The sequence below is a fragment of the Nycticebus coucang genome, chromosome 24, assembly GCF_027406575.1.
Source record: "Nycticebus coucang isolate mNycCou1 chromosome 24, mNycCou1.pri, whole genome shotgun sequence".
NCBI lineage: Eukaryota > Metazoa > Chordata > Mammalia > Primates > Lorisidae > Nycticebus > Nycticebus coucang.
The window spans coordinates 22,752,541-23,026,677 of NC_069803.1; the positions used below are offsets into that span (position 1 = coordinate 22,752,541).

General features: G+C 44.2%; 5 protein-coding genes and 1 long non-coding RNA gene across 17 annotated transcripts; 5 read left to right on the plus strand and 1 right to left on the minus strand.

The window, feature by feature from the left end:
- Positions 1-8,573: 8,573 nt before the first annotated feature.
- Positions 8,574-61,976, plus strand: PIWIL2 (piwi like RNA-mediated gene silencing 2). Its single transcript, XM_053578446.1, has 22 exons — positions 8,574-8,765; positions 10,585-10,672; positions 10,837-10,975; positions 11,476-11,685; positions 13,095-13,205; positions 15,583-15,700; positions 16,294-16,418; positions 17,613-17,693; positions 18,007-18,120; positions 23,940-24,128; positions 24,680-24,764; positions 25,717-25,806; positions 27,873-28,013; positions 32,725-32,838; positions 36,388-36,576; positions 39,751-39,852; positions 41,010-41,126; positions 42,263-42,351; positions 43,990-44,095; positions 59,142-59,395; positions 60,362-60,469; positions 61,667-61,976. The coding sequence occupies exons 1-22, from the start codon at positions 8,574-8,576 to the stop codon at positions 61,821-61,823; spliced, it is 2,919 nt and encodes a 972-aa protein (XP_053434421.1). The 3' UTR covers positions 61,824-61,976.
- A 9,494-nt stretch (positions 61,977-71,470) lies between these two features.
- SLC39A14 (solute carrier family 39 member 14) lies at positions 71,471-120,595 on the plus strand. 4 transcript variants are annotated; one of them, XM_053578822.1, is made up of 10 exons: positions 71,471-71,627; positions 92,834-92,963; positions 103,426-103,704; positions 105,500-105,686; positions 106,433-106,602; positions 111,016-111,138; positions 111,958-112,146; positions 112,353-112,560; positions 113,728-113,912; positions 117,594-120,595. In XM_053578822.1, exons 3-10 carry the CDS (start codon positions 103,441-103,443, stop codon positions 117,738-117,740), a joined length of 1,473 nt encoding a protein of 490 aa, XP_053434797.1. In that variant the 5' UTR covers positions 71,471-71,627; positions 92,834-92,963; positions 103,426-103,440; the 3' UTR covers positions 117,741-120,595. The 4 variants fall into 4 exon arrangements, with proteins under 4 accessions (XP_053434797.1, XP_053434796.1, XP_053434800.1 ...); XM_053578821.1 differs by lacking the exon at positions 106,433-106,602 and adding an exon at positions 108,639-108,808; XM_053578824.1 differs by having other exon boundaries at positions 71,486-71,627; positions 92,840-92,963.
- Positions 92,971-131,595, minus strand: LOC128576572 (uncharacterized). The gene is made up of 4 exons (XR_008377432.1): positions 131,458-131,595; positions 109,899-109,975; positions 101,935-102,028; positions 92,971-100,854 (listed from the first exon to the last, which is right to left on the minus strand). It is a non-coding gene; the product is annotated as an uncharacterized LOC128576572 (long non-coding RNA).
- Positions 131,489-219,811, plus strand: PPP3CC (protein phosphatase 3 catalytic subunit gamma). Of its 4 annotated transcripts, XM_053578817.1 has the most exons (15): positions 131,489-132,721; positions 164,293-164,490; positions 165,130-165,254; positions 175,397-175,508; positions 187,958-188,103; positions 190,426-190,565; positions 196,145-196,222; positions 196,309-196,403; positions 202,143-202,268; positions 203,258-203,329; positions 211,374-211,400; positions 212,308-212,389; positions 213,002-213,099; positions 217,251-217,280; positions 219,280-219,811. In XM_053578817.1, exons 1-15 carry the CDS (start codon positions 132,106-132,108, stop codon positions 219,462-219,464), a joined length of 2,130 nt encoding a protein of 709 aa, XP_053434792.1. In that variant the 5' UTR covers positions 131,489-132,105; the 3' UTR covers positions 219,465-219,811. The 4 variants fall into 4 exon arrangements, with proteins under 4 accessions (XP_053434792.1, XP_053434793.1, XP_053434795.1 ...); XM_053578818.1 differs by lacking the exon at positions 211,374-211,400; XM_053578819.1 differs by lacking the exon at positions 217,251-217,280 and having other exon boundaries at positions 132,106-132,721.
- Positions 219,812-229,277: 9,466 nt separating this feature from the next.
- Positions 229,278-255,247, plus strand: SORBS3 (sorbin and SH3 domain containing 3). 6 transcript variants are annotated; one of them, XM_053578552.1, is made up of 21 exons: positions 229,278-229,437; positions 233,553-233,706; positions 234,506-234,623; positions 236,557-236,750; positions 237,631-237,694; positions 240,694-240,732; positions 241,195-241,261; positions 243,470-243,557; positions 243,759-243,845; positions 243,936-243,989; positions 244,979-245,065; positions 245,518-245,585; positions 246,060-246,199; positions 246,424-246,476; positions 246,595-246,641; positions 246,793-246,907; positions 249,699-249,824; positions 251,390-251,701; positions 252,523-252,647; positions 253,171-253,277; positions 255,089-255,247. In XM_053578552.1, the coding sequence occupies exons 1-21, from the start codon at positions 229,331-229,333 to the stop codon at positions 255,148-255,150; spliced, it is 2,214 nt and encodes a 737-aa protein (XP_053434527.1). In that variant the 5' UTR covers positions 229,278-229,330; the 3' UTR covers positions 255,151-255,247. The 6 variants fall into 6 exon arrangements, with proteins under 6 accessions (XP_053434527.1, XP_053434528.1, XP_053434529.1 ...); XM_053578553.1 differs by having other exon boundaries at positions 234,551-234,623; XM_053578554.1 differs by lacking the exon at positions 229,278-229,437 and adding an exon at positions 231,143-231,277.
- Positions 255,248-258,279: 3,032 nt separating this feature from the next.
- PDLIM2 (PDZ and LIM domain 2) lies at positions 258,280-272,708 on the plus strand. Its single transcript, XM_053578562.1, is given in 13 exon segments — positions 258,280-258,980; positions 258,982-259,117; positions 259,120-259,254; positions 259,257-259,314; positions 260,382-260,476; positions 261,161-261,312; positions 265,266-265,335; positions 265,433-265,584; positions 265,714-265,792; positions 269,439-269,524; positions 269,701-269,846; positions 271,133-271,250; positions 272,114-272,708. Coding segments are annotated over 13 exon segments (1,773 nt in total). The 5' UTR covers positions 258,280-258,612; the 3' UTR covers positions 272,292-272,708.
- Positions 272,709-274,137: the final 1,429 nt, after the last annotated feature.

Below are 274,137 nucleotides of genomic sequence, written 5' to 3' on the forward strand. Positions count from 1 at the left end.
AGTCTAGAACCTTCCAGCCAGCTGAACTGTGAACTAAATAACCTCTTTTCATTACCCAGCCTTACGTATTCCTTTATAGCAACACTAAACGGATTAAAGCAGGTCTGTTTATATCTTTTAACCACTTTTTGACTAGACTGCCCACTTATTTTAAACTTGATGTGCTTTTTCCGATTTACTTTTCTCTTGTGAATTTTTTTTTTTTTTTTGTAGAGACAGAGTCTCACTTTATGGCCCTCGGTAGAGTGCCGTGGCCTCACACAGCTCACAGCAACCTCCAACTCCTGGGCTTAAGCGATTCTCTTGCCTCAGCCTCCCGAGCAGCTGGGACTACAGGCGCCCGCCACAATGACCGGCTATTTTTTGGTTGTAGTTTGGCCGGGGTCAGGTTTGAACCCGCCACCCTCAGTATATGGGGCCGGCGCCTTACCGACTGAGCCACAGGTGCCGCCCTCTCTTGTGAATTCTTATTTATTTATTTATTTAGAGACAGAGTCTCACTATGTTGCCCTCAGTAGAGTGCTGTGTCATCACAGCTCACAGAAACCTCAAACTCTTGGGCTTAAGCGATTCTCTTGCCTCAGCCTCCCTAGTAGCTGGGACTATAGGCGCCCACCACAACGCCCAGCTTTTTTTGTTGCAGTTGTCATTGTTGTTTAGCTGGTGTGGGCTGGGTTCGAACCCACCTGCCTCAGTGTACGTGGCCGGCACCTTAACCACTGAGCTACAGGCGCTGAGCCTGAATTAATATTTATTAACATTTTTTATGTGGGAGCTTTGAAGGCCTGGAACACTTCCTGGAAGGATTTGTGTTTACCTCTTCCAGGAATCCAGAGATGCTACAAATATAGGTCTACTACAAATGAAATCTTCCCTTTAGTTTCTAGTAATGGAATATTCTGCTGTTAATCTTGCTGTGGGTCTGGTGATCTTATTTTCTGAATAACAACAACATCAAATAATGATACGTGGTCAGAATGGAAGCACTTATGAAGGACAAAGGACCAGAGTCGTGGTTGCCTAGGAAAATCCAGATTGTAGGCTTGGCGCCCGTATCACAGTGGTTGGGGCGCTGGCTACATACACCGAGGCAGGTGGGTTTGAAACTGGCCCAGGCATACTGAACAACAATGACAACCGCAACAAAAAAAATAACCAGGTGTTGTGGCAGATGCCTGTAGTTCCAGCTACTTGGGAGGCTGAGGCAAGAGAATCACTTAAGCCCAAGAGTGGAGGTTGCTGTAAACTGTGACGCCATGGGAATCTACCAAAGGTAACATAGTGAAACTCTGTCTCAAAAAAAAGGCTCGGCACCTGTACCACAGTGGTTACGGCTGGCACCAGCCACATACACCGAGGCTGGCAGGTTCAAGCCTGCTGGGGCCAGCTAACCAATAATGACAACTGCAACACAATAACAAAAATAGCCAGACGTTGTGGCGGGTGCCTGTAGTCTTAGCTGCTTGGAAGGCTTCAGCAAAAGAATCACTTAAGCCCAAGAGTTTGAAGTTGCTGTAAGCTGTGACACCATGGCACTCTACCAAGGGCGACATAGTGAGACTCTGTTTCAAAAAAAAAAAAAGAAGAAAATCCAGATTGTATGTAGTTATGAGGCTATCTTAACTCTGAATTTTAGAGCCAGGCAAGGCCAGGTAGACAGAACTCTGTGCTATGACTTTTTGAGTTAAAAACATCATCTGTAATTTAACTCAAAATACTTTATCTTAGACAGTGTGATTATCCCTTTCCTTTTTTTTTTTTTGAGACAGAGTCTCCCTACATCACCCTTGGTAGAGTGCTGTGTTCAACAGCTCACAGTAACCTCCAATTCTTGGGCTTAAGCAGTTCTCTTGCTTCAGTCTCCCCAGTAGCTGGGACTAAAGGTGCCCGCCACAATGACTGGCTACTTTTTGGTTGTGGTTGTCATTGTTGTTTGGCAGGCCTGGGCTGGATTCGGTGTATGTGGCTGGCACCCTAGCCGCTGAGCTACAAGCGCCGAGCCTTTTTCCTTTATTTTTTAATTTTTATTTATTTACTTATTTATTTTTTGTAGAGACAGAGTCTCACTTAATCGCCCTCAGTAGAGTACCATGGTATCACAGCTCACTACAACCTCCAACTCTTGGGCATAGCAATTCTCTTGCCTCAGCCTCCCAAGTAGAAGAATGTGTCTGTTATTTTTAATCAATATTCTATGGATGATGACTATGCGCAGTGGCTCACACCTGTAATCCTTGCACTCCGGGAGGCCTAGGCGGATGGACTGCTTGAGCTCAGGAGTTTGAGACCAGCCTCAGGAAGAGCAAGACCCCGTCTCTAAAAATAGCTGGGTGTTGTGATGGGTGCCTATAATCCCAGCTACTTGGGAGGCTAAGGCAAGAGGATAGCCTGAGCCCAAGAGCTGGAGATTGCTGTGAGCTATGACATAACAGCACTCTATAGAGGGCAATAAAGTGAGACTCTGTCTAAAATAAATAAATAAATAAATAAATCATGGGAATGATTAATTAACAATTGAAGTATAATGTCTAGGAGAGGTTGGGTGGTGCCTGTGGCTCAGTGGGTAGGGCACTGGCCCCATATACTGAGGATGGCAGGTTTGAACCTGGCCCAGGCCAAACTGCAACAGAAGAATAGCTGGGCATTGTGGTGGGCGCCTGTAGTCCCAGCTACTCGGGTGGCTGAGGCAAGAGAATCGCTTAAGCCCAGGAGTTGGAGGTTGCTCTGAGCTGTGATGCCACCTCACTCTTCCCACTCTACTGAGGGCGATAAAGTGAGACTCTATCTCAAAAAAAAAAAAAAGTCTAGGAGAGGTTAATTAGCTTTATTATATTATTTCTTCTTCTTCTTCTTCTTTTTTTGCAGTTTTTGGCTGGGGCTGGGTTTGAACCCACCACCTCTGGCATATGGGGCCGGTGCCCTACTCTTTTGAGCCACAGACACCACCCTATTTCTTCTTTTTTTATTGTTTGGGATTCATTGAGGGCACAAAGAATTAGGTTATACTGATTTCATTTGTTAGATACATACACCAAGATACATGTTAGATACATACGCTTTTTATTATTGTTACTTTTTTTTTTTTCTTTTTGAAAGAGACTCTCACTTTGTCAACCTTGGTAGAGCGCGGTGGCGTCACAGCTCACAGCAACCTCAAACTCTTGGGCTCAAGCCATTCTCTTAATCAGCCTCCTGAGAAGCTGAGATTACAGGCGCCCACCACAATGCCCTGCTATTTTTAGAGATGGGGTCTCGCTCTTGCTCAGGCTGGTCTTGAACCTGCAATCCAATCACCTTGGCCTCCCAGAGTGCTGGGATTATAGGTATGAGTCCTATTATTATTATTATTATTATTGAGACAGCCTCACTCTGTTGCCCTAGGTAGAGTGCTATGGCATCATTATAACTCACAGCAACCTCAATCTCTTGGGCTCAGGTGATCCTCTTGCCTCAGTCTCTCCAGTAGCAGGAACTATAGGCACCCACCATAGCGCCCAGCTAGTTTTTCTGTTTTTAGCAGAGATGAGGACTCTCTCATGCTGGTCTCGAACTTTTGAGCTCAAGCAATCCACCCACTTTGGCCTCCTAGACTGCTAGGATTACAGGTGTGAGCCACTGTGCTCAGCCAGTTGATTAGCTTTTGAAAGATTATAAACAGATGCCCAAATTTCAGAAAGCTTTGCCATCTTTTTTTTTTTTTTTTTTGGCCAGGGCTGGTTTGAACCTACCACCTCCAGTATATGGGGCTAGTGTCCCCCTTCTTTGAGCCGCCAGCTTTGCCATCTTTATCCTCAGTCAATACCAAGAACCTCTAGATGTTTTCTTTTGGTGAAATAAGCAATCCATGATGTCTGGATTGGCTAGAAAAACTGTACAGAGTCCACCTACACTTTTAGGAACAGGAAATAGAAATGTAGGGGTGTGTATACAACATGTACACCATTTATTATGGTGATCTTGTTTTAGAGTCCAAAACAGATGTGTTCAGAAAATCATCTGAGAATTATTCTTGCCTTACTTCAACTAGATTTGCTGAATCCTGCCCCTAAAACACTGTATGATGTGTACAGAATGAATCTGTCATGCAAGGTTTGGTCAGAATTCCTAAAAAGACAGGAGTCAGGACTTTATCAAGGTTACAAAACGGTATGCGTAACTGTTTTTATTTATTTATTTATTTATTTTTTGTAGAGACAGAGTTTCACTTTATTGCCCTTGGTAGAGTGCCGTGGTGTCACACAGCTCACAGCAACCTCCAACTCCTGGGCTTAGGCGATTCTCCTGCCTCAGCCTCCCGAGTAGCTGGGACTACAGGCGCCCACCACAACGCCCGGCTATTTTTTTGTTGCAGTTTGGCCGGGGCTGGGTTTGAACCCGCCACCCTCGGTATATGGGGCCAGTGCCCTGCTCACTGAGCCACAGGCGTAACTGTTTTTGAGTGTGCTTGCTACTAAATGTTTGCATAGGCATAATTCTTTTTATAACATAATGTGGTAACATTGTAAATTGGGAAGGTTGTGAGATAAAGATAAAATGTTATAATATTATGTTAAACAAATAACATCTACAAATAGTGAGGGGGCGTTCTGCTCATTTCATTCCTGGCTTGAAAATCATCCTCCAGTAATTTTCAGAAACTACTCTCACTCAGGAAGGTGAGTCCTTGAATGCCTGGTTTAAAGCAAGGTATAAGATATCTGAGGTTGGGAGACAATCATTTTCTAGTCCTGTTCCAAGCAGAGCATTTGGACAGCATCAGCCAAAGCCTCCAGAAGCTCTGCGTTAAACTTAGAGGTGGGGAAAGGGGGCAGTTATTTGCCAAAATGGTTGGGAGAAGGGCAGAAATTATTTCTTTGGGTGAAAATATTCTGCAATTGCAGAACCACAACATTAATCATTTTATATAATTTGAAGGAGGACGGTGCCTGTGGCTCAAGGAGTGCCGCGCCGGTCCCATGTACTGGAGTGGTGGGTCCAAATCTGACCCCAGCCAAAAACTGCAAAATAATAATAATAATAATAAAATAATAATGATAAATAAATCTGAAGGAAGCTTTTTTGGGCTCACAGATTTAGGCATCAATAGACAATAATAGGTAATATTTATTTATTGCCTTCTCCTTGGGCTATTTTATATACGTTTTCTTATTAATGTATCTACATTTCCATTCAACCCCGTGAATGTACGCTTTTACCCTATTTCATGTACACATAAGGAAAGCGATGAGCCGAGATCACATTAGGTGTTAGCCTTCTATCCTCTAACTGGGAGGAATGCGGCAAGTTCATTTCTACGCTTGTGCGTTAAACTGCAGTTGTTCTCAGGAGCTCAGAAAGAAAGGGAATCCAGAATCTCAAAAGCGTAAACACAGTTTAACACTCGGGTTCACTCATAACTCCAGTAACCCCTAGGGATAAACCTCCTCGCAGACCCAGGCTGCCCGAATGGGCGAGACTCTCTGGCAGAAGAACCAATGAGATGGCTGGATCTTGTGAGCTGCACATCATTTGGCCAATGGGTTCGGCTCCTGGGGCTGCCGAAACCGGAAATTGGAATCTGAAGCATGTGGGTCCTGAAGCGCAGTGGGTGGGTTGAATGTGATGTTCCCTTGAGGCCCCACAAAGCGGGTGGCGGCTCGTGCCCTGGTGAGAGGACGGGCTGCAGGTGTGGAAGGCCAAGAAGGCCAAGGTCACTCCAGCGCAGGCTGAGGTGGGCTTTGCCTCAAGCACGTGGTGTGAGCGGCGCCTTCCCGCCTGCCCCAGTCTCATCCCCTCCCCCCCAGGCGCGAGGTGCCCGGGCCCGGGTGGGGCAGTGAGCGGGGCTGGAAGTCGTTATTTGATGCTGGGGGTGTGGGAGGAACGTAGGAACTAGAAAAGTCCAGGAAGGCCGGCCTCAGGACAGAGGGCTCTTACTGCGGGTGTGAGTGGGCGTTTTGGGACAGAACTAGGAGACAGGAACTCTGCAGAGCTGTTGGTTTGGGAAAAGGTACTTTTCTCTCAAAGCCCCGTTTTTGCTTGGGCTGCAGTCCTTGTTCTCCAGCGCAGAGGACACACTTGGAGAGGCGGAGAAGGTAGGCCTAGCCTGGCCTGGGATCCTGCCCTTTTGAATCTTTGGGGTCAGCCAAGTGTCTGCTAACTAACCACAGGGGAAGTCCACATTAAGGGGAGGGCTTTCTGGAGGAGGAGCTTGAATCAATAGATGGTGGAGGTTAAGGAAGGGATAGAAAGAAGAAGAGTCCAGAAATCCTGTAATTGGTGGGGGTTACAGCCCTCTCGGTATGTACCAGTTAGGCAGTTGATTGTTCTGGATTCTTTGGGTGGTGTTGGGAGATGTGAACAAAAGGTTTAGTCTATCCAGAAAGGAGTTTTATCAGTTAAGAGGGAGAGCTGTTATAGAATTTGAAAACAAAGAGGTACATCCTGCATATACAAAGTTGTAGCTAACTATATCTTTATTTACAAAATATTCATTACAACATTTTACACACCATTTACAGAGTACTTTCTACATGTTGGCCATCTCTTTGTAAAAGTTTGTAAAGAAAGGTACATTTAGCTACAGTTTTCCATTTTCCCTAGGTATGGCGATTTTGTGGGTACCTTTTGGGACACTCTGTAGAGTGAAAGAGAGTAGTTTAGTTCAAGAAATATGCAAGTTCTTAAACTATCTCCACCTGTAGGTGTACAATTGACTTAGGAATTGTATTTATCCTTTACATGCATGGCCTGACTTTTCTGTAGCTAATAATTTAAGACAGGTTTTTGAAAGTTAAGAAGAGGCATATTTAACTTTGCAGTTAAGAATTCTTCAGGGAGGGCGGTGCCTGTGGCTCCAAGGAGTAGGGCACCGGCCCCATATACCGGAGGTGGCGGGTTCAAACCCAGCCCCGGCCAAAAACTGGAAAAAAAAAAAAAAGAATTCTTCAGGGATCAGAGGTGTAGATCAGTACAGTGAGAGGAGTCACTTAAAGAGGGAGTCCTGAAATAAAAGTGAGTTTGAAAAGGCCTGATAGACTTTAAATTTGGGGGGTTGGCAGAGAGAGCCTCATCCCTAGTTACTTGGAAAGAGAAAAGCATTAAATGTACCCTGTGAGACTCAGTGAGTATTGTTATTTCAAAGCAGAAAGGCTCTGTACGCTGGAGACCTTGGATCTGGAGGAGTGTGAAAGAAGAGTTTTATAGAAAAGAGTTGGATAGGCTTGGCGCCGGTAGCTCAGTGAGGGCACTGGCCACATACACCTAAGCTGGCGGGTTCCTGGAGCTTGGCCCTGGCTTGCCAAGCAACTATGACAACTGCAACCAAAAATTAGCAAGATGTTGTGGCAAGCACCTGTAGTCCCAGCTACTGAGGAGGCTGAGGCAAGAGAATCGCTGAAGCACAAGAGTTTGAGGTTGCTGTGAGCTGTGACAGCACAGCACTCTACCAAGGGCAACATAGTGAGACTCTCTCAAAAAAAAGTTGTGGGCGGCTCCTGTGGTCAGTGAGTAGGGCGCTGACCCCATATACCAAGGGTGGTGGGTTCAAACCCGGCCCGGCCAAATTGCAACAACAATAACAACAAAAATAGCTGGGTGTTGTGGCTGGTGCCTGTAGTCCCAGCTACTTGGGAGGCTGAGGCAAGAGAATCACCTAAGCCCAGGAGCTGGAGGCTGTGAGCTGTGACCCTATGGTACTCTACCAAGGGTGACAAAATGAGACTTCTCAAAAAAAATAAGTTGGATTTAGAGAAGCAACTACTGAGATCAAGGACATGAGTTTAATGTGATTGTAGACTGGATGAAAATTAGGACTCTGGTATAGGAAAGATAGGGCAAAAACCCATAAATAATTATTTACTGAATAATTTTATGATATGGCTGTGTTAACTATAAAATTGTTTATAAATCAGAATTTTCCTCATTTGTAAGAATTGCTTCCTTCTACAAAAGGTAGTTAATTTATAGGACTGAATTCTCAGAGGGGTTATTTGAATAGAAAATACAATTAAGTTCCAGGAGGGCTTGGGCCCTTAAGGGATTGCTAATGGAGGGTGTTTAGATATTCTAGGCTCAGGGCCCGGTGTGGTGATTCTTACCTGTAATCCTAGCCCTCTGGGAGGTCAAGGCAGGTGGATTGCCTGAGCTCAGGAGTTCGAGAGCAGCCTGAGCAAGAGCAAGACCCTGTCTCTAAAAATAGCTGGGTGTTATGGCTGGCGCCTATAGTGTCAGCCACTTGGGAGGCTGAGGCAAGAGAATCACATAAGCCCAAGAGTTTGAGGTTGCTGTGAGCTGTGACACCACTGCTCTACTGAGAGTGACAAAGTGAGACTCTTTAAAAAAAAAATATATATATATATATATACATATGTATATATCTGTATATTTTCTAGGCTCAAATAGAAGCTTTTAAAATGACTATGTTATAGAAGTCTGGTCATATTACTGGACTGACTTAAAGTAACCATTTTTTAATGCTTTGTGGGTCTGTCTTTAAGGAAAAGGAAAATAATTGGTAATCTTTAATCTCTTTTAAATGCTACCAGGTAGTTAACCTGAATAGGATCAACAAGCGTGTCCTCTGTAGCCTTTTGATGATGGATCCTGTTCGACCACCATTCAGGGGCCCTTCTCCTGTCCACCCATCTCAATGTGTACGGATGCCAGGCTGTTGGCCACAAACTCCTAAACCTTTGGGCTCAGGTCTGGGCAGAGCAGGACCTGCAGGCAGAGGCCATGCATTTGGAAAGCCAGAGGAACCAGGCACACATAGAGGGCCGGCACAAAGGGTAAGGCCACATCTGGATGCACAGTACTGGCATATAGGTCACCTGTGCTGTCAGAGTGAGTGATAGATTTTAAAGTCTTTAGAAGGCTGTGAAGCCCTATGAAGAAGCAAGGTTTTTGGTGTCTTTTGTTTCCTTTAAAAAGTAATTGTGGGTTCAGTGCCTGTGGCTCAAGCGGCTAAGGCGCCAGCCACATACATCTGAGCTGGCAGATTTGAATCCAGCCCGGGCTGCCAGACAACAACGATGGCTGCAACCAAAAAATAGTTGGGCATTGTGGCAGGCGCCTGTAGTCCCAGCTACTTGGGAGGCAGAGGCAGGAGAATCGCTTGAGCCCAGGAGTTGGAGGTTGCTGTGAGCTGTGATGGCACAGCACTCTACCCAGGGTGACAGCTTGAGGCTCTGTCTCAAAAAAGAAGTGGTTGTAAAGGCCTGGTGTGGTGGCTCACGCCTGTAATCCTAGCACTCCGGGAGGCCAAGGCGGATGGATCCCCTGAGCTCAGAAGTTTGAGACCATTCTGAGCAAGAGCAAGATCCACTGTCTCTAAAAAATAGCGGGGCGTTGTGGCGGGCGCCTGTAGTCCAGCTACTCAGGAGGCTGAGGCAAGAGAATCACTTGAGCCCAAGATTTTGAGGTTGCTGTGAGCTATGATACTATAGCACTCTACCAAGGGCAACAGAGTAAGACTTTGTCTCAAAAAAAAAAAAAGAAGTAGCTGTATCTTTTGGGCACATACAGGAAGTCCCTGGGTTCTGAATGAGGTAAGTCCTGTAGGTTTGTTCTTAAGTTGAATCCGTATGTAAGTTGAAATAGGTACATTTATCTATGGTCCATGATACCCTTTTATACAACTGAGCTGTATGTCAGTTTAATGTTTGTAACTCAGGGACTGCCTGTGTGTATTTCAAATCTTAAGAGTTGTAAGTCTAGACAAAGTGCCTCATTGTGAACACTAGATGGACATGGGTAAGTGCCCTAGGTTCTCTAGCTTCAATCCATACTTCTATCCATCCCTCCATTCATAACTGATAGGTTCAAAGATATAAATAACCTCTTGCTCTTTTTTTGAGTGTTTAGATTTTCACCCTGGGTTTAGCTTTATGATATTAGCAGCAACTCCTGTCCCTGAAGTGGTAATTGTTAGAGTTGTTCCTTTTAGAAGCCTCTTTGCCCATATCTTTAAGAAAAGGAGGCTCTTCAGCTATTGCTACTGTGTGGGAACAGTTGCACTTGGTGCATTCCTAATGACTAATTAATATAGTCATTTTAAGAAAATTTGTCTATAATTAAAATATGTCAAAGATAAAGGTTAGCAAATGCAGGAAGAACTTAGTAGTGCACTTATAATCATTTTAAGTAGAGTTGACAGTGTCAAATGTTTTATAAAAAAAGTTTAATGACATTAATCTTGTGTTTATGTATATGAATTGCTTGAGTCCATAATGTAGCTTTTATACATGTCAGTTCTAATTGGTGCAACAGCAGTAAATTTTCAAGCCTGCCACAGGAGAATAGTATATTTTGTTGGATATTGTTAAAAAATAAACTCTGGTACCTCTTAAATGATCTAGCTAGTTAGTTCTGTTGCTTTTTTCATACTGTATATTAAATCATGGACTTTTACTGTAAATTTTTATGCTTGAAGGGCATGGTTACAAGTATTAAAAATTTTTTAACAAACTATTTTTATTCTTTATTCTTATAGCACTTATAGAATTTGGAGAAGATAATTTTTAATATTTATCAATACTTTAAGAAAGCCATTGTTTCTGGAGTTTTTAACTACATTTTAGAATAACTTTATTCTTTGACTTTCCATAGGAATCTGTGGGTTTGGTCTCCATGTTTCGAGGCCTGGGCCTTGAAACAGTTTCTCGGACCCCTCTGAAACATGAAATACCCCCTTTAGGTATGTGGAAAACTAACTTGAGAAATTTAGTGTTATAAACTTAACATAATTGCTTTGTTCTTAAATCCGTATGGTTTATCTTCAGGAAAATATACTTAAAACAAACTGTTCTTCAAAACATGTTTAACTCATAGTTATTGCTGGGATTCGGTTCTTTCATCCAGGTAGAGGCATTTTAGGTCGAGGCTTTTCTGCTAATGCAATGCACAAGGACAAAGAAGAACCCCGTTTCAGTTTTCCGGATCCTTTAGTGTTGGCAGCTGGGGATAGCAAGATGGCAGAGGCCTCTGTTGGTTGGAATAGGTGGGTAAAGTTACTTTCTCATGTAAACATTGAAACCAGATCAAATCTTTCTTGAAGTTCAGAAAGAAACTCTAGGAAGCATTGTGTCAAAAAACAAGCAGTGCCTGATGTTATGTTCAAGAATGGATGTTTCCCAAGAGTATCAGCAGCTGCTGACCCAGTTAGTCATTGGAAAAGACTAAAAAGTGGTTCTCTGCTGTGAAGTTCATAGCTTCATTTGCCCTCTTGACAAGTTATCCTGATTTCAGCATTTCTTTAATCTGGTTGAGTCAAACTTTCCTCAGTTGTGCTATCTAAGATGGCTCTGAGAGTCAAAATTAAGAGCAGCTGGTGAGTGAGTCATATTGGCATATTGCATTATGAAAAAATGTCAAGGCTGTGCTTGGGTCCCTTTTGCTGACTTCCGGGAAGAGATTGTGGACTTTGGGAATAATCTAGATGAGGTGTGGATAGAAGCTTGGTATAGAAAGCCCCAGTTTGCCTCTTGTTCCACATTTCAGAATGCTTGGAAGAGGGAGTACAGATGCTTCTTTATTACCACTGGGAAGAGCTGCTGTTGGTATTGGCAGAGGAGTGGACAGGCCTCCCAGTGCATTCAGCCTGACTTCCCGTGACCCCCCACGGCTGTCTTCACCTCCAGCTCTGCCCCAGTCCTCCCTGCACTCTCCAGATCGCCTTCCAGTCCTGACTATAGAGCAGCACAAGGAAAAGTAAGTCAGGAATACTGCCTTCCCTGCTTGGTAGTGATCAGAGTTGAAGAAGAAGGTGCCTAATAAATCTCTGCATGTTGGCTGGTATGCGCTGTTGTAAACATTGTACTGTGTTTCAAGTCCTCCCTGGGTGCATAGGTTCTGCAGAGGGTTTTGATTTCTTTTTCAACAGCAAGAGATTGACAAAGAGGTGGGACAATTCCTGATGAAGTTAAATGAATTTAACAGTGAATACATAATATGTACCAGATAGCAGACTAATGGCCTTTTGTTTCCTTCCCACTTCACACCAATAGTTCTTTGTCATGTTTGTTTGTTTGTTTTGGTTTGGTTTAGTTTTAGAGGTGGGATCTCATTCTGTTACCCAGGTTGGAGTGTGGTGGTGTGATCATAGCTTACTGTAGCCTTCAACTCCTGGGCTCAAGCAATCTTCCTGCCTCGGCCTCCAGAGTAGCTGAGATTACAGGTGTTCATGAGCCACCATGCCTGACTTCACATTGAAGATAGGAAAATCTTTTTTTTTTTTTTTTTTTGAGACAGTCTCCGTTGCTCTGGGTAGAATGCCATGGTGTCATCACAGCTCACAGCAACCTCAAAGTCTTAGGTTCAAGTGATCCCCTTGTCTCAGCCTCCTGAGTCTCTGGGACTATAGATGCCTGCCTCTGTGCTCGGCTAGTTTTTCTTTTTCCTCTTTCTTTTTTTTTTCTTTTTTTGGAGACAGAACCTTAAGCTGTCGCCCTGTGTAGAGTGCTGTAACATCAAGCTCACAGCAACCTCCAATTCCTAGGCTCAAGGGATTCTCCTGCCTCTGCCTCCCAAGTAGCTGGGACTACAGGCACCTACCACACGCCCAGCTATTTTTTGGTTGCAGCCATCGTTGTTTGGTGGGCCCAGGCTGGATTCGAACCACCAGCTCAGGTGTATGTGGCTAGCACCTTAGCTGCTTGAGCCACAGGCACCAAGCTTGGTTTTTCTATTTTAGTAGAGATGGGGTCTTGCTCTTGCTCAGGCTGGTCTTGAAAACCTGAGTTTATGCAATCCACCTACCTCGGCCTCCCAGAGTGTTAGATTACAGATGTGAGCCACTGTGCCTGGTGATAAGGAAATAATTTAGGGAAAAAACTGTGGTAATTCATCTTTCTGTATATAACTAACTTTTATGTTCTTAGTAAGTTGGCCTAGTTTATTCCAGTAATATTATTAGGACAGATAGGATGATCTTCCATAATTAATTAGACGTTACTAAGTATTTACCTCCTAGCCTTCAAAGCTTGCTTTTGTACATGTTGATTCTTGGTTTGTGTAGTGTGAAAAATATTACTTCCCTCAATCTTTTTGTTGGTGGTAGTGATATAGGTTGGTTTTGTTTTTAGTAAATGTGGGTGCTTTTTATTCTTTTTATTTTCTAGAGAGCTTTTGGTGAAGCAAGGATCAAAAGGAACACCTCAAACTTTGGGACTGAACCTCATAAAAATACAGTGTCATAATGAAGCAGTTTATCAATATCACGTGACTTTCAGGTATCCATAGCTTTTTGTCCGTATCGTTCACTTCTTAGAGGACATTAAGGAAATTATTCCCTTGGAGTAACTAAACGTTCTGTACAGTTCCTGGTGAACATCCCCATACAATAATACATGACTCAGATTCTTACAGGAAGTTTAAGGTTAATTTTTTTGTGTATTTATTTAGCAATATTACCATTTCAGATTTTAACTTAATAGGTATGTGAAAATGGATTGGATTTAATGTGAAATTAAGCTTAAATTAGGGCCTTTTACTTGCATAGGCCTCTTCCAGGAACTTTTAACTTATTTTGTATGTGTAATTTTATATTCCTTTTGTTAAAGGGGACTGCTCCCCAAATGGTATAAGATCCATACCCCACAAAACATGAATCATACCAACATTTGATGTCTATCCAGTGACAGTCTAGGGTTTCAGTTTATGAGTGAGAAAATCAGAGAAAATAACTTAATTTTTATATCAATAATTTTAAAATTTAATTTTTTAAAATTAAGAATTCACATTCATGGTTTGTGTTCTTTTTTAAGATCTTAGGGGAGAGGCCGGGCGCAGTGTTTCATGCCCGTAATCCTAGCATTCTGGGAGGCCGAGGCAGGTGGACTGAGCTCAGGAGTTTGAGACCACCCTGAGCCAGAGTGAGATCCCGTCTCTAAAAATAGCTGTGTATTGTGCCTGTAGTCCTAGCTATTCAGGAGGCTGAGGCGGGGGATCACTTGAGCCCAAGAGTTTGAGGTTTCTGTGAGCTATGACACTGTGGCATTCTACCAAGGACAACTAAGTGAGATTCTGTCTCAACAAAAAAAACACGAGATCTTAGGGAGTCATTAGCTGGAGGTTATTAGCTATAATTATGAAAATGAATGTTTTGAAATATCTGGAGAAAATGAAAAGGTGGAAGTCTATGATTTTTTAAATTAACAATAATTGTATATATGGCATACAATGTGTGTTTTGTGATGCTAGAAAAATTAAATAAACCTAATTAACATATCCATCACCTTACCTTCTTACCATTTTTTTGTGGTGAGAACTTTTCAAATCCCTCTTAGCAATTTTGAAATATATGTTATTGCTGGGTGTGGTGGCTCATGCCTGTAATCCTAGCACTCTGGGAGTCTGAGGCAGGTGGATTGCTCGAGATCAGAGTTCAAGACCAGCCTGAGTAAGAGTGAGACCAGACCCCATCTTTAAACATAGCCAGGCACTGTGGTGGGTGCCTATAGTCCCAGCTACTTGAGAGGCTGAGGCAAGAGGATCATTTGAGCCTACGAGTTTGAGGTTGCGATGAGCTATGAGACCACAACACTCTACCCAAGGCAACAAAAGAATAAAAAATAAAAGTTTTTAAGAGGAATGGGAAATGGAGTGATAATTAAAAAGAGTACAGGATTGCTTTAAAGATTTCTATGAGGTGAGACGGCTTAGCTGAGCATGTATGACAGGTAGAAGGAAGGAAGGAGCCAAAAAAGAGGATGACGTTGAGCCCCAGGCCTTTTGTGGACTGTATGGAGAGGAGGTGAGCATTGACGAGAGAGTAGAACTCTTTCTCTGAAAATGGATTGACAAATGCTAAGGAAACAGAAAGGAGTCTGTCTTCATTGAACAGGCCCTGGAGAAGACACAGATTTATAGATCTCAAGATTGTAGATGTGGACAGTCTACATTTGTAGATTGTAGATTCGAAGCCCCCCCACCCCCCACCGTGAAGAGGCTTCTGGGTCATCGTGAGAACACTAAGCAGGTGTATTAGCAAGCTGTACAACTTGTAGCTTCCTGGTAGTGCATAAAGGGTGTCTGGGAAGACAGACTTAAATACTTTGCTTAGAGCATAGCTTTCTATGTACCTGTTAATTCTTTTTAAGAATGTTATCATATGAGTGTGTAGTTTTGGGGACAATTGTGTTGTACTGAACATGCTTGACCCTTCTTAGTCTTGGATTTTTTGAACTTTGCAGTTGTAGAATAAGGTGGAGTGTTACTCTGCTATAAGTATTGCGTATTGTCTATATGGCTGCTTTCATGCTATTACGGCCTGAAATAGTTACTATTTGGCCCCTTACACAAAAGGGGCCTATCTGCTCCCTGATCTCCAGTCTGGAAGAATATACACTGACACATCAAGGTAGCTGTCCTTCGGTGGTGGAATTACAGTTTGTTTTCATTTTCTATACCTACAATTTCTAATGGTTCTGCTGTGAGCAGATAACCTCTAGACAAAATTCAGTTTTTAGTCAGATATGTAATTTTTAATATGACCACTAGGTGGAGCAGCGGTTACAATGACTGCTTCTCTAACATGCCTGTTGCCCAGTTGTGGTAAGAATGCTGTTTGAGTCAAATTGAGTTGAAATCCTCTTTATTATTTTCTAGCCCCAATGTGGAGTGCAAAAGCATGAGGTTTGGCATGTTGAAGGACCATCAAGCTGTCACCGGAAACGTCACTGCGTTTGATGGATCCATTCTCTATCTGCCTGTTAAGCTTCAACAAGTGAGACCACACAGGAAGTGTACCTTGGGAGGAAACCTAAGAGTGTTTTGAGTGGTGGGAAATTGTAGACTTCCTGAATATTTGAGTTGTATCTTCCTATTCCTAGAGGGAAGACAGATTTCTGCAAGACATAACAGAACATTTTACATTTGAATTCTTCAAGGAGCACCTTCTCACATAAGAGGAGTGATTGGGGCCAGGTGTGGTGGCTTATGCCTCTGTAATCCCAGAACTCTGGGAGGCCAAGGCGGGAAGATCACTTGAGCCAGGAGTTGGAGGTTGCAGTGTGCAGTGAGCTGTGGTTGGGCCACTGCACTCCATCCTGGGCAACAGAGTGAGACTCTGTCTCTAAATTAAAAATGAAAAAGGAGTAATTGGAAACCTTTGATTTCTGTGGTAAAGAATGGCTTACAACTTTCAAATTCAAACTTTGTTGGGTTTCTCTTAGCAAATAGTTTCTGAATCCTAGTTGTCATACTGCACTTTTGCCAGTGTGGGCAGCAAAGTAAGGGGAAGAGTTAAAAAAGTTTTAAGATATTTTAGGACTCGGTAGTTTTGTCATTTCTTTTTACTTTTATGTATTTATTTGTTAGGTTGTTGAATTAAAAAGTCAAAGGAAAACTGATGGTGCTGAAATCAGCCTTAAGATTCAGTTGACAAAGATCCTGGAGCCCTGTTCTGACTTGTGCATTCCTTTCTACAATGTTGTTTTCCGTAGGTGAGGAAACAGTTGAGGTCTTACTTTCCTTTAACTTCAGTCTTGTATTTGCAATAATGCTCTTCAATAAGCCTAGATGGTATTATACCACAATGTGTATACTGATGGGTTTGGGAGCATTTAATAAATGAATGGATGATATTGAAGCTAACTTATTAAAAAATTATCTCACCAGTGATAGGCCAGATTTGAATATATAAAGTTAGGTTTGGAGGTAGCCCACTAGGGGAATGAGTTCCTTTGGATTCATTCAGGTTAAAAGCAGCTATTCATGGTGTATATTCAATGGTGGTGTTAGCAAAAAGGCTATTTAAAGAGACAGTGTACAAAAATATTTGCTGGAAGGAATTTTTTCTTATCCCTTGAGTTTTTGGATTACAGACAGCTCATGAGTGTTTAACTTCTTTTGAGATACTCTAATTTCATACAGCTGTTAATCCCAAACTACCTCTTATTTAATGAAACTCTGAACCTAATTTCTACCCAGTTAAGTTGTACTGCCAATAGCCAACATAACTCTCTTTGCTATACCATTATTCACAAACAGCAGTTCTTAACCTGTGGGTCGTCGTGACCCCTTTGTAACAATGAAAATACATCGCGGCATTAAGAAGGTTGAGAACCGCTGTTCACAAATTTAGAAATGGGCTCTCTTGCTTTCTTTTTAGTTAATGGTAAAAAAGTAATGTAAATGGAACCTGAGAAATCAACTCAATGTTTAATTTGCTAGTAAGTGGGAAAGGCTGCAATCAGTTACACATACTCCAACATAAATGCTTTGGCTGTTTTTCTTTTTTTTTTCAGCAAAGTGGTTCTCAAATAAAAGCTATTTTTGTGCAAAGAACACAAACATTTAGGCCAGGAGAGGTGGCTCATACCTGTAATCCTAGCACTCTGGGAGGCCAAGGCAGGTAGATTGCCAGAACTCAGGTGTTTAAGACCAGCCTGAGCAAGAGCAAGACCCTGTGTCTACTAAAAAATAGAAAAATTAGATGGGCGTTGTGGTGCATGACTGTAGTCCCTGCTACTAGGGAGGCTGAGGCAAGAAAATTGCTTGAGCCCAAGAGTTGTTTGAGGTTGCTATGAGCTATGGTGTTAGGGCAGTCTATTCGAAAGACAAATGTAGCTAAGGATAATGGAGCTTAATTTGTTTATCCTTCTTTTAGAAGACCCACTCTTGGCATTTCCTTTCAGGGTAATGAAACTTTTAGATATGAAGCTTGTGGGGAGAAACTTTTATGACCCAACAAGTGCTATGGTACTACAGCAACACAGGTTGGTGTATTTTCCCCCTCCCTTGGTTTGAATGTTCTGTAAAGAAATTTTTCGTTGTGGTCATTGTATTTAGGACCATAATCTCAGTAGTATTTTATGGTAGTGAATACAATTCATCAGTTAAGTCTCCTTTTTAGTTTGGTTTTTTAGTAAGTTTGTAATGATGTTGATTTAATTTAATTTGTCTCCTGGGGCTTTCTCACTGTTATCAGGGAAGGGCAGTACTCAAAACTCTGAAGTTTTATTTCAAATGGGGCAGTGGAAATATCTGTTCTTGTTAGAACCCTAAGGTAATGACCTTCTCTCTCTGCAGATTGCAGATCTGGCCGGGCTATGCGGCTAGCATCCGGAGGACGGACGGAGGCCTTTTCCTGCTGGCTGATGTCTCCCATAAGGTCATTCGGAATGATTCTGTACTGGATGTCATGTGAGTGAATGGTGGTGTCTACACTTAACAGGCTGATAGCTTTCTAAAAGTTTAATAACAATAATCACAATAAAGATTAGACGTTGTTCTGTTTGGAGTTTTAATTGTAGAACAGATTGAGAAAACTAAATGGGTGTGCCCATGTCCTTAAGGCTTCTCAATAGACATATGCTGTGCTTTGAGGAGGAGTTTTATTTAAATTTATGGTTAAGAAGACTTGTTTGATATATGCACATCCTGAGCTTTTGTTTAATATATAGTGTGTGTGTTACTATAGTAAATTGCAGATGTATATGATTTTAATGGTTGCAGGAAATTTCCATCTTACACATGAGTCTGCATCTCTGATTTTTTTTTTAGGCTATATACTCAGAATACCTTAATGGAAGGATTGAACATTCTAAAGATTTTTAATATATATTTAATATAACAGGATTTTAAATAATATACTGACAAATTAGCCTCTAGAAGATTTATTCATTTTATTTCCTACCAGCTCTGTATCACCACTAGTTATTATCAGGCTTCTAAATCTTTGCTTTTCTGATAAATTTATTCTAGCTTCAATATAAACATGCTGAGTTCCAGTTTTGTACTAGAGTCTTGGGACATACTGCTGTTAGATAACCAAACAAAGAAAGATTCCCTCCCCTCATGGAGATCCTGTTGCAGTCAATAAACAGTAAATAATAAGTGTAATAAATTTTATAGTTATTAGAAATGACAAGAGCTACGGAAAAAAGAAAAAGTAGAGCACAGGATAAGGGAGATCAGGAGTAATAAGTAGGGGCCAGGGGGTGGAAAGTTGTAGTTTGAGGTAGAGAGGTCAAGCTCATTGAGCAAACACTCGAACAAGGTGAGAGAATTGCCAGGTGAATATAGGGGAAAAGGAGTTCTTGGCATAGTGACCTTAAGACAGAAATATACCCCGGAGTGCAGAGGTGACTCATCCAGCTTGTGGGGCTTTTGCGACCACTTAACCTTTCATTCTGGGCGAGATGCAGGATGTCTAGCAGGGGAATTGGGGGCTCTGACTGGAGTTGTGAAAGGACCCCTCACATTTCTGCCTTGAGGAGGACAGAGTAGGAAGGCTGGTGAGGAGGCCATTGTAATCTAGTTGACACCTGAGGATGGAAGCATCAAGGGGGTAAGCAGTCAGATTCTGGACATGTGGGTTTTGAGTGTAGTGCTTAGTTGATTTTGTTATGCGATGTGAGAGAAAGAAGCTGAGGATGACTTAGACTTGTTTGTCTGATTATTCTCTCTCTGCTACACTCTCAGCTCATCTGTGGCTGGGACTCACACTAGTGTAGAACCTTATACTGCCAAAAGAAATTACAACTTAGTTATAGTTCTAATTGGCTTTTACTTGCAGTTCACAAATGGAGTAACACCTTATTTGTTCTGATGAGTTGAGCTTTGTAGACAGAAAAGGGCTGAAACAGAAAACAAAAAGCAAGTTGGGTCCTTTCGGAGTTAAAGGGTGGCAGAGGTTAAAACAGAGAACTTCCTTATCATGTTAAAACTGTCCTATTTGGGTATTTGGCTATTTTATCTCTCTCCTGATTTCTCAGCATGAGTAACTCCATTTTGGTTTGGTCCTTTGGGCCTAGTACAGGAGCTCCATCCAAACCAATGACCTCTTTTATTTTATTATTATTATTATTATTATTTTTTGAGACAGAGTCTCAAGCTTTCTCCCTGGGTAGAGTGCCCTGGAGTCACAGCTTACAGCAACCTCAAACTCTTGTGTTTAAGTGATTCTCTTGCCTCAGCCTCCCAAGTAGCTGGGACTACAGGCACCTGCCACAGTGCCCAGCTTTTTTTTTTTTGGTTGTAGCTGTCGCTGTTTGGCTGGGGCTGGATTCGAACCTGCCAGCTCTGGTGTATGTGGCTGGTGCCCTAAGGCACCGAGCCTTTTTTTTTTTTTTTTTTTTGAGGCAGTGTCTGCCTCTGTTGCCAGGCCTAGAATGCTATAATGTCAAACTCCTGGGCTCATGCAATCCTCCTACCTCAGCCTCCTGCATAGCTGGGACTACTGGCACATACCACCATGCCCAGCTAATTTTGTGTACAGATGGGGTCTTGCTGTATCACTCAGGCTGCTCTTTTCTTTTCTTTCTTTCTTTATCTTTTTTTTTTTTTTGAGAGAGAGTCTTACTCTGTCATTCTGGGTAGAGTGTCCTGACATCATAGTTCACAACAACATCAAACTCTTAGGCTTGAGGAATACTCTTGCCTCAGCTGCTGGGACAACAGGCTCCTGCCATAATGCCTGGCTATTTTTTTTCTATTTTTAGTAGAAACAGGGTCTCAGTCTTGCTCAGGCTGGTCTTGAACACTTGAGCTCAAGCAATCCACCCACCTCGGCCTCTCAGAGTGCTAGGATTATAATGTGAGCCACAGTGAAGGGCCTTCTTTTTTTTTTTTTTTTTTTTTAAGATATGTCTCTTACTGTGTTACTCAGGCTGGATTACAGTGGCTATTTGTTCATGAGTGTGATCATAGCATACTATAGCCTTGTACTGTGCAGGGCTCAAGCATCTATCCCACCTCAGCCTCCCAGTAGCTGGGACTATGGGTTTGCCCTACTATACCTGTGGTTCTTTTTTGTTGTTCATTAGTGTATAAGTACAAAATTTTATGTGTACTTAGCACTAATTCAACCTCAAGATCACATCTATTGGCCAGGCTCAGTGGCTCATGCCTGGAGTCGTTGCACTCTGGGAGACCAAGGCAGGTGGATTGCTTGAGCTCAAAAGTTTGAGACCAGCCTGAGCAAGAGAGAGACCCCATCTCTACTAAAAAAATAGAAAAACTAGCCAGGCATAGTGGCACATGCCTGTCATCCAGCTACTTGAGAGATTGAGGCAAGAGGATTGCCCAAGCTCAAGAGTTTGAGGTTGCTATAAGCTATGACGCCACAGTACTCTACCAAGGGCAACAAAATGAGACTGTCTCAAACAAAACAAAACCGTCTGGGAGGCTAGGGCAGGTAGATTGCCTGAGCTCACAGGTTTAAAGACCAGCCTGAGCCAGAGTGAGACCTCATCTCTAAAAATAGCCAGGTGTTGTGGCAGGTGTCTGTAGTCCCAGCTACTTGGGAGGCTGAGGCAAGAGAATGGCTTGAGCCCACAAGTTTGAGGTTGCTGTGAACTATAACACCACGGCACACTACCAGGGGTGACAAAGTGAGACTCTGTCTCCAAAAAAAAAATTACACCATTTGTGTGATTGACTACACAGTCGTTCTAATTTTGTCAATTTCATCTTCCTTCCCCCATCCCTCCTAAAATTATATTTCTTAGGTAGTCAAAATGAGTTTACATTTAGCTTTGAGCCCCCGTTCTCCAAGATAGAAGACTCACATCAGACATCTCCCCTTTATGTCACACATGGACCCTGGGGGGTCCGTGATCCTGGTTCTCTGTACAGCTGCAGTGCCTGGGTACTCAGCCCCAGAAAGCATGTTTATGGCTGTCAGGGAGCTCTGCAGTGTCAGTTCTCCCTGGTACCCCTGCAGCTGGTACAGCTTGGTGTTCTAGCGCCTTCATACCCTCTATTCTTACGGGTCACTGGAAGCCACAGAGAGCAGTTTTTTTCCCCTGGAGGAGAGAATAGCTCATTTCTTCTGTTCATGGCGCAAGAATGGTTTGCATACTTCTAAAAGATAGTGAGCAACCGAGGTTTGCCATGTAGGGTTAAATTTCATATGTCCCTATTATGTTCTCAGTAATTCATGTAATGACTCATCCCCCCTGAACTCAACACATCTTAGCAATGTCTTTTTAAACCTGATTGGCTTCCATTTGGTTGCTTTCCAGGCTGGCTGGACCACCCGTGTCTTGGGGTTTCCCTTTCCCTGCTCAGATCCCATGACTGCTGCTTTCTTGGTTTCCTACTTTGTTTTCCATAGAGCACATCTTTCAGTATCTTCCAGAGGAAGGGGGCATTGGAGGAAATAATTTTTGAGACCTTACATGTTTGAAAATGTCTTTGGTTTACAAACTAGTTGTCTGGTTTGATTTGGTATATAAATCTAGGTTGGAGATGTTTTCCCTCCAAATTTTGAAACCATTGCTTCATTATCTGTGCTTGTAGATTTACTGTTGAAAGATCTAAGCCATCTTGATTTCTTTTTTTTTTTGGAACATCACAACATATCTTAGGTTTTTATTGAATTTTGAAATATATAAAGGATAACCAACATTCTGAAAAGGACACTTTTCTTCATAATTTAGAAAGATGATTCAATTTAATAGCAATAGACAACAAATTAGTAGTTACCTTAAGAAGGAGGCAGGAGATGATTTCTGATTCCATGGTCTTCGTGTATCTTTTCTTACCCTCTCCGGCCCCTTTGGAAGTTTTCCTTTGCACTGTCTTCTGAAATTTTGTTTGTTCTTTATTCCTTCCTGTATTTCTTGGGATTCTATCTGGGATTATTTTCCCTTCACCTGAAGAGCTCTCTGAACTGATGTCTTCTAGTGTGGAATCTGCTAGTGACAAATTCAGTTTTTATGTAAAAATGTTTTCCATCTTGCCTTTAACTTAGAATTCTGGATTTGGCAGTTGTTTTCTTTTGGCACTTTGAAAATATCATACGTGGTTTCAGTGTGTTCCTGCATTGACTGGCCCACAGCGCTGTTATAGAAGGTTCTTAGGCCAGGCATGGTGGCTCACAACTGTAATCCCAGCACTCTGGGAGGCCAAGGTGGGAGGATCCCTTGAGCTCAGATGTTTGAGACCAGCCTGAGCGAGAGTGACACCCTGTCTCTACTAAAAACAGAAAAACTAGCCAGGTGCCTGTAGTCCCAGCTACTCACAAGGTTGAAGCAAGAGGATCATTTGAGTCCAGGAGTTTGAGGTTTCTGTGAGCTATGACACTAGGGCACTCTACCCAGGTTTCTGTGAGCTATGACACTAGGGCACTCTACCCAGGGCAACAGAGTGAGACTCTGTCTCAAAACAAAAAGTGGGGAGAAAGAAAGCCGGGTGTTGTGGCATGTGCCTGTAGTCCTAATTACTTGGGAGGCGGAGGCAGGAGGATCACTTGAACCCGGGAGTCTGAGGTTGCTGTGAGCTAGGCTGACACCATGGCACTCTAGCCTGGGCAACAGAGCAAGACTGTGTTTCAAAAGAAAGGGGGAAAAATTGGAAGGTTCTTGAGTGTTTTGTCTAGTGTGAGTCTTTTTTTTTTTTTTTTTTTGTAGAGACAGAGTCTTACTTTATTGCCCTCGGTAGAGTGCCAGTGTCACACAGCTCACAGCAACCTCCAACTCCTGGGCTTAGGTGATTCTCTATCCTCAACCTCCCAAGTAGCTGGGACTACAGGCGCCCGCCAAAACACCTGGATATTTTTTGGTTGCATTTTGGCTGGGGCAGGGTTTGAACCCACCACCCTCGGTTTATGAGCCACAGGCGCCGCCCTAGTGTGGGTCTTTTAATCTGTGCATCTTTAACATTTTAACTGGTACCTGTCTTCTGGCAGGTACTTGCAACACTTGAATAGTAATGTCCCTCTTCAGCCAGGAAAGGGCAAGTGCAGCCAAAAGAATGCTTTTATTGTGACTCTCGCAGATTGTATCTTGTAATGATACAAAACAATAATTGTTTTGATAAAAGTACCTTATTTTAAAGAATATAGAGAACTTTATTAACTTGTAAAGATGAGCGTTCCATTTCTTAAAAGACACAACTGTGGCCTTATGGTGCTGTCGAGCTTTGAGACTCCTGAACTACTTACTTGAGACCCCTGTTCCTTTCATATTGTTCTGGGTATACACTGTTACCCAAAAGTGTTTTATCTCTTTCCAAAGGCATGCCATGTATCATCAGAATAAAGAAAATTTCCAGGATGAGTGTACTAAGCTTCTGGTTGGCAATATTGTTATCACCCGATACAATAATCGTACCTATCGCATTGATGATGTGGATTGGAATAAGACCCCAAAAGATAGCTTCACAATGTCTGATGGGAAGGAGATCACATTCTTGGAATACTACAGGTAGAAAGAGACTGAATTTGGGCCTGAAGTAGGGGTGGGATGTATTTTACCATTCTCTAGCAGGATTTTGAACATATAACTTGATACTTGTAAAAAACTAAGCATGAGTGAGTTTATTTGTAGGATTTGACCCAAATATGCTATCCTTATAGTTTCATTTGTTTCAGTACTTTGAGAAGTTATATATAACTTAATCTTAGGGCTTGAGTTGTATTTCTTTTGCTGATTTTGTTAGAAGTGTGGTTGGAGAGGTTAAGTTAAGGTTATCAGTCATTTGACTGTTTTTCAATTGCCTAAGCCCTTTAGCCTGATGTAGTTTTTAACAGATTCTTTCCTAGACTTACAGTCTTATTTTTCCTCTATTTAATTGCATTGTAACTTGAGCCTGCTTTTTCCAGTTATAAATATATTATGACCAGTTTCCACTGTATCCTTGCAAGAGTATTAATGCAAATTGAATAGCTCAGTCTTGGTTAAGTGACTCAGACTAGGTTGCTGTAAGAGTAGCAATGCTACTTCTGAAATTTTTTCCTGCCTCTACCCTGCTCTAGCAAAAACTATGGGATCACAATTAAGGAAGAGGACCAGCCACTGCTGATCCACAGGCCAAGTGAGAGACAGAATAGCCATGGGATGGTGAGTGGGGATGTCAGGCTGACATTTCTTGCCTAAGTTCTCCATCCTCTCAGCCACTTTCAACTCTCCTCTGTGGGAGCCAGGAGCACGATTGCAGTGTGGTTGGGAAAAGCCATACAGGCTACAGGTGCCACTTCACACCGGTTTACAGAGTCTCACTATGTCGCCCTCCGTAGAGTGCTGTAGTGTCACAGCTCACAGCAACCACAAACTCTTGGGCTCAAGTGATTCTCTTGCCTCAGCCTCCCAAGTACCTGGAACTACAGGCAGCTGCCACAATGCCTATTTTTTATTGCAGTTGTCATTGTTGTTTAACTGGCCTGGGCTGGGTTCAAACCCACCAGCCTCGGTGTATGTGGCCGACACCCTCCCCACTGTACTGCGGGTGCCGAGCCACACACTGGTTTACTTTTGAAGTCTCCACAAGGAGGAGATAAATAGCCACATGAGCAATTTAGATTAGAAGAATAAAGAGAATTTCCTGTGAATGAAATGAAACTCTGGGTCCATTAGGGAAGGTGTAGTTTTTTATTTATTTATTTTTTTGAGACAGATTGTTACGGTGTCATCTTGGCTAGAGTACAGTGGCATCATTATAGCTCACTGTGATCTCAAACTCTTGGGCTCAAGTGATACTCCTGCCTTAGTCTCTCAAAGCTGGAACTAGAGGCACACACACAGCTACTTGGGAGGTAATTTTTCTGTTTTTTGTAGAAATGTGTCTTGCTTTTGCTCAGGCTGGTCTCAAACTCCTGAGCTGAAGCAATCTACCACCTTGGCCTCCCAGAGTGCTAGGATCACAGGCATGAGCCACTGTGCTGGGTTTTACATACTTTAGTGCACAAGCCATATTACTGCAGGGCCAGCCCTGGGCATGGCATGTCTTGTGTGGATCAGAGGAACATGATCCTCTTTTATTGTCTTATTTTTCTTCTTCCTTCTCTCTTTGAAGCTGCTAAAAAGCGAAATCCTTCTGCTGCCTGAGCTTTCCTTCATGACTGGAATTCCCGAGAAGATGAAAAAGGACTTCAGAGCCATGAAGGTTAGAGTCCCTTCTGTTTTCAGCAGGAACACCTACTTCAAGTGGTATCCTTTGGGAGAGCAGTTTTGGGTTAGATTGAAGCCAGGTTCCAACCCTGACACTGGCTTGCACCGTTACCTGTGCAAGTCTATTTTTCCAGGCTTCTGTGTTCCTCACTGTGAAACATAATCCATGTCCCTTCCCACACATGATGTGAAAAAGCATATCGAAACTTCCTTTTGAAGGTCATTGGAACAGTAGAGGGACTGGATTATATAATAAGGAACAAGTCTGTCTCATCCTCACCGGTCAGATGGATGGTTGTGAAGTGGTCACAGCATCATAAGTGAGGGTCTTTGAGAACACTAAATTATTACAATGTTTTTATAAACCTTCAGTTTACTTAAAGGGATGGAGAAGATAATGAAGCAAAAATTCAACAAGTCAGAAGTTAAAGGTAGAAGTTTCTCCTGTGGGCTCTGAGTGAACTGGGAGTGTTGGGCTCAGCTCCTACAGGCCGTGGCTGAGCAGCAGGCTGGGTACTGCAGTTGCACCCAAGCAGCGTGAGTCCAGACCCTGAGGGCTGACCCTTCACACCATTTGTGACTCCTGGGGCTGTCCACCCTTGAGTTACCCTCAGCTGCCTTGCTTTCCAGTACTGGTATGTTTTGGACCCATATGCCACATACAATTTTGAGTAACATTGTGCAGAGCCTGAGCAAAGCTCAAGATTCCTGTAAGAGATTTTCATGTTTGCCTTCCAGTGCTTCTGCTTTGACCTGCTTTGTAGTTCAGTGCCCCTTCCTGTGACTCCCAGTTGGCTGATGACTTTATGATTACAGAGCTATCTTTGCAGCTCCACAGAGTTACTGACCCTAATGACTGCTTCACAGGAAGCAGTGGTTACACGGTTCATTCATCCCAGATGAATCAATGACGAGCTCCCTTATGTGGTTCAGAATTATTATACCTACCTGTTAGATACTAATCAACAGTAAATATTTAGGAAGTGCTTATTATGAGTCAAACGTTGTGGCAGGTTCTGGGCAAAAAGTGCCTTGTGGTAACATTAAAAGGCTAGTGTAGTATGGCGTGAAGCATCAGACTGAATATGGTTTTCCATTCTTTTATGTTAGATATATGGTGTTTCCCCCATTTTTCTCACATTCTAAATAGATGTAATCAAGCCTCCTTTGATCCTGTTTTATAGAATCTCTTAGAAATTTAATTGAATTAATTTTTTCTTGGAGAGAGTCTCACATTTTTGCCCTTAGTAGAGTGCTGTGGCATCATAGCTCACAGCAACCTCAAACTCTTGAACTCAAGTGATTCTCTTTCCTCAGCCTTCTGAGTATCAGGGACTACAGGTGCCTGGCTATTTTTAGAGGTGGGATCTTGCTCTCGATCAGGCTGATCTCAAACCTGCGAGCTCAACCAATCCACCTTCCTTGGCCTCCCAGAGTGCTAGCTAGTATTAGAGCCATGAGCCACCACACTCAGCTAATTTTATTTTTTGAGACAGAGTCTTACTTTGTTGTCCTAGGTAGAGTGTCCGTAGTGTTATGGTTACAGCAACTTCAAACTCCTGTGCTCAAAATACCCTCTTGCCTCAGCCTCCTGAGTAGCTGGGACTATTGGCACCCACCACAACACCCAGCTAGTTTTTCTATTTTTAGTAGACGGGGGTCTTGCTCTTGCTCAGGCTGGTCTCAGACTCTTGAGCTCAAGCAATCTACCTGCCTTGACCTCCCAGAGTGCTAGGATTACAGGCATGAGACACTGCGCCCAGCCCTCTTAGAAATTTTAAAGTCAAAGCATGCTGTAAAAAAGAGATTAGATTCGTACATCATGAAGGAGGAAGAGCCAAAAACACTTACTAAATTCTTATTTTTTAAATTCAGTTTTTAATTTTATACTTAATTCATATTCCTAAGAGAGACTTATTGAAGTCCTTGGAGATGCATGAAAATTTCTAAAGGGAAAGGAGGTTTCTTATGGAAGCATTTGAAATACATTGCAGTTTATTTAACTTCATATTGGAGAAAGTAATACTTATAAATTACTATCTCTATTTTAATTCTATTTAGGATCTGACCCAACAGATCAATCTGAGCCCCAAACAGCACCATAATGCTTTGGAATGCTTGCTGCAGAGGATTTCAAAGAATGAGGCAGCCAGCAATGAACTGACTCGCTGGGGACTCTATCTGCAAAAGGATGTACATAAGGTAAGCAGAAGATGGGATGGGGCGGGACCAGCACCAACTAGAGACTAGGTGATAGCTTCTTGTCGTGTCTTTATTTTGGAGTTTTTGCTTTATTCGTATACTTTTTTTTTTCGTTTTCATTCCAGTCATGTTCTTTAGTTTCCTTGACTTAATTTGGTGGTGTCTTTTTTTTTTTTTTGCACTTTTTGGCCGGGGCTGGGTTTGAACCCACCACCTCCGACATATGGGACCCGCACCCTACTCCTTTGAGCCACAGGTGCCCCCTTTGCTGGTGTCTTTTACAGATGTTTTTCCTCTGTATTTCCCAGGAATCAAGTAAAAGTTCCATATGTCTTGTCTTTTTCTTTTATTTTTTTAATTCTCTTTTTTCAATTTTTTTCCCTTCTCAATAATTAACTAGTGTTTCCTTGAAATAGTACTGTAATTTTTCATATAGCCATAAGAAAGTCTCTAATTGGGCGGCGCCTGTGGCTCAGTGAGTAGGGCGCTGGCCCCATATGCCGAGGGTGGCGGGTTCAAACCCAGCCCCGGCCAAACTGCAACAACAAAAAAAAAATAGCCGGGTGTTGTGGCTGGTGCCTGTAGTCCCAGCTGCTGGGGAGGCTGAGGCAGGAGAATCGCGTAAGCCCAAGAGTGAGAGGTTGCTGTGAGCCGTGTGACGCCGCGGCACTCTACCCAAGGGCTGTACAGTGAGACTCTGTCTCTACAAAAAAAAAAAAGAAAAAGAAAGTCTCTAATTTATATGATCAAATTTTCTTTTTCTTTTTTTCCAAAAATTGGAGCAAGGCAAAGCAGAGCTTTAGTTGGTCTGGGCATGTTGCATCGGCATTGTCAAGGCTGCCCCTACTGCGTGCTCACTGGACAGTAGCACAGCCCCAAGAATAGGGAAGTTAGGGTCTGATTTTCCTGTGGCTCTTTCTGTCTGCAGTTGGCCTGAGGTGGCTATGTTGTACTTTGTGCAGACATGGTTCATAGTGCAGAGGGTGCACCAGGTGCTGGCGAAGTCCTTGAACTTTGGTGTCAGCTTTTCTGGCTTTGAATACCAGCTCTGCCACTTGCCAGTTTGTTTACTTTGAGCAAATTGCTTAGCCTCTCTTAGTTTCCTTATTTGAAAAATGAAGATAATGATTGAGTTATAAGAATTAAAAGGTAAATCTTTAGCATAATATCTGATACATAGTAAGTGTTCAATAAATTTTGGACAGTATTTTCACCTTTCTCTTGAAATTATGCCAAAATAATTAATTCTGTCTTTTCTCTAGTTGTCTCGCACTCAAAATTTATTTCGCACTCCTTATTTCTTTTTTTCTTTTCTGATTCCAAAAGCAATTTGTAATCAATAAGGAAGGTGGGAAATATTAGAACATGTGAAAAGAAGGATTTAATAAAATCATAAATAATTGCATCACCCAAAGATATCTCAGTGATTTATTTTAGATGGATATAAGAGATAATATTTTCTTTTTTGTTGTTGTTGTTACAGTTTTTGGCCAGGGCCTGCTTTGAACCCACCACCGCCAGTATATGGGGCCGGTGCCCTACTCCTTGAGCCATAGGCGCCACCCAAGAGATAATATTTTCCATGTTTTTACTTCCCTAGAGTTATTTTTTGTGAGAATAAACCTTTTTCATATAAAATGGTGATTATACTATGTATGGTTTACATTTTCTCTTTCATTTAATATAATATCATAATCATATTTTCACGTTATTAAATACTGACCATGTAGAAAATATAAGACAAAGAAGGAAAACGTATACCTATAATCTTGCTACATCAAAGTAATCACTGTTAATATTTTGGAAAATATTCTTCAGTCTTTTTTGTGTGACACATGTGCGTGCACAACCTCCAGTATGTACTCATGTGGTTTCCTCTTTCTTTTCAATATATTTTGAATGTTTTTCCATGTCATTTAATACTTTTCTAAATATTTTTAGTCTGGCTTACACCTGTTGGATTACACCTGTAATCCGAGAGCTTTGGGAAACTGAGGCAGGAGAATTGCATGACGTCAGGAGTTTGAGGCAAGCCTATACAACATAATGAGACCTTGTCTCTACAAAAAAAATTTTTTAAAAACTTAAGCATGCATGCCTATAATCTTGTCTACTCTAGAGGCTGAGGTAGGAGGATTGCTTGATCACAGGAGATTGAGGCTGCATGCAGTGAGCTACAATTTTGCCATTGTACTCCATCCTGGGCAACAGAGGGAGACCTTGTGTCTAAAAAAACTAAAAATAAATAAATATTTTTAATGGCTGTCTAGCACCTTCTGTTAATTTCCTATCATTTTATATTCATATTGAATTTTAATAATTTCCCATTAGTGATGCAGTGAACATCCTTGTAAACTTGGTCATGCTATTATTTATTTTCTTTCTTTCTTTCTTTTTTTTTTTTTTTTTGTCCAGGGCTGGGTTTGAACCTGCCACCTCCTGCATGTAGGGCTGGCACCCTATTCCTTTGAGCTAGAGGCACCGCCCTATTATTTATTTTCTTAGGTTAAATTTATAGAAGTGAGAGTGAGATAATTTAGGGACTTTTTTTTTTGACGCAGTCTCACTCTGTCACCCTGGGTAGAGAGCCATGGCATCATCATATCTCACAACAGCTTCACGGTCTTGGGCTTAAATAGTCCTTTTGACTCAGCCTCCCGAGTAGCTGGAACTATAGGTGCCCACCACTACAACCTGCTAATTTTTCTATTTTTAGTAGAGAGAGAGTCTCATTCTTGCTCAGGCTGGTCTCAGACTCCTGAGCTCAAGCCATCTATGTGCCTGGGCTTCTCAGAGTGCTAGGATTACAGGTGTCAACTACAAAGCCCAGTCAACATTAATGTTTTTAATACTTTTATTATACATGGCCAGTTGTACTCTAGAAAGGTTTAATGATCGTGAGTGTGACTTCACTACCCTTCCTAATGGTTATCCTTATTTTTTATAATATACTTTTATGATATGAACACCATTAACAGTTTTGTTGATTATAGATAAAATAAATGTTTGGTTTTTAAACAAATAGTAGAGGTCACAACAAATAAAAGTCCTACAGAGATAATCACTACTAAGTTTGGTGACTCATTCGGTTTTCATGATGCATACATTACTATTTCTTCAATATCAGGATCATATTATATGTATTTAGAAGTGATTTTAGGGCGGCGCCTGTGGCCCAGCTGGAGGTTGCTATGAGCTATGATGCCACAGCACTCTACCAAGGGCAACAAAGTGAGACTCTGTCTCTAACAAAAAAGAAAGTGATTTTAGTGACTTCAAAATAATCCATCATACTGACGTATCTTCAGTTTAGTTATTATCCTATTTTTGGATCTAATTGATATATTATTATTCCTAATTTTAATTTGTTCCTTTATCATAATTATGTCATTTTCCTTTCAGCTTTTCTCTGGTACAATATAAAATAATAGTCTTTGTTGAGCTTATTAGGAAATTTTATCTGGGGCAGTGCCTGTAGCTCAGTGGGTAGGGTATTGGCCCTTATACTGAGGGTGGTGGGCCCCCAGCCCTGGCCAAACTATAAGAAAAAAATAGCTGGGTGTTGTAGTGGGTGCCTGTAATCTCAGCTATTCTGGAGGCTGAGGCAAGAGAATTGCCTAAGCCCAGGAGTTGGATGCTGCTATGAGCTGTGTGATGCCATGGCACTCTACTGAGGGCGACATAGTGAGACTCTTGTCTCTAAAAAAAAAAAAAGAAAGGAAAAGAAATTTTGTCTGTAATTTTTTTCTTTCAATTTTTTATATTATTTTTGTCTGGCACAGTGATCACATCTGCAATCCCAGCACTCTGGTAGGCCAAGACAGGATTACTCGCAAGGCAATATTGCAAGACCCCATCTTTACAAAAATATTACAAATGAGCCAGAAGTGATGGCATGCACCTGTAGCTACTTGGGAGGCTGAGATGGGGGAGGATCGCTTAGTGCTATTCAGCAGTGAGTTCATGAACTTAATTGTCTGACCTCATATGTGCAGGGTTTTTTTTTTGTGGAGACAGAGTCTCACTTTATGGCCCTCGGTAGAGTGCCGTGGCCTCACACACTCACAGCAACCTCCAACTCTTGGGCTTAAGCGATTCTCTTGCCTCAGCCTACCGAGTAGCTGGGACTACAGGCGCCCGCCACAACGCCTGGCTATTTTTTGGTTGCAGTTTGGTCCGGGCTGGGTTTGAACCCACCACCCTCTGTATATGGGGCCGGCGCCTTACCGACTGAGCCACAGGCACCGCCCTGTTTGTTTGTTTTTTTGAGACAGAGTCTCACTTTGTCATCCTTGATAAAGTGCCATGGCTTCACAGCTCACAACAACCTCAAATTCTTGGGCTCAAGCAATTCTCTTGCCTCAGCCTCCTGAGTAGCTGGGATTACAGGTGCCTGCCACCATACCCGGCTATTTTTACAGACGAGGTATCACTTTGACTCAGGCTGGTCTCAAACTCTTGAGCTCAGGCAGTCTACCTGCCTTGGCCTCCCAGAGTGCTAGGGTTACAGGCATGAGCCACCACACCCGGCCATATGTGCAGGTTTTTATTGGCATAGACTCTCACTACTAGAAGTTTTATTTTTTGCCATTCTCTGAAGTTATAGCAGGGACAAGTGCAAGTGGGTGGAGCTGACCATGCCTCAGCAGTAATGGTGGTGGTCTAAAGAGTGGAGGGGGCTCATGTCATGGATGCTTTATTTTCTGTTTAGATTGAAGGCCGTGTTCTACCAATGGAAAGAATTAACTTAAGAAATACTTCATTTATCACATCTCAGGAACTAAACTGGATTAAGGAAGTAACCAGAGACCTTTCCATCTTGACTGTGAGTGATTTTTTAAGTGATAAATAGAGGACCTGTATTCCCAAGATTGTGGAAACTGTATTCCCAAGATTGTGGAAATTAGGAAGCAGAAATGATCTATGTCCTCTTTTTGAGAGAAAGTACCAACTGATTTTCCATTCTAAATTATCTACTGAACAGGAGTCCTTTAAACAGCAGTTGATGAGTTGTTAGAAGTAAGCCTTTGCCAGACTGAGGAAAAGGAAGCAAGTTGCTGGGATAGTTGATAGGGTGCCAACATGCCACTTACTCTCTTCATCCTTCCTTTCTCTTTTCTCTTCTTTTTCCCTGAGGGTTCCTGGAGGGTATTTTTATTCAGGAAGGAAGTCAACTTAAATTAAAGCAGTACTGAGAGGGCCAGGCAGGTGGATTGCGTGAACTCAGGAATTCAAGACCAGCCTGAGCAAAAGCAAGATTCTGTCTCTAAAAATAACCAGATATTGTGGTAGGCGCCCATAGTCCCAGTGGAGGCTGAGGCAGGAGGATCACTTGAGCAAGAGTTGGAGGTTGCTATGAACTATGATGCCGTGGCACTCTACTGGGGGCAAGAAAGTGAGACTGTCTCAAAAAAACAAAAATTAAAGCAGTACTCTACTTAAGCAACTAATATAAAGGATAAAATGGTGTATAATTACTTCTAAAGGTTTTTGACTAACCTAGTCTTTGTGGACATGTATAAATATATCTATTTTAAAAAATATTTTATTCAGGCTGGCCATAGTGGCTCACTCCTGTAATCCTAGCACTCTAGGAGGCTGAGTGGGTGAATTGCTTAAGCTCACAAGTTGGAGACCAGCCTGAGCAAGTGCAAGACCCTCATCTCCACTAAAAATAGAAAAACTGAGGCAAGAGGATTGCTTGAACGCAAGAGTTGAAGGTTACTGTGAGCTATGACATCACGTCACTCTACCCAGGGTGACAGCTTGAGACTCTCTGTCTCAAAAAAAAAAAAAATGTTGTATTCAATTACATGCTCATATGAACAATAAAACTCAAATATAGTCTAATATAGGGTAGGGGGAGGAAGGAGAAGAAAGAGGGGAATGGGGAAGGACGATTGATGGAAGAAGAAGGGAGGGTGTTTGGCAGGATCTCACCTACTAGGCATAATGCATGGGCGTATGCCATGCTCCCTGCGTGAGGGGTTCTTTCACAAGGGAACTTTGCCTTAGAAGTGAAAATAATGTGATCTGAAAATTTGTACCCTCTTGTTAAATCGAAATAAAACAATAAAATAAAAAATGCCACTGCAAGAATACACTGTTTTGCATATCTGTTAATAGACATTTGGATATTTTCCAGTTTTTTATTTATTTGTTTATTGATATTTTCCAGTTTTAGGTTATTACCTATAATGCTGTTATAAACAGTTGTGTATAAGTCTCAATGTAGACATGTATTTTCATTTTTCGTGTACAGATTCCTAAAAAATGAAATTGCTAGGTGTATAAGTTTCTATTTACTTTTAAAGAAACTGACAAACTGTTTTCCAAGGTAGTTAACCCATTATATATTCCCATCAGTTTTTTAGGATTCCAGATCCTCCAAATCTTTGTCAACATTTGCTATCGTGTTTTTTATTTTTACTTATTTTGAGACAGATTCTCACTATGTCACCCTGTGTAGAGTGCTATGGCATCATAACTCACAGCAACCTCAAACTCTTGAGCTTATGCGATTCTCTTGCCTCAGCCTCCCAAGTAGCTGGGACTACAGGCACCCACCACACCTGGCTATTTTTTGGTTCTAGTTCTCACGGTTGTTTGGCAGGCCCTGGCTGGATTCGAACCCGCCAGCTCTGGTGTATAGCCGCTGAGCTATAGGCAAGTCATTGTAATGACAGCACTAGTTAGGGTGGCACCTGTGGCTCACTGAGTAGGGCGCTGGCCCCATATTCCGAGGGTGGCAGGTTCAAGCCCGGCCCTGGTCAAACTGCAACAGAAGATAGCTGGGTGTAGTGGTGGGCACCTGTAGTTCCAGCTGGTGGGAGGCTGAGGCAAGAGAATCGCCTGGGCCCAGGAGCTGGAGGTTGCTGTGAGCTGTGACAGTACAGCACTCTACCAAGGGTGACAAAGTGAGACTCTGTCTCTTAAAAAAAAAAAAAAAAAGGAAAAAAAAAGAAAGTGCTAGTTATACTATATTATTGTGGTTTTAATTTGCATTTCCCTACTGACTTACATTGAGCATCTTTTTCTTATTTTATTTTTTTTGTTTCAGATTAATGTGAGGGTGCAAACAATTGAGTGGCAGTGTTTGCATTTGTTGGGTGTAGTTCGCACTGTAGTTAGGTCCCACATGCAGGGAGTGTGCCATATACCCTTTCCTTGTGCCCTTTAAGATGCTGGGCACTTTTTCATGTGGTCATTTGCCACGTATACATCTTCTTTAGTGAAATACTGCTGTTTAGGTGTCCTACCCATCTTTTAAATGGGTTATTTCCCTTTTTATTGGTTTATAAGAATTCTTTATTATTTCAAATATAAGCCCTTTATGAAACATGTGGATTATTAATATTTCTTCTAGTCTGTGGTTTGTCTCTTCATTCACAGTGGTGTTTCTTGAAGTCTAAATGTTAATTTTAATAAAGCTTGATTTATCACTTTTTCAAAAATAAAAAATGTTTTTTTGAAATATACATTTAAAGAAAAAAGTATACTTACATCTTGATGAATTTTTACAAATTAAATAGAGCTGTGTGATCAACACCAAGGGTTAAGAAATAGAACCTAGGGCGGCCCCTGTGGCTCAGTCGGTAAGGCGCCGGCCCCATATACCGAGGGTGGCGGGTTCAAACCCGGCCCCGGCTGAACTGCAACCAAAAAATAGCCGGGCATTGTGGCGGGCGCCTGTAGTCCCAGCTACTCGGGAGGCTGAGGCAAGAGAATCGCTTAAGCCCAGGAGTTGGAGGTTGCTGTGAGCTGTGTGAGGCCACGGCACTCTACCGAGGGCCATAAAGTGAGACTCTGTCTCTACAAAAAAAAAAAAAAAAAAGAAATAGAACCTAACCACCACCCCACAAATCTCCTTTTGTTCTCCTAGTTATTTCCTACCTCCACCACTGTCCTGACTTCTGAAAGCATAGATTTGTTTGAATAGTTTCTATACTTTACACACATGCATGGAGTCATAAAATTTATACTCTTGTATGTCTGGGCCACTTTCTTCAGCCTGGTATTGGTGAATTTCATCCATATTGTTAGGTGTGGTTATAGATATTCCATTTTCACTGCTGTATGGTAAGTAATCCATGTGAAAATACACCACAATTTACTTAATCACATACATCCATGTTAATAATAGGAATTAGAGATTGCAAGAGGGACTTTACCTAACAATTGCAATCAGTGTAACCTGGCTTATTGTACCCTCAATGAATCCCCAACAATAAAAAAAAAAAAAATAGGAATTAGATAATACAGGACTCAAGCAATGAGAGTGAAAAGTAATTTTTCTCTAGAATAAAATCTCCTGAGTGTGAGTTTGGAATATTTAAATTATAAGAAGTATTAAAAATAGTCTGTTTTTTCCTAGATTCCCATGCATTTTTGGGCACTTTTTTACCCAAAAAGAGCAATGGATCAGGCCCGAGAACTGGTCAACATGTTAGAGAAGATAGCGGGCCCCATTGGCATGCGTATGAGCCCTCCAGCCTGGGTTGAACTAAAGGATGACCGCATAGAGACCTATATCAGAACCATCCAATCTATGCTGGGAGTTGAGGTAATAAATTAATTTAATTTGAGTAAATTTATAGGTTATCTATTGTAAAATACTTGAATACTTGATTTTAAGTTATCTTGGTTATCACTCTACTGTTAGTGATAAACTAGAACCTATGTCTTACTCATGTGCATGTGAAATCCTGATTGAGAAAGTGACCTTTATGCCCTTTGGTTAATTTTGTTTCTCTAATTCTGTGTTGGCACTCTCACTTACTCTAGTCTTTTTCTCACATTAATTGGATGAGGGAATAGCTGACTTAACTTTAGTTCCTTATCTATAGAACATGTTGTGCTCAGAAAGCAACTGCTTGGGTCAGGTGCCATCTTGCACAATTCACTACTGAGCTATCACAGTCTGGTCTGGCTCAAGATTAAAATTGCTCTGGTGATGAACATGGCTGTTGGCCCATTTATTCAGTCCTGGGGACTGATGAGAAGCACTGGAGCTGAGGAGGTCAAAGCACTCACAACTTAGGTATTCAGGCCTTCAGTTCTTATCTGTTTGTAACTAAAATAGAGGAAGGTTAAGAAGAAAAAAAATCAGAGGAAAGGCTTTTGAAGTAGTTAGTTTTGAATCGAAGACTGACAAATTGAGTTCTTTTGTGGGGTCAGTCCCCAGATTCAATCACTTTGACATCTTTTTGGACCACTCTTGGTACATCATTCATGGCAGCACAGTCTTGTTCTCTCCCTGGTGTATTGTCTTCATAATTTCCTGCTGACCTCCCTCTACCATCACCTCTTTTTGGGTCTGATCATTGATAAGTTCTGCTCTGCTTTCAAAAGAATAACTCAGCTTAGTACAGCAGCTCACCTGTTTCACAACTTTCCATGTTCTCTTTTGAGAATATACGGCCAATAGTTTTCACATCACATCGATGTGCGTTTCATTCCTGATGTTTACCAACTTGTCTCATGTTGGCCTTGCTATCACTCTGTCATCTTTCTTTAGGGCATTCTGTTTATTATCATCATTATTATTATTATAACCATCAGGGATCACAAACTCTGTCTTCAGGGGTCAGATAAGTAACATAAATGAGTGAAGAGGGCCAAAAGGGAAATGTAATGAACTAAAGAGGTTAACCCTGTGACTGGAGATATAGACCAAGGATTGCCAGATTGATTTTTTAATGTGCTTGTTTTTTGATAGAAGCCCCGAATCTGGATTTGTGTATGTATGCACCTCCCTATGTTTAAATGTTAATTTAAACAAACACACTGATAAATCTGGTAGGGACTGAAACAGCACAAGTGTTTGCCATTTCCAGCCCATAAGCTCCCAGTGTTCAGCTGCATTCTATGTGACTTTGGAAAAGCTTTGAGGTAATTGCTTAACTTTTTGACTGGGAACACCTTTCAGACGAGGTGTTCATTGTGTGGAAATGATGCCTGTAAGCATTGTTCATCCTGCACACAAAAACTTGAGGACACATATCACTGTTACATTACCTGATTTAAGATGTAAACATCATACATACGCTTGTATGATGTTTCACAGTTGTGCCTAAAATAACTTAAACCATCTTGGGTGAATTGTTTTGATTAGTAAGAAACCAAAGAACGTCCAGTAGCATGCGGTATATCTTTTCTGTGCGCCTCAACTGGCCCATTTCTTTTTTGATGTTCAGCAAAGAGTTCATATGTGTCCTCTGAGAAGTCTCAATGTAACACCAGTCTTGATTGGGGTAGTTTATAGTTCCCAGCAGTGACTAGCTTAAAAAGTTGGCACCTATGGCTCAGTGAGTGGGGCGCCAACCCCACATATTGAGGGTGGTAGGTTCCAACCCGGCCCCAACCAAACTGCAACTAAAAATAGCCGGGCATTGTGGTGGGCGCCTGTAGTCCCAGCCACTCGGGAGGCTGAAGCAATAGACTCGCTTAAGCCCAGGAGCTAGAGGTTGCTGTGAGCTGTGATGCCACTGCACTCTACTGAGGGTGACAAAGTGAGACTCTGTCTCCAAAAAAAAAAAAGTTGGCAACCTTGTTTCACTTGAGTGCTGCTGTTCTCTACTGAGACTTGGGAAGATCCTCTTTTTCAGTGTTGGACCGCTTAACAAGGGGCGTCCGATCTGCAGCCTGCACGCCACATGCAAGTTATTTGAGACGCCTTTTGCTTATATGTGCTGTTGGGCATCACAAAACTATGCACAGATCTTTTTTTTGCTCATCACCTTTCATTGGTGTTTGTATTTTTCATGTGTGTTCCAAGACAATTCTTCTGCCATTGTGGAGACCCCAGCTTGAGGTGTAGGAGGGACTGACGTGAGATGTGCTGCTGGCAAGATCGTTCTCTCATCTAACCAAACAGTTAGGAATAGCTGCTTATGGGTTTGACAGTCATTCCATTCTACACTTGGCTCTGAACCCATTCTTGTAGTATTACAATCTGTGTTTCCTCAGTTAAAGTTCTGTGGTATGTATGTAGTAAGTTGCTTCCTTAACTAAAGAGTGGTTAAAAAATATTATAAGAGGGCGGTGCCTGTGGCTCAAAGGAATAGGGCGCCAGCCCCATATGCCAGAGGTGGTGGGTTCAAACCCAGCCCAGACCAAAAACTGCAAAAAAAAAAAAAAAAAAATTATAAGAAAATGGAGGGCGGCGCCTGTGGCTCAGTCGGTAAGGCACCGGCCCCATATACCGAGGGTGGCGGGTTCAAACCCGGCCCCGGCCAAACTGCAACCAAAGAATAGCCGGGCGTTATGGCGGGTGCCTGTAGTCCCAGCTACTCGGGAGGCTGAGGCAAGAGAATCGCTTAAGCCCAGGGGTTGGAGGTTGCTGTGAGCTGTGTGTGGCCACGGCACTGTACCGAGGGCCATAAAGTGAGACTCTGTCTCTACAAAAAAAATGGAAACACCAAGTAATATACATTAAACTTTGCATATTTTCAAGCCTGGTCCTTTTCCAGACATCTGAAGTCTCCTAATAAATACATTGCAGGTGTCAGGGTTAGCTGTAAGTAATTAATAGTAATATTGCCTATCCATGCAGAGCAGCCCAGAGCCAAACAAGTGCTAATTCAAATTCAAGGGCCTTTTTCTGGTTGGATGTCTACTCTGTCTCCCTGTCTACCTTTCAGGTCCTACGGTTTTACAGACTGTCCCCAGCTAGAGTCCCATAAAAAGTCCCCAAAGAGTTCCAAAGTTTGACTTATATATCCTTTGTCTCCCCAAGGGGAAGATACAGATGGTTGTTTGCATCATCATGGGCACGCGTGATGATCTCTATGGGGCCATCAAGAAGCTGTGCTGTGTTCAGTCCCCTGTGCCCTCCCAGGTGAGTGAGATTTGGGACAGGAGGCACAGATGACACCTCCTACCTCCCCTGAGTCTTGGAAAAGGGGGACGTGTGTTCAAAAAAGACTAAAATAGTGGCTGTGCAAAGTGGCTTATGCCTATAATCCCAGCACTCTGGGAGGCCCAGGTGGGTGGATGTCCTGAGCTCATGAGCTGGACACCAGCCTGAGCTAGAGTGAGACCTCATCTCTAAAAAATAGCTGGGCATTGTGGAGGGCACCTGTAGTCCCAGCTACTCAAGAAGCTGAGGCAAGAGAATCGCTTGAGCCCAAGAGTTTGAGGTTGTTGTGAGCTATGACGCCATGGCACTCTTCTGGGGGTGATGAAGTGAGACTTTGTCTCCAAAAAAAAAAAAGACTAAAATAGCTGTTAGAAACCAGCATGTGCAGAGTCTTCTGGTAAAAGTGCCCCTGCTTAGAGAAACCCAGCAAGGAGCAGCCCCGTCTTCATAAATGCTGTCTTCAGGCTCCCAGAGCAGTTTTGCTTGTTCAGAGGCTCAATCACCAGGTAGTTTGACGTTACAGGGTTTTTAGGGTATAGGCTTTCTTCTGAAAGGGGAAAGCTGTTTTTCCTATAGGAGTTAAAAAAAAAAAAAATGTTCCACTTGGCTCGGCACCTGTGGCTCAAGTGACTAAGGGGCCAGCCACATACACCTGAGCTGGCGGGTTTGAATCCAGCCCCGACCCGCCAAACAACAATGATGGCTGTAAGGAAAAAATAATCGGGCATTGTGGCCAGCGCCTGTAATCCCAGCTACTTGGGAGGTGGAGGCAGGAGAATCACTTGAGCCCAGGAGCTGGAGGTTGCTGTGATGCCACAGCACTCTACCCAGCACAGAGCCTCTTTGTCTCAAAAAAAAAAAAAAAAAAAAAAAAAAAGTTCCACTCTACCTAGATCTTTTTGAAAGTTTTCACTTTTTTGGCTGCGTCTTGGCTTGTGGGGTATATGTGTGTGTGTTCTATTTTGCCTATGTGCATGTATGCTAGAAATCCTAGAATTAGAACTATTAATGCAGAAGTATTATTTTCCAATTCACATTTCTTAAACAAATGTAATATTTGCTTTAGAACTGCTTGCATTTGCTAGGAGGTTGATAGTGTCTTGCTTTCCCCATACCTTTTGGTCCCTTCGTTATAGGTCATCAATGTTCGAACCATTGGCCAGCCTACTAGGCTTCGGAGTGTGGCCCAGAAAATTTTACTTCAGATTAACTGTAAATTGGGTGGTGAGCTCTGGGGAGTGGATATTCCTCTGGTGAGTGATGCTGTCTTCATTCATGTCAGCTCTCTAGAGAATCCTATGTAGCTATTATCCTATTATTAACCAGTTTTCCTCATCTGGTTATCTTTCCCCTTCTTAATGTTTACTCAGTCTAAGTGGCTTGCTGCCTGTTTTGGGACAGCTGATGAATTAAGAAGGGTTTTTACATTTTTTAATGGTAAAAAAGATAAAAATAAGCAATATTTCATGATATGTGAAAAGTTTGATACTCAGTGTTCAGTGTTTTTAAACACAATTTCCCTGGAACAACACCACACTCCTTATCGTACCATGTCTGTGGCCGCTTTTGTGTTATAAAGGCAAAATAGGGTACAGATTGAGTACCCTTCATCTGAAATGCTTGGGACCAGGAGTATTTTCAATTTTTTTTTATTTTGGAATATTAGCATTATACTGGATGCTGGTTAAGCATCACAAATATGAAAATCTGAAATCTGAAATGCGTCAATGAACATTCCCTTTGGGCATCATGTTGGCACTCAGTAAGTTTCAGATCTTAGGCTGGGTGTGGTGGCTCATGCCTGTAATCCCAGCATTCTGGGAGGCCGAGGTGGATGGATTGCCTGAGCTCAATAGGTTCAAGGCTAGCCTGAGCCAGAGCAAGACCTGTCCCTAAAAAATAGCCAGGTGCTGTGGCCGGCTATTAGTCAGGCACCTTAGTCCCAGCTCCTTGGGAGGCTGAGGCAAGAGAATCACTTGAGCCCAAGAGTTTAAGGTTGCTGTGAGCTGTGACACCACACACTCTACCCAGGGCGACAAGGTAGAGTCTGTCTCAAAAAAAAAAAAATAAAGTTTCAGATCTTGCAAGATTTTGGATTTTTAGATCTGGGATGCTCACCCTGTGAGCATCCTCTAGAGACCAGATGGCTCACAAAGTCTAAGATATTTCCTTTTCAGTCCTTTTACAAAAAAATTTTGCTGATCCTTGGTCTAGATCTCTCACTTTCTTCATTGTGCTTAAAAATTGCCAACTTGATTTTATCTCTCTTTTTCTTTCCCAGAACTTATTTTCATATGTAGGGGGAGGTTGATTTGGGGTTAAGATTAAAAATGGAATAATAAATTGCTTGGGGTTGGGGTTTGCTTTTTGTTTTTGTTTTCTAACTTAGAAACAATTAATGGTGATTGGGATGGATGTTTACCACGACCCCAGCAGAGGCATGCGCTCCGTGGTTGGCTTCGTTGCAAGCATCAATCTGTAAGTTCTACTCACAGTGTCATTCTGTTTGGTTACCTCATTTTATGCCTATTATTATATATATATTTCTCAAGACAGAGTCTCACTCTGTTGCCCAAACTCAAATTCCTGGGTTCAAGCGATCCTCCTGGGATCAAGCACCTGTAGCTGGGACTACAGGTGCCTGCCACAACACCCAGCTCATTTTTCTATTTTTAGTAGACATGAGGTCTCGCTGTTGCTCAGGCTGGTCTCAAACTCATGAACTCAATCAATCTCCCGCCTCGGCCTCCCAGTGTGCTAGGATTATAGCTGTCAGCCACCTCGCCTAGCCCCTTATCTTATTATAAATCCAGCAAATGTTTTTAGTATTATATATTGCAGTATAGTTTTAGACTCCTTCGTCCACTAGCTTCCTATGATATTTGTTCATGCAGCCTATTTACCAAAGTTGTCATAGGTATAAATTTTCTTCCCAGTTGCACTGTAACCTCTTTTGAGGATAGGGACTATGTTTTCTTATTGACTTTTTTTTTTTTTTTTTGTAGAGACAGAGTCTCACTTTATGGCCCTTGATAGAGTGCCGTGGCCTCACACAGCTCACAGCAACCTCCAACTCCTGGGCTTCAGCGATTCTCTTGCCTCAGCCTCCCAAGTAGCTGGGACTACAGGCGCCTGCCACAAGGCCTGGCTATTTTTTGGTTGCAGTTTGGCTGGGGCCGGGTTTGAACCCGTCACCCTCGGTATATGGGGCCGGCGCCTTACCGACTGAGCCACAGGCGCCGCCCTTCTTATTGACTTTTTACCCCCAGGACATGAAGGGTTTTTTGTTTTGATTATAAAAATAAGGGGTGCTCTGGGCGGCGCCTGTGGCTCAGTGAGTAGGGCGCCGGCCCCATATGCCGAGGGTGGCGGGTTCAGACCCAGCCCCGGCCAAACTGCAACCAAAAAAAAAAAAAATAGCCGGGCGTTGTGGCGGGCGCCTGTAGTCCCAGCTGCTCGGGAGGCTGAGGCAAGAGAATCGCGTAAGCCCAAGAGTTGGAGGTTGCTGTGAGCCATGTGACGCCACGGCACTCTACCTGAGGGCGGTACAGTGAGACTCTGTCTCTACAAAAAAAAAAAAAAAAAATAAGGGGTGCTCATTTTACATATCTGTATAAATTTAAAAAGTAAAAGTTCCTCGTGGCTCTTCTTTTATTGCTAAAGGTTTGATGTGTGTACGCTCAGTTTCTCTTTTATGCATCTTAACACATACGTATCTTTATATATATATATACACACACACACACTTTCCCATAACAGTACAGATCTCAACTAATTCTTGTTACCTGCTACACAGAATTTATTGCCTGCTATATCACTATTTATTTAACTAGTTCTCTGTTGGTGGATATCAAGGTTATTAAATTTTTTCTATTGGAGCAGTTTTGTAGCAATATCCACAATTATACATGTATTTTTGCATTCCGTATTTGGCTTAAACGTATGTTTTTCCCACATTGGTACCTGTTCTTACGTATACCTTAAGTTCATTTACTAGATGCATGTTGTATTGATTGACAGAGAAGACTGTGTGCTGACATTCAGACCACAGGCCTTCCTCTGTGAGTGTGTGTTCATCCTTCTCTCTGTCTCTCCCCACCCCTACTCCTGCCCCAGCACCCTCACAAAATGGTATTCACGAGTGGTGTTCCAGATGCCTCATCAGGAGATTGTGGATAGCCTAAAGCTGTGCTTGGTGGGCTCCTTAAAGAAGTTTTATGAGGTAAGGAGAACATAAATTCTGGGTTTTGAAGAACTACCTACATGAACACTTTAATAGGAAATCTAATGTAGTGGGAGGAGTCCCCAGTCAAAGGTAAGTCTCTTAAATTGTCACAGCCTAACAAGCAGCTCATAGTTACTCCTTTCAGGAGTAATATGAAAATCTGCTTGTACAGATCAGCTCAAAGAGCTAAATACCTTGATTTGGTTTGGTAAGTAGTAATTATTTTCTAGGTCAGCAGCCTGATGCCTATAGACATAATCTTCATGCCCTTATCAAGGTAGTTGGGGGTAAATTTCAGCAATTAAAGTAGATTATGAATTTACTCAGCTTTTTATGACTGTCATTAGGCACTGGCTCTTTTCATTTTGGTTCAAGACAAGTACCTCCCTCTAAATCACTCCTAGAACTCCAAAGAATGCTACTCCTGGAGAATTGCTATCATTAAGCTGATATTGGGTCTGTAACCATGAGCAGGCAAGGTACTGATTTCTGCCTTGGCCAGTACATCAAAGGAAGCAAGAGACTTTCATTTCTTAGAGTTGGGATTAGACCCTAACCTTTTTGCATAGTGGTTAAAAAGCAAGGACTTCAATAATTTCACATGATTGAAGTTGGTCCCTAGAACTGTATCTTGTCTCTTTATAGGGTAATGTTTGGTACAGTGTCCTACAAGTAGTTGAATGGCGTTCATAATCTCTAATACTCTAATATGTTTTTTACACAAGTTGAATTTTTGTCTCCAAGAAGGTCCATATGTTATGTTACTTTGTCATCAACTTCTGTAGACTTTCCTTTTCTTTTTGTTGTTGTTATTGTTTTCCTTGGAAGTCTAATCTGTCTTTCAGAACCTCATTGTGAAACATTTACTATTTTTCCCTTGCCAATCCCTCTCCTAGCAAGAATTATTTCTGGGTGGCACTTGTGGCTCAAAGGAGTAAGGCGCCGGCCCCATATACCAGAGGTGGCGGGTTCAAACCCGCCCCAGCCAAAAACTACAAAAAAAAAGAGAGAATTATTTCTTTATGCTCCTCTCCCAAAACCCTTTGTCCGTAGCAGTATCAAGTCCTGCCATATATTACTATTTGTATTCTCCTTTCTCTCTCCTACTGGGTTGTAAATTACTTGAACACTGTTTGGTTATTGGCGGCTGTGTAACAAATTACCTTAAAACTTAGTGGCATACAATGAGCATGTATGATGTGCATGATCAGGAACTTGGAATTGGGCACAGTGGGCTGCAGTTCTTCCCTATGTGGGCTTCATTATGTGGTCTTCCTGCATGAGCTATTTGGCTTCCTCACAGCATGGTGGCTGAATTCAAAGCTGGAACATCCCATGAGACCCAGGGAACCAGATGGACGTAGTGTCTCCTTTTATGCCTTAGCTGTGGAAGACAGTATCACTTCTGTTGCATTCAAATTGTCAAGTTAGTTAAAAAGTCCCACCAGATTCAAAGGGAAGAGAAATAGATTCTACCTTTAATCCAGGGGTGGCAATGTTCTGGAAGAATATTTGAGACTAGATATACTGCTGTGTCTATTTTTGGAAATTGCAATCTGCCATAAGCATAGAGGCTACCTTGATTCCTTTTCTATCTATCCCTTACGGTGCCTTCCACATAGCTGATGTTTTCCTGGGTGAATTACATTGAATTTCTAGTACAGGGTGGGGAACATGTGGCCTTCTGGTCCTTAAGTGTCACCTTTTCACTAAATACAAATTTACATTAGTTCTGTAAATATAAATAAATCCCTATTCTAATACTATGGCTCTGTTCTAAATCAAAGTTGGTTTTATTTTTTAAATCTGAACTGTGAACTTGAGTGATATTTATTAAACCCCAATTGAGCCAGGTGAAAGATAAAATAATTATATGTTTATTCTAAATTCAAAGTAAAACTAGCTCATCTGTTCTCTGAATCAAAGGTTTGATTTGATTTAGGTCCTCACTATTACCAGTGTTCTGTGCCAACTTTCGCCATTTCCCTAGCTGTTCTGCACCTGGAGGAAGAAATCGTTATATTTAACTATTTTGATCATGTCTCTCCCAGAGAGTCTCCTGATTCCTCAGTGGCCTCAAAACAAATTTACTCTTGGTTTTTATAGATTCTGATTATATCTAGACTCCCAGTTTTATGTTCCCCTGAGAGTGACAGTAGCACCAGAAGTTACATCACCTCCAAATAGTTATCTTCTTCAGCCCCATTTCCAGTCAGTGCTTGCTAGTCTGAAGCCCATCTTTTCCATTCTAAATATTTTATTTGTCCCCGGGCTTGTGTTGAATAATAAAATTCTTCTAAGTATCTTTAGTCTTTTCCTTGAATAATTGATTTCTCTCTTCTCTTTTTCCTATAAGCAAGCTTTTCCTTGATGATTACAGTTTTCTTTCCTTTTTTTTTTTTTTTTTGAGACAAAGTCTCAATCTGTCACTCTGGGTAGAGTGCTGTGGCATCCATAGCTCATAGTAACCTCAAACTCTTGGGCTCAAGCGATCTTCTTGCCTCCGTTTTTCTATTTTTAATAGAGATGGGGTCTTGCTTTTGCTCGAGCTGATCTCGAACTCGTGAGCCCAGTCAATCCACCTGCCTCGGCCTCCCAGAGTGCCAGGATTACAGGTGTGAGCCAGCATCCCCGGCCAGATTACACTTTTCTTAAAACATTTCAGATTGTGATTACTCTTGTATCTGTGATCCAGGCATCTGGGTCTTCTCATCTTAACATCCAGTTGAATCTTGAAGTGTTGCTTTACTACCAGCCTTTTCCTTTTTTTTTGGAGCATACAGTATATATTCATTCGTTAAATAACTAATTACTGAGCAATTACTATGCACCAGACATGTTTTAGAGACCTGAAAAATAGCAATGAGCAAAGCAGACAAGACCTTAGCCCTTGTGTGGCTTACATTCTATTGGGGAAGATTCTTTTCTTGTTTATGTAGTTGTCTGTATATTATAAAGCAATGTCACGTAAGAACTAGATTTTAAAATAATGAGTGTAATGGCCAAGAGCTGTGGCTCACATTTGTAATCCTAGCAGTTTATGAGGCTAAGGTGGGAGGATCACGTGAATTCAGGAGTTTAAGACTAGCCTGAGCAACATAGCAAGACCCCTGTCTCTATAAAAAACAGAAAAAATTATCTGAGCATGGTGGCACATATGTCTGTAGTCCCAGCTGCTTGAGAGGCTGTGGCAGAAGAATGATTTGATCCCAGGAATTTGATTTTACAGTGAGCTGTAATCATGCCACTGCCCTCATATCCAGGCAGCAAAATGAGACCCTGTCTCCAAATTAATATGAGTGTAGACTTTTAAAAATATTATGTTTGGTAAATTTAAAAAGTGATATGGTAAGAGAAATGAACTAGATTGTCGTTTTAGATTGGATAGTCATGGAGGGTCTTATTTAAACAGGGTGACATTTAAGCTAAGATTTGAATGACAAGAAGGAACTGGCCATGTGAAGAGAGGTATTCAGGCAGATGGAATGTCTGTCAGTTTAATGCTGTTAGGGTGGGCCTAAGCTGGGTGTGGTGTGTTGAAGGGACTAGAGGAAGGGCCGGTATGGCTGGAGTCCAGTTCACACAGAGAAGTGGTCATATTATGTTTGCCTCTCCAAACTTGGATTTTATTCTGCTTTGAGTTCAGGCAAGAGGTGGTAGCTTGACTGAAGAGAGATAGAAAGAAAAGTATGGATTTGGAGTTTGTTTTTTGAGGTAGCAGGGATATAGATGTGAGTGGGAGAAGAACAATAATTTCTGAATGTTTGGCTGGAACAACTGCTCAGTCTTATGAGAAAAGGGAAGACTGAGAAACAATATCAAGAGTTTGTATTTTGATTTATTAAATTTGATATGCTTATTTGACAGTTGCATAGGGCCATAAAGTAGGTCAGTGTGGCATTCTGGGGTCTGAAGTCGAAGATTGGGAGCCGTCAGGTTATAAGTGGTATTTAGAGCCTTTGGTGAAGATGCATTCACCCTAGAGAATATGGGGATAAAGAAAAAGCAGCCCAGGACCTAGAAACACTTAACTATTTAGAGGTTGAACAGATGAGCAAGAATTTGCAGGTAGGAGTGAGAAAGAGGAGTCAGTGAGGAGAGGAAGAAAGTCCAGGAGAGAGTGGTCTCATGGAAGCCGGTAGAAGGAAGTGTTGTGAAAGGGGACAGGATCAGCCCTTACAGATACTGTAGTTTAGTCTCGATAAGATCATAACAGAGAAATAACTGTTGAATTTGTAAGCATGGAGAGGGAGTTCTCAAGGATGGAATCCTGATGGTAGTAGGTTGAGAGAAATCATGAGATAGTAATACTTAGATAATTTTTGTACTTTAAAAATTAGTCTTTTAGGCGGCACCTGTGGCTCAAAGGAGTAGGGTGCCGGCCCCATATGCTGGAGATGGTAGGTTTTTTTCTTTTTTTTAAATTTTAAAAGATTTAAAACCAAGTTTTTAATATAATTTATGTTGACAAGACTTTCTTTTGACTTGCACACTAACTCCAAAATGAATGGAAGACTTAAAATGCAAAACACAAGACAGTATCATAGATCTGACTTCTAATGAACTCACATATAAAATGATAATCCTATTTCCCCCTGATTACTACAGGATCTAAAATAAAATACCCTTAAACCATTAATTTTGGTTAACGTTATTTATCTTCTACACTGCATTTATTCTATTTTATGCATATTAGTTTGGAAATGTAAAAGGTAACTAATAGTTGTAATCTCTGTTTTGAGATTTTTGAAATCCATAAAATAGCTAATGTTATGTGCTCTAAAATTCCTAAAACTGCAAAAAAAAATAATTATAATCTTTTATTTTCATCAAGAGTGGATGTGTATTTACATATACCATGTATAATTGTATTTATTTTTTGTCTTTTTAAGAGATGGGGGCTTGCCCTGCTGCCCACACTGGAGAGCAATGGTGTCATCACAGCTCACTGTAACTTTGAACTCCTAGGCCCAAGCCAAGTGATCTTCCTGCCTTAGCTTCCCATGAAACTAGGACTACAGGTGCACACCACCACACCCAGCTAATTTTTAAATTTTTGTAGAGATGTGAGTTTTGCTGTGTTTCCCAGACTGGTCTTAAACTCCTGGTCTGAAGAGATGCTCTTGCCTGAGCCTCTCAAAGTACTAAGATTATAGGCATGAGCCTTCATGCCCAGCCTATTGCATTATAATTTTAAATAATCAAATATAGTTATGTGAGTGGTGCCTGTGGCTCAAGGAGTAGGGTGCCAGCCCCATATACTGGAGGTGGCGGGTTCAAACCCAGCTCCAGCCAAAAACTGCAAAAAAAACCCCAAAATAAACATAGTTATGTGTTGCTTAACAATGGGGATACATTGTAAGAGATGCACTGTCAGGTGATTTTGTTGTTTTGTGAATAAATCTCCTGGTGGTGGCAAGTAATCTTGCCATTCTTTGGCTTGAAACAGCATTACTCTAATCTCAGTGCCTGTGGTTGCATCACCTTCTTTCCTGTGTGGCTGTCTCTATCTCTGTACCTTTGTCTTCCTAGGAGGACTCCAGTCCTTGGATTTAGAACCCATCCCTATCGAGTATGATCTTATATTAACTTGAGTGTTTCTGCAAAGACTCTTTCCAAATAAGATCACATTAACAGGTACTGGAGATTAGGACTTGAATATAACTTTTTGGAGCATATAGTTCAATCCACAATAATAACTTTTTGGAGCATACAGTTCAATCCACAATAGTATCAAAAAGCATATAAAGAAAACCATGTTTTTTTTTTGTTTGTTTGGTTTTTTTGAGATGAGAGTCTCATTTTGTCACCCTGGGTAGAGTACTGTGGCATCACAGCTCACCGCAACCTCAAACTCTTGGGTTCAAGCGATTCTCTTACCTCAGCCTCCCAAGTAGTTGGGACTACAGGTGCCGCCAGAACTCCCAGCTACTTTTTTTTTTTTTTATAGAAATGTACCATTTTTTTACAAAGTCTCACAAAAATGAAAATAGTATCTCAAAAAGGAAGCTAGTCTACCAACCTCCACCTGCAAAAGTGGGGGAAGACAGAGGGCAGGCAGTGTGAATTTCTTGGCTCACTTGAGCCCAGTGCAAAGGAATGAGGAATAGAATCAAACTAAGAAATGGCTGATGTTGCCTTAGGGGCCTGAAAAGAACAGGGGTCCTTAAACACCCAGCCACCCCTTCTAAAATGCTCAATAAGGGCACATTTCCAAAGCTACTGTGCAAGCACTTGGTATTTTAGGATTTTGACTTATGGCTGCACGACATTATCCTTTCTACCCGAGACGTGGTCCTCTTCTATGGTTGGAAGTCAAGACTGGGAGGGATGGATAGCAAAGCAACACCTAGAAGAGTTCGCCCAGCTCAGCTGCCCCGGGCGCAGAGCCCTTGTTTCTTTGTTTCCGTCTAGCCTTGGGGATATTTATATTTAATAAGTTTTCATATAAATACAAAGAGAAATAGAAAATATAAAATCTGAGGGGGTATTGGAGAAAGGTGGGAGACGTGACGAGAAACCAGAGCTGGAGAGGTCTGCTCAGGCCAACTTGACTTGACCCCTTTGGCTTCTGGCTTCTCCTCCTTGGTTTTCTCCTCTTCTGTAACTTCTTTCTTCTCTTCCGGATCTTTCTCTTTTTCATCTTCTGTTTTGACTCTCTTGGATTTCTTGAAGTTGGAAGAGTTCTTTCAGCCACCCTCTCCTTCCTCATCAGAGTCAGAGAACTCTTCTTCACAGGCAATTCGTTTGTCAGAGGAACAGTTGGAGATGCCTTTGTCAGGGTCTTCTTCATCCTCATCACCACTTTCCTCTGGGATGGCATCCTCAGGAATTGCCTGCATCTGAAGCCCCGGCGCATGGGGCAGCACCCTCAGGTTCTCAAATAGTTGCTGTTTGATCTTCTCCAAATACTCATTAGTATTCTGGTTAGTCATATTGGAGGGGCTGATGTGAAGCTTGAAGTCTGGACCAAAGTATTCAAAGTAGTCATTGTATGGAAGCTCATTAGGGATCTCTGTGTCCAGGGCCACAGCTGTTTCGTATGTCCAGCATTGGGCAACATTACAAATGGTGTAACCAACTCCTCCCAGCATCAACATAGGCAGGTTGAAGCTCTTGAAAAATTCCACACATTTGGCATGCCCTTTGATGGTCAGATTGAAGCAACCTAACCGATCCCAAGACAGGGAGTCTGAGCCACACTGTAAGACCACCGCACTGGGCTGGAACATCTCTGTTACTTTGGACATTACCGGCTTGAAAATGGCCTCATAGGACTCATCATCAATCCCATCTCGGAGCGGGTAGTTAACAGCATAATACTTGCCTTTGCCAGCCCCAATATCCTGTAGATCCCCAGTTCTCTCTGGGGATCTACATATTTATGTACCATATTTATGAAAGGACACAGTCATGACCCAGTCTGTGGTATAGAAGGCCTCTTCCACGCCATTGCCATGGTGAATATCAATGTCAATATACAGTACCCTCTGGTGATACCGGGCTGGCTGCCTCAGGTATCTCAAAGCACCAGAGATGTGGAAACTGAAGGAAGGTGGAAGAGCAGCCAGGTGTCTCCAGAGGCCTGACCAAGCCAACCAAGTCCAATCTTCCTGCTCTACAGCCAGGGTCAATTCCAGCCACGCAGGAACACTCTGGAGGCAGGATCTGAGCAGTGCCTGCCCCTGATCTTGCCGTGGGCTCAGATCAAACCAAGGCCCCGTCAAGGAGAAGATGGCCAGAGATACTTATCAAAAACATCCTAGCCAGGGCGGCACCTGTGGCTCAGTCGGTAGGGCGCCGGCCCCATATACCGAGGGTGGCGGGTTCAAACCCGGCCCCGGCCACCAAACTGCAACCAAAAAATAGCCGGGCGTTGTGGCGGGCGCCTGTAGTCCCAGCTACTTGGGAGGCTGAGGCAAGAGAATCGCTTAAGCCCAGGAGTTGGAGGTTGCTGTGAGCTGTGCGAGGCCACAGCACTCTACCGAGGGCCATAAAGTGAGACTCTGTCTCTACAAAAAACAAAAAAACATCCTAGCCAGCACAACACTCAGAAAAGCAAACTAGGGAGGCAAGCCCAGAAGGAGAGGGAAGTGGGAACCTGGCCTAAGGTGCTCCTCCAAGAGACAAGGCCAAGCAGGCATACTTTAGCAGTTCCAGGATGGCCAAGACGGTATCACTGATGTAACAGAAGCCAGATGCCTTGGACTTCTTTGCATGATGCAGGCCCCCAGCCCAATTCACAGCGATGTCCATCTGCTGCTTATTAAGTTTCACAGCACTTGCCACAGAGCCGCCAGTAGACAACTGACAGAATTCAAATAGGCCATCAAATACTGAACAGACCTCAACAACATTGCCTCAGCATTACCACTGCACCCACTGTTAACAGCAGGAATTCCCAAAGTAGCGCGAGGAGGAGGAGCCCTGGGATGAGAACAGTCGGAAAACCCAGGTTGGCTTGTGGCGGTAAGATCTCAAGACACGGTGCTCAGAAAGGTGCAGTGGCTCCTGCCTGTAATTCTTGCATTCTGGCAGGCAGAGGTGGGAGGATCACTTGAGTCCAGGAGTTTAAGACCAGCCTGGCCACCACAGCTCTGAAAAGTTTAAAAAGTGAAGCATAATGGCACACGCCTGTACTTCCAGGTATTCAGGAGGCTGAAACGGGTATCACTGGAGCCCACGAGTTTGAGGAGGCAGTGAGCTATGATTGCACCACTATACTCTAGCCTGGGTGTGAGACCCTGTCTCTAAAAAGAAAAAAAAAAAAAACATTGGATATTTTTTCTTCCATTCTTGAGATACTTTACTGAGAAGAATATGTTCCAGCTCCATCCATGTAAACATGAAGGAGGTGAGGTCTCCATCTTTCTTCAAGGCTGCATAGTATTCCATAGTGTAAGACCTTCACATGAAGCTATAACCAAGTTTCATCCTAAGAACACGGGGAAGGGGGAAAGCGTGGGGAGGGAGGGGGGAGGTGGGAAGAGGGAGGGGGATTGAAAGGATCACACCTGTGGTGCATCTTACAAAGGTACATGTGAGCCTTGGCAAATGTGGAATGTAAATGTCTTGACAAAGTAACTAGGATAATGCCAGGAGGTGCCCCATGATCATATTGATGTACACAGCTATGATTTAATAAAAAAAAAAAACCAAAAACAGGAAAAAGACACAGCTGAAGTTCAAGAGTTACCAACTCTGGGGTACTTCCCTAAACTTAGAAGATGCCCAAGCTGTGGTGCTGCATAAAGGAGTGCGTAAAGGGTGGCTCTTCTCCTCACTTCCTGGGTAAACACTAGAAGCCTGTGTAAAAAATAACTCTTCCACCTACTTTTTTGTTGCAGTTGTCATTATTGTTTTACCTGGCCCAGACCAGGTTCGAACCTGACAGCCTCAGTGTATGTGGCTGGCACCATAACCTCTGTGCTACAGGTGCTGAGCCATAATCTTACTTTTTTTTTTTTGAGACAGAGTCTCACTATGTTGCCCTGGGTAGAGTACCATGGCATCACAGCTCACAGCAACCTCCAACTCTTGGGCTTAAGCAATTCTCTTGCCTCAGCCTCCCAAGTAGCTGGGACTACAGGCACCCACCATAATGCCCGGCTATTTTTTGTTGCTGTTGTTTAGCTGTTGTTTAGCCACCTTCAGTGTATGTGGCTGGTGCCGTAACCTCTGAGCTATGGGCGCCAAGCCATAATCTTACTTCTTGAAAATATCTCAGAGATTCCTTGGAGACAGGGAGCAGGACAGGTTTACACAAAGCAGACATTGGGAATCACCACTGGAGCCCACCCAGTGCATCTGGGCTCCCAGACCATGTGCCCAGCTATCTGTGCTGTCTCTCTGCTTGGATTTCTCATGGACAACCCAAACCTAACATGATTCTGAGTGCCAGTGTCTCTATGCAGTTGTGAAAGTTGAAACAAGCTGTGTTCTGGGTATCTGCTTCTGTTCTACCAGATGAGTTGATCTGAGTCAGCCTTAACTTTAAGGATGTTGGGCTTGGCTCTGGTTACTTCACCCCTGCTGCTGCTCTGGCTGCCACTATAGGGCAGGGCCATTTTTCACTAGTGTTTGACCCAGAGCAGAGAGGGAGTGGGCCAAGGTGTCTTCTTTGGAATTACAAGTTCCAGGCACCTGTGGAATGTGTAAGACTGTGATTCTTTCTGCTTTTCACTTTCAACTTCACTTCCCTTTTCTCAGCAGAATTGGGAGGAGGTGGAGGTGGAGAGTTATCTTGAGCAAGTGATGATTGTTTTATGGGATCTTCCAGACTCCAGCCTGAGATTTCTGCACCCACCATTGCCAGTAGACTGTCCGGCCTCTTTTTGACCTGGTTAAGTGTTTCAGGGTTCAGGCTCCATCTTCCTATTGCCCAGACCCACTTCTGGCATCTGCACTGGGGAAGCTTCAGAGGCTCACTGCTCACCTGAATAGGCTCCTCTCTCAGCAAGTCTGTTTATCAAGGCTTTCTTGCCTCTGCTGGTCTTCAGTAGTTGCATGAATATCTGTTATTTCTATATTATATATTTTTATTTTTCTAGTGTTAGAATGGGAATAAAGGTTTTCTGTGTCTTTTGACACCTCAACCTAGAAATAACCTCCTAATATGTCCATTCTTCTTCAGTCTTGCTTTATTTTAGGGGGAGGCTTGGTTGGTTGATTTGTTTTGGTTTGGGATTTTTTTGTTTTTAATTTTTTGTTTTTGAGACAAGATCTCTCTCTGTTACCCCATTTAGAATGCAGTAGCATCAGGGGTGTCGCCTGTGGCTCAGTGAGTAGGGCGCCGGCCCCATATGCCAAGGGTGGCAGGTTCAAACCCAGCCCCCGCCAAACTGCAACAAAAAAATAGCTGGGCATTGTGGCGGGCACCTGTAGTCCAGCTGCTTGGGAGGCTGAGGCAAGAGAATTGTGTAAGCCCAAGAGTTAGAGGTTGCTGTGAGCCGTGTGACATCATGGCACTCTACCCGAGGGCGGTACAGTGAGACTCTGTCTCTACAAAAAAAAAAAGAATGCAGTAGCATCATCATAGCTCACTGCAGTTGAGCTATGGGCTCAAGTGATACTCCTGAGCTCAAGTGATCCTTCTGCCTCAGCCTCCTGAGTAGCTGGGACTACAAGTGCCCAGCACACCCAGTCTCGCTGAGGCTGGTCTCAAACTCCTAGTGTCAAACAGTCTTCCTGCCTTGGCCGCCCAAAGTTCTAGGATTATAGGTGTGAGCTACCATGCCTGCCCCTTCAGTCTGCTTTGTAGTTCTTTGCCAGAGTAATCTTTTAGAAGTATAACTGATCATAGAGGTCGATCTCTGGTACTTACCCTTGTGTACCCACAGTTGGGCCTTCATTTATGCTCCATCTGGAATCCATTTACCCTTCTTTGCTGACCAAACTGTCTACTCATTCTTCCATTATGCCTTTTCCAGACACACTTCTCTCTGCAGGGAACAATGTTAAACTCTTCAGTTCTAATAGCATTTTATTGATATCATTATTATGTTATTTATGACATACTGAGGGCATTTTCCTTTATCTGTCTCCTTCTTCTAATTTGAGTTCCATGAAGAGTTGGATGGCATCAAAATAATTTTTTAATTCTCTGAGATAAGTGCAATGGCTCCTGTCTAATGAACGTTAAGTATTTGTTTTATGAATGAATGGAGCCACACATAAAAACATCTCAAACATTCAGAAAATATTTGTTGCCTACTTGACCCTTGCCACTGCACTCAGTGCTGAGGGATGCCAAGATTAACAAGTACAGTCCTGCTCTCAAGCAACTTGTTACTTGATTTTTTGTGTATCTACTAAGTACCAAAGTGGTTTTAGAACATAACATTTGGAAATTATGTTTCAGCTTCATGATTTGCTTTCTATCCTAGACCATAGTTTTGTAATTTATAAAATGATAATAGACTTCAGCAGTCCCCAACGTTTTCAGCACCGCGGAGTAGTTTCTTTTCTTTTCTTTTTTTTTCTTTTTTTTGAGACAGGGTCTCAAGCTGTCACACTGGGTAGAGGGCTGTGGAATCATAGCTCATAGCAACCTCCAACTCTTGGATGGCTCAAGTGATCCTCTTGCCTCAGTTTTTCTTTTTCTTTGTTTTTTTTTAGAGACAGAGTTTGCTTTTTTTTTAGAGTCTCACCTTATCGCCCTTGGGAGAGTGCCATGGCGTCACAGCTCACAGCAACCTCCAACTCCTAGGCTTAGGCAATTCTCTTGCCTCAGCCTCCCGAGGAGCTGGGACTACAGGTGCCCACCACAAACGCCCGGTTATTTTTTGTTGCATTTTGGTTTGCACTGGGTTTGAACCCACCACCCTCAGTATATAGACCCCCACCCACTGAGCCATAAGCACCACCCAGTTTTAATATTTTTCATAGAGACAGGGTCTCACTTTTGCTCAGGCTCATCTTGAATTCATGAGCTCAAGCTATCCACCTGACTCAGCCTCCCAGAGTGCTAGCATGAGCCACTGCGCCTGGCCCCAGGGAGTAGTTTCATGGAAGACAATTTTTCCTTGGACTGTGAGATGGGGGTGGTTTTGATATGAGTGTGCAAGGAATTGATTTTTAATGGTCTCTGTGCAGTGAGTTCTCTGTACTAATGATAATCTGTATCTGCAGCCACTCCCTAGCTAGCACTGATATCACGACCTCAGCTCCACCACAGACTATCAGGCATTAGATTCTTTGGGGGTTTTTTTGTTGTTGTTGTTTTGTTTTGGCCAGGGCCAGGTTTGAACCCGCCACCTCCAGTATATGGGGCCGGCACCCTACTCCTTTGAGCCACAGGCGCTGCCCCCAGGCATTAGATTCTTATAAGGAGCCCCAACCTGGATACCTTGCACATGCAGTTTACAGTAGGGTTTGTGGGCTGTTGAGATACTAATGCCACTGCCGATGTGATAGGGGCAGAGGTCAGGCAGGGATGTGAGCAATGGGGAGCAGCTGTAAATATAGATGAAGCTTCACTCAACTCACCCACGATTCACCTCCTGCTGTGCAGCCAGTTTCTAACAGGCCAAGGATCCAGAGCATAGGGGCTAGAGACTGCAAGGCTAGATGACCTAGAAAATGTAACACTGTTGATTATTTCTAGATTTTTCAGCTCCTTCGTTACCAGAACCATGTCTTTCAGTTCTCCTAGAGGTTCGCATAGAGCTGAGTACAGTGCCTCACGCTCAGTGGTTGGTTACATGTGTTAAATAAAGTGGTGATGTCAGTGACTACTTCACATTTGATCTCTGTTTTTCACTCCACTGACTTTGTGTTCCTTCAGAGTATCGTGTTTCCTTGATCTAGCTTGATCTCACCTTTGTATACAGCTTTTCATATATATATGTACACATATGTATATACGTGATCACAGCCTGAGCAACACAGTGAGACTTGGTCTCTAAAAAAAAAGTACCACAGTCTGAGACTGTGAAGATTAATTGTATGTTTGCAAATGTACTGCTTGAAGTTTCTTAGAAAAAGGGAGCATTTATAAAATACTTGAGGCTAGGCACACTGGCTCATGCCTATAATCTTAGCACTCCAGGAGTCAGAGGTAGATTACCTGAGCTCAGGAGTTTGAGACCAGCCTGAGCAAGAGCAGGTCCTCATATCTACTAAAATAGAAAAATTAGCCAGGCTTTGTGGCAGGTGCCTGTAGTCCCAGCTACTGAGGAGGCTGAGGCAAGATGATTGCTCAAACCCAGGAGTTTGAGGTTGCTGTGAGCTATGACATCATGGCACTCTACCCATGGCAACAGAGTGAGACTCTGTCTCATTAAAATATATATATATGTGTGTGTGTGTGTGTGTATAAAATACTTGAACTTCTGAGCTTAAACTTCAAAAGATTCTAAGTGATTATTTTTAATAATAGTAAAGAGTATTTTTTTTTTGTTTGTTTGTTTGTTTTGAGACAGCCTCAAGCTGTCGCCTTGGGTAGAGTGCCATGCATCACAGCTCACAGCAACCTCCAATTCCTGGGCTCAAGCAATTCTCCTGCCTCCACCTCCCAAGTAGCTGGAACTACAGGCACCCACCACAATGCCCAGCTATTTTTTTTTTTTTTCCGTTGTAGCCATCATTGTTGTTTGGCAGGCCTGGGCTGGATTCGAACCCGACAGCTCAGGTGTATGTAGGTGGCACCTTAGCCACATGAGCCACAGGCACTGAGCTGTAAAGAGTATTTTGAAATCAAATTTTCATATAAACTATAAAGAATAGTACATACATATTTAATTCATATCTAAACCTAATTCATAATTTAGGTTTTTGAGGGGAATTGTGAACAGAAACCTAAAATGAACCACACTCAACTAGAATCAAACGTGAGTTAAACCAAAGCTGTTTTAAGGGCACTTCTAGTTTAAAATGGAGCTTGAATTATTGAAGTTGAACACAGCTTGGACAGAATTGTATTCCCTAAATGGGTAAAAATAATTTTTCAAAGTGATTGAAGCCAGCATTTAATTTAATTTGGATCCATAGACAATTCACTTGGCTGTTTGCTAATTATTGGGTTATAGTAAAAATGCTTCACACTATGCCAGATTGTAAGATAATGTATAGTAATTGACCCTTTCACTTGTCAGCAACTTTAAGTGTTGTTAGTATATGAAAATCTGAGGATGGTGAATCTGTGGCACGTGTGGTCATGTGTTAAAATTTCTCAAACACTTCACCTTGTTCTTTGCCCAGGTGGTTATTAGTATTAAACCCAAGTAGAAGGAAGATTGCTTCAGCCCATAATTTTCCCACCATTCTTTTGAACTTTGTTCACACTGCTTGAGGATAAGCTGTGTATGTGACTCATACTTGCTTATTTTGCTTTCATGTTTTATAACACCTTTGTTATACCAGGCCTGTTTTACCACCCCATGTCTAGAAATGATTAGAAGCTTTTTTCCCTGCCCCTTAGCCACGGTAGCTTTGGGGCAAGTTAAAGGGTCTGCAGCCATAACTCCTGGTTGTATGACTTGAGTGAGACTCTCACTCTAGCTCAAGGGGCATGTGAGTCACCTCATCCCGGGTGTCATTTCAGGTGAACCACTGTCTACCGGAGAAGATTGTGGTGTACCGTGATGGAGTGTCTGATGGCCAGCTAAAGACAGTTGCCAACTATGAGATTCCTCAACTACAGAAGTGTTTTGAAGCTTTTGAGAATTATCAGCCCAAGATGGTGGTATTTGTAGTTCAGAAGAAAATCAGCACCAATCTGTACTTGGCTACATCTGAGCATTTTGTGACTCCTTCCCCAGGGACTGTGGTAGATCATACAATAACAAGTTGTGAGTGGTAAGTGGGCAAAAACATAGCATTTGAGGAAGAATAAATAGGTAGGAGAAGTTATTTATTTCCTGCATATTAGAATAAGGAGGTTGCCTGGAGAGATATGGACTAGAATCCTGAGAGATGCTGCATTTAAAAGAATAAAGCTGGCTCGGTGCCTGTGGCTCAAGCAGCTCAGGCTCAGCCACATATACCTGAGCTGGTGGGTTCGAATCCAGCCTGGGTCCACCAAACAACAATGACGGCTGCAACTAAAAAATGGCTGGACGGGGCGGCGCTATGGCTCAGTCGGTAAGGCGCCGGCCCCATATACCGAGGGTGGCGGGTTCAAACCCGGTCCCGGCCAAACTGCAACCAAAAAATAGCCGGGCGTTGTGGCGGGCGCCTGTAGTCCCAGCTACTCGGGAGGCTGAGGCAAGAGAATCGCCTTAAGCCCAGGAGTTGGAGGTTGCTGTGAGCTGTGTGATGCCATGGCACTCTACTGAGGGCCATAAAGTGAGACTCTGTCTCTACAAAAAAAAAAAAAACAATGGCTGGACGTTTTATCCTGCCTCCGCCTCCTACTTGGGAGGCGGAGGCAGGATAATCGCTTGAGCCCAAGAGTTGGAGGTTGCTGTGAGTTGTAATGCCACAGCCCTCTACCCAGGGCGACAGCTTGAGGCTCTGTCTCAAAAAAAAAAAAAAAAAAAAGAATGAAGCTTTTAGAAAACAATTTAAAAACAACTTTGCCTCTTAAGTGTAAAGTATTGAACATATATTCTTTTTTCCTAAGATAGTTATGCTTAACCTTCTATAGACAAATAAGGGAGTAGGAGACCTGAGCTGCAATCCTGGTCTGCTCCTTGTGTGTCCTTGACCAGTGATTTGACCTCTGAGTCCCAGGTGAAGGATCTACAGTGATCTCCAAGAGCCTTGCCAGCTCTGTCTGCCCACATTCAACCACATGACTAATTTATGCTTTTTTCTTACTAGGGTGGATTTCTACCTTCTTGCCCATCATGTACGGCAGGGTTGTGGCATTCCTACACATTACGTCTGTGTTCTCAACACCGCAAACCTGAGCCCTGATCATATGCAGAGGTGGGCTGATTAGCAACTTACTTTCTCAATAATCCTAGCCAGCTAGCTAAGGTGGGTTCTTTGCTGCCCACACCCAATTTATTTATTCCTTGACTTTCTTCATGTCTTTGACAATAATGGTATCTTTTCTTTTCTTTCTTTTTTTTTTTTTTTTGTAGAGACAGAGTCTCACTTTATGGCCCTCAGTAGAGTGCCGTGGCCTCACACAGCTCACAGCAACCTCCAACTCCTGGGCTTAAGCGATTTTCTTGCCTCAGCCTCCCGAGTAGCTGGGACTACAGGCACCTGCCACAACGCCCGGCTAAATAATGGTATCTTTTCTTTTGCAGTTTTTGTCTGGGGCCGGGTTTGAACCCACCACCTCCGGTACATGGGGCCGGCACCCTACTCCTTGAGCCACAGGTGCCGCCTAATAATGGTATCTTTTCAAGGAGTAATTGTTATTCTAGTTTTACATTAAAATTATTTAAAGAGCTTGGCTCGGCACCTGTAGCTCAGCGGCTGGGTGCTAGCCACATACACCGGAGCTGGCAGGTTTGAACCCAGCCTGGGCCTGCCAAACAACAATGACAACTATAACCGAAAAATTGCTGAGTGTAGTGGAGGGTACCTGTAGTCGCAGCTACTTGGGAGGCTGAGGCATGAGAATCGCTTAAGCTCAAGAGTTTGAGATTGCTGTGAGATGTGACACCACGGCCTATACCAAGGGCGACATAGTGAAACTCTTGTCTCAAAAAAAAATTCTTCGAGGAGCTTAAAAATAATACTGATGCCAGGCTTCACTCCCAAGTGCTTTGAGGTATTTGTATTTTTAAAAACTTCTCCAGGTAATTATGGCAAAGAGCCAGATTTGAGACCCTGTGCCCTGGAGTTCAGATACATACATACTCTACTGGGGTACTTACCCTTGTGCAGCCTTTTCTGCTTGACAAAAAAAAGATTTTCTCTTTGTGTTGTTTTCCTTTTTTTGATACAAGATGTCTAAAGTGAGAGGATTTACCAATGTCCTGTGAGTTCTGAATAGTGGAAGTAGAAATAATTCTATCATAAACTATGATTCCAAAAAGCTGCATCATGTATTCCTCAGTCCCCGTTTTGAGGACAGTGTGCTGTGTGTCATAGCCCTATAAATATATAAGCATACCCCAAATTGGAGGTGCAGGGTGACAAGGATCCCATTTTCTTCTTGGCCTACAGGTTGACTTTCAAACTGTGCCACATGTACTGGAATTGGCCTGGAACCATCAGAGTCCCGGCTCCTTGCAAGTATGCCCACAAGCTGGCTTTCCTGGCAGGACAGATCTTACATCACGAGCCAGCCATGCAGCTGTGTGAGAACCTGTTCTTCCTCTGACTGCACAGTCTGCACAGCCGGTTAGGGGAAAGTCCACTTCCGAACTCAGCTGGGACTCCTGCAGAATCAGCAGGGACTGGAGTGGGTTTTATGTTGGCATTTCCTCTTCCTCCAACCTTGTAGAAAGAGATTTTTTTTTTTAAACCAGATATCACGAAAAAGCAACTTTCTTTTTAAGTCTAAGCTGGAAATTGCCTCGTTGCGTTTGTAGAGCACGTGATGGTAGTGTGCCACTGCGTGCAGACACTGTAGGTAAATCAGGGAGCCAAGCAAGCGGTAAAAAGCTGCAGAAGCAGCAGTAACATCTTTCAGTTGTGCTGGCTGAGTGGTCCCATTTCTGGGGCCAGAAGTGGTAATGAGTGAAGTCACTGCAAGTTTCATAAAGTAGAATTACTTTACTCAGGCAGCCTGGAAAGGTCATGGCAGGCCTACAGAGCAATACTTTTCAAATAGATATTTCCAGTGGCTGACAGGTGTGCAAGTTGTGTAGTAAAACCAGCTTGTGGCATACCCAGGCCCTTGCCGACTTAATCTTCTGTGGGGATTGAGTTTTATGATGCCTGTGACTTGGCTTGGATTTGAAAGTGGCTTTCAGCTATTCTGTGGCCACTTGAGACAGACCAGGTGAAGTTTCCTCTTGAGCTTTCAGTTAGTTTACGGCATACTATTGCTTCCTTCTCCCCAAATATACACATTCACACACACATCTTTGCTCTCTGTGACTGATCTTCACTAAGTTTTAGTTTTGTTGTTAGTTTTCTGCTTGTTTTTAGAGTTGGGGTCTTGCTGTGAAGCCCAGGCTGGTCTTGAACTCCCTCCTGATTTCAAGGGATCCCTTAGGTTCCCAAGTGGCTGGGACTACAGGCACACCCTGCCACCACCACCACACCCAGTTAAGTTTTAGTTTTTAAGTAATAATCAGAACACATGGAAAAAATTCAATAGCTAGGAAAGTTTGGCAAGAGGTGTGAGTTTTTACTGAACTTTTCTCCCATGTGTGTGACCTTCATTTCTGTTTATATATGTTTGTAAATGGAATTACTCATTTCTCTTGCATAAAAACCTCTTCCTGGCTTTTGGCTTATAACTTCACAAGAAACTTTGCTAAATCTAAGTTAAAATTTCCAGAAGTTGGCTTTGATGAGTGTGACACTTCTACCAAAGTCCAGATAGTTTAGAAAGTTGTCACTATACCTGCAGGTTTCCATGTTTTTGAAAAGTACTTTTTCTTTCTGTATTTTTTTCTCCCTCACCCCTTTTTAAAATCTTCTCCCAGTCCTTTCAAGCTTAATTCTATTTTATCTTGCTTTACTGGGTTTTAAAAGCCAGTCTTATTTAACCTTTTTAATTTGTATTTATTTATTTATTTTTTTTTTTTTTGTATGATGGCAGAGAGGGAACAAAACAGAAATACCCATTTTATATGACTGCATGACAAGAGGAACTTTAGCATAAAGCTTCTTAAAAGAAATCCAAGACAATTTTTAGTTTGTTGCAGCACTCAGCAGAGGTTGAACAGATGAGTGTTGTGAGTGACCTTCTTGTTTTATTTGGAGTATGGGACAAAGGGTGAGGCTAAGACCTGGAATTTTAAAACCACAGAATCAAACACCTAGAACCACTGATCTCTGGCTTAACAGATCAGTTTTATGATTTTTTGGGGGAAGCATTTTGAATTTTTCTGTTGAAGTTGGATTTCCTAACACTCTTTTCTCATAGATAGGAGAACAGATAAATACTTGAGTACATACAATACAAAAATGTCTTCACTTTTTATTCTTGTTTTTTTTTGCCTTGTTTTTCAGTTTTAATGCCAAATGATTGGGTCATGGGTCACAGGGTGGGAAATAAAAACAAATTTGTATAAATGTGTGGTTGTGTTTGCAATAGTGTTGTTTATTATATCGATATAGACTTTTCCTTTGGAGAGCTGCAGCACTTCCTAGAAGTATTCGTTTGTTACTCTGCATGCAAGGTGCAGTTCCATGTACTAGCCAGATAATTTCACCATGAGCTGGGTGGTAAGACTTACGGAAAAAGATGCTAGAGTTTCACTTCTGGGACAAATGAAGAACTGATATTGTGTGTGTGTATATTTGTCTTGTCTTTTTGATCTCTTTCCATCAGACAATTTCTGTTAGCCTATATGAGAGCCAGAGAGCTTCCAAGGCAGCCTCCCTGCCACCCAGTCTTATTTTAATGCTTTTTTGACATACACCTTGTGGTGAATCTGTAACCATTAAAAGTACCTTCCTTGGATACAGAAATACACTTAGATAGAAGGAAAATATCTGATGTTCAGTAGTACGATAGGGTGACTTTAGGTAACAATTATTTATTGTATATTTCAAAATTATAAATAGAGGTGTGGAATTGGAATGTTCCTAACACAAAGAAATAATAAATGTTTGAGGTGATGAATATCCCAATTACCCTGATTTGATCATTAAACTTTGTATGCTTATATGAAAAACACATGTACCCCTTAAATATTGTACAACTATGTATCATTAAAAATTAAAAAATACCTTCCCAAAGTAATCTGGCTGATCACTTCACCACTGCATCCCCTTAGAGCACTATAATTTTTTCTATTTATTTTGAAACTCCATTCTCAAGTGATGCAGTGCTTCTTGAATCATTCCAGAAAGAGCCTAATTTGTGTAGAGTTGTCCCTTCTTTTCCTTGGGGATTCACTCCAAGACCTTCAGTAGATGCCTGAAAACTTGGATATATATACATATATATATATATATATACCGTTTCCCCAAAAATAAGACAGTGTCTTATTTTAAGGTGTGCTCCCGAAGATGCGCTAGGTCTTATTTTCAGGGGATGTCTTATCTTTCCTGTAAGTAGGTCTTATTTTCGGAGGATATCTTATTTTCGGGAAAACAGGGTAGTACTGTGTTATTTCAGTTTGATAACCGAAGTGGCTGCTAAGTGACTAAGGGGCAGAAGGTGGCATCTGCAGTGAGGATACACTGGACAAAGGGAGGATTCATGTTCCACTGGGACAGGAGGCAGGAGCACTGAGGTCTTTCATTACAGGTAAGGATAAGAGATGTGGCCTCAGACATTGCAAAGAGCGGGATTGCTGGAATAGAGCCTCTTGAAGGAAGACAGCTGGAAGCAGACTAGAAAATCTCTGCCACTCATTCTAGGGCAGCAGCAAGGAAACTTGCTGTTTGACCACGGAAAGGAGTAGAGATAATAAAGCTTCCATGAGAAATCTCCAAGCCAGGTCCAGATAGAGGTGTGTGTAGTGCGAATATTTATTACCAGCCTATTAAAGGGCCACAGGCTGAAAAATTTAACATCAAGATTGGTCTAGATGGTGAGTTCCAGAGCCCTGCAGGAACTGATTCAGTCAATTGGATTGAAGCCCAGAGGAGGCCGGGTGGAGGCCCAGTGGCTCAGGCCTGTAATCCTAGCGCTCTGGGAGGCCCAAGTGAGTGGATTGCTTGAGCTCAGGAGTTCAACACCAGTTTAAGCAAGAGAAAGACCCCATCTCTACTACAAATAGAAAAAACTAGCCGGGTGTTGTGGTGGGCGCTTGTAGTCCCAGCTACTTAGAGGCTGAGGCAAGAGAATCTCTTGAGCCCAATAGTTTGAGGTTGCTGTGAGCTATGATGCCAGAGCACTCTATCCAGGGTGACAGAGTAAGACTCTGTCTCCAAAAAAAAAACCCAGAGGAATAAACAGGATCTATGGAAGAGAAGAGGTAGGAGAGAATGAAAAGTTCCTGCAGATTAAAATAGGGTGAAAGAAAATATGGAAGATAAAAAGACTGAGAATTTTCCTGAATTTAAAAACAAATATGAATTATCTAACTGAAGAAATATATTGAGGATAAAGAAAACCATAACTAGTGCTGGATGGACTGTAGTGAAACTGCAGGACACCAAAGACAGAGAATCTTACGAGCCAACAGGGGTGATTCTGCAATCCCACCCCTAGGCATATACCCAAAGGAAGTGAAATTAGTATACACGAGAGAGATTTGCCCTCTCATGTTCGTTGCGGCATTACTCACGTTAGTCAAGAGATGGATACAACCTAAGTGCTCATCAATGGATCAATGAATTAAAAAGACAGAGTACATGTACACAATGGAATACTGTTCAGCTTTTAAAAAAAACCCAGGACATTTTGTCATTTGCAACAACATAGGTGAACCTGGAGGACATTTAAATAAGCCATGCACAGAAAGAGAAATGCAGCATGATGTCACTCACACGTAGGATCTAAAAAAGTTGAACTCGGAAGCAGAGAACAGAATGGTGGTTATCAGGAGTTGGGTGGGGAGGTGGTGGGAGGTGGGCAGAGAAAGGGAAAACCTTGGTCCAAAGGTACAAAGTTACAGTTAGAAGGAATAAGCTCTAGCGTTCTATTGAACAGCAAGGTGACTGTTGTTAATGTATATTTCAAAATAGTGAAAGGATTTTAAATGTCTTCACAAAGAAAGGATAATAAAAGAAAATAGACTGACGAAGACCAGGCAAAAAATAATCGAGGTGGTAGATATGCTAATTACCCCGATTTGATCATTCCACAATATATACATATGTTGAAATATCACATTGTATCCCAGAAATACACAATTATTTGTCAGTGAAAAATAAACCAAAACCAATCAAAGGTGAAAGAGATTGCTCACAACAAAGGTAATATTAAACCTAATAGTAGACTGTTCATGAGCCACAATAGATGGATGCCTTAAGAAAAAAAGGAATAGGGGGCGGCACCTGTGGCTCAGTCGGTGAGGCGCCGGCCCCATATACCGAGGGTGGCAGGTTCAAACCCAGCCCCCGCCGAACTGCAAACAAAAAATAGCCAGGCGTTGTGGCGGGCGCCTGTAGTCCCAGCTACTCGGGAGGCTGAGGCAAGAGAATCGCTTAAGCCCAGGAGTTCGAGGTTGCTGTGAGCTGTGTGATGCCACGGCACTCTACCAAGGGCCATAAAGTGAGACTCTGTCTCTAAAAAAAAAAAAAAAAGAAAAAAAGGAATAGGGCCAGGCATGATGGTTCATGCCTGTAATCCTAGCACTCTGGGACGCTGAGGCGGGTAGATTGCCTGAGTTCACAGTTTGGAAACCAGCCAGAGCCAGAGCGAGACACCACGCTCTGCCCTCCCCCCCCAAAAAAATAGCTGGGTGTGGTGGCGGACACCTGTAGTCCCAGCTACTTGGGAGGCTAAGGCATGAGAATCACTGGAGCCCCAGAATTTGAAGTTGCTATGATCTATGACGCCACAGCATTCTACCAAGGGTGACAAAGTAAGACTCTATCTCAAAGAAATAAATAAAATAAAAGGAATGATAACTTAAAAATGCAACTGTCAACTTGGAATTCTGTTCTCAGGTACACATTAATTCAATAACTTAAAAATGCAACTGTCAACTTGGAATTCTATTCCTAGAAACACACTCATCCAAAGGTGAGGACAAAAAATATATATATATATATTTTAATTATATATAATATATATATATATTTTTTTTTTTTTTTTGAGACAGAGCCTCAAGCTGTCGCCCTGGGTAGAGTGCCCGTGGCATCACAGCTCACAGCAAACTCCAACTCCTGGGCTCAAGAGATTCTCCTGCCTCCACCTCCCAAGTAGCTGGGACTACAGGTGCCCAGCTATTTTTTGGTTGCAGCCGTCGTTGTTTGGTGGGCCTGAGCTGGATTCGAACCTGCCAGCTCAGGTGTATGTGGCTGGCGCCTTAGCCGCTTGAGCTACAGGCGCCAAGCCAACAAAAAATAATATTTTAAAAATATAGACTAGAGCAGAAATTAATGAAATAGACAATAGAAAACCAATAGAGAAAATGATGAAAACTGTAAGTCGGTTCTTTGAAAAGGTTAATAAAATGAGCAAACTTTTAGCTAGACTGACCAGCCAAAAGAAAAAGGAGGCTCAAATTATTAAAATCAGGAATGAAAGGGGGCACATTACTCTCAGTCTTACGAGAGGGAAAAAGCATGATCAGGGATACCATGAGCAATTTATGCCAACAAACTAGACAACTTAGACAAGATGGACAAATTTACTTGGTAAAGTGTTGTTTTTCCCAGTTGTCTTTGCTGAAACCATCATAACAGAAATGATGATAGTTCGGGCTTCTAAAGTTGTTCTAACTCTTGGCTGACAGAGCATAGAGTACTAGGGCTTGAGTCCTCGGATGTGATTTTGGGTTGAATGGAACCTTGTTACTCCTCTCGACTCTCTTAAATTTGTTATGTGATGTCAAAACACGGAAAATTCGTATTTCTCCAAGAAAGTATTAGAGAAATCTTGTCATTGATGACCTGACACACTGTAAGAAAAGCTATGCTCTTTCTTCAGACAACCTCAGTGTCTTTGAGCTGGGCTGTGAGCTGGGGAGTGGAAGAGAGCTGTAGGTACCACCCTGCTGACCACAGTCATGTCACCTATCTGGTCAATACAAACCACCCAAGGGGCTTTGATTTTTTGAGTCCCCCTTCCCATCCTGTGCATGATCTGGGCTGGAGTCTCATTTCTCTGGCTTCTTGCCCAAGGCTGTTCCACTCACCTCAGCTACAGGAAATTGGGAAATCTGTCTACATATTTTTTGGCAGGTAGCTATGCTATCTTGTCAGAAGAGAAATAGCAATGAAAGTGTCAGGTTTTTGTGCTCAGTTCCCTTAAGTATTGCCCAACATCATATTTGTACTGAACTGGCTTATTATCCAACAAGTATTTACGGAGAATCTGTTATGGGAAAGATGTTAAGTTAGGTGATGTAGGTATATAGGAAAATCTCTTGTAATCAAGGCAGATTCTATCTCTAATAAGGTTAGAGAAAGAAATGAAATAATTTTAAGGGAAAAAGGTAAGTACCATAAACCATATAAAATTTTAAATCTGTGGATCATAATGCAATAATAATAAAATAAATTTAATAGGTGTGACCACTTTTTAAAAAACTCACTAATAGGGCGGCGCCTGTGGCTCAGTCGGTAAGGCACCGGCCCCATATACCGAGGGTGGTGGGTTCGAACCCCGCCCCGGCCAAACTGCAACCAAAAAATAGCCGGGCGTTGTGGCGGGCCCCTGTAGTCCCAGCTACTCGGGAGGCTGAGGCAAGAGAATCGCTTAAGCCCAGGAGTTGGAGGTTGCTGTGAGCTGTGTGAGGCCACGGCACTCTACCGAGGGCCAGAAAGTGAGACTCTGTCTCTACAAAAAAAAAAAAACAACTCACTAATATAAAATATCAGTGCATTGCATGTCTTAAAAACATTTTGTGAAATTTTTGTTTGCTATATTATTTACATTATTATTGCACTGTGAAATATTTTTTTAATGTAGGCTATAGTCACAATTTGAAAGGGTAGATTGAATGTACTTCAGAATAAGATGCTTGGTGAACGCAGGTGACTCTGGAGAGTTAGAATTTTGACAAGTGGAAATGAGTGATGAGATGACAACAGGGCGTATTAAGTGGAGGGAAGAGAGAATTGGGACCCCACAGCTGGCAGGAGGCACAAGGGATAGTACTGCTCAGCAACAAGGTAGGATTTGGTCAGGGTACCTAAAAGATTTTGTGTGTGGGCGGATATGGAAGATTAAGACCTCTTGAGTTTGAGCTATGTTAATAATTAACTGTATTCCCCAAGTAGATTACTGATAGCTTATCAGCTCTGTCCGTGCATGTGGACTTTGGTAGCCCTACCTTTAGTCTGATTGCAAACAAGTGTGAAGCTGTGATAGGCCCTGTGGTGGCATGTCTGGCCCTGTCCCCTCCCCACTCTGCAGTCTTCCTGACTGGTGCCTTATGCTCTGCTGAGCAGTATTGACACCTCACCTGGAAAAGCAATGGGATTGCTTTTGGACTTTGGTATTAAGAAGAGATGAAAACTCCCTTATTAACAGGCGCCATGCCATTTAGCACTCTCTGTATGTTTGAAGCATGCTTATTTTACTTTATCCAAGGTGGGCTTTTCATTCCTTCTCTAGCACATACTTCGAGGAAAGGCGTGGTATTCCTGGACCAGTTCTAACAGCCCACTGCAGGTGGGATTAGTCCCAAACAGATGACATAATGTCTGCAAGATGCTGTTGAGTTTAACCAAAACAGAAACACAAAGGGTTATTACAAAGATGGAAGGACTCCAAGGGAAATTCTGCAAGAGATATCATTACTTTGAAATCACTTGGAAAATAAATGAGAGGACTATCACCACTCCCCCACCCCCTTACCCACTGGAGCGAGGTAATTACAGAGGGAGGATAATTGAATTTTAGAAACTCCCAGGGCCCAGCTATCCTCTTCAAAACGAAATAAAGAATCTGGGTTGCTTGGGCTGGGCAAGAGACAAGCTGCTGGATTCTTGTTTTTTTCTTAGACAGAGTCTAACTATGTCACTCTTGGTAGAGTGCAGAAGCGTCACAGCTCACAGCAACCTCAAACTCCTGGGCTTAGGCGATTCTCCTGCCTCAGCCTCCCAAGGAGCTTGGACTACAGGCGTCCTCCACAACACCCGGCTATTTTTTGTTGCTGTTGCCATAGTTGTTTTAGCTGGCCAGGGCCAGTTTCGAACCCGCCACCCTAGGTGTATGTGGCTGGCGCTGTAACCACTGTGCTACAGGCGCCGAGCCAAGCTGCTAGATTTTTATTCCCATAGCTCCAAGTATGGCTCTCCTAGCACTGCCATCGTGGGGGTGCTCCCCCAAGACGTACATAGTGGGATGTTTTCCCCCTTCCGGTGCGAATTCAAGCGACAGCTAGTGCGAGCCGGACACCACCATTGTGCTCGAAGAGGGCTGCAGTACTAATCAGGTGCAATTCTCCTAGAAAACCCTTCCTTTTGGTCCCCCTAGACGCAGGTGGCAGCTGGCTCAGCTGTAGAGGAAGTAGTCCTGATGTCCAGCAGAATAGAACAATGGGAATTTAACTGGTGGTTTATTTTCTCAAGAAATTTGCATTTCCCAGGCCTGATATCCATCTCTATAGACCTATCCCACAGCGGGAGAGACCCCCCAGGACATTCCTGACACAAAAATTAACATATCTCCCAGTTTTGGATTAATAGGCTCGGCTCCTTAAGAGTCTGACGATTGTGGGTAAGTGGTGCAACGTCTGCTTTGAAAAGTGAATAATACAGTTTATTTGGAACTGGAACAGAAAATTTTGGTTATTTTGGGTATTGGGGATATGCAAAAGAAACATCGTCTATGGGTGCGTCCCTTTCCAGAGTACGTTTCTGAATTGGGGAGGGAAGAGAGTAGCTGGATTGATCAGAATTGGTAAAATACATACACTGTGCGTGTCAAGTGAGTAGCACTTAACTCCAGGAGCGGGCGGATGGAGTTCAGATTGTAAGACGTCAGGTACGGGGGCGGGGCGGGGGGTCTTAATGCGAGGTTTCCAGAGGAAGGAGGAGCCTATGGGGCCCCCTTGAGTCAAGAGTGGATTCGCGGAAGGGTCGGAGGATGAATGCCAGCAAGCTAGGATCCAAGTCTGGGCTGGGAGGCGCGGAAAGGCGAGGGTTGGCCGGGTCCCCGGCGCACGCCGGCACATCATGCACGTCCCTGCTCTGTGCCCCCACGTGGCAGGCCCCGGGGAGGCCGGGGCGGGGCGGGGCCGGGGGCGGGTCCTGCCGTGACGCGCGCGGTATATAGTCGGGCATGCGCGCCGCGGCGGGGGCCGGACGCAGGGAGGGGGGCTCGGGAGCGTTGTGCCTGCGCGGACGCACCGACTGAGCCGCTCCGGGAGCTGCGGGCCGCCGGGGCCTTGCGGGTGAGGCTTCGCGGGCCGGCTGCCGTCCTCCGGAGCTCCAGGTGAGGGCGGACGGGACCGCGAGGTGCCACTGGCCGGCATCGGCGCCTGCAGGCTGGAGGCTCCGGGTGGGGGTGGGGTCACCGGGGCGCCGAGGACCGGGAGCGCTCCGGGCACCGCGCACGGGCTCGGCCGGCTGGGTGGAGGCGGCACCTGGCCGCGGTGCCACGATGGCAGGGGAGGGAGGTCACCGCCTCAACCTCTTTGGTTGAAGAACCCGGGATGTGTGAGCCAGAGAAGGTGCCGGGAACGTGGGTAGCCTCGCTGAAAGGCGGAGGCAGGCTGCCTGGAGCTCGCGGTCACTGAGCACGGAAGCTGCAGAGTAGATGGGCAAATCTGATGGGTAGCTTTTGGGGTGGCTGATTTGGGCGCGGGTATCTGGACTTTGCTTTCCAGGAACTGACTCCAAGTTCTCTGCCGTCCCTTACCATTCCCCTTCCCAACTGAAGGCTGACCGGTAGCGGGAGAATGGCAAAGAAAGCACTGAGCGGAAACTCCAACCTGGGTGACCCGTGAGGATGGCTTTTTGGCTATTTTTGGTCCTGACTGATCAAGTTAGGTGGTCTGGATTCAGGCTGCCCCCTCTCGGTGGGCTAAGGCCATGGGACAAAGTAGTCATCCACGGAGTTTCATCATGTGATCCTGAGGTCCAGTTAAGCCAGGAAATTTTTCTCACTCTGGATTGTGGGTTTAGTTTTGGGAATCTAGCGTTGGCCTGGGTTCCAAAAAGGGTGGCCTCTCCAAATAGTGAAATGGCCTGGATATATGAAAGGACTCTGGCCACAATTTGGTGAGTGGCTGAGTGCTCTCTTGTGGCCTAAATGGAATGGTGGGGGCCGGGGCAGCTTCAGTCTGACCCTTCTTCCTGGAGCAGCTCTAGGTTTGGAATTGTTGTCTTCAGTAGCTCTGCCCTAGGAGCCCCAGGCCATTGGGACAGGTGTGCTCCTGCTGGGTGTGGTGATGTGGGAGTTGACCCTGCCCTCTGTCCTTGCCCTGTACCTAACCTGTTCTGTGACCTTGGGAGGGGTCAGGTCAGTACCAAGGTCAGTACTCCTGTTCACAGTATATACAATTCTGTAATCCTTATCTCTTAAAACACAAGCCCTGAAAAACTCAGAGGAACTTGGCTTTTTGATGAAACAAGAAATGTTCAGAATTGTAACTTATATAGCAGTTGGAATTAAAAGCCACATGTTCTGTTTCCTGTTGGAGGCTCAGAGGTGAGCTTTTTCATCAGTTGTGTGGTCATTTGGAGATAGGCTAAAGGTTGGTTTGACTAGAGGGCACTAGATAGTAGGGACCGACCCCAAGTATTGCCTCTCCAGAGGGCTTTTTCATGCTCGGCCTATCTTGTTACTTGCCTATCCTCTGGGACCTGGGAGAGGACAAAGCTGAGGGGGAGATAAAAGCCAGGTGTCAACTGAGGGGCAGTGTCAGCCATCCAGTGCAGGGACTAGAAGTAGACTGACTTGCAGTCTACTTCTTGCAGCTACATTACTGGCCTTGTTATTTAGTCAAGAAGAAGAGTATTGTGGTCACTGAGAGGTACCAGAGCTCCGTGACTTTCGGCACATAAATACACAGTACCTGGTTTGTGCTCTGCTCCGTGCTCTGCTCTGCGGTGGCCACTGTGCTGGGTGCAGACAGCCTGGCTCCTGCTGTTCCAATGAACACTTATTGGAGAGAAGAAACATCCACAGATGGAGAACAAGGTAGCAACCCTAGAGATGTCTCATTGCTGTGTGCCATTAAGTTCAGAGAAGAGAACACAGTGCTAGGGATAAGGTAGAGTGGTAGAGTTTGCTCAAATCCCGGCCACATCACTCTCCAGCAGTGAGAAATTTCTTAACTTCTCTGGGTCTGTTCTCACTGGCCGGGGAGATGTTGTGATTGTGCCTGGAACATAGAGGAGGGCTTGTTCTCATCAACATCATTTTTGTGGGTTGAGTGGGTTATTTAAGGGTCCCAGACACTGCGAGTTAGGAATGGTATGAGCCATTCATAGAGCTGATTCATCTCCTCCTAAGCAACGTGAATGCAATTTCCCTGCCCTTCTGGGTAGGCCACTTCTCTGGCCTGCCAGGGATTGTCCCGAAGGTCCATTGGGCAATCTTAGTTCTAGAAAGTACTCTGATTTCTTTAGAGAAGAAATATTCCTTCTCTGGGCTGATGATAGCTGGGAAGGAGTGACAAGTAACAATGCCCGTGTGTGTGTGTACAGGGTATATATCAGTCACAAGACTGGTTCTGTTTTCAAACCATCCTACCTTCTTCCTCTCCCCTTACCTGCTTACACCCCACACTGTTCTGGGAGGAACCTCAGTCCACATCCCATTCTTTAAGAGTTGGGGGTCTAAGCTATAGGGCTTAGATGGGGTGCACCTGGGAACCCACACCTCCCTTTCCCCACTGCGCCAGAATAACAGCCTATTCACACTTGGCTCAAAGAAGGAACATTCAGCCCTTTTACAGATCTGTAGAACTATAGAATGTCAACTGGAGGAACTTTGGCAATCTCCGAGTCCAACTCCTTTGTTTTATAGTGAAAGCGGATCCAGAGAGGTGAGTAAGTTGGTGTTTCCATGTTACATGCCTGCTAGTGGCCAAGAGACTTGATGGAGAAGACCAGAGACAGGATGGGGAAATTTCTCATAGTCATGGTCTTTTCCTTGGAAACTGGAAGGGACCAGTTATCCCTGTGCTTACTGAAGGGGAGATAAAGGGGAAATGTTAATTGCTTCTGGTGGCCTCTCCTGCTTCTTTCTCTTTCTAGAGGCGTGGAGGGTCCTCGATATTGCTCACTAGATGTCTACAATGGCACTTCTGTGACCTCAAGGCTAGCAGCCTGTCTGAATGCCAGGAGATAAGGAGTCCAGAGTCCACTAACTCGGCTCCTGGCAGCCAGGGCCTCATGCCCTCCCAGGGGCCAACAGAGCAGCCTCATTGCAGGATCTCTTAAGTCCCAGTCTCTGCCTCCTCCCCACCCTTCCTATGGGCACCAAGCCTCCCAGAGGGGGTCCAGGTGAGATTGTGAGTGACCTGCCCAAGGAAAGGAGGCCAGGCAGCCACAGAACCAGCCTTCTGAGGGAGCCTGGTGTGCTCAGCTGCGGGAAATCGAATTCCCTATCTTGGCAACTTGAGATCTGACTGTTGTTCCTAGGGTTTGGTGGAATGAGAAACTGACTGTCCTAAATTTGTTACCATTGAGTCCCTCATGGCTCCCTTAGTACACTCAGTATTAGTAGTTAATAAATTATGGCAGTTAATGTTGGGAAAACTGTAAAAAAAAAAATACATGTTAAAGTGTATGTATTTTTTATTCATCAAAACTTCAGGGCCAGGGCATTTTCTTTAAATCTCTAGATCCCCTAATTAAATTCACAAATTATTTGAATATAAGACTTACACCTAACCATATCACCTGTGATTTCTTGTTTCTTTTATTAAATTTTTCACTAGGCTGTATATTCACATAGTTCAAAAATGAAAACAAAAAATAGGACAAAACCCTTGCCTTCCTCTTTTATAAATGCTACAGGTAGTCTTTATTTTATTTTTTTATTTCATTTCATTTTATTTATTTATTTATTTATTTTTTGGGAGACGGAGTCTCATTCTGCCCTGGGTACAGTGCTCTGGCATCATAGCTCACAGCAACTTCAAATTCTTGGGCTGAAGAGATCCCCTTGCCTCAGCCTCCCCAGTAGCTGGGGACTATAGGCACCTGCCACAACATGTAGCTACTTTTTCTATTTTTTAGTAGAGGAGACTGGGTCTCATTCTCTCTCAGGGTGGTCTCCCTGGAACTCCTGAACTCCTGAGCTCAAGTGATCCGCCTGCCTCAGCCTCTCAGAGTACTAGGATTGATTACAAGCGTGAGCCACCATGCCCAGCCCACAAGGTAGCATTTTACGCATTGTTCAGCACCTTTTTTCACCTAGCCAACTGTATTAGATCTTTTCATTTTGGCACATAGAATGCTTTCAGTGTTATTATAACTGCAATGTTCCATGATGGAAGGGCCATTTTTTTTTTTTTTTTTTTTTTTGTAGAGACAGAGTCTCACTGTACTGCCCTTGGTAGAGTGCCGTGGCGTCACATGGCTCACAGCAACCTCTAACTCTTGGGCTTACATGATTCTCTTGCCTCAGCCTCCCGAGCAGCTGGGACTACAGGCGCCCGCCACAGCGCCCGGCTATTTTTTTGTTGCAGTTTGGCCGGGGCTGGGTTTGAACCCGCCACCCTTGGCATATGGGGCCCGCACCCTACTCACTGAGCCACAGGCGCTGCCCTTTTTTTTTTTTTTTTTTGAGACAGTCTCACTTTGTCACCCTTAGTAGAGTGTTGTGGCATCACAGCTCACAGCAACCTCAAACTCTTGGGCTTAAGCGATTCTCTTGCCTCAGCCTCCCAAGTAGTTGGGACTACAGACGCCTGCCACAATGCCCGGCTATTTTATTTATTTATTTATTTATTTATTTGCTGCAATTGTCGTTGTTTAGCTGATCCAGGCCAGGCTCGAACCCACCAGCCTTGCTGTATGTGGCTGACACCATAACCACTGTGCTATGGATGCCAAGCTCATCTTTTTTTTTTTTTTTTTTTTTTTTTAAACTAACATAGATCGACTTCCTCACACATGTCACCTCCTTGGATTGGTTTCAGTATTTTGCTGTTGCACACAATACTTGATGAATAACTACAACTACAGAATAAGTTCTGTGCAGTGTGACTGCTGAGTAAAAAGTATATCTGTTAATTAGCTTTCATTTTAGAAAAAAGTAAAAAAAAAGACATTTGCAGACCAATCTATGTTCAGAATCCTCCTGCTTTTACGGATACACCTAATTTAACTATGGTATTTTTTATTGTATTTTCATTTGTAGCAGGTCTTTCCAGATTAGTAGTTCTCAAACTTTTCTCTTTTTTTGGAAACAGTCTCTCGCTTTGTTGCCCAACCTAGCTTACAGTAACCTCAAACTCCTAGGTTCAAGCAATTCTCTTGCCTCAGCCTCCCTACAGGCACCCAACACAATGCGCTGCTAATTTCTGTTTTTAGTAGATACAGGGTCTCACTTTTTTCCGGTTGGTTTTGAACTCCTGAGCTCAAGCAATTCCCTCACCTTGGCCTGCCAGAGTATTAGGATTACAGGTGTGAGCCACTGTGCCTGGCCGGTTCTCAAACTTTTTTGGGGGGCAGGGGGAAACAGAATCACTCTTGTCATTCTGGGTAGAGTGTCATGACTTCATCATAGATCATAGCAACCTCAAACTCCTGGGCTCAAGAGATCCTCCTGCCTCACCCTCCCAAGTAGCTGAGACTATAGCTAGTTTTCTGTTTTTAATAGAGATAAGGTCTCTTACTCAGGCTGGTGTTGAACTCCTAACAGGCAATCCACCCACCTCAGCCTCCTAGAGTGCTAGGATTACAGGTGTTGAGCCACTACACCCAGCCCTCAAACTTTTTGATCTTAGCCCTCTTTATGACTTTTATCTATATAGCTATCTACAATTATGTAGCTATCTAATTAAAAATTAACTTGAGGAATTAAAAAATTATTTTTTTTTTAGAGACAGAGTCTTATTTTGTTGCCCTTGGTAGAGTGCCATGGCATCATATCTCACAGCAACCTCAAACTGTTGGGCTCAAGCGATTCTCTTGCCTTAGCCTCCAGAGTAGCTGAGACTACAGGCACGTGCCACAACACTTGGCTATGTTTAGAGATAGGGTTTTGCTCTTGGCTCAGGCTTGGCCTCCCAGAGGGCTAAGATTACAGGCGTGAGCCACTGCACCTGGCCCTAAAAAATTATTTTATTAAAAAAAAAAAAAAAAGGGCGGCGCCTATGGCTCAGTGAGTAGGGCGCCGGCCCCATATGCCAAGGGTGGTGGGTTCAAACCCAGCCCCAGCCAAACTGTAACAACAACAACAAAAAAAAATAGCTGGGCGTTGTGGCGGGCGCCTGTAGTCCCAGCTGCTCGGGAGGCTGAGGCAAGAGAATCGCTTAAGCCCAGGAGTTAGAGGTTGCTGTGAGCCGTGTGACGCCATGGCACTCTACCTGAGGGCGGTACAGTGAGACTCTGTCTCTACAAAAAAAAAGCCATTCCATGTTAATATAAAAGGCATATCTCGCCAGCCCCATAATGCCGAGGGTGGTGGGTTCAAGCCCAGCCCCGGCCAAACTGCAACAGAAAAATAGCCGGGCGTTGTGGCGGGCGCCTGTAGTCCCAGCTGCTCTGGAGGCTGAGGCAGGAGAATCGCTTAAGCCCAAGAGTTAGAGGTTGCTGTGAGCCGTGTGACGCCACGGCACTCTACCGAGGGCGGTACCGTGAGACTCTGTCTCTACAAGAAAAAAAAAAAGCATATTTTGTGAAAAAGAGTGAGTTATATTTTTGCACATCTATAGGGTTTCAAAATGGACATTTACTGGTTGATAAAGATATAATCAATTATAGTAGGTATAACTTAAATTTGTTGGTAAGAACTCAGATGAAAGTCCAGAGAACAGACTTCAGTTAATCTTTGAAAACACACATTTATACCCTAAGCTTCTAGCTTAGAAATTTCTAGAAACTCAAGATTCATCTCATTTCATGTACCTTCTGTAAAGTGAGAATGAAAAGCTTTTTACATCTGCATATTGTACCAAAAATAGTTTGTACCTCAAGGACCTCGAGAGTCATTTAAGCCTTTAGGATTGATGTCCTAGATCATTTAGTTTAATGGTCTCAGAAATCAGAACTTTCCTTTTTTGCATTCATTTTTCCCAGTTACTATTTAAATTATAATCATAACAACACATAGAACCGGCATCAAGTGGTTCAGGAGTAGGCATAGCTGACTCTTGGAAAGTGGCCCCCTTAGTGGTGACCACAGGGCCTGAGAGCCTGGAGGGGTCTCTTGGCTGCAGGGAGGGCTGGAAGGCCTGGAGGGGCTTGGCCAGTCTAGCAGAGGTTGGCTATCAGAGCTTCTCCATGAAGACAGTCTCCATTCCCAGGGTGCTTGTGAAATGTATATGGAGAGTTAGATGCCATCATTTGTGGCCTTCCGTACACTCCAGTGAGCTAAACAGACACCCTAGGTACAGAGGCCAGAGGAAAGAAAGCCGACTGGGACAGGAGTGTTGAGTGGACACTTCGCAGAGGTGGAATTGAGCCAAGTACTGGAAGCTAGGAAGGAGGCAAAAAGAGTGGGAGTCCTGGCAAGGAGAGTGGGGTGGTTGGCAGCAGGGGTGGTCAGCGTAGGCCAGAGCAACTGCTACAGGGAGCAGCAAGCTACCTGGCTGGAAATTTAAGTTGAGCCCAGGATTTTTTTTTTTTTTTTTTGAGACAGACTCTCACTTTTCTGCCTGGAGTAGTTTTATGGCATCGTAGCTCACGCCAACCTCAAACTCTTGGGCTTAAGTGATCCTCTTACCTCAGCCTCCCAGGTAGCTGGGACTACAGGCTCCTGCTACAACATCCAGCTATTTTTTAGAGATAGTCTTGCTGTTGCTCAGGCTGGTCTCAAACTTCTGAGCTCAAGCACTCCACCTGCCTTGGCCTCCCAGAGTCCTGGGATTACAGGCATGAGCCACTGCGCCAGCCTTTTGAGATGTTTTTTCCATGCCATATTGTCATAGCTTACAGCAAACTCTTGGGCTCAAGCAATCCTCTTGCCTTTATCTTTCAAGTAGCTGGATCTATAGGTGCCTGCCACAAGGCCAGGGCAGTTTTTCTTTTTTCTTTTGAGACAGAGTCTCACTCTGTTACCCTGGGTAGAGTGCCACAGCATCTGTCATAGTTCACAGCAATTTCAAACTCCTGGGTTCAAATGATCCTCTTACTTTAGCTTTCTGAGTAGCTGGGACTACAACTGCACCACTGTACCCGGTTAGTGACTATTTTTAGTAGAGATAGGGTTTCACTCTTGCTTAGGGGTCTCGAACTCCTGCACTCAAGCAATCCACCTGTTTCAGCCTCCCAAAGTGCTAGGATTACAGGCATGAACCACCATGCCTGGCTTCAGTGCAGGATTTTTGAAGGGCTCTAGAATCTGAGATACCAATATTTTCTTAACTCCGAGCTATTTCTATATCAAAGACTTACTGTGTCAAAGACTGTGTGTCAGTGGCCTTCTGTCTTGGGGTGCAGCCTACCAGCCTTATCTGGAGCAGTTTATGGCTCTAAATCCATGTCCTCTGTACCAGTCTAACTTCTTGCCTCCTTCCTAACCTACCTCAACATAGCCCTTAAAAGTTTCTCCCAGAGGCTCAGCGACTGTAGCTCAGCGGCTAGGGCGCCAGCCATATACACAGGAGCTGGCGGGGGTTCGAACCCAGGCCAGGCCTGCTAAACAACAACGACAACTTAAAACCAAAAAAAAAAAAAAATAGCCACGTGTTGTGGGTGCCTGTAGTCCCATCTACTTGGGAGGCTGAAGCAAGAGTTGGAGGCTGCTGTGAGCTGTGACACCACAGCACTCTACCCAGGGCAACTTACTGAGACTGTCTCAAAAGAGAGAAAAAAAAAGTCTCTCCCAGAGACTGTAGGTCATTAACTGTTTTCCGCGAAATTCCCCAGATGATTGTTTGGTATTTTTGTAAACCTTATCTTCTGATGATCAAAAGTAATGCGTGCTTATTGAAAGGGTATAAAGGGGTATGAGCGAGGGAGTAAATCTGTAATCCTGACACCCTGAGGTAATCTGTTTATGTATTGGTATATTTCCTTAGAGTTTAAATTTAGTGTTGTAAAAATACAGCAAAAAGTTCCCTTATATTCCTCACTCCAAAGCACAAGGACGGGAAATCAACATTGACGCTACTTATTACTATGGTATTCCAAAGATAGTTTTTGGAATAACATAGTAATTCCAAACCATAGTTTTTTCACAGATGTCCTTTTCTATTCGAGGCTCTGATCTGGCATCTTACTTTATGCATTTAATTTTTATTTCTCCTTAAGTCTGCTCCAATCTCTTAACAGTTACTTCCTCTTTCCTTGTTAAAATGAAGTGATGTATTTCGGGTAAGAACACCACAAAAATGTATAGGATTTCTTTCTCTTTGCAAGTGTCAGGAAATAATTGAAGACTATGCAAATCCTGTTTCTCCTTGTACTTTCATGCCATAATTTTAGCATCCATCTGTGGATCTTGCCTGCAGCAATGATCACCGTGGTGTTTGCCTAATGATTCTCTATTTCCTTCTTTCCTTTTATATTTATTTATTGTAAATCTGTTGTAAAAAAGAGCTGGTGGCCCTTCCTCATCTGTTTGTGTGTTTGATTATATCAGATTTTATTCTATGGGTTAACATTGAATATTATCATTTGTTATTTGTGGCTCAGATTGTTCTAGCTTTGGCCATCTTAGGAGCTCTTGTAGGTTATCTCCTGCGTCCCTCTGATAAGCTTCCCCCACCCCCCTTTTGGAGCATTTCCTTAATTTCTTTTTTTTTTTTTTGTGGAGACAGAGTCTCGCTTTATGGCCCTCGGTAGAGTGCCGTGGCCTCACACAGCTCACAGCAACCTCCAACTCCTGGGCTTAAGCGATTCTCTTGCCTCAGCCTCCCGAGTAGCTGGGACTAAGGCGCCCGCCACAACGCCCGGCTATTTTTTGGTTGCAGTTCGGCCGGGGCCGGGTTTGAACCCACCACCCTCGGTATATGGGGCCGGCGCCTTACTGACTGAGCCACAGGCGCCACCCTCCTTAATTTCTTGTACCATAAAATGTTCCAGGTTTTATATTATAACTTCCTGCTCCAGCCATAGAATCCACTACGTTTCCAAGTACCCTTGGTTTTCTTTGTTGGAAAATGATGTTTAGAAACCAAGATCTTGTTGCTAGGTATGCTCCTTGCTACTGGAGTTACCATTGCTTCTAGATCCCCTTAGCACACAAAACTAGGAAACATTTTTTCTTTTCTTTTTTTCTGAGACAGAGTCTCAAGCTGTTGCCCTAGGTAGAGTGCCATGGCTCATAGCAACCTCCAACCCTTGGGCTCAAGTGATCCTCTTGCCTCAGTTTTTCTATTTTTAGTAGGAATAGGGTCTCTCTTTTTGCTCAGGCTGATCTTGAACTCATGAGCTCAAGCAATCCAACTGCCTCGGCCTCCTAGAGTGCTAGGATTATAAGCGCGAGTCCCCGTGCCCAGCTGGAAATATTTTTATATATGCACACACACATGGGTGTGTACTAATCCCTGTATACATACACATCTGTATTTCACTGTTTACATATTATTAGAAAACATAAGTTTATACTGATACCTCTTATTTCAGTCTATAACACCACAGATTCATTTTATGTTAGTCTTTACTCCTTTATTTATAACTTCTTTCTCCCAACAGTGAGTAACCCTCTCATAGTTGGGTTGTAGATTATTCTCTAACGGTTTTGCTACTGTCCCGACACTGATCTGCATACATTTCTACATGTGGACTGTAGATTTATTTAATTCATCTCACCTTTAGATAACATCTGGAGGCAGAAGTGAGTGTCCCTGGTTAATATGTGATTGTGTAGCCAGAGCTGCACTGGGACTTGCCGAGTGCTCCATCAGCGTCTTACCTTTTGAATAGCCCTTTCAGATCTGTGCTCACATGACTGTGCTGTCCTTCTCTATAATCTGCTGCTCTCCTGCTAATTGCACCTGTCAATACTCCTGTCTAGCTCCTAGCTTTAGAATTCTTTGTCAGGTGAGAACATACTGTACTCTGATGTTAGAAGCTGAAAAGGCTGCCTGGTCCAAGGTCAGGATCAACTATCGTTTCTCTACCTCCTGCTCTTGGTAGGCATGCGTTTAACATTGTCAATAGAAGGGTTACAGGGAAGTCATCTGGAATACAAAGGAACGCAGAGAACTGCAACAGCCCATCTCTACCCCCTGTGACCAGACTGTGTCATGGGGAGTAGAGGTCTACCTATCTATCAAAGCAGGTGGGCATATTAGCACGACACACTTAGTGGCTTAGAACATCACCCATTTATCTTTTCATAATTCGCTAGGTCAGAAGTCTGGACATTGCATGACTGGCTTCTTTGCTGAGGGTCCCACAAGACTAAAATCAAGGTGGCAGCTGGGGTTCTCACCTCAAGTTTGGGGGCCCCTGCCAGGCTCACATGGTTGGGTCAGAATTCAGCCGCTATGGCTGCAGGGCTGAGGTCATCTTCCCAGTCTGCTTTGCCAGCTGTCTACTATTAGTTCCTAGATGTTCCCTACATTCCCTTGCTATGTGGCCTCCTCCATCTCCAAAGCTGGCAACATACACTCTATCACATAGAATCCTTCTTGTGCTTCATGCCTTTTGCCGGGAGGAGCCCATCCCTTTAAGGCTCACCAGATTAGTTCTAGCCCACGCAGGCTAATTTCCCTTTCTAATTTGGTTGGGCAATGGCTGCAAGAGTCACATAGTCCCAGGAGTCTTGTCTCATCAGGTCCCACCCACACACAAGGGCGAGGGTCACTGGGGCCATCGTAGAACTCTGCCAGCCACAGCTGAAAGTGATCCAGCCTCATTCCAGCAGCAGTGTTTACCCAGTGAATACATCAGAAATTTATTCTTACACAGTTTTGGGGGCTAAAAATTTGAAATCAGGGTGTCAGCCGGGGCTTCGTTCTCTTTAATGACTCTCAGAGGAGAGTCCTTCATGCTTTTCCCAGCTTTCCTGGCTTTCCTTGGCTTGTGGGAGCATCAGTCCAGTCTCTGCCTGTGTGTCGGTCGGTATGTCCAAATCTGCCCCTCTTTATAAAGACATGGATCATTGGATTTAGGGCCAACCCAAATCCAGGATGATTCATCTTTAGCTCCCTAACTCATTTTATCTGCAAAGACCCTATTTCCAAATAAAGTTACTTTCCGGATTTTAGGTAGTGAATTTTGAGGTATATTCAACCCGCTATATTCAGGATGGTGTCGGTTCACAGAGTTGCAAAAGAAAAAGGAGATTTCTTTTTAGACCTAAGAGCTAAGGCAAGCTGGCTGCTGTTGAGGCTGGCTGTTCTCATGGTAACACAGATCTGACAATCAAGGGGGTATAAAGCTGGTCTGGAAGCCCTGCACTCTTGGGCTCTAGGCACTTTAGGGTGCAATCGGTCCTCTATATCCACATCCATGGATTCACTCAACCAGAGATTGAAAATATTAGTGGTGGCTTATACCTGTCATTCTAGCACTGATGAGAGCCCAAGGCTTGTGGATCGCTTGAGCTCAGGAGTTTGAGACCAGCAACCAGCCTGAACAAGTGTGAGACCCCATCTCTACTAGAAAGAAAGAATGAGTTGGGCGTGGTATGTGTAGGTTGCCTATAGTCCCAGCGACTCGGGAGGTTGAGGCAAAAAGGATTGCATGAGCCCAGGAGTTTGAAGTTTCTGTGAGCTATGATGATGCCCCGGCACTCTACCCAGGGCAACAAAGTGATAGTTTGTCTTAAAAAAAAAGAAAGGAAGGGAGGGAGGAAGGGAGGAAGGGAGGGAGGAAGGGAAAGAAAAAGAAAATATTTGAGGATCCTGGCCCTAAGTCCAAAAATAAAGGAAAAAAATTTTCAGAGAAAACCCCAAAATAGCAATAGAGCGATTAAAAATGATACAAATTTTAAAGCACAGTATAACAACTATTTATATAGCATTTACATTATTTTAGGTATTGTAAGTAACCTAAAGATGATTTAAAGTAGTATTTGGGGAGGATGTGCATAGGTTTTAAGCAAATGCTATGTCATTTTATATCAGGAACTTGAGTCTCCTTACACTTTGGGATCACACAGGAAGGAGTATTCTTTGAACCAATCCCCCATGAGTATCAAGGGACAACTGTACAAGCAGCTTGCCTACAATTTTGTAGGCAGGCTCTCTTTTTTTTTTTACTTAACATAACTATGGGAAAAAATGATCATGAATGTCTCTCTTTGTCATTCTTCCCCCAGGCACTATTTATCGAGCAATTACTGTGTATCTGGCCCTGTAATTATAGTCAGTATCTCATTTAATTTCCTGAGCTTCTCTTTAGGAGGGACTGATTGTTAATACCCCTGTCTTTCTATAGTGTAGAAGAAAGATAAGTCTCATTGAGTTTGACTTGACCCAGAGATTCTGTTCTGCCCAGCTCAGCCCGAGCTCTTAACCTCTGTATATATTTTGTTATATGGATTACTTGGTTTTAGCAAGCCCTTTCCTTGTATGCTTAGTTTGCTTGCAGTTTCTTACTGTTAGGAGCACTGCGAGCATGTCAGCTCCATGAAGGGAAGAGGTTTTTTCTCTTTAGTTCATTGCTATATCCCTCATGCCTTTACAACAGTTAGCACTCAGTAATAGATGTTTGCTGTTGCACGTACATTTCTGTAAACTCCCCAGAACTAAATATTTACGCCCATTCAAAACAATTTCCGTAGGATGAATTCCCAAAGTGAAATATTGGGTCTTAACAAGATGATTTAAACTGTTTATCTTTACTGGGCAAGGTGGCTGACACCTGTAAGCCCAGCACTTTGGGAGGCCAGGAGTCCCAGACCACACAAGTCCAAAAAAAAAAAAAAAAACATCAAAAACTTAATTTTGAGATGCTTTTTGTTGTTTTAATGTCTTTGAAATAGGGGGAGTGTCTCACTGGTGTGTATGTTTAATACAGTGCTTTGCTCTGCTCTGAAAAGCTGTCATTGACTAAGGAAGTACCGTAGAGTCTATCTTACTTATTAAGGTTCTTGGAAAGGTTAAATGAAATAATGCAAACAAATTGGTGCAGACGACAATAAACCCTAGCAATTCTTACTGTGATTATTATAAGATTAAAGTGGAAATGGTTTTCTACAAGCTATTCAGATGGAAATAACAGAGTCTAACCATGGTTTGGGCAGATAAAGAAAGCATCCAGAGAATTTGCCAGTTTGTTACCTGAGGCGGATGTTTCTGCTTAGCGATTCCTGGAGGTACCCAGGCTCTTTTCAGTGTATCTTTCTGTCCTTGTTGTTGTCACTTTCCAGCTTGTACCTCCAGGCAGGAAGGAGGAAGGGAATGAGATAGTAACAGCAGCCGCAGGTGGCCTCTTTAAGAGACAAGGATATATTTGACTCTACTTCTATTTCTTACCTTTTATAAACTCTATATTCAAGGTTTACAAGGGTGTCAATTCTTCACTAAACAATATTGGGATAACTGGCTAACTATTTAGAAAAAATAAAGTGATGGCATTTTTCTTACACTATGCCGAGCTAAATTCTGGGTGGATTAGAGATTTAAATTTTTTAGATGCAAGACAAAACAGCTGTATGTGTCTATAATTTCCAAGCATGTTACCAGAACGTTACCAGAAGCAGAACCTTTAAAGGCAAAGTGTTATGTACTTGATTTTCTCTGTTTTAGAATTGTGATAGTAATACCAGTTAACACAATTAAAAGGCAAACAGCTAATTGGGAAGAATATGTGTTATGCCAGAGGTGGCAGGTTCAAACCCAGCCCCAAAACTGCCCAAAAAAAAGAAAAGGAAGGGTATCTGTAACATGTGACAAAAGGTTAATTTTTTACCATATGGTGGACTCTTAAATAGTAGGAAAACAGATGAATGTATCTCAGCAAAAATGGACAAAGAGGGCGGCGCCTGTGGCTCAGTGAGTAGGGCGCCTGCCCCAGGTTCGAACCTGGCCCTGGCTAAACTGCAACAACAAAAAAATAGCCAGACGTTGTAGCAGGCACCTGTAGTCCCAGCTACTCGGGAGGCTGAGGCAAGACAATGCCTAAGTCCCCAAACTGGAGGTTGCTGTGAGCTGTGACGCCACGGCAGCACGCTACCGAGGGTGACAAAGTGAGACTCTGTCTCTAAAAAAAAAAAAAAGACAATATTTACCAGGCAATTTGTAAAAAAAGAAATATAAGTGCTAGTAAACTTAAAAATGTGTTTAGCCACACTGGTAATCAAAGAAATGAGAATTGCACATACATATTAGAAGAGTAAGTAATTTTTAACCTATCAAATCTGCAAAGATGGAATAGTGTTTTAATACTCAGTGTTGCAGAGAGTCCTGTGAAATAGGCACTCGGACATAGGTCGTAGGAGTATGAAGTTAAAACTTCTGAAGGGTGGTTTAGCGAATTATATAATAAGTTGTTTATTTTTTTTTTAAGTCTTTGTCTATTTTTAGTAGAGATGGGGGGGTGTCTAGCTCATGCTCAGGCTGGTCTCGAACTCCTGAGCTCAGGCAATCCACCTGCCTTGGCCTCCCAGAGTGCTAGGATTACAGGCATGAGCCACAGGTGGCCTATAAGTTCTTAAACATGTTTGGATAACTATAAACCCTGGGGGCAGGGACTGATCCCCTGGTTCTCAGGATTCTTTTTTTTCCTTTTTTTTTTTTTTTTGTTCTAAGAAGCTCCCCTTCACCCTTAGGACCTTTCCTTACGCCCCCTAGGGGGGGAGGGGAAAAGGAGCCATTTCCCCCTCCCCAGCCCCCAGGGATTGCTGGAGGGTGGCAGACCTGAACCAGCCGGGATTCTTCAGCTGGGAGGCTGAAAGGTTATGTTTGTGCAGAACAAAGAGGGGTAGGGTGTGGGGCATGTGCCTTGCTATTCATCAGAGTTCTGTAAGACATGGGGAAATGTTGGGCACTCTCTGTCTTTTCCTGGAAGCTGGTGGTTCTCCCAGGCCACGTCCCAGGGACAGGACGCTTGTTTTCTTAGAGCACAGAGGCTTGAGGCCAGGTGCTTTCCCTACCAAGAGAGGCACAGGGCCCTGCAATTCCTCCCTACTTCTGTCCTCTCTTCTTGCTCACTAACACTGCGTCCTGTGCCTTGCCACCCCAGGCCCACATGACATTGATTTGCATGTCTATATTTCAGTGTTGACCAGTTCTCCAGCACTGGATACTTTCCATGTGACAGGCTGGGCAAGTTCTCAGGATACCAGGTCCTTGGGTAGCTTCCAGGGGCAGCAAGCCTCGGCTGTTCCCATCCCTTTTCCCAGAAAGGTGCAAAAAGTACAAAGTCACCCACTCCCCCAGGCTGCTGCTGACCTCAGTGCCAACCCAAGGAGGAATCTTCCTCCTCAGGTTCCTGCCCCTCCCTCCTCGGCCACCCCTCCGTCACCCAGCAAGCACTGTGTGGCAGTGCCTCCCATGGCAGAAGGCTTGATTGTGGGTAAAACACCCTGGTGGTGTGCACAGCTCTGCTGGCCAGATTGTGGCTGTGACCTTGGTTCCTCTCACATCATTCCCTCTCCTTAGCAGCACTTGGGGCCCCTCCCCAAGCATTTCGGGATGTGTGCAATGGCAGTGAAAGTCAGAGTTTCCATGAGCCACTGAGAAATTCTAGAAACAGCCTGTACTTGTGGACTTTCCCTTTTTTACCCCTGCTACAGGGAAGAGTTGAAATGTTATTTTTGGTGGGATTATTAGTTGGTTGCGTTCTCAGGGGTGTGGGAAGGGAGGCTGCCTGCATCTGCCTTTCCCGTACCACCTTCTTTTTGGATTCCCCTAAACACACCTTATGCTTTTTTTGTTTATGTTGTGGTGTTTTGTTTTGCGACAGTCTCACTCTGTCGTCCTGGGTAGAGTACCTTGGCGTTACAGCTCACAGCAACCTCAAACTCTAGGGCTTGAGCCATCCTCCTGCCTCAGCCTCCCGAGTAGCTGGGACTACAGGTGTGCACCACAACACTCACCTAGTTTTTCTATTTTTAGTAGAGATAGGGTCTCCCTTTTGCTCAGGTTGGTCTCAAAACTCCTGAGCCTCAGCCTTCCCAAAATGCTGGGATTACAGGCATGAACCGCCATGCCTGGCTCCCACTTTATGTATTTAAAAACATTTTGTACCTTACATTTTATATGCCCACTCCAGATCAGCTACTCTGGCTCTCTGGGGTCTTCAGCTCTACTGAAAGGACTCTACAGGAGAAAGGTCCTTACCCCATAAGGTTGCTTGGAGTTCATCTGGCCTTAGGAACCAAAGAAGCAGTAAAATTGTAAAATGCGTGGCATGAACAGCTGGTAGAAGTTCACGCGTTCTTCCAGTGGATGTTGTTTGGGGACTGACAGGGTCCAGGCACTCCTTCCTTCAGACTCTGGGGATGAAATAGTCTCCGAGTCTCTGCCCTCCTAGAGTTAACAGTCTATAAGGAGGAGATAGATAATAAGTAGAAGAAAATCTATCTTAGATAATGATATATAATAATAATAAGGTAAAACAGGGTGTTAGGGTTCTGAATGCCTGGGATTGGACTCTTTTTTTGTACAAGGCGGCCCTACACATTGAAGAAGTGACATTTGAACTGAGATAGGAAGAAAGATCCTTCTCAGACAGGAGCAGCAAGTGCAAAGGTCCTGGGGTCAGAACGAGTTTGATGTGTTGAAAGAAAGAAGGAAATGTAGAATATAAATGTCTTAACACAATAACTAAGAAAATGCCAGGAAGGCTATGTTAACCAGTGTGATGAAAATGTGTCAAACGGTCTATAAAACCAGTGTATGGTGCCCCACGATCGCATTAATGTACACAGCTATGATTTAATAAAAAAGAAAGAAAGAAGGCCTTGGTGGCTGGGAGCTGCTGAGAGACAGGGGTGGGTTATCAGATCAGTGGGATAGCCAAGAAGGCGCAGGCTTACAGGCTTACTTACAGACCAGGAAAAGTCATTTAGATTTTATTCCACTTGTACTGGGAAGCTATCGGAGGGATTAAAGCAAGGAAAGTGCTGGAATCAGACTTGTACTTTCAAAGGATAACTCTCTCATTAAGGTGTAGATTTAAGATTTGGGCACTTGATGTGTGTATATGTTAGAGAAAACCCTGATAATGTGGGGGTAGATGTTGAATAGCTGGAATAAGCTGGAAGGTCCGATAAGAGGTTTTATTTCAGCAGTTTGAGAGTTTATAGTACAGTGTCTTTACATTCAGATAATCTTTACAAATATTCCTGGAGGAAAGATCTTGAAGAATGAGCAGCATTCGAAAGGCAGTTGTCACTAAAAACCTGGCAAGCACACTTGGTGTTGACGTCTCTGTAGCTCGTTCACTGTGGGCTGCAGCTTTTTCAGCCACCCTGAAAAAGCTGGTGGGTTTTTGTTTCTGTGGCTAGTGCTGCCATAAGAATTCTTATATCCATGTCTTTTTTCTTTCCTCCCTGTTTGGTACTGAAAGTCACCCAAACTGGAGCCTGTCAGAATTACAAGCTAAAATCAGGAACAATTTCTCGGTGGCAATCTGATTGCCCCTTGGCGTTAGAGTTGGCTGGGAAGGGTAAGCTTTTAAGTCTGGTTAGAATGTTGATCCTTTTTAAATAGGCAAGCAGTTTCTGGGAGGTAGGGGAATGGAAGGGCAAGTGGAAATTTATTTCACACATAAGTAGTTGTGTTGTTAGGGAAGTAGCTTCTTTTGTGCCATATTGCCTGGAAACTGCCACAGTACCCACAGCCCTTGAGGGTTTTTTAACCTGAGGATAAGGAATCCTTGCCCATGTGAGTCTTCTACTGGCCCTGGGCTATAGCATGTGATATGAAACGAGAAACCAGTTGCCCTTCTTCTGGACTCCATCCATGTGTGTGTTCTTGACCTCTGCAGAGCTGGGAGCATCAGGAGGATAGAGACCAGGGTCCTTCTGCTCCCCTGTGCACCACTGACAACTTCAAGAAGCCACTGGTAGACTCCTGCCCTTGGCCCCATGACCCTAAATAATAACATCTGAAGTGAAGTCTGTCTCTGGCATTCTTTAATCTCTAGGGAGGGGAGGTTGTGTCTGCTTCCATGGTCATTTTCATTTGCATGCTCCAGTAGTAGGTAGTTATTAAGGTCCTGTCAACCCCACAGGACTATTATGAAACAATCAAAAAAGTTAACTTAAAATGTTAAGACCTGTCATTTTAAAAATGACATTGAAACAAAGCAGAAGGTGAGAAGGCTTCCCAGATGGTGGTGGGACAGAGAGGGTGGACTGTTTTCTGCAGTCCAGGCCCTTCCCATGTTGTGGACAAGGTGCACGGAGCATGTGCAGACCATGTTCAGCTTTCTGGACTTCCTAATCCTCCTCCCCTGTAGGGGGATATGGAGACAGGAAGATAAAGGGTGGAATATGCCACATGGAGCCCAGGACCCAGGCAAGAGAGAGATGGCAAGTGAGGGTGGAAGATGGACAGGAGCCTACTTGGAGACCTCTGACCACCAGGCAGAGGAACTCGAGCGTGTTGCTTGGGAGTCGTGAGAGGTGTCATTTGGGGTGTGCAGGATGATGTGATGAATGTAGGGCAGGATGTTCTGGAGGGAAGAGAACAGGATGGGGTGCACTGCAGTGGTTTCTGCTCAGGAGCCTGGAATCTTAGGGAGCAAGCTGCTTTGGTTCATGGCAGGCCCTACAGCGAGGAAGCAGAGGATATGGGAAGGCTTTTCACCTCTGTAATGGGACGCTAGCTGCCACTGACCTTGGGCCAGAAGAATGTGCTGTGTGGGAGGTTTGGACAGTCGGTGGGAAAATTATGATTCATTCATCCACCTTTCTCATCCAATTTGGAAATATGGGATTTTCCTTCCTCTCCCCCCAATAACCTGATTTCTTTTGAGAATAGAGCTCACTTATTAATCTGTTGATAAATATAGTTGCCCAAAAATCGAAAGTCCAGTGTGCAGCCCCTGCCTTCCTGCTGAGCCCTGGTCACATGTGCGCAGTAATGGTGCAGGACGATTTGTGCCCCAGTTGTGGGGGAAGGTATTGGCACTGGACTGATTTGGTTAGGAAATCTGGAAATTAAACAAAAGCTCTGGTTCTCCCTGCAAAAGTAGTGGTCCTCAGACTTCACTGTGCACCGAGATCACTTATTAAAACTCAGATTGCTGGACCCTACCCTTGGAGTTTCTGATTTAGTGGTTTCCGGGGAGGGGTTGAGAATTTTTCCTTCCAGCAAATTTCCATTGATGGTGATGCTGGTGGGCCATTGCTCCACACTTTGAGAACCACTTCCCTACAGAAACTACCGCACAGGACTCAGTGACTCTCCTGGGGACTGGGAGGTCAGAGTCGTTGAGGAAGGACTGGAGCCGGCTTGATCAGTGGGAGGTTGTAAAGGGGGAGGTGAGGGTGGAGGACCTCTAAAGGGAGGGTGGGCTACAGGCTGAGCTTCAGACCCAACTGCCTCAGGGAAGGAAACCAAATGCCAAGTCTGCAGAGTAGACTTAGTAGAATCAAAAGTCTCACTGTTCAGGAAGGGCCCGCTGGGCTCCCAGGAAAAGCCTGGGAGGCAGGGAGCTCTCCCTACCCACTAAGAGAGTAAGGAGGCAGGGGAAGCTTCTTCGGGGAGGCCTTTGGGGGTACATTTTGAGTTGGAGTTTAGCATTGTAAGTGGCCACCTTTCTACTGCGAGATTTGAGTAGTCTTGACTTGTCCCAGCCCAGTTTGGAAGGTGGTGGGGGGTTGGCGTGGGGCTGGTCTTTCTCCGCCTGATACTTACATTTGGTTGTGAGTACAGTGGTGGGGCCTGTTTCTCTGCTCGTAGTCTCTAAAGAGGAGCCTGTTCAGTTTGTTATGGGAAAACTGTGAGGCGGGCAGCCCTGAGGGGCTGAGTGCTATTAGGCCAGAAGCCAGGAGAAAGAAGCCTTTCTTAGACAAAACCAGGTGTTCCTGTGTCTGGAGGGGTATGACAGCCTCCTGTGTCCCCTGGCTTCTTTTCTTGCTTGCCTCCAGTCTGTTCTCCACACTGCAGCCAGACTGGTATATTAGAAACACACATCTGATCAGGTCTCCTCTGAAAATGGTCCCCACTGCCCTCTGGAGGAAGTCCAGCCACCTTCATGACACTTACAGAGCTGTTCCTGCCAACCTTGTTAGCTAGTTTTTCTCTGCCCTCCGGCATCCTTGCATGGGTTCCCACAATGAGCCACAATGAGTTCTTAACAAGTGTCATCTTCACCGAGTCTCCAAATGAAGCTGCGTCTTCGGGGAACATTCCACCCTCACGCCCCCACCCCCCACCCCAATATGCTGCAGGTCTCAGCTGAAGTAATACTTCTTTTGGGGAGCCTTCCCGACCTCTGACACTGGATCTGATCGCCCTGCTGTGTTCTCTGTAGCTTCTTGCACTCAGTCTTGTCCATGTCTATGGTGGATGGTGCAGATTGGCTTGTCACCAGGCACCCTGCCAAGAAAACGAGTGATTTATTCCTGATGCCCTGGCCGGTTTGATCGATACTAATGTTAACATTAATAATTTTAATATTAATTATTTTTTGTAATTTTTTTTTTTTTTTTTTTTTTTTAAGGAACAGGGTCTCGCTCTGCCGCCTGGAGGAATTGTAGCATAATCATAGCTCACTGCAACCTAGACTCCTAGACAAACTCCTGGACTCCAGCAGTCCTCCCACCTCGGCCTCCCTAACTACTGGGTTACAGGTATGAGCCACGGTGTCTGTCCTATAGTGCCTCCTTCCGGTAATAAATTATGGTCCAACTTACTAAAAGTAGAGAATCAAAAACTACATTCTGGATACCCTTGTACTAAAATTCTCCACATGATTTAGATTCTCTCACTTAGATGCATTTGAACTTAAACGTGTAACAGTCCTATAGGAAGAGGCGAGGCATCATCTTCCTCAGGATGAGCACTGAGAAGTCTGTCTTGCCTCAATTGTGGATCATGGGAAGGGCACAGTTCTGGAGACACAGCTTCTTTTTCTTTTTCTTTTTTTTTTTTGAGACAGAGTCTCAAGCTGTCGCCCTAGGTAGAGTGCTGTGGCATCACAGCTCACAGCAACTTCAAACTCTTGGGCTAGGTGATTCTCTTACCTCGGCCTCCCAAGTAGCTAGGACTACAGGCACCTGCCATAACGCCCGGCTATTTTTGTTGTTGTTGTTGTTGTTATTGTTGTAGTTGTTTAGCAGGCCCTGGCTGGGTTTGAACCTACCAGCCCTGGTGCATGTGGCTGGCACCCTAACCACTGACCTATGGGCACTGAGCCTCTAAGCCATTTAATATCCTGTGCAAAATCTTTCACTGCTTAAATTGCTCAACTGAACTCTAACCTGTATATCACCCTTGTCATCTTTGTTCTGGTAGGGTTCTTGTTGACTTGTTTGCTTTCCCTACTGTGCAAGGGTAGGTACTAGGTATATCCTTTGCAACCCTAATACCTGGCATAATAACTGGTCCATCACTGGTAGGCAGTGAATATTTGTTCAGTGAACTCATGGACTGAGTTTTAAAAGCATGGTAGGTGTAAGCTTGCTTTTAGTTCAGTTAATAGAAATGGAATTCAAGGTAAGGGGGTTGTTTAGGCAAGAGAAGAAGAGAGTGTGATGTGTGGTGATGACAGCTGACTTCAGATGATCTGGGTTATACTTGGTCTGTGGTCATGGGACGATAGACTGTGGAAGGAGGTACATGAGCTTTGCTTCCCGCTCTTCATCAGGCCGTCGGGCACAGGCAGAGAGCAGTGAGAAGGAAGGTTAACTTTCTCTTCTTCTAGCCCTGTGTGTGTCCAGCACGGTGCCTGGCACTGTGGTCTGGGAAGCAGAGAGATGAAGACTTAGAAGAAATGGCAGGCAAGGACCCTCCCTGCCTTCAAGCCATGAAAATCTATATGGGGAGGCTCCCTGGGAGACTAGGTGGTTAATTAGGCGTCCAAAACAGTTGGAGAAAAGTGCTGAAAGAGTGGTCTAAGAAGGCTTCCTGGAAGAGGAGGTAATTGCGCTGACCTGAGGGTAAGCAGAATCCTTGGCCGCGTGAGGGTATTGACCTGAGAACTTGGAAGACTGGGATCTAGGGAGCAGCTGACCTCAAGTGCTGTGCTGTGCTGTGCTGTATGTGTCCTTTAAGCTCTGTCTTATTTATCAGAGTGCTCCTGTGAGCTTGGTGGGATCACGGTTTAATTGTGCTGGGCACACAGGGGAAGTTAGTGGCAGACCCCAGTTGAACTCAGGTCTGTTTGCCGTGTCATGCTGTCTGATGATTTAGCCACTACATCGTGCTTTTTATTTATTTATTTGACTGTGAATGACAAGGCAGGGAGTTTTGCTCAAGTGGGTGACGTAAGTGGTAGGTTGTGAGTACCATGTTTCCTAAGCCACATGCCGGGCCCCCGTGGTCTGACAAACAGGAGTGCACTTGGACCACAGGTCAACATTTTGCAATTGAGTCTGGGAAATGTTGATGGCAAATGATGAGAATAGAGGTGACTTTGCCCCTGGCCTGTGGTTGGGAAGAGTCCCGGAAAGGGGGGCCCTGGCTGGCTCTGGGGCCCTTTCCAGCTCTCCTGTTTTCGCCTGCCTGACTCAGTCCATTTTGGGAGCACTTTCTGCTTAGTCAAGCTCAGGCTTAGCTTGGCAGGGCTGCAGCTGGGGAGCCTGGCAAATAGGCTCCCTCCCTCCTCCTTCTGGCCCTGGCTCCTGGGCTTGGCTGTCATTACACTCACAGCAAGGGGCTAAATAAGCTATTCTGCCTGTCTGCTGGCTGCCCTGGGCTCTCACCACAGTCTCTGCCCTCCTCACCTCCTCCCACAGATGCTGACACACACACACACACACACACAACAGGGGCTCAGTAAATACTGGTTCGTGAGCAGCAGACTGCTGGTTTTAATTTTGTTCCCTGCTTCTGGGTCATCACAGATTTTTGTTTTTCCTAAGTTTTCCCATCCTGGCCCTCCCAGCAGCGTGAGGTTTCATGGGCAGAGACTGGGCTCTGCTGGCCTCCTGTACTGACTGGAGAAATCTTCCAGCTTGGGTGGTCTTTGGCTGTGCCAAAACTTGAGGCTGAGGTCCTGAGAGTGGAGCCGGGAGTGAGAACACATCCTTTTAGGGAATGGAGGAGAGTAGTTAGATGGGAGGGCGTGAGGAACCAGAGCAGTGGGCCAAAAGGCCGAGCAGGAATTGGTTTCCCAGCTGTAACATTTGCTCTTTTCTGGGGTGACATGTCTAGCTTAGGATGGCTTGCCCTAGGGAAGAGTGGCCTCATGGACAATGTTCATTTGGTGAGTGGAGGAGGGCCACAGGTCGGGTGATTTTTCTTAAAGCTCTTTGAACCTCAGAGAAGCCTCCAAGCTGAGACTACTGGTTTTCTAACTGCTTATGCTGAGACTTAAACAGATGACTATCGTTGTTAGTTTGACCCAAAATATTGAGAGTATACCAATTAAGTACTTGCAGAACGCTAATGCGGCAGCTTTTGTACTTCCTTCTGTGGGCCAAACCAATCTTGCTTCTTTGGTTTTGTGCCACACTTACTCCTCGATTATAAAAATAATCACCCACATTTTCTTATACCCCTGTCTGGGGTATACTGATTGGGACGCATAAATAGGTTGATGTTAAAACAAACAACCCCAAAGACTCCAAAGGCCACTACTCAGAAAGGGCTGTCACTAATTCCAGGTGAACGTTATCCCAGGTGTTCTTCCAGCCTTGCTTGCAGATAAACAGATACAGAGAAATGGATGTAAAAATAAGAAGGTATGAATGTTCTCCTGAACGTAACAGAAGAAAAATAAACCGCGGGAAAATTAATTAGTAAGCGTTAAAGGAAGCATGTTTTTCATAACAGATAATTTCCCAAGAGACCCCAGTAAAGAAAATAGTTGTGACTCATATTTGTAATTACTTGTTTCCATTTGAGACAGTATCTGTTGACTCTTTGCTATAAAAAATGAGGACATTAGAATTTTCACCTTTTTTTCCTGATCTCCTTTCCCCTCCTGTGCTGATGGTATTAATTACATATTATTAAGCTGTCTTTTCTTTTTCTTTTTCTTTCTTTCCTTTTTTTTTGAGACAGCGTCTTACTCTGTCACCCTGGGTAGAGTGCCGCGGTATCATAGCTTACAGCAACCTCAGACTCTTGCCTCAGCCTCCTGAGTAGCTGGGACTCCAGGCGTTCGCCACCATACCCGGCTAGATTTTCTGTTTTGGTAGAGATAAGTCTTTTTTTTACTCTGGCTAGCCTTGAACTCCTGAGCTCAAGTGATCCACAGGCCTCAGCCCCCGGAGTGCTAGGATTATAGGCATGAGCCACCATACCCAGCCTAAATTGTCCATTTTTTATAACATTCACATTGTGTCCTCTGTCTAATCCCATAATTACTTTTTTTATTATTTCTTAAAGAGTTTTAATGCTTAATCATTAGTCTTCTTTTTTAAAAAAACTTTTATTATTATTATTATTTTTTGAGACAGAGTCTCACTTTGTCACCCTCAGTAGAGTGCTGTGGCATCACAGCTCACAGCAACCTCCAGCTCTTGGGCTTAGGCGATTCTCTTGCCTCAGCCTCCCGAGTAGCTGGGACTACAGGCGCCCGCCACAACACCTGGCTATTTTTTTGTTGCAGTTTGGCCGGGGCCGGGTTTGAACCCACCACCCTTGATATATGGGGCCAGCGCCCTACTCACTGAGCCATGGCGCCGTCTAGTATCTCTATTTTAAATGACTGGCAAAGTATTGTTCTCTATCCATTGTATTTTATTTATTAGTTTTCAATGTTTTCTTCCTCTTGATGTAAGCCTTCCTCTCTTTTTATCTCATTTTGTTTTATAATCTCATCTTTGAGCTTTTGTTTCATCAAATTCCTGTTCTGATTAAGTCATTTCTAGGTGTGAAGCCGTATGGGGACTTACTTTCTCTGGAGTTGTGGTTTGCTTTAGGTTGACATCTTTGTCTTTTGCTTGGTTCGCCTTGGTTTGTCTTCTCACCTTGTTCGTGCGCGTGCTGTTCTACGCAGATGTTCTCTTGGCTCTAAAGTAAGAGCGTAGCTTTCCTCTCCCCAGGTCGAGGCTGATGTGTCCTCCCCACATCAACACCAGGAGTGCTAAGGGCAGGGCACTGGTGGTCTGTGCCTTGTAGCCTAAAGGAAGAGGTGAATGGGGAGAGGGACCTGTCCTCGGTGCACAAGTTAGTTAATGGTGCCTGCAGTGTGCTCAGCCCACTTATTTGGAGGTGTGTTCCATTTCTGTTGGAGGGGGAGGAATAGTCCCTGGACTTTGGAGTTGGACAGTTTCCTTGCGTGTGGCCCTGAGGCCTTTCTTCCTTCAGAGTCAGCTCATGATTCATGTACCGGTGTATCTTTCTCTGCTCCTTCCAGGTAGTTTTGCCCACTACTTCTCAATTGACAGTGAAGTGTACTGGTGGCAGTTTGCCTCTCCCCAGATTTGGGGACCTTGGTGAGAATTCTCCCAGTTCTGCTCTTGTCCATTGGTGCATCTGCATTAATTGTGGGTGGGCCAGGAACATGGCTGAGCCACAGGGGGTCGGGGGGGGGGCTTCTTTTCTTGCCTTGCCTTTGTGTTTGAGGTTAACATATCTGGTTGTGCCCACTTCCTTGCTTAGTTGTTAATTTTTTTGAGGGGGAGGCTTGCTTTTTTTACTCTATATGTATAGATGTTTTTTACTCATTTTCTTAATTATCAGCAGAAGGAAAATTGCGCTCCCATGTCAAGTTTCCATTTCAACTCAAAAATCATTAAGCAGTGTTTCAACATACTTTCTCTTTGGTAATACGCATGAAACTCTGCAGGTGGTATGGTTTCTTCCTTTTTTCAATCTCAGTGGGATGTGCAGAGTCCTGCTACAAATTGGGCTTCTGACACTGCGTCCAGTAGTCCTTCCATTGCCAAAGTCAGTGCTTCTCAGGTCACCAGCACCTCTAGTCATAGAAACAAATAAAATCATACTGGGTGTTATGATTCCTGAAGACCTTCACCCTCTACCCTGAGGCCTGGCTTTCTCTTTTCTCTGCAAGTTGTCAGGGTTTTTTTCCATCACCAAGATGGTGTCCTTTGACTCACCCAGAGCCGTTAGTAGCCAGCCTAACTGTGGGTAGCTACTGGCAGGAGATAAGTTTCTATTACAGATCGACAGGTCACACCCTAGAATTGGGTTGGGCTGGAAGCCAGGAGAAAGCCCAGCCGCCTATGAGGTCTGGTGCAGAGGCCAGCTGTTAATCAGAAGAGAACCCTGGGAGTGGTGAGGGTGCCTTAGTGGCTGCATGATGGACCCTCCTGACCCTGGTGAGGTGCTGAGACTGGGTGCCTCAGAGACCCCCGCTTCTGTCCCTGAGAGGAGTCTGTGAGAACATCTCATCCAAGATAGTTGTTGACAGGAGAGCTCCTTAGGCTGTTTGCCTGTGCCAGTCAGCAGTGCAGCCTAGAGCTCTGAGGCACATACCTACTGACCCAACACCTCCTTATACACCCCACCCACCCCCAACCCTGTGGTCTGTCTTTAGTATGGACGATCAAGCTTTTTCTCAATTTTAAGTGAAGTGCTCTGCCCTAAAGCTGACTGCCACCCCCAGGCCTGTAGTCAACCAAGCCCCTGCAGTGTGCTGTGCCCCTATAGCCCATATCGGGGGGGGGCGCCAAGTGGCACATCTTACTGGCCTTGGAAATGGTCTGAGTTGGCCAAGTTTGTCTCTGGGGTGTCTGATCTTAAGTTCCATGTTTTGATTCAGCTCCTAGAGAACTCTGAGCACGGCACGGTGGGCTCCCTGGCCAGCTGGGGGGCATGGGGATGGGTGTTTGGAGGGCTGCCCTCACCCAGGCCCTTCAGCTTTCTGTTGCCTGTTCTCACTTCAGTGCCCAGCTGAGCATATCATGGCACTGACTACCTTGTCACGTCAAAGAGAAGTAAATGTTTGCTCCCCTCTGAGAGGGGAGGTGGGCATAGAAAAAACATAGCATAGTTAAATGTCCATAGGACAGAAGTGCTACTGCTAGACGGAGATACTTCTGGACCAAGTGAAGGGTGACAATAGGCAGAATTCCAATTTAGGAGCCTTCGGGATGGTCAGGCAGCCCCTGGGCTTCTGCAGAGGGCTCCAGAGAAAGCATTTCTTGCTGATTTCCCCCCGTGTCTTTCATTCCCCCTACCCGTGCCCCTCGGGTTTGGGTCTGGCACCTTAGAGACAGAGCCAGAGCTGAGGCATGAAAATCATTTACTTCTTTGACCCTGAGGCGGTTGCACAAAGGGGCCAAGAAACTCCAGCCTCTGTTTAGCAGGAAGAGCCTGGCCCTCCCGGCTGACAGTGCCCTCAAGCCTTTGTCCTGCAGTGGGGGCCAGGACTCCTGCCCAGCTCGCCATCCCAGCTGCTGCATGAAGAGCTCTACGTTTTGTCTATTCTCTTCTCTCCTCTCTTTTTTGAGACAGACTTTTACTTTTTTGCCTGGGCGAGTGGCATCATCATAGCTCACAAGAGCGCCCAGTTGTTGAAGTCAAGTAGTCTTCCTGCCTCAGCCTTCTGAGTAGCTGGGACTACAGGCATGTGCCACCATACCCAACTAATTTTTTTTTTTTTAATTTTTAGTAGAGACAAGGTCTTGCTATTGCCCAAGCTATTATCAAGCTCCTGGCCTCCTAAAGTGTTAGGATTACAGGCGTGTGCCACTGCGCCCTGCCCTTCCTGTGTTTTCTTCTCTTCCTCGCGCCAAAGAATCTTTTAAAAACTCCCCCCTCCCTCAGAATACCTTGTGGGTAAGGGGAAAAAAATCTCCATTGGAGCATAAAGCTCCCTTTTCATGTCTGCCAAAAGACCAGAGTCACTTAGATGTGAAGTGTCACTTGCAGCTCTGAGATCTTTGGGCCAGAACCTCTTACTGCCCTCTCCTGGTGTTCAGACCCTCCCCTGATCCTTTAGCAGGTGAGCTTCTGTCTCAAGTGCTGGGCAGGCAGGTGCTTGCTGAATCTGCCCACCCCATGGAGACTAGCTGGGCTCTGTCTTGTGGGAGGAAAGGGCAGCTGTGCTGGGATGTGAGTGGGGGAGAAGCTAAAGTGGCCCGTGGGCTCAGTTTTCTGATCATACAACTGGAAGGTGCTTCTTCTCTGGCACCCAGGATGTCTGAGCAGGCATCTGAGGGCCCAAGGGGCCAGCTACTGGGTCAGTGGACAGTAAATACTTTCTAAATGTTTACATCTATATTAGTGCCAAGCCAGGCAAAGCTGCTACATTACCCTGGGTTCCCCGTACTTGAAGTGTTCTTGTGTTTGTGTTTTCAGTGTTTCAAATCGGAAGTTGCTGCAGATAAATTTAAGGAGTGTAGCTGAAGTGGGAATAATTGTTTGGAATAATTGTTCGTTTGTCTTGTTAAAGTGATTACACAACAGGAGCCCTCCTCTGGCACAACGAAGCAGTTCCCATCGCCGCTCTTTTTTGGATTTGGGTGTTTTGGGGGTGGGTGTGCATTAGAATTTGGGAAAGATTGGCCAGATGTGGCAGCTTGTACCTGTAATGCCAACACTTTGGGGGCCTAAGGCAGGAGGATCTCTTGAGTCTGGTCTGGGCAACATAGCATGGCAGCATCTCTGCAAAAGAAAAAAAAGAGAGGTAGACATTGGAAAAACTCCTCAGAGACATGCAGATCCCTCAAAGGATCCAAGATGTGTTCTTTTCACCTCTTTGTGCAGAGGGCACAGTGGTTAAGGATGCACTGACTTGAGTGTCATTTAAACTTGGTCTTCAGCTCATGAATAATTCAGTTTTTGGCTTTGCTGCTTGCTGGCTGTGGATCACATTTCCTAATCTGTGAACCCCAGTGCCCTTATCTATTAAATGGGGATCAATGTCCCATCTTCTCTTGAAGGAATTTGTGAATGCTAAGTGCTTAGCAGGGTCTGCACGTGGTAGGTGCCAGCTGCTGCCCATCATCTCTTTGCCTCTCTCTCCTTTTCCAAATCCATGCAGACTTCCTCCCCCTTGTGTAGACAGCACAACACAGCTCACCATCTGCTCAGGTGGATGACCACTTTTCTTGTCCAAGATCCACCCTTCTCACTATTAATTTAACTTTTGGTTCTTGGTAGGGATCTGAGAATTGTGACTCTCAAAATAACACTTTCACAGATGATCATTTTTGCTGATGCCTAGTCCATCCATGTGCGTGACTCAGTGTATTCTGTTGAGTGATATTTTATGTACCCGGATTCTGTGCCCCATATGTGGAACGTCCCCAGGCATGTTTCAGCAGGGGACGTTCGTGAGCCCCAAGCCTGCACTCACAGTAGTTTTAGGTGAAGGTAAAGTTAGTCATAGGATATTCCTGACCATTCCATTAGCAGCTTGACATTTGGGCTGAGAGGGAGTCAAAATTGGGGAGATAATAATAACCACATTTCACTGAGCATTTTCTATCACTCAGGTCTTAGCTAGGCCTTGCCATAACGTATGCCACTGAATTTTCTTCACGATAATCCAGTGATGTGGGCACCAATTTTATAGATGAGCAAAATGAGGTAGGGAGAGGCTGAGTGGACACCGAATTACTTGTGTGTGGTCACGGATCTGGTAAATAGCTGTGTGGAAGTTCTAGCCACAGGTAAGGCAATGGTAAGCTGTGTCGCTGCTCTGGGCAGTTCTAGAATGTTGACTCTGGTTAAATAACTTACCAGAGATCACACTGCCAGGTAGTGGCAGAGCCAGGATCCAGGCACACCTGCTCTCAGCTGCTCTGCTGTTGCTCCTCTGCCACAAAAACAGGCCCTGGGATGGGGAGTGGTACACTGTGAGGTGGGTGTCTGGGGAGGAGACAGCCAAGTGACGGACGGGCACTTTGGGTCTGGAGGAGGGAGGCTCATTTCCCCCTCCTGGTATTGCTTAGGTCACTAATTAAATTGTAACCATGCTAAGGGAAGTGATTAACAAAAGAAAAATCATCAGTCCTGCTACCTTAAGCTTTCATTTTTCAGTTCTGCTACATAATTGTTCTACTTTTTTACTTAATATGCCTATGACTCGGCTTAGTGCCTATAGCTCAAGTGGCTAAGGGGCCAGCCACATACACCAGAGCTGGCAGGTTTGAATCCAGCCTGGGGCCTGCCAAACAACAATGGTGGCTGCAACCAAATAATAGCCAGGCGTTGTGGCGGGTGCCTGTGGTCCAGTTACTTGGGAGGCTGAAGCAGGAGAATTGCTTAAGCCCAGGAGTTGGAGGCTGCTGTAAGCTATGATGCCACGGCTTGAGGCTCTGTCTCAGAAAAAAAAAAGGAACTATAGGACTACAGGCACCTACCACAACACCCAGCTAGTTTTCCTGTTTTCAGCAGAGCTGGTGTTGCACTTTTGCTCAGGCTGGTCTTGAATTCCTAAACTCAAGCAATCCTCCCAGAGTGCTGTGATAACAAGTGTGAGCCACTGTCCAGGTTTAGTTTTTAATAATTTTTTTTTATTTCGGAGATTTTTTTTTTTTTTTTTTTTTGTAGAGACAGAGTCTCACTTTATGGCCCTCGGTAGAGTGCGATGGCATCACACAGCTCACAGCAACCTCCAACTCCTGGGCTTAAGGGATTCTCTTGCCTCAGCCTCCCGAGTAGCTGGGACTACAGGCGCCTGCCACAACGCCCAGCTATTTTTTGGTTTGCAGCTCAGCCGGGGCCAGGTTTGAACCCACCACCCTCGGTATATGGGGCCGGCGCGACTGAGCCACAGGCACCGCCCTTATTTCGGAGAATTTAAAACACAACAAAAATAGGCAGAAGTCTGATGAATTCCCAGCTCCCTGTCCTTTAGTTTCGACAGTTACCACCTCCTGCCCTTCCTGTCTTATCTGCACCCCCTAGGCACACCCCCCTTCCTTTTTTCTGAAGCAAATCCCAGTTATCAATTAATCTGTTGTTATTTCAGTATCACTAAAAGGTCTTTTTAAAAATAACCACATCACCATTTCACTTAATTTTTAAATTTAGTCAGGCCTGTTGAATTTGTCCTTTTTACTAATTTTCATACTATCCTTTCAAAAAAAAAAAATGGTTTTTCTCAAAGGCTAAGCAGAGGAATTGAGAAGGGACACCGAATTGCTGCAGAAGAAGCCTGGTACAGTTGCCAGCAGACAGGTGTGGGTGGGAGAGGCCTTGCCTTCACCTGGCTTCTTGCTCTTACAGGCTGGTTTGGTCACCATGAAGCTGTTGCACCCAGCCTTGCACAGTGGCTTCCTGCTGGCCCTGCTTAGCCTATGGAGAGCTGCTCCTGAGGCCCGCGCTGCATCCATGGACGGGCCAGCCATCAGCGCCTCTGCCTTCCTGCAAGATCTCATGCATCGCTATGGCGAGGGTGACAGTCTCACTCTGCAGCAGCTAAAGGCCCTGCTCAACAACCTGGTTGTGGGGGTGGACCGCAAGAATGTCACTCAGCCCGTGCATGGCCAGAGGAACCTCTCAACGGTAAGGCTGTCCTCTGGGCCAGCAGCTCCCTGTCTTGTTGGGACGGGGTAGCGGAGCTGGTGGGCTTAGGTAAGGTGGGACAGACAGGTCTTTGACGACGGAGTGGGCAGGCTGCTCTGTTCTGGATCAGCAAAGTCTGAGTTCTTCTACAGGACCTCCCGACACCTGTGTGGGTGTTTTAAAACCCTTATAAAGGGCTACAGAGAAGTGGGGTTCTCAGCCCCCCAGACCTCTCAGAGCAGTGCTTGAATCACCTAGAAGTGCTGGTAAGTCATGGCTCCCAGGATAGCATCTCTAGCGGGGGTTCTGGCTTGCAAGGCTCTTGCACACTATCTCAGGTGAGCTGTTGGGTCCCTCTAGGTGCAGGTGGAATTATCTTCATTTTACAGTGAGGCCCCCACAGTGAGGTCCTAGAGGGACCGGGACTAGCAGCCTGGTCTTTCAGCTCTTGATTCTGTCTTCTTTTTTCCACATCATCTTAGCTAATCACAGTCTGAGGCTATTTGTGGCAGCCAAATACAAGCCAGCCAGTAAAGTCTTTATATATCTACTCTGTACCCTGTGCTGAGTGTTGTGAGCAGTGGAGGAAAATGAATCATATTTAAGGTGTTTTCTGTCATGATGAGGAGCTCAACCAACAGAGGACAGCATCAGCTGGTATTAAAACGAGGCATTATATTTTGTGAGTTAGACAGTAATTGAAAGATTCAGAAATGAGATGGGTAGATGATGAGGGTGCTGGAATAACCAGGGCAGGTTCATAGGGAGGTTTCCTGGAGCTGCCCCTTGAAGGATGAGTAGAGTTTGGAGAGGTAAGGTGGACAAGGGGGACCAGGTGGCGTGGATGCAGACGGAACGTCCCAAATCTATAAATGCCTAAGTGGGTGAAGAAGCAGAGAGAGTGCCCGGGGGGGTGCTGTAGCCTGACCCAAGGTCGTCTTTTTGGTCTTGGGGCCTGCCAGGGCAGCAGCAGTATCTTTGGGGCTGGGGGGTGTGGGTTAATGGATCTAGTCCTCATCCCTTAGAGGCCTAGAAATTTACTTTGTCAGCATAACCAGAGGTCTAACTCTTAGAGATAGACCCATTCAAGTGAAACCAAGGTCAGAAAGGGACTGACGTGTGTGGGCATAAAGTATAATTATGCAGCATGTCATAGGAATGGTACGTGAGAACCGCTTACCAGCTGCCTCCCAAGGGGCTGAGTGCTAATGTCTGCCAGCCAGTCCATGATTGCCCCTTGCCCAACTTTGAATTTTTAGATTTTTCCTCCTCTAACTTCTGCCAACACTCCTTGAGGCTGAGAATACTCATGGTTGAGGAGGCTAATAGTACCCATGTGTTGGTCTGATTGGGTGGTACCACAGTTTCCCAGGAGCCCCACCCCCATTCATACCAGATCTGAGAAGTATCTGGAATATGCATTTTAATATATAACAGCTCGCTGGGCTGTTGCGATTTGCATCTAGATTTGGTATCTGGATGGAGTTGTATCTCAGGCATGTTTTCTAGAAACCACACCAGGTCATGATGATTGGGGTCTTGTTCCTAAACCTGCTCAGGCAACTGTTTATAGATGGCTGTCACAAGTATAACGTTCCTTGGTGGCCAGTCCCTAAGACTGCTTACCAGTCTTTCAAGTTTAGAGACCAACTTGCTCTCCCCTCTAAACTAGCCAAATCTACAAACTCACTGCAATTTGGACATTTCCGTCTTCTCCTTATTTTCTCTGGGAAGGCTGAGTATGTTGGGTTTTCAGAGGTTCTAAGAGGCCTCTTGTCCCCTCCCCGTGTTTCAGTGCTTCAGTTCCGGAGACCTCTTTGCTGCCCACAATTTCAGTGACCGGTCGCGGATAGGGAAGAGTGAGTTCCAGGAGTTCTGCCCCACCATCCTGCAGCAGCTGGACTCGCGGGCCTGCACCTCTGAGAACCAGAAAAATGAGGAGAATGAGCAGACAGAAGGAGGGAAGCCGACCCCTGTGGAAGGTAAGCCAGGCGAGGAGACCAGGAGCCTGAGCCAGTAGCTCATCCTCATGTGGATTCCCCAGCTGATGAGCTGAGTGCTTGCCCAGCAACCCTTCCTCAGACAGGATGCAGTTGTTGTCAGCAGGGAGGCGTTGATTGTACTGATGATTTTTGTATCCCCAAGAGGACTTTAGCACATTGTCAGCCCCCTGGGCAGTGTGGAAAGTCCAACGTGCTGGCCTTTGTGAGCAGCCTGCAGGTGCCTTTTTGTCCATTTTCTTTCTGGCTTTCTTTGAACCACACGGAGGCCAGTACATTTGGTTTTTAGTTTTACCTTTAAGGCCTCCCAGAGGCTGCCCTTAGCCAGCTTCCTTCTCCTTCCCCTCCTCTTCCTGGTAGTTGTGATCCTGCCCAGTGGACCCCATGGGCTGTGAGCCCTTCTTCCTCAGGGCCCTGAGTGTCCTGGTGTCCTTTGTGCTGGCATGTGCTGCCCACTCTTGGCACCTCACGAGCACTGCCTGTGTGATTCAGATTGTCTCCTGCTATGGGTGTTTAACTAACCCGGTCTTTCACCTTTAATGTTGTGTGCATCCATCCTTTGAAAAGGTAAGCTTCTTTTGGATGGCAGGTTTGACAGGAGATGGACTCGGCAGGTGTTTACCAGTGGATTAGCAGATCTCTGTGTGCCCGAAGCGGGCCCGCCCCAGGCAGCGGGAGCACCCCGCCCTCGGTAATGGAGGCCCCCATCTGTTCTTGTTCCTCCACAGTCTGGGGCTTTGGTTTTCTCAGTGTCTCACTGATTAACCTGGCCTCTCTCCTGGGAGCCCTCGTCCTGCCCTGCATGGAGAAAGCGTTTTTCAGCCGCGTGCTCACTTACTTCATCGCCCTGTCCATTGGAACGCTGCTCTCTAACGCGCTGTTCCAGCTCATCCCAGAGGTGCAGTAGAACAGAAGCGTGTGCGTCCTCCTCCCCCAGGCGCCATGCTGAGCCTTCCCCTGGCTGACAAGTCCCTCACCCTGGGCTCTGAGGCACCCAACGACTGCTCTCTGAACAATGAGCCTCTCCCTCATATCAAGGGCCACCAATGACTTCTAACTCTGGATTTAAGGGACCATCTTTCACTTCCCTGGGTACTCAGGTTTGCCTCTGGCCTCTTCAGGTACTGTCAGATGCAAGGCTCTCCCCATTTGCCCTCCCTGTTGGGGACCTCTCGGTGTTCCCTCCTCAGCCCCATCGTGAGGGCTCCAAGGGAAATGAAATGCCTTAATTGCTATCACTGAGGAGCTATCAAAATAAGACCCAAGTTGACAGTTGGCCCACATTGTCAGCTTAGGCTGGGGCACTGCTAGAGGGGGCAAGGATGTGCAGACACGTGGTCTAGCTCCAGTGGGCGCTGCCCAAGCCTTTGGAGAAGCCCTGGTGGTACTCAGGTGTGGGCATTAAGAGATTATCCATCTGGAATGAGATGGAAAGAAAGAGGTTACCAACTGATTCGTAGGATTAGCCTAAAAAGTGAATTAATTTTGAGCAGGTCATAATCTGTGGCATAGAGAGCCAGACAAAGACTATTTATTTGACAAGAACAAACAAAATAAAAAATTACAAAATAAGTGAAAGGGCACTCAACCCTTCATACCTTGCATCTCGACTTTTTCCTGATAGGACCGACTTCCTGATACCCTTCCTTTAAAATGTTTGTTAATTTTGTTTTTTAATTGCTATCACCGAGGAGCTATCAAAATAAGACCCAAGTTTGACAGTTGGCCCACGTTCTCTCTGGAGGGGGGCAAGGATGTGCAGACATGTGGTCAAACCCCTTAAGGAATGGTGGGCACCACTTTCCATAAAGAGCCAATGACACCAGCTTCCTAGCCTTTCCCATTCAAAAGTCCAATGTGGAAAAAGTGCTGGCCAGAATGCCGTGCCTTGCCTGTGGCTGCTTCCTAATCAGAGAAATAATCTGCTGTAAGGTTAACACCTTGACAGTGTCTCAAAATCCCACGTGGCTCCAGCAAGCACTTCTCGTGGGAGGCCTCATCTTGGGCTATTTTTTTCAGCTCCAGAAATGTGAATTTCTTAATTTTTAAAAGATTTGAAATGAAATGCCTTGTTGCCTATTTGAATGGAAATATTGTAATTGTACGTGCTCCGCTCTTGTGGCTCAGGGCGGGTCTCCTCCCGGCACAGTTCTGTCCTGCCCTCTTTGTGGCCTGGACTGAAAGCCCGGATGGAGTGTCACAGTGGGAAATGCTAGAGGAGATCTTTTTTGGTGACTGGGTAATCCTGGAACTCTGTTCTCTGTATTTGAGTCCCTCCTCTCAAAGCAAACGGAAAAAACAAACAAGAACAAAACACAGGGAAGTTAAGATACTGGCTTTTATGGGCATTGGGTATTTGCCTTCTGCCCTGCACACCTGACTTTGTTGTGTCTTGCACAGACCAAAACAGGTCCTGGTGTTATCATGTGTACTCGTGCAGTACGGATTGGATGTGGAAAAGCAAACACGGCAACCGAGTGATTAGTCTCTTTCCACTGGCTCTTGTTTCCTCTGAAAGAGAGCCCTGGACTCCAAAGTCTGCACAGGGCAGCCTCTGTGGGAGGCCTGAGCAGGCCTTGGGTGTGTGACTAGGCGGCACCCTGTCCTGCCACTCACACCTGCTGCCAGGGATGACTCGGGCCACCCAGAGCAGCAGGGGCAGTAGTTCCAGGGTTCCAAGGCCACCTTGAATTCCTCCTCATTTCTCCTGAATTGATTGAAGGAAATTGCATCAGACTTGAATCACTAACAAATTTTGTTTCTCTCTCCCTCCCTATTTGTCTCTCTCTAATTTTTTCTTTTGTGTTTCCTTTGTTAATATCCACCAAACTCTCCTTGTTGCCACCCCATCCCTCCCACCTTCCATCCCCTAAATGGTGGTTGCTGTGCCCTTCTCCCTGCCCTGGGTGGGCTGGCCCTCCCTCACGACGGCAGTGTGGGGATATGGTCTCCTCTGTGTGACCGTCATCTCCCTCTGCTCTCTCATGGGGGCCAGTGTGGTGCCCTTCATGAAGAAGACCTTTTACACGAGGCTGCTGCTCTACTTCATAGCTCTGGCGATTGGAACCCTCTACTCCAACGCCCTCTTCCAGCTCATCCCCGAGGTATGGCAGGCCAGAGCCTTCTCAAGCAGGAGCACTTCAGTCTCCTGGGGGACCTCAGGGCACAGTGGGAGGGTCCTGCATTTAGATGGAAAGCATAGAGAGGACTCCTTGGCATTCTTTCCTTCTGGAAAGTGAAGCTAGGAGAGGCAGGCAGCAAAGCATAGGTTTTAAGACCTAGGTTCAATTCCCTTTACAATTTGTATGATCTTGAATGAGCCACTTACCTCTCTGTCCTTCTGTTCCCTCAGATGTAAAAAAAAAAAAAATGGGGACAGCAATAGGGGGCTGATCTCAGGATGATGACGTGAGGATTAAATGAGTTAATATTTATAAGCACCTAGTGCCTGGTGTCTGGAAAGCACTATCTAACGTTGAGCGGAAAAGGGTAGTGGAGTGAGATCTCTCTGTGGCTCGCTTTATGCCTCTCCATTTGTGGCTTTTGGTGCACACGTCAACAAAACCCACAGGTCTCAGTACAAAGATCAGTTCTCCTCCGTAGGGAGTTTTAGGGTAAAGGTAATCTAAATAAAACATGGTCTGGTTTCACGTACATTGACGGTACCTTTACCAAAGTTAACAAGAAAATTCTCAAAGGAAGAGGAGCACGGTATTTGTAAAGTTTGGTAGGCAGGCTTGGAGATTTTTCATCCGACTTGGCATAATCGCTTCAGTAGACCGGATAATTATAATAAGCATGAGGAGTTTCCTTGTAGGTGGTCTGACAGGCCTAGACAAAGCCATGATGGATTCCTCATGCTTCCTGTAACACCACGTTTTCCAAAGTGCTATTTTGTTTTTTTCACGGTTGATCCTTAGGTCAATGCTGGCGTGTAGAACAAGTAATGTTTCACCCTTTGGAATCCGACTTGCACAAGAATACATATTCCTGCCCCTAGAATCCGGGTTTTGAGATTCTTGTGGCCATGATGTTCCACCATGCCCCATGGCTTTTTATGGAGAGGTGTTATTTGTCGGTTTTCACTTTCCTTTTCCCTAAGATGATTCGACTGTCTTGGAAAGTTGACCTGAATGTGTTGTTTCACTGGCAAGTGAATTTGGTCCCGTTAAAACTTAAAAGAGCAACACTTACCTTTTAAGTAGCCCAGAGTTGCTTATAGTTGAGATCAACTTCTATCTTTAGCCTATTCAGGAGAGGACTGGAGTGGCCTGTCAGAAAACAGGGGAGCAGGCCATTAGACACTTTCACAAGATTCTACCGTAAATCAGGAGCTTAACTTGGAATAGAATTTTCCTGATTTCTAGTCTTGTCTCTTTTTAATGGATTCCTTCTCCCCACTTTATTTTTTTTGAGACAGAGTCTCACTGTGTTGCCCAGGCTAGAGTACCGAGATGTCAGCCTGGCTCATAGCAACCTCAAATCCTGGGCTCTAGCAATCTTCCTATCTCAACCTCTCAAGTAGCTGGGACTTAATGGGCATGTGCCACCATGCCTAGCTAATTTATTCTATGTTTAGTAGAGATGGGGATCTCACTCTTGCCCATGCTGGTTTCAAACTCCTGAGCTCAAACGATCCTCCAGCCTTGGCCTCCCAGAGTGTTAGGATTATAGGCTTGAGCCACTGTGCCAGGCCCCCGTTTCCCCCACTTCAAATAAGTGAAATTTTCAGAAAGAACTCAAAACAAAACTCCCCAAAATAGATGCTCCTCGTAACATAGTCACCTTTTTGGCTTTGCGGTCACTGGGAGGTCTGTGGTCAGGAAGATATTGCATTTCTTCCTATTTAACTGGGAAATGGGTTTCCTGTTTTAGAAAGTATAATTACACCACCTCCCTGTGTTTACAGGCAGATCAACCAGGGACACTAAATAAGATGAAAATAAACACAAGTGTCTTCTCCTTAAATATGGAATGTGCTGACCAAGTACACCTTTGCAGCAAAGCACCAAGAGAAATTCAAAGTAGAAAACCATACCCAAGACTGTCCTTCCTGAGATTAAAATTCTATAGATGATCTGTGTTTTACATCAAAAAAATAAGCTTGAGAGAACTTGGCAGGTCTGGTGATGTCACGTCAGAAAACAAGGATTAGTTTTTGCTGGAAGGAGAATAGGTTGACAGCAGAGTTATTCCATTCTGTCTGTTTCCTGCCCTGGAGTCAAGGAAGTAGTTCAGAGAAGAGAAGAAACCAGTGAAGATTTTTTTTTTTTTATTTTCTTAAACTCATTTTGTGTTTCTGGGTCCACAGGCTTTTGGTTTTAACCCTATGGAAGATTATTATGTCTCCAAGTCTGCAGTGGTGTTTGGGGGCTTTTATCTTTTCTTTTTCACAGAGAAGATCTTGAAGATGCTTCTTAAACAGAAAAATGAGGTGAGGCCCAATTGTTGGGAAGGGAGGTTCTTCTAGGGAAAGCACCGATTTCAGAAAATGCCAGTGATGTGTTTCGGTAAGTGGTGTTAGCTCAACACCACAAGTTTCATGAAACACACACTCCTAGAGGAGATGATCCCATTTTACCTTATGAGGATATCGCCTTAGGGTGAGGCCAGACCAGAGGCAAGTTCTGGCCTGTGTGCCTTTTACTAAGCAGTCATTTATCCCCTTTGTTTTATTCTAGATTATCTGTTTAATATACAGTAGAACTTCTGTCGTTGACCTCCCTACACTGACCACTTCCTTAAGTTGGCCTAATTTTCATAGATCAGACAGGTCCTCCTATACTTATAAGTACAGTAGGCCTAATTCCTTATGTTGATCAGTTTGTTACAATCCTCTGGGTGGTCAATTTACAGAGGTTCTCCTGTGTGTGTGTATCTTTAGATGGGAGAGGGGCTTGATAACGTACATTCATCATGTATGAAAAATGATGGCCACAGGGAGAACTGATAATTATAGTATAGTTCTGGCATATAGTTTTTCCCTGCATAGTTGCCCATTGCAAAGAAGGAGTTCTAAGTATCTTTAGCAGTGGCCACCTTGCTGGAATGAGCATTTGCCTTAAAGTGACAGCTTTGACATCTAACACCAAGTCCTTATCTCCCTACATTTCTGTGTGTGAGCTGCTTGTGTTTTCTTTGATGGTAGAAATGAGGTCTTTCCCATGTTTGGCACACTTGCTCTGGTTAGGCACTCAGTCAGGTCTGTGGTTTTGGTGAGTGTCATGTTGATCCCTCCCTGTCACCCCTACAGCATCACCAGGGACACAGCCATTACACCTCTGAGACACTGCCTTCCAAGAAGGACCAGGAGGAGGGCGTGATGGAGAAGCTGCAGAATGGCGATCTGGACCACATGATTCCTCAACACTGCAGCAGCGAGCTGGATGGCAAAGCCCCCGTGATGGATGAGAAGGTCATCGTAGGCTCACTGTCCGTGCAGGTGAGGGAGCCGTCAGCTGCTTGGTGGGCGCCTCTAAGACAGCAGTTCTCAACCTGTGTGTTGACCACTTTGTAACAATGAAAACACATTGTGGCATTAGGAAGGTTGAGAACCACTGCTCTAAGAGGCAATGGCTTTGGCCCCACCTGGAAGGCACCTGGTTCAGCTTCTGACTCTGTGGGCCGCGGGCATGTGCTTTCTCGTAGGACCTGCAGGCTTCCCAGAGCACCTGTTACTGGCTGAAAGGTGTTCGCTACTCCCACATCGGCACCCTGGCCTGGATGATCACCCTGAGTGATGGCCTCCACAATTTCATCGATGGTCTGGCCATCGGTGCCTCCTTCACTGTATCCGTTTTTCAAGGCATCAGCACCTCCGTGGCCATCCTCTGTGAGGAGTTCCCGCATGAGCTGGGTAGGCGGGTGTCCACTTGTGCTTCCTCGGTTGTCCTATGGCTTATATTTTACTGTGCTCTTCACCCACTTCACAATACTCACTGTAACTAATTATCACACTCCCTACGCTGTGTAAAATATTGTTACTTTTTCTTAATAGATGATAATTTCAAATGATGGCGTTTTTTACAGGGATGCTTGTTTCCCCTTAGTCCCTGTGCCGTGGACTGTTTCTTCACCTGTGCAGTTAGGTTAATAATAATGGTGCTTATCTTTAGAAAAATAAATGGTGGCTGGGTGCAGTGTCTCTCGCCTGTAATTCCTAGCACTCTGGGAGGCCAAGGTAGTTAGATTGCTTGAGCTCAGGAGTTCGACTAACCTGAGCAAGAATAAGCCTGTGTCTACTAAAAATAGAAAAACTAGCCAAGTGTGGTGGCAGGCGCCTGTAGTCCCAGCTATTCAGGAGGCTGAGGCCAGAGGATCACTCAAGCCCAAGAGTTTAAGTTTGCTGTGAGCTATGATGCCAGGGCACTCTACCCGGGGAGACAGAGTGAGACTCTTGTCTCCAAAAAGAGAAAAACAAATGGTAAAAAGGACTTAACACATGCCTCACTCTATTCTGAGGGCTCAGTAAAGTATATCTTTGCCTCGCAAAGGCTGTGGTGTGTGTAAGCAGTCTGGCAAGTAGGGGAAGTAAATGATCTGGGGGTTAGGAGGGACTTAGTTTTATCTATAGGAGGGAAATGCAGAAAGCCAGGACCCTGGAGGCTCAGAGGCAACTCGAGGTCAAATCCTGACTTTGACATCGACTGGCTGTGACTTTGGGCAAATTAATTCAACTTCTCTCAGTCTCAATTTCATTTCCTAAAAACACTGATCACAGCAGTTGTGAGGAGGGGAGCTCTGTCCATTTCACTACCAGTCAAAAGAGAAATGAGGCCAGTGCTAGCTTGGTCATCTATTTTAAAAATCTTGGGAATTATTTTCACCCTCAAGTTAGAAATACATGATCATTTTGGCAAAAGGAGAGTTCCTACCTAGGAAGATGGAGGTCTCTTAGTCCTGTCACTTCCGTCTCAGGGCTTCACCTATAGTTTAAGCAGTCTGGTATCATCAGTGTTATCTGTCTCCTGATTCGTCCTATGACGCTTTGCTCACCATTCTGCCTCTTTTCCCCGCTCCACAGGAGACTTTGTCATCCTGCTCAATGCCGGGATGAGCATTCAGCAAGCTCTCTTCTTCAATTTCCTTTCTGCCTGTTGCTGCTATTTGGGGTTGGCCTTCGGCATCCTGGCCGGCAGCCACTTCTCTGCCAACTGGATTTTTGCGCTGGCTGGAGGAATGTTTTTGTATATATCCCTGGCCGATATGGTGAGTGTTTCAGAGTTGATGCCACATATGCAAAATTGGGCCAGATTATTCCATTCGTTGGGAGGGCAGCTACAGGAACATTATTGGGTAGTTTGTTTGTCTTTAACAATAGCTTTATTTCAACATGGCCAGGTGCAGTGGCTCACGCACTGGGGGAGGCTAGGGCAGGAGGCCAGGATTTTGAGGTTGCAGTGCTCTGTGATGATGCTACTGCACTCTAGCCCAGGTGACAGCAGGACCTTGTCCACAACAACAAAAACAGCTTTACCAAGCTTTATTGAGTTATCTGTGTAAGGTGTACAATTCAGTGGTTTTTAAGAGGACATTAGATTTAAAGAAGGAAAAGCTTATGTTTCTATTAGCATATGTCATTAAAGAAAATGATTATACTCAATGTAGGGTCCTTACTTAAATATTATAGAATAGGTAGGTATAGATAAATAGAGGAAAGGAGCATAGGAGGAAAAGGAGGAAAGAAAATTGCCCATAATCATTCTACCCTAAAACAATGGCAATTAATACTTTGGTTTGGGCAGGGTGCGGTGGCTCACACCTGTAACCCTACCATTCTGGAAGACTGAGGCAGGTAGGTTTCTTGAGCTCTAAGGAGTTCAAGATGAGCCTGAGCAAGAGTGAGACCCTGTCTCTATTAAAAATTAAAAAATTAGTCAGGTGAGGTGGCACATGCCTGTTATCCCAGCTGCGTGGGAGGCTGAGAAAAGATGATCTCTTGAGCCTAGGAGTTTGAGGTTGCTGTGAGCTATGACGCCACAGCACTCTAGCCTGGGTGACAGAATGAGACTGTATCTCAAAAAAAAACAAACAAACTTTGGTTTCTTTCTTTTTTGTTTCAATGCATATGCACATCTATTTTTAAATAACTATAATCACATTAAATACACAATTTTATGTTGATGTCTTTTTTAACTTAGACCTTTTTCTACAGTACATACTCTTTGAAAACATCCCTTTCACTGGCACTATTATTTGGTGAGAGCGTATACCTTAACTCCAGAAGTGGAATTGCTGGCTCGAGGGGTAGATACACAATTTTAGGGTTTTAACAAGTATTGCCGAATTGCTTTGTAAAAGGGTTTAACTTGGCTCAGTGTCCGTAGCTCAGTGGTTAGGGCGCCGGACACATATACCAGGGCTGGCGGGTTCGAACCTGGCTCCAGCCTGCTAAAGAACAATGATAACCATAACAAAAAATAGCCAGGTGTTGTGGCAGGCACCTGTAGTCCCAGCTACTTGGGAGGCTGAGGCAAGAGAATCGCTTACGCCCAAGTGAGTTTGAGGTTGCTATGAGCAGTCATCCCACGGCAGTCGACCCAGGGTGACAGCTTGAGACTCTGTCTCCACAAAAAAAGATAAAAATAAATAAAAGGGTTTAACCTTTTTTACATTATTAGCAGAGCCTGAAAATATGCATTGTATTGTATCTGCTAACATTTGGTATAACCATTTAAGTAGTTTTGAATTTACTAGTGAAATACCTAATCTTGTGCATCTTTCGTATAACTAAGGAGGCTCATTTCCTTTCCTTCTTTGTTGGCAAGACATGGTCTTTGGCCTATTTGCATAAATAATTTTTCCATATCCTTTAAAAATCATAGTTTTGTTTTGTTTTTGTTTTTGAGATAGAGTCTCACTCTGCCCAGGCTAGAGTGCCACAGTATCAGCCTAGCTCATAGCAACTTCAAATTCCTGGGTTTAAGCAATCCTCCTGCCTCGCCCTCCCAAGTGCTGGGATTGCAGGTACCTGCCACCATACCCAGCTAATTTTTCTATTTTTAGCAGAAACAGTGTCTGGCTCTTGCTTCAGGCTAGCCTCAAGCTCCTGAGCTCAAGCAATCTACCCTCGGCCTCCCAGAGTGCTGGGAGCCACCATATCCAGCCTAAAAATAGTAGTTTTGATGAGATGATGAGAATGCTAACTACCATGATCCAGCCTTGCCCTGTGGAAAGGTTTTACTTAATGTATGGTTTCCTGTCTTCTGGGAAGCCCACCTGATTTTTTGTTTGTTTGTTTTTTTGGCATCACTTGACAGCCTTGTGGTTGTTACCTTTCTTGAAGCACAAGACCCTGATCCACTCCATTCTCCATCCCTTTGTATAGTCAGGCAGTTTTCTCAGGAAACAACATCACAACATTTTAGTACCAAAGACATTTTCAAGTGCTTTTTTTTTTTTTTTGAGACAGAGTCTCACTTGTAGCACCTGGTAGAATGCCGTGATGTCATAGCTCACAGCAACCTCAAACTCTTGGGCTTAAGCGATTCTCTTGCCTCGGTCTCCTGAGTAGCTGGGACTACAGGCGCCCGCCACAATGCCCGGCTATTCTTTTAGAGACAGGGTCTTGGTCTTGCTTCAGCTGGTCTTGTACTACTGAGCTCAAGTGATCTACCTGCCTTAGCCTCCTAAGTGCTAGGATTACAGGTGTGAGCCACCGTGCCTGGCTTTTCTTTTTCTTATTTCTTATTTATTTTTATTAAACCATAGCTGTGTACATTAGTATGATCGTGGGGCACCATATACTTGGTTCATAGATTGTTTGACACATTTTCATCACATTAGTTAACATAGCTTTTGTAGCATTTTCTTAGTTATTTTGCTAAGACCTTTACATTCCACATTTACTAGGATTCACATATACCCTTGTAAGATGCACCGCAGGTGTAATTCCATTAATCCCCCTCCTTCCTTTTTTTTTTTTGTAGAGACAGAGTCTCACTTTATGGCCCTCGGTAGAGTGCCGTGGCCTCACACAGCTCACAGCAACCTCCAACTCCTGGGCTTAAGCGATTCTCTTGCCTCAGCCTCCCGAGTAGCTGGGACTACAGGCGCCCGCCACAATGCCCGGCTATTTTTTGTTGCAGTTTGGCCGGGGCTGGGTTTGAACCCGCCACCCTTGGCATATGGGGCCGGCGCCTTACCGACTGAGCCACAGGCGCCGCCCCCTTCCTTTTTTTTTGTAGAGACAGAGTCTCACTTTATGGCCCTTGGTAGAGTGCCGTGGCATCACACAGCTCACAGCAACCTCCAGCTCCTGGGCTTAAGCGATTCCCTTGCCTCAGCCTCCCAAGTAGCTGGGACTACAGGCGCCCACCACAATGCCCGGCTATTTTTTTTTGTTGTTGTTGCAGTTTGGCCGGGGCTGGGTTTGAACCCGCCACCCTCGGCATATGGGGCCGGCGCCCTACTCACTGAGCCACAGGCGCTGCCCCGTGCCTGGCTTTTCAAGTGCTTTTGAAGTATACTTTTTTTTTCTTTTTAATCAGAGTGCATTTATTTTTAGCCAGCATCTAAACATAGCGCAGGCCACATGCATGTTGAGTGCTTTGTGGGATTTTTTGGGTTATTTTATTTTTTGACACAGAGTCTTACTCCGTCATCCTGGGTAGAGTGCTATGACGCCACAGGCCTTTGAGTTCAAGTGATCCTTTTGCCTCAGCCTCCCAAGTGGCTGGGACTTCAGGCGTACCCCACAACACCTGGCTGGAGTACTTTGTTTTATCTCGGTAATTGTAAGGTCTTGGTAACCACCCTAGATAAAGGCCGTTATATTCAGGGTTTAGCTGCTGCTGTTAATTTTGTCAGCCAATTTGACATATTTCTCAGTGACTGAATGGGCCTGGATGTGCTGAGAAAGGAAATGCAGCTCTCTTTTCTGTCTTTTAGTTCCCTGAGATGAATGAGGTCTGCCAAGAAGATGAAAGGAAGGGCAGCATCTTGATCCCCTTTGTCATCCAAAACCTGGGCCTTTTGACTGGATTCACCATCATGCTGGTCCTCACTATGTATTCAGGGCAGATCCAGATTGGGTAGGGCCCTGGGCTGCTTGATCCCTGGCCTAAGGACTCAGCAGCCACGAAGCACCATGAAGAGGCAGTTCTATTAAAAACCGACACAGACTGTGTTCCTGCATTCAAATGTCAGCTGTTTTCAAAATGCTCTATCCTAGGAATAAGCCACCCTGGTAACCAGTCTCTAGGTAGTGCCTCGCACTCTCTCTTCTCCTTTTCTCATAGTGACTCTGGAACCTGAACGCAGCTTCCGAGACAAGCCTAACTTGTTTCTCTGATCACCCTGGCCTCTTTCTCTTGGAACCAATGCTGAAAGATTTCGAATCCTTTACCCAATAGTACAAAAGTATAGCTAGTGGTTAAACTTGGTTAGAAATATCTCAAGAGGTGAATCCGTAGTTTGGGGCCCAGGCACCAAAGTGTGCAGTGGGCCGATTTTGAACTGGACTCATGTAGAGTCACAGAGAAGAGACAGGAGACAGGAATCCTTCCCATTTTTAAAATGTCTGTTCAGTTGCCTATTGCTTCTCAAAGAGAACTGAAAGTCAGAATAGAGGAGTGAGATGGGAGAAGAGGCAGGGATCTTCCCGAGTGAGAAGGATGTAGAACCAATAATGCACGTCTTGTCAGGAGGCTAATTTGTTCCCCTGGGGTGCCCAGCAATTGGTATCTGTGGCTATCCAAGTAAGCTAACTCTGAGGTGTAGTTGCCTGGACCTCTTTCACGTCAACACAGACAAAATTAGAGGGTCAGGAGCTCTGCAAGAAAACACTTGATTTTGCTGTGATTTTTCATCTCTTCCATCTTCTCAGAGACCTTTATCTGCCTCCCCAGAAGCACATTCTGAGCACACTTAAGGTGTTTGTTTTGGAGGGGAGGCTGGAGAACTGGAGTTCCAGCTTATGCTCTACTTAGACAAAGATTGGTCATCAGAAATATTCAGTACAGGCAAGATTTTGGATTTGTTAATAACAAATAAAAGCACAGAGAATAGGGGACTCTGAAATGAAAGGTCAGGACTTGGGTTGGGGCCCTGATGATTATGCTGCAAATGAGTTTAAAACGTCTTCTCTAGGTTACCACTTCTTCTCTCCCCAAACAAAAAAGGTTGAATCCTGTATTGAATTGAGTAGGAATTGCTCTAATTATCTCTAAAAAGTGAATGGATATACTTGTCTTGAAACTGTAGGCTGGCCTCAGGCGCTGTGGAGCCCTCACCTGAGAATTCTGGCTTCAAGGGGAGCTAATCTCCAGGTTCACTAGGTGAATTGATTTATTATTATCATATTGATAATGTGAGATTCTTTAGCCACTTTGGGGAGCCAGTCTCTCCAGAAGCCTTTCTTAGTGGTGCCCACAGCCACAGCCTAGGGGCCATGTTCACAAACCGATTTGTATGCATGACTGATCAGAAAACTGGTTCATTGCCAACACCTGTGTTTTTCTGTTCTTGTACAGAAAAACTGCCCACTCTCAGTAATCAAAAGCAGCATCTATTTGGTTTCTTCTTCTTGGGAAGCATACCTCAAACCAGGAATATTTGTGGCAAGAACATGAGCAGTGATACTTTATAAGTTTTTCTCCTTACCCTGCCTGTTGGCTTCAGTACATTTGAATTTAAGCTGAAGAAGGGAGAAAACCTCAGCGATCAAGATCCTAGATTAAATATCAGGACTGACTCCTGATAGGATTGTGGTCCAATTTTACCAAAGAACCAATTCCTTGAATGTTGGAATCTAACTTTTTATTAATATATTATTATCATTGTTGTCGTTGTTACTGTCTTAGAATAATTCTTCATTCTTTTCTGTTTTTTCCCCTCAATCTGCTTTCAGGAGTTAGCAGAAGATAACACTCAAAGTTTAAGAGTCTGGAAGATTTTGCTTTACTTAACTCATATCGATGTATTAAGCTGATAATTTTAGCATTCCCTAAAGATCCTGTCATTCCTCAAAAACACACTTTGGGAGTAGAATACTAAGTTAGAGTTAGTGGGCTTCTAGGTTAGGAGATGAACTCAAAAATATAATCTTTAATATGTTTAAAAATAAAATATGAAACAGTAGGGTGCCGTCCCTTTTTGTGCACACCTATATCAACTGAAGAAGTTTCCTTTCATAGATAGCTGCCGCAAAGGGAAATCCTCTTTAAGCTGTAACTGGAGCAGAGGTCAGTCCTAGTCGGAGCTTAAGAGGGGTGGAGACACTCAATCCGACTGATTGTAAGTTGCCATTGGCAACAGATTTGCCTCATGAGTTGAAAATGTGGCAATTTCTTTTTGACTTTTAAATGTTGAATTTGCTGTTTTAAGCATTTGTACATATTAGAAGTCTAAGGAGTGGTGAGTTGTTTTGAGGACTTTTTTCACCCCTAGCATTAGCAGCTTCAGCCTTTTTCTGGATGGACCAGCTCATACTAATGTTACCAAGGAAAGTATGTCACATGCTAGAATGGTAAGCCAGGGACAGGGGCTCTGCTACTTCTCACCTCACCACTGGTGGGCAGGTTGTCACCGTCCTTGCTGCTAAAGGTATTTTGTGTCAAGTGTCAACTTGGAGCTATTCCTCACTGGTCCTTCACCTTGGGTTTCAAAAAGAAGGCTTCTCTGTTTGGATAACCTAAGATGTGTTTTTAGTAAGTCCTCTTCCAAAGAGATGGTGATATGCTAGAAATCTGCTTTTTAAAAGAAGTTTGATTTTTGCAAAACAGGTTAGGATTTTATTGTTCATATTTCCCTTTAAAATTCTGCAGTTCCATCACAGTATTTTTAAAAATATAACTCAGGTGTTATGAGAAGAAATTAGAAAAGAAAATTAACTTATGTGGACTGTAAATGTTTTATTTGTAAGATTCTATAAATAAAGCTATATTCTGTAATTGTTGAGAATCCTATGTGTGATCATTTGCATTAATGGGAGTGTAATGGAGACTGTTGAACACAAGGTGGCGGTGGTGTTGCGTTGACTTAAAAAGTTGTTTGACCAAGGCCCACTTTTTGTAGAATTTTAGAAGGAATCTTGTAGGTCATAATTTGCTCACTTTAAAATTGATTAGTTTCTCTTTTATGGAGTCTATGATTCACTGTATTGCAAGATAAAAGAATAGTGTTTCCTAAGAAGAGTTTTCTATCACCCTGTTTAATATAAATTCAACATGTAGAATTGGCTTAATTCACTTACATTTCATGTGTGTCATACAAGGAAACGTTCTCTATCATGAGACTATTCTAAAGCTAGTCTGATTCCAACTTAGTTATAGGCTCAGGGATCTGTTGTTTTTCTTCAACAACAGAAATTAGCAGTAAGGTAAAAGGGTTGATTGACTCAGTCTTTTGACTGTATATTATATTAGATATTTCCAAATGCCTATTGCTCAGTCCTTTTTTTTTTAAACTCAAGAATAATATGTTGGGTGGGCCCTGTGACTCAAAGGAGTAGGGCCCCTGGCCCCAAATGCTGGAGGTGGCGGGTTCAAACCCAGGTCCTGGCCAAAAACTGCAAAAAATAAAATAAGATTAAGAACTTCGTATTAAAAAAGAAAGAATAATATGCTAAGTGGCTTGTGCAGGGCTTTTAATTTTCATCACCTACCTACTCCATTTACTGGAGTTGTTCAAAGGCACATTCACTCCATCCTTCAGCTCTTGTCACCTTCTAGAAATCGATTTTTGCCCATACTCCCTACTGCCTTTCCAGGCTGGGTTTGGTGTCTCTCCCTGTATACCTGTTATAGGACTTGCATTGTAGTTTCTGTCTTTATACACCAAGTTTCTTCTGGGTAAAGGTTATATGTGGGTTTTTTTCTATGACGTCAGCACTTGCCACACAGAAAAAAATGAATGAAAAGACTACATGAAATGCCTTTGTGAAAATGACTACGTGAAATGCCTTGTTTGTGAAAATGCTCTCTTTTTCCACTGGCAGCAGTTCTATTGTGTTTTCATGTCACTGGTGATGGCCTTGCTTATGTCCTGTTACCTGGTCCACCTTTATTTGGAAATACAAGTTTGAGAGAGGTGAATTCGTGCCACATAGAACATAGCTAAGCAAAGTAAACAGGCTGTTAAGTAGATTAAAACCTTGACCTTAGACATCTCTTTGTAATACTCTTAACCAGCTAAGCCATTTAGGATATTTTTTTGGTGGAAGGTAAAATACACTAAAATTCAAAAGACGTTATAAAGTAGTGTTCTCCTATTTGTTGCTTCTGCACACTCTTCTCTACAATTCAGTGTTGTTTACATCAGATTTCAGCAAAATCTGTTTCAAGAAAAATGGCCATAAAAGTGAATACAGGGTTTTTGATTTATGGACAAACCTAAAACAAAATTCCCTTCTAGTTTAAAGATTTGGTGCTCTTCGCGATCAATGTGAAACAGACTAATGAAGGATGATAGGATCAAATCCCAGTAGAAGTAAATCCCTTTCATTCTTTTGGAATAAATAATTACATTCTACTCCTGACAGATGGCTTTAGATAACTTTTTAATAGAAAAAAAATCAGTGGTTGAGGGTGGCATCTGTGGCTCAAAGGAGTAGGGTGCCCCCCTCATATGCCGGAGGTGGCGGGTTCAAGCCCAGCCCTGGCCAAAAACTGCAAAAAGAAAGAAAAAAAAATCAGTGGTTGGGAAAGATCTAAAGGTCCTTATCAGCTGTCAGCTAAGTATGTTAAGAACTGCCAGAAAAAAAAAAAAATTTTTTTTTTCCTTCCAAAATCATGACCTTTTCTTGCCAGGTGTCTATTTAGGGTTTATTTTATTTTATTTTTTATTTATTTATTTATTTTGTAGAGACAGAGTTTCACTTTATGGCCCTGGGTAGAGTGCCATGGCCTCACACAGCTCACAGCAACCTCCAACTCCTGGGCTTAAGCGATTCTCTTGCCTCAGCCTCCCGAGCAGCTGGGACTACAGGCGCCCGCCACAACACCCGGCTATTTTTTGGTTGCAGTTCAGCCGGGGCCGGGTTTGAACCCGCCACTCTCGGTATATGGGGCCAGCGCCTTACCCACTGAGCCACAGGTGCCGCCCTAGGGTTTATTTTAAATGAAGGAAGGAAGTTAACAGACTGTTCTTCCTATGTGACAGTAATCTTTGACTCAACAGTGGCTGATTTTCTGAGATGGTAGCATGAGTTACAGTTAAGGATTAACCCCAAAGTGGTGTAACCCTGGCAATCATAAGCCAAGAAGTAGTTCTTTCTTCCACTAAGCTCTGGATGTTTTTTCTATGATTTATCTGTGGGTACCTTGTAGATCAGATCTTTGGCACTTTGAGGTTGCCTAAGAATAAACTGGGGGCGATAATCCGCATTGTTTCCACAAATACATACATGTGACATAGCCCTCAGGAAATTCCCTGTGGAGGCCCCTGACCCCAAATCTTTTGATGAAGTAATTATAAATGAAATGCTCTCAATATATCTTCCTGTATTTGGCTAACGTTTTAAATGCATCAAAGTCTAAGAATGACACCCAAGCCAGTTAATTGGAAGGTCCTTTGAAGAACATGATGTCAACCTTTGGGTTGTTTTTTGGTTTTTTTTGCAGTTTTTGGCTGGGGCTGGGTCTGAACCCACCACTTCCGGCTCACCCAAACCTTTGTGTTTTAAGAAAGAAAACAAATCAATAAAGAAAATGTTTTTCCTTAAATAATTATAGGTGCTACTAAGGAAGGAAAAAAAGTTTTTGTTCTTGAGTATTCTCCCAGAATAGGAATCTTCCAAGTGGACAGCAACCTCCAACTCCTGGGCTTAAGCGATTCTCTTGCCTCAGCCTCCTGAGTAGCTGGGACTACAGGCACCCGCCACAACGCCCAGCTATTTTTTGGTTGCAGTCCAGCCGGTGCCGGGTTTGAACCCGCCACCCTCTGTATATGGGGCCGGTGCCTTACCGACTGAGCCATAGGCACCGCCCTCCCCGTAACTTCTTAAGGTTACAAGCTCTTCTGAAGCTATTGTCTGGGTGTGTCCTATAGACATGACCCTTGAGAAGAAATACCTCATGCTGCCCAATTCATACATGTTAAGCATTGTAGTAATTATGCAAATAATGTAGGGTTTCTTTCCTCCTCATGAAAATGGAATAGATAGGACAGAGAGATAGAACTTAGCTTTCTCTTTCCTGAGAAAGGTGAGTTTTGGTTTTTAGTTTTTGTTTGTTTTTGTTTTTTTTGAGACAGGGAACAGGTTCTCTGTATCTTTGGCTGAGTGCAGTGGTGCAGTTATAGCTCACGACAGCCTCACTATGCACAGCTATTTTTAATTTTTTAAAAATATTTTCTTAGAGATGGGGGGCTCACTATGTTGCCCAGACTGGCCTTTTTTTTTTTTTTTTTTGGCCAGGGCTGGGTTTGAACCCACCACCTCCAGCATATGGGGCTGGTGCCCTACCCCTTTGAGCCACAGGCGCCACCCCCCCAGGCTTGCCTTAAACTCCTGACTTCAAGGCTGGGTGTGGTAGCTCATGCTTGTAATCTTAGCACTCTGGGAGGCTGTGGCAGGCAGATTGCTTGAGCTCAGGAGTTTGAGACCAGCCTGAGCAAGAGGGAGACCCTGTCTTTGCAGAAAAAAACTAGCCAGGCATGGTGGCAGATACCTGTCAGTAGTCCCAGGCTACTCAGGAGGCTGAAGCGAGAGGATCGCTTGAGCCCAAGAGTTTGAGGTCACTGTGAGCTGTGATGCCATGGCACTCTACCAAGGGGTGATAACATGAGACTGTCTCAAAAGAAAATAATAATTATATATACTCAAAACCTTAATTTCTTTGTTATTTCAACCCCTTGGTCAGTTTGCATAAGCCTTACTTTCTTTTTTTTTTAGACAGTTTCATTTTGTTGCCATCAGTAGAATGCTGTGGCATCACAGCAACCTCAAACTCTTGGGCTTAAGTGATTCTCTTGCCTCAGCCTCCCAAGTAGCTGGGACTACAGGCGCCTGCCACAACGCCCGGCTATTTTTTTGTTGCCGTTGTTTAGCTGGCCCGGGCCTAGCTCTAACCCACCAGGCTCGGTCCATGTGGCTGGCGCTGTAACCACTGTGCTACAGGCGCAGAGCCTTAAACCTTAATTTCATTTACAGTTGGGAGCAGGATGGGAATGGGAGGTAGAGGAGAAAGAAATGATCTCAGCGTGGCGCCTGTAGCTCAGTGGTTAGGGTGCTGGCCACATGATCCAGGGCTGGTGGGTTCGAACCCAGCCCAGGCCCATTAAACAACAATGACAACTACAACAAAAAAATAGCTGGGCATTGTGGTGGGCCTCTGTAGTCCCAGATACTTGGGAGGCTGAAGCAAGAGAAGCGCTTAAGCCCAAGAGTTTGAGGTTGCTGTGAGCTGTGATGCCACTGCACTCTACCAGTGGTGACATAGCGAGAGTCTGTAAGAAGCAAGAGAGGGAGGGAAGGAAGGAAGGAAAAGGGGAAGAGAAGGAAGGGAGCATAGGGGAAAGGGGAGGGAAGAGAGGGAAGAAAGAAAGGAAAGAGAAAGAAAGAAAAGAAAGAATCTCTTGCAGCCTTTGTACCCCAGGTTAAGAATTTCTGCTCCAGACAAGAGTAAGATGATATTCATTCACAAATTGTTGAGCTTCCTTTGGCAAGGATAGTATCACAGAGCAGTGAAAAGACAGACGGACAAAGGTCTTCCCTTTAAGGATTGAGGGCAAACAAACACAAAGGTTACAGACAAGTTAACACAAGGGAAGGAGGTTGAGAACGGGCAGACAGGTGAAGCTACTGCTATGGTAGTTAGGAAAGGGCTCTAGACAGAGGACATTTGAATTGAGCTACTGTTCTGCACATCTAGAAGTGTTGCAAGCAAAAAGGGCGGGCAAATGCAAGAGCTCTGGGGACAGAAATAAGCTGAGTCTTTTTGAGGGCAGTATGGGTAAACTGTAGTTATATATACAGATAAGCAAGGCCAGTCTGAAGTGTAGTAGGCATGGAAGAGGTCTGATCTGACCATGTTGGGAAAGGAAAAGTCATATGACGGTTTCAATCAGAGGAATGACAAATCAGTTTTATGCTCTAAATTTAGAAAGATATGCTGTATAGAAAAATGGACTGTAGGGGGAGTAAGTTGACAGGATACAGCCTGTGAGGAAATGGGTCCCTGTTCTAAAATTTTGGTCCAAGGGAGGGTGATTGGTGGGATTACACCTGCGGTGCACCTTACAAGGATACCATGTGAAACTTAGTAAATGTAGAATATAAATGTCTTAACACAATAACTAAGAAAATGCCAGGAAGGCTATGTTAACCAGTGTGATGAAAATGTGTCGAACGGTCTATAAAACCAGTGTATGGTGCCCCACGATCGCATTAATGTACACAGCTATGATTTAATAATAATAAAAAAAATTTTGGTCCAAGCGACTTGACTATGCCAGGGCTGTTTACCTATGGTGTCTTAGTTTTGGAATGCTCCAGCCCAGGTATGCCAGGGGTATTAAATTCTATTCTCCCAGACTGTACTACAACATCGTGTAGTGATTGCCATTTCTCTACTTTGTAATGATGAAAACACTAATAGGAAGTGATGGCAGCTTTGGGGATCCCAATTCTTATCATGGTTCTCATAAGGGTTTTCCCAGGAAGACCAAGGGCCAACATGTTATTAGGGGGTTGGGCGTGACCCAATAAATGGCCTGAATATTGACCTGTACATAAACATTTACCAGTTAGCAAATCTTTCATTAGCATTTATTACTTTCAAGTATCTAAAGTGGTTATTAATTTGATATCATGCTATTATAGGTAGGATGTTGCTATAGGCCATGTTTTTCTAATTACAAAAATATATTTTTGTCTAGACTTGGTGATTTGTTTTTAGATATCAAGATGGGAGAGTCATGCAAAGATGACTCAATTAAAACTAAGAAAGATATGAATAAAATATAGTATACAATGTCCATAAACTAATAAATGTGATACTAATAAATAATGTAGTGATTTTATATAAAAATAGTGATTATACACTATAAAATACCTTTTGTTCTGTGTGGCTATTTCAGAAAAATGCTCATTTTACTTTAGTTTTTAAAATTGTTTAAATCTTCTACAGTTCTCATGTCTGCATTTAACACATAAGTTTAATATTTAATGAATTCATATAAATAGAAACTGAATCCAGGTTGCTTTTACACAACAGTGGAAACAAGGATTCTCTGAGCTTTTTTGTTAAATTAAAGCTTTCATAATTATGTCTCAGAAGGGCTGGCCATTAATTAAGATTTATGAAGTGCTTAGAGAGTTTCATAAAGAAATATGCTAAATCTCATGAGCCTCGTAAGACAGCAACCTAGATTTGAAGAAATTAGGAGAAATGTCACTTATACATGAATATTGGTTTTTTCAAATATTTATGTCAAGTCTAAGCAATGAAAAAAAGTGAAAAGAAAGGGCTACCAAATTCAGCAATTGGATACCTGGCCAGGTGAATAGGTCTGCAAGGTGAATGAAATAAAGATCTCCAATTATTGCTGGGGACTGTTACTGTGATGACTCTAAAATCACCACCACACCACCAATGAACATAAATCTTTTTTTTTTTTTTAAGAGACAGAGTCTCACTTTATTGCCCTCGGTAGAGGGCTGTAGCATCGCAGCTCACAGCAACCTCCAACTCCTGGACTTACGCGATTCTCTTGCCTTAGCCTCCCGAGTAGCTGGGACTACAGGCACCTGCCACAACGTCCGGCTATTTTTGTTGTTGCAGTTTGGCCGGGGCCGGGTTTGAACCTGCCACTCTCGGTATATGGGGCTAGCACCCTACCCACTGAGCCACAGGCGCCACCCATAAATCTTATGCATTATAGAAAAAATTATTTGGGAAGGGCACGTAACTAGAGTTCTTTTTATATTTTAATTGAATGGCTCTCCATGTTCCTTTTCTTTTTTTTTTTTTTTAATTAAATCATAGCTGTGTACATTAATGCAACTATGGGGTACAATGTGCTGGTTTTATATACACTTTAAAATACTTTCATCAAACTGGTTAACATAGCCTTCACCACATTTTCTTAGTTATTGTGTTAAGACATTTATATTCTACACTTAGTAGATTTAACATGTACCCTTGTAAAATGCACCATAGATGAGGTCCCACCAATTACCCTCCCTCCACCCATCTTCCCCTTCCCCTCTCTCTCCTCTTTCCCCTTCATCTTGGGCTATAGTTGGGTTATAGCTTTCATATAGAAGTGTGGGTGTTGGGTGGCGCCTGTGGCTCAAAGGAGTAGGGTGCCGGCCCCATATACCGGAGGTGGCGGTTCAACGCCAGCCCCGGCCAGAAACTGAAAAAAAAAGAAGTGTGGGTGTTTATAAATTGGTTTCATAGTAGGGCTGAGTACATTGGATACTTTTTCTTCCATTCTTGAGATACTTTGCTAAGAAGAATATGTTCCAGCTCCATCCATGTAAACATAAAAGAGGTAAAGTCTCCATCTTTTTTTAAGGCTGCATAATATTCCATGGTGTACATATACCACAATTTATTGATCCATTCATGGGTGGATGGACACTTGGGCTTCTTCCATGACTTAGCAATTATGAATTGGGCTGCAATAAACATTCTGGTACAAATATCTTTGTTGCCAAGTGATTTTTGGTCTTCCTAGTAGAGGAACTGCAAGATCAAACGGCAGGTCTATTTTTAGATCACTAAGTGATCTCCAAACATCTTTCCAAAAGGAACGTATTAGTTTGCATTCCCACCAGCAGTGCAGAAATGTTCTCTTTTCTCCAATTTTTTTCTTTTTTGAGACAGAGTCTCACTCTGCTGCTCTGGGTAGAGTGCTGTGGTATCATCGAGTAGCTCACAGCAATGTCAAACTCTTGGACTCAAGTGATCCTCCCACTTCAGCCTCCTGAGTAGCTGGGACTACAGACACCCACAACACCTAGCTAATTTTTCTATTTTTAGTAGAAGCAAGGTCTTGTTCTTCCTTAGGCTGTTCGCAAACTCCTGAACCTGAGTGATCCTCCCACCTCAGCCTCCCAGAGTGCTAAGATCACAGGCATGAGCCACCCCACCTGGCCTGAAAATTATTGATTTTAGAGATGGGGTCTTGCTCTGTCATCTAAGCTAGCATTTAGTGGTACAATCACAGCTCACTGTAACCTTTAACTCCTGGGTTCAAGGGATTCTTCTGCCTCAGCCTCCTGAGTAGTTAGAACTCAGGCACATGCCCCCATACTCAGCTGATTTTTATATTTTCTTTTTTGGTAGAGAGGAGGCCTCTAGGTTGCCTATGCTGGTTTCAAATTCCTGGCCTCAAGTGATCCTTCCACCTTGGCCTCTCGAAGTGCTGCTATTACAGGCATGAGCCACCATGCCTGCTAAAAATTTATTTTCTTATCACACTACAAAAACATGGCTATTGTTCATGTTTTTTTCCTCATCAGATTACACTCAGCATGGACATAAACCATGTCAGTTTTGGTTCATTACTTTAACCCTAACACTGAGCACCGTGCCTGACACACCAAGTGCACTTGTTGGATGAATGAATATATTCCTGGAGTCTTTTTTTTTTTTAATAGAGATGGGGTCTCACTGTGTTACTCATGTTCCTCCTTGTCTCAGCCTCCTGATCAGCTGGCACTACAGGTATACAACATTATTCCCAGCTAACTTTTAAATTTTTTGTACATATAGGGTTTTGCTATGTTGCCCAGGTTGGTCTCAAACTCCACTGGTCTCAAATGATCTTCCTGTATCAGCCTTCCAATTAGATGGGATTATAGGCATAAACCACCATGTCAGGTTAGGAATTCACTGAGCTGGTTTTGATCTGATAATCCACCATATTCCAACCCCATGCATCTCTACAGCTTTGTCCAGCCTAGGATACCTCCCTTGCTCCTTGCTCTTCAAAGTCCATCCTTCCTTGGAGGGTCACAGTTCTCCAAATGGTTCCTTGTGGCCAGCCTGAAAGGTCTCAGTGAGGCCGCAGAGGGCCAGGAGCTGTGGAGGTGGGTTAAAGTCAGGCTGGGAAGGAGCTGATGGGCCAGGTGAACTTGATCCCAATGGCAGTGGGAGCCACTGAAAGGAGATGAGGAACAGAGACTGCAGCCAACTTTGTAGTAGAAGTTGACTCTGGAGTCAAGGTGGAGAGAGTGGATTGGGGGTGTCAAGACTAAAGATTCAAAGACCAGCAAAGAGGCTAACGTGGTAGAGGGTCAGCAGTCTTCACTCCCAGGCTTTACGCCCTGAGAATAGGTGATTCTCCATGGACCATGTGAGACAGACCTACATAGACCTATCCCATGCGCCCTGCTCGGGTCTATGTCTGGTCCAAACAACCTGAAGCCCTTTGAAACTTCTATTGGGAGGATGTGAAAGCAAGGCAAGGTAACAGGTGAAGGCTTTTGGTGGTCTCCGATTCTGTAGATCAAAGCTTTTCCAACCTGGAAGTGTCCCACTTAGGGCAATCCATGGATCTATTAATAACTCTCTTTTCCATAGCACAGAGACAGGAAGTGAGGGGAACTGCTAGGAAGAAACAGTGCTGGACATGAAGGCTGCTATCTCCTACTTCAACGAGCACATGTATCACCTGGTAATCTTGTCAGATTTGGGCCAGGCAAGATGGCTCACGCCTGTAATCCTAGCACTCTGGGAGGCCCAGGTGGGTGGATTGCCTGAGCTTACAAGTTCGAGACCAGCCTAAGCCAGAGCGAGACCTCATCTCTAAAAACAACTGGGTGTGTGGCAGGCGCCTATAGTCCCAGCTACTAGGGAGGCTGAGGTGAGAGGATTGCTGAAGCCCAAGAGTTTGAGGTTGCTGTGAGCTATGATGCCATGGCCCTCTACCCAGTATGACAGAGTGAGACTTTGTCTCAAAACAAAACAAAACAAAATTCTTGCTTGCTTTTTTTTTTTTAGAGACAGAGTCTCACTGTGTCACCCCCGGTAGAGTGCCCTAGCGTCACAGCTCACAGCAACCTCCAACTCCTGGGCTCAGGTGATTCTTGCCTCAGCCTCCCAAGTAGCTGGGACTACCGGCCCCAGCCACAATGCCCGGCTATTTTGTTGTTGCAGTTTGGCCGGCCCGGGCTTGAACGCGCCGCCCTCGGTATATGGGGCTGTCGCCCTACTCACTGAGCGGCAGGCGACGCCCAACTTGCTTGCTTTTTTTTTTTTTTAACAAATACAAATGAAGTGCTTACTATGTGCCAGGCATGGTTCTAAATGCTTTATAAATACTAACTCATTAAATATTCACTACAACCCCATACAGTAAATATGATTATCTCCATTTTACAGATAAGGAAACTGAGGCACAGAGATGTGAAGTAACTTGCCCAAAGTCAGGAAAGCTGCTGTGCCTGAGCCCTTTCCTAAGAAACACAAAGAATGTGGGTGTTGGGTCCCCAGGCATGAATACACTTGAATTTAAAGACTCTAGATGTGCTGTAGCTCAGATTTATCAGAGTGAATGTGAGCAACCTGCAGCCCTGTCACTTTGCAAACCCAGCTCTGCCTCTCAATCATACTCCCAGTGGTCCTCTAGTCTCTCTCTGCCGTATCTCCAGATACCTGGAAAACTCCTGAGTCTCCTAAATTTCTGAGAAGCCCACCAACTGTGAGCAAAGGCCTATGACTTCCAGCAACCGGCTGACACCCACAGCAGCAACAAGGGTTTAATGGTATTAGTTTCAGCTGCGGGCCTGGGTAAGTTCCTTCACCTCTTTGGGCCTTGGTTTCCTCTTTTGCAACATGGGGATGGTAATTATAGTCCTTACCTGTAGTAGATGCTGGGATGCTCCACCCAGATTCCGTTCACCACGCATGCGTACAAGAGTTGGTTGCTGACAGCTCATATTGCTGCCCCTTCTCCAGAGAATTGCCTTAGGTTGAATACCAGCTCCCTGCCAATGTCTAACTCTGCCTCAAGTGAGATTAATTTTAGGGTACAACTCATGCTCCAGAGCATGCTGTGAGAACAGAATGAACTACTCTTTACACAAAGTTCACTTTATTTTGATGTTTCAGGGTGGCTCCAACTTGACATCTAAATACTGTAGTCAGTCCACTTTCCCACCAGTATTAGTGAATAATCTGTCCCTCCACATTGGTTTGCAATGTTTTCTTAAACTTTCTGTTTATTTTTAGCTATCAGGTTTACATTCTTCAAGAAGGATTTTAGCATCTGACCTTTAGAGATTATCATTTGATAGGTGTAGAATTCTGGTTACTTCTTAAATGAAGAAGCGGATCGAATTTGTAAACGGCTCTCCGAGTTTTAATGTAGCAGACCTAGACGGGAGGAGGGTTCACGCCGCTGGGGAGGGTCTGGGAGGCCGCTCTCTGCGCGGTGGTCCCGGGCTGGGGGTGGCCAGAAGGGTCAGAACGCACACAGCCGCGGCGAGGTGGCCCGGCCAGGCCGCAAGATGGCCGCTACCTCGCCGGACCCTCCCGCGCAGGGCGCAGGGGCTGCTTTTAGGTGCTCCAGGCCTGGGCAGGGGCAGGCAGGAAAGGAGGCGCGGGGTGCGGAGAAGCGAGGAAGGGCTGTCGGAAGGAGGGAGTTCGAGGAGCGGAAAGAGGCGCGCGTGCGCGGAGGCCGCCAGCCGCCCGGGAGGGATAAGGCCGGAGCTGCCCACTGCCTGGGACTGGAGCGCGGCGCGCCTGAGCCGCGCGGCCGCTGGGAAGTTGTGAGAGCGGCGCGCGAGAGCGCGCGTGCGCGCACGAGGCCCCGGGCCGCGAGCGCCCCGGTCGCCTCCCTCCGCTGTGGTCGCGGTCGCTTGGGAGGCGGCGTTCCCCGCCGTAGCCGCTGGCTCCTCAGGAGGGAGCGGCCGGTGAGCCCGCATCCTGTCGGTGGAGTTGGAGGCCGACGGTCGCGGCCGCGTCCTTCTGGTGCTTGGGCAGCCCTGAAAAGCCGGGGCCGGGCGCGCTGGAGGAGAAGGCGGCGGCCGAGGCCGAGGCGCACGGCCGGCAGCCCTCTGCAGGCCGAGGGGACCATGTCCGGGAGGCGCTTCCAACTCTCCACTACCGAACGCGTCATCAAAGGTGCCAAGCGGGCCCGGCCTTCCTCCTCGACCAGCGGGAAACGGCCCTCGGCTAGGCGACGGCTCGGGGACGGAGGGAGGCCGGGGAGGGGGTGTCGGTGAGGGGAGAGCGGGTGTGTCCCAGGGGGGCAGAGCCCCGCGGGGACAGCGGCAATTTCTGTCCCGCCCTGCCAAAGCGTTGACTTCCAGGCGGGGTGGGGAGGGCCTGGATCCCCATCTCTTTTTTTTCTTTTAGGAAACAGTTCCTCTTTTCTAGGCTGTCCATCGAGGGAAGCCCCTTGGGCGTGGTCTGGGCAGTTCAGTAGACTGGTCCGAGTCCGATCTTTCTTGACATCCCCTCCCCGTCCTTCTTCAGCTTATATACCATGTACCTTTTGGCCCACTTTGTCCTAGCAGGTCACTGAGTATGGTGAAATAAATACAAATAAATCCTTATCTGATGTTTAAAAGGAGTTTACGTACTTCATGACATAATGGTAGCCTTTTATTTTCCCTTTGGCTCTCAGACACTTGGAGAATAATGTTCTCTTATTCAGATGTTTACCTGTATTAGGTTTTTGTTGTTCTTATTACAGCACAACAAACTAACGTGCTCCTTTCTAAATCTTGCAAGTTTAGTTGTTTCTGCCCTTAAACTAATAAGACCGGTTAAACATAACCACTAATTTATGTGCTGTTTTTGTTCAGCCATGAGGCTTAAGCACACCCTTTCTTTCTATTAACGATCAGCTTGAAAGCACTATTTCAGAAGAGAATATACTTAGGCTGGCTGTGTTTGTGGTCTCTGGATGAAGGAGTTAGCATTAGCATGGGGAAAGCTACTGAATACTTTTCTTTTTTCATTTTTGCAGTAGGAAAAAGGCAACTAGATTGGTGTCAAGAACACACGTTTTTTTAAAGGTGAAAAGCCTATTTGCATGGTCAGGGAGGGGAAAGAAATTAAGTATATAACTTTGTTTTTTTCCTCCTTAAAAACAGTATCATAAATGTCAATTATCTGTACTGTATAATATTTAGTAAATATAATGGGATTTTTGAGATTTAGCTACTAAGCATTTGTGTGGTATCATTAACGATGTAAGTGAATTGTTCACATAACCAACATCCCTTTAACAGCTAAATTATTTTGAGTATTTGAATGTAAATCTTCAGAGAATACAATCTCTAAGGGGAGTATATAACCCTCTCTTATGATTCAGAATATGCTAAACATAACGTCTTTGGATGAATCAAGGTCACCATTATGTACATTAATTTCTGTATTGTGCTGTTAATATGGCCGGTGCCTTTCCCTGTATAGGGTGTTGGCAGTTTCCTCTTGTACTAAAATAATTCCTCACTGCTATACCATTTTAGCGTTTTGTCTGTTATTAGGTTCTCTCTCCAGTACTGTTGTGTGTCAGAATATGCCCTTACTGCCTTCTAATCTGCCACTTCTAAGCTGAAGTAGGCAGGGAAACCAGATAAACCAGAACTGTGTGTCAAGTCAGAATAAATAGGATCTTAGTGAGGCTTAGGCTTCAGTACTTCAGAATCTGATCACCATTGTACCATGAAATTTCCACCATAACATGCCATAAGATCTCAAGGAAAATTTTATACATAAATATAATGGAATTCAATTTATATCCCCTAAATCTGTTAAAAAACAGATATAAGGGAAAGATTTCAGTGCCCTTAAATATAAAAGGAAATATAGCAAATAAAATACTTATAGTAAAGTAAAATAAAACACGGTTAAAATGCAGCTGCTGGTTTATTGCTAGGCATGCTTATAGTTAAGTGAACACCACCCCTCATAGTCTACATGATATAAATTTGGTCTTTAGCAGTTTTACACATCACTGCATGTTGTATACTTCTAAGACTACTCTAGAATAAAATAAATGAAATATGAATGATTTGGGGCTCTTATATTGTGTGGAGGTGTGGATTTATCTCATACTTTAAAAAAATTTAATGTAAGAACAAGCTTGACTGCAGTAATTTTAGCTTCTTGGTGACTTATGTTGCCCCCCCACCCCCCCGCAAGGATTTTCTAGGGTTGGAAATAGAAAATAAAGTGTCACTGTATATAGAGCTAAGGTCCATTGTATTGAGTACTAAATCTAGTCTGATGCTATTTTGTCTGCATTTATTCACAGCTTGAAAGCTTTTTTAGAGGTGATACCACACCCCAGTTATTTTTGGTTCTGTCATTTCCTGTTAACTTTAAAGTCTACCTAATTGTTTTGTTTGAGCAAGTCTTGGAAGAGTAGGTAGGTAGGAGTGATTTGTGTCCTTTCAACAGCAACTTTCCTAGAGGGGTAGTCAGAAAACTTAGATTTTGACTCCTGCCTTTGGAGCTTATTTGTGACCTTGGCTTTTTTTTTATCCTTGTCTTTTTAAACTTTTTTTTTTTTTTTTTGCTTTAATAATCTCATCTTTAAAACAGAGTTAAGGGGCGGCGCCTGTGGCTCAGTGAGTAGGGCGCCAGCCCCATATGCCGAGGGTGGCGGGTTCAAACCCAGCCCCGGCCAAACTGCAACCAAAAAATAGCCGGGCGTTGTGGCGGGCGCCTGTAGTCCCAGCTGCTCGGGAGGCTGAGGCAAGAGAATCGCGTAAGCCCAAGAGTTAGAGGTTGCTGTGAGCCGTGTGACGCCACGGCACTCTACCCCAGGGCGGTACAGTGAGACTCTGTCTCTACAAAAAAAAAAAAAAAAAAAAACAGAGTTAAGAGTACTTTTCCTGTCAAGCTTGGGTTGTGGGAATGACATAAGAGATGTGGGGCGGCGCCTGTGGCTCAAGGAGTAGGGTGCTGGTCCCATATGCCGGAGGTGGCGGGTTCAAACCCATCCCCGGCAAAAAAAAAACAAAACACACACACACACACACACACAGATGTGAAAAGCTTTAGATAAGGTAGTAGTATGAAACATGACTAGTTTGATAATAGATGGGTTATTACGTAAGTGGTTAGTAGAAAAATCATTAACATTGGGGCATGTCAGAATTAGAAAGTATGTATATGAAATTATAACATAAATTTAGGAAGCCATTCCTAGTTAAGAAAATATCTGCTGGGCGGTGCCTGTGGCTCAGTCGGTAAGGCGCCGGCTCCATATACCGAGGGTGACGGGTTCAAACCCAGCCCCGGCCAAACTGCAACCAAAAAATAGCCGGGCGTTGTGGCGGGCGCCTGTAGTCCCAGCTACTCAGGAGGCTGAGGCAAGAGAATTGCTTAAGCCCAGGAGTTGGAGGTTGCTGTGAGCTGTGTGAGGTCACGGCACTCTACCGAGGGCCATAAAGTGAGACTCTGTCTCTACAAAAAAAAAAAAAGAAAATATCTGCTCTATGATATAAAGGTTATCTGGATAGATTCCTATCGGTAACAATATGAAGAGACTAGCACAGTTTTGCCTGGTACTTCCTGGCAGCTGGCTTCTGTAGCAGTTGAAGGTGTTTATTTTATATGTAAGAATTCTTATGATTTTATTCATTCATTAAATATTTATTGAGTGCCATCTGCAATATAACCAAACAGGTGCTCATTTTTCTGTGCTTTAAAAGCAACATTTTTTGTAAGTCCATATACACGGAGGCATCATTAATGGGATCTGGAATAGAGAACTAGAAATTCAAATGATTGAATTGTGGAATTCTTTTAGCTTAATGTATTTTTTTCAGTTTCTGAGTTTCTTTTCCTATTTGATGGATTATTTTTTTCTTTGACAATTTTGTTTTTTTGAGACAAAGTCTCGCTATGTATGTTGCTCTGGGTAGAGTGCTGTGGCGTCACAACTCACGGCAACCTACAAGGCTCAAGTGATCCTCCTGTCTCAGCCTCCTGAGTAACTGGAACTACAGGTGCCCACCATAACGCCTGCTTAGTTTTTAGAGACAGGTCTCTAACTCCTGACCTCCAGCAATCCACCCTCATCTTGGCCTGTCAGAGTGCTAGGATTATAGGCTTGAGCCACTAGTCCAGCCCTACTTTGACAATTTTTTATATAAAGCAGTTTATTTCTCTGGACTGAGTCATTTCAGAAGCAATAAGCTCAGTTCTTTTTTTTGTAAAGATGGGTTTTGTTATGTTGGTCAGGCTGCCTGAGGTGGCCTGGCCTCTAGTGATCTTCCCACCTCAGCCAATTTTTTTTCCAAAGCAAAGACTTCATTATTTCTTCCCCCCAGAAACAATTGCCTTTAATACTATTGTGTATTTCCATTTGTTGGTATATTTTGAATTCAAAAGTAAATGGGTCACAAATTTTAAAGTTTTGTTATATAAATATTTCCTGCTATTTTAACTTAAATATTATAATTATACCTAAATAGTTCCATGATCATTTCAATCAGCATGAAAATGTTTTGAAAGAGCTTATGTTTAATGTGTTTTCAATGGAGCACATGGTTATAATACATGATACCAATACAGAAAAAACATTTTCAAGTATAAATTTTCAGTGTGGATAGGTTTTAAAGTAAGTATCTGCTAGATTTGTCAATAGTATTGCTTAATTTATGCTTAGCTTACCATTGTAATTAACAAACTGCCAAACTTTAGAAACATTTGAAATTGATGCTATTTGAGATCATGCCTCTGAGTGGAAGTCTCAAACCTTGGAAAGGAAGTCTTTTTTTTTTTTTTTGAGACAGAGTCTCATTATGTCACCCACCTTAGAGTGCTGTGGCATCACAACTTACAGCAACCGCAAACTCTTGGGATTAAGCAATTCTCTTACCTCAGCCTCCCAAGTAACTGTGACTATAGGTGCCCACCACAACACCCGGCTATTTTTTTGTCGTTGTTGCAGTTGTTTAGTTGGCTGGGGCTGAGTTCAAACCCACCACCTTCGGTGTATGTGGCTGGCTCCGTAACCACTGTGCTGTGTGCGCTAAGCCATGGAAAGGAAGTCTTAATTTAAATAATTCTTTCTTTGAGCAGGGGGGGCTTTTTTTTTTCCAACCTATATGTTATTGGTTGTGATCAAAACTTTATATCAGATATTTGATGATAAAACTTTCTTTCTTAACGTACTAATCACACTTTACTAGTAAAGTGAAAAAAAATTCGTGGGATCCTTTGAGAGAAAAATGCTAAGGGCTCATTACTTAAAGTAAGTTAAAGATTTAATTAAAAACCTTTCCCTAAGCAGTACTTAGAATATCTTTCCACCAAGGTGACATTTTCAGAAAAAAAGCTAATTTTTACACATATATCTAGGAGAGATGAAATTATCCAGCTAATTCTGGCATTTATAGTCATTTTGGAGTTTTGCCAATACTTAGTTGCAAAATAACTGATGAAAATAAAGGGGTGTCTTATTTCTCTGTATTCAGTTTTGTTTTATTGGCAAACTGAATTATCCTGAAACCTTTTAGTTTTTTGTTTATTCTTGAAAGAGGGTATAACTTGGTAACCAGGATCTTTAAATTCTATGACAAAAAGATATGCTGGCCAAGGCAATGTGTATCTTTGATCGTGGTTGATAGATTGATTTTTTTTTTGAGACAAAGTCTCACTTTGTTACCCTTGATAGGGTGTCATGACATCACAGCTCACAGCAACCTCAGACTCGGGCTTAAGTGATTCTCTTGCCTCAGCCTCCCAGGTAGCTGGGACTACAGAGGCCCACCGCAACCCCTGACTATTTTTAGAGACGAGCTCAGTTTGGTATCGAACTTGTGAGCTCAGGCAATCCACCCACCTTGGCCTCCCAGAGTGCTCAGATTGCGAGCATGAGCCACCATGTTCTTCAAAATACATGTACAAAGTTGGGGAGAAGAAAAAAGTACAATTAAGAAATGCCTCGGCTCAGCTCATGTGGCTCAAGTGGCTAAGGCGCCAGCCACATACACCTGAGCTGGCGGGTTTGAATCCAGCCCGGGCCCACCAAACAACAATGACAGCTGCAACCAAAAAAAAAAAAAATAGCCGGGCATCGTGTCCCAGCTACTTGGGAGGCGGAGGCAGGAGAATCACTTGAGCCCAGGAGTTGGAGGTTGCTGTGAGCTGTGATGCTACAGCACTCTACCCAGGGCGACAGTTTGAGGCTCTGTCTCAAAAAAAAAAAAAAAGGAGAAAATGAGGTTTAAGTGTATGGTAGCTGATATGAACAGGTGGCAACCTGTTTAGTAGAAAAAGAAGTTGTTTCAGCTACGTGATGGGGCTTGGAAAAATATACAAAAATAAGGATGGAGAAACAAAGTGCACCTGGCTAAGGGCTAGAGGTAAGATGGGTGAACTAGAACTGTTACAGCACTTGTTCTCAACCTTCCTAGTGTCGTGACCCTTTAATACAGTTCCTCATGTTGTGGTGACCCCCAACCATAAAATTATTTTCATTGCTACTTCATAACTAATTTTGCTACTGTTATGAATCATAATGTAAATATCTTAGGTGACCCCTGTGAAAGGATCATTTGACCCCCAAAGGGGTCGCGACCCACAGGTTGAGAACCGCTGTGTTAGAGAATTGAAAGAAGTAAAATCGGGGGCAGCGCCTGTGGCTCAGTCGGTAGGGCGCCGGCCCCATATACCGAGGGTGGCGGGTTCGAACCCGGCCCCCGCCAAACTGCAACCAAAAAATAGCCGGGCATTGTGGTGGGTGCCTGTAGTCCCAGCTACTTGGGAGGCTGAGGCAAGAGAATTGCTTAAGCCCAGGAGTTGGAGGTTGCTGTGAGCTGTGTGAGGCCACGGCACTCTACCGAGGGCCATAAAGTGAGACTCTGTCTCTACAAAAAAAAAAAAAAAAAAAAGAAGTAAAATGGGTCAGGTGTGCTGGCTTGTGCCTGTAATTCTAGCATTCTGGGAGGCCAAGGCAGGTGGATTGCCTGAGCTCATGAGTTGGAGACCAGCATGAGCAAGAGGGAGACTCTGTCTCTACTGAAAATAGAAAAATCTAGCCAGGCATTGTGGCTGGTGCCTGTAGTCCCAGCTGCTGGGGAGGCTGAGGCAAGAGGATTGCTTGAGCCCAAGAGTTTGAGGTTACTGTGAACTATGTATGATGCCACAGCATTCTACCGAGGGCGACAGAGTGAGACTCTGTCTCAAAAAAAAAAGATAAACCAAAGAGGAGGAGTGGTGATAGTTGAAAACTTCTGGGGCAGTTGACAGTGATTCCATTAAGGGGACAGCAAGAGTATTTTGATAGCCATGTGTTAAACAAACAAAATGAATAGGCTTATAAACCTAATCTAAAATTATTGAAAATTCAAGCATTACACAAATAGCTGATGTGGAAAGTGAAACAGCAGCCATGGTTTTATTTTACTGGAGAGATGGAAGTGAAAAAAAATGTCAATAGAGGGGTAAAATAAACATGAAAGGCACTAATGAGTAGAAGAGAAAGAGGAGATTTTCTAAGTATATTTACCATGCATGTTAATTGCATCACTGACCCATTTAGTCACTGGCTCAGACAAGTCAGGCAAGGCTTTTCTTATTTCTTACACTGCACATCCAATCCCACTAGACTGAGTGCTATGGACTTTTGGTTTCTACATAACCTTCTGCTTCATCCTTTTCTCTCACCTCTTGCTTATATGATTGCAGTGGTCTCTTGCCAGGGCCATGTAATCTACTCTCCATGCTGCTATCATATATATGTATAATGAAAAGGGTCATTCTTGCACTTGAAATCTTTCATGAGCATTTCCTGCCTGTGGAGTCTGCCTGTGAGATAAACTCTGACTTACTTGATGAGCATAACCCCTGCATAAAAATCTTTTCTAACGTCTTGTTCCACTTCCTTCTCATTTCATAGCTCCATCCCCAAACTGCTTTACTACTAAAATTGAGTATTCTTTTTTTTTTACAGTTTTTGGCCGGGGCCAGGTTTGAACCCGCCACCTCTGGTATATGGGTGTGGGGCTGGCACCCTACTCCTTTGAGCCACAGGCCCTGCCCTAAAATTCAGTATTTTTTTTTTTCTTGTAGAGACAGAGTTTCACTTTATTGCCCTCGGTAGAGTGCTGTGGCGTCACACAGCTCACAGCAACCTCCAACTCCTGGGCCTAGGCGATTCTCCTGCCTCAGCCTCCAGATAAGCTGGGACTACAGGCACCCGCCACAACGCCCGGCTTTTTTTTTGTTGTTGTTGTTGCAGTTTGGCTGGGGCCGGGTTTGAACCCGCCACCCTCAGTATATGGGGCCAGCGCCCTGCTCACTGAGCCACAGGCGCCGCCCAAAATTGAGTATTCTTAATCCAAAATCTGAAATGCTCCCAAGTCTGAAGCTTTTTGACTGCCAACATGATGCCACAGTGGAAAATTCTACACCTGACTTCATGTGGTTAGTCGTAGTGAAAATGCTGGTGCACACCACACAGTTTATTATGTCCCTAAGAGAAAGACCCTCCAAACCCCCTTCGCCTGCAATATGTCTTTTCCACACACAGTGTGATGGTGATGTCAAACAATCACACATTGTCCACATTGGTGGCTGAGATAGTGACACTTTTGCTTTCTGATGGCGCAATGTATATAAACTTTGTTTCATATACAAGATTATTCAAAATATTGTATAAAATTACCTTCAGGGGTGGTGCCCGTAGCTCATTGGGTAAGGCACTGGCCACATACACCGAGGCTGTCAGGTTCGAACCCGGTCCTGGCCAGCTTAAAAGCAGCAATAATAACTGCAACCAAAGAATAGTCGGATGTTGTGGTGGGCGCCTGTAGTCCCAGCTACTTGGGATGCTGAGGCAAGAGAATCACTTAAGCCCAAGAGTTTGCGGTTGCTGTGGACTGTGATGCCACAGCCCTCTACTAAGGGTGACAAAAATTTTTATTTTTTGTCTCAAAAAATAAAAATTACCTTCAGGATATGTGTATAGGGTATGTGTGAAGTATAAGTGAATTTTGTGTTTAGACTTGGGTCCAGTTTCCAAGATATGTCATTCAAATACTCCAAAATCTGAAATGCTTTTGGTTCCAAGCGCTTCTGATAACAACCTATAACTTGTAGTCCCTAGAATGTTTTATTTATTAGAGACAGGTTCTCGCTCTGTCTCCTAAGCTGGAGTATAATGAAGCAATTTAGCTCACTATAACCCTGAACTTGTGGACTCAAGCTATCCTCCCACCCCAGCCTCCTGGGTATCTCGAGCTACAGGTACACACTGCCATGCCCAGCTAATTTTTAAATTTTTTGTAGAGACAGGATCTTGTTACGTTGCCAGGGCTAATGTGCAGAGACCATTCACAGATGTGCTTATAGCCTGCAATAGCCTTAAATTCCCAGGCTTAAGCAATCCTGCCTTCGCCTCCCAAGTATCTGGGACTACAAGTGTACACCCCTGTACCCAGCTCAATTTCTGTCTTTTAGTAACTGCATGACCTTGGACAAATCACTTAACCATATTTTATCTCAGTTTCTCTATCTGTAGAAAAGGGATAATAAAACCTAGTTTGCAGAATAATTATGAGAATTAAAGAAACTCAACGTGTGATAATAGGCACATAGTAAGTGCTCTTTGATGTTAGCCATTGTCTTTATTGTAATCGCTAGAGTTAGATAATGCCTCCTATGACCCCATAAACAATGTCATTGCTTTGCAAATTTCTTTAAATGGTTTCATGCCCTTTATTCACATTCAGCTGCTCTCTTTAAGGGCAAGAACTGTGTATTCTTAATGCTGAATGTAGTGCCAAGCACATGGTTAGGTGTTTAGTAAGTATTTGAGTATGTGCAAGCATAAGAAACTTATTTTGTGGACAACATAATAGGAAAGAGCATAGGCTCGGCTCTGTTAATTATCCAACTGTGTGACCGTTGCCATTTATTTTCCTTGCCACAAGTTTAAAATGGGAGATAGGGCTGGGCTCACTGGGCTCACCTGTAATCCCAGTACTTTGAGAAGCTGAGTTGGGAGGATCACTTGAGACTAGGAGTTCAAGACCAGCCTGGGCAATGCAGTGGGACACTGTCTTTACAAAAAAAAAATAATAAAAGCCAGATGTGTGGTGGTGCATGCCTGTAATCCTAGCTACTTAGGAGGCTGAGGTGGGAGCCCAGGACTTCAAGGTTACAGTGAGCTACAGTTACGCCGTTGCACTCCAGCCAGGGTGACAGAGTGAGTCCCTCATTCTTTGAAAAATGAAGATTGCTGGCTGGGCGCAGTGGTTCATGCCTGTAATCCTAGCACTCTAGGAGGCCTAGGCTGTAGATTGCTTGAGCTCAGGAGTTGGAGACCAGCCTGAGCAAGAGCAAGACCTGTCTATACTAAAAATAGAAAAATTAGCCCAGCAGGGCGGCGCCTGTGACACAGTCGGTAAGGCGCCGGCCCCATATACAAGGGTGGTGGGTTCAATCCCAGCCCTGGCTGAACTGCAACCAAAAAATAGCTGGGCGTTGTGGCGGGCGCCTGTAGTCCCAGCTACTCGGGAGGCTGAGGCAAGAGAATCGCTTAAGCCCAGGAGTTGGAGGTTGCTGTGAGCTGTGTGATACCATGGCACTCTACCGAGGGCCATAAAGTGAGACTCTGTCTCTACAAAAAAAAAAAAGAAAAATTAGCCCAGCAATGTAGCAGGTGTCTATAGTCTCAGCTACTGGGGAAGCTGAGGCAAGAGGACCTCTTGAGCCCAAGAGTTTGAGGTTGCTGTGAGCTGTGATGCTACAGCACTCTACTGAGAGCAACAAAGTGGGAATTTGAAGATTGCTTTTTTGTAGTTTTTGGCCCGGGCTGGGTTTGAACCGACATGTGGAGCCAGCGTCCTACCCCTTTGAGCCATAGGCGCTGCCCCGAAGATTGTTTTTCATATTGTATTTAAAGTGCTTGGCCTGGTACTCACAGTGGGTTTTTTACATGTAATAAATGTAATTTTTAACATGTAATAAATGTTAGCTATTATTTATTAAATAAGTTAATCTTGGTGAGATTTGACAACAGCTGTTTTACTTTAAGTGACACAAGAAATGAAGATTTAAGGTGACGCCCTTAGCTCGGTGGGTAGGGCGCTGGCCACATAAATCCGAGGCTGGCGGGTTAGAACCTGGCTAGGGCCAGCTAAAAAACAACAATGACAACTGTAAAAAAAGAAAGAAAAAGGAAAGAAATGATGATTTAGGAGTATGATGTGTTACTTAACAATGGGGAGTTATAAGAAATGTATCTTAGGTGATTTCATCGTGTGAATGTCATGGAGTACATAGTTGTCCCTCCTTATACATGGGGATTTGGTTCTGGGACCACCACATATACTGAAATCTGCACATGCTCAAGTCCTGAAGTAAGTCTTGCTGACTTCGTATTTGAAAAGTTGGTCCTCTGTGCATCCTGAGGAATGGTTGCTTAATGGTTTCTCTTCCTGAGTTTGGTTGGAAAAAAAATCTGTTGTGAGCTATGATGCTATGATGCCAGGGCACTCTACCAAGGGCGACAAAGTGAGACTCTGTCTCCAAAAAAAAAAACACAAAACTATGTATAAGTTGACCCCCACTCAGTTTAAACCACTTTGTTCAAGGGTCAGCTGTACTTACACAGACCTGGATGGTGTAGCCTACTACACACCTCAAATATATGTTATAGTCTCTTATTCCTAGGCTACAAACCTGTACACATGTTACTGTACTGAATACTGTAAGCCATTGTAACACAGTGGTAAGTATTTAGACATCTAAATGTAGAAAAAATACGGTATAGAAGGGCCCTTACCATGAATGGGGCTTTTTTTTTTTTTTTTTTAACTTGAGGCAGAGTCTTTCTTTGTTGCCCTCGGTAGAGTGCCATGGCATCATACCTCACAGCAACCTCAAACTCTTGGGCTTGAGTGATTCTCTTGCCTCGGCCTCCAAAGTAGCTGGGACTACAGGCGCCTGCCACAACTGCCTGGCTATTTTTAGAGATGGGGTCTTGCTCTTGTTCTGGCTGTGAATTCAGGCAATCCACCCAGCTTGGCCTCCCAGAGTGCTAGGATTACAGGCGTGAGCCACTGCGCCTAGCCCTCATAAATAGGGCTTTTGAGATTGGAAGTTGCTCTGGATGAGTCAACAAGTGAGTGGTGAGTGCATGTGAAGGCCTAGGACAGTACTGGACACTATTGTAGATTTTCTAAACACTGGGCACTTAGGCTACATTAAATTTATAAAAAGTTTTTTTCCTTCCTCAATAATAAATTATCCTTAGCTTAATGTAACTTATTTACTTTATAAACTTTTTAAGTTTTTTAAACTTTTTTTACTCATTGGCAAGAACAGCTTAAACACAGTACATTGTACAGCTTTATAATACATTGTACAGCTATACAATTTTTCTCTTTAGCTTGATTTTGTAAGCTTTTTTCTATTTTAAAAATGTTTTAGGGCGGCGCCTGTGGCTCAAGGAGGAGGGCGCCCGCCCCATATGCCGGAGGTGGTGGGTTCAAACCCAGCCCCGGCCAAAAAAAAAAATGTTTTAATTTTTTTTAATTTTTAAATGTTTTCGGTATAATGAAAATGAAGACAAAAATACACCTATTAGACCAAGCCTACACAGGGCCAGGATCATCAATGTCATTGTCTTCCTCCTCCATTCTTGTTCCCCTGGAAGGTCTTCCGGGGCAGTAACAAGCTGTGTTCTCTTAGGATAACAGTGCCTTCTTCTGGAATACCTCTTTCCTCAGTCTCCCAGAGTGCTAGGATACTAGTTTTGAGCCACCATGCCCAGCCAAGCTTTGTGGAAGTTCAAAAATAAAATACAGTGGTTTTAATGAATATCTGAAGTAATAAAGGTAATTGGCAGGTTTATCTATGGAAGCAAATTGGTTATTTTTGACTATTTTGAACTCATTTTTTTTTTAATATTTTGAACTCTTATGAAAAACATATAAGGTCACTATAGGAGTTATTACTTCTGTTGACCATCACTGGTGGTAGTTATTACTTAGTTTGTTGTAGGATGGCCAGTTCTTAGCAAATACATTGAAGGTCACTTCTGTGACTATCAAAGAATAGAAGGAATGATCTGCAAGATCTTGATCAAACCACTGAAGTATACTTTTTCTAATAAGTTATGAAAGGATCTAAAAGACACACGACTTCTAGTAATAATTTTTTTATTTTTTGAGACAGAGTCTCACTATGTTGCCCTTGGTATAGTGCCATGGCATCACAGCTCACAGAAACCTCAAACTCTTGGGCCAAAGCAATTCTCTTGTTTCAGCCTCCCAAGTACTGGGACTACAGGTGCCCACCACAATGCCTGGCTATTTTTCATTGCAGATGTCATTGTTGTTTAGCTGGCCTGGGCCGGGTTCGAACCCACCACTTCGGTGTATGTGGCTAGTGCCGTAACCAGTGTGCTATAGGCGCCGAGCCCAATAATAATATTTTATATAACCTCTTCAGTGTTGTTTAACTGGTCTTTGACTGGAAAGGCAGGTGAGTAGATTAAGAAATGATTCTGTAAAAGTAGGGCAGGCTTGCTGGCTTAAAATAGGAATGAAAGCGGGGCTATTTGTAGGGAACAGAGATAGCTATTTAGGTAAATCCTAATGTCCCACAAGGGTAAGACTACATAGTAACCTAAAAATAATAGTTTATAGGCCAATAACTTTTAAGGTTTAGGTTTCATACTTAATAGAGGTTATCTCCAGTGTGGTCTTTTCTCATTTATGCACATCTTCATCAGATTTTACTTGCATTTACCTGTTTTTCAGATGTTTATGTAATGGATATATATTGTAGCAGTGTACTGAATCAAATTTGACTGTGAAAAGGCTGGAGAATTTCTTCAGTGTACTTTAGAAACTTAGTTTTTCAAAATTTATTCAATTTTATTTTGGTAATTATAGGTCACAGGATGTTATAAAGAAAGGAAGTCCTGTACACCTCTCCCCTAAACTCCTTCCCCCTCTTTGCCACAGTGTTAGCATCTCACACCACACAGTACTATGCCAAAACCACGAAATCGAGGTTGGCATAGTCCACAGAGCTTGTTCCAATTTTACTCAGTTATGGGTGCATTAAATTTTTTTTTTTTTTTAGTATTGTTAACCTTTTTTATTTTGCCATTCTTTTGAGTGTGAATAGTGGTGGTTTAATTTATCTTTTATTGTGCTAAAAAACATACAACATAAAATTTACCATCTTAATTGTTTTTAAATGTACAGTTCAGTTGTGTTAAGTATATTCATCTTGTTGTGAAAAGGATCTCCAGAACTTTTTTATTAAACAAAACTGAAACTCTGTACCTATTAAACAATTCTCTTTCCTCAATCCCTCTTCCCCTAGCCCCTAGTAACCACTGTGTTACTGTTTCTGTGAATTTGACTTTAGACGCCTCAGATAAGTGGAACTGTACAGTATCTGCCTTTTAAAAATACTTATTTTTTAGGGACAGAGTCTTGTTCTGTCACCCAGGCCAGAGTGCAATGGTGTGATCACAGCTCACTGAAGCCTCAAACTTCTGGGCTCAAGTGATCCTCCTCTGTCAGTCTTCTGAATAGCTGGGACTACAAGTGTGTCACTGTGCCTGGCTAATCTTTTTACTTTTTGTAGATGGGCGTTGGGTGCTCATGCGTGTCACACTCTGTTGCTGAGGCTGGTCTCAAATTCCTGGCCTCAAGTACTCTTTCTGCTTCAGCTTCCCAAAGTTCTGGGATTATAGGATGAGCCACTACACCTAGCCCCAAATGTCCTCAAAGTTCATCCATGTCGTAGTATGTGAAAGCATTTTCTTCTTTTATAAAGCTGAATAGTATTCCACTGTATGAATGCATCACATTTTGTTTAACCATTCTTCTGTCAATGGGCATTTGGGTTGCTTCCACCTCTTGGCTTTGTGAATAGTACTGCTATGAACATGGATGTGCAAATACCTCTTCAAGATCCTACTTCCAGTTTGGGGGGTATAAATGGGACTGTCATATCATAGTTCTGTTTTTAACTTTTTGAGAAACCAACATACTCTTTTCCATAGTGATTACATCATTTTACAATCCCACCAGCAGCATGCAAGAGTTCCAGTTTCAAAGTGTTGTGTTTTTATCTTGCATTTGTTTGACGACTAATGACGTTGAGTGCTTGTTCACATTTCTTGTTCATTTAGATCTCCATTTTTATGAGGTATCTGCTCTGGTCTTTTGTCAGTTTTCCTAATAGCTTGTCTGGATAGTTCTTTAAACATTCTGGGTATGAGCTCTTTATTGGTGATATTTGTTCCTGACTTGGGAACACCAGGCTTTCCATTGGCCATGGGGGGAGGGCCCAGAAGGCTGGGTGGTCGGACGGGACTCCCATCCTCCTCATTTACAGTCTCTTCCCTCTCCAGTAAAGGGGGCTGCTGCCGTGGCGGTAAGTAGTGCTGATTCTGCTTCTTTTGTTTGGGCGTCTGGCTGCGGCAATGGCTGCAGGAGGAATTGGAGCTATCCGTGCATTCTTATGTATGTGTGCGGTTTCACATGATAGTCTTGTGTAATTACCAGCACAGTCACAAGCAAGATCCTCCACAGTATCGTCACAAGACTTCTCGTATGTTACTTTCACTTTATAGCCTCACCATTCTCCTTCCCCTACCAGAAACTCTTTTTAGTTCTCAATTGGAGGCATTGTGAAATAATTTTTATTACAATACAAGTAATTTAACAGCAACTGGCACTTTGTTAAAAACTAGGTTTGGGAGCACAAAAAGCCTATATGTAGGCTTTGGATAATTCTCAATTCTGGTTATCAACTAGGAAAAAAATAATAATACCTTGGGTCCACTTGCAGATAAATCTTGAAAGCAGGCTCAGCGCCCATAGCACAGTGGTTATGGCGCTAGCCATATACACCGAGGCTGGCAGGTTTGAACATTGCCCAGGCCAGCTAAACAATGACAACTGCAACACAAAAATAGTCGGGTGTTGTGGCGGGTGCCTGTAATCCCAGCTAGTTGGGAGGCTGAACAAGAGAATCGCTTAAGCCCAAGAGTTTGAGGTTGCTGTAAGCTGTGATGCCACAGTCTACCCAGAGCTATAGCTTGAGGCTCTGTCTCAAAAAAAAAAAAAGAAAAGAAAGAAAAGAATTAAGAGTAGATTAAAGATTACCACTAATTATCATTTGTTTTGTTGTGTGTGTCTGTTTTAAAATACACATAACAAAGGTAGTTTATCTGGAATTATGCAAATCCTTGTTTCTATGAGAGTATATCTTGCATGTGATTGTTATTTTTGTGTGTGTTTTGCTGCATAGTACTAGTTTGGACTTTGGTGGCCTCTTAGAGATTATTAATTCTAATCTATGTCATATTACTTTGATTTATGTATTAAGAGTTTCTGCTATGGTCTGAATTCACATATTAAAATTCTAATACCCAAGGTAACTGTATTAAGAGATGTAGTCTTGGAGAGGTAAAGTTTTTTAAGCTTCTAAAAATATAGGAGAAATCTTTGTGACCTTTGGGGTAGACAGTTTTTTTAGATAGGTCACAAAAAGCATGAACCATAAACACTAATAATTGGACTTCATTAAAATTAAAACTTTTGTCTTCTAAAGATGTTAAGAAAGGCCAGCTGCAGTGGCTCACACCTGTAAACCTTGCACTCTGGGAGGCTGAGGCAGGTAGATTGCCTGAGCTCAGGAGTTTGAGACCAGCCTGAACAATAATGAGACACCATCTCTACTAAAATTAGAAAAACTAGCCAGTCGTTGTGGCAGGCGCCTGTTAGTATAGTCCTACTAGTGTACTGAGGAGGCTGAGGCAAGAGGATGGCTTGAGCCTAAGAGTTTGAGGTTGCTGTGAGCTATAATGCCATATCACTCAATCCTAGGGTGACCAAGACTCTGTCTCAAAAACAGATGTTAAAGAAATGAAAAGGAAGTGTCTGCTCAGACTAGGGGAAAACATTTACACTATATTTATCTTACCGAGGACTTATATCCGGCATATGTAAAGAATTTATAATTTATTAATAAGCGTAAGTAGAATTAAAAACGGGCAGAAGATTTTAACAGGTCATAAATGAAGATATAAAATGTCCTACAACATCTAAGAAGATATTCAATATCATTGACTATTGGAGAAATGCAAATTAAAACCACAGTGAGGGGGTGGTGCCTGTGGCTCAGTGGGTAGGGTGCTGGCCCCATATACCGGGGGTGATGGGTTCGAACCCACCCGGGACAGCTAAAACAGCAGTGGCAACTGCAACAAAAATAGCCAGGTGTTGTGGTGGGCGCCTGTAGTCCCAGCAACTCAGGAGGCTGAGGCAAGAGACTCGCCCTAGCCCAAGAGCTGAAGGTTGCTGTGAGCTGTGACTCCATGGCACTCTACCGAGGGCAACAAAGAGAGACTGTCTCTAAAAAAAAAAAAAAACAAAAAAAAAACCACAGTGAGATACTACTACATATCCTTTAGAATGTCTGAAATTAAAATGGCAGTTGCTGAATTTTGGCGAGGATGTACCATGTAATGACTAGAACTCTCATACACTGCTATGCTAGTGGCAGTGTAAAATTGTATATCTGCTTTGAAAAATTATCTGGAACTTTCCTAATATGATCATTATAAATTTTTTATACTATCCTTGGTATTTCACTCCTAGGTATTTATCTAAGAGAAATGAAACCACAAGATATGTATATGTACATAACCTGGTAGCCTAAACCAGAATATGTTTAATAGGTAAATGGATAACCATGATATGGTATATCTACACAGTGGAATACTTAGCAATAAAAAGATACAAACTATAGATCCCTGTAACAGCCTGGATGAGGCACAAAATCCTTATGCTTAGTGAAAAAAGGCAGACACAAAAGACTATACTGGACAGCTCCATTAATAAGAAACTCAAGAAAGTGCGAATTAATTCGTAAGACAGAAAGCAGATCAGTTGCCTATTGGTGGGGACAGAGGAAGGATCTTTTGGCAGTAATGGAAATGTTCTTTATCTTTATTTTTTTAATTTTAATGTATTTTGATTTTTTGTTTGAGATTCATTGAGGGTACAGAGAATTAGGTTACACTGAATGTTCTTTATCTTGATAGTAATGATGATTTGACATAATATATTCACAAGTCAAATCTCATTAAATTGTACACATTATTGGGTGCAGTTTACTGTACCTCAGTCAACCTAAAGCTTGTTTTTAGAAAGAGAAGTATGGAGCCTATAATGTAAAATTAATACAGGATTTCATGTAAATGACTTACTTTGGCTAAAAAGAGGTTGCAAGTTGATGGGTTACTGTAAAATTAAATTGAAAGCCTGCAGGTGGCGCCTGTGGCTCAGTCGGTAAGGCGCCGGCCCCATATACCGAGGGTGACGGGTTCAAACCCGGCCCCAGCCAAACTGCATCCAAAAAATAGCCGGGCGTTGTGGCGGGTGCCTGTAGTCCCAGCTACTTGGGAGGCTGAGGCAAGAGAATCGCTTAAGCCCAGGAGTTGGAGGTTGCTGTGAGCTGTGTGAGGCCACGGCACTCTACCGAGGGCAGTAAAGTGAGACTCTGTCTCTACAAAAAAAAAAAAAAAATTGAAAGTCTGGAAGAAGGAAATAAACAGAGATCCCCTGTGAACTAGAGGTCAGTGGATTGCTTTAGAAGGATGAAATTTGTTTTGAAACATTGAAAGCCTCCTTTTAAAAAGTATGGATAGGGAAATACATTTGTACAATATATGATGAGGGTTACTTTTTTGTAAGCTTTAATTTGTGGACATATGAATAATCATCTTTTACACTTAAAAGAACTGCAAATCACACAAAAAATGAAAAGTGAGCAAAGGATGTGATGTTTACACCTAATTGGATAAATTCACACTTGATCTTAACCAAAAGACTGAGAAGTGATAATAATTGGATAAATTCAAATGGCAATAAACATACGTGCTTATAAATGTATGAATACATTATTCATAATAACAAAAAAAGAGAGAATAACTGCAGTGTTTAGTAATAGCATATTAGGTGAATTACGTGATATCCATGATGCCAACTCTGAAAATTATATTATGAAAGAATATTTATTGGCATGAGAAAATTTTAGTAGTTTACTACTAAATTAGAAAGTAGGGATAAAGAGAATAGTTCGAAGATTAGCAGAATGTTTATAACTGATACACAGTTTATATAGGTAGCAGTATGTTGTTCTAATTTCATAAATTCTCTATTTGAAAATAAAAAGATTTAAAATAGCTCAAAACCTTCACTTTATTTATAACACTATATGAGCCACATTTGTCAAACATAATTCTATATATGATGTTTATTTTTGGTGATAAGCTAGATAATCTTTAAACATGATTTTTAACAAATAGACACTATAATAAAAGTTTGTTTACATTAGATAAAAAGGTAATTATCATCTCTAAATGCTGGCTGATTTCCTGGCCTGCTGGAAACAGGTGGTGAATTTTCATGTCTGTTGATATCCAACAATACTCTGATTCCTGGATGAGTTCCTTTTTCTTTTTTTTTGAGACAGAGCCTCACTTTGTTGCCCTGGGTAGAGTTTTGTGGCGTCACATCTCACAGCAACCTCCAACTCTTGGGCTTAAGCAGTCCTCTTACCTCCGCCTCCCTAGTACCTGAGATTGCAGGTGCCCGCCACAACGCCGGCTGTTTTTTGTTGCAATTCTCATTGCTGTTTTAGCTGGCCAGGGCCGGGTTCAAACCTGCCATCCTTGGTCTATGGGGCCGGTGCCCTACCCACTGAGCCACAGGTGCCGCCCCCTGGATAAGTTCTAATCAGACTGGATATTGGTAATATTACTGTTGAATTGATTAATTTATAAGAGTATTACAGTAGAACCTCCATAGTTGACCACCTCCTTAATTTGAAGTAATTTTCATAGCCCATAGTATATGCACCGTATTTGCATGTCAGTACAGTAGGCCTTGTTCCTTATGTGTTGACCACCTCAGTATGTTGACCAGTTTGTTATAGTCCCTTGGATGGTCAACTTACAGAGGTTCTAATGTATATACACTTCCAAAGTCTGATTTCATTTTTGAATAAGTAATATAATAACATGATATGAAAATTTAAAAGGTATATAGCAGGCACCAGCCACATACACCTGAGCTGGCAGGTTTGAATCTAGCCCAGGCCTGCCAAACAACGAGGGCTGCAACCAAAAAAGAAAAAAATAGCCGGGTGTTGTGGCGGGCACCTGTAGTCCCAGCTACTTGGGAGGCAGAGACAGGAGAATCGCTTGAGCCCAGGAGTTGGAGGTTGCTGTGAGCTGTGATGCTACAGCACTCTACCCAGGGCGACAGCTTGAGGCTCTGTCTCCCCAAAAAAAATGAAGTTCTTGGGTGGTGCCTGTGGCTCAAAGGAGCAGGGCGCCGGCCCCATATGCTGGAGATGGCAGGTTCAAACCCAGCCCCAGCCAAAAACTGCAAAAAAAAGGTCTTAGGCTGGTCTCGAACTTGTGAGCTCAGACAATCCACCTGCCTCAGCCTCCCAGTGCTGGGATTACAGGCGTTAAAAATGAAATTCTAAAAAAAAAAAAAAAATGATGTTCTTAAAATCTCAATTTGACTAGATATGAAACAATTGAAAACCCTTTAAAGGGGGCTCGGCGCCTGTGGCTCAAGTGGCTAATGCGCAGCCACATACATGAGCTGGCGGGTTCAAATCCAGCCTGGGCCTGCCAAACAACAATGACGGCTGCAACCTAAAAACAGCCAGGTGTTGTGGCGGGCGCCTGTAGTCCCAGCTACTTGGGAGGCGGAGGCAGGAGAATCGCTTGAGCCCAGGAGTTGGCGGTTACTGTGAGCTGTGATGCCCCAGCACTCTACCCAGGGCAATAGCTTGAGGCTCTATCTCAAAACAAAACAAAACAAAAACCTTTAAAGGCGTATTGAGAAAACCAGGTTTTAAAAAAACACGTTTGTTATTACCAAAAAAAAGACGTCTTTAGGTAAAAATAATAAAACCCCCATGCTACTTAGATAAAGCAAATAATTCTAGTTATTTGGTCAACAGTCTAAAAGCAAACACTGAAGGTCTTCAGCTCTCCGATCATTTGTTTGTTTCTTATTGCTGGAATTTCATATTCATTTCTTCTTGCTGGATGACTAAACCTAATGATGGTAGAGATGGTAAGCCAGTACTTACTCAGCCCTCCTTTGCTCAGGCTGGGGGCAGATGAATTCTCAGCTGGTGGATCACCTGCTTTTGTCCCTCTGACATCTTGTGGGTTAGGGTTTTCTGGGTGTCTGCATTGGTCATTGAAGTTGCCACAGTACCAACATCGAGGCGGCTGCTGACCTTGGGTCTCATCTTTTTTTTTTGAGACAGAGTTTCATTTTTCACCCTCCATAGAGTGCTGTGATGTCACAGCTCACAGCAACCTCCAACTCTTGGGCTTAAGCGATTATTTTGCCTCAGTCTCCCAAGTAGCTGGGACTACAGGTGCCTGCCACAATGCCCGGCTATTTTTTGTTGCAATTCTCCTTGCTGTTTTAGCTGGCTGGGGGCAGGTTTGAACCCTCCACTCTTGGTATATGGGACCAGTGCCCTACCCACTGAGCCACAGGTGCCACCCTGGTCTCATCTTCTTGATTCTGTTTATCCTTTTCATTGTTGTCCTCTCTGGGCTGTCTTAGGTGAGGAGGGCCCCTGGGGAATCATGATCCATAACTCTGACACATACTATTTTACTGGTCTACTTTGTTCTCTTGAACCCTGGTTGTCAGCACCCTCCATCCCTTCTGCCTCTGCACAGGAGGATTGGAATACTGTGAAAGTTGCTCATAGGGTCTCTGTGTGTAGTAAAGTGGGAACCCTGGCAGTATGGCTGGTCAGCATTGTTGGCCTGGCTTTTAGGAGTACTCTCTGATCCACGTCTCCTTCCCCCTCTGGCTATTCTGGTAATTCTGCTGGGAATTGCCTAGAGGACCCTTACGACTGTGGATAGCACCTATAATGGTTACCGTCTGCTGTGTATTTACTGCCTTGAACTAGAATTCCATCAGGGCCTGTAATATTTTGCTGCCTCCACCCTTTTCTCCTTTAACAACATCAAATTCCACATTCTGTCTCCTACACTGTAAAGATACTTCCTGGGGTTATTCTTCTTTATGGCAGTCTGGTTTACAAATACTTCTTCCTTGGTGTCATTCCTGTTGATGAAACCATATCTGTTTTTTACATTGAAAACCTCTAACCCTAATCACTGATTTTTTTTTTTTTTGTCCCTGCTAGCAGGCACCACCAATATGGTGGGGAGTGGCAGGTACCTCTGATATGAAGGGGTGATGGCATTCCTTCTGATGTGTGATGGTAACCATCCCTGGCATGGCTGGTCAGGGCTCTCTGGGTCTTTATAGAGTTTTAAAAAACGTGACCCAAGGCAAACTTTGACAAAAGATTGGTCTGTTGTGACCTTCTGAACTGGCCATCCTTTGGGACTGACTGGAGGATGGGCGTATTTGGCCTGTATCTCTCCTCTCATTAGGGACTCCCTCTTCCAGATGAATGACATTGAGGATGCTAAAGCAGCAGGTGGAAGATCAGCATACCTTACTTAGGTATGAGCAAATTATATTCAGCAACAGTACAATTGAATAAGACTTAGGAAGTCAGAGGACCTGGCTCAGCACCTGTAGCTCAAGCGGGTAAGGCGCCAGCCACATATATCAGAGCTGGTGGGTTCAAATCCAGCCCAGGCCCGCTAAACAACAATGACAACTACAACCAAAAAAAAAAAAAAAAAAAAAACATAGTTGGGTGTTGTGGCGGGTGCTTGTAGTCCCAGCTACTTGGGAGGCTGAGGCGAGAGAATTGCTTAAGCCCAGGCGTTGGAGGTTGCTGTGAGCTGTGACGCCATCGTACTCTATCTAGGATTACGGCTTGAGACTCTATCTCAAAAAAAAAATGTTGGAGGACCCAAATATCACCATGACACTGAAGTGCTCAATAAAATGATTGGAACTCAGATACCTCGTTGCAGGAAGGGTGGCCTTGAGCAGGCAGAAACTCAGGGGTCTCAGATATATACACTATTACTTCATTGCAGTTCTCACCAGAAACAAGGGGCTCAGCTGATTCTTAGTGGAAACTCCAGTTATTAAAGCCCACTGACCAAAAGCCATGAAGGATTTATTTGTAGTTTTTTATTTTTTTATTTTATTTTTTTTGAGACAGTCTCACTATGTCACCCTTGGTATAGTGCTGTGGCATCACAGCTCACAGCAACCTCAAACTCTTGGGTTTAAGCAATTCTCTTTCCTCAGCCTACCAAGTAGCTGGGACTACAGGGGCCCACCACAATGCCCGGCTATTTTTTTGTGCAATTGTCGATTGTTTAGCTGGTCCGGGCCAGACTCGAACCTGCCAGCCTCGGTGCATGTGGCTGGTGCCATAACCACTGTGCTACGGGCACCGAGCCTTATAGTTTTTTTTTTGTTTGTTTGTTTTTAAGTTAGGTATATTTAACTTGCTGCAATAAGCAGAGAAAACCAGAGGTACCAGTGCTCTCTCAATAGGGGAGGCAGTTAGGAAAGTGGGCTCATAGGGTACTGTTCAGTTAGTGACAGTTGGGTACTGACCAAGGGTAGAACTTTGTAATCTGGACAAGAATTAGAATTTTTAAACAAGATGAGTTGCTAGAACTCGTGAGGTGCTAAGTTTAGATCAGATCTTCAAACTTGGATCTGAAGGATCTAGTTTGAGTTTAGATATTCAGAGATACACATGTTGTTTGGTTTGGTTACTTTATCTGTTTTATGAGTCATACTGCAGTTACAAGTTTTGACTTCTCAATTCTAAGTGACAGTCAGTGTATACTTTCTAGAGTATACACTGAAAGTATATTTGTAATTGTTTAAAGGTCTTAGAAAATAACTTTGACTTCATGAATTACCCAGGAGTCTGTATTTTCCATTGCTATGCAACAAATCACCACAAACTCTATGGCTTAAACTAGCACCCATCTTCTAGTTCTGTAGGTCAGAAGTCCAATTATGTCATGAATTTCTGCTTAGGGCCTCAAGAGCTGAAATCATAGTGGCTGCCAGGCTGAGTTCTCATCTGGATCTCTGGGGGAGAACCTGCTTTTAATTTTAAGCTTATGCAGATTATTGGCAGAATTCAGTTCCTTGTGGTGGTAGGAATGAAGTTCCTATATTTTGCTGTCTGTTGATTGGGCGCCACTTTTATTTCCTAGGAGCTGCCTGTATTCCTTGCTGTGTGGTCCCCCTTTGTCTTCAAGCTAGTGATAGAGAACTCACAGATTGAATCACTTTCACACTTCAAATCTCTGAACCCCTCTGTTAGGGTGGAAAGCTCATTAAGTGCTCATGGGATGAGAGAAGAATTTCTTTAGATATTCTAAAGTATAAAGTTGATTTTATCTTCTTAGAAGGAAGGGAGAGAGCAAAGAGAGCAAGGAGATGGCAGACTCTGTCTCAAAAAAAGAAAAAGAAGGAAATTTGTACTTATCTTTTGTCTGCTATGTTCCTTAGTGGTTTGTTATAACAGAAATGGTGAAAACAGAAATCCATACAGTACCTGCTAGCAGGAGAAAAAGAGAGAGAGCTCATGATTGATTTTAACCTTTACTGAAAAACTGTGGGTTAATAGTTTCTCTCATTTCACTAGAAAGACCAATCATCCTTATACCCTCCGTATCTGACCTCTAGATCCAAATGTAAAGACTCACATAATTAGGTCAGGTCTACTTGGGTAATTTGATTTTGAGCCTTACTTACATCTGTAGACTTCCTTCACAGCAGTACCTAGATTAGTGTTTCATGGAATAACTAGACAGCGGTTCTCAACCTGTGGGTCACGACCATAGGAACTGTAATCAAAGAGCCGCAGCATTAGGAAGGTTGAGAACCACTGAACTAGAAGGTCTGTATATCCTTCAGGCATCTTGGGGGATGTATCTCCTGAGCACCACATCCAATGTTTTGAAGCGTAAGCTGTAGGATTTCCTTTATGTCATCTTAGTAATTCTTGTTTGTTTATCGGTGCAGCTTAAATTTGAAGTTGAATTTTATTTCATCATTTTATTTATTCATTTATTTATTTATTTTGAGACAGAATCTTGTTCTGTATGCCTGGCTGGAATGTAGTGGCATCCTCATCATAGCTCACTGAAACCTCCAACTCATGGGCTCAAGTGATTCTTCTGCTTTAGCCTCCTAAGTAGCTGGAACTAATAGGCACATGCCACCATATGTGGTTAATTTTTTCTGCTTTTAGAGATGAGATCTCACTCTTGCTCATCCTGGTCTCAAAATTGCTGAGCTCAAGCGATCCTCCTGCCTCAGCTTCCCTGAGTGCCAGGATTATAAGTGTGGGCCTCTGTGCCTACCCTGAATTTTTGAATGTTACTGGTAAGAGTCAGTTTGTAGTATATCCCTGCCAATTAGAGAAAAGTCCTATTTGTTTAAGTATAAAACTGATTAGTGCAGAGAAAGTGATTGCCAGTGGTATTGCCTTTTTTTTCCCCCTTGACGTCTGTTTTCCTTTTAATAAATTTGATACAGCTAGGAAAAAGTAGGAATATAAGGTAAAGTAGATATGAAAAAAAAAATCTTCTGTAGTCTAAGCATCCTGCTTATACTTTCCTCTTTTTTTTTTTTTTTGAGATGGAGTCTCACTTTGTCCCCCTGGGTAGAGTGCCGTGGTGGTATCATAGTTCACAGCAACTTCAAACTCTTGGGCTCAAGTGATTCTCTTGCCTCAGCCTCCCGAGTAGCTGGGACTACAGGAGCCTGCTATAAAGCCCAGCTATTTTTAGAGACAGGGTCTTACTCTGTCTCAGGCTGGTCTCTAACTTTTTAGAGACCCACCTTCCTTGGCTTCCTAGAGTGCTGGGATTACAGGCATGAGCCACCACGCCCAGCCCTACTTTCCTCATTTTCTTCTAGTTTTTTTTTGTTCATTTAGCAAATTATTATGATCAGGTAGTATATATGATTATATATTGCTAAGTCAGTATATACTGCTGACTTCTTTTTAAAAATAAAAAAAAATTTCTTTAAGTGACTAGTCAAATGCAGTAGTGAAAAGAAGGGAAAGAATGGAAGAAATTTGATTTGTAACTGACTGTGAACAATGAGTTGAGATAATTCACTACCTTTAGCCTATGCTGACTTCTTAACTGTACATACATGGATACTTTTTCTGATTATAAAAGTAGTATAGAATCATTGGAGAAAAGTTGAAAAATATTTGCAACAGAAAAACCTAAGAGAAAGAAAAAATATTTCCCTAAATGACTTCTTCAGGAGGTCTTTAGATTATTATCACTTCTACTTTCATTACTTTTATGTTGCGTAAGAAAAATGAGTTTCCTATTTTATTAGCTGTTCTCTGATTACAACCAAGTAGTATAGGAGGAAAATTGTTTTAATTAATAGCATTAATCTTCTGATAGGAATTGAATAATATCTGTGGATCTGTCATCTATGAACTCACTGGTATTATGATTATTTTGTTAATTCCAACATTGTTGGGCTTGTTTTGTTTCATTTTGCTTTTGGTTAGTTGACCAAATTCTTTGATTACACAGTGGAGATTAAAAACAAGCAGGTTTTGTAGGGGGTTTGTTTCAAGACTGGGAAAAAGGCGAGCTGTAGTGTAAATAAAGTAGATTGGCTAGTTAGAGTTGAGAATTAAAGTTTAAAAACCAAAGAGAGTTAAATTAAGTATGAAAGGGGGAATAATTAAATGTGGAATCTTCTATTTGTTTATTTGGATAATGATTTTGGAGGACTGGTAGTTCTTTGAGGTAATCTATAAGAAATTAGATTAAATATAGTTCTTAATCAAGCTGCATGAAAATTTTTCTTAAGTTTCTCTAAGGCTTTTAACTCTTAGTTTTGGTAATTCCTTTTACCTTTTTTTAATATAAAGAATTTCAAGATTATTAAAAAAGTAGAATAGTGTTATGAACTTCTAGCGAACATTGCCTCGCTTCAAAAGTTATTATGACTGACAGATTTTTAAAAAAATCTACACATTAATTTATTCACTCTGTTCCATAATTTGATTTGTTTGTTTGTTTTGTTAGAGACAGTCTCCCTCTGTTGCCCAGGGTGCATTCCAGTGGCATGATCATAGCTCATTGAAACTGTGAACTCCTACCTCAGCCTCTGGACTGGTACTATAGGCATGTTCTACCATGGGCTAATTTTTATTTTTACTTTTTATTCCTTGTAGAAATAAGGTCTTGCTATGTTGCCTAGTCTGGTCTCGAATTCCTGACTTCAAGCAATCTTCCCACTTCAACCTCTCAAAATATTAGGATTACAGTTGTGGGCTGCTGTGCCTGGCTGCTTTGTTCTGTTTTTAAAATTGTTTTATGTTTTGTATTTTAAACTTTTAAATTCAAAACTAAAACACAAACATACATATTAGCCTAGGCCTACACAGAGTCAGGATCATCAATATCCTTGTCCTCCACCTCCACATCTTGTCCTGCTGGAAGGTTTTCAGGGGCAGTAGCAGACGTGGAGCTGTCATCTTCTGTGATAACAATGCCTTCTGGATTACCTGCCTGAGTGTCTTACTGAGGAGCTGTCACTCTCTTCAAAAATAAGTCCATGGTGGTTCTTTTGGTTTCTTTTTTTCATTATAGATTTGTTTATAAGCATATAATGCACCATGAACATTCCTACCTATTAATAAAAGCTTTCTCTATTGGGAGGCCCATGCTTTCAAATTTTGAGGGGCGTTTGTAGGTCTGCTAAAGCTTTTGCTAAACCCTTCACAGTGAATTTTCTTAGAGACTCTTCTTGTTCTCCTGCAAGTTTCATTTTCTCTTGCTGCTTCTTCAGCTCTGTGTTTCTGTTTCAGTTCCAATAATTCCTCATTAGTAAGTTCATACAGTGTTACTATGGCTATGACATCACTAGGCAATAGGAATTTTTCAACTTCATAATAATTTTATTTTATTTTTTTTTCCAGAGACAGAGTCTCTCTGTTGCCCAGACTGGAGCGTGGTGGTGTGATCATAGCTCACTACAGCCTTACACTCCTAGGCTCAAGTGATCCTTCTACCTTAACTTCCCCAGTAGCTAGGACTATAGGTATACACCACCATACTCAGCTAATTCTACATTTTTATTTTTAGAGACAGGGTCTTGCTGTGTTACCCATGCTGGTCTCAAACTGCTAGGCTCAAGCATTCCTCCTTCCTGGGTCTCCCAAATGCTTGGATTACAGGTGTGAGGCACCATGCCCAGCAGCTCCATTATAATATTTTATGGATCATACCTGTTGTCCATTGTTGACTAAAACATTGTTATGTGGCACTTGCTGCATTTAGATATTTTACTAGTCTATTATTTTTTCTGTGAAATATAAGTAGTTAGAATGAGTCAAGCAGTAGCTAAGAGCATGATGAAACTTACCATAGGACTTTCTTTACTTGTAAATGATACAAAATGGTATAGCTAGATCAAGTCTTTTGAAAGTACCTACAGATTTCAACTTGTTTTTTTTTTTTTTTTTTGTGTGTGACAGAGTCTCACTTTGTCATCCCCAGTAGAGTGCCATAGCATCATAGCTCACAACCTCAAACTCTTGGGCCCAAGCTATTCTCTTGCCTCAGCCATCCCAAGTAGCTGGGACTACAGGTGCCAGCCACAACACCTGGCTATTATTTTTAGAGATGGGGGTCTTGCTTTTGCTGAGGCTGGTCTTGAACTCCTGAGCTCAAGTAATCTACCCGCCTCGGCCTCTAGAGTGGTAGGATTACAAGCATGAGCCACCATGCCCAACCTTTTCAAATTGATTCTTTTTTTTTTTTTTTTTTCTGAGACAGTCTCACTATGTTACCCTCTGTAGAGTGCCATGGTGTCACAGCTCACAGCAACCTTAAACTCTTGGGCTTAAGTGATTCTCTTGCTTCAGCCTCCTGAATAGCTGGGACTATAGGTGCCTGCCACAATGCCCAGCTATTTTTTGGTTGCAGTTGTATTGTCCTCTAGCAGGCCCAGGCTGGGCTCGAACCTGCCAGCCTTGGTGTGTGTGGCTGGAGCCCTACTCAGCTGTGGGTGCTAAGCCTTCAACTTGTTTTTTTTTTTTTTTAATTAAGTCATATACACATAGATCATGAATACATTTATGCATATGTGGGGTACAATGTGTTGATTTTTTTAATACAATCTGACGTGCTTACATCAAACCAATCAACACAGCTTTTGCCTCATTTACTTGATTATTGTGTTAAGACATTTATGTTCTACACTGGACAGATTTGACTTGTACCCTTAGAATATGCTCCATAGGTGTGGTCCCGCCGTTTACCCTCCCTCTATCAAATCTCCCTCCTCCTCTCCTTTCCCATTCATCCTGGGCTATATTGTGTTCTATCTTTCGTAAGAAAGTGTGAGTAAGTCTAAGTTCAACTTGGTTCTTAATAACACTTCCATAAAGCTGGAAATGGAACCACCAGACATATATTGCAAATTAAATTGACCCCCCTCTTTTAAATTTATGGTTCACAGACTTGTTGCTTTTAGATCGCAGGGGAAAATAGACTATAAAATAGGCAAATGAGGAAAAATAGCCAATTTTCAAATGTCAAAAATTTTTTCTGTTATAGTTGCTAATTTACTATGATGTTATTTATATATATACATGTAAAATATATATATGTGTATGTCATATATAATGTATATTATACACACACACATGCACGCACATGCACACACACACATATATACTTTGTACCCAATGCAAACTGAAGTAGTTTCTGATTATTGGAAAACAAAACTGGACTTCCCATATCTGTTCTTTTATTGTTGTCATAGTGCAACAAATTATTCTGAAACATATTAAATAGTTCTATTCTACTAGTAATGTTCTTACTGTTACCAGTAATAAAGTACATGAAAAACTACCTTTTAGGCTTGGTGCCTGTAGCTCAGTGGCTAAGGCGCCAGCCACATACACCAGAGTTGGTGGCTTCGAACCCAGCTCGGGCCTGCCAAACAACTATAATGACAACTACAACCAAAAGGTAGATGGGTGTTGTGGCGGGCGCCTGTAGTCCCAGCTATTTGGGAGGCTGAGGCAAGAGCCCAGGAGTTTGAGGTTGCTGTGAGCTGTGACAATTTATATCATTTATACATAACCTGTACAAATCTTCAAAGAGGGTACATTAGTAAATATTTAACTTATTTGTAAAACTGGGGTGACACAGTGAGACTCTGTCTCAAAAAATACCAAACAAACAAACAAACAAACAAAAAACCTACCTTTTAAAAATGAAGTATATATGTTCATGATTCACCTGATAACAACTAAAGTCAGACTTCTAAAATATATGGTTTCGGCTGGGTGTGGTGGCTCACGCCTGTAATCTTAACACTCCAGGAGGCCTATATGGGTGGATTGAGCTCAGGAGTTTGAGACCAGCCTGAGCAAAATCGAGACCCCCCCATCTCTACTAAAAATAGACAAACTGAAGCCAGAGGATTGCTTAAGCCTAACAATTGGAGGTTGCTGTGAGCTATGATGCCATGGCACTCTATCCAGGGTGATAGCTTGAGAGTCTGTCTCCAAAAAAAAAAAAAAAAAGTATATATATATATATATATATGGTTTCATTAGGTCAGTTCTGTAGAAGAACTGAGTGCCATCTTAGTGTTGTGAATTCTTTCATTTTTTTTAACCACAGTTTAACACTTTTTCCAAAGATAGAAAAAATAAGATATTGGGCAGCAACCGTGGGTCAAGGAGTAGGGCACTGGCCCCATATACCGGAGGTGGCGGGTTCAAACCCGGCCCCAGCAAAAAACAAACAAAAAATAATAATAAAAAAATAAAAAAGAAAGATATCAGGTGGCGCCTGTGGCTCAGTGAGTAGGGCGCTGGCCCCATATACCGAGGGTGGCAGGTTCAAACCCGGCCCTGGCTGAACTGCAACCAAAAAATAGCCAGGCATTGTGGCGGGCGCCTGTAGTCCCAGCTGCTTGGGAGGCTGAGGCAGGAGAATCGCGGAAGCCCAAGAGCTGGAGGTTGCTGTGAGTCCTGTGACATCATGGCACTCTACCGAGGGTGGTAAAGTGCGAGTCTGTCTCTACAAAAAAAAAAAAAAAAAGATAATCATCTAGTACCTTGTCTCATTTTTAGTTTGGTTCCCTAAATCACCTTCAAGTCTTTCGTGTTTGTATATAAAACATTATAATTTATACACATACATGTACACACACAATTTATTAATGACTTTGACTTTGAGACCTTTTTTACAATTAGAATTGATAATTTTTTTTTTTTTGAGGCAGAGTCTTACTCTGTTGCCCAGGCTAGAATGCCATGGCCTTAGCCTACCTCACAATAACCTCAAACTCCTAAGTTGAAGTGATCCTGCCTTATCCTCCCAAGTAGCTGGGACTACTGGTGCCTACCATGAGGTGCAACTAATATTTCTATTATTAGTAGAGATGGGGTCTCACCCTTGCTCAGGCTGGTCTTGAACTGCTGAGATCAAGCTATCCTCCTATCTCAGCCTCCCAGAGTGCTAGGATTACAGGTGTGATCCACTGTGCCCAGCCTAGAATTGATAATTTATGATATATGGCATCTTCATTTTTTTCCCCACATCGTTCTGGTGCTATGAATGCATAATCATGGTGATTCATTGGGTTTAATTCATCACATGAAAGTATGTTCTGGATGTTGTCTATACATTTAAGTATGGTAAATTCTTTTTTTCTTTTTAGCTGTCCCCTTTCCTCCAACCCAACGACTTACTTTGAAGGAAGTGTTTGAGAATGGGAAACCTAAAATTGATGTCTTGAAAAATCATTTGATAAAGGAAGGCCGACTAGAAGAGGAAGCAGCCTTAAAGATAATAAATGATGGGGCTGCTATTCTGAGACAAGAGAAGACTATGATAGAAGTAGAGGCTCCAATCACAGGTAGGAAAAATATCTTCATGAGAGCACTTAGATTTGTGCTAATTGTGAGCACTGCTTACAAATAACCAGCTAAAGTGTGATGTTATAATTTTTTTTTTTAATTTATTTTTTTATTTTTATTTTTTTTTGTAGAGACAGAGTCTCACTTTATGGCCCTCGGTAGAGTGCCGTGGCCTCACACAGCTCACAGCAACCTCCAACTCCTGGGCTTACGCGATTCTCTTGCCTCAGCCTTCCGAGTAGCTGGGACTACAGGCGCCCGCCACAACGCCCGGCTATTTTTTTGTTGTTGCAGTTTGGCCAGGGCTGGGCCTGAACCCGCCACCCTTGGCATATGGGGCCGGCGCCCTACTCACTGAGCCACAGGCGTCACCCGTGATGTTATAATTTTTCTAGGAATTATGAGACAGTCTTAGAATTGATTAGGATGTGTGTTGTTCATTGAAGGAATACAATTTTAAATGTCTAATATTTCTAGTAGGACTATGTAATGTAAATAGTTTCACTCCAATTATATGGCAATCCAGTCAAAAGCTAAAATTACTTAAGTTAAAAGTTAAACTTTGATCCCTTTTGGTGTAATGCCCTTTTCCTTCTAAGTACAATTTCTCCTCTCACCATATGTTTTTTTTCCCCTAGTGTGTGGTGACATTCATGGACAATTCTTCGACCTGATGAAGTTGTTTGAAGTTGGAGGATCACCTAATAACACACGCTACCTCTTTCTGGGTGACTATGTGGACAGAGGCTATTTCAGTATAGAGGTAAAAATTAAACTGAATATGTTAGATACTGTCTTTTTTAGTAGAAGAAATTACAATGAGAACACTGACAGAATATATGAACTTTTTTACTTTCAAAATTGAAGTCATGGAGAAATATTTTAATTACTATTAAAAAAGCTATTCCTGGGTGGTGCCTGTGGCTCAGTGAGTAGGGCACCGGCCCTATATACCGAGAGTGGCAGGTTCAAACCTGGCTCCAGCCAAATTGCAACAAAAAAATAGCTGGGCATTGTGGTGGGTGCCTGTAGTCCCAGCTACTCAGGAGGTTCAGGCAAGAGAATTGCCTAAGCCCAAGAGCTGGAGGTTGCTGTGAGCTGTGATGCCACAGCACTCTACTGAGGGTGACAAAGACTCTGTCTCTTAAAAAAAAAAGCTATTCCTTTTTTTTTTACCCAGCAGAAAATCTGACATATGGAAGGCTATATTAACCCAGTTTTACAAATAAGTTAAATATTTACTAATGTATCCTCTTTGAAGATAAGGTACAGGTTATATACAAATGACATAAATTGCTATTTACTTTTAATGGTGTTTGAATTAGCTGACCTTAATTTTAAGCTGCTGAGCTACAGTTAACTCTTAGATTAACTACTAGTAGTAAAAAAGCAGTCATTCAACTTATCATAGGAATAATTTCTGGTGCTGCTGACTTACTAAGCACTTAATAAATGCTCATTGAAGATGTAGTTCAGTTAAATGAAAACATAGTTTCCTTTTATATGTTTTGAAAATTGAATGAAAGAAACCTGGTTAGAATTAAAAACAAATAGGTTTTATATGTAAAAGATAAAACTATTCAGAACATAAGGTAATGACTTGAGTATAGTGGAACCACAGTACATTCATATTTAATGTTCATTGATTCAACTTTATATGCTTCACAAATAAAAGAGAAATACATTTTGAGATAGAGTGGGTAATCGAATTTGTGTGTGCTCCAGTATAAGCCCGAGATGAGAAATTGCATCTGCTTACTGTTTTTTTTTTTTTTTTTTTTTTTTTTTTTTAAGTGTGTTTATTTTTATTTTTTTTTTATTTTTTTGGCCGGGGCTGGGTTTGAACCCACCACCTCCAGCATATGGGACCGGCGCCCTACTCCTTGAGCCACAGGCGCCGCCCTGCTTACTGTTTTTGTTGTCTGTAGTACTGCCTGCCTCTCATAGTATGAGAATCTCACTGTTCTAAGTGTGTTTCCAGTGCTTAAAGATCTATTGTTGATGGAAAATTCACAATTGACTTTCTTACCTGATACCCAGCCAGTTGTTCTAAAGTTGCAGTAAAAATAAACAACAAAATAAAAAGCTCTTATGCTTTGGTTAGATAGGCAATCTAAATTTATGGATCAGAAAAGTTTGATATTATCTGCCAGTGCCTAAAATTCATTTAGTATCAAAGGTGAGGCCAGAAGTTAATGATATACAATGAGAAAACAGTAAAGCCCATTTTCTCTGCTGCTTAATATTCAAGGTCTCTAAATAGGTACCATGGCTGGATGGAGATCATACTTGCAGACTGTATCATTGAAAAACTTCTTCATGGGGCGGCGCCTGTGGCTCAGTCCGTGGGGCGCCGGCCCCATATACCGAGGGTGGCGGGTTCAAACCCGGCCCCGGCCAAACAGCAACCAAAAAATAGCCGGGCGTTGTGGCGGGCGCCTGTAGTCCCAGCTGCTCGGGAGGCTGAGGCAAGAGAATCGCTTAAGCCCAGGAGTTGGAGGTTGCTGTGAGCTGTGTGAGGCCACGGCACTCTACTGAGGGCCATAAAGTGAGACTCTGTCTCTACAAAAAAAAAGAAAAAGAAAAACTTCTTCATTGCTATTCACATCATGTTTCTAAAGACAGTAAGTCACAAGTGTGGATGTTTGAGAAACACATTATTTCTTTGTTTACAAGCATAAGAAGGTTTTAAAGGGTGAAGCGAAAATGAATATAAAACTTACTGAATTTTTGTTTGTTTGTTTTTTGAGACAGAGTCTCACTATGTTGCCCTTGGTAGAGTGCTGTGGCATCACAGCTCACAGCAACCTCCAGCTCTTGGTCTTAAGCAATTCTCTTGCCTCAGCCTCCCAAGTAGTTGGGACTATAGGTGCCCACCACAACAAAACTTACTGAATTTTTAATTAATTGTTTAATGAAACAACTTTTCAATGATAAATTATTGTGCCAAATTATCTTCTGGTTATTAGCATACATAATTTAAGAATAGTTTTAAAATAGTTTTACTTCATTAACAAAGTCAATAAAGTACATACAAAAAAATCCCCAATGATCTTTTTTACACATAGCTTGTGTTCAGAATATTTTATGTTACGCATTTTTTTCTTTGCTCATTAATTAAGTTTCTTGAGTATCAGCTTTATGGCAGACTATGAGAAAAAGATGTATGCTATCTGAGGAACTGAGAACCTAGTAGAAAAGATACACACTTTTGAATAGATCTTTCCATATAATACAAAAAATGCTTATTTAGTTATCAGCAGTGTTCTTTATATTAGGACCCAGCACAATGCCTGACTCATAGTAGGCACTCAGTATTTGTTAATTGAGTGAATGTTCATCAGTCATAGTTTGTACTTGGCTTTATCTTTTTACTGATGTTTGCTAACTTGTTTTTTGGAATAACTTAAGAGATAAATGAATCAACACTTCAAGGTGACAGTGCTATTTTATGCCAGTTTTTTTTTTTTTTTTTTTTGTAGACTGTATCATTGAAAGTATCAAATGTGAGGCCAGTAGAGTGCTGTGGCGTCACACTGCTCACGGCAACTTCCAACTCCTGGGCTTAGGCGATTCTTTTGCCTCAGCCTCCCGAGTAGCTGGGACCACAGGTGCCAACCACAATGCCCGGCTATTTTTTTGTTGCAGTTTGGCCAGGTCTGGGTTTGAACCCACCACCCTTGGTATATGGGGCCGGCACCCTACCCACTGAGCCACAGGTGCTGCCCCTAGGCCAATTTTAAAAGTGAAGTGTAAGATATATCTAGTATTAGCTGGAAGTCATTTATTTATATCTTTTTGTTGTTGTTGTTGCTGCAGTTTTGGCTGGGGCTGGGCTTGAACCTGCCACCCCCAGTATATGGGGACAGCGCCCCTGCTCCTTGAGCCACAGGCGCCGCTCGGAAGTCATTTATTTATAAACCACTAAGATTATAAACTTCTGTAGGCAATAGCTTAGTCCAATATCATATAGGTATTTACTTGAAATAATTTTATATCTTTATCCTTGATAACCATGAATGTCATGTTTTTGTTCAATAGATGAAAATAAAGTCATAGTAGCCGGGCATTGTGGCGGGTGCCTGTAGTCCCAGCTGCTTGGGAGGCTGAGGCAAGAGAATCGCGTAAGCCCAAGAGTTAGAGGTTGCTGTGAGCCGTGTGACGCCACGGCACTCTACCCGAGGGCGGTACAGTGAGACTGTCTCTACAAAAAAAAAAAAAAAATAAAGTCATAGAATCCTTGTTAACATTTTTTTGTTACAAATAGTTCATTTTGGTGGAAAAATGGGAAATGCAGAATCTAAGAAAATAAAAACTTTCTATAAATCGAGATAATCATTGTTAACATTTTATTATATTGCCTTATAGTCCCTTTCTTCTTTTACATTTATATAATATGTATTTTGTTTTTAAAGAAAATTGGTGGCTGGGCATGGTGGCTCATGCCTGTAATCCTAACACTCTAGGAGGCCATGGCAGGTGGATTGCTTGAGCTCAGGAGTTTGAGACCAGCCTGAGCAAGAGGAAGACCCTGTCTCTACTAAAAACAGAAAAAGTGAGGCAAACAATCTCTTGAGCCCAAGAACTTGAGGTTGCTGAGAGCTTTATGCCATGGCACTCTACTCAGGGTGCTAGAGTGAGACTCCATCTCAAAAAAAAAAGTGGCTTCATGTTATGTATCCTTTTTGTAACATCATTTTTCCACCCAAAATTATATTGAAAACACCTTTTTCTATCATTAAAATTTCTCCAAGAAGGATCACTTGAGGCTAGGAGTTTGAGACTACCCTGGGCAACATAGTGAAACACCTGTATCTATAAAAATATTAAAATTAGGCAGGTATGGTGGTGTGTGCCTGTATTCTCAGCTACTTGAGAGACTGGGGCAGAAGGATCCTTTGAGTCCAGGAATATGAGGCTGTTGTGAGCTATGATCAGGCCATTGGCAACAGAGTGAGACCCTTTCTCTAAAAAAAAAAAATCTCCAAGAATGTGATGTCTAAATCAAATGAAATATAGACAGATCCCTGAAAATATGATGTTTTATTTGTGAAGAAAGAATTATTATTTGAGGCATACATGCAAACTGGGTGGTCTTTGGTATGTCCAGAGAACGAAGAGAAAGAGATTTATGATAAAGATATATGTTATGCATAGCTCTTTGTGAAAGTTCATTAGCACTAGTAAGGTTCTGGAGCGCTGGCAAGTTCTCACTGGTGAGTGATGGCAGTGGGTACAAATAGTCTTAGAATTGTAGCAGGTCATTTTAGTAGCTATTAAATAAAATTGATTTCAGGTTATAGCAGGCTGCTTCAGCAGACAGGCTTGCAGAGAATTGCATTTTTGGAGCAATGTTATGTGACTTGAGTGCTTTTCCCTATGATCTCTTGACTTTGTTTTAGTTGGATATAACAAGATTGACCCAGTTTGCATGATTAACTTTCACAGTAGTTAATGATACAACTACAATGATTGATTATACCATTCCTCTACTATTGTTGGGTAAACAAGTTTGTAGCAGATTGTAGCTTATTGCCTACCTTTCCTCCCATTCTTCCTTAATAACAAAATTTCTATTTTATTCAGGTAAATGGGGTTGGGGTTTCAGGGAGAATCTTTGCTCTCAAGGAAGAAAGGCTCTTATCCCAGCCCAAGAGAGTGAATTCTGGTTGGTCTGACCTAGTCAAGACAGTCCATTTCCTGTCCACCAGTGATTTGTTCTAAGGGTAAACATGGGATCTTCTTCTGCCTAGTAGTAAAAGAAATTGCTAGGTGTTTTTGTTTGTGGTTTTGGGGGAAATTCTGGATGAAACAACTCTTGCAAGGTGAAAGCTTTTCTATCTCTGTTCCACTATGTCACTTCAGATGTGTATATGTGTAAGTACTATGTACTATATAGCAGGCATTTTGTGACATGGCTAAGGATGAAAAGCAGACCTGCTGTGAGTCACAGATCAAAGAGATAGAGAGGGCTTGGTTTCTTGGTGATGACGTCGAGCTGCTGTATCAAACCTGGGCATCTTATCTTTAGACTTACTTTTTTTCTTGTCTCTAGACTTTCTTTGTGAGATGGTGAATTTGGGTTTGTGTCACTTATACTGTAAATGGTACAGGTTGCTTTGGAATTATTTTTGTTCTGCATATCCTGAAGTTAATGTCTTTTTCAGCTACATCTTTGATGGTATTTCTAATATTTCCTTGAATGAGATTCTTATATGTAAAGTAACTGGATGGAAAAGTAGAAATTTTTTTTTGAGACAGTCTCATTTAGTCGCCCTTGCTTGACTCACAGCAACCTCAAACTCTTGGGCTCAAGCACTACTCTTGCCTCAGCCTCCTGAGTATCTGGGATGAGAGGTGCCCACCATAATGGGCTATTTTTAGAGATGGGGTCTTGCTTTTTCTCAGGCTGGTCTCAAACTTCTAAGCTCAAGCAATCCACTGCCTTGGCCTCCCAGAGTGCTTGGATTATAGGTGTGAGCCACCATGCCCGGCCAGTAACTTCAAACTCTTCAGCTTCAGCCTCCCGAGTAGCTAGGACTACAGGCATGTGCCACCATACCCAGCTAAGTTTTCTATTTTTAGTAGACACAGGTCTTGCTCTTGTCAGACTGATCTAACCCCTGAGCTCAAGCTATCCACCTGCCTTGTCCTCCCAGGGTGCTAGTATTACAGGTATGAGCCTCTGCTAAGATTATAGTTGTGAGTCACCATCCTGGTCAAAAAGCAGAACATTTTTAAGGCTTAAATATATATTGTCGAATGATTTTCACAGAATTTTATTTCATGTTATTTTTTCATTATATACTTAATTTTTTTTACCTTGAAACTATCTAAGAGAATCAAGGCATAATGAAGTTTTTTTCATGCCAATCTTTCCTGAAGTAATGTGGGCTTTGATTAGTACACCAGGGACTGATCTAAATGTCACAGATAAACAGGACAGTAAAGTTTCACTGTTCTTTAAGCCTTTTGATGTTTCCTCTTCATTTTCACTGATTATAAAGTGCTTTTTTGTGGTAGCAGAAGCTAAATTTTACTTTTCTTTAATTGGTTTTGTGAGAAAGATTACAGAGGACATTTTCACCATAGGGTATGTTGCGCTAAATACATAGGAACTACCAAGGAGAAAATGTTATAAGAGGACCAATTGATGACCAATTGATGACACACAGAAATTATTCTTTAGATGGAGGAAAAATTCTGTTCACATAGGAATAAAAAAGTAATTGAATGTCTGAACCTAACTCCTGAAAATTATGATCTTGCAGTTTAATTACAAAGACAGTTGTACAGTTATATCCCAGTATATAAAATAAGGAAATGAAACTTGAGGTTAGAGGCCAGGAGGTTTATCAACCTAATTATATAGTACTGTGGATGTGGATTGTGCTTTTATATATTTCATTACTTCAAAATGGTGAGTTGGCTGGGCCCAGGGGCACACTCCTGTAATCCTAGCACTCTGGGAGGTTGAGGTGGGTGGATTACCTGAGCTCACGGGTTCGAGGCCAGCCTGAGCCAGAGTGAGACCTTGTCTCTAAAAATAGCCAGACGTTGTGGCAGGCTCTTGTAATCCCAGTTACTCGGGAGGCTAAGGCCAGATAATCACTTGAGCCCAAGAGTTTGAGGTTGCTGTGAGCTATGACACCATGGCACTCTACTCAAGGTGACAAAGTGAGACTCTGTCTCAAAACAAAACAAAATGGCGAGTTGGTCTGTACAGAAGGCAGAAATAAAGACCCAAATAAATCAAAGGATATATTGTGTTCTTGGTTGGGAAAGGTATGTATAGAAAAGAGAAAGTGGGTGGCGCCTGTGGCTCAGTGAGTAGGGCGCTGGCCCCATATACTGAGGGTGATAGGTTCAAACCTGGCCCTGGTCAAACTGCAACAAAAAAATAGCCGGGTATTCTGGCGGGCACCTGTAGTCCCAGCTATTCGGGAGGCTGAGGCAAGAGAATGCTTAAGCCCAGGAGTTGGAGGTTGCTGTGAGCTGTGACGCCACAGCATTCTACCAGGGGTGATAAAGTGAGACTCTGTCTCTAAAAAAAAAAAGAGAGAGAGAGAAAAAGCAAAGTCTAAACTTACATATGGGGTGGTGCCTGTGGCTCAGTGAGTAGGGCGCTGGCCCCATATACTGAAGGTGGTGGGTTCAAACCCAGCTCCAACCAAACTACAATAAAAAAATGGCTGGGCATTGTGGTGGGCACCTGTAGTCCCAGCTATTCGGGAGGCTGAGGCAAGAGAATCGCCTAAGTCCAAGAGCTGGAGGTTGCTGTGAGCTGTGACGCAACAGCACTCTACTAGGGGCAACAAAGTGAGACTCTTGTCTCTAAAAATAAATAAATAAATAAAGTAAACTTATACATAGGTTTAATGTAATTAAATATATGGATTGAATGTTTTGTGATAATTGATATCTTGATAATGAAATTTAGCCCCACATTTGTATGTGCCTTTGTATTTAAGTTTTATGGTTATTTTGCAATGTCAGTATCAAAATGTATGTATGCTTTAATGTAAAACAGTCTCATTTTCGAGAACTTATATGGTAGGTACACTTAATTATATACATTGCTGGATAGTTTGTCATAATGATTGAGAGGTTCTATTAGCAAAATACCTGTAATATGCTAATAGAAAATCCTGGGATGAAAAATACTGTGCAATATGCAGACTACTAAACAATAAAGAATTATGATTTTCAATGTATCAGTAACATCGATGTTGGAAAGCGTGGTTAGTTTTTGTGGATATGGAAATGAATAAGCAAAGTCCTTTACTATATTTTCTAGTGAGAGGGACAGCATCATATATCTGTTTACCTACCATCTATGAAAATCAAATCAGAGGAAGGTACTAAAGGGGGAAAGGAACAACTAACTTAGATGGAGTTACCAGGGCAGGTCTTTCAGAGGAGGTAACATTTGTTTTATTCTTTTTTTTCTCTTACCTGTGTCCTATCTTCCTTACTTCTTCTCCCCAGTATACACATTTCTATTGCATTTGATATATGCTTTAGAATATGTGTAATATATCATATTAAATTTTTAATATGCAGTTTTATGGATAAAGTTTTGTGTTTTTTTGAGACAGAGTCTTATTATGTTGCCCTCAGTAGAGTGCTGTGGCATCACAGCTCACAACAACCTCAAACTCTTGGACTTAAGTGATTCTCTTGCCTCAGCTTCCCAAGTAGCTGGGACTACAGGCACCTGCTACAAAGCCTAGCTAATGGATAAAGTATTTTAATTTTACATAAATGATGTGATGTTCAGTGGTGCTCATATTTTAGCATACATCATAATTACCCAGAAGGCTTAAGCAAGCAGGTTGCTGGCACTCACCCCTGTTTCTGATTCATTAGGTCTGGGATAGAGCCTGACAATCTGTATTCTCACAAGTTCCCAGGTGATGCTGGTATACCACATTTTGAGATGAATGTGACTGTCCTTTGAGAATCACTGTTGTAGCTCTATTTGCACTGATTTTTTGCCACTTATCATTGTGTTTTTAAGATCTATCCAGGTTACTATATGTCCCTCTAGTTTATTGCTTTCTGCCTGCTGTACGTTATTTTATAGTATATATCTATGACATTTTAGTTCTTTATTCTCATTGGTAGATACCTAGCTTGCCTCTAATTTCTATCTAAAATGAACACTGCTGTGATGAGCACCTCATATAAATCCAATTACAACAAAAATCAATGTTTTGATTTTTCTATGGTTTGTGAATAAGAATGGTATTGATAGGAAAAAAGGTATATGCATTGATTGAACTGAGTATTGACTGCCAGATGACTCTTCAGACTGGCTGTCCCAGTCTATTCTCACGAGTATCACTGACGTGTTCATATTTCCTTATATCCCGCACTCCAGAATTTGATCACTTTTTAATTTCAGATTAACACAAGGGTACAAATGATTTGGTTACGATGTTTGCATTTATTAGGTAAAGTCCCTGTTGTAGTTGTGTCCCACATCTGGGAGGTGTGCCATATATCCTTAAATTGTGCCCATTACATGGGAACATACCAATCTCCCTCCTCTTCCCTTCCTCCCTCAAATTTGATCTTATCTCATTTTCTAATACTTACCAATACAGTGCCAATACAGTGCCTATAAAGCAGTATTTTAATGTTGTTTTTAATTAATATTTCTCTAAGAATAACTAATGAATTTGAGCATCTCATATGTTAGCCATTCAGCTTTTATAATCACTATTAAAGGAGTTTCTTTTTTGACTTTTCAGAGGCAAAGTAAACCTATATGAACATATTTGCATACCTGATTTTTTGGAGATGAGGACTTGGTCTGTCGCTTGGGCTGGAGTGCAGTGGCGTCATCATAGCTCACTGCATCCTCAGACTTTCTCTACTACAGTATTGAATAGTAGTGGAGATAATGAACATCCTTGCCTTGTTCCTGATCTTAGTGGAAATGACTTTTGTCTTTCTCTGTTAATAAAAACAGGTTTTAGGGGCAGTGCCTGTGGCTCAATGGAGTAGGGCGCTGGCCCCATATACCGGAGGTGGTGGGTTCAAACCTGGCCCTGGCCAAAAAAAAAAAAAAAAAAAAAAAAGAAAGAAAGAAAACACATAAAATACAGGCTTTAGGACTGAGGTATGTATATATGTAGGTGGCTTTGTCAGAGAGTTCTAGATATTTAGATAGAACAATAGAACAGAAGTAAAGGAAAGATTTCTATGAAAGTTAATCTGTACACTTGGTCAAATTTTGGGGCAACAAGCATAGTAACAGTCAAAAGCTGGAAGGTTTAATTTTTCAATATGGCAATAACAGTAAATACACTGTTACAGCAAATCATTTGTATTTATATAAACTGTCTTTATGCATTATCATGGTCACCAAGAAAATTTTATCCTTGAATTGTCTTTTAGTGTGTGCTGTATTTATGGAGTTTAAAGATTAATTATCCCAAAACATTGTTTCTGCTTCGAGGAAATCATGAATGCAGGCATCTTACAGACTATTTCACCTTCAAACAAGAATGTAAGTATAATTACTTCTCTAGAACATTTTTAGTTACACTTTAAAGCCTATTCCAAAATGAATTAAATATAAAGAAAAAAGAAACTAATGGAACTCAAATGTTTCCTGTTCTATTTTTTTTTCCCTGAAGTAAAATTCCACCTCTTAAGACTTCTGTTTTGAAAATAACTTTTAGAGTTTCCCCTTTATTTACAAAGTAATAACCTTGGGATATTTGGAAAAGAGAGAAGTCCAAGAATATAAAAATTGTCCACCCCCCCATCATACCACTTAGAGATCTAATCACGGTTATCTCACTATTTGAGGTATAGTCTTCTATTCTTTTTTCTGTATATATAAAACCAATTATGAAATAGTTCAGGTATATGTACTTGAATATATTTCAAAAATAAAATTGGGCTCAAGTTGTACACATACAACTATTTAATAAATTGCCCTTTTCACTTAACATAATAGCGTTTTTTTCCATATCATTAACATTTTTGAAAACATAATTTTAAATTTTTATTTAAATTTTTCTTTAAGTATTCCATCTTATGAATGCCCTATCATATATATAGCAAACTTATTAACAACTGTAGGACATTTAGACTGCTCCTAATTGTAAATACAACTGTACGTAGTAATAGTAAAAAAAAAAAAGTTTAATATAAAAATAGAATTATTTTGAAAGGCAAAATGTTACTAGCTGATTTAAAAAACTTGCCATGAAGGCTATGTTAACCAGTTTGATGAAAATATTTCAAATTGTATATAAAACCAGCACATTGTACCCCATGATTGCATCAATGTACACAGCTATGATTTAATTTAAAAAAAATTAAAATTAAAAAACCCCAACATATTCAGGAGGTAGAGGCAGGAGAATTGCTTGAGTCCAGTTCAAGACCACAAGACCAGCCTGGGTGACATAGTGGGGCCCTTTCTCAAAAAACAAACACCCTTTCCAGTGAAGACAACCTCCAACAGAACATGCCTCTTTCCAGAGATCATCTTTAGCCTTCTCTAGCAGAGAAGATGAAACATAAGAAGAACCTGGTACAGAGCCCCAGTTCCTACTCCAGGTGTGTGAAATACCTAGGATGCTATAAAACAGGGGTCCTCAAACTATGGCCCGCGGGCCACATGAGGCAGTATGAATTGTATTTGTTCCCGTTTTGTTTTTTACTTCAAAATAAGATATGTGCCATGTGCATAGGAATTTGTTCATAGGTTTTTTTTTAAACTATAGTCCGGTCCTCCGACGGTCTGAGGGACAGTGAATTGGCCCCCTGTTTAAAAAGTTTGAGGACGTGGGCGGCGCCTGTGGCTCAGTCGGTAAGGCGCCGGCCCCATATACCGAGGGTGGCGGGTTCAAACCCGGCCCTGGCCAAAATGCAACCAAAAAATAGCCGGGCGTTGTGGTGGGCGCCTGTAGTCCCAGCTACTCGGGAGGCTGAGGCAAGAGAATCGCTTAAGCCCAGGAGTTGGAGGTTGCTGTGAGCTGTGTGAGGCCACCGCACTCTACCGAGGGCCGTAAAGTGAGACTCTGTCTCTACAAAAAAAAAAAAAGTTTGAGGACGCCTGCTATAGAATCACCACGGCCTTTAGCCACACAGAGGTGGTATTTTGTGTTTCGGCAGCTCTGCTGTCCTCTGTCAGCCCACAGGAGGGAAGGTAGGCTTTATAGAAGGGTGTCCCTGTGGGAGGAAGCAGCACTAAAGGAACCTTGAATCAAGATGAGTGGAAAAAGTTCGCAGTAAGCACATCCTGGATATTAAATGAACAACAAAGATTTCTTTGATCAGAATCTAGGTACTCATAATTGGCTTTTAACATTCAGTATGGTAATGACTATGATGGGGATGTTTGGGAGATCCTGTCCCCAGGGCATTGGCATTTATTTCTTCTATTTCCAGATATCTATCTGCTTGTAAGGCGTATGTTCAACTTCACTGATGCAATGTCTTCAGAGATTTTCTTCTCTGATTGCTTTTCTAAATTAAAATCTTTGTTTTATCTTCATACTCTGCTTTTTTTCATAGTATTTATCAATACCTGAATTTTTTTTTTTTTTTTTTTTTTGAGACAGATCTCAAGCTGTTGCCCTGGGTAGAGAGCTGTGGCGTTACACTTCACAGCAACCTCAAAACTCTTGGGCTTAAGTGATTCTCTTCCCTCAGCCTCCCAAGTAGCTGGGACTAGAGGCACCCACCACAACGCCTGACTATTTTTTTTTTTTTGGTTGTAGTTGTCATTGTTGTTTGGCAGGCCCTGGCTGGATTCAAACCCGCCAGCTCCAGTATATGTGGCTGACGCCCTAGCTGCTGAGCTATAGGCGCCAAGCCAATATCTGAAATTTTTATATATTTATTTTTTTACTGTCTTTTTCTTCAATAGATATTTACTTAGATCTGCTGTCAGTGGGTGTTTAAATTGGTTTTAAGTATTTGGAGAGCAGAATATAAGCTCCTTGACAGTAGAGACATATTTTGTTCACTGTTGTTTTCCCAGCACCCCAAATAGTATCTAGTTGCTCACAAGTTGCTAATGAACATTGGTTGAATTAACTTGAATGAGTAAGCGTCTGTGATTTGTATCTTCAGAACAAACTCTCAAAAGAGAATTATTAGGTTAGAGAGCATGTACATTTTAAATACTTTTGATACGTACTCTACATAGCCCTCAAAAAAAGTATAGGTGGGGCAGCGCCTGTGGCTCTAAGGGATAGAGTGCCGGTCCCATATGCTGAAGGTGGTGGGTTCAAACCCAGCCCTGGCCAAAAAGAAACAGAATGAGCATGCCTAAAAAAAGTATAGGTATATCAGTTTATTCTTCAAGGAATTTTTGTATTTTTATAATGAAAGGAGACTACTGAAATAAGCAAAAGCAAACTTATACTTGTTTTGATTTCTAAAATATTAGCATATTCTCTATAAAATAAGGAAGCTAAACTAAATCTTTTGGCTTCCATTTGTCTCTACAATCTACCCCTTTCCCCAAGTAGTCTTGAATATGTAAAAAATACTTGTGTTCATATAGTTTATATTTTGATCAGGACTTAACTTTTGTATCCCATTCAGATTTTTCTTTAGATTGCTATCTTGGAGGAATGTATTATAAAATATATAAAGTTTTATTCTCAAAAGAGTATTCTAAAGTTAAAAAAACTTAAACTTGTTTTCATAGACTCAGGGTTCATTCGACCACCCAAATATCCAATCCCTTTCCTGATAGGTAGATAATTTGATAGTGTTACACTGCAAATTTTTGCTACCAAGAGTTTGCTACATTGGAGGTGGTAGTTATAATGACATCCTTCCTCCTAGGAGAGTCTGAAAGGAAAGGTCATTATTTTAAAAGAAATTTGAGTAGGAATACTTTAAAATAAAAATCTGTCATAAAGTAGGCAAGACTACATTGAACAGTTTGATGAGAATATTTCAGATTGTATATGAAACTAGCACATTGTACCCCTTGATTGCACTAATGTACACAGCTATGATTTAACAATAAAAATAAATTAATTAATTAAAAAATAAATAAATAGGGCGGCGCCTGTGGCTCAGTGAGTAGGGCACCGGCCCCATATGCTGAGGGTGGTGGGTTCAAGCCCAGCCACGGCCAAACTGCAACAACAAGAAAATAGCCGGGCGTTGTGGCGGGCGCCTGTAGTCCCAGCTGCTCTGGAGGCTGAGGCAGGAGAATCACATAAGCCCAAGAGCTGGAGGTTGCTGTGAGCCTTGTGACGCCACGTCACTCTACCGAGGGCAGTAAAGTGAGACTCTGTCTCTACAAATAAATAAATAAATAAATAAAAGAAAGTAGGCAAGAAATAGATCATTCCAGCCCTTAGGTACTTACTGGAATAGACACTTTAAATCAGCAGGTAATTACCAGGAAGTGTTTTTAAAAATTAGATCTATTGTCAGTGGGCGTTTAAATTGGTTTTAAGTATTTGAAGAGCAATTTTGTAATATCTATAAAAATTTTAAGCATACATCACTTTTATCCACGAGTCTGACTTGTAGGAATTTATAATGGATTTATTACTTTTTTAATGCTGTATGACAAATTACCACAAATTTAATAAGTTAGAAGAAAGCATTATTTCACAGTTACTACGGGTCAGTAGTCCAAGCACAGCACAGCTATATTCTCTGCTTAAGCTGTCAGGGAGCTGAACTCAAGGTGTTTGTTTGCAAGGCTACAGTTCTTATCTGGGGTTTGGGGTATTTTTCCAGGGTCACTAATTGTTGGAAGTTCTTGTAACTGTAGGATTGAGGTCCCTGTTTTCCTGCTAGCTATTGATGGAATACCACTCTGAGCTTCTAGAGACTGCTCGCAGTTCCCTTGACATGTGGTCCCCACAGGTTGTTCCCAGTATGAATGTTTGCTGTGTTCCAGGCCAGCCTGAATGTGTATCTTTGACTTTCTTTTCTGTGATCAGGCTGCCGTAGAAAACCCTTAGCTTTGAAAAGGCTCTGCTGATTATGTCAGGCTCACTTGTTATACTCTCCCATTTGCCAAGAGTCTCGTCATAGTCACAGTTTCCATTCACTCAAAGAGGAGTAGATTATACAAAGATGTGTCACTTTCTTTTTTTTTTCTTTTTTGAGACAGAGTCTTAAGCTGTCACCTTGGGTGGAGTGCCGTGGTATCACAGCTCATAGCAACCTCAAACTCTTGGGCATAAATGATTCTCTTGGTCTTAGCCTCCCAGGTAGCTAGGACTATGGGGGCCCACCATAACTCCCGGCCATTTTTTTGTTATTGTTGTCATTGTTTTAGCAGGCCCTGACCAGGTTTGAACCTGTCAGCTCTGGTGTATGTGGCCGGCGCTCTAAGCACTGAGCTGTGGGTGCCGAGCCGTGTGTCCCTTTTGCATCTGCCTGCCACACAGATGTCCTCACAAAAAAGACAGAAAGATATGAATGCTTAAGGATGGTCTTTGTAGTGTTAATTGTAGTAATAATAAAAACAGGATAATGTAAATGTCAGGGGCTGATAAATCTTACTACATTTTTAAAATTGGGATGCTAGATATCTATTGAAAGACCAAGCTAGATCTATATGTATTGATGAGAAGTGATGCGCAGATACATTGTTAAATGAAGAATCCATATATAGAGCATGTATATTGTTATCTCCTTTATAAATTAAATACATGTAAAATATAGAAGAGGTTGTTAACAGTGAGTACCTCTGGGGATTTGGGCCAAAAGAATTTATACTTTTAATTTTATATCCTCTCTATCACTCTTGGAATTACTTTTCACCACTACTATGTACTAATTTTACAATTTTTTTGTTTTCAAACTGGTAATTTAAAAATTACCCAACTGGGGCTTTTATTTTTTTTAAACAAAAAGACAATTTAAAAAGGCTTTTTTTTTTTTCTTAAATCATAGCTGTGTACATCAATATGATCATGAAGGCTTTTTTTTTTTGAGACAGAGCCTCTATGTCACCTGCAGTAGAGTGCTGTGGCCTCACAGCTCACAGCAACCTCGAACTCTTGGGCTTAAGCGATTCTCTTGCCTCAGCCTGCGAAATAGTTGAGACTACAGGCGCCTGGCTATTTTGTTATTGTTGTTGTTGTTGTTGCTGTTGTTGTAGCAGGCCTGGGCCAGGTTCAAACCCACCACCTTCAGTGCATGTGGCCTGTGCCATGACCACTGTGCTAGGGCACTGAGCCAAAAAAGGCTTAAATACCCCAAATAATTGTGCTGCATGCTGCTGGACAAGCAAGACTGCTCCAATGTTTTTGGAAAGTTTCTACTATTTGTTGTTTAGGAATCACTTCAAATACTTTAAAAAATTGGAATATTTTACATTGGTTTTCTAAATCAAATATTGGGGTATTCTTCAATGACTCTATTGCTTCTTTTGTTTTTCTTGTTAGTTTTTCATTTTTGGAGATAAGGGCTTGCTGTATTGCCCAAGCTGGTCTTCAACTCGTGGCCTCAAGCAATTAACCTCAGCCTCCCAAGTAGCTGGGACTACAGGTTGAGCCACCACACTCAGCTAATTTTTTATTTTTCAAAAACAGGGTCTTGCTGTGTTACCCAGGCTGATGATGAAGGTATGGGCTTAAGCTACTCTCCTGCCTCAGCCTCTAGAGTAGCTGGGATTGTAGGCACGAGCTGTTGCACCTGGCTCACCTGGAAAAATTAAATAAGGCATATATAGCAGTTAACAAAGGCCCTGCAATATAATACTTGATAAAAGTAACTTTTTATTATTCAGTAGTAAATAAGTAATGAAGAAAGCTGCGTATGGATGTGTCTGTTTTGAATTAAGTATCAGAGGTTTTTATTAGGTGATTTTTTTTTCTTTTTTTTTTTTCCTTTCTTCTAGAGACAGAGTCTTACTTTGTTGTCCTCGGCAGAGTGCCGTGGTGTCACAGCTCACAGCAACCTCCAGCTCCTGGGCTTAGGCAATTCTCTTGTCCCAGTCTCCTGAGTAGCTAGGACTATAGGCACCTGGCGCAATGCCCAAACCCACCACAACGCCTGGCTATTTTTTTGTTGCAGTTTGTCCGGGGCCGGGTTCGAACCCACCACCCTCGGTATATGGGGCCGACGCCCTATTCACTGAGCCACAGGCACTGCCCCTTTAGGTGATATTTTATCAAATTCTTCCCATGTTTTATCATAGTTCCTTTTTTTTTTTTTTGACAAGTATTATATAATTGGTTTAGACTATTTTTTTTTACTTTTTTTTTTTTTGTAGAGACAGAGTCTCACTTTACCGCCCTCAGTAGAGTGCCATGACATCACACGGCTCACAGCAACCTCCAGCTTTTGGGTTTATGCGATTCTCTTGTCTCAGCCTCCTGAGCAGCTGGGACTACAGGCGCCTGCCACAATGCCCGGCTATTTTTTGGTTGCAGTTTGGCCGAGTTTGAACCCACTACCCCCGGTATATGGGGCTGGCGCCCTACTCACTGAGTCACAGGTGCCACCCTGGTTTAGACTATTTTTAGATAATGGAACAATATGTTTGGAAAACATTTTAAGTGTCTCATTTGGGACAGAAGTTCTTATCTCAGGTTTTTATTTGCTTTTCACATGCTTTAATAGCAGTTAAACCTGGTTGCTTTCGTTTTTCCAGTCTCCCAAGATACTCCTTCTGTTTCATTCTGAGGCATCTGAATGTAAAGAAATCTTGGGACAAGCACACAAATTCAAGTAAAAGTTAAAAATGACATAAGGAAAGAACATGTATTTTGCATGGCTGTTTTTACTGACAAGCTGATCTCTCTTAAAGGGCTATCATACCTTTTAGAATTAGTACCTCATATGCTCTAGCCCGGGCAAGAGAGGGACCCTGTCTAAAAAAAAAAAAGAATTAGTACCTTATAATTATTGCAAAGTGACACTTAGTTCCGGATTGTGCAATTGTAATCTTTCTACTGGTTTTTTTGGGGGGTGGGGTGTTTAGAGGCTTTTCTTTTCTCAGATCAATTCTTAAATTGCTTTAGAATGCATAGATTTTTATTTTTAATATTCTTTTTTTATTCAAATCCAGAGATAATTTGGGTAGCAAACTATAACAGTTAACTTTATTCCTTTATTAGAAAAATTTCTGATATGTAATGGTTGTACATTTTGTGGGGTACATATGATATTTTGGTGTATATAATACAGTGTATAATGATCAAATCAGGATAATTGGGATATTCATCACCTCACACATTTATATTTGTTGGACAGATAATTTTTGACATATCATTTGTTTTTGCAAAAATATTTCTTATGTACTTGGAAAGCAAAAAACCTAGTGTTTTTATAATATGATTCCATCTCATAGCTCTAGGACAAAAATTTTATATTTTTATAAGTCTTTTTTTTTGGAGACAGAATCTCAAGTTGTCACCCTCGGTAGAGTGCCGTGGCCTCACAGCTCATAGCAACCTCAAACTCTTGGGCTTAAGCGATTCTCTTGCCTCAGCCTCCTAAGTAGCTGGGACTACAGGTGCCTGCCACAACGCCTGGCTATTTTTTTGTTGTTGCAGTTGTCATTGTTTTAGCTGGCCCAGGCCGGGTTCTAACATGCCAGCCTCGATGTATGTGGCTGGCGCCCTATCAACTGAGCTACGGGCACCATGTATAAGCCATTTTTTGATGTGTATTTAAATTGCTTACTGACAAGTTCCAGAAACTCCTGTAATTTTACAAATGAAAACAGTATTGTTATGACAAGTTGACTTAAACAAAAAACTGTTTGTTGTTGTTCATTGCAGTATTATTTATTATAGAATAGCAAAAGATTGCTCTGATGAGATTGTGGTATATCCATAAAGTGAAATACTATGTATATGTTTACAAAAATTCCAAAGTTCTTGCAGGGAAGGCAAAATTTTACCTTTACCTTCTTAGGGTTTTTTAGCTGGGCCTGAGAATTAAATTGACATAAGACAGATTAATAGGAGAACAGCATAAAAATGTATTTAATATGAGTTCTACATGGCATGAGAGCCTATATAAGGAAATGAAGACAAGCACTCAGAGTTGGAACACATATAATTGGACAAAGAGTAGTAAGTTGTCAAAAAGTACCTAAATTATGTTGGGAGCTAGAAGAGTCTGTATAGAATTCTTTTGTCCTCATCTACCTGTCCTTGACCTTCTAGTATAGGAAAGGCATTTTTGAGATGGGAATTTCATCTCCTGCTTTTAAGAAACATCAGGAAGTTTGGAATGACCTTGCACCTGCTGTTTTTCAAGTGCCTTTAACGCAATGTAGTCAGTGGGCCAGAGTGGTATATTTGAGGTTGGCATATTTTTAAATCCTTCATTCATGTAAAGGTGTGGCATGATCTAAAAATATGTTATTAAGTACAAAAAGCAAATATAGAGCCATATATACATATGCCATCATTTATGTAAAAAACAAAAAGATATGAAAAGAGAAGGAATATACATATCTGCGTGTGTATACTAGAATATCTTCGTAAATACACCCAGAAAACTGGTAATATTGATTCTCTGCAGAGAAAGGACAGGAGGTACTGTATGTCCTTTTGAAGCTAAACCACATACATGTATTACCTATTTTTTTTAAATGAAAGCAAACGAAAATTGAAACAAATATACTGTCATTGGCTAGACCAGGTTGTAGCTACTTGCAAATAGTGTTGACTTTCAAAATTGCTTCTGAAGAATTTTGTTGAAAAATTTGTCTTACTAATGTTGTAAGCCTATGGCTGTGATACATTTTTCTTCATTATAGAAATAATTATTTTATGAGATACATCTTAAAATGTGCCTGAAAATAAAGCACTTGAATCAGCTGATTTAATCTCTGGAAATTATATATTTGGCTAAATTTAGATTCTCCTCTTAAATATCTTAAATGATTAGGAGGAATATTGGAGGGTGGTTAAGAGCATGAACAGATTTTAGTTCCATTTCTGCCACTTACTAGCTTACAACTGTAGGCAAATAAGCCCAATTTCCTCAGCTTTTAAGTGAAGATAATGATTATTATCTGCTTCATATGGTTTCTGTAAGGATTAAATAATTTTATCAGTTAATACTTACCTAATACCTACCGTGTGACAGACATCATTCCACACATTTTACATATACAAATTTGCTTAATATTCACTGCAACCCTTAATTGTAGGTAGCTATTACTATTATGCCATTTTATAGATGAGGAAACCAAGGCGCAGAGAGTTAAGAAATTTATCCAAGGACCCATAGCTAGTCAGTGGCAGAGGCTAAAATTGAGGCAGTCAGGTTTCATACTCCATTCTTTTGACCACCATACTTGACCACTATAATCACATTCTTAACTTACTGGTGGGCCTTCAACAAATTTTAATAATAAGGGTAATATAGGCTGAGCATAGTAGCTTATGCCCATAGTCCTACCACTGGCCGAGGTGGGAGGATCTCTTGAGGCCAGGAGTTCAGTACCAGCTAGAGCAAGAGTAAGACCCTGTCTCTGCAAAAAATAGAATTATCTGGGCATGGTGGCACGTACCTATAGTCCCAGTAGGAGGCAGAGGCAGGAGGATCGCCTGAGCTCAAGAGATTGAGCTATGATGACACCACTGCATGACAGAGTGAGATCCTGATTCCAAAAAAAAAAATTAAAAAATAATATATATTATACATAAAATAAAGTAACTTTTAAAAAAGGTAATGTAATAGTGTTAAAAAGGTTATGAAATCATCATGGAAAGTGAAGGTAATACAGCTAAACTAAGTAAAGAAGGATATAGATAACATCTTATGTCTGACACTTCAGAAAATTAAACATAACCTATTTAGTCGCATATTAATAAAACATGAACTTATTAACAGTTTGTAACATATTGTTGCATAGTGATATAACATGAACTTCTTTTGGCTAGATTCGATTTTTTTTTTTTTTTTTTTTTGAGACAGAGTCTCACTTTGTCACCTTTTGTAGTGTGCCGTGGTGTCACAGCTCACAGTAACCTCCAACTCTTGGGCTTAGGCGATCCTCTTACTTCAGCTCCTGAGTAGCTGCGACTACAGGCGCCCACCACAACGCCCAGCTATATTTTGTTGCAGTTTGGCCAGGCCAGGTTTGGAACCACCACCCTTGGTATGTGAGGCCACTGCCCTACTCACTGAGCCACAGGCACTGTCTGCTAAATTTGATTTTTGACCACCTGGGTTTTTTTTTTTTTTTTTCGTTTTTTGTTGTTGTTTGTTTGTTTTTTGAGACAGAGTGTCACTATGTCGCCCTCTGTAGAGTGCTGTGCTGTCACAGCTCACAGCAGCCTCCAACTCTTGGGCTTAAGTGATTCTCTTGCCTCAGCCTCCCAAGTAGCTGGGCCTATAGGTGCCTACCACAATGCTCAGCTATTTTTGTTGTTGTTTAGCTGGCCTGGGCTGGGTTTGAATCTGCCAGCCTGGGTGTATGTGGCAGGCACCCAAAACCACCGTGCTACAGGCTCCAAGCCTGACCTCCTGTTTTAATTTGCTTCATGGCTTAATATTACTTGCTTTCTTTCTCCATACTTGGCATCCTTTTTGAAGGTAGGCTAAGGAGTTTTTCTGAATCATTATTAGGATTAAGAGGCATTTTTATTAATGTAAGATGTTATGGAGCATGAATTAATATATAATTTAAATTCTCTCCTGTATTCAAGCTTAGGATTCTTTTTTTTTTTTTCCGCCTCCCCAAGCTTAGGATTCTTAATAAAGGAATTACTTTAGCAACAGGGAACTCTGGCTTTTAGGATTTTCATTTTTTTACTTTCAATAGACTTTATGGTTGATGCTGGATCTACTTTTGAAATAGCCAAAATTTGTAGTGTTCCATTGCAAAGCAAGATAGAGGGATGTAACTGTAAGGAGATACAAAGATGCATAAGAGAATGGCTCTTATTAACTTTGAGCTCCTAATAAAAGTTACCATATGGAAGCATAATTTGCGTATAGGTCTTAAAAATCATGAGCAAAAAGATTATTGACATTTTATTGATGTCTATTAAAGCTCCAGTTTCTACTTATATTTTGTCAGCACCCTCAGGGGATCTTTTAAGGCCAATAAAATATTCAGACTCAGAAGACTGGCATGAACCATGCTTGGCATCTGTCTACTTATTAGAAGGATATAGATCAGGAAGGGTGGCAGCAGGCATTCCTTTTCAGTGGAGTAGTCCTTACAGAAGTGCATATAGCAGTAGAGGCTTTTTGCCTCTCTTGCCTCCCTCCATATCCCCATCTAAGTCACAGCTCAATTCCACGGAAACAGTATCCATGTTGGACAGATTAGGAAGCCACCTGGCTTAGAAGCCTAGTGCATCACAAGTGTCAATGTATCTTTTTTTTTTTTTGTAGAGACAGAGTCTCACTGTACCGCCCTCGGGTAGAGTGCCGTGGCGTCACATGGCTCACAGCAACCTCTAACTCTTGGGCTTATGCGATTCTCTTGCCTTAGCCTCCTGAGCAGCTGGGACTACAGGCGCCCGCCACAACGCCCGGCTATTTTTTTGTTGCAGTTTGGCCTGGGCTGGGTTTGAACCCGCCACCTTCGGCATATGGGGCTGGCGCCCTACTCACTGAGCCACAGGTGCCGCCCGTGTCAATGTATCTTATAAAACCTTTATTACACAGCTGCCAGAGACCCACAAGGGATATAACCAGTTATGAGTTACTGCCTTCAGAGGAACCCAGAGCTATAGCTTCTTACCAGGTAGTTAGGTAATTCTGCCAAATAACACAGCTGACAGTCACCTTATCAGGTTTCCAGGGTAACAGCACTAGGAAATACAAGGTCATACTTGTCTTTAAGAGAAGGAAAGAGATTTTGTTAACCCTTCATATATAACTTTTCCAAAAGTTTTACAAAGATGATTATTGTCAAAATTGTGTGAAATAAATGGCTTTAATAACTTCATATTCTCCTGGCTTATGTCCTTTTTAAATATGGTAACATTTTAGCTGTTCTTCCTTTTACTGTTTTTCCTTTTTTGGTAGGTCGAATCAAATATTCTGAACAGGTGTATGATGCATGTATGGATACATTTGACTGTCTTCCACTTGCTGCCCTCTTAAACCAGCAGTTTCTCTGTGTACATGGAGGAATGTCACCTGAAATTACTTGTTTAGATGACATCAAGAGAGTAAGTAACTTTTTCCTTTTCTTTTCTTTTTTTTTTTTTGAGACAAAGTCTTACTATGTAGCCCTTGGTAGAGTGCTGTGGTGTCACAGCTCACAGCAACTTCAAAATCTTGGGCTTAAGTGATTTTCTTGCCTCAGCCTCCCAAGGAGCTGGGACTACAGGCGCCCACCACAATGCCCAGCTATTTTTTTGTTGTAGTTGTTTAGCAGGCCTGGGCTGTGTTCAAACCCACCATCCCTGGTGTATGTGGCCAGCACCTTAGCCGCTGAGCTACAGGTGCCAAGCCAAAGTAACTTTTTCTTAGTCTCATGGAGTTTATCTTTTTGATTTTTTTTCATTGAAGTCAACCACTATATTTTGAACTGAAATTTTTTAAATACAGATTTTTAAAAAAATGGGCTGGTGCAGTGGCTTAATCCCAGCACTTCAGAAGGTGGAGGCAGAAGAATCACTTGAGCTCAGAAGTTCAAGACCAGCCTGAATAAGAGCAAGAACCTGTCTCTACTAAAAATAAAAAAAATTAGCCAGACTTGGTGGTGCATGCCTGTACTCCCAGTTACTTAGGAGGCTGAGGCAGAATGGTCGCCTGAGCCCACAAGTTTGAGGTTGATGTGAACTATGATGACAGCACTACACTGTAGCCCAGGTGAGCAACAGAGCAAAACTCTGTCTCAAAAAAAAAGTAGGGTGCGGGCGGCGCCTGTGGCTCAGTCTGTAGGGCGCCGGCCCCATATACCGAGGGTGACGGGTTCAAACCCGGCCCCGGCCGAACTGCAACCAGAAAATAGCCGGGCGTTGTGGCGGGCACCTGTAGTCCCAGCTACTTGGGAGGCTGAGGCAAGAGAATCACTGAAGTCCAGGAGTTGGAGGTTGCTGTGAGCTGTGTGAGGCCACGGCACTCTACTGAGGGTCATAAAGTGAGACTGTCTCTACAAAAAAAAAAAAAAAAAAAAAGTAGGGCGCTTGCCCCATATACCTGAGGTGGCGGGTTCAAACCCAGCCCTGGCCAAAACTGCAAAAAAAAAAAAAAAAATTACCTGTGACTTCAATATTGCAAGATAACTACTATTACCATTTTGATATAATATATACCTACCAGAAATTTGCTATAATTTTTTATGAAATTTGTGCTTTTACCAGCTAGAAACTTAACATCGTCAGACTATAGCCCTGTAACTTTAAATTCTGTCACATTGTGAAAGAAAAGAAGCCAGGGTGCTAATTCCAGTCCTGCCATTAATGTGTAACCTTGACCAAATCACTTAATCAGTTATATCTTCTTCCCCTATGAAATGAGGAAGGGGGAATAGATGGTCTGAGGACTGTGCCACTCTGAAATTTATTGACTTTTGACACTTAATTGCTTGCCTTAAGTAGTGATTATTATTTCCAAGATTCTGTATCTTCATTATCGAAAAAGTGTTTTTTCACTTATGTTATTCTACATGACCATCTCTTCTTTACTGTTGTGTTGCCTTACCTCTCTTACAAGCACTGAAACTAAAGATTTTTCTATTGATAAAATTGTTGTCTCTGAATTAAAGTCAGCCTCCTCGGGGTAAGAGGGTATACTGTATGTACTGACTTTCCTCCTGCCTTTATCATCTTGAAAATACTCAGGACTTCTCTTTTACATAGTAAATTTTGAATTTTATTATTCTGAATCAATTGTATTAATAAAAAGCTCCTCTTTCACGCAGTAGAAGTTCTTTTCTTAGCACTGAGCTATTCTGGTTACTTCTTTTCTTTTGGTTTTCATGCTTTTAACTAAAGTAGCAATAACTAAAGGCTTAAGTTAATAACTCATATTAAAATACCTCTGTTGCATAGAATGGAAAGGATAAACAGGATAAATGCCCTTACAAAATAAAATTAGCATTCTTTAAAATGAAGAAATCTCCTTTGGAATGAGGTAAACAAGAAACAGAACCATCATAAAACCTTCCTGCTCATATGGTAACAAATTAACTTTACATAGTCTTGCTAAAATAGTATGTCTCTATAGTGGTTGATTTCACATTCAAATTCAATGACTACTGCTTTAAGATTAGTAAGTGGGTCCTTTTCTACAGTATAATTAGATGACAAGAATATAAGAATTTAGTACAGAAAAATAATAAAAATTGTGTAACAAAATTCATTAAATATTTCTTTTCTTGGTGGAAAATCCTTTAGGAATTTACCTTTTCTCTTAATAGAGCCTTGTGGATGGAAAGGTTTTTGTTGTAGTTGTTGTTTGTTTCTTTGTTTTTGACACATCCTACTTTCTAAAAACCTTTTGCTTTTCTGATTTTTTTCTTTTGTTTTTTGTCTATCTTTTAGTTAGACAGGTTTACTGAACCTCCTGCCTTTGGGCCAGTGTGTGACCTGCTTTGGTCTGATCCCTCAGAGGATTATGGCAATGAAAAGACCATGGAGCACTATACCCACAACACTGTTCGAGGGTGCTCTTATTTTTACAGGTGAGCTAATCCTTGAAGTAGAAATTATGAAAGGAAATTGTAATACATTTCATCAGGTTATTTTTAAACGTCTTATATCTCAAACAAATACAGTATAGGCACTTCTATTTACTGTTTTGATTAATAGAAAGCAGAAATCTTGTCTGTTTGGTTTTTTAATATTTTCTTAGGTATTATGCTTAAGAAGTATAATAACATCAAACATGATTGTACATTTGACAGTGCTTTGACATTGCTGTGTGACTTTATGTCATCTGACTATTTGTTCCTAAAGATGATCTATACACTTTTTAAAAATAAAGATTTCTTGGCTCTTTCCCCAGAGATTCTGACTCACTAGGTCTGAGACAGGGGAATCCTGTTATGTTTTAAAAAGCTCTCCAGCTTTTGAAACTGCTGGTGTAGACAAAGATATAAAAAGAAAAGGACATTGTGAACTAAGCCCAGTACATTTCCTGGAAGTTATATTAAATCTAACACGTGAGCTTTCATTGTGATTTAATACTCAAAAATAGGAAAATTTAGAGAACTTTGAAATCTAATAATCTCAATGTTTTATTGTAAAATGACAAATAATACATATATTTCATCCCCCCAAAATCTATATATATATATATATATTTTTTTTTTTTGTAGAGACAGAGTCTCACTTTATGGCCCTTGGTAGAGTGCCGTGGCCTCACACAGCTCACAGCAACCTCCAACTCCTGGGCTTAAGCGATTCTCTTGCCTCAGCCTCCCAAATAGCTGGGACTACAGGCGCCCGCCACAACACCCGGCTATTTTTTTGTTGCAGTTTGGCCGGGGCTGGGTTTGAACCCGCCACCCGCGGCATATGGGGCCGGCGCCCTGCTCACTGAGCACAGGCGCCGCCCCCAAAATCTATATTTTAGCTAACAATGCATTCATTATATGAAATACAGACACCACACAGTGTTAATTTAGCATTCTTCTAAACTTTTTTCATGCCACTTTTTCCAGTGACTAATATGATGAAATTATTTAACTTTTATTTCTTCTTATGTTGCTTAAAATAAAGAGCATACTATGTGTTTATCATTGGCAGAATATAAACTGGTACAATTTCTGTGTATATCAACTTGTCAATATCTCTCAATTATAAATGCACATGGCCTTTGATCCAGAAATTCTCCTTCTAATAGGGAACCCTGTGGGTATACAGTTGATCCTTATTATTAGAGGATTTTGTATTTGTGAGTTCCCCTACTCAACTAAGGTTTATCCGTAACCCCCACATCAATACTTATAGAGGTTTCACAGTCATTCATAGACAGGACTGTGCAGAGTGATAAAAAATTTTAATTTCTCTGCACACGTTCCCAGCTGAGGTTGAACAAAATGATGCTTTGCCCCTTTTATTTTAGCTCTCATATTATAAAGTTATTCTTTTGTGGTCTGTTTAGTGCAATGTTTTTAATGTTTTTGTGCTTTTTGTTAGTACCTTTTCATAGAAACGTATCTAAAACAAAGTTATACAGGGTGTCCATAAAGTTTGTATGCAATTTACTATGTTAAACAATTTTAAATTGCACGCGAACTTAAATTGCACTCCGTCGTAGTGGATGAAAATGCAGTGACCAGAGACTCACAGGGAGTTAACCCTGTGTTTCCCCTTGAACTAATGATTTGTTATTTGCTAATTCAGTTTTCGCAGCAACAGTAGGAAATGTAGCTATACTGGGAATAATGAGAATTGACTCTACTTGCAAATATATAAAATGTATATATAAGCTAATTCATTGCTGCTGCATTTGTGATAGAAGATGGAAAGTTACCTATGTGTTCAATAGAAGACTAGATAAATAAGTTATGATATATCCAGACAATAGAATACTATAAGGCAATTTTTTTAAAATGAAAAAAACACAAGTCTTCTGTTATCCTTTGAGAAAAAAACAAAATGAAAAAGCACTATGTACTGATATGAAATAAACACAAAATGTGAAAAAGACATAGTACAGAGTTATGTCTGCTATCTGCTAGTATTTCTTTAAAAAGGGAGAAGAAAAGGGACATATCTGTGTGTGTATATGTATAATTTCTTGAAATGGATTGAATATCTCTAAAAAGAGTACTGAAGAAATTAGGAACATTTATGGTTTTCAAGGTAGCTGAGAGACAGGGATGAGAGGGAGGTATATCCTTTTGTATTTTTAACTCTTACATCATGTGAGTGTACCATCATTTTATTTTCTTCTATTTGTTTACTTTTTTTTTTTTTTGAGACAGAGTCTCACTTTGTTGTCCTCATAGAGTGCACTGGCATCATAGCTCACAGCAATCTCTAACTCTTAGGCTCAAGTGATTCTCTTGCCTCAGCCTCCCTGAGTAGCTGGGACCACAGGCGCTTGCCACAACACTCAGCTATTTTTAGAAATGGGGTCTCACTCTAGCTCAGGCTGGTCTTGAATCTGTGACCCCATGCAATCTGCCCACCTCAGCCTCCCGAAGTGCTGGGATTAGAGGCGTGACCCATTGTTTACTTATTTTTAGCTTTATTGAGGTATAATTGACCAAAAGATTGTATATATAAAGTATATAACCAGACCTTTTACTATACATATACAATGGCTGAATGCTATGTCATTATGCATACGTACATACACATTTTATTTATTCATTCATTTGTCAATGAGCATTTAGATTATTTCCATGTCTTGGGTGCTGTGAATAATACTACAGTGAACACAGGCATGCACCTATCTCTTCAAGATACTAATTTCATTTCCTTTGGATATATACCCAGAAATGGTATTGCTGGATCATGTGGTAGTATTATTTATAATTTTATATATAATTTTTTGAAGAATCTCCGTATCATTTTTTATAATGGCTATACTAATTTATATTCCCACCAGCCGTGAACAAGGGTTCCCTTTTCTTCACATCCTTGCTAACACTTGCCTTTTGTCTTTTTCATACTAACATTCTCACCGGTGTGAGGTGATACCTCATTGTAGTTTTGATTTGCATTTCTCAGATGTTTGGTGGCGATGTTTTTCATGCTTATTGGCCATTTATATGTTTTCTTTTGAGAAATATCTATTTAGGTCATTTGTTCATTTTTTAAATCAGATTCTGATTTTTTTTTCTTTTTGCCATTAAGTTGTTTGAGTTTCCTATAAATTTTGATTGTAGTTTGGAAATAACTTTCTTATTTCATAAATTGCCTTTTCACTCTGTTGATTGTTTCTTTTTTTTTTTTTTTTTTTTTGCAGTTTTTGGCCAGGGCTGGGTTTGAACCCACCACCTCTGGTATATGGGGCCGGCGCCCTACTCCTTTGAGCCACAGGCACCGCCCTGATTGTTTCTTTTGCTGTGCCAAAGCTTTATAGTTTGATGCAAGTCCAATTGTCTATTTTCACTTTTGCTGCCTGTGCTTTTGGTGATATATCCATAAAAATAATTGCCCAGACTACCGTCAAAAAGTGTTCCCAGTCTAGGTGCAACAGCCCCTGCCTGTAATCATAGCACTTTGGAAGGTGGAGGTTGGAGGATCACTTGAAGCCAGGAGTTTGAGACCAGCCTGAGCAATGTAGCCAAGATCCTGTCGCTGCAAAAAATTAAAAAATTAGCTGGGCAGGGTGGCACCTGTGGCTCAAAGGAGTAGGGCGCTGGCCCCATGTACTGGAGGTGGTGGGTTCAAACCCAGCCCTGGCCAAAAACTGCAAAAAAAAAAAAAAAAATTAGCTGGGCATGGTAGTGTGTACCTGCAGTCAGCAGCTGCTTAGGAGGCTGAGACAAGAGATTTGCTTGAGCCCAAGAGTTTGGGGTTGCAGTGAGCTATTATGATATCAGCACAGTTTAGTCTGGGCAATAAGAAGAGACCCTATATCAAAAAAAAAAAAAAACAAGAGGAAAAGAGAAAGAAACTTTCCCCTACATTTTATTCTAGTTATTTTACTGTTTTAGGTCTTTCATTTAAGTCTTTAATCCATTTGCATTTTTATATGCAGTGTGAAATGGTCCAATCTCATTATTCTGCATGTGGATATCCAGTTTTCTCAGCACCATTATTGAAGAGAATGTCCTTTTCTCATTGCATGTTCTTGACACCCTTGTTGAAGATCAGCTAACTATAGATATGTGGATTTAGTTCCACGGTGTCCATTCTTTTCCATTGGTTTATATGTCTGTTTTTATGCCAGAGTTGTATTGTTTTGATTATTGTTGCTTTGTAGTGTATTTTGAAATCAGGAAATGTGATGCCTCCAGCTTTGTTCTTCTTGCTAAAGATTGCTTTGGCTATTTGGAGTCTTATAGTTACTTATGAATTTTAGGATTTTTTTTTTTTCTATTTCTGTAAAGAATGACATTGGGATTTTGATAGGGATTGCATTGAATCTATGGATCACATTGGGTAGTATGAACATGTTTATAGTATTCTTCTAGCCATCGGTATGGGTTAGCTTTCCATTTATTTGTGTCTTCTTTAATTTCTTTCATCAATGTTTTATAGTTCTCTTTTTTTTTTTGCAGCTTTTGGCAGGGGCTGGGTTTGAACCCGCCACCTCCAGCATATGGGACCGGCGCCCTACTCTGTTGAGCTACAGGCACCGCCCCAATGTTTTATAATTTTCAATGTGCAAGTTTTTCACCTATTTGGTTAAGTTTAATTTGTATGTATGTTGATACTGTAAATGGGATAGTTTTCTTAATTTCCTTTTTAGATAGTTCGTTATATAAACTAATTTTTGTATGTTGATTTTATATCCTATAACTTTACTAAATTTGTTCATTCTTTTTTTTTTTTTTTTTTTTGAGACAGAGCCTCAAACTATTGCTCTGGGTAGAGTGCTGTAGCATCACAGCTCACAGCAACCTCCAACTCCTGGGCTTAAGTGATTCTCTTGTCTCAGCCTCCCGAGTAGCTGGGACTACAGGCGCCTGCCACAGCACCCGGCTATTTGTTTTTTTTGATTGTAGTTGTCATTGTTGTCTGGCAGGCCCAGGCTGGCTTCGAACCTGCCAGTTCTGGTGTATGTGCCTGGTGCCTTAGCAGCTTGAGCGACAGGCGCCGAACCATTGTTCCTTATTTCTAATAGTTTGCCTGTGATGCTATAAGTAAGTTCTTTTACTTTTCTAACAATTTGATAATTTGAAGGTTGAAGGAAATTATGTGTTTAGTTTTTAGTACATACACACAGACATTATAATGATACTTTTTTATGTCAAGATACTAAGAGGAAACAAAACAACATATATTATCTTAACTTTACCCCTTCTTACTATTAAAAAAGAATTATTTTAGGGCAGCATCTGTGGCTCAGTGAGTAGGGCGCCGGCCCCGTATGCCAAGGGTGGTGGGTTCAAACCCAGCCCCGGCCAAACTGCAACAACAAAAAAATAGCCGGGCATTGTGGTGGGCGCCTGTAGTCCCAGCTGCTCGGGAGGCTGAGGCAAGAGAATCACATAAGCCCAAGAGCTGGAGGTTGCTGTGAGCCGTGTGATGCCACGGCACTCTACCGAGGGCAGTAAAGTGAGACTCTGTCTCTACAAAAAAAAAAAAAAAAGAATTATTTTCTTGATGGATTTATGTGTCTACTTTTCTTTTTCAGTTACCCTGCAGTTTGTGAATTTTTGCAGAACAATAATTTATTGTCAATTATCAGAGCCCATGAAGCCCAAGATGCTGGGTAAGTTATATTAAAACTGTACCAAATATTACTGCAGAGTCTTTACCTTTAATCTGAATACAGACAGGCTGTTATCTTTCTTCCAGGTATCGAATGTACAGGAAGAGCCAAACAACAGGCTTCCCATCACTTATTACAATTTTCTCTGCTCCCAATTACCTAGATGTCTATAACAATAAAGGTAAAGGAGCCCAGCAATATCTGAGTTTGAATTTGTGAGTAAATGTGAGCTCTAGTTTCATAATATGTATGTATGTATTATTTTTAAATATAAATTTTAAGTAAGAAAAGAGAGGCTTTAATTGAAATAAAGGCTGAAAAATTTAGAATTTATGCTGCTGCTTGGTCTTCATCGCCTAAGGATTATTGGGCTCTTTGTGAGTATAAATAATGATTATAATAGGTCAGATTTGTTCTACTGAATCAAACCATAAGATGATTAGGTTAGGGTAAACGTAATTTGTTTATAACAGTACCTCAAAAATGTCACCATTGGTATTTTAATATTTGTCAATTATTAAGATATTTTTGCTCTTCTTGAGATATGGTGTAGGTAGAGTGAATAGCATACAAAAAGTCAGAAAAAGAATCTTTATTTTTGTCTAAACCCAGCCAGAAACTAAGTGTGATTTTGGGTAAGTCAAGTAATATTTCTAAACTTCAGTTTCCCATGTTAAAAAAAGGGGAATGATATGATATGCCTTTTGTTCTAGAAATTCTGCTTCTAAGACTTTATCCTCTTAAAATATTTTTTAAAGTTGAAAACTTCCATGATTTATACTTTATAAGTTTTGCTCTTACTAAAACACTTCCTGTCTCTATAATTATTGTTTATAAATTATGACTGTAAAATAATAGGACTTTGTAAACAAACATGCCAGAACGAATATATCCAAATGAGTATTGTCCTTCAAAGTAGTAACCTTGGGAGGCTATATACATATTCCAACAATGCTGTCCTTGTTCAAAAACATTTTTGGAACACCTTTTTTGGCATTGCCTTCAGAGTCTGCGACACATTGTTTTGATTATCCTCAATGATGGGAAATCTTCGTCCTTTGAGGGTGGATTTGATTTTTGGACAGCCAAAAGTCATTTGGACTCAAGACTGATAAGGTGAGTGATCAAGCTAGATGATACTATTTGGGGTCAGAAACAAGGTATGATTATAAGGTAATGAGACTGGTTTTTCTCGTGTTGCTGATGCAGTGGCTCTGGAGGCACTTCCAAAAGAGGAATTCCCAAAATATTTTGACTAGTGGCAGCATCTCTGGATTAGTTACATGGTAAGAAAGCAAGTTGTGTTGAAAACAATGTCAAGTGAGGAGTCAGAGTTCCTGGTCTAGTCTGCTTCACTTTTAAGGGTGTCACATTTTAAAAGGTGTTTGATTACTTTGAACCTCAGTTTATCTTTTAAATATCTGTCATAAAGAGTCGTTGAAGAATGTTAAAATAGTGACAATAAATATTGTTCGAAGTATAAACTGCTATTATGCTATAATTTTTACTATTACTGTGCATGATGTGATAACATCAAAGGACCACACTCATCTGATATAAAAGTCTGGTGTGTTTATAGTTGGTGGTTTCTTAAGTCTCATTACTTTATAGTCATACCTTGTACATGCTGTTGGGGAAAGAATTTTCAAAGAAGGCCAAAATATACTTAATATGTATTCTATTTAAAAGTGAACTTTGGAATAGCATAGCTCACTGAACTCTTAATTGGTTCAGTCATTTCAGTGACTTATCCATTTCTAAAAAATATTCCTTTGACTTACATTCTCTCCTAGGCTTATGTTGTTTTCTTTTTACTTATTCTTCTTCTCTGAGCCTTAACTATCCTACAACACTCTGCTTTTCCCTAAGTTCATTTGTTACTTTTTCCTTTTTCCTAATATTTCCAGTATACTAGCAACTTAGGTGCTTCCTCCCTTATCAGTATTATATTGTTAAACATCTTTAAGAACCGTTAGTGGCCCTAGTTCTCATATTTGTACTAAAGACTTTCCTTTTTCACTCTCTCTTTTTTATTTTTAACAGGTGAAAAATGATTTAACTTTATAAAAATGTAATAATACAGCAAGATTTGATTGTAGTTTTCTTATTTGTTCTATCAAGTTCATAAAAAAAAAAACACCTAAAATAAAAATCAGAAACAAACATTTTAAGGGAGCAGAGTCATTCAGAAAGACAATGAAAACAATAAGCAGCAAAAGCAGCAGCAACATGGGGAAAAAGGTGATAGTTCTGTTGTGAGGACAAAACAATCAAAGACCAGTTTTCACTCTCTTTTTAAACTTCATTTTTAAGAGAATCTATTGATTGTGCAATGGATTTATCAGTGTGCTAAGCTGAAAACATGCCCTCTAAATTAGCAGCTACTATACAGCTTACTAATTGCCAGCCCACTTTGCGTCCTTTTCTGATCTGGCTTTGCTCCTGATTATTCCTTTCATAAACTTTTTTTTTTTTTTTTGTAGAGACAGAGTTTCACCTTATCGCCCTTGGTAGAGTGCCGTGGCGTCACACAGCTCACAGCAACCTCCAAATCCTTGGGCTTAGGCGATTCTCTTGCCTCAGCCTCCCGCTTTCATTAACTTTTAAATTCACAGTCTATTCTATCTGAGTTTTCTGTGACCTTTGACATATTGGTGACTTTACTTCAAAATAATCTTATTTTCTTTGGTAGTTTCTTTTTTTTTTTTTTTTTTTTGAGACAGAGTCTCACTATGTCACCTGTGGTAGAGGGCGTCACAGTTCACAGCAACCTCATCTCTTGGGCTTAAGCAATTCTCTTGCCTCAGGCTCCAAAGTAGCTGGGACTACGGGCATCTACCGTAAGGCCCAGCTAATTTTTTTGTTGCAGTTGTCATTGTTGATTTTAACTGGCCTGGGTTAGGTTCAAACCCGCCAGCCTCGGTGTATGTGGCTAACACCCTTTCCACTGAGCTATGGGCACTATCACATTCTTTTTTTTTGTAGAGACAGAGTCTCACTGTACCGCCCTCGGGTAGAGTGCCGTGGCGTCACACGGCTCACAGCAACCTCTAACTCTTGGGCTTATGCGATTCTCTTGCCTCAGCCTCCCGAGTAGCTGGGACTACAGGCGCCCGCCACAACACCTGACTATTTTTTTGTTGCAGTTTGGCAGGGGCTGGGTTTGAACCCGCCACCCTCGGCATATGGGGCCGGCGCCCTACTCACTGAGCCACAGGCGCCGCCCCATATTCTTTAAACTTATTGGTACTTATAGGTATTTCCTAGGTTCACTGGTTACATGAAAGACCCTTAAGACATGCTTTTAAAGGAATCTTATTCTATTTTTTGTCTGTTCACTGGGAACAAACCCAAAGCAGTTTTTAAGCTCTTATTTCTAATCATCCACTATTGAGAGCCACCTCCCACTTCACTTCCTTGTCCTGTGTAGATTAAGGAAGCTATTGAATATATGTTATATTCGCTTAACCTAAATAAAGTACATATACATAGGAATAATAGGACATGAACATTATAGCCAGTGTTAAGTTTTTATGAGCTGGAGATTCTATTTTCATGTATTTTCTTCATAATCTATGGTATATATAGACATTCAATGACTTAAATTTTGAGAACACTAGGTTATTCTATAACAAATTGGAACCAAAAGATGACCTATATTTCTGCATTTCTGGAGAACTGTTAATAACTGTTATATTTTATGACCACAATAAGAATAATTAAGAGAATATTACAAACAACATTGTGGGTGGTGAAGACCAAGGAATTAGATTTTAAGACTTTTAAAATATAAGGAAAATCAGTTGGCATCAAAGTATGTATGCAGTTATATGAACTGGTTAATACCACATGTTAGACATTTATGTTGTGCTAGCAATATACTGTGTGTCAGAGAAATAGGCAGTTTTAAAATTCACTATATATAATTATATATTTTTTTGAGATAGGATGGATGGATGGATGGATAGATAGAAAGACTCTCACTCTATGCCCAGGCCAGAGTGGAGTGATGTCGTCATAGCTTACTGCAACCTCAAACTCCTAGGCTAAGTGATTATTCTGCTTTAGCTTTCCGAGTAGCTGGAACTACAGGCTCCACACCACTACACCCTGCTTATTTTTCTAGTTTTTGTAGAGATAGGGTCTTGCTCAAACTCCTGGCCTCAAGCAATCCTCCCACCTCAGCCTCCCAGAGTGCTAGGACTACTACTCCCAGACCAAATCTACTATATTGTATGTAGAGATGATTTAATCTACTTTTGAATATTAACTGTAAATTGCTCCAGGTTTGCTATTTGTGTCTCTCATTTTCATTTGATAACTGCTATTTATAAATTCCCAGAGGGTTTATAAAATCTTTGACTCCAGCTAATAACTAGCAAAACAGGCTATATCCATTTAATGAGTCATATTTGCCCTCAAAAGAGAGTCGTAGTTGTCACTATTGGCCTATAAAAAGAAATTATGGGGAAAATTTTCTCATGTGGATCCTGAGGTTTCTATAGATACTGTATAGTGGCTGAAATTCTAGTTTCTTTCCTACTTTCATTATATGAGCACTTCAGGCAACTTTGCTGCCTGGAATAATTCTTTTTTTTTTTTAGACAGAGCCTCAAGCTGTCACCCTGGGTAGAGTGCCGTAGCATCACAATTCACAGCAACCTCCAACTCCTGAGCTTAAGTGATTCTCTTGCCTCAGCCTCCCAAGTAGCTGGGACTACAGGTGCCCACACAACGCCCGGCTATTTTTTGGTTGTAGTTTTCATTATTTTTGGCAGGCCTGGGCTGGATTCGAACCCACCAGCTCTGGTGTATGTGGCTGGTGCCTCAGCCGCTTGAGCTACAGGCACCAAGCCCTTGGAATAATTCTTAAGAAAACTAGCTAGGCATAGTGACTCATACCTGTAATCTCAGCATTTTGAGGAAGCTGAGGTAAGAGGATTGCTTGAGGCTAGGAGTTCAAGATCAGCCTAGGCAACATATCAAGACCCTCTCTCTGCAAAAAATTTTAAAGTAGACAGGCTTAGTGGCACACACCTGTAGTTCTGCCTACTCATAAGCCTGAGGCAGGAGGATTGCCTGAGACCAGAAGTTTGAAGCTGCAGCAAGCTATCGTGCCACTGCACTCCACCAGCATGGGCAACAGAGTGAGACCCTGTCTAAAAAAAAAAAAAAAGGAATGAACTCTATAAAACACTTAAAAATTTTTCATCTGGGTGGTGCCTGTGGCTCAGTGGGTAGGGCGCCGGCCCCACATACCAAGGGTGGTGGGTTCAAACCCAGCCCCGACCAAACTGCAACAAAAAAATAGCCGGGCATTGTGGTGAGTGCCTATAGTCCCAGCTACTCGGGAGGCTGAGGCAAGAGAATCACCTAAGCCCAGGAGTTGGAGGTTGCTGTGAGCTGTGTGACGCCACAGCACTCTATTGAGGGTGATAAAGTGAGACTCTGTCTCTACAAAAAAAAAATTTTTTTCATCTGGCTCTGTGCCTGTAGCTCAAGCGGCAAGGGCTCCAGCCACATACACTGGAGCTGGCAGGTTCAAATCCAGCCCCGCCTGTCAAACAACAATGACAACTACAACCAAAAAAAAAAAAAAACATAGCCAGGCATTGTGGTGGGTGCCTGTAGTCCCAGCTACTTGGGAGGCTGAGGCAAGACAATTGCTTAAGCCCAAGAGTTTGAGGTTTCTGTGAGCTGTGATGCCACAGCACTCTACCCAGGGTGACATAGTGAGACTCTGTTTCAAAAAAAAAAAAAAAAAAGAGTTCTTTTTTCATCTGCCTTTTACCTAGTCCTGAATTTACGAGTGGAAAGTAGTTTCCTGAATTCTATGTAGTGGGTATACGATTGTACAAAATCTACTAGTCATCATGTTATGGTCCTCTGTGCCAGATTTTCTCCCTTTTTTCCTTTTCAGCTGCTGTGTTGAAATACGAAAACAACGTCATGAATATCAGACAGTTTAACTGTTCTCCACACCCCTACTGGCTCCCAAACTTTATGGATGTTTTCACATGGTCTTTGCCTTTTGTTGGTGAAAAAGGTAAGAGAACTAAAGCATCTGGGCCATCAGTTATTTTAACTAGTGAGTGAGTACATCTTTGTATTTGCATAAGCCCCCTGATGGTTCAGTCTTCTCATTTTGTTTGTTTTCTATTAAGAGTTTTAAGTGACACTTAATTGGTTCCTAAATTTTAATTCTAGTCTATTACTGTTTTCTTATTCTTCTATCAATTTAAAGTACCTGTCCTACTACAATCAGTGGATTAAAATAACATAGTTACTTACCATTCCTTCAGTGATTTCTTTAGTGCTAAAAGGATTTAAACATGATTTATTGTCCTTAGATTTTTATGTATATTTATACAAATAAGCGGTGTAAATATAAAATAAGCCTTTTGAACATAGTCCTGTTGGCTTAACTTACTTGTAAACTGAGAAGAAATTTTCTCACGTGCATGTCAGTGAGGAAGAAGCTCTGAACGTTAACTTGATAAAATCAAGTAATTGGCCAGGTGCAGTGACTCATGCCTATAATGCCAGCACTTTGGAAGGCTGAAGTAAGAGGACCACTTTGAGACCAGCCTAGGCAACATAGTGAGACCTCCATTTCTAAAAACAAAAATTTTTAAAGTAGCTGGGCCTGGTGACATAGGCCTGTAGTTCTAAGTACTCAGGATGCTGAGATGGGAGGATCACTTGAGGCCTGGAGTTCAAGATAAGCTGGGGCAACATAAGGAGACCTCCATCTGTAAAAACAAATGAATAAATGAATGAATGTATTTTGGTTTAAAATAATCAGGTAATTATGCAATAGAGTCTGCAGACCTTTACTGGAGCAAATAATCTACCCAAATTCTTTTTAAATCTGAAGGTCTACATTTAATGCTACTCTTTACAGCCATTCTTACTAATATAATAATAAATAATTTTGTCTATACTTACCATATGTTTATTTAGATACCTACACGATTTTAGAGAAAGTACCTTATTAATTGTGTAAATTTTGGATTATTTTGTCTTATTGTGTAGTCACAGAAATGCTGGTTAACATTCTCAACATATGCTCTGATGATGAACTGATTGATGATGATGATGCAGAAGGTAAACTTTTCCTTCTTTGGACTAGCAACTAAGGAGAAATTTTGATTTTAGTTGTTTTATTTTATTTTGAATAATTTTCTTTGTCTTACTAAAGTAGAAAAATAAAACATGAAAAATATAGAAAACCATAAATAGGAAAAAACTTACTCATAAACCTACTATGCCATAGATACCCACCATTAACGTCTTGATATATACTGTACTCGCTGTCTTTTGTCTTTGCATATACTTTTCCTCTCTTTTTGTTTTTAATCAGAGTAAGGTTATGAAATGATATCACATATATTTACTGTTTTTATTTTCTTTTGTAGACTAGTTTCTAATGGATACATAGTTGTCCAAGTTGATCGTTCTTTGTTTTAGCCGATTCCTAATCCCCTGCTATTAGATATTGTATTTTTCCCCCAACTTACTGCTTTTAAAATTCTATAGTTTTGAAAATTTGTAAAGATAAGTCTTTGCATATTCTATTAGCAATAATATTTATTGATATATGCCAAGTAATATTTAGATATTTGCTTGCAATTTGCTTATATTCTAGTGTAGGGAAGACAAACAGTAAAGTAAATATAAAGTCATGTGATAAATGCTATGAAAAAAACTAAAGCATTATTAGGAAATCAAGAATAACATTTTCCCAGTTATTTCCCTAGGAAAAATATCTAGAAATTGAATATCTTTGTCAATTAATACTTACAATTTTAAATATGATACAGATATCCTCTAGAAAGGAGGTATCAGTTTACACTTGTATATGATGCATTGTTCACAGTGCTCCCTCAGGACTGTTTATTATCCTTGTTTTAGTCTGATGTTTTAAAATTTTTAATTTGTATTTTTGTGTGACTAATGAACATTAATTTGTGCGTTTTTGGCCATGTTTATTACTCCTCTTGACTTGTCAAGTCTTCTATCCATTTTATGTGCATGTTTTTTCTTTCCTTTTTGACATGTGAGGGATCTTTGTATGGTAACATTTTGTTGTATTTGCAGCCCAGTATTTGTTTTCCTAGTATATTGTGGGAGGTTTGATTTTTAAAGGTAGATCCTAACTTATCTCAGAATGCAGAGTATTTTTGGAAAGATGGTGGTCACCTGAGCACAGACGTCTGACTGTCTTATTCTCTCCAGGCTCTGTGCTAAGGTGATTCACTTAACCGTTAAGATAAACCATCTCCATAGTGGAGAAAGCCTAGCTCATTTTGGGAATCTAAAGGAAAACCTCACACATGGTTATGCTTCAGGTAACCTATTGAAGATTAAGAGTATATGAAAAGTAGCTTGTAAATATCTCTATTTATGGGATAGGAGATCACTGTAAGGAACTAGTTCTTAAAGAATAGTGCAGGCAAAAGTGTTTTTTTAAATAAATAATAAAGAATTTAAGTTAGGAGAAGATGAAATATGGAAGAAACAGGGCCAAGCGCGGTGGCTCACACATGTAATCCTAGCACTCTGGGAGGCCAAGGTGGGTGGATTGCCTGAGCTCACGGGTTTGAGACCAGCCTGAGCAAGAGCGAGACCCTATCTCTAAAAGTAGCTGGGCATTGTGACAGGTGCCTATAGTCCCAGCTGCTCTAGAGGCTGAGGCAAGAGAATCTCTTTAGCCCAAAAGTTTGAGGTTGCTGTGAGCTATGACACCACAACACTCTACCGAGGGTGATAAACCAAGACTCTGTCTCAAAAAATAAAAATAAAAATATGGAAGAAACACATGTAGTAAAATTTATATTCAACTCTTAAGTGAAAATGAAAATTATTATGAACTCTATTATATGTATTTAAAAAAGCATTTTTTTTTTCTGAGACATAAAAAAAATGTGGTTGCAGGAGCTTCATCATAGCACACAGCAACCTCAATCTCTTGGGCTCACAGGAGCTAGGACCATGAGCACCCAACACAACACCTGGCTAGTTTTTCTATTTTTAGTAGAGATGGGGGTCTCACTTTTGCTCAGGCTGGAGTCGAACTCATGAACTCAGGCAGTCCACCTGCTTTGGCCTCCCAGAGTGCTAGGATCATAGGTGTGAGCCACCATGCCCAGCCCTGAGAAAAGATTCTTCATTACCATAAGGACATGCTTACAAAAGTATGCCAAAAATGATACACGTATATGGGAATATTTATTGAGGTATTATCTCTAATAATAAAAAGTTCAAAACAATCTAGATATCCTTCATGGAGAGCTGGGTAAATCATTTATGATATATCCATATGCTAAATTCTGTATCTGGAATATTAATTTACCTTATTCAAACTTCCTTCCTCCTGTCCTCTTCTGGTTAGCTCCTATTCGACTTATTGTTTCTTCCTCATGGAAGACATTTGTGACATCCCTGGCTAGATCCAATACCCCTGTTATGCTCTCTCATACCAGTTTATACCCCTGCTTAGCATTTATTAGTTTCAGTTTTACATTTATCTATATCACTACATGATACATGTTTCACTCCCACTCACCTATAAACTCTGTGAGTCCTGGGACAAATTGTTTTTTGCTCACTGTTATAACCCCCTAACAGAAGTACAGTGCATTGAAAAGAACAGGTAAATATTTGTTCAGATAGATTGAATAGAATGACATGAAGTGTATCTGTTTTATTAAAATGTGAATTAAGTAGGGCTATCGGAACTGCATTGTATTAAGTGAAAAAGTAAATGAACGAAATCTTCTCATTCCCATTTTTTGCCAAAGTATGTGGATGTAAGTTGACATATGTATTTTTTTCTGAAAGGAAATGCAAAAAAGACCTTTTAGGTTAAGATGTTGAATTGAACACACTTGTAATTCCATTCCCTACTCAAACCACATTAAAATCATAATAAAAGTTTGGAGTTTTAAAAAATGATATAACTGGGCGGCACCTGTGGCTCAAAGGAGTAGGGCGCTGGTCCCATATGCCAGAGGTGGCAGGTTCAAACCCGACCCCAGCCAAAAACTGCGAAAAAAAAAAAAAAAGAGAAAAAAAATGATATAAACTTAGGATTGCTACTTCAGCAAAGGCAGACTGAATTGTTTAGGACAACCCTGTAAAGTCAACTAGAAAAGCCAAGCAAAATATTTTTTGAGTTTGAGCACTCTGGGAGGCGGAGGCAGGTGGATTGCTTGAGCTCAAGGAGTTCAAGACCAGCTTGAGCAAGAACAAGACCCCCATCTCTACTAAAAACAGAAAAACTAAGGTGGCACCTACAGCTCAGTGGTAGGGCGCTGGCCACATACACTGAGGCTGGCGGGTTTGAACCCGGCCCAGGCCAGCTAAAACAATGACAACTGCAACAAAAAAAGCATCCAGGTGTTGTGGTGGGCGCCTGTAGCCTCAGCTACTGGGAAGCTGAGGCAAAGAGAATCGCTTAAGCCCAAGAGTTTGAGGTTGCTGTGAACTGTGACACCATGGCACTCTACCCAGGGCGACAGCTTGAGTCTCTGTCTCAAAAAGAAAAAATAGAAAAACTAGGCGTGGTGTCCCATGCCTATAGTCCCAGCTACTGGGGAGGCTAAGGCAAGAGGATTGCTCAACCCCAAGAGTTTGAGGTTTCTATGAGTTACGACACCATGGCACTCTACCCAGGGTGATAGAGTGAGACTCTGACTCAATTAAAAAAAAAAAAAACCTATCCTAAAATAGAATGTTATTTTAATAGAATCAATATAATTCACTGCATTAACAGAAAAATAGAAAAAACATTTGATCTCAGTAGATATAAAAATAGTGTTAGATAGGATTCATCTTTTATTTATAATGAAACTCTAAAACTAGATTTAGAAAGGAATTTCTTTAATCTGATAAATTTATCTATAAAAACCTTTAGAAAATGTCATATGGTGAAATATTGAAGAAACCAAACTATCATTATTTGTGGATGTCATGATTGTATTCCAAGAAAATTTTTTAAAATTTATATATATATTCATTACTAGAATAAACAAGTGCACGTAGAAGACCTCCTGATACAAGGTCAATATCCAAAAGTCATTTGTATTTCTATTTACCAAGAACAAACATGAAAATTTAAAAATATTCCATTTATGATAAACCTAAGAATAAATATAATAAATTATATATGATTCTACCAAGCAACAAACTATTAATATGAGGCATTAGTAAAGAAGTTAAAGTAAATCAAAATAATGAAAGAAATATCTCATTTATGGATTATTGAAAGACTCAATATTATAAATTGTCAGTATTTACAAATTGTTATGTGGATTCAATGCAGAGTTGGTGAAATCTTAACAGCAACCTAATCCTACAATTTATATGGAAGTGCTAACAGCTAATTCCAAATTTTGTATATTGGTAGCTTAAGTCTTAAATAAGAACAAGGTGGGAAGATTTACTCTGTAGATTGACATTTAGTAGCTAAAAGCTAGAGCAATTAGAATTATTAGTGCAATTAGAAGTATTAGAACAGAGTAGAGAATCCAGAAATAGATCCACTAGCAAATGGACACCTGATTTACCCTAGAGGTGATACTGCACAGCAACAGGAAAACAGTGGTTTTTATATTGAATAAATGGTTTGGAAAAAATTAAACCTGACCCCTGTCATATCCCAAGCTTATAAATAAATGAAAGGTGGATTTATATATTCAAATATAAATGGTAAAACAGTAAACCTTCTAGTATTTATAATACAGAACATCTTTATGACCTTAGAATAGAAGAAACAATCTTAAACAGGACACAAAAAGCACTAACCATACTTTTAAATGGACTACACTAAAAGTAAGAAATTGTGGTTCCAGGGATTGTGGTTCATGCCCATAATCCCAGCACTTTGGGAGGCTGAAGCAGAAGGATTGCTTAAGCCCAGGAATTTGGAGACCAGCTTGGACAACATAGTAAGACCCTATCTACAAAAGATAAAAAAAATTAGCTGGGCGTGGTCATGTGTACCTGTAGTCCCATCTACTCAAGAGGCTAAGGTGGGAGGATTACTTGAGCCCAGGAAGCTGAGGTTATAGTGAGCTATGATCATGCTGCTTCACTGCATCCTGAGTAACAGAGTGAGAACCAGTCTCTTTAAAAAAAAAAAAAAAGAGTAAGATTGTATTCAGCAAGAATCTCTATTAAGCATGTGAAAAAGATAAGCTACAGTGTGGGAAAAGAACATTTGTAACACAACCAAGAAAAGGCCCATTTGCAGAAGATAGAAAAACTACAGATTAAGGCCAAGTACTGTGGTTCACACCTCCTAGCACCTGGAGAGGCTAAGGAAGGAGGATTGCTTTAGGCCTGGAGTTCTAGGCCAGCCTAGGCAACATCATGAGACCTCATCTCTACAAAAAATTATTTTAAAAATTATCCAGGCATGGTAGCATGCATGGGATTCCCAACTACTCGGGAGGCTAAGGTGGGAGGATCACATGAACCCAGGAGTTTGAGGCTGCAGTGAGCTATGATCATGCTACTACACTCCAGCCTGGGCAACAGAGTGTGACCCTATCTCAAGAAAAAAAAAATTTTAATCCCTACAGATTAATAAAATGAGATTTGAATAATCGCTTCACCAAACAGGATATCCAAATGGCCAGTGAAAATATCGAAGGGTAATTCAACTACATTAGTAATCAGGAAAATGCAAATTAAAACCATAATGGAATGTTATTATATTCCAGATTAGTTAAAATTACAGATGAATAATACCACTTGTGGGGAAGCATATATAGCAACAGGAATGCTCATACAGACAAGTATGCATTGGTACATTCACGTTAGTAGATAACACCAAACAACAAAGTTGAACATATATATACCCTAGGACTGAGCATTCTAATCCTAGGAATGTACTTAACAGAAATATATGCATGTATAACAAAGAGAAGTATACAAGGATATTTACAGAACCCTGATTCCTAATTCCCCAAAATTATAATTGGCCCAAGTAACCATTGATAGTAAAAAAGATAAATAGTGGAGTAGTATGCAACAGTGAAAGTGAACTACAGCAACAGGGAAACATAGCTACGTCTTAGAAACATAATATTGAGCAAAAGAAGCCAGAGCCCCCCTCCCAAAAAAGTATGTACTTGATTGTCCCGGTGATATAAAATTGTAAAACAGTGAGAAGTATAGTGCTCATGGATGCATGCTTACATGGTAAAACTATAGATGAGCAAGATCACTTCTCGGCCTTTTGGCTAAGATCAAGTGTAGTTAATATAAAGATCAGTAAGAAAATAATTTCCGTGAAAGTTAAGAGAATGATATAAATATTAGGAGAAGCCTAAGGGGGTCTTTTGGGGTCCTGACAACATTCTGTTTATTGAACTAAGTGGTACTAGTATGGCATTTACATTTTTAAATCATTGAGTTACATATTGGTTTGGTGTACTTCTGTGTATATTTACTATACTTCACAATAAAAAGGTTAAACTGTTAAACAGCCAGGCGCCATGGCTCATGCCTATAATTCTAGCACTCTGGGAGGCCTAGGCTGGCGGCTTGCTAGAGCTCAGGAGTTTGAGACCACCCTGAGCAAGAGCAAGACCCTGTCTCTAAAAATAGCCAGGTGTTGTGGCGGTGCCTGTAGGCCCAGCTACTTGGTAGGCTGAGGTAAGAGGATCACTTGAGCCCAAGAGTTTGGTGTTGCTGTGAACTATGATGCCATGGCACTCTGAGACTTTGAGACTCTGTCTCAAAAAAAAAAAAAAAAAAAAGTTAAACAGCTACAAAGATGGGAGAATTTTTGGAAAACAAATGCATTAGTGTCATTAACTGAATAGATTCAGGAAAGCTCAAGCCCTGCTTAGCAATAGGGAATGCTGAGTTCCAGCACAGAATCTTCAAAGCAAAGGATTTGGCAGCACCAATTGCTGGAATTAGAAACTGGGAAGGAGGAGGGATGGAGTGGTCAGTGAGCTTACATATGTAGACTGGGCAAAAGCTGTTTTAAAGGCACTTAAAGTCCTAGTTGCCACTGGGCAGCTGTCTCTTCTCCAAGTCCAGAGTCTATTCTTAAGTATAAACAGAAGAATGTCTGTGAGTTAGTGCAGGTGAATTAAATGACCATAAGGCACATTCAGTTCTCTAACAAAGGCCCACCCTGATCATTCAGTATAAAGCACAATTCAGCAATCTCTACTCACCAACTCTGAAAGCTTTTTGTTTTTTTTTTTGTTTTTTTTTTTTTTTTTTTTGAGACAAAGTCTCTGTCGCCCTTGGTAGAGTGCCATGGCATCTTAACTCACAGCAACCTCAGACTCTTGGGTTTGAGAAATCTTCTTGCCTCAGCCTCCCTAGGAGCTGGGATTCCAGGTATACACCACAACGCCAGGCTAGTTTTTCTCTATTTTTTAATAGAGATGGGGTCTTATTCTTGCTCAGGCTGATTGTGAATTCCTGAGCTCAAGCAATCCACCTCCGCCTCCAGAGTGCTGGGATTACAGGTGTGAGCCACAGCACCCAGCCTCCATGCCTGGCTAGTTTTTTTCTATATATTTGGTTCTGAAAGCTTTTTAATTCTTTACTTTTAACCATGAGCAAACACCACAGCATATCGGACACCTAAGGAAAACGTTTAAGATACCACACAACAACAGCAAATACCAACTTGAATGAACTTGAAATTCTGAAGAACATTCAAACCTTTAAAAAGGAAGAACTATATAATATCCCCTGAAAGTGAGAAGATATTGAATCCATTAACCAACAACCACACTGTTATTATTAAGAGATTTGTAAACTTTTTGTTCTTTGTTCTTGTGCCTAGTTTCCAGCATTATTTGTTCTGCAAATGGTATCTTTGTCTAATGTTATTTTCATGATCTGTTTGGGTAGAAAGTGTTGGCTAATAATAGATATGAATTATTGTAAAACTGTAAATTTTTAAGAAATGGAAGAAAATACTGCCTGAAGAAATCTGTAATTTAATATCCTGTCATGTTACCAAGGATATCTCTTTTGAGCTGGTAAAAATAATAGCCTGCTTCTCTCATTGCATTTCACTTTGATTTTTTTCTCTCTTCCATATAAACTTAAATTTCTCTTTTCATATTTCTATCTTCATCTCCTTGTTTCTTGGTGTCTCTTCTCCCTGAAGATCACTACATTTCAAGCTATCAGAAAGGTATCCAATGAAAATGTACTTAGCTTAATAATCACTGTCTGTCCCACCACTATCTATTGGTTAGACATTTTTAATTGGTAGTTGAATAATTTCAGACAGGCTCTCCATCCTCCCTTTCAGTTTTAATGGTGTATGTTTTCTGTGGACCTGCTGTATGATCCAGCAGAATCAGAATATTGAGAGCTGGAGATGAGGAAGGAGAGGCTGTGTTTCTTTTTTTGACTTTTGAATGTGGCCACCTGATGCATGCCTGGACGTTGGCTTCTCATATGTGGGCTGTTTCCTGAATCTCAAATGAGAAATAGGCATAAAGTCTTGGGTTAATGTTTTTGATGTTGCTTTTTAAAATACTGCACAGTTTTCAATAGTAATGTGAGGAAACAACTCACCAGTGTGAGGAAGTGAAGATTATCAAATGAAAGCTATTCTAAGTTTGGAAGAACTAGTTGAACTAATTTGTATGCAGAAGACTAACTGCTTGAATGATCACTTGCCATTTGGCAGGCCAAACCCTGCATCCTAAGGTGGCCCACAGTCTTCTCAAAAGAGATCTTTGCTGTAGCAACTGTCTTGGTGAGGTTTGTTTGTAAGTGTGTGTGTTTCATTCTTCACTGTGTTCCACATTTCAAAACCACAAATAAATTCCTGCCTCCCATAGATCCACCCAGTCTGCCTTGTTTGTGGCGCCTCCAGTTTTTACTTCATCTTTTTATCTTCTGGGTTATTTTTTCCCTTGCTCCTTAGAACTTCCTGGGATTTTTATTTGTTTAAACAAACTTAGGCCTTGATTTCTTGTTTTTAAAATAATAGTTTCTTTAACTTAAATAAAAAAGACACTTCATCCTGCATTTTTAAGAACAACCTGCCAAGTCATTTCTTTAACTGACTCATTGTTTGTATCTCTAAGGAAATGCTACAGTTCGTAAGGAGATCATCAGGAATAAGATCAGAGCCATTGGGAAGATGGCACGGGTCTTTTCAGTTCTTCGGTAAGGATGTCTGTCACTGTGGTGTGGGGTAAAGGCATTTTGAGAATAAATTAGGAGTTTAGAACTTGTTGAGAATTGGAATTTGCTATTGGATCTGTAAGGCTTCAGGTTCAGTGCAGATTGTATCAAACCTGCATGTTCAATTGACTAAAAATGTTCCAGAAAATGTTCATTTGGTTCTAGCTTCAATGTAGTGAATGTAGTAGTTTATTGTGGATTTTCAAACCAGACTGCTTATGTTCACATTCCAGCTGTACCTCTTCTTGGCTATGTGACCTTGAGTTTCATCTCTGTGCCTCAGTTTGCTTTAAAAATAAAAATAATAATAGTACTTAGCTCACAAGGTTGCTAGATGAATTGAACGGGATAATATATGGCAAACATTGTAACAGTGCCTGGCTAAGTGCTTCTCATTGAAAAATAGCTGGCTGATTGTTTAAAGTTGGGATATTTATAGAAAACATCCCCTTTTTTGAGTCAGGAAAGGGGTCAGAGGTAGGAGAACCTGTTCTCTATCTCTGTGTTTTTTTCCTTAGCTTCCCTTAAGTATCTTGGAATTGCTGAAGGGTGGGCTCCCTGGCATTAACCCAGCACTTTGCTCTTCCTTTGTAGGGAAGAGAGTGAGAGTGTGCTGACTCTCAAGGGCCTGACTCCTACAGGTACACTTCCTTTGGGTGTCCTCTCAGGAGGGAAGCAGACTATCGAGACTGGTGAGTATGTGAATGCTCCAGTTGCAGAAGGTATATTCCTATTACGTAGCAACCAATGTAAAATTTAAAATTGGGGTTTCTATCAGTAAATGGCCCTAGAGCAATTGGTTATCCATCCGAGGGATAAATGAATCTCAATTTCATCCCTTACTTTCCTCCACTTACAAAAATTAATTCTAAGTGGATTATAACTTAAATGTAAAAGGTAAAACAATAAAATTCCTAGAAGAAAATGTGGAGCATAGGCATTAGGGTAGGCAGAGTCTTTAAGTAGGGTTCAAAATACTAACCTTAAAAGAAATAACATGAGTAAAGGAAAAAAAGAATCAAAGAATCAAGATTAAAAATTTCTGATCCTCAAAGTTGGTGTTTTAATCTAGACCATTTTTTTGGAAGACCTTATAAGAGCAAATCTATAAATTGGGTATTAGTAACTAAGAGAATTTTAGAGACATATTATTTGGGAGTTTCTTCGTTTATAATTGTTGTTCACTTTTGGGGGGGGGCTTAGTCCCATTACATCTAGTTTCTCTTAATTCCTGATTTGATTATGAGTGCTTTAATCAATACAGGATTGTTTATTGATACTTCTAAAATTGATAAAAAATCTTTAGTAATGTGAAGAACTGTCCCAAATTGAAGCCAACTTTTTAGAACATCTTGTTCTGTCTTATTGATTGCAGGAAGTGAGTTTATTTTGTGATTTTCACATCAGAGTTTCAGTTCCACAGGTTCATTAGCAAACTGGAATAACAATAAAAGACCTTTTATTGTTCATGTAACTTTACTTGGAGAACTTTCCATTAATAATATCCCATATGGCCTCATACCATACAATAATAATATACCATACCATACCATTAATAATATACCATACCATTAATAATATCTCATATGGCCTCATACCATACATTCATTTATGCTCCACCTTGTTCCAAGATGGATTTGTGTGAGTTAAGTATATGTAAAACACAGTGAAGTAAAATAAATATGCTTGGAAATAGGAGCACAAAGGAAAACAAAATTAAAGCAGTAGTCAGTCACAAATTTGACTTCAGGCTTCCTGTAGCCAAAATAGATAAGAAAGCTAGGAACAGAACAAGGTTCACAAAAACCATAAGATAAAAAACAGATCAATTGGGCGGCGCCTGTGGCTCAGCAGGTAGGGCGCCGGTCCCATATGCCAGAGGTGGTGGGTTCAAACCCAGCCCCGGCCAAAAAAAACAGATCAATTATAAATTGGACTGCATCAAAATTAAAAACTTTTATAATACAAATGGTACCACAAAAAATGAAAAGATAACCCCTAGAATGGGTGAAAATGTTTACAAATCATACATCTCATAAGGGACTGGTACCTAGAAAACATAAAGAACTCTCACAACTAATAAAAGGATAACAATTAAAAATGGGTAAAGAATTTGAATTCACATTTTTCCAAAGAATACATACAAATGGTGCATGAAATGATATTCAGCATCATTAGACATTCAGGAAATGCAAATTAAAACCACTCTGAGGTACCACTTCACACTCATTAGAATGGTTGTAATAAAGAAGACAATGAGAAGTATTGGTGGGAATGTGGAGAAACTGGGATCCACAAATGCTGCTGGTCGGAAAATAAAATGAAACAGCTGCTTTGGAAAACTTACTGGGCCAGGCAAGGTGGCTCACGCCTGTAATCCTAGCACTCTGGGAGGCTGAGGTGGGTGGATTGCCTGAGCTCATGAGTTTGACCCCAGCCTGAGTCAGAGTAAGATCCCATCTCTAAAAGTAGCCAGGCACCTGTAGTCCCAGCTACACAGGAGACTGAGGCAAGGGGGTCACTTGAGCTCAAGAGTTTGAGGTTGCTGTGAACTATGATGCCATGGCACTCTACCCAGGGCAACAAAACAAGACTTTGTATCAAAGAAAAGAAAAGAAAACTTACTGGAAGTTCTTCAAATGATTAAAGGTAGAGTTACCATCTTGTCAAGCCACTTAAGTCCTAATTTTATATACCCCAGAGAAAGGAAGATGTCCACACAAAAACCTGTATGCAAATGTCCATAACAGGCATTCTTTATAATAGGCAAAAAGTGGAAACAACTCAAATGTCCATTAACTGGTTAAACAAAATGTGTTATTTACAACAGAATATTATTCAGTGATAAAAGGAATGAAATATAGGTATATGCTTCAACATAAGGTATGCTTCAACAAATATAGGTATATGCTTCTGTTACTTAGCGTTATGCTAAGTAACAGAAGTCAGTCACTCAAGACCACATTTTATCTGATTCTACTTATTTGAAATGTCCAGAACATTCCAATGTTAGACACAAAATAGATCAGTGGGTTAACTAGGAAGAGTGAGGGAGGGAAAAGGAAAGTGACTGCAAACGACTTGGAGGTTTCTCTTTGGGGTGATGAAATTATTCTAAGCACAGATTGTGGTGATGGTTGCACAACTCTATATTAAAAGCATTGACTTGTATACATTAAAAAGTGAATTTTATGATGTATGAATTATATTTCAGTAAAGATATTTTAACAATTCAGTTAGTTTTATATGACTTTATTATAATGTCCCTCCATTCAAACCCTATCTTAATATCAATCCAAAAAGCAGTTCTAGAAAGCCCCCAAACAATGTAATAAATAGCACACATTTTACCATATAGCTTTGAAACTCTAATGAGACCAACATTCAGTATACAGTTTCAGGCAATGCTTTGTTCTCCTGATTCCTAGCAGTTACACCAGTGATGTACTGTCAGAAGGCACTGTAGTTTTCTTGTGAAGTTTATTTGTTCTGTTTAAGGAGATTAGTGAGAATGTGACGTTGCTTCAACACATGTCTACATATGGTTGACAAATGTAAACACTTGATAAGCTGATTCCAAGTATCCATTTTCCACATTGTGTTTGATCACTTCATAGTTCTTTCATTTTCTCTGGTGTTGATATGTGAGGCTTTGGGAACAGAAACTGTCACTGCTCGCTATTCTTCCCTGCCTTCTTTTAGAAAATTGGTATTGGAGGATCTGGCAGTGTTCACCCAAGAGGATCTTTTCTTGCTACAGCTCGTAACCTTTTCATATATTAGGAGGTTTATTGTCTGAAAAAGAAGATGCCAGGAGGTTTACTTGTTGGCACTAATTTTTAAATTGCTTCCTTTTCCGTCACTGAGGGAGAAGAGGCTTTCTTAGTTATTGGCCTACTCTTTCAAACACTGAACGGAAGCCATACGGGTTGGAAATGTCAGCCTCGGATGTATCTCTAAGCCCAGATGGGTACACAAATTTGCATCAGGAATTGAATATTCTTATGCCTTTGCTGGCTTAGTACTCCATTCCCAGACAAGAAATACTCCTCACATATTTTTCACTTCCTAATGTCAATCTGCTGTTCAAAGGCGATTCGTATTTTATTAAGTGACTAGAAAGGACAGTTGGACTTCATATAAGTCAGAAGTCACTTGAGAACAATAAGAAGGAGTTGTAAATGTTTTTTAAATAGGACCCAGCGGTTAATACCATCTGAGCTAGTACAAACTATAAGAATGTTGTGATGTTAAATTATTTGATGGGACAAGTTATCTTCATGTGTGGGTATCAGGCCATAAAATAGCAGTTGGCCGTTTAAAATGAAGAGAACAGACTGGGCGCCGTGGCTCATACCTGTAATCCTAGCATTTTGGGAGGCCGAGGTGGGTGAATTGCACGAGCTCACTTGTTCAAGACCAGCCTGAGCAAGAGCAGACCTTGTCTCTAAAAATAGCCAAGTGTTGTGGCAAGCATCTGTAATTCCAGCTACCCTGGAGGCTGAGGCAAGAGAATCATTGAGCCCAAGCATTTGAGGTTGCTGTGAGCTGTGATGCCATGGCACTCTACGGAGGGTGACAAAAGTGAGACTCTGTCTCAGAAAAAAAAAATGAACAGAACAATGTTTCCTTACTACCTGAAGTGTTAAAAATATTAGAAACTACCCCCAGTGCAGTCTCCTGCAATAATCCTCTTGCTTCTCTAACTAGTTGACTTTTACTAGGGATGGGGATAGGCTAAAGGGTAAGATTCTGGGATGTCTGTGCTGGCAGCAATGCTGTTGGTTTACTCACTCTTTTTCTGTCTTCATTTTTGCATGACACTGCTCCTGCCCTCTTACAGCCACAGTAGAAGCGGTAGAGGCCCGGGAAGGTATGGCCTTATTATCTGATAGATGTGATCATGTGTCTGTCTACTAGTTTTAAAAAGTTTTATCAACATTGCAAATCTTTTATTTTTGCATCACCAGAATTATAACAGTGCGAAAAGGAATATATATTTCTAGGCATGTGTGCAAAGCAAGTGTTTCCTTTGTGTCCTATATTTATAGTAATTTTAAATGAGTTTCTGTATCACCACAGTCCTTTCTGTGCTGCATCAGTTTTACTGCAGTGGCTGCAGGTTAAACAACTGGTCATGAGAGGTTGAGTGGTTTAATTCTGTGTTCCTTCCATATACAAGAGATGTCCCTTTGATTATGAAGAGATTCAAACAGGTCAGCCTCTTTATCTAATAATTCTAAAGAATCTCAAGAGCAGAGGCAAAAGTAGATTAGAATTTAGTTCAGTTTATTTATGAGATTGCCCTAAGGCAGTCCAGCTAAATTATCTTTGTTTCTATGGAAACATATTTTAAGTAACGTTATCTATGCCTTTTGGGGGGGAAACTATTGGAATTGATGAACTTGTATTTTAAATTTAATTATTAGGTAAGATGGTTCAAAATGGGGATGCCTTTCCTTGACAATATAAAAGTTGAATCAGAAGGAAAATATTTAGAAGCTATTTTGATGGTTTTTAGTTTACATTCAGTTGTACAAGATAAAAAGTTTCAACACTGGCTCAGGCGCCTGTAGCACAGTAGTTACGGTGCCAACCATATACACTGAGATTGGCGGGTTCGAACCCAGCCTGGGCCAGCTAAACAACAATCACAACTGCAACAATAAAATAGCCAGGCGTTGTAGTAGGTGCCTGTAGTTCCAGCTACTTGGGAAGCTGAGGCAAGGGAATCACTTAGGCCCAAGAATTGGAGGTTGCTGTGAGCTGTGATGCTGCAGCACTCTACCAAGGGTGAAATAGCGAGACTGTCTCAAAAAAAAAATAAAAAGTTTCAACACTGAGCACCTGTTGCTCAGTGGTTAGGGTGCCAGCCACATACACTGGGCCTGGAGGGTTCGAACCTGGCCAGACCTGCTAAAACAATACTGACAACTACAACAACAACAACAAAAAGTAGCCAGGCGTTGTGGCAGGTGCCTGTAGTCCTAGCTACTCGGGAGGCTGAGGCAAGAGAATCACTTTGGCCCAAGAGTTTGGGGTTGCTGTGAGCTGTGACGCTATAGCACTCTACTGAAGGCAACATAGTGAGACTATCTGAGAAAAAAAAAAAAAATTGTCCTAAACAAAAAGATTAGCTTCTTTTTTACTTTTTTTGTGAGTAATGTGGTATTTGCCCTAAAGCAACCACTCCGTTTTTAACCTGTTCTGTTCTAATGTTGCCTTTTTTCTAGCATTGAGCATTTTTCTGGCCCTTAAGAAATAATTTTTCAGGGTGGTGCCTGTGGCTCAGTGAGTAGGGCACTGGCCCCACATACTGAGGGTGTCGGGTTCAAACCCAACCCTGGCCAAACTGCAACAAAAAAATAGCTGGGCGTTGTGGCGGGTGCCTGTAGTCCCAGCTACTTGGGAGGCTGAGGCCAGAGAATCTCCTAAGCCCAAGAGCTGGAGATTGCTGTGAGCTGTGACACTACAGCACTCTACTGAGGGCGATGAAATGAGACTCTGTCTCCCAAAAAAAAAAAAAAAAAAGAAAGAAAGAAGTTCTTTTTCAAATATTTTGGGACTAAGTAAGAACTTGTGGATGGTATATTTTTGGTCAAGTATATTTCTGCCATGATCACTTGTATTGAACTTCTATGAAAATTATTTTCACAGTTTCTGCTGCCCTTTGGGCCTTAAGGAAACAGTAACTTCAAACAAAGCTGATTCAATCAAATATTGCCTATTACCTTCACCAGACATGTGCTCCATGGCCACCTCTCTCTGTTTTTCTTTAGGAGGTTGCCGTGTGCTAAGAAACTTTTTTAAGCTTTTGCTTTACTGCCTAATTGAGCACTCCTCACCACTACCCCTTTCCTGTTTTTCTATAGCCATCAGAGGGTTTTCTCTTCAGCACAAGATCCGGAGTTTTGAAGAAGCCCGAGGTCTGGACCGAATTAATGAGCGAATGCCACCCCGAAGAGATGGCTCACGCCCTGATGGGCCAGTGAAATCTGTAACTGCAGTACACTCAAATGTTCTGCACAGGAGCGACCAAGGGAAGAAAACCCAGTAACAAACTCAGAGTCCTGCTGTGGCACAGGTGGATCCAAAACTTAAGAACAAATTCTATTTATTTATTATTGGGAAATGAAACAACTCAAACAACTTAAACCTGGAGGTGCATTTATAATTCAGTCTGCATTTATTCTGTAAGAAAGGTGACCATTTTATAAATTCTTTTAATTTATGTTCAATATATATAATAAGGGCATCTGTTTTATTTTTACCTTTTTTCCCTCCCCAATTTTTAGGAACTAATCTGATTGTTGTCAATACATATGTGAAGTCTTATGCTATAAAGGGGATCTTCCCCTAAATAAAAGGGCCTTGCAAACCTCAACCCTGGGTTTCTGACATGAAGTAGTCAGCCTTCACTCTTATTTTTTCAAATGGAAAAAGATTTTTTTTTTTTTTTCAGAAGAAAAAAGGCCCTTTTGAAGAAAGGCCTCTTAGATTTCAGTGGCTACAACTATTTCTCTTTTGATGGAAAACGTGATTACAGTAGAACTTAAGTGAATAACCCAAACCCAATTATTCTATGGGCCAGGGGGAATGTTTTCCATAATACTCTGCTTTTTTCTGAGCTCTCAATTCCTTTAAATGTATTCTAGTAAAGCAAAATAAAAAATGAGGGATTTTCTTAGAGTTACTTACAATTTGTTCATCTAACCATGGGCATGAATGGTTTAAACTTTCCTTAGAACTTTGGAGGAGAAAGATTTTTGGGAGCTTTAACTGTTGCCAGATTCTTTTGCTTTTGTTTTGAACCCCAGGTGTCTTACCCAATCTGCAAAGAAGTTACTTTCTAAATATTTTATAAATGCCCTCATCAGAACCTTAACAGCAAGAAATATTTGTGCTCTTCTAGGCTTTTGCATCTCTTTTCCCCATCATCATTCTATTTTTCCCTGTCAGTATTTTTGCAACCAACTGGGATAATGGAAGCTGACAAAGGTGGTCTGATCCCCTTGTGAATTGAAAGTCTTACTAAAGGATATTGAATGAGTGAGGATTTCCTGTCTTCTGTATCAAATACTAGGATGTTTCTCTCTCTTTCAACACTCATTAGGTTGAACTATATGTCAGCCTCCAGTAGCATATTTTGGAATACAAAAATCAAATGTTCAGATACCATATTTGAATATTCAATCCTCCTTTAGTTTGATTTTCAAGTCACAACTACTTAGTTGTTTGGGATACTTAGGCTCCCATTTTTGGTTTAGCTTGACCACAGGTGTCATAATACTCACTGATCAGCTCTGCAGTGAACATAAGTACACTGTATGACATGGAAAATGTGCTTCAATGGCATTCCTGAATGTCATTTGTGATGTGGGAGTCCAGCATTACAGCAGGTATTTCAGACAGTAGAAATTCATGTTGGGAGCTTCAAGGAAACCAGAAAAACAGAAACAACTTTTTTTTTTTCTTCAAAAAATTATAGTTTTTTGTAGTAGAACAATGAAGACTTAATCCATCAATCTCTATTTTCCTGACCTTTTGCTAACAGATCTAAATTTGTTTAGGACAGAGATGAAAGCATTTTGAGGAGTTGCAGTCTGCCTGCAAGGATTGCTCTGTTAATAAAAAAGATAAAAAGCATATTGTGGAAGGAGGTAAAGGGTCTCTTATTAGATGTGAGTAAAACCTCTGAAAGAAGGGAGAAAAAGTCTTGAGTAGCTGTCTTTCCTGACATTATTTCTTTATACTTGCAGAGGGAATTAATCATCTGGATATCCTCATACTCCTCCCTCCCCAATCTTATTATTAGAAAAGATTCTGCCTTTGGAAATTTCACCTGACAGATTGTGGAGCTGGGAGTCCTTTGTCCCTTTCTCCTTTTCATTAAGGTTATTGTTATACATACATAGTCCACAAACAGAAAACACTCTTTAGGGTCTCAATCAGTAGGCAATAGTATAAATAGTTATTATAAATCCTTATAAGCAAAATATAACATTTTACCAGGTAAAAAAAATGATTGTTTAGGAGTGTCTTCATTATTGTCTCAAAAAAAAGTAGTATAATAAAGCAAGTTTCCTTAACAGAAGCATCACAAAGGAGTACATAGGGCTACAGGTACCCTCTGAGTTGTGGATCAGCCAGAGGAGAGACAGGAAGTCCTAATTGAAGAAAATCTGATTGAGCTTAAGACAAACCAACACCAGCTCTTAAAGGAAGCTAGGTTTGAAAATTCTGTTGAATTCTGAAGGTAAAGCTATTTATTCTGTTCTGTGGAAAGCTAGGATGTGTATTTCAACATTTTAGAAAGTCATGTGATGTGTCTATGATACAGGTAACTTCTTAAAGTGAGGCTCTCAATATAAGCTTTTATACCTGTGACTGAAAACCATTTAGAAGGCATGAACCTTAGAAATATGTTGTAATAACAGTACTTATTCTTCATTTTACATTTCATTGGAGGGTTTTAACACATTTTTTAATGTTTTTATCTAAACAGCAGCTTCCAAGATGGCTGGAAGCCTGCCTTGGGTTTGCCCCAGAACTACTGTTCCTGCCTAGGACCATCATTAAACAAACATTGTAACTGCTGTCAAAGCTCTGCAGTGTTGGCATTTTCAAAGCCTCTTACGTTGCATGAAATCTTTCCCCCATGTATTCTAAAAGTACTAAAAAAATGCTTTTATCTTGTTCTTCATAGGACCTTCCCTGTGGAAAGTCCATAGGGACCTTCTTTTTTTTACAACTTTTCCCATTTAAGAAAACAAACCAATGTTTCTTACATGTCAGAAGACTCCTTTGTAAAATTTTCTGAAATACCATTTTGAAAATGACACTTCACATAGATAGGTTACCCTATTTTGGTTATATAAACATCACATGAAATTTTAAATTGAACACGTGACTCTTTTTAAATAAAAATTTTAAACTCAAATAGGTTCAAAACATATATCCCTTTTTATTCACTGTTCTAAATATTTAGAAGAAAAGCTAAAGCTTTGCAGTGGCAACATCATAGCTAATGAAGTTTGTTCAAGGAGCAAGGATCAATTATTGCTAATTAAAGTAGAACAAAAGCAAAGCAATAAGCCAAGGGGGATGTGTAACAGAGACTCTTTTAACAGAATGCTAAAAGAAAAGCAGCCTCAGTTTTCCTTAAAACCTCAAGGTGACACTTTGGCTATGATACAAACATTGCTGATTTGCTGGCTTTTTGTGACTGGATGAGGACCAGCAAAGTGGAAATTGCTTATCACAACTCTTGACAGGCTTGATAAGCTCTTTGCCTAGGAATAGAAAAGGCAGTCTGTCCAGGAATATCAGTATTTTTCACGTTTTTATCTATATTTGCATTGCCTTTTTTGTTCTTCCACAAATGATTCAATGAAGTAAGTTTCTCTCAGTAGGAAAGATTTGCTATCTTTTTTTTTTAAGGATTTGTTTTCCTAAGGTTAGCTTTCTTTGCTATTCTGATAACACAGGGATGATTTCCTGACACTGTTCAAAATAAGCAAAGAAAAACCTTTATTTTGTCAATAAAATATTATTATTGAATATCATTAAGTTGCAAAAGTAGGATTATAAAAATGGTTCACTTGGGGGCCTTTTGAGCCTTTTTACATTGTCCCTTAGCTCCTCTTCTCTTTGAGTGGTTTTATAACACATAGTTTAAAGCAGCTGGTCTCTATGAGAGAAATATTTTAAGCTATGTCTAGTGAGATATAGCTGGGCTTGCTGTTGATCAGCTATATCAGATATAGCTGACCTTACTCAAGAGGTCATTCTCTAGCCTCAGAATGAGTAAAGCTAAAATCTATTATTCCCTCTATACTCCTTTATGTAAATATCATAGCTCATCTCCAGAATTTTTGAATACACCCTATCTATAAAATTCAAGTTCTTGAGAATTTTCATTCTAATCTGTGTAACCAATCAGTTAAACTGGTTTAAAAAGCACTTGCACCAGATTAACTAATTCATAGACTTTTTAGTATTAATTATCAGGCTTTTCTCTGCTGTGTTTGCATTGAAAATTATTTCCTAACCCACAAAGACTTGTTGATATACCCTTCTAGAATTCCCAGTATTTATTCTAGTTGTTATAGTAATTGTGGAACCCATGTGTCTTTTAAAAGCATTGCTCAGCTTTCCCTACCCAGGCAGAAAAGATCCCGGAGGGAGGGTGAACCCAGAGTCCCACTTGTGGGTAGGAGTTTTCTAAATTGCTTATGGTGATAAGCATCGGTTCCATCTTATCTGGCACCTGGTCCACATCTTTTCTGAAACGTACTAGAAGGAGAGTAAAGGGTGGCCTAGGAAGGCCCAGCAATAAACAGAGGAATGTTTGGGTTACCTGGAAGACAGGTCTGAAACAACGTAGTGCCACAGTCTCTTTTCAGTGTTGCAGGGATCTGACACTCATGGGAAAGTTGCGAGAAAGCAGGTGTGCAGAGGAAGAAAGTTGTGTAGTCGAAGGTCAGAGTTGTTACTCTTGAGTGTGAGCAGAGGACTGTACTAACAATAGGGCTTTGTGCCATTGACTAGAGTATGAAAGAGGGAGCCTATATTACATTGGGCCTTGGGACCTCACCTGCCTATATCTAGCCAGCCAGAGTGAATGGGGTCAGCGTTAGCTGCCTTCATCTATGCAGTCACAAAGGTAAAGATGATACTGGAGAGTATATTCCCTCTTGGGGGAAGGCCTTGGCTTCATGCCCCAGCAACCTTGGCGAGGCTTGCTAAATAACACCTTTGTTCAAGACAGGGTTATGCATCTTCTCCTCTTCTACACCGTCATGACTAGTCTAGGTGGCTTAAGATCGAGAAGCAAGGATATGGACGTGGACCACCCCTCTGAGCAGCTCTAAAGTAGGGCCATTCATACTGCCTTCCTGTAAGTTCTTGCCCAGATGACCTTCACTCCCTTGACATGGTTGTCTCCAAATACTACTTTTTTTTTTTTTTTGCATGTTGAAGTAATGCATGTAATATAAGGAGGAGGCCTACCATAGATTTTGATTTGGGGCAATAAAGATGTGTTTCTATCACAGAACCTTTTTGAAAGTACCATTGTGAACACCTCGCTTTTCTTTCATGCATTCTGACCCATAGCTGTTTTTCCTAATAGAAATGTCAACCAACATTTTCCAAGAAAGGATCCTGGTTTTGGTTCCTAAATGATGAAGTGGTCAGACATCTGAGACTAGCTGGTAGTGCAGTTTTTTTCAAGGCTCTTCTGAATGCTGGATTACTTGCTTGTGCTTAGAGATTACTTGCTTTTTCTTGCTTTCAGTTATGTTAAAGAAAATGGTGGAAATGTTACTTATTGACAGAAATCATTTAATAAGTCTTTTTTGTGAAAAAGAAATTAATTTGTTAGAACTTTCTTACTGTAATGGGAAGTCATCTTAAAAAAAAAAAAAAAAAGAAACCCTTAAAATTAAATAACTTTATTGGCTCCTTGTGTCTTTATTTTTCTTATTTCCTGGTAGAGACACTTGTGTTTGGCTCTTACCTATTTAATAATTTCATAAGTCAAGAGAAAGCCTGGCTTTTCATGTCTGGTCTGGTCTCTGACAATGCCAAGAGAGGTAAATTCTGTCACAATAAAAAGGAACTCTTTTCTTTCATCAGTCCATCCCTTTACTTTTAAAATGGCTTTGGTAGCTGCAGAGGTGTTTCTTTTTCTCCCTGCTTAGAATTTGCTCCCTTACCCTTGGCCTCCTCCCTGGCATTTTGCCCAACCACTAACTCATGTTGAAGCCCTAGTTCCTTCTGTAGCTTCTCCAGCAGAGGCCTGCTACTTGAAGAAAATGAAGGAAGACATCCCCAAAAACGTACCCTCTTTGTAAAAGTTGAAAGTAGTTTTGTTTTTTTTTTTTGTAGAGACAGAGTCTTACCTTATGGCCCTCGGTAGAGTGCCATGGCTTCACACAGCTCACAGCAACCTCCAACTCCTGGGCTTAAGCGATTCTCTTGCCTCAGCCTCCCAAGTAGCTGGGACTACAGGCGCCCGCCACAACGCCCGGCTATTTTTTGGTTGCAGTTCGGCCGGGGCCAGGTTTGAACCCGCCACCCTTGGTATATGGGGCCAGTGCCCTACTCACTGAGCCACAGGCGCCGCCCCAAAAGTAGTTTTTTATTACAGTAATTATCCTGCATTTGATCCTAATGATAGACACAAATGAATCCCAATTTGGGAGAAGTCAAATAAGCCAGAGAGAAGTTGAGTGTGGACTTTGACTACCATGGTCCGGAAGCGCCAGGCCAGCCTTTTCATTCTTCTGAAAAGTAGAAATATTATGAGGTGCTGTCAATTCACAAGGAAAAATAGGCCCTTCTAGGCAAGTGAGAGGTTTGGGTAGGAAAAGTGCTGGGGCCCTGAAGAGGAAATTTTGTCAGTGAGGGAGTTCTACAGGTTATGGCAATAGAGATAGAAAGGCGAAATCCAGGGCTCCCAGGCCTAAGTTAGCAATTTTGGCATTAAAGACAGCCTGGTTAAAAAGCCACAGTGCGGTTTACAGGCCAGAAAACAAGCCTAGGTTTCTAATTTCAAATGAGCTGAAAATGTATTTGGGTTCTTTATTATCCTGATGGCATCTTCACTTAGCAATGTCACTGTACCTTAGCTAAACTTCTAGTAAAATGAAGTAATATTTGCCCTTATTTACAGTTCTGAAAAGCTTTTTAAAAGCCTGGAAATTGGTGCCCATAGCACAGTGGTTACAGCACAGGCCACATACATGAAGCTGGCGGGTTCGAACCCACCCCAGGCAGCTAAACAACAATGACAACTGCAACAATAAAAATAGCCGGTGTTGTGGCTGGCGCCTATGGTCCCAGCTACTTGGGAGGCTGATGCAAGAGAATCACTTAAGTCCAAGAGTTTGAAGTTGCTGTGAGCTGTGATGCCATTGCACTCTACTGAGGGTGACATAGTGAGACTCTGTCTCAAAAGAAAGAAGCTCGGCACCTCTGGCTCAAGCAGCTAAGGTGCCAACCACAAACACCTGAGCTGGCGGGTTCGAATCCAGCCCAGGGCCCGCCAAACAACAATGACGGTTGCAACCAAAATATAGCCAGGCGTTGTGGCGGATGCCTGTAGTCCCAGCTACTTGGGTGGCAGAGGCAGGAGAATCGTTTGAGCCCAGGAGTTTGAGGTTGCTGTGAGCTGTGATGCCATAGCACTCTACCCAGGGTGACAGCTTAAGGCTATCTCAAAAAAAAAAAAAAAAAACCTGTAAATTAAAGACTCAACTACAAATTCTTATTACTCTCTCCTTACATCTAGATCTAGTCCTCACTTTGTGCCTGCTACATGATTGCATGGTCTTGCTTCTTTTTTAAATCATTTTCAGGCTTTAAAAAGAAAATTGTTTACCTTTGATACAGTGGGATTAACAATTTAATTGTAAATTAATCTTTTTAATGTTGATGCTGTTAAGGAGAAGGTTCATCATATTAATAGAATTCACAGAGGTGGGAAGATAAGGTAATTCTTTGTTTGGATGCCAGAGCTCTACCTCATGGTATCTACTGGGCTAAAAAATCAGCGCTCTTATCTTACTCTCTCAGTTTACCTGAGCTGGGAAAAGAAGGTTAATACAGACCTAGTTTTCCATCTCCTGGTTTTGTGGCCGAGTGGACTTGGCTTGGTTTTTCCTGCTGAGGTCATCACTTAACTTACCCTTCTCTTATGAAATCTACTTTCTAAAGAGCTGACAGCCGCTACATCTTTTCATCTTTCCTGAGAACTAAAAAGTTCATCCAGCTCAGTTCTTCTCAAAGGCACCTCATCTATGTGTTGTGCTTGTTTGCTCATCCATAAAAAGAGGAAGAGAGAGAACAGTCATTCATGTGATGTCAGTGTGAAGCCTTCCTTGAGGACAGGCTGGATAAATTGGGCAAAAGGCTGAGTTCACTTGCAGCCTTCAGGATTTGGATGTGATTGGCTCTGAGAACCCAGAATAGCAGCCAGTTACATCATGTATGTGCTATGAAAAGGTTTGTGCAAGGCAGGCCTGAAAACCTCATTCTCTATTCCCATGGGGTTCTGTGTACCTGTCCTGGCTGCGAGGCCCCATCGTTGACCATACTTGACCTGTTCTGTGTATTTTTTTCACTCAGAGATCACTTGCATTTTGGTGACTATCCTAGAAATCTTGGCTTCCAGATGGGCCAGGTCAAGCCATTGTCAGCGTAGGAAGGCCTTTGAAGCCCCTAAATGGGTCACTTACACTTTCCTCCTCACTCCTGCTCCCATGAGTGGTTGGCACAGACAGACAAGGGAACTTGGCTGGCTACCTTAGCAGGAGCTGGAATCAAGAGCGGACCCAGGAGAAAGGGATGGAGCCCAGGGGATGAAACATAGTCCAGCTTCATGCTGGTGCGTCTGATGTGACTTGGTTTCAATTCCTTGCTATTGTGTCACTGTGGTCTTCCCCTCTAGAGAAGTCCAGATGCTGGAAAGAGCCAGTGCTTTCTTTGCTTCTGTTCTGCTTGCTCAGTTCCCCTGGCAGGAAGAAAACACTCTGCTGAGAGCAAAAATTTTTTTAAAGTCTACTCAAATCCTACCTAAAAAAACATGCCCTTTATCTATCATGGGGGAACTGAGGCACATGGGGGGCCACTTGGCTGCTCAGGATAGATCTAAGAGTGACTTGTTCATATGACAGACTCCATGCATTAGAGAAAGATACTCCTGGAGAAATTAGAGTCTGGGTTTACATCATCTGGGATCCCTGGCTTCCCTTTTCCCACTTGAGAAATAAAACTGAGTTCTCTGCTCAGACCCTGTTTGCCTGGTCTTTCCTGTTGCAATAAGAAGGTCCTGAAGTGCTCCTTCCACTCATCCTTCCTCTTGGTGAGGGGTTGGTTTTCAGAGTGACCTGCATTCCACTCCTTCCTCCCCCTTAGAGGCAACATTTATTGGCAGTCACTCAGCTAATCATCCTCTAGGGTGGTGGGTGTAGACAGACCACTGTTGACAGGGGTGCTGCTGGGGGCTATCCACAGAACAAAAGGTAGCAGCTTCAAGGAGCAGAGTTGGGGGCAGACACTGGTGCCTGGCTCAGATAGCTCGAAAAACAGAGCAGTTATGTAACTGTTTTCTATGGCTCAGGTGGCTCTGAGAAGGCAGAGGTAGCCCCTGACAAAAGGCAGAGCCAGAGGTGGGGAAGCAGCTGACTCTTAGGGAGGGAGGCCCCTTTTAGGTAGGAGAGTTGTGCTGAGGAGACAGTGCCCTGGGATTCTGAAAGGAATCTGTTCTGTTGTTGACAACAGGGCATGTTATCTGGAACAACCTTCCCTAGCCTCAGCCTCTCCCTAAAGCCATGCCAGCGACGGAGGCAGGCCAGCAGCCCAGGAGCTGAAACTAGAGGGAGGAGGTGGGAAATCAGACACCTGGGTCTTGGCCAAATCTTTAAACCTTATTACTTTTTTCCTCTTTAAACTACTTTTCAAAGAAGAGGAATTCTCCATAAATATGGGCAGAAAGGGAGGAATTGGTCATATTTCCTTATGTGTTTCTCCCCCGTGGTCCCATCAACTTCTCATCCTCTCTTCTGAGGTCAGATGGGCACAACAGAACACGATGGTTCTGACCTAAGACAGAGGTGATAAGCCCGGCCAAGTCAAGGCCTGAGTAGACAGGCAGAAGTCAAAGTGGCCAGGAAAACGGCCTGCATCTCCTGTGGGTCCTCTGCCACCTCCTACAGAGCTGTTTACTGAACTCTATTCCCATAGAGATGAAACTGGTGGCCAGTCCCCAGCTCCTTGTCCATGGCTGCCACCTCCCTTTGTGATAAACAGGAAGTTGAGACCTTTGTCACTCAGCTGCACCCTCTACATTAAATATTTATCTTGGAGTCCAGGTCAGAGCACTAGAGAGTAAGAGAAGCTCGCTGCTGGTGAGAGGGTATGGCCAGGATTCCTGGATTTGGAAGATCTTCAGCTTCACCATCTTTGGAGAGCAAGGAAGACAGTGAAAGTGATGTGGCCCATCTTAGTCCCAAGGACCCTGACAGGTGGGAAAAAACTTGTGACTAGGGAAATGGTCACATACTTTATCCCTGGGGGAGGAAAAAGGATGGTACCTAGGGGTGGTGGTAAGTATTCAAGCTTCAGGGGAGGGGCACTTCACTGCTGCCTGCCCTCAAGAAGTGTCCCAGGGCTGCTCCCCTCCTGCAGCTGTCTGCCATGGGCAGTGGCCACCCACCCCAACCCCACACGGAGCTTTCTCAGAGACTTAGAGATTATCTTGGAAGGGACCTTGAGTGTTAACTGGCTTAGCTCGCTGCTCAGTGCGGTAGGTGTCTATACAGTTACCCACAGTTGGCAGACGTGCAACCTCTTATTCTTCTTTGGAAAACTTGAACCTGCTTCCCTCTGATGTGCACTGATTGGCCCCACTGCTGCCAGTGCAGCCTCTGCCCACAGGGTGACTGCACCCTGGAAGCCGGCCAGCCTGTCTCTGAACAGCTCCTCCTCCAGCTTTCTATCAACTTCTCTAACTGGCTGGGGAGAGCTCTGACTTGAATTGGGAAAAAAGATAAAGCTGATAGCACTAGGGGTGGTAGGGACTGAAAACTGGCTTCATCTCTCATCCCCTCCCTTTTCCTCTCAACTGCTGGGTGGTGCGCTTGGAAAACACTGAATCTGACACCCAGCAGGTGCAGTAAATGCTGTCACGTTGTTGTAAGTTAAAACTGATCATCCCCAACACACATCTAATACCGATCAATGACTTTTTGCTGGTTGGCTGTTTGGGAGCTTGGGGAATCTCAGAACCAAGGCAAAGACTAGGAGTACCCCAGGGCCTGCTTCCACTGGCAACGTTCCTTAAGCACCCTCACTTTGTGTAACCGGCTCTTCACGACAAGGCTTGGGGAGAAAAGGGCAGAAGGGATGACGAGAGTGAATGGGGAGCCAGTGGCGCGGCCGCGGGAACAGCGGAAAAGCAGGAAGATCAAAACAAACATGGTGTGGGAACACCAAGACCCTCCTCACCCCATCCCCGCCAAAGGGACCCCACCCTCATCCTCTTAGGGCGCGGCACGTCCAGAGGGCCGCTCCCCTGGTCCGGCTTCCTCCCTCTGCTTGCACGTGTGCGCCCGTGCGCGTGTGTGTGTTTGCACGCGCCCGGCCGCGCTGACGCAAGCACCGACTCCCTAAGTGCCGGAGAGGCGGCGGGGCCTTCCCTGTGTCCGCCAGGTCGCTCTGCCCCAGGCCACCCTTATCTCGGTCCCAGCCGGTCCCCCGCCTCTCCGAGGCCGCCGGCCGCGTGCGTGCTGCGGGCTAGTTAATCACTTCTGCCCTCTGTCCCGGCTCGGCCGTGCAGCAGCGCTTCCCACACGCTGGAAATGTCGCTGGAAACTCTGAGTGGCCCACGTCGACCCGCCCGCTCCCTCCCCGACGCCAGCCCTGCGGTGGGGGCCGCGGAAGGCAGCTGGGAAACCCGAGCGGGCTCCCCAGGGACCCTCGGCGGCTCCTCCCGGCGCCGCCTCCCGGCCGGCCCGGCCTCCTCGACTGGGGGCCACAGTGTCCCCGCCGCACGTCCCGACCGAGGGCACTCGAACGCCCCTCCTCTCCGGCCCACAGTCTGGATCGGAGACCCAAACTCCGCCCGCCGCGAGGCGCGACTTTCACGGTCCTGCCTCCCGCGCGCCTCCTCGGCTTCTTCTTCCTCCTCGGGCGCAAAGCCCGACCCAGCCCGTCCTGCCCCGGTCACGAGGGCCGCGACGGCTCGCGCGTCTCCCTGTCTTCCCTCCCCGAGGGCCCGCCGCGTTAGCACCGCGCAGGAGCGGGTTAGGGATGCTCCTGCGCTCGGAGGCAGCCTCGGGCCCTGCCACCTGCTCATTAGGGAAGGTAGGTGCGGGGAAGGAGGGGCGCGGGGAGGAGGCAGGGACCCGCGCCCAATCCCAGGGGAAGGCACAGAGCCCCTCCCCCGGGGTCCTCGTCCCAAACTCAGAGGTGGGAAGTTCCCTTGCCCTCGGTCCAGAAGAGGTGAAATTGGAGAAACCCTGTCCTTGTCCACGTGGACTTTGTCTCCGGAAAGTACCTGGGAAAGCGCACGGGGCCAAACCCCGAGTCAGGGCAGTGTTGAGAGGTGGGAAGGAGTCCGCCCCCTTCGGCAGGGCTGCTTGCTCTTTCCCCCCTTTGGAGCCAGCTGTCTTCCTGAAGGGAGCTGCCCGATTCTGAGAGGACACCAGGAGATCCAGACTCCGCCTTTTCTGCTAGTTGGGGACCGACTCCCTGGGGTGCCTCTGTCTTCCCTGTGAGAAGTCCTCTTAAGCTTCCAGGGCCAGGAGAAAAACTCAGACATCCCTCCCTGGATCTTCCTGCGGGTGCGGGCGGGGGGCGCCTCATACCTAGCCGAACTGGAGCAGGGCAGGTGGGGGCACAATCCCTGAAAACAAGAGGGAGGAGGATGGGGGAACCTTCTGCCCTCCCCTTCCTGCAAGAGGGCAGGTCTCTCTGAGCAGGGGAAGGCTGGGGAAGGAAAGCCCTTGTTAGCTGCTGGTGGGGACTACACATGCTGAGTGGGCAGCTTGGCCTGGAGCAGTCAGCTGGGCAGGGAGGGGTCACTGCCAGGAACTGGCCTGCCCTTGGCTTCCTGATCTTCCACTCTGTCCTGCCTCAATTTCCCCCACAAGGGGAGGCAGAGCAGTGGGGCCTGGGGTGTGTCTGCATGTTTTGCTCTGGTATAGCCCAAATTGGATCCAGCTGGTGAGCTGCCCCTCCTCCAGCCTCAGCCTTCCACCCCCCAACCCCAGCAGTCAGGGATGGGCACAGAGAAGTTATGTCCCCAACAGGCGTCTCAAATATCAGAAGGAATCCCCACAAACTCAAACTCCCCCCAGGCCTGAGCAGGAGGAGTCATCACAGCCCCCTTGTACCTTCATCCCTTCTGGTCCCCACAACCCTCGCGATGCTCATATGACTGCCCATGCCCAACCCCACTACTGTTCAGGTGACGCCCCACTGTAGCCACAAAACCCGTCAGCTCACATGGTCCCCCAGTGGTGCACTGCAGAGGTAACATTCCCAGCACACAGAGCACCTCTTGGGGTACCTGCTGCCCTCCCTGAGAGCCCCCATGGGTGTCACAGGCACATACAACTCTGATTTGATCCAGCCCCAGAAGGTAGTCAAGGTGAAGAGGGATGTACTGTACCCCACAGTGCACTAAGTCAGAAGCCCTATTGGACACGCTGAACCCCAAACCTCTTCTATGTCCTCTTGTTCTCCTCTCTGGACTTTCCTCTGTACCTCCACTCCCCCTTACGTAACCTTGGGGTGTCACAGAAGAACCTACTGGCCAGTCAGGCAGGGTGTTACCAGGGGAGCCCTTCCACTCAGAAGACAGATTGGCAGTGGCAAGGAAAGTGGGGAGAGCGTGTGTGTGCATGTGGGTGTGTATGCATATGTGAGCACATGCAGAAGAACACCCTAGGGCACCAAGCACCACCCTCCATGAGCAGAAGCAGCTCCCACTTTGCCCTCACCCCGTTTCTCTTTCCACCCTGCCAACTGAGCCCTTCAGTCTTCAGTCTGCGCAATAGTCTAAACAGGGAGCCCAGAAGGAGCAGTTTCTGCTGCCTGGAAATGCCCCCCACGCTCTCCTCGGCCTGTTAGGGAACAGGGCACCACTGGCTGCTTCCCAGGGGGCAGTGTTGGTGGATGTCCTTGCCGCTGGCCACGGCCTCCTCTCCAGCCTGAGTAAACCCTTGTGCCCATGGCCAAGCAGATGTTCACACGGGGCCTGGGGAGGCAGAGAAACTGAAACAAAGTCTCATGTGCCCAAGCTCCCTCTACCCACTGCCCCAGTTCCCCTGTGCCCTCCCTCTGGAGGAACAGGCCAACAGATTGCACTGCAAGGGAGAGCTCAGCAGGCTCCTGCCAGCCTCCTCTCCCCTCCTCCTTGCCCAGCCTCTCCCTCCCCCATTCCCACCCGGAGCTCCTGCTCTGGGCCTAACAAGCAACCCATTGTGCCTCTCGGAGCCGGCACGGGCAGCCTGAAGGCGGGTGCCCAGAGTGGCCTGTTTCCTGGGACCTTGAGCTCCCACTCAGCTAGCCCTAACCCCCTCCCACAGCAGCCCGGACCCAGCAGGGCTTTCCCTCCCTTCCTCCTTCCCCACAGACACGCAAAGGAGCAGCTGGCATATCCAGAGTCCTCAGACCTTGACCTAAGCATGCAGGGCCCACCCTGCAGCCTCCCTGCTGGGCTCAGCCTGGACGATTTCATCCCCGAACACCTCCGGGCCCATGTAGGGTCGTCCTCCCGGGGGACACGGGTGAGTGAGGACAGCAAGGAAGAGGGTACACTGTGGGTCTAGTGGGGATGGTGCAGAAGTTGAAAGGGATGGGAGGAGGGCATGAAGAGAGCTCCAGATGGCCTAGATAGTTTCCCAAAAGACTGTCAGGCTGGTTGGGGCGGCACCTGTGGCTCAGTCGGTAAGGTGCCAGCCCCATATACCAAGGGTGGCAGGTTCAAATCCGGCCCTGGCCGAACTGCAACAAAAAAATAGTCGGGTGTTGTGGCAGACACCTGTAGTCCCAGCTACTCGGGAGGCTGAGGCAAGAGAATCACTTAAGCCCAGGAGTTGGAGGTTGCTGTGAGCCGTGTGATGCCATGGCACTCTACCTAGGGCCATAAAGTGAAACTCTGTCTCTACAAAAAAAAAAAAAAAGACTGTCAGGCTGGGCTTGGCACCCATATCTCAGTGGTTAGGGTGCCAGCCACATACACCGGGGCAGAAGGGTTCAAACCCAGCCTGGGCCTGCTAAACAACAATGACAACTGGAACAACAACAAAAAAGTAGCTGGGCGTTGTAGTGGGCACCTGTAGTCCCAGCTAATTGGGAGGCTGAGGCAAGAAGAATTGTTTAAGCCCAACAGTTGGAGATTGCTGTGAGCTGTGACAGCATAGCACTCTATTGAGGGCAACATAGTGAGACTCTGTCTAAAAAAAAAAAAAAAAGAATATCAGGCTGGCCCTGGGGCCCTTACCATGGAGGATGAGCCATACCCTGGTTGTAGCCATCCTCCTGCCCTTCTGGGCCCTGAGCTACTGCTCCCGGCCCTCCCCACAGGTGCCTGTGATCCGGAATGGTGGCTCCAACACCCTTAATTTCCAGTTCCATGACCCTGCACCCAGGACTGTGTACAATGGCTACTTCACACCGAGGAGAGATGCTTCCCAACACCCAGGTGAGTCTGCTTAGGAAAACCTGCTCCAGGAGCCTCCTGTGGGGTAGAAGTGAGAGTCCCCTAGGCCCTGCCATCTGGCCCCACCCTGTGGCAAATGGGAGGAGCAGCAGAGGGGTTGTGGGTCTCACGGCCATGAGGAGGCCCTGGAGGGAACTCTGAGCTCAGCTAAGATCCCTCCATGTGTAAGCATGCTGACCCTGGGAGGGTCATCACTGGGGGAGAGAGGAGGCTGACACATCCTTCCCCTCCCCACCAGTCCAGTGCCAAGGAGAGGAAGTATGCAGGGGACAAGGCCTCTAGCAGCCAGAGGACCTCTAACAGGCCAGGGATTGCTTGACCTGGGGATGGATGAAAGGGCCGAGGGAATGGGTACATGTGTTGGCTGGAGAAGTGGTGGAGAGAGCCCCATGGGGGCCCTAAGGGCTGTCTGCAGAAGGTAGGAGGGGCAGCTCTGAGGTGTCATCAGCCTGGGCCCCAATCCAGAGATCCTGGGAACTCCTGGGTGCAGGTCAGCCCTCTTCTTAGGAAGGTGGCATCTTTTATTGAGGCAGGAACTGTGTAAAGGAGTTTATTCATTTAACAATTATTTATTGAACACTTGGCGTGCCAGGCACTATAAAGCTCACAAGAAGTAACACCTTTAATTCTTCAGTATCCTAGCAAAGTAAGGTCCGATGATGACTGACATCTTCCCAGTGAGGACCTCTCAGAGATGTTCAGGTGCAGAGGCTGAACTTCAATTCATATCCTTGTCCGTCTGACCATGAAGTTCTCATGCTGCTACCCTACCACTTAGGGGCTGAAGCTTCTGGGGAAGTTGAAGACACAGTAACCACGTCCGGGGAATGAGTTTCTATCCTTCACCGATAGCCTCTTGAACATGTGTTGGGCACTGTGCTAGGTCAAATCACACATACTGTCACTGAATCTTTGCCATGCTTGTTTTACAGAAATGGAAGTTGAGGCACTGAGAGAGTGATTGATGTACCTAAGATCATCAGCCAGTAGGTGGCAGGCTGAGATCTGAGTTTAGGTCTGTCCCCACTCAAGCCAAACCCCAGCTGGGATGTCCCCAGCATTACTACAAGAAAGGATTCTTAGCCTTCACCTGAGAACTCTTAGAACAGTCCCTGAAAAGGACAGGCAGAGATTTCTCAAAGAAGATCTATTTGAATTCATTTTAAGAAATAGACCGGGGGGGGGGGGGGGCGGCACCTGTGGGTAGGGTGCCAGCCCCATATTCCAAGGGTGGCGGATTCAAACCCAGCACCTGGCAAACTGCAACAAAAAAAATCTGGGCATTATGGCGAGCACTTGTAATCCCAGCTACTAGGGAGGCTGAGGCAAGAGAATCACCTAAGCCCAGGAGTTGGAGGTTGCTGTGAGCTGTGATGCCACAGCATTCTACTGAGGGCAATAAAGTGAGACTCTGTCTCTAAAAAAAAAAAGAAAAAAATAGACAGGGAGCTTGGCACCTGTAGCTCAGTAGCAAAGGCACCAGCCCACATACACCGGAGCTGGCAGGTTCGAACCCGGCCTGGACCTGCCAAACAACAGTGAAAACTACAACAACAACAACGAAAGATAGCCAGGCATTGTGGTAGGTGCCTGTAGTCCCAGCTACTCGGGAGGTTGAGGCAAGATAATTGCTTAGGCCCAGGAGTTGGAGGTTGCTGTGAGCTGTGACACCATGGCACTCTACTGAGGGCAACATATTAAGACCCTGTCTCAAAAAAAGAAAAAAAAGAAATAGACAGAGGCTTGTGTGCTGTTGGGGGTAGGGAGGTTTATAGAGTCTGAATCACCCTTTCAAATAAAGAGATGTGGAACCTTTTGAATCCACAGGGATCCATGTTCTGGGAAGCTAAGGGACAAACAAGTGCAGATGGGGACCCCTGCCTTTGGCTAACACTCTCCTGCACACAACCCACAGACCCTGCTTGGTACCAGACCTGGCCAAGCCCTGGGAGCAGGCCTTCGGCAAGCACAAAGGCCCCTGGCCCCCAGCCTGCCCAGAACTCTTCAGCTACGTGGACCAGAGACAGCAAGCGTCGAGACAAGCGCTGGGTGAAGTACGAGGGAATCGGGCCCGTGGATGAGAGCGGCATGCCCATTGCCCCCCGATCCGTGAGTTCAGGGTTGGGGGTCACAGACAGATGGGCGCAGGGGCCTACACTGAGTTTCACTTTGGGGGATTAAGGTGGGGTGGGACAATAAAGACTGTACCCAGACCATTCCAGACTGAGCAGGGGTGCAACAAGATCAAGTTAGACACATGCTGTATGTCTGATTATACAGTGATTGAGGGCCACAGATCTAGAATTCCCATCAGGATCTGAAAGGTAGAGAGCCACTACTGTAAGGGCTGATCCTGGCAGGGACCCCCTCTTAGTTTTGTGTCCCCCAGGGCCTGGCACAGCCCTTATGAAAGGGTTGGTGAATGAATGACGGGCTGAATGAGTGAGTGAGTCTTGACTTATAGGTCTCCTACTGTGGCAGGTGTGGAAGGATCTGGGGGCCGATCCAGGATTGGTAGGACCCTGTCCTTCTTGGCCTTTGTGTCGTGAGCCAGCTGTTTCCTCATTAGGAAACTGGAGCTGGTAATGTGCCCTTCCTGCCTCCCAGGGCTGTTTTGAATCTCGGGTAAGGCAAGCAATGTGAAATACCATCTCACCCAGACGTTATTACTTTCACTTTTTTCAATGCGTAGAAATACAGATTCTTTGCAGAAATATTAGAAATGTAGAAAAGCCAAAAGAAATCACCCCAAATCTCACAACTTAGGAATCGTCATTGCATATACTTTGATGGAGCTCTTTCCATATATCTTACTCATATATAATCTGTTATGTTACTGTCATTAATGAGATCACAGAGAGACATTCCCTGGCCGACCTTCTGGGGCTTCAAGGGTGGCTGGAGAAAGGACTCACTGAGGAACAACTCTCATGGCTTGACATTGGGAGGTGAGTGAGCAGGGAGGCCTGACTGTACTTTCTGATCCTAGAGTGTTGACAGCCCCAGGGATTGGTACCGGAAAATGTTCCAGCAGATTCATCGGAAAGTGCCAGGTGAGACACACTTCCAGGGCCCTCTCCCTGCCAGAGTGGACTCTGGCCTCTGGGGCTTGGAAGGGGAAGAATGGAAAAGGGGACTTTGTTGCTGTGAGGGTTTTTCTCTGCTTCCCCCAGGCCCTGTGATTCCCTCAAACAGGCCAAAGAAAGGAGTCTCCCTACCCCTCCCCATTCTTGAAGCCAGCAGGCCAGAGCATCCTCTGACAGTGACAGACCAGTCACTGTCCCCCAGTGTCCTCTGAGGGGACAGAGAAGCCAGTCCTTTCTTGAAACCCCTGTCTGATTTTCCTTCCAGGCTGGAATTCCACTGTTAATGGTTGTGGGTTTGGGGTCTTCCACAACTCAAAATGCATCCAACCCTGTGGGGTGCATATGAACAGGCTACACAGTCATGTGACCAGTTAGTCAGTCCCGGATTATCTGTTAAGCGCAATCTGTTTGCTGAGCACTGCTGTGGATGCTGAAGATAAAAGGGAGGCTCTCAGATACACCTTTAGTTTGGCAGATGGTGGAAAGGGCTAGGGAGAAAAATGAAGCCAGAGCAGGGAGTGCCCAGTCAAAGGGTGGGGTGGGGGGCTATGATGTCACCCAGGAGCGTCTGGGCTGGGCCCTGCTAAGTGGCACTTAAGTGTAGAGAGAGCAGACAGCGCCAGGATTCCAGCAGAGGGAGCTCCAAAGACCCAGAGGTAGAAGCATGTTCTAGATTAGCAAGGAGAGCCTGGACTGGAGTGGGGGGTGGGGAAGGGGCATGTGGCGGGAGATGGAGCCAGAGAGTAGTGCAGCCAGGTCTCATGAGGCCTGTTGGGCCATTATGAGGACTTTGGCACATGACAAGGAACTACTGAGAGATTCTGAGCATGCTCTAACGAGCAATGGCTGACTGGCTGCCAGGTGCAGAAGGGATGTTATAAGCAGGTGGATCAGTTTTCTTGCTTTGTAAGGATGAGGGAGAAAAAAGGCCACCGTTAAAACTTGGCTCTAATCCAAGCTAGAGGCAATTGTGTCTCAGACCAGAGTGGGAGCAGTGGACCTAGGGGGACAGCGAGAGATTCCATGTACATTCTAGAGACAATCATTGGAATTTGCTGATGGACAGGACGTGACATGAAAGAAAGGTGTCAAGGATTTCTTTTTTCTTTAGAGGTGGGATCTTGCTCTGTTACCCAGTCATAGCTCACTATAGCCTGGAACTCCTGGGCTTCTCAAGTGATCCCCCAACCTTAACCTCCCAAGTAGCTGGGACTACAGACATATACCACTATACCAGCTAATTTTTTCTTATCTTTTGTAGAGATAGGATCTTGCTATGTTGCCCAGGCTGGTCTCACATTCCTGGACTCAAGCAACCTTCCCCAAGTGCTGGGATTACAGGTGTGAGCCACTAAACCCAGCCAAGGATGACTTTAAACTTGAGCAGGCTAAGGGTTGGAGTTGCCATTTCCCATAAAGACAGGGAAGACTACCAGAAGAGCAGGCTTAAGAGACATTTAGTTTTGATACCTATTACATCCGAGTGGAGAGGTTGAATAGGCAGTTGAATATCCCACAGTATAGTTCAGGAGGTGAGATCTAAGCTGCAGATGAGAATGAATACCTGGGACTTGTTCAAAAGGGATTTAGATTTAAAGTTCCCTAAGCAATTCTAATATGCAACCAAGGTTATAAGTCACAGGAATAGTGTTTTAAAAGCCGTAAGACTACACCTGTAGTGCCAGATGCTCCTGGGTGACATCGTGTCCTCCCAGCCTAGGCTACATAGCAAGACCCTGTCTGTTTTAGAAAAAAAAAAAAAAGAAAGAAAAAGCAGCTGGGCGTGGTAGCTCACTCCTGTAATCCCAGGACTCTGAGAGGCCGAGGCAGGTGGATTGCTTGAGATCAGGAGTCCAAGACCAGCCTGAGCAAGAGCAAGACCCCTTCTCTAAAAATAGCCAGGTGTTGTGGCAGGGGCCTGTAGTCCCAGCTACTTGGGAGGCTGAGGCAAGAGGATCTCTTAAGCCTAAGAGTTTGAGGTTGCTGTGAGCTATGCGGCCATGACATCTACCAAGGGTGACAAAGTAAGACTGTCTAAAATAAAAAAATTCCCAAGACTAAACAAGATCACCTAGGGAGTTGGGGAAGCAAGAAGCCCAGGAGACTGAGCCCTGAGGCACCTAAATGCTTAGATGGTCCAGAGAGAAGCAGGAAGCAGCAAAGCAGACTGAGGAAGTGCAACCAGGGAGGTGGGAGGAAACTTAAGAAGCCAATTTCAAAAGGACAATGTGGGCAGCTGTGACAAATGGGTCAAGTAAGATGAAGACATGGAATTGCCCATTAGATCTGGCAATATGGAGGTCACTGGGGCCCGATGAGAACAGTGGAGGAGCAGGGGGCAGGAAGCCTGCTCAGGGAGCTGGGAGTAGAGATTGGAGACAGGGAGGGCATGTGGTCAACTAGTTACAGTTGCTGGGAGGGAAAGCAGAGGAAGGTGTGGGATCCAGAGAAGGGAGTTTTGGTGTTTTGGGCAGGAGTGGTCATGGCATGTTTGCATGACAAGGGGATCAGATGGCTTAGCTGGTCAGCAGCTCTTCCCAGGAAGCCCTGGAAGTTTCCAAGCCCTGTGAGAAGTTGTCTGGGCAAAGGGGGGAAGTAAAGCGTTTAAGAGAGGGTGCAGAAAGGGAAAGAGGGAAAAGCCCCATCTCCCCAGCCTGACTTGGCAAGCACAGGTCTACAAAGGTCAGGAGAGGGTGGGTATGGGAACTGGAGGAGCGGGAGGGCTTGGGCAAAGCTACTGCCCTGCTGGCTTGATTAGGCCCTAAGTCTGCCAGAAGCATTTCAAGCCCTCCTGAGAGCTGCCCTCCTAATTCCTTCCCTCCCTCGGAACATTCTTTAGGCCCTGACTCAGCCCTCAGCCCCCTGCTCTAGGCGGGTGGGAGGCTGGGAGTGGCTGGGGCAGCCACAGGGGTGCCCTCTCCTCACTTTCTGCCCCATCTATTAGCTGGTCCTTTCTGCTCCCACAGACCTGCAGCCGGACTGGACCTTTGAGGAAATACCCAAAGGTGAGGGATTCGGGGCCCCCACTCATTCCATCCCTGCTCCTGGTTTTGCCCCTCCCTGAGGCTGGGACATGCAGCCTGCCTGGCTTAGGGGCTCCGCAGTTGGCTTAGTTCAACTTAAGAGGTTTTTAACAGGTCGGTTTTAGAGCACTCCAAATCCCCTGCTAGGTGGTAATTAAGAGCCTAAGCTTTGCCGGCCAGTGAACCCTTCCTTTGCCACTGCTTGGCCATGATTTCTCTGGGCCTTTCTATCCTTATCTGTAAAATGGGACCATCACCTACCCAGAGTTGTTGTGAAGATTTAGTAAAGAATAGACTAGCTCTGGAGGCAAAGCCCACATTTAGTGATCCTGAGCACCATTCCTGTCCCCACGAACCACCCAGGAGTTAGGATGCAGGAGGGTGTGAAACCTTAAACCTGTCTTCTCCCACCCTTAGTGGTTTTCTCTTGTGCCTTTTCTGCAGACCCCAGGCATCTAGGGCGCCAGCAAAGACCTGCCTCCAGGCCTGGCCCAGCAGCATCTGCCAGAGGGTGAGCACAGTGGGGCAGGGGCTTGAGGAGTGCACAGGGGCCTGGGCTACATGTACCTTTAGGACCCACACTCCCTTGCAGCCATGGCAAGTACAGCCTTGGAGCAGCCAGGAGGGGATCTGGTTCCCCAACTGGGCTTTGCTGTCTCTGGGTCTCCATGGTCCTCAAGACTCGATTCCAGCCAGAGCCAAAGGAGAAAGGTGGGCAGGAGTGGACCTTGCACCTGTCCCTACACAGGAACACCTGTGATGAATTTGTGGTGGGCAGTAGGAACTCACTGTCCCCAAAGATCAATAGGTCACGTGGGATGGAGAGTGGGGTGGCCAGGGCATCCATGGATAGCACCACTGAGCAATCTTGTACCTGTGGTCATCCGCTTAGAATCCTGAGAGAACACAAGGGATGTGGAAGAACCCAAGTTCCTACCCAGCGCTGCTGAGAGAGGAGCCCCTCTGTGAGATGGATGAAATTCATTCCTCTGTGTAAACCCACAGGCCCAGCTGGGCTGCTGGGTCCCCGGGGAGCTCCAGACCACTTTGGGAGTCAGGAGCTTGGCTCTCAGAATTAAATCCATGAGTTTCTTATCAATTTACAGTTTATAGGAAGAGATTTACCTCATTAGCACAACTGTAACTAGGCTCTTGGCATCGCCAACAAGACAGAGGCAAAGGGCTTGAGATTTGGACCCAGGCCAGGCATGGTGGCTCACACCTGTAATCCCAGCACTATGGCTGAGGTGGGAGGATTGCTTGAGTTCAGGAGTTAGATGACATAACAGGGTGAGACCCTGTCACTAATAAATAAATAAATAATATTTGGAACCCAGAGTTCTGGACTCCAGCTAGTGAGCTGCCCCTAAGGCAACTTAGCCAGCCTGAGCCTCAGTGTCCCTGTCTTTAAAGTGGGATCACAGGGTAATTGTGAACATTAAATATAAATAACATGTATCGAGCATCGTGATTGGCATATACCGAGTCTGCACAAACATCAATAAAATACAAGGTTTCGGGCGGCACCTGTGGCTCAAAGGGGTGGGGCACTGGCCTCATATGCCAGAGGTGGCGGGTTCAAACCCAGCCCTGGCCAAAACTGCAAAGAAAACCACAAGGTTTCATTATATGCTTAGAGCTTTCGGGTTAGCTCTTCTTACGTTCACTTTTATTATTGCTCAAATTAGAGTGGAATCATAACTACAGCCAACCATTCCTGACCCTCCCATCAGGCATTCCGGCATTTGATAAGCTTAACACAGTGGTTCCACTCAGTGGAAACTTCCAAGCTAAACAAGAGGCTGCAACATTTAAGCCATTTGGGAAGGGATGCCTGGAGGGGAGCTAAGACAGGCAGATAAGCCTGTGGTCCACACAGATAAGCCCACTGAATCCAGTGCCTTTGTGGAACAGAGACACTTGTGCAGGGCTACTGGATAGGATGCCCCTAGGGCTCCTTGGAATAAGATTTAGCCCCATACCCTTGGGTGAGGGTGTAAGATCACTCAGCCATGGCAGCTAGGGAAACCAGCTTCTTCTTTTTTCTTTTTTTTGTTAGACAGAGACGCACTTTGTCACCCTGGGTGGAGTGCTGTGGCATCACAGCTCACAGCAACCTCAAACTCCTGGGCTCAAGCTATTCTCTTGCCTCAGCCTCCCAAGTAGCTGGGACTATGTAGCCTGGGAATTTTTAGAGACGGGGTCTTGCTCTTGCTCAGGCTGGTCTCAAACTTGTGAGCTCAAGCAATCCACCTGCCTTGGCCCCCCAGAGTGCTGGGATTACAGGTGTGAATCACCTACCCGGTCCCCAGAGACCAGTTTCTTCAAAGCTGCACAGACACAGCCACAGGGCCAGACCAAGCACCAATGCAGGACATTTTAGCAAGAGCCAGCAGGAAAGGGCCTGGCCACTCACGGAGCAGATGTCTGTGTCAAGCCTTCTCCGGGCTCCTCACACACTTCCTTCACTGATCACTCTCATTTTGCGGGTATCCAGCCTGCGTGAGGCTCTGAGAGTTCAGGAACTTGGCCAGAGGTCAGACAGCTGCTAAGTGCTGGGGCTGGGATTTAAACTCGGAACTCATACACTTTCCACTGTCTAAAACTGCTTCCACCATAGGGAGCAGGGGCAGTCAGAGGCAGATAGGCCCCTTTACCAGGGCTGTGTTCTCACTTCTGCCTCAGTTTCTCTAAAAGAAATGTCCTTCCCTCTCTTCAGAAGAAGCTGGGAACACTCTGAAGAGTTACCTAGAAGCACCTTCAACTATGATTTTGAAGCATCCTCTGGGCTCCAGCCCCCAAATCAGGTAGTGCCCCCAACACACCCCGATTCCACCCCAGATGTGTGCTCCATGGCCACACCCCTGAAAAAGTACAGAGGATACCCTTTCAGCTTTAATCCTTAGGAGGGCACTGGTGGTGTCAGCACAGGGCAGGAGCGTGAGTGCCTGTGGTTTGAGCCTGGCCAGCGTCCCAGTAGCCCTCTGATGGCTTCCCCCTCCACACAGGTGCCCAGGCACCGAGAGAAAGTAGACAATGTTTGGACAGAAGACTCCTGGAACCAGTTTGTGCAGGAACTAGAGAGTGGGAAGAGGGTGAGTGTTGCCTGGTCCTGGATGCACCTGTCAGTGGATGCATTGTGGGAAGCGAGTTCACCCTCTCTGACACATGCTTCCCCACTTCAGCCCAAGAAACCGCTGGTGGATGAGCCTGTTGAGAAGCCCTCCCAGCCCATCGAGGTGAGCACTGCGGGTGGGGGACAGCAATGTCTGGAGAACATTGGACAGCAATGTTCAGTGTTCAATGTGTCTTCTGGACAGCACAGGAGAATCTGGGCCGTGTGGGCCCCAGTGGCCATGGGCAAAGGCAAAACCCAAAACCCTAGTCTCTCTCCAGTGTCGTGGGGCTCACTTTGGTATTTCCAGCACCCAGGACGGTGCCTAACATATAGTAGGTGCTCAATAAACATGTGTTGTAGCCCGGCGTTGTTGCGGGCACCTGTAGTCCCAGCTACTCGGGAGGCTGAGGCAAGAGAATCGCTTAAGCCCAGGAGTTGGAGGTTGCTGTGAGCTGTGTGAGGCCATGGCACTCTACCGAGGGCCAGAAAGTGAGACTCTGTCTCTACAAAATAAATAAATAAATAAAATAAACATGTGTTGAATAAATGCCTGTTGGCCAAAACAGGAGCAGAGGAGGGAGGAGGCAGCTGTTTGGAATGGTCAAGAAGTGTTCTTGGAGGTGGAGCAGGGCTCTGTAACCATGGGAGGGCTGGGCCAGGTGTGAGAGAGGGGTGGTCTGGGAAGGGAGACCCACAAGCCAGGCTGGGCAGAAGCAGTGCTTTGTGGGGGTGGGGGAAGGGGCACTCAATCCTGCCTGGATGGGCAGAGGGCACCATGAGTGGGTACCATGAAGCTAGGCTGTGGAAGGCCAGAGAAGATGAGCAAAGAGGAAATAGGCATCCTTGTAGGCTCTTGAACAGAGAAGAACCAGGACAAAACCTGGTAGGAAGGTGTGACCAGGAAGTGCAGGTGGGTGAGCTGCCTCAAGAGGGAGACAGGTGAGCGGCTGGCAGGGATGCCGTCCTGGCACCCTTGGCCACAGTTCCCAAAGGCCCACAGCAAGGGAGCCCGTTACCCAAGCCAGGTGCCTGGTCCTGCCCCGCCCATGTGACCTTTGGCCAGCCCCCCACTGAGCACTGCCCTCACCACCCAAGGCCCCCCACCCCCAGGTCCTGCTGGAGAGAGAGCTGGCCAAGCTGAGCGCAGAGCTGGACAAGGACTTGCGGGCGATCGAGACCCGGTTGCCGTCCACCAAGGTACCAGCTCTGGGTGTCCTCCCGGGGGTCGAGGGGGCGCCGTGGCCGCCGAGTCAGCGCGGATGCGGAGCCTCGGCAGCCGCGCGGGTCGCGGGCGGGCGGACGCGGAGGTGAGGCCTCCAGCCACATCGGCCCCGTCTGCTCCTCTGTGAAATCCAGGGCGTTGACTTTTCCAAGTGACCCCCAGGAACCCTTCCGGGCCCGCTCCGCGTCGGCCTGACGTCGGGGCGCGCTGGGGCTCCTGCCCCGTCCCCCAGCCCGCGGCCTCGGGACCCCTGCCGAGCTCCCTCCCGGGCCGCCGCCCTCCTCCTGCCGGCGGCCGACACTAGGACCCCGCGTCCCGCCCGCCCGATCCCGGCCCTCCTCCCTCCTGGCCGCGAACTTTTCCGGAGGCGGCGGCCTGTGCTGCGCTGGGCCGGAGGCCGGCCCTGACCGCCCGTCTCCCCGCACAGAGCTCGAAGGTGCCCAGACGGGCCCCGGAGCAGCGCCCCCGGGCCCCGGAGCAGCGCCCGCCGGCCCAGTGAGTGGCGGCTACGGGGCTGAGGACTACGGGGTCTGTCCCGGAGGCCGGGACGGGCGGGGACAGGCTGGGACGTGGCGCGGAGCGAAGGGGCGGGGGCCACCGCCCGCCCCTGGGGAGGGCTCAGAAAAGGGCCGGGAGGAATTCGAGAGGCGCTATCCGCAAGGCCGTCCCCTGTCCCGCAGAAGGCAAACTTGCCAGAGCGCAGGGACTTGAGTCGCGAGTTGGGGACAGCGTAGCTCGGTGGTGGTGGTGGGGCAGCCCCGCCACTGTCCCCCAGCACAGCCGCTCCGTACCCAAGGCCTCGCCGCGCTGCTCGGGAAGTAGGACATCCTGTTGAGCCCCAGGACTTGGGAGACACCTTTGGGGGAGGAGGCAGGGATGGAGGAAATTTGGGGGACCAGGGAGGTTGGGCAGTGAGCCAGGGAGAGTGTGAAGCTCCAGACAGGTGGCTCACTGGGTGTGTCCTTGCAGCCCAGCCTCAGCCTGGAGCCCCAGTTCTCCACACACACCTTACCTGGGTTCTTCCTGGTCCCCGAGCCCCGGCAGAATGGCAGATGCAGGAAGCCCCTTCCTAGGTCGCAGGGACTTTGTCTACCCTTCCTCCACCCAAGGTAAGAACTAAATCCTTCTCTTTTTCTCAGCCAGATGCCACACACCAGTTACTCTGGTGCTCAGGGGTGGCAGGAGTTCACTTGGTAGATTACCCTCATCTTCCCCTTGGTAGATTCACAGAGCCCACCGGTGCCTATCCTTGGGGGTGGGGCATAAACCCATCCCAACATGGTCCCCCAGACGTGGCCTCCCGGAGCTGAGGCAGTGCTGTGCTTCTCCACAGACCCCAGTGCTTCTGAACAAGGGGGCAGCCCAGCTAGGAAGGAAGAGAAGAAGGTAAGGGGACACCAGGGTCAGGGTGCAGGGAGGGCCTGGGGAGATCCCTGTGGTTGCTGTTCAGGGTCTGCCACCTGCCAGACTGAGATAGCCTGCTCTGTCCTCTCCCCCAACCCAGAGGAAGGCAGCTCGGCTCAAGTTTGACTTCCAGGCACAGTCCCCCAAGTAAGTGCCCATCTCTCCCTTCAGCTCCCACCCGGGGCAGTCTCTGTACCCTGAGGGAGGTAGAGGGGACTCAGGTGTGCTGGGCAAGGCCTGTAGGGAAGGAAGTTTGGAGGGCCTGGGCATGCTGTGATGTCTTCACTCTGGCCTGCAGGGAACTGACTCTGCAGAAGGGTGACATCGTTTACATCCATAAGGAGGTGGATAGAAACTGGCTGGAGGGGGAGCACCATGGTCGACTGGGCATCTTCCCTGCTAATTATGTGGAGGTGAGTAGGAAACAGGAGCAAGTGGGAGCCAGGCCAGGAGGGCCCATAAACTGGGAGAGACCTGGTGTGCAGGCCCCAGGCTTCCTAAGATGTAGAATCTGGGGGCAGGAGAAGGTGGTGGTCTCCCAGGCCTGGTGTTCTGCATAAGCCAAGGAAACACTGGCTAAATGCAGGTGAAGCCCAGCCCCCCGTAGGACCTAGCAGCCTAGCTCGTCCACCATCAGTGTTGTCCTCCCAGACTGCCACTGCTGAGAACCCAGCTTTCTAAAGCTGTTTTGGGGAAGAATCCTAATTGCAACTGGCAAGAGTGTGAGCTGGCGACAGCTTACAGATCACATAGTGCTTCACATCTTTTGTATTACCTTCCTTGTTCCTGTCACTGCCTGGAGAGTGATAGACAATTCCCATTTTATAGATGGGGTTAGTTACTAAGGTTCAGTGACAAGTTATTGCTTACTAGTCGTAGAAGATCCACAATCTGAGTCCAGGTCTTTTGATTCCAGAGACAAGTTCTGAACTTGATAAAGTACTATAGGCTAGGCTTAGCGTCTGTGGCTAAGGCGCCAGCCACATACACCAGAGCTGGCAGGTTCGAATCCAGCCTGGGCCTGCCAAACAACAATGACAACTACAACCAAAAAATAGCCAGGTGTTGTGGTGGGTGCCTGTAGTCCCAGCTACTAGGGAAGCTGAGGCAAGGGAATCGCTTAAGCGCAGGAGTTGGAGGTTGCTGTGAACTGACAGCACAGCACTCTACCCAGGGCAACAAGCTTGAGGCTGCTCTGTCTCAAAAAAACAAAACGAACTATAGGCTATCTTTGCTCTTTTGTGGCTTTTAAGGAATGTCAGGTTTTCTAAGTTATTGGCATAAAGTTGTTCATAATAGTACCTTATTTTACATTAATATCTGTGTGATACCCTTTCTTTGATTCCTGATGTTAGAGATTTATGTCTTCTTCCGGCTAGTGCTTTGTTGATTTTCTTGATCTTTTCAAAGACATAGTTGTTGATTTCATCTAGCTTTCTCTGTTGTTTTTGTTTTCAATTTTATATTATTTCCTTCTTTTTGCTTGCTTTAGGTTTATTCTTTTTTTTTTTTTTTTGGAGACAAAGTCTCACTCTGTCCCCCAGGCTAGCGCCATGGTATCATAGCTTACAGCAACCCCAAACACCGGGTTCATTCCATTCTTCTGCCTCAGCCTTCCAAGTAGCTGAGACTACAGATGCCTGCCACAACAGCTAGTTTTTTCCTATTTTTTTTAGTACAGATGAGGTCTCACTCTTGTTCAGGCTGGTCTTGAACTCCTGAGCTCAAGCAATCCACCCACCTTGGCTTCCCAGAGTGCCAGGATTGTTGGCATGAGCCACCAAGCCCAGACCTATTTGTTTTCTTGAGACGGTGTGTCACTCTGTCACCCAGGCTGAAGTGTGGTGACATCCTCCTGCCTCAGCCTCCTGAGTAGCTGGAACTACAGGCACATGTTCCCATGCTAATTTTTTATTTTTTATAAAGATGGGAGCTCACTGTGTCACTCAGTCTGGTCTCAAACTCTTGACCTCGAGCAGTACTCCTGCCTCGGCCTCCCAAAGGACTAGGATCATAGGCATGACCCACCATGTCCAGCTAGTTCATTCTTTTAAGAATTATTCTGGGGCGGCACCTGTGGCTCAAAGGACTAGGGCACAGGCCCCATATGCTGGAGGTGGCAGGTTCAAGCCCAGCCCTGGCCAAAAACTGCAAATAAATAAATAAATAAATAAAGTTAAAAAAAAAAAAAAAGAATTATTCCTTGAACATATTCTTCTTAGTAAAGCATCTCAAGAATGGGGGAAAAAAGTATCTAATGTACTCGATACTCCTATGAAATCAATATATAATCACCTACAAATTCATACGAATGGTAAAACATAACTATAGAAAGGAAGAGGAGAGGGGAAGGGAGGAGGGGGGGAAGTCGGGAGGAGGGAGGGTATTTGGGGGGACCTCACCTAATGTGCATAATGTAATGGTACATTTCAAAACTATTAAGAAAAGAATATAATTGTCTTACCACAACAAATAAGTAAGGGAGGTGATGAATGTGTTAATCAGTTCGATGTAAGCATTTCACATTGTACATCAAATCAGTACACTGTACCCCATAAATGCATCAGTGTGCACAGTTATGACTTAATAAAGAAAAAAAAAAAGAAGCTTAGCTCCTATAGCTCAAGCGGCTAAGGTGCCAGCCACATACATCTAGAGTGGTGGGTTCGAATCCAGCCTTGGCCTGCCAAACAACAATGACAACTACAACCAAAAAAATAGCTGGGCACCTGTAGTCCCAGCTACTTGGGAGGCTGAGACAAGAGAATCGCTTAAGCCCAAGAGTTTGAGGTTGCTGTGAGCTGTGATGCCATGGCACTCTACCCAGGGGGATAGCTTGAGGTTCTGTCTCAAAAAAAAGGAAGAAAAGAAAAGAAAAGAATTATTCCAAGGAACGAAGTTAGCTGAAGTGCTCATATAATAAAAGTACAAAAGAAACTGAAACTTGCCATTCTCCACTTCAGTAAGGCTGGCTCCACACAGCTCTGCTAAAAACTCTTCTGGGGAGGCTTTTTGGACTACACCTCTATCCCGGGCTGTGCTCACTCCTGGCCACCCTCAGGGCTTGTGTCTGGTGTCAGTGTCTGGTGTTGGTGTCTTCTCTCGCCCGTACCACCTTCTCGTTGCCTGGTGTTCCCAGGAGCCCCTGCTCTGTTCTCAGCTGATACCGAGGCCGGATCTTTCTCATGACCTTTCTTCCTGTAGCTGCTGCCTGCAGATGAGATTCCCAAGCCCATCAAGCCCCCAACCTACCAGGTGGTGGATTACGGAGAAGCCTTAGCCCTGTACACCTTCAAGGGGGACCTGGACGTGGAGCTGTCCTTCCGCAAGGTGGGACCAGGCAGGAAATGGTGGGGTGGGGGGCAGCTGAGGATATAGTCAAATATGTGCACTAAAAACATTTTTTTAGAATCAAGTGTACTTACCTCCACCTAGTATTTCAAAGTTTTACCAAACCTGTTGATTATGTTTCACTTACCATAACTCCATTGTAAAAAGGTTGTTATAGGCTGGGTATGGTGGTTCACACCTGTAATTCTAGCACTTTGGGAGAAGGATCGCTTGAACTGAGGTCAGGAGTTTGAGACTAGCCTTAGCAACATAGCGAGACCCATCTCTATAAAAAAATAAAAAAAACTGGACAGGCATGGTGGCATATGCCTGTAGTCCCAGCTAGTCAGGAGCTAGTCAGGAGGCTGAAGCAGGAGAATCTCTTGAGCTCAGGAGCTTGAGGTTGCTGTGATCTATAATGATGCCATTGCACTCTAGCTGCGGCAACAGAGCAAGACCCTGTTTCAAAAAAAAAAAAAAGATGGGTATAAACTTGTACTGCAGATTATAAGTTGTAAGGATCACAGTCAGTTTTTTTTTTTTTTGCAGTTTTTGGCCGGGGCTGAGTTTGAACCCGCCACCTCCGGCATATGGGGCTGGTGCCCTACTCCTTTGAGTCACAGGCGCCGTTCCCACAATCAGCATTTTTAAAGGAATAGTTAGAAATGTTAGACTACACTGTGTGTGGAAAGGGTACTTTATCAAACTTTAGGCAGTTGTGTGTATACAAATATGTGTTTAGGGCTATTATTACTGAAATATACTTTTTATGTTGATTGTGATAGGATAAGTTTGAAAAACACTGTTCTAGAAAGCAGGGACGTGGTCTCCCTTTGATTGGTTTTTGGGTAACTGCCATGATACCCCTAGTGATTGCCACCTGAAATAGCCTGGCCCCAGGGACAGAGTGGGAAGAAGGGGACTGGAGGGAAAAAGGTGGGGGCAGGAAAGGACAGGGGAGAGGGAGGCCTGGGACAACCGTCCCCAGGGTGGCCCACCGAGATGGTGGTGGTTCTGCCCCCACCATCACAGGATCACCCTGCGTGTGAGGCAAGGACAGGATACTGTCACAGAGGTGACGGCTAATGCCTGTCCACTGCACCGTAGGAGTCCCCTACTTGTTTGTGCCTCACAGCAAAGTATACTTATGCTCACATAACGTGAGGTTACCAAGGCTCAGAGGAGCAGAGCAGACCCATGACAGAGCTGGGTTGGGGTCTGTGTTGTTAGTCATGGTCCTCTGTGATTGTAGCTCTGGGGAGGGACCGTGCCATGGACCTGGAGTGGGGAATGCAGGCTTGGCGGGCTTCCCAAAGAGGCAGGACCTGATCCAAATCCAGAGCTGTGTGTATGGGAAGAGCTCAGACTTTGCTCGCTCGCTCAGACAGTCTGGGTTTGGCTCCTGACTCTCCACTTTCTGTGTGGCCTCAGGTAACCTGCTGACCCACTCTGAGCCTAATCCCACATGTGTGCACGGAGTTAGACTTGAATGGGACAGCCCAGGCAGGGCACCCTCAGGTGCGTGGTGCCAGCAGGGCCCTGCAGCCCCTGACTCTCCTCCTCAGGGGGAGCGCCTCTGCCTGATCCGCAAGGTGAATGAAAACTGGTACGAGGGGCGCATCCCGGGCACAGGGCGCCAGGGTATATTCCCCGCCAGCTACGTGCAGGTGTGTCGTGAGCCCCGGCTGCGGGTCTGTGACGATGGCCCCCAGCTCCCTGCATCTCCACGCCTGATCACTGCCACCCGTATGGCCCGTTGCCCCAGCTCCCCTACAGTGCCACGCAGCCCAGCTGACCCCACTGACTGGGGAGGCCGGACCTCACCTCGTCGCACCGGCTTCTCCTACCCTGTCCAGGAGCCCAGACCCCAGAACCAGGTGAGGTGGCTGCCTCAACCAGACCAGACCCCATAGTCCCCACTCCTATGACTGTTCTACTCTTGGGAATCATTCTGGACAGGACCAGGATGAATAGTGGGGTGACAGCGTAGAACCTGGCATTTCAGCCCCATCCTGGCCTGGGGGGGACCCCAAGCCCCTCAGTTGGTATTGGCCTTTGGACACCAGCCCAGGGAAGCATGGGGCAGCTAGTCAGCTCTAGGTGGGACCCCAAAGCCAGACCAGGCCTTCTGACCCTCCAGATGCCACTCTCTTTTGATTCATCTGTGTCCACTCTAGGAAGGGTGGTGCTGGGAGTCAGGGCTCTGCCATTCACCTGCCATGCCACCTTGGGCAGGTGACTTACCCTCTGGGTTTGAGTTTTCCCACCTGTAGAATGAGGCTAATAAATACCACTGCAGAGGGTAGTTGGGTAGGTTTGAAGTAGGAGTTGCTGGGCAAAAGTCAGTCATTATTCCTAGTACTGAGGTAGCCCACAGGTGTGTATTTGCTCCTACCCTCATCCATTCATTCAGCAAACCTCTTAAGAGCCAAGCACAACCAGCGCACCCAGGCTCCTCCAGGGGTTCTGGGCATGGTCCATGCTGGTAGTCAGAACTCCAGTCAATTACCCTAGCTGGGCCTCTACTCCCCGGCACCTGTGAGGTGAAATGAGCATAGAAGCTCCTCTGTGTTGGGGGACCTGTGAGGATAAGGTAGGCAGCATGTAAGATGCTCTGATGGATGGAGTGCGAGCCCCATCAGTTCGGTTCTCCCTCCTGCTTGGATGTACCCATCACCTTCTCCCTCTGATCCTCCAGGTTCCTCCTGTGAACCCTCAGAATATTAGAACCCTAGACCCAGCTCTGTCCCACCCTCGAGGCACCAGCCATCCCCTGGATGTGGGGGCCTCCTCCACTAACACCTCTCAGATACACTGGACCCCGTAAGTACTGTCTGAGGGTGCTTGGTCAGAGGTGGGGTCCCCCATGCTTCCCTCTCCCCCTACTCCCCACTGGAGGATATGGGAAACTTCTAGGTGGTGCTTGCCCTTGCAGAGCTTATAGGTGATTGGGGGTAGGGGAGGAGGTGCTGGTCTGCGGTGTTCAGCTCCTTCCTGTCTGGCCTGGACATAAGCCTCCCGCACTTGGCCTCCTGACCTCATGCTCTTCATTGGGTTTGCAGCCCCAAGGCCAGCCCATGTATGAATGAAGTGTAGGAACTGGTAGGACAAGGCACTGGGCTCTCAGAGGAGGGGAGGGTTAGTTGGTTGGGGCCCGACGGCAGGAAGCAGGCCGGGGAAGAATACACGGAAGCCACGCAGAGTTGCCATTCTAGGAGCCGGGGTCCTGCCTCACAAGAGCACAAAAGGACCTTGGGCAAGTCACAGGAAGTGGGTCTAGAACCTCATCCTGGTCTGGGAAAGGGGCCAGGTCAACCCTTGCAGGTATCGACAACTTATCTTGCAGGTATCGGGCGATGTACCAGTACAGGCCCCAGAATGAGGATGAGCTGGAGCTGCGGGAGGGGGACCGGGTGGATGTCATGCAGCAGTGTGATGATGGCTGGTTCGTGGGTATGTGGGGTGCCCTGGGGAAGGGGAGGGGCAGCTGCCTGCCTTTCTCATGCCTTGAAGAGGGCAAGGGCCTGGCGGGAACTGGCATCAGCCTGAGATCATTGCTGGAGTCACTGGGTACTCAGGGCAGGGGTCCTGACTACAAGACCCCTGTTTTTTCCTTCTGTGGCCGTCCCAGGGGAAGCTCCTACTGGAAAGGATCTTTGTACTTGTGTATGGCCCCAACCCTGGTTAGCTTCTCCAGCCTAGGAAGAAGATAGAGTGAAGATCCTGGCCCCTCAGGGCTGGCCTGGAGCAGCTCAGGCAAAAGACTAACACAGGAAGCATCAGGTTGGCCTTGGCCTGTTCAAGGTGACCAACCCACCAGGCTTCACATCCTAGGGACAAACTGGTCAATATACAGAGGTGGTCAACATAAAGAACTAGGCCTACTCAACATAAAGAACTAGGCCTATTGTACTGATACGTACATATGGTGCTTGTCTGGTTTATGAAAATTAAATTAGGCTAACTTACGGAGGTGGTCAGTGCAGGGAGATGGTAAACTATGAAGGTTCTACTGTACTAATAAAGCTTTGCAAATTTATACAAACAAGAAGAAAAAGTACCACTTTTGTGATATAAGCCACAAGTGCTTTGAGAGGAATGATTTTGAACTGTGCCATCTAGTGTGATAGCCACTAGCCAAATGTGGATGTTTAAATGTCAAAGTGATATAAAAAATTTAGAGGCTGGGTGCGGTGGCTCACACCTATAATCCTAGCACTCTGGGAGGCTGAGGTGGGTGGATTGCCTGAGCTCAGGAGTTGGAGACCAGCCTGAGCTAGGGTGAGACCCCATCTCTAAAAAAATAGGTAGGTGCTGTGGTGGGTGCCTGTAGTCCCAGCTACTCGGGAGGTGGAGGCAAGAGAATCACTTGAGCCTAAGAGTTTCAAGTTGCTGTGAGTTATGATGCCACAGCACTCTACTGAGGGTGACAAACTAAAACTCTGTCTCAAAAAAAAAGGAGTTCAGTTCCTGAGTCACACTGGCACATTTCAAGCTCTCGGTGGCTGAAGGTGGCTAGTGGTTATAATTTTGGACAGTGCATGTCCGGGAGGGCTTTCTGGAGGAAGTGGAAGACAGTAAGGTCTGGAAGGGCAGGGAAGGGCATCTTCAAGGGTGGGGGCCAGATAAGGGGCAGGGGCTGGAGATGCCAGCCTGGAAGGGAAGGCCTCAGAGCATCAATTTACCCAAGATCAGGACCGACTTTCATTGTAGTTGCTATTCCTGTATTTCTAACATTCCTGCCTCCATCTCTTCAGGACACAGGCTTTCTCTAGGGTTGTGGCAGACCAGAGGCCTGAAATAGTTCTGACTCCCAAGCAGCTGAGTGTTTTGGGTCAATTCACTGGGCCTTCTCTTGGTCTTACCTGTCCATCTTGAAATTGAGGGCGTCATACCAGGCCAGTGAGGTCCCTCCCTACTAAAGTTCTGTGATTCATACTGTTGCACCCTCTACTTTCCTGAAGAAGGTTGGATTTAGTGAGTTATGTGTGCAAAGTTCCAGATGCCCAGATTCTTTAATTATTGAAATTATTGATGTTGATGCCCAGATTCTTTAATTATTGAATTTGGGAAGTGCAAAACGACCCCTCTGAGCTTCTGCCACCAGGGGGCAGGAATGCGGACAATAAATCAAATCCCCCGCCCTGGGAAAGGGCCTCCACCTGCAGTGCTGGGTACCGCCAGCAGGGGGCAAAGCCCTCAACCCCACATTCCTGGTCGAGCTAGGAGTGTGAGGAAGGCTCTTTCTGTCTTTCCTCTTTCAGGTGTCTCCCGGAGGACCCAGAGATTTGGAACGTTCCCTGGAAATTACGTTGCCCCGGTGTGAGTGGTCACTGTGGCAACTCGGAGCCAGCCAGGATGGGGTGGGAGCAGTAGCACTTATGGAGAGGAGAGCTGACCGCCCCCATCCTCCTTCCCCAGGACCGACATCTGCAGATGACCCCAGCGGCCTTTCCTTATGAGCCCCTACGAAGCCCCCTGGACTGATTCCCACCCACAACTCACAGGCATTCTTCCAACAGCCCTTTGATTTCCTCCCCGCCCCACTCCCAAATATAGAGGTCTGCTTTGAAGCCGAGACTGTTTCCAGGCCTTATTGAGACCAGACTCCTGGGTCCCCCACCCCCACCCAGCTATGGCTGTTTCCGCTAACAGGGACCAGCTCCCCCTTTCTCCCCCGTGGAGTTCCTCTAACAAGGACCAGCTTCTTAACCTCACGGAGACCAAAGGCCTCCTCTGTCTGCGGGGGGGTTCCTCTCTTCTAGCTGCAGCTTTCCACTGCCCTCTTTGCCTTCTTACTTCCAGCCTGGCCTGGGAGCAGAGGTAGGGGACAGGTATGGCACCTCCTCAGCTCCAGGCCCAGCAAGGTCTTCCTTTAAGGCCTGTTCTGTCCAAAGGCTGCCACACCCTGAGCTTGGGCTCTGCACCTCTGGTTTGGCCCAGATGTTTAACAGGGAGACTGATGTCACTGCCCTCCTGCCTGCCACCTCTCCCCCAGTGTCCAAGATCCCTCTGGAAGAGAATGTAAAATAAATCTGGATACCAGGGACCTTGTCTCAGAGACCTTTTACTTTGGGGTGGGAGAGGCCTCCCCTGGTTTAGGATTATGGACATTCTTTCTGCCATGGGCTGTGCTGGGAGTCAGGTGGGACAGGTGTGTGTGTAAGAGAAGGATAGAAAACATCATGATTATCTTCCCAGATTTCAGCCCTTGGGATCAGGCAGGATGGGGCAGCTCCTAGGATCGGGCTGTTGCCTGAGAAGTGCTGAGAGGATGAATGTCACCCAGACCAGGGCAAGGCCTGACTGTGGCAAGAAATCAGAGATGGGGAACTGAATGTGGCCTAGTTTGTAGGCTGTTTGGATTCTGGAGCTGCCACCATGGGGTTGCTGGACTAGATGACATTTCTGACTATTCTGCTGCTAATGTTTTCCTTCTGTGTGCTCCATTTCCACACCGAAGCTCTCGTGTGTTTGTTTATTTTCTTCTTTGGGCTCAAGTTTTTGAGCAATCAGTTTCGGGAAGCTGGAAGTAGTGGGTGCAGCCAGCCAAAGCAGCTCTTCTGGCCCAAGGTTTTAGAGTCTTGGGGCTTAGTGGTTCATGTGGGGTGTGGGCAGGGGCACAGCCTGGGTGTGGCTGTTCTGCCAAGAAAGGAGAGCTCCATTCCTTGGCTCCTCCTGAGTGTTGAGCAAGGCTTAAGGGGCTACTCAGTGTGTTATCTAGTGTAAGCCTCACAACCGGCAGATTAGCATTCCCTTTTACAGAAGGAGAAAATGAGGCTCCATGCAATTAAGTTGTACAGGTCACAGCATTATTAAATGTCCACCTCATTGCAGAAACTCTACCAAGTGCCGAGGTGGACCTTGTCCAAAAGTCCCACTCTTTTGGAGGAGGAAGGTCATGCATGAGGTCAGGGACTTCCCTGGGGTGGCCAGGGTTGGGCTGCTTTTATGTTCTTCCTGGCAAGACTGTCTCCTAGGCCTGTCACTTAAAAGGTGCTCCTGCCCCAGGCAAGTGGGCAGAGGTGGTGCCTCCTGTCACAGAGAGGGGAAGTGCCTCTGGCTGACAGGCCAGTGTCTCGGCCCTGGCAGGTTCCTTGAGCTTGGGTGAGGTTCAACAACAGCTTGAAGAACAAGACCAACATGCACTCCATCCATTCCACCCATACCCGTCCTCACCTCGGTCTGCTTCTAAGTTGGCAGGTCCAACCCATCGCAGCCTGCCATTCCCCCATACCAGCTCTGTGGCTTGTATTCCCTGATGTCCTCATAAGACACCGGGGTTGAGTCCTCCCCTCCCTTGGGCGAAACCAAATCCACACCCTCTCTTTGATGGGGCCTGGAACCTGCCATGGCAGCAGGTGAACCCTGCACCCCTGGGTCACCTGCCACCATGGTCCTGCCTGTAAGATGACCACTTCTATGCCTTGCCTGGCCAGGGTGGGAGCAGTGATGGGAGAGAGGCCCACACAGTCACCCACAGCAGGACAGTATTCCCTCTGTGCCTCGTAGTCATGCCCTGGATCTGGTGCTGGGTTCTGTTAATACACAACCCACCAAGCAGAAAACCCTGCAAATTAACCTGTAGATATTTATAGAGACAGTCCAAGACACACAGGCGTGTTCCTCTGAGGGCAGCCTGGCCTTGTGTTTGGCACACTACTCCATTCCCAGATCCTAGCACAGTGCCTGGTCACAGTGGGCACTCAATAAATATTTGCTAGCTGAATATTATTGGAATGATTGTGTGGATGACTTAAATGACTTTTCCTTCCTTTGCCTTCCTTCCCTGTCACTCTATCCCCTGAATCAGTGGCAGAGACTCTGATTTGCACCTCTTTGCAATCCCTGGACTTTGCCTACGGAGAGCCATCTACACAACAGGAGGGTAAGTTATGTATTATCCCTGTTTTACACATGTTGAAACTGAGGCCAGGAGGAGCTGAGGAAATTTCCCAAGGTCATACAGTTAATAAGAGGCATGCGAGGCTAGGTCTGTGTGACCCCAAGGCTATGCTTGCCGGGACCGTAATGTCCTGCTCAAAGGGCGTCCAGTCTAGCTGGGGAGGTACACAGCTGCATCAGGTAACGTGGCCATGGCAGGAGCACAGGATTAGTTGATGGGAGAGCAGTTCACACACCTTGGACAGAGGTGTGGAGGTGGGCGCAGGGCTGGACTGCAACTGTGCACAGGTAGGTGAGGAGGCGTGGCAAGAGCGCGCCTCAGAGGGAATCTGACGGGAATGACTCACACCTGAGGCAGGCAAGTTACAGCTGTGCCCGCAGGTGAGCTCCCCTGAAAACAGCAGCCTGGCAGCCAGAGCGCCAAGCCGAGACCCAACCAGAGACGCAGGAGGAGGCGCTGAGGTCCCCAGGGTGAGGGTTGCCAGCTATAGCTTCTCCTTCCTGAGCTGGCATATGTGACTGTCCTCTCCCAGGGTTACAGGTGGTTGACTGAGGGAGCAGGCCCACTTTAGGCAGGCGGCAGTCAGGAATGAGAAGGCTTCAGCCCGAGTAGGGGTACCGGTAGTGACCCCAGCCAGGAGGCCCTCTTCCTCTCCTCCCGCCCTGGTGGGTCGCCCGGAGCAGTGCAGGCCTGCCGGCATCTCAGGCAGGGAACAGGGCCAGCGCAGTCCTGGAGGGGAGTTTGAGCAGGAGGGAGAGCATCTGTGCGTCCGAGTGGCGAGTGGGCGGAGGAGCAGGCGACCGCAGACCCACCAAGCCGGCCTTTGAGCCTGGGGTGTGTGGGGGGTGTGTGTCAAGGGCCCCTTTGAAGGTGGGTAGGGGGATGCGGCCGGCCAGGGAGAGCTTTAGGGGGCGGCAACCTTGGCAGTCCGCGACTTCAGCCGTACGCCCCGGGAACAGCTCCCCTGCGCCCGGGGCTAGTCAGGAGAGCGCGGGAGCCTCGGGGAGCAGGGCTGCAGCCCCAAGGATCTCTGCGGGTATCTGCTCCCTTCTCCAGCGGGGCGGCCCAGGTGGCAGCACCCGGGCTCGCAACGCGGAGGCGGCGGCTTCCCGGGCCAGGGGCGGCGGCAGGGGCGGCCCCGGGATCACATGGGCGGAGGCAGGTCTCTGAGCCCCGGGCGGGCTCTCCCCAGAGCCGGGCGGACGGCAGCGGGAGCGGCGGCGACTCCTCGCCCTCCTGCCTCTTTCTCGCCCCTCCCGGCCCGACAGGTGAGCGACAGCCAGGTGAGCGCGCCCACCTGCGCACCCTCCGCGCCCCGCCGCGTCCTTCTCGGCGCCCTCGGCCCCTCGGCGCCGAGACCCTGTCCTCCGCCCGCCGCGCCGCTCCCTGCGGCCTCGGCGCTGGCGTCCTTGCCGGCTGGGCTCTCCCCGACCCGACCCGGCGCGCCTCCTCCAGTCCCCGGCCCCCGGGGTACTTTGGCCTCGTAGCAAAGAAGGCTCCAGAACTGGGAGAGCCGGGCCATCGGGCTGGGCTGGGCACCTCCCCGCGGCGCCCTCATCGCCGAGTCCACTGACCGGCTCAAAGGTCTGGGAATCTCTGGGCGTCTGTGAGCTGCCAGCGCTGGCCTGAGGACCTGGGGCCCAGAGGAGGGACAGAGGCCAGGCCTGGGCAAAAGGGAGAAGCCAACAGGCTGGGGATGGGGCAGACAGACCCGCCGGCTGGGGCGCCCCCTCTCCAAGCCCCCTTGTTCTTGACGGGCAGTGGCAGCTCTTGCAGGCTCTGCACCTCCCCAGGGGCTGCCCCAGGATGGGTGCTGGGCAGGGTGGTGCCCAGCCTGGCACTGCAGCTTCCTGCCTAGGTTGGCTCTTGGCTCCAGAGCTAGAGCCTCAGGAAATCCCACAAGGGCCTGTCTGCAAAGTCACTCCCTCGTCCAGTGGAGGGGGCAGTGGATGGGAGGCCTGGTCACCCTTGCAGCATCAGTGAGCTCACCTTCCACCAGCACCATGGAGTGCTCAGCTTGACAGATGAGCCCTGATCTCCTTTCCAGGGCTGTTCAGAGGGCAGCAGGCCCCGGTGGGGGGAGGTAAAAGCTTGGTCTTGCCCATCCCAGCCCCTCAGTCCAGCCAGCTCCCCACCTGGCCAGCTACCTGCACAGTCTGTTCTGGTGCCCATTCCTTGCACCATCACTCCTGTCCCCAGAGCTTTGCCGTCCCTGTGCCGCTTGCTTGCCCTCCCCCAGAGTGGGGAGGAAGTACCTTGTGCTGTCGGTTTTGGGGACAGGAAGCAAGCAATAGTGGGACTTAACCCCAGTGGTGGAGGAGGGGAGACAGAGGAGGTGCTGACCTCTTCTGCTGCCTGCCAGCCCCTGCACATCTATCCATCCTCCAGCAAGCCCCCACTGGCAGCCCGGACAACCCTCCTGGGAGCTGCTGACTGGGCTGAAGACTAAGGAAGGGGGAACCCAGAGTCATGGCTTCCCAGGGTGGGGGGAAGTGAAACTCAGGGGGAAGGGAGGGACTTAGTCACTTCCTGTACCTACCCCCAGCCCAGGACTGGCTGCTCTGGGACCTCCAGCCCCTCTTCTCCCCTTGTGGCTCTCCTGCCACCTTACAGGTGCTTAGGGCCCCACCTCTTGGTCCTCTCTCCCATAGGTATGGCGCTGACGGTGGATGTGGTTGGGCCAGCACCCTGGGGCTTCCGCATCACAGGGGGCAGGGACTTCCACATGCCCATCATGGTGACCAAGGTAAGGGGCTTCTTCCAGGAGATAAGGAGGTCCCCCACAAGTGAGATCTGCCCTATCCATCCTGCTGCTCACCCAGATCTTTTTTTCTGTTCTGGAACCAGAGGCTTGCTGCTGGGAGTGCTGCCCAGGGAGGGTTGGGACCCTGTCACCTTGGGAACATGCTGACCATTTCAGAAACAGGCCTTAGAAGTGAAAGGGGCTGTACCAAGGACGGCCTGCCCCTTTCCCCTGGGTCACTAACCCCACACCTGCTGGAAGCTATTTGGGGTGGTTACTGGAACAAAAGCCCTGTGAGTTCTTGGCAGTTTCCTCTAGACCCAGGCCTGAGCCTGGGCTGGGGAGTGTTCCCACAGAGGGCCGTTTGCAGGCAGCCACCTGCAAGGTGTGATCTGCATGGGCATGGCTCTCTATCCAAAAGTATTTCCAAGCACAGTTCCTGAAATTCCACCACTGCACATTCTTTAGGAGGCCTCTGTTAGAATGCCACTGTGGGTCAGGGGCTGCCACCAGAGGATAACTGGTCAGCTGGGCACACTGGCAAGAAGAGGGATGTTAAAGGGTACAGACCAGGCTAGTTCAGCCAGCTTCTGTGTTTCTTGGGCAGCAAAGAGGGAAGTCCCTTCCCTGAGTGCCCTGCTGCCTGAACATGGGTACTTCAGTTTCACCAGCTCCTCATCCTTACAGGTGACTGAGCGGGGCAAGGCTGAGGCTGCTGACCTCCGGCCTGGTGACATCATTGTGGCCATCAATGGGGAAAGTGCAGAGAGCATGCTGCATGCTGAGGCTCAGAGCAAGATCCGCCAGAGCCCCTCACCACTGCGGTTGCAGCTGGACCGGTAGGCCGCCGCCTCTGCTGGGCCTGCCAGCATCCTCACTCCCCTCCGCAGCCCCTACCACAGCCTACAGCTCAGCCCAGGCCCTGCCAGCACAGCTTTGAGAAGGCCTCAGGCTCTGTGCCCTGCAGCAGGGTAGAGGGTGCTCCTATAGCCAACCAAGTAAAGGTAGGCGCTGGGCTGGGCATGCACCCACAGGCTGGGCAGGGCGAGCTGGCACCAGCCACCTGGAAGCCCGGGTTTGACTGGTTCCCAAGAGTGTGCAGGGCTCAGGGTGTGGACATGAAGTGGTTGAAGAGGGGAAACTTGTGGGTAAAGTGTGCCCTGGGCTGAGTCTCCAGAACTCCTGCCTCCAAGAGAGGATGGCATTCATTTAGATCTCAGTTGGGGATGAGGAGTTTGGGGGCTCATTCCTCATAGAGCCCGTCTGTTTCTCATTTCTGAGCCCTGCAGGTGAAGGCAGATTCCTGGCTCCAGCTCGCCTGCAATGTTTGAGCCTAGAGGCTGGCAGAGGCAGGGGCAAGGGTGGGGCCTAAAGCCCAGGCTGTTGGGGGAACAGGTGGCTCCCTGGGGTGGGGCATCATAGTGAGTCACAGATCAGGAATGCTGGGAGATCCCCAGTGAGGAGATCCCTTTGGGCGGGCCTGGAACCCGAGTCAGACACTCCTGTCTCTTGGCTACCCCTACTGCTTGGCTTCCTTGGGACTCCCACCTCGCCTGGCTACCCTGCAGAAGCGGGGTGCTGCAGAAGCCTGGTCTGAAGATAGCTGCTCTCTTCATACCACTTTGGCCCTGAGTGTTTGCAGGAGTAAGACCTGGAGGAGGAGGGTGGAGAATACCTCATCTGGGAATGGGACCAAAATCTACAGGAGGCTGCAGTCTGGGCTGGGGGTGGGAGCTGCTGACACCATCACTTCTCCTCAGGTTCCTCTGCAGGGATGGCCAGAGAGAGGAGGGCCCCAGGGCTGTAGGTCCCGGCTGCATACCTCAGCCTGCAATTCTGCCAGGCAGGCCAAGCCTTCTGGTCTCTTTTCACTTGTGCCAGTCTGCCTCCTGGCCCGCAGGACACTTCTCTGGCATTCAGAAGCCAAGGGATGGGGGCACCTGAAGCTCAGTGGGTAGGGGCTGGTGGGTTTGATCCCAGACTGGGCCTGCTAAACAACAACAAAAAATAGCCGGGTGTTATGGCTGGTGCCTGTAGTCCCAGCTACAAGGGAGACTGAGGCAAGAGAATTGCTTGAGCCCAAGAGTTTAAGGTTGCTGTGAACTATGACACCATGGCACTCTCCAAGAGGTGACAAAGTTAGACTCAGTCTCAATTAAAAAAAAAAAAAGCCAGGGGCAGAGAGTAGAGTTCCCCTTGCTCTGCCCTGCACCCCTCCTGCAAGCCTCGGGTTCCTACTGACCTACCCTATAGATGTGGTCCAGGAATGATGGTGTGGCAGGACAGGACACAGCAGGCTCTCTCCCCACCCCCTAGCCAGCTCCTAGCCTCCAGTGACCTCCTGTCCAAGGATCCAGCTGGGATCCACTTTGGAAGGAAACCCTTTTGCTGGCAGGGAGCTGGGCCTGCCCTGCTGTCTGGGCCCTTCACTGCCCATCTGAGGGGTCAGAGAGGTTTCAACCTTTATTTAACAGGGATGAGGCCTGAGGAAGGGACTGAGAGTGACCCTCTCAAAGGCATTCCAGCCATCAGTGGCTGAGCTGGTAGGGGACAAGCCTCTGAGTGGGAAGAGTGGGCAGCTGGCCAGTACACTAATGGGCTTTAGGACTTTGGGCAGCATTCTTCCCTTTTCTGGGCTTCAGTTTCTCCATCGATTATGATACAAAGCAGCAGTTCTCTCTCTCTCTTTTTTTTTAGAGACAGTCTCACTTCTTTATTACCCTCGGTAGAGTGCTGTGGCGTCACAGCTCACAACAATCCCTCCAACTCCTGGGCTTAAGGGACTCTCTTGCCTCAGCCTCCCAAGTAGCTGGGACTGCAGGCGCCCGCCACAACGCCCGGCTATTTTTTGTTGCAGTTTGGCCGGGGGTTGGGTTTGAACCTACCACCCTCGGTACATGGGGCCAGTGCCCTACTCCCTGAGCCACAGGCGCTGCCCAAAGCAGTGGTTCTCAACCTCTGGGTCACAACCGCTTTTTAACAATGGAAATACCTTGCGGCATTAGGAAGGTTGAGAACCACTAATATAAAGAATTACATGCAATTAGCAATCTTCCCCCAAACTGAACTACAAACTGATGCTGACCAGTGAGTGACAAAGTCTAGATGAAATGGGAGAAAAAGGTGGAGCCAGATAATGTGAGGAATTTTTACTTTTTACTTTTTTTTTTTTTTTATTGCAGTTTTTGGCCAGGGCTGGGTTTGAACCTGCCACCTCCAGTATATGGGGCCGGTGCCCTACTCCTTTGAGCCACAGGTGCCACCCAGGAATTTTTAATTAAATTGAATTTTATTGAATGTTTTGCTAATATTCTGGGCTTTCTATATTTTAATGCCAAACTGTCCTTTTCTTTTAAGAAATGATAGTGGTCATTGATGATAGTAGTTTGTTTTGAATTTGGCAAAGTTAAGGCCAGGCACCATGGCTTACTCCTGTAATCATAGTACTCTAGGAAGCTGAGGTGGGAAGATCACTTGAGGTCAGCAGTTCAAGACTAGGCTGAGTAAGAACAAGACACCAGGGTGGCGCCTGTGGCTCAGTCAGTAAGGTGCTGGCCCCATATACCGAGAGTGGCGGGTTCAAACCCGGCCGGGCGTTGTGGCGGGAGCCTGTAGTCCCAGCTGCTCAGAAGGCTGAGGCAAGAGAATTGCTTAAGCCCAGGAGTTGGAGGTTGCTATGAGCTGTGTGAGGCCAGGGCACTCTACCGAGGGCCATTAAGTGAGACTCTGTCTCTACAAAAAAAAAAAAACGAACAAGACACCATTTCTATAAAAAAATCCAAAAATTGGCTTGTCGCCTGTAGCACAGTGGTTACAGCACCGGTCACATACACCAAAGCTGGCAACTTTGAACCCGGCCCAGGCCAGCTAAACAACAATGACAACTGCAACAAAAAGCCGGGTGTTGTGGCAGGCGCCTGTAGTCCCAGCTACTTGGGAGGCTAAGGCAAGAGAATCACTTAAGCCCAAGAGTTTGAGTATTCTACCAAGGGTCACCTAGTGAGTCTTTTGAGACTCCATCTCAAAAAAAAAAAAAAAAAAAAATCCAAAAATTAGCTGGATGTTGTGTTAGGTGCCTGTAGTCCCAGCTACTGGGGAGGCTAAGGTGGGAGGATTGCTTGAGCCCAGGAGTTTGAGGTTGCTCTGAGCTAGGAGGTTGGACAATTAAGTAATTAAGTTCAAGAACTCAACGCTAGAAAAAGTACTACATACCTCATTGTTGAATATCACTACAGTCACCTTCAAGGTACTCCCTTAGGGAAATCCACCCTTCAAAGCAATTTTGGAACTCTTTTTTTTTAGAGACAGAGTCTCACCTTATCACCCTCAGTGGAGAGCTATGGCATCACAGCTCACAGCAACCTCCAACTCCTGGGTTTAGGCAATTCTCTTGCCTCAGCCTCCCGAGTAGCTGGGACTACAGGCGCCCACCACAACGCCCAGCTACTTTCTGGTTGCAGTTTGGCCGGGGCCAGGTTTGAACCCGCCACCCTTGGTATATGGGGCCGGCGCCCTACTCACTGACCCACAGCGCCACCCGGAACTGTTTTTTTGGAATGGCCATCAGAGCTATCACGTATATAAGGTCTGACAATTAAGTTTGAGAACTCATCCTAGAAAAAGAGATGACACCACTGTATTCTATCCCAGGCAATAGGCCCTGTCTCAAAAAAAAAAAAAAAAAAGTTGCTAGCCTGATGTCCAAATGTTTGGGACGTCTTACTAGTCTTGAGAGCCAGGTCTGGGAACAGGTGGGCCCTATGACACTCCCCTCCCTCTGTATCCTCTGTAGGTCTTCAGTTGCCCCTTCCAGGCAGACCAATGGGGAGAGCTCCTTGGAGGTGCTGGCCACTCGCTTCCAGGTAAGCTGGTGCCTCCCACCTGGGAACCTCACACCCTGACCACCTTGGTGTGAGCAGTTGGGCAACCTAGCTCTTCCCTTGGCCGCTCTGTTCACAGGGCTCTGTGAGGACGTACACTGACAGCCAGTCCCCACTGAGGTCTTCCTACTCCAGCTCAGCCTCCCCCAGCCCCCGGCCAGGCAGCCCCTTCTCTCCCCTGCCCCTTGCCAGCCCGCAGGCTCAGGCTCCAGAGGCAGCCATCAGCCACAGGTAAGCGCATTCTATTAGCACCCTGGACGGCTGCACCTGGCTTCTCAGGGCCTCAAGAGCTGTGCTTAGGAGTACCCCGGGCAGGCTGGGTGTGGCCCTGGCATACATGCTGTCTATTTCCCATTTCAGTTTCCAGAGCCTGGCATATTCCCCGGGATTTGCTGCCACTGACTGCCTGTCCTATGGAGGCCACCCCAGAAGCCGACAGGTGAGGCCCCCTGGGGGAAGGAGAGAGCCAAAGAAACAGAGGCGGCCCCCATTCACTGGTTACCAGCGCCCCTGGGGCTGCAGGTGGCAGGTCCCACCTGGGCAGCGCTGGCTCCATCTCCTAGCGACAGGCGCGCCTCTCCTGGGCCAGGGAGGCCTGAGCCCTGCCTGGCTGGGTGGCCTGTCCACCTCCTGCCTTCCTCTGCACCATCACCCCCTGCTCCCACGGCCCTTTCCTCCTGAGCTTGCTGGCTTCCTCCCTTCTCTATGTTTCTCTTGGGCTGAAGCTGAAATAGTTTCGCTGCTGCTGTTGGGCTGGTTCCCTTTTGGGGCTGGCTGCATCACTTGAACACATTCCTCCCTATTCCAAGCCCCTTGCCTGCCCGACTCCCACCCCAGCCCCCTCTCCTCCTCTGACTCAGCTGCAGATCCCCATGGGACTGTGGCTCTGTCTCCAGCTGCACTTAGCTTATCCTCTGTCTCCCATTCCCCCTTCTCCCTGACTCCCCCTCTACCAGGTCCCATTGGCCACTGGTGATAGCTTGGCACCCCCCTGCCCCCCCGTGGTGGTGTCTCATCTCTCCAAGAGCAGGGGTGGAGTGGTGAGGGAGAGGGGCAGCCAACAGTCCTGGCCACAGCTGCTGGGGGCAGCATGGTGGGGGGGTATGTCCTGCTTTAGGGTGAAGGGGATGAGGCCCAGCTGCAGGGACCTACCTCTGATCCATTCTGCATTCCAGGAAGCAGAGCCTCTGGGGGTGGCCTGGGGGCCCTGGAGAAAGAAGAAGCGGGACCTTCCAGGGGCTGTGTGGGAGGGGCTCTCCAGTGACCCACTGTATGCTTAGCCAGGCACCTTGGCCACAGAGATGTGTCCCTGAGTGCCCCTTCTTTAAGGAATTTAGATGTAGTGGTGGAGATAAGGGAGGGAGCATGCAAAACAATTTTGGAGCAATTAGGGACTAACAGTGTGGTATTAATTACGAAAGCAGGAGGCATTCTGGGGGGAGGGCCTGGGAAGGCTGTGTCAGGAATCTTGCTGGACATTAGAGGTGGGAGCTGGCAGGATGGAGGTTAGAGAGTATTGGGGGACACTGAATACAGGTGGGGTTGGGGGAAGCAGTGGTGCAGGTAGAATGTGGCAAGTGAGGCTGGGGCCATTTCTGGAGTAGGGGGGTTTTGCTCTCAGACAAGCTGGAATGCACTTGGCCTGGGGCTGGAAAGGTGGTCAGCCCTCACTTGCTCCAACTGAGCCTGCTGAGGGCTGTGGCCCCTGAAGGTCAGCCTTGTGGGGGTGGGGGAGGTGCCAGGGAGTGGTTCTCAGACCAGCAGCAATACCCAAGCACTTGGCAGAAATGCAGCTTTTCAGGCCCCAGCCTAGACTTACGATGTGGACACAGGGCTGTGGGGCAGTGGTCTCTGTTACTAAAACAAGCCCTCACATAGGACATGGAGGTACTCAGGGCTGGGTGGCAGGGAGCCTGGTTGGGTCCTAACTCTGCTGCGTGACCTTGGACAAGCCCACCTTCCTCTCTCTGGGCCTCAGGACAGACTGGATGCCCTGGGTTCCCTCCTCTGACCCTGAGGGCTCTGGTCATTCCTCCAGCAGCTGCTTCACCTCAGACACCCTTCTAGGCTTTGGGGATTCATTAGTGGAAAAACAGAGACATTCTAACTCTGAGAAATGATATTCTGGTCAAACCTACAAATGAGGCTGGGTGGTGGCTCACGCCTGTAATCCCAGCACTCTGGGAGGCTGAGGCAGTGGATTGCTTGAGCTCAGGAGTTCAAGACCAGCCTGAGCAAGAGCAAGACCCCGTCTCTAATAAAAATAGAAAAACTGAGGCAAGAGGATCACTTAAGCCCAAGTGTTGGAGGTTGCTGTGATCTATGATGTCATGGTGACAGCTTGAGACTCTGTCTCAAAAAAACAAACCTACAAATGAGGCTGTGGTCCACCCAATGGGTGTGGGAGTCTCAGGGGTCCCACAGCTCCCAGTTGAAAGAGGCTGTACACTTTAGTATCTAGTGGCTCTAAGAAACCCATTTGATTTTATTAATTTCCTGAACTTGCTTAGCAGCAGAATTTCTCCTGCCTCCCCACCCTCACCACTTACTTGTGAACATCCCTGTGCTTCCCTGCTTCACACAAGCTCTTGATGGGCAGGGGGATGGAGAGCAGCTTTTCTGGACTTGGAGGTGGAGGGTCCCTTCTTTGAAGGCAGGGACCTAGCACCTGGGAGGGAGGGAGGTTCTAGAAGGCAGGGCCTCTCTAGGTAAAGGAGCTGGGTGGGTGCCTCCTCCCCTGGGCCTACTGGGCAGGTGCTCATGGGAGAAAGGGCTGATGGATGGGGGACAGAGGTGCCATGGCCTTGTAGCTGACCAAGACTGTAGAGAGCCCAAGGCATAGGATACCACCAGCCCTTATGGTGCCCTTCTGGAGACTGTGAGTTTCCCCCTGCTGGTGGGCACATGCCTTGGTGAACAGATGCCAGGTGAACAAAGCACCTCTCCCTCTGGCAGGGAATGAGGACTTGGCTTGTGTGGGACACACACTGGCCCATCTGGAGAGTGCCTGAGGAAACCATAACATGGTCCCTCAGTTGACCACACAGTGCCAGGCCCTGTGTGTGGAATCCCAGCCTTGCCTCTGCCCGGGGGCTTGGACCAGCCACTTTGCCCTCTGACTGGCAGCCTCGTCACCTGCAGAACCCCAAGAGCAGAGAAATGTGAACTGCTGGAAGAGGCCAGGTGGGGTGAGAGTCTAGGGGTATCTACTCAAGACTCTGAAGATTTAGCTTTCAGCTTAAACATTCATGTAATTTTTTCATTCAACCCCATAATTCATCTGTGACTTTGAATTTGAAGGTCTAAAGAAGTTGACTTCCCGGGAAACTGTGCCCATCGGCCTGCTTGGCTCTCCTTCCATGGGCTGGCAAAGGTTTCTCAGACTCCATTAGTCTGGCACTAGGAAGGGGGCAGAGTAGGGAAGTGCAGGCCAGAAAGTGGCTTCAAGGAGTGACAGTGAGGTTGATTTCCATGTTGAGAGCAAATGTAAGAGCCCAAAATGAGTAAGGCATACCTGGGAGGGCTGTGCTGCCAGGTATAGACCCTGGGTGGCCTTGGCCTCCCAGGGCAGTGGGAGAGGCTGGTCAGGCCCTCTCAGGAGAGCGATAGCACATATTAGGGAGAGAGGTCCTCTGTCCAGGCCGGGCCCTATCACCTAGAGGGCCTTGAATCTTTCACACCACCACTTCTGTTTCCATCTCCTCACTGCTTACTGTTTGCCTGTTCTGGCAGTGAGGGGCTGAGCCCTGGCTTGCAGCATCTTTGATCACACAGAGCATGATGTAACAGAGAGGAGTCTGCACAAAGGAACTTCTGTGCTCTGTTTTTCTTTCACCTGGTGTCTTCATTCCGCCCCTTGCCTAGTCCCCTCACAGAAGCCCCACACCCCTACTGACAAGCTGGACCCTGGCCTCCTCTCCTCCCAGGACCTGGCATGTTTGGAGGCCTGGCTCTGAGGGCAGGGCCTGGCATTGGTCAGCGGGGGCCAGGAGCCCTCTGGTGTTGGGCCTGGGAACAGCCAGGCCTGGCGCCCTGAGGTGTTGGCTAGAGCCCCAGCCCTGACTCCTCCCGCTGTCTCCCCACAGGCCGGCCTTGGCCGTGCTGGCGACTCTGCTGTGCTGGTGCTGCCGCCATCCCCGGGTGGTGCCCGCTCCTCCAGCCCCAGGCTCAGGTACTAGCAGGCCCTGGGCAGCTGGGGAGGGGAGTCCTGGAGGGCTGGGTAGGGCTGGAGGGACAGGGCCACCTCTAAGCCCAGCTGGCTTTCCTCCAGCTCCCAGAACCCTCCCCCCACACGCTTGTCCTACACCGGGCATAGGACCCTCATTCCTGCCTGCCTCCTTCCTGCAGTGTGGACTCAGAAGGTGGAAGCCACCTCCTGGACGAGGACTCAGAAGTCTTCAAGATGCTGCAGGAAAATCGTGAGGGGCGGGTGGCCCCCCGGCAGTCTAGCTCCTTTCGGCTCTTGCAAGAAGCCCTGGAGGCTGAGGAGAGAGGTGGGCCCCAGAGCTCGGGGAAAGAAGGGTCCCCTGGGCAGCCAGGCTTTGGCTGGGAGGTCAAGGCACTAGTGTATCTTTAGCGCTTACCATGGGGCCAGGTACCCATCCCTGTATGTGGCAGTTGAGGTCTGTACTGGGAAGGGATTGGGATCAGGAAAGTGCCAAGGGCATAAAGCAGGTGGTGGGGCCCATGGGCTCTGAGTCTCTAGGGAGAGCTTCTTGGAGGGCGGGGAATCTGACTTGGCCCTCGAAAAAAATAGACTCTATAGACTTAAACGGCCTTATAGTGGTGGCAGCAGGCTCAATGGCATGGAGGGTGGCAGTGGAAGTCAAGTCACTCAGGAGACTTAAATAATGACTCCAGGTAGCTTCCAAGTGAGCAGTGCAGACCATGTGAGCTCTCGTCAGCAGTCAATTATTCATTCGACAAACGCTGGCAGTGCCTTTCTGATGGACCAGGCGTGTGCAGAGTGTGGGGAATCAAAGGTGGTTGTGCCCTGATGTCCCCCATGAGGAACTGTAGAAGGTGGCTCAGGAAAAACACCCTTTAGAGAAGTGGGGAAGGGTCACTGCCCTGTCCAAGGATGTGATGGGACAGACAGGAGAGGTATTTGAGTGGCAAAGTGACCAGTACCTGGTGGCCGGTTCCAACTCTGACAGTTAGCTCCAAGGGGCATTTTGGGAGGTATGCAGGGGAGGTGAGAAGGTTTGGAGCAGATCTTGCCTGTAATGACTCTTAGGCTGTGGCAGGCCCCAGGAGGCAGGTGTAGGGGAGGAGGAGTGTAGGTATTGATGGCCGAGGGACCCTTAGCATCTTCAGCTACAGACAGGACAAGCAGCCAGCCAGATGTCCCCGCTCAGTTGTCCCACAGCTTTGTGTGTAGTAACTACACACAAAGGCCCTTTGAAAACTGCATGGAGGTGCTGTGGTCCTGTGGTGAGTGGGGTTACTACCCCCACATCATCACTACTAGGTCCCAAAAGAGGGAGTGCGGCTTCCCTGGTGTGGCAGACACCAAGCAGGGGTGGCCCCAGGTTGCCTCAGAAAAACAAACAAGCCTTGACCCTACCTCCTTCATGCTGGTGACCAGTCTTAGCCATAGGACTGCTGTGATCACCTTCCTTCCTCCTCACCTGCTCTTGTACTCCTTGTGACTTTAGAGGTTCCCCTGTAAGGGTGCCTTCTACAGCCACCTTCTTAGTGTGGCTTTGGGAGGAGCTGGGGTGCTGGGTGCTGCTGGTGGTGGCTGCGCCCTCACATGTATGTCTGTTCCCCCTCCCAGGCGGCACGCCTGCCTCTGTGCCCAGTTCCCTGAGCCCTCAGTCCTCCCTGCCCACCACCAGGGCACTGGCTACCCCTCCCAAGCTCCATACCTGCGAGAAGTGCAGCACCAGCATCGCGTGAGTGTGGGATGCTGGGGGGCTGAGGGGCATGCTGGGGGGATACAGGGCACTTACACACTCAGGAAGGCTGGGCCCACCAGAGACCCAAGGGGAGGTGCTGCTCCTGTGGCTTTGGGGTGGGTTATTCGCAGCCTGCTTGGAATGCCTGTGCTGGCCTCTTCCGGCCACAGCTCCTCCTCCTTCCCCCTCCCTTTAATAATCTCAAAGCCTCTGGACAGGGTACCTCCTCCTGAAAAATCTAGCTCTTCCCTCTCCCTCACCCTTTGCAACAGGCAAGATTTTCCCCAGGCATGTTCATTCTTCTCAGTGGGTGGCATTATAATGCAATCACATTCTCTGGAAGATTGAAAGGTCCCTCCCAGGCAGATTTCTTACTGTGTACAGCCTTGAGGGTCAGGTGACTGACAGGAGGCAAATTCCTCCACCTCCCTGCAATTGAGTTTTTCATCTGCAGAATGGGACATCCAACCTCCCTGTGTGCAGAGACAAGGAAAGTGTGTTGAAAAGAATGTTGTATGTGTCCTCTGAGTCCCTTAAAGGGCTTTTTAAATGCTGACCCCTGGGCCTGCCCCCAGAGCTAACCTCTGGCCTGAGAACTTGCATTTCTGACTCGTTCTGGACTGATGCTGCTCACCCTGGGACCCAGGGCCACACTGTAACAACCACTGCTCTTTAGAAATCCAGAAAACATGGGACAGCAGCGTCTCCTTTTTCCTTTCCTGGTGGTGGGTGAGGGTATGTTTAGGGCGTTGTCCAAGTGACAGAGAAGCCAGTCCCTGATGCTGGGATGGGGACCAGGCTCCCTGGGGGTGTGGCTTCATGTCAAGTATTGGGGTACTGACACCTTCCTGTCCCCACAGGAACCAGGCTGTGCGCATCCAGGAGGGCCGGTACCGCCACCCGGGCTGCTACACCTGTGCAGACTGTGGGCTGAACCTAAAAATGCGAGGGCATTTCTGGGTGGGGGACGAGCTGTACTGTGAGAAGCATGCCCGTCAGCGCTACTTGGCACCCCCCACCCTCAGCTCTCGGGCCTGAGCCCATCACCCCTCATCTGCCCTCCCTTCTGGGCCACTAGGCCAGGGCCCTGCCAGTCCCAAGTTGGCATGGCGGGGGTGACAGTAGGCAGTGGCTCTTATGTGAACTAAATTCAGAGGCCTCAGGCCCCTTTGTCCTCGCTGAGTGAGGCCAAGGTCTGGGACCTGTCTTGGGCTGCAGTCTGGTGGCAGCCTCGCCTTCTCTGGCCTCTCCCCTGCAGGACAAGCACTGGGCCAGTCTGAGGTGGCCCCTGCGTTTCATGTCTCTGTATACCACGGGGCTGTGCAGAGTGGGACACAGAAGTATCTAGAAGGAGAGAGGTGGGCCAGAAGCAAACTGTACTCCCTGTGTAAAGTTTCTGACATATAAGCTCTATGAATATATAAATGTGGACAAAATAAAAGAGATGGGATCTTTCCTCCTCTCCTACCCCAGCCCAGGGTGTGAGCTGCTCCCCACCTCTGGGCGGAGAGTCTTTATTTATCCCCCTTCAGGTCCCCCACATTCCCTGCCAGGTACTCCCACCTGGCTGTCTCCATGGAGGAGGCTTGCCTCTCTTAGCCTGGGGGTCACCCGTTCATGAGGATGCCTTATGCTTTGGAAGGACTGAAGTTCTCACTTCAGGGGAGGGAAAGGGAGATGGGGGGTGGCCTGGAGACCCACAGGCTGGACTGGCCTGGCTCCGTCTGTAGTCCTTATGTTGCCTGGTATGGACACTACCAGCCCTATTGCCAAATGGACCAACTGAATGGGCACAGGAAGGCTGCAGAGATGGGGGATGCAGGGAGGAGGGATATGACATCTGAAGGAAACCCAGCACGCACCTGAGGCTGGCTGCCCTGTTTGGGAAAGATAGTCACCTAGAGTAACACAGGACCTGGGCTTTAGGTTACCCTTGCCCTGAGAAAAGGGTAAGGCCTGAGACACCCCAGGAGAGCCCCACTCTGAGGGACCATACCTCCTACCTGTCCCCTGGGAGAGCTGCTGGCTTCACTGGTGGTTGATTTGGGTGGGGGGGAGGGGGAATACAGTACATATGGCCAGCAGCAGGTGTACTTGTCCCAAGGTGCGTTTGAAGCCAGGTGGGGGGCAGTGATCCATTACCAGCCTGTGATTTTTGGCCTGATTTACCAACCATCCCTAGTCCTAATCCCAGAGAACATTTCAGAAAGTTTCAGGGCAGTGGGGCAGAGTGCTCCCGGGTGCTCCAGACCTGTCCCCTGTCAGCACAAGGGATCAGCCACAGCCTCAGCTTTGTTTTCAGGGATGAGATCAAAGCTGGGCTTCAGAAGGGCCTTGGCCGGCAGCTTCGTGTTATCTGGCTCTTTTGTGTTATCTGACTGTTTGTGTTACCTCCTCAGGCACCTGTTGATATAATTTACACCTTGATATAATTGTCTCACCTTTTGCCTGGATGGTTGCCTGAGGAGGGGCCTTTATTTTCATAGAAAAGATCGTTTCGGGCTGTCTGGCCCAACAGTCTTGTCGGTCCTCCCAGCGTCTGGTCAGAAATAGGGTCGCCTCTGTGGCGCCACCTAGTGTTCAGCACAGCCCGAGGCGGGGAGGACGCTCCCAAAAGGAATTCAGTTCGCTGGCTAACACTTAGGTTCTGGGCATAGTGGGGTTACAGAAAGATCTGGCACTTTTCTTGCTTTCTTGGAGATAAAAGGCAAGTGTCAGTGATTGAGCTGGCATGAATGAAATAATGCTATGTGGCAGTGAGTGCTAAGGAGCACAAAAAAGAGCTCCCCAGTTAGTTCAAACCAGTGGCTATCCATGGGAAAGGATGGCCAAGTCTTGGACAGGTGAAGGAGAGAGATGCTGAGACAAGAGAATCACTTGAGCC

Excerpts from the sequence above, each read along its gene's own strand:
- SORBS3 (XM_053578552.1), top strand. The coding sequence starts at position 229,331 with ATGGCCAGGATTCCTGGATTTGGAAGATCTTCAGCTTCACCATCTTTG. Across the intron at positions 246,200-246,423 it reads CTACCCTTCCTCCACCCAAG|ACCCCAGTGCTTCTGAACAA; the intron begins GTAAGAACTAAA and ends GCTTCTCCACAG. Across the intron at positions 253,278-255,088 it reads TGATGATGGCTGGTTCGTGG|GTGTCTCCCGGAGGACCCAG; the intron begins GTATGTGGGGTG and ends TTCCTCTTTCAG.
- SLC39A14 (XM_053578822.1), top strand. The coding sequence starts at position 103,441 with ATGAAGCTGTTGCACCCAGCCTTGCACAGTGGCTTCCTGCTGGCCCTG. Across the intron at positions 111,139-111,957 it reads TTCTTAAACAGAAAAATGAG|CATCACCAGGGACACAGCCA; the intron begins GTGAGGCCCAAT and ends TCACCCCTACAG. Across the intron at positions 113,913-117,593 it reads ATATATCCCTGGCCGATATG|TTCCCTGAGATGAATGAGGT; the intron begins GTGAGTGTTTCA and ends TCTGTCTTTTAG.
- PPP3CC (XM_053578817.1), top strand. The coding sequence starts at position 132,106 with ATGGCCGCTACCTCGCCGGACCCTCCCGCGCAGGGCGCAGGGGCTGCT. Across the intron at positions 164,491-165,129 it reads AGTAGAGGCTCCAATCACAG|TGTGTGGTGACATTCATGGA; the intron begins GTAGGAAAAATA and ends TTTTTCCCCTAG. Across the intron at positions 203,330-211,373 it reads TGATGATGATGATGCAGAAG|ATCACTACATTTCAAGCTAT; the intron begins GTAAACTTTTCC and ends TTCTCCCTGAAG.
- PIWIL2 (XM_053578446.1), top strand. The coding sequence starts at position 8,574 with ATGGATCCTGTTCGACCACCATTCAGGGGCCCTTCTCCTGTCCACCCA. Across the intron at positions 18,121-23,939 it reads GATTCTGTACTGGATGTCAT|GCATGCCATGTATCATCAGA; the intron begins GTGAGTGAATGG and ends CTCTTTCCAAAG. Across the intron at positions 24,765-25,716 it reads GACAGAATAGCCATGGGATG|CTGCTAAAAAGCGAAATCCT; the intron begins GTGAGTGGGGAT and ends CTCTCTTTGAAG.